This window comes from Dendrobates tinctorius, unplaced genomic scaffold, assembly GCF_039654945.1.
Source record: "Dendrobates tinctorius isolate UK_male_01 unplaced genomic scaffold, ASM3965494v1 ptg000063l, whole genome shotgun sequence".
Taxonomy (NCBI): Eukaryota; Metazoa; Chordata; class Amphibia; order Anura; family Dendrobatidae; genus Dendrobates; species Dendrobates tinctorius.
The window spans coordinates 10553932-10799899 of record NW_027361731.1 but is presented as its reverse complement, the minus strand read 5'-3'; the positions used below and the strand labels follow the sequence as shown (position 1 = coordinate 10799899).

Genomic DNA, 245968 nt, shown 5'->3' with positions numbered 1-245968 from the left:
TCGGATTCGCTAACTATTACCGACAATTTGTGCCTCATTTTTCTACAATTACCAAACCCATCACGGCCCTGACCCGTAAAGGGACAAAGTCAAACAGCTGGCCCCCCCGAAGCTGAAGACACCTTCCTTGCTCTGAAATGTTCTTTTGCATCAGCACCAATCTTACATCGTCCGGTAGCCAGCAGGCCCTTCGTCTTAGAGGTGGATGCCTCTTCCACCGGAGCTGGAGTGGTTCTGTCCCAGCAGGCCTCTTCTGGACGTCTGGTGCCTTGTGGGTTTTTTTAAAAACCTTTTCGCCTGCGGAGTGCAATTACTCCATTGGAGACCGGGAATTGCTAGCCATTAAGATGGCCTTGGCGGAGTGGCGATATTTACTCGAAGGGGCAGTACATCCTTTCACCATCTTCACGGACCACAAGAATTTGACCAACCTGCAGTCCGCCCAAAGACTCAATTCCCGGCAAGCCAGATGGGCTCTGTATTTTTCCCGTTTTGATTTTAAGCTTCACTTCCGACCTGGCAATAAGAACATCAAAGCGGATGCACTTTTCAGGTCTTTGCAGTCGCCAGAGAGGGATGAAGATCCATCGTACATTATCGAGCCTGCTAAAGTTATCACCGTGGCTCCTGTGAATTTCTCTACTCCTCCACCAGGCAAAACCTTCATTCCTCAAGACAAGCGTTCGGAGGTGCTGCGCTGGGGGCATTCTTCCAAAGTTGCTGGGCACGTTGGGACTAAGAAGACCTTCTTGCTGCTTTCCCGTTATTACTGGTGGCCCGCCCTTTGCCAGGATGTTATGGACTATGTAGCCTCGTGCACGACCTGTGCCCAGAACAAGGTTGCAAGGACTCTGCCCTCCGGACTTCTTCACCCCTTACCAGTTCCAGAAACTCCTTGGCAGCAAATTGCTATGGATTTTGTGACTGATCTCCCCCGCTCAGCTGGATGTACAACCATCTTAGTCGTAGCAGATCGCTTCTCCAAGATGGCCCATTTCATTCCCTTACCCGGACTGCCGTCAGCCCCGACGTTGGCCGAGATCTTCATCCACCAGGTCTTCAGGCTGCATGGTCATCCTCAGGGGATCGTGTCGGATCGAGGGGTCCAGTTTACCTCTCGATTCTGGAGGGCTCTCTGTCGACTTATGGGTACATCTCTCGATTTTTCCTCTGCATATCATCCTCACACCAACGGGCAAGTGGAGCAAATTAATCAAGTATTGACTACCTTCTTACGTCACTTTTCCAACGCCCATCAAGACAATTGGGTCTCTCTCCTACCCTGGGCTGAATTTTTGCATAATAACCATCCCAGCGAATCAACCGCCAAATCACCATTTTTTGTGGTAACAGGTCAGAATCCTGGTGTTCCGCTGCCCTTTTCCATGTCATCAGGAGTTCCCGCAGCAGATACTTTTGCCAAGGGATTTTCGCAAATTTGGAAGGAAACCAGGGAGGCGCTCGAGAATGCCAGTGCCCGAATTAAGAAACATGCGGACAAGAGACGGAAGGATATTCCTCCGTACCATCCTGGTGACAAAGTCTGGCTTTCAACCAAACATATCCGCCTGAAAGTCCCTTCTTACAAGTTAAGTCCCCGATACATCGGGCCTTTTGAAGTGATTGGACGCATTAATGAAGTGGCTTATAAACTGAGGTTGCTTGCTTCGCTCCGGGTTCCTAACGCCTTCCATGTCTCGCTCCTGAAACCTGTGATTCTGAGTCGGTTCCAACCAGCTTCCACTGCCTCTCCTTCATCAATTGGCTCAGATGACGTCTTTGAATTAAAAGACATTTTGGCCATGAAAAAAGTCAGGGGAAAAACTTTTTTTCTTATCGATTGGAGGGGTTTTGGTCCCGAAGAGAGGTCCTGGGAGCCTCGAGAGAATGTCAATGCCCCTCTTATCATGAAAAGATTTCTGGCCAACCTCAGAAGGGGAGGACGTAAGGAGGGGGGTACTGTGACATCGGCGGCCGTGACTACCGATGCCCCTTCAGCGGCGGCGCCTGCCGCAGCATCTCCTCACCTGCACGCCTGTACCTTTCCCTGCTGTTTCTATTGCTCCTCCTTCCCGCCCAGGAACTCCTGCTCTAGTTCCTTTAGTTCCGTCTGTCTCCCATAGCCTTGCTGTCCTTCGAGCCATCCCTCTTGGTTCCGGCTGTCGCGCTTCTGTCCCCTGTGGTCCTGCCCCAAACGATCACTGTATAGGGGTCGATCTTCACCTGGCGTGCTCGCCCCAAGGGCTCCAGATCCGCGATCCAGAGGGTCCACTCTCGGACGTAACCTGCTCCTAATCGTCACAGATAGCTTCTATTTGTCTGTGATACAAGGTGCAAGGTACATGGGAGTGTGTGAGGAGCGTACACCGCTATAAGGTGTCTGTATGGAAAATTGTCAATCTCAATCTATTTGTATATGGACTGACACACGCTGTCTCTGTCTAGTTTTGACCATAATCAAACAGCAGATACATGAAACTGTTTGAAAAGCGGACAGCTGTCTAAGGTGTAGGTCAAGAAAAATGGAAAATCTCCTCGTCTTGTTTTTCCAGAGTCACACACAGATAGCTTCTATTTGTCCGTGATACCAGCCGGTACACGGTAGTGTGTGAGGAGCGTACACCGCTATACGGTGTGTGTATGGCAAATTGTCAATCTCCGTCTATTTTTATACGGACTGACACACGCTGTCTCTGTCTAGTTTTGACCATAATCAAACAGCAGATATACGAAACTGTTTGAAAAGCGGACTGCTCTCTAAGGTGTAGGTCTGGAAAAATGGAAAATCACATCGGCTTGTTTTTCCAGAGTCACACACAAATAGCTTCTATTTGTCCATGATACAAGGCGGTACACGGTAGTGTGTGAGGAGCGTACACCGCTATACGGTGTCTGTATGGAAAATTGTCAATCTCTGTCTATTTTTATACGGACTGACACACGCTGTCTCTGTCTAGTTTTGACCATTATCAAACAGCAGATATACAAAACTGTTTGAAAAGCGGACACCTCTATAACGTGTAGGTCTGGAAAAATGGATAAACTCCTCGGCTTGTTTTTCAAGAGTCACACCCACATAGATGGCTCCAGATTTGCAGATGATGAAGGAATATTCCACACGGGATGTGCAGTGACCAGCAATCAAGAAATCCTATGGTCCAGAAGATTGCCGCCTAGCTTATCAGACGAAGAAGCAGAACTGATAGCACTGATGAAGGCCTGCCAGATTGCGAAGGACGAAACTGCGAACATCTGTACCGACTCCAGGTACTTGCATGGCATAGCACACGACTTTGGACCCATCTGGGCTGCGAGGGACTTCATCACAGCAAGCGGGACAACCGTGAAGCATCATGGAGCCATCAGGGACCTGCTGGATGCTCTCCAACTTCCAAAAGTGGTGGCAGTGTTAAAAGTCAAGGCACATGGAAAATTGATCACAGTAGAGGCACTGGGCAACAACATGGCAGACATGGCAGCCAAAGAAGCAGCCAAAGGAAGACAATATGGAGAAGTGGGACAGGTCGCAGAGCCAGACGGCTACTACGTGATGACTGAAGACAAGAAACCTGACAAGATGATGTCCTGGGATCTGTTCAAGAAGTTGCAGGACCAGGCTCCAAAGGAGGTGAAGGAAAGCTGGATGCAGAAGGGGCAACATATGAAGGAAGAAGGGCAGAAGCATTGCACTCCAAGCCCTGTCTACCTCAAAGCACTGGACTCCAAACCCTGTCTTTCTCAAAGTATGTACCCTATGGTGGACCCCCGCACAGATTGAAGACACATTATGAATTATCTGATTGGACTCCCACCTTAACAGTCAAATTTCCTAGCAGCTGTTTGACCTCCGACAAATGCAACACTGGACGAGTGGGAAAAAGTTCCCCCACTTCATCTGGCCAGAAGTTTTTCCAGTAAGGAATCAACGGCGAAGACTACTGCAAAGAAGCTACTCTCAGAAATAGTGTGCAGATATGGGGTTCCAGAAGTGATAGAGAGTGATTAGGGACCCGCATTCACCGCAAACCTGACACAAGAGATCTGGTCAGCAGTAGGGTCAAATTTAGGCCTGCACACTCCCTTCCACCCCCAGAGCAGTGGAAAAATAGAAAGACTAAATGGGACACTTAAGAACAGGATGTTGAAAATTGCCCAAGAGACAAACAAACCACGGCATTAGACGCTCCCAATCGCCCTGTTTATTGAAAGGCACACTTACTCTCAGACACCCAGAAAAGCTGTCGCCATATGAAATTTTGTTTGGGTCTTGTCCCAGGTTAGGGGTATTCTTCCCTTAGCAGTTGACTATGCCTGCTTATGTAATTGCACTCACCAAGAAACTTGCTAATGTCCATTCTCAAGTTTTTTTTCCTTCTTCATTGCCAGATCCAGATTCCGTACCTGGTATGCACTCCCTGAAGCCAGGAGACTGGGTGTTGGTGAAAAAGTTTGTAAGGAGAACACTCGATCCCAGATTTGATGTTCCTTTCCAAATGCTGCTGGCAACACCATCCTCTATGAAATTGGTGGAAAGACCCACTTGGATCCACGCATCGCATTACCAGAAGATACACCCAAGCCAGAATGATGCTGTGGATGCCCTACAATATACGAATACATAACCTACCTGATGAAGAATACACACTGCTGACTACACATACTATTGACTAAGAGACTATGATTACAATGCCATGAACCCCTGTTAGGGACAGATTACCTGACCGTCCATTTACTAAAAGTCTGTACAGAGGGGGGTGTATGCACTAGGCATGCGTCAGTCCACTGGCAGCATAAAAGGGTTGCAACTTTGGGACAGGAGGAGGATTAGGGCAAGTGATATCTAAGGGGGATTGTGATGGAAATATATACATTTCATATTGATCTCACTTGCCTGTATACTACTATACATATAAGCTCATATATATATTAACATCTAATATGTGACTGTTCAGAATAACCTAATAACCTCATGAAACCAGACCAGAGTAAGACAGACAGTTTCTTGGGGTTTTTCCGGACAGCCGAAAACAGGAAGGCTGTCCAAACTGATGTCTCCATCCTTGCTGAATAGGAGGAAAAGGCGACAGTAAATGATATATTGCTAGATCAGCTCTTTTGTTATATCTTAACTAGAATCCTCCATATACTCAAACAGCCAATAACATTGAAGCTTAACAATATGGTAATTAACTAACCACTCCTTTGTATACGTAATTATAAAACCTTGTATGTGCAATAAACCATCAGAGTTCTGATGGAATGTTATGCTGCTACTATCAGTGTGGTGTCATCATCCTTTGAGTGCTCAAAAAAACTGTTTAATTGGGAATGGCCGCAGCACACGCAGGGATAGATTTATCCAAACCAAATTTCCACAACACTATGAGCAACAGTTTTTCTTGCAACCAATCACTAAGTATCTTTCATTTCACCAGAGCTGTTTAAAAGAAGCTGAGCTGTGATTGGTTGCTATGAGCAACAGTTTTCCCACTCCACGACAACACCTCAGCAGACACTGACCTGGTGGGAGGAATCTAGCATCCCCGGGAACATAAGCTCCCAGCCATTTTCTGCCCCCCAGAAAGGAACAGCGAGCACATGACAGAAATGAATCCCCCCTCCTTGCTCATATACCCATCACACATCCCCCATCCCATAGGCACATCTTCCCTCTTAAAGGGATCATTGGTATGGAAGTCAGGGCAAATCCATCCAGCGCTTTGTTTCTGACCCCAGGCTTCTATTAAAGGGATCTCCAGTATGGAAGTCAGGGCAAATCCCTCAGCGCTCTGATTCTGACCCCAGGCCTCTTTTAAAGGGATTATTGGTATGGAAGTAAGGGGAAATCCATCCAGCGCTTTGGTTCTGATGCCAGGCCTCTCTTAAAGGGATCCTGTTATGATTAGGTCACTGAGGAGGATAGCCAGGGAATAAGCTAGGCAACCAGATAACCAGAAAGTTTGGTAACTAAGCGGATTGCAGACCCCTAAAACTAACAACACAACTAGAATTAGCCGTGGGACATTCCTACGATGCCCTAGACGCCTCGGCACAGCCAAACAATTAACTAAGCCTAAAGCAAGAAAGGAGAAAGCTAAACTGCCCCGGAGTAGAACCCCAAAGGAATAGATAGCCCCCGAACATATAATGCCGGTGAGACAAGATGAGGCACAAACACAGGCAGAAAATAGAGTAAGTAATTGATGGCGCCCAAACTGTCTAGATAGGACAGGACAGGAAAGATACTGTCTGCAATCACGCAAAAAAACCTAAGAAAAATCCAACACGTCTGATATGCAAAAATACTGAGGCCACACGACCTCTCCCCCACTAGATCAGAATTCTGGTGTGAACTAGAAGGAAAACCAAATACACTGACATAACAGGGGATTAGCAATACTGAACAGACAGACATGAGCTGTGGCACATGGAACGGGGTCCAGCACAGATCCCAGCAGGGAACAATGCTGAACCCACGCCAGCAAAGCAGAAATCAGAGAAAGGCAAAAACTGAATGAAATGCAAAAAAGCTTCCAGCAAACAAATAACTTATCTGAACGATGCAGGACCAAGCAGGGGGCAAGCAGACTTCAAAAATGCACAGGAAGAAAACCAAATCACCAGCAACAAATGATGGAAGGCTGCTCACTTAAATCTTCCCAGACTGTAACACCTGACCTCCAATCATCCTCTTCAGGTGATTGACTTCTCTCAACCCGACCAGCTCCATTACCTGCAGGAACCAGAGGGAGCCCAAACTCAGAAGTCAGGTCACAAGTGTTCACAACAGGATCCCCGGTATGGAAGTCAGGGCAATTGCCTTCAAATGCTCTGGTACTGACCCCAGGCCTCTATTGAAGGGATCATTGGTATGTGAGTCAGGGCAAATCCATCCGGCGCTTTGGTTTTGACCCCAAGCCTCTCTTAAAGGGATCCCCAGTATGGAAGTTAGGACCGTTCCATTCAACTCTGTGGTTCTGACCCCAGGATTTCGTAAAGGGAGCATTTGTATGGAAGTTAGGGCAATTCCACTAAGCACTCTGGTTCTGACCCCAGGCCCCTCTTACAGGGATCCCCGGTACGGAAGTGAGGGCAAATCCACTCTGCGCTTTGATACTGACCCCAGGCCTCTCTTAAAGGGATCCCCGGTATGGAAGTTAGGGTAGATCCCTCAGCGCTCTGATTCTCACCCCAGGCTTCTATTAAAGGGATCATTGGTATGGAAATCAGGGCAAATCCACTCTGCGCTCTGGTTCTGATGCCAGGCCTCTTTTAAAGGGATCCCTGGTATGGAAGTTAGGACCGTTCCACTCAGCACTCTGGTTCTGACCCCAGGCTGACGGGACGATGTGGGATATTAGGGGTAGTAGTCCAGTGGCTCTGGCTGACGGGATGATGTGGGATATTAGGGGCAGTGGTCTGGTGGCTCTGGCTGACGGGACGATGTGGGATATTAGGGGTAGTAGTCTGGTGGCTCTGGCTGATGGGATGATGTGGGATATTAGGGGTAGTAGTCCGGTGGCTCTGGCTGACGGGATGATGTGGGATATTAGGGGTAGCAGTCCGGCGGCTGTGATGGGATGATGTGGGATATTAGTGGTAGTAGTCCGGTGGCTCTGACGGAATGATGCGGGATATTAGGGGTAGTAATCCAGTGGCTCTGGCTGACGGGACGATGTGGGATATTAGGGGTAGTAGTCCAGTAGCTTTGGCTGACGGGATAATGTGGGATATTATAGTGAATGTGGCTATGCGGAGTGGGCGGGGCTCTACACTCAGCTTTATTTATAGATATAATCATTATAATTTGTTATAACTAACCGTAGTTAGTTATGCCCGGACAGCGCTGGGCTCTTCAGCTAGTGCTCAATAAATCAATAAATACGGTGCACTTAATCTCATTTCAACCTTGATAGTGACACTCTCTTAGGATACATTTGATGGCAATTTTGCACCACTAGATGGAGCTACATTTGACATTTGCCTGAACTTTTATATGTACACATAGTTTACACAGATTATATTTTCTTCTCTTAACTATATACTATTTCAGATTCTAAGCTGTGCGTTTTTGTAATTATTTGTATGTATACATGATTGATTACCACTTCTGTCTCTATAACAACAATCCCCTTTAACCCCTTTCCGACATTGGGTATCAATATACGCTGATCTCAGACTCCCTCCTTTTGATGTGGGCTCCGGTGCTGAGCCCACATTTTTTCCGGTGCATGATGGGCCGGAAATCACTCCCATCGGTGACCCTGTCACGTGATTGCATGTCACTGATGGGTTGGCATGACAACCAGAGGTCTCCAGAAGACCTCTATGGTTGTCACTGCCGGATCCTATGAGCACTGCCCGGTGGTCGGCGCTCATGAGAAGTGATCAACTCTGCTACATACAGGCAATTTGATCATCACCTGTATGTAGCAGAGCCAATCGGGTTATGGCAGCTACTAGTCTCCCATGGAGACTATTGAAGCATGTCTGTGGAGACATGGGGGGGTCAGAGGGCGCCCCGGTCCGCTAGCCGAAACTCCATGGACCAGGGATTGATCGTCCCGCCGAACTCCCGCTCTCCTTTTAACGTGGGCAAAACGCTACTCAGAAAACACAGGGTGAGGGTAAAACAGTGTGGCAATGCTTTATTGAACCACAAAACAGGCAGATAACACATAGAACAGTCTCAGCAAAATACCCAAGATGGGGCACATTACAGAGTCTTACCATTCCGCGGATTCACCGGGATAAGAGGAGCTATGGCTTCAGAGCTCCCAGGGTCACTGCCCCACCTGTGGCACAACAGAGAGGAGGTAGCGACAAGTGTAGGAAGATGACAGTCCATTGAGTCCATACATGCTACAAAGCCAATTAATCCGAGGATCACAACCTGGCTTCTCCAAACGTATCCATGGCAATTGATGGCCATTTGGAGAAGCCAGGTTCAACGATGGTGAATGGAGCAGATCTGTATTCTTCCAACCGAGGCTGAAAACCCCTAGGTTGTTTCCTATAGAATGATAGATCTGTGTCCCTCGTGATAGAGCCATGATGTAAAATTGCTGCTGTCCTGTCTCTGGTCCTTTTGGGATGTACGTGTAACAACCCTGCTGGCTTCACTGCATGGCCTCCCATCCCCCACACACAAACTTACTCACTGCTCCAGGTCATGCTGTGAATTGTTTGTTGCCAGTCCTTTGCCCTGTGCTCTGTGCCTCTGCTCTCCTGCATGCCTCCTGTCTATGTGTGTATAGGGGGCGGCGCCAGAACTCTCTGGTTCTTATGCAGTCAGGGAGCACCTGTCTAATCTGTCCCTGGCCAATGACCTAGAGCCCTGGACTATTTAGGTCTGCCACACCCACTGGAACATGGCCTGTGCAATGTCTCAACTCAGCTCCTTGCTGATGAGGAAGCCAGGCCCTGTCCTGTGTATCTCCTCCTTCTCTGGAGGAATACTGCTTGTCTTGCCTAGTATCTTTGTCTGCCTGCCAGGAGGCAGAATATCCTGGTCCTTGAGTCTTTGTCTCTGTACCTTGTCTTGTACTGTCTCCTTGTCTGTGTCTTCCTTCCCTGCTGTGTCTTTCCCTGTGTCCTCCCTGTCTGTGCCTTTGCACCCTGCGCTGCAGAACCTCTTGCTGCAGTATCACTCTGCACTCCTGCGGCTCTGCCTACTCCGCATTCCTGCCTATATCCATACCTGCTCCTCCCGTGTGAACAGGCCCAAACCTGACCCGTCATATTCCATTCCTTCCTGCCAGTACCAGTTCCTGCTGTATGAACAAGTCCCTACCTGTTCCTTCATACACCACACCTGCCTGCCCTGTGCATCCAAGCCGTGGCTTCCTGCCCTGTGTCTCCAAGCCATGGCTTCCTGCCCTGTGTCTCCAAGCCGTGCCTGCTTGCCCTGTGTCTGCAAGCCGTGCCTGCTTGCCCTGAGTCTGCAAACCGTGCCTGCTTGCCCTGTGTCTCCAAGCCGTGCCTGCTTGCCCTGTGTCTCCAAGCCGTGCCTGCTTGCCCTGTGTCTCCAAGCTATGCCTGCTTGCCCGGTGTCTCCAAGCCATGCCTGCTTGCCCTGTGTCTCCAAGCCGTGCCTGCTTGCCCTGTGTCTCCAAGCCGTCCCTGCTTGCCCTGTGTCTCGGCCGTGCCTACCTGCCTGTCTATAGCACCTGTCCGAGTGACTTGTCCCCGAGTGGGATCAGCAGCCACAGCCAGACACTACCCTGGAGTGGTACCCAACAGCTATCTGCCGCACAAGCCTGACCTCACCATCAGAGGCTCCAGCGAAGACCGAGGTAGCTGTCGTAGTCATGCCCCTTCGAGGGTAGTCTGGTTTGTGGCACAGTGGGGCCACAACCCCCCCGGCTCGCACCAATCAGACAAGGCACGAGCATGACAGTTTGCACAGGCCATGGTCTCCACTGTATGCCATGTCCCGCCGCTCGCAGAGCATGATGAACTTTCTTCCTGCCAGCGCGAGCAATCTATTGAATTTTTTACCTGGTCTGAAGCCCGATCCTTCACGGCTCCACCCACCATTGTGGTCTCCAATAGACTGTTTGCTCAACTAGATGCTGACATACCTAAAGTTGAACCCCCCTCGGACCCACCAAGATGACGGGGATCCTAAGCAGTGTCGTGCCTTTATGGAGCAGTGCTTACGCTATTTTCAATGACATGCTCCCTACTTCGCCAGCGATCGGGTAAAGGTAGGATTACTAATGTCCTACCTAACAGGAGATACGTTGCAGTGGCTTAACCCCCTCTGGGAAGCGGTGGATCCCATCACCTTGAGCTTACCGCCCTTCCTGGTGGCCTTCTGCAAAGCCTTTGACAAGCCAAGTACAGTGTCTTCTGAAGAGTCTCCCCCCTCTAGCTTCCAGGAACGGACCAGACGAAAGAAACCTGTGGCCGGATGACTCTGAAGAGGGGGAGGCGGTCTCAGTCACCTCACACAACCCCAGTGACTATACCGGTCATCTGCTCCCTGGAGCATCCCTGCCTCTTGATTGTCTTCCCCAGGATAAAGGGCTGAAGATGGATCGGGAGTGTATGTCTTCAGCTTCCCTGTGGCCTAGGGGTGAAGGTCCCAAGACAGAGCTTCACTCAACCTCTAACCAGTAGGAGGTAGTCCAGTTTTATCAGGGTAACAGGCTGAAGTGGCTCCCTGTATGTATGCCTCCAGCTTCCATGTGGATGTAGAGGTGGAAACAATGGCCTATGTATCTGTTTCCCTCCCACCTGGAGGAGGTGGTCAAATTTTCTTGGGATAATGGGCTAAAAATGGACTCTGTGAAGGTGTCCAGTTTCTAGCTGGCCGGCTGATGTAGGGGTGAAGTCTGAAGCTTCCAGGTCCCTGCTTTCTGCCAATCAGGAGGAAGAAGTCTTTGTACCCTCTGTGTTGGAAGCTGACTCCATCGGGCACCAAGAAGCTTGGCACTCTGGGATTTCTGATGGCACACATACTCCACCCTACCTGAAGAATGTTGTGTCAGCCTGGACTGTGTGTAGTCCCATACTCCTTCTTCAGGTCATTCTGGCAGGCTTGAGGAAGAGGGGCCGTAAAGGGGGGCTTACTGTAACAACCCTGCTGGCTTCAGTGCATGGCCTGCCATCCCCCACACACCAACTTACTCACTGCTCCGGGTCATGCTGTGAATTCTGTTTGCTGCCAGTACTATGCTCTGTGCCTCTGCTCTCCTGCATGCTTCCTGGCTATGTGTGTATAGGGGGGCCGCGCCAGAACTCTGATTCTTATGCAGTCAGGGAGCACCTGTCTAATCTGTCCCTGGCTAATGACCATTTAGGTCTGCCACACCCACTGGAACATGGACTGTGCAATGTCTCAACTCAGTTAGCTCCTTGCTGCTGAGGAAGCCAGGCCCTGTCCTGTGTATCTTCTCCTTCTCTGGAGGAATACTCCTTGTCTTGCCTAGAATCTTTGTCCGCCTGCCAGGAGGCAGAATATCCTGGCCCTTGAGTCTTTGTCCCTGTACCTTGTCTTGTACTGTCTGCTTGTCTGTGGCTTCCTTCCCTGCTGTGTCTTTCCCTGTGTCCTCCCTGTCTGTGCCTCTGCACCCTGGCAGCTGTCTGTCCCTCTGCACCCTGGCAGCTGTGTCTGTGCCTCGGCACCTTTGCAAGCTCTGTCTGTGCCTCGGCACCCTTGCAGCTCTGCTGCTGCAGAACCTCTTGCTGCAGCTTCTCTCCACATTGTGGTTAAGCTTTGCTCTGCTCCTGCTGTCGCTGCAGAACCTCTTGCTGCAGTATCACTCCGCACTCCCGCGACTCCGCCTCCTCCGCAGTCCTGCCTGTATCCATACCTGCTCCTCCCATGTGAACAGGCCCAAACCTGACCCGTCATATTCCATTCCTTCCTGCCAGTACCAGATCCTGCTGTGTGAACAGGTCCCTACCTGTTCCTTCATACACACCTGCCTGCCCTGTGTCTCCAAGCCGTGCCTGCCCTGTGTCCCCAAGCCGTGCCTGCCTGTCTATGGCACCTGTCCGAGTGACTTGTCCCCGATTGGGATCAGCAGCCACAGCCAGACACCACCCTGGAGTGGTACCAGACAGCTATCTGCCACACAAGCCTGATCTCACCATCAGAGGCTCCAGTGAAGACCGAGGTAGCTGCCTTAGTCAGGGTAGTCTGGTTTGTGGCACAGTGAGGCCACAGCCCCCCGGCTCGCGCCAATCAGACAAGGCGCGAGCGTGACAGTACGGATGTCTTGGCAGATTCTCTCTGGCTGTTTCTCTCTCTGTCTCTTTATAGAGACGCATGTAACCTATTTTAAAGGGCCTGTCACACTAAGCGATATTGCTAGCAATATCGCTGTAACGTCACTGGTTTTTGTGACGTAGCAGCGATATTGCTAGCGGTATCGCTATGTCTGATACTTACCTCCGACCGGCTCCCCGCTGGTTATCGCTGATCGCGTGGACGCGGGCGGGAGGATGGCAGGATCGCCTCGTCTGACAGGTAAGTAGCGACCCCCGCCCCCTGCTATGTCACTGGTGAGATTTGCCTGTGTGGCAGCTCACTAGCGACCACTTAGCGATGCACCAGCGATCCTGACCGCGTCATATCGCTGGTGCATCGCTAAGTGTGACAGTACCTTTAGACTAAACAAGTGTCCCCCATTCAGTATTTACATAAAGGGTAAGAATGGTGATGAGTTCAAGCAGCATTACTTGATTTTAAATATTTGAATAGTTTTTCCCTCTCTGCTTAAGAAGTCAACAAACTGGCTCCATAATACAATGCATAATTATGATTATAATCAGTATATCTGCAAACATCAGTAGTAATCAAGGATAAGTGCACAATAAAAGTCAATATTACAGCGGCTTACACAAACAAAAGTCTGTTTTCTTGACCAACCAGAAATCAACACTTAAAATTTGAAAGCCAACATACAGATAACATTCTATTATTCTTTGTTTACTAAAAATAGTCGTCTGGTTAATTATTTAAGATATAATGCTGTATGTCATCACAATGCCGAGAGTATTAAAAAGACATTAAAAAAAATTATTGAAAAAATTAAATATAAAAGTTCAAATTACCCCCCTATCACCCCATTCAAAATAAAACAATAAAAAAAAACATACACATATTTGTTATCACCGCATTCAGAATCACCCCATCTATTTAAAAAAAAGAATTAACCCGATCGCTAAAAAGTCAAAACATCAGAATTATGCTTTTTTTGGTCGCCGCAACATTGCAATAAAATTCAATAAAGGGCGATCAAAAGATCGTATCTCCATCAAAATGGTATCATTAAAAACGCCAACTCTGCGTGCAAAAAAGAAGCCCTCACCCAACCCGAGATCATCAAAAATGGAGACACAACGGGTATCGGAAAATGGTGCAATTCTTTTATACTTTACCTAATAAAGAGTTCTTTTTACTGAAAATTTTTTGTTTTGTGTTATTTTCTCCCACATACACGGTGTTCCAAATTATTATGCAAATTGGATTTAAGTGTTATAAAGATGTAATTTTTTGTTTTTCAAATAAACTCATAGATGGTATTGTGTATCAGGGCTCTTTGGATCACTGAAATCAATCTCAAACACCTGTGATAATTAGTTTACCAGGTGAGCCCAATTAAATGAAAACTACTTAAGAATGATGTTCCACATTATTAAGCAGGGCACATGTTTCAAGGAATTTTGGAAAGAAAAAGGACCTCTCTGCTGCTGAAAAGCATCAAATAGTGCAATGCCTTGGTCAAGAGAAGAAAACATTAGATATTTCCCAAAAATTTAAATGTGATCATCGTACTGTTAAGAGATTTGTGCTTGATTCTGAGCACAGACATGTTTGTGCTGATAAAGGCAGAATGAGGAAGGTTTCTGCCAGGCAAGTTCATCGGATTAAGAGAGCAGCTGCTAAAAAGCCGTTACAAACCAGCAAACAGATATTTAAAGCTGCTAGTGCCTCTGGAGTCCCTCGAACCTCAAGGTGTAGGATCCTTCAAAGGCTTGCTGTGGTGCATAAACCTACTATTCAGCCACCCCTAAACAGTGTTCACAAGCAGAAATGGTTGCAGTGGGCCCAAACATACATGAAGACTAATTTTCATACAGTCTTGTTTACTGATGAGTGTCGAGCAACCCTGGATGGTCCAGATGGATGGAGTAGTGGATGGTTGGTGAATGGCCACCATGTCCCATCAAGGCTGCGACATCAGCAAGGAGGTGGAAGAGTCATGTTTTGGGCTGGAATCATGGGGAAACAGCTGGTAGGGCTCTTTAAGGTTCCTGAAGGTGTGAAAATGACCTCTGCAAAGTATATCGAGTTTCTGACTGACAGCTGTCTTCCATGGTATAAGAAGCAGAAATGTGCCTTCAGGAGCAGAATCATTTTCATGCATGACAATGCACCATCTCATGCTGCAAAGAATACCTCTGAGTAGAGTTGAGTGACTTTTGTTTTTTTAGGGTCGCGTTTCGTTTCGTGAAACCCGACTTTTCTAAAAGTCGGGTCGAGCAAGATCGTCCGATTATAGGGAAAAGTCGGGGTCGTCCCGAAACACGAAACCCAATGTAAGTCAATGGGGAATAAAAGTCGGCAGTGAGAGGAGGACAGGAAACACACCTACAGTGCCCATTTGAATGCCAAAAGCATCAATTCTTCTTACTTAAGCTTGTCAACCTTAATTAACTTCATAATACAAGTTACGCACTGAACAATGGGGGTTATTTGGCTACAGACTGTGGGGGGGGAGGGCTGGCTCCAGGTTTTCATGTGCCCTGGGCGAAAGAGCGCCCCTTTAACACATACCACAACTCATCATGCTCCGATACGGCAGAGAAATAGCGGTATAGTCCAATGAAAAATACCTCACTTTTTACATCTCATGACGAGGCCCATCTATTTCTCCATACAGAATCATTGGTCCCATATAATGATTGAAACAGTATATGATGAGCTCCACATAATGCTACAGTATATGTTGGTCCCCATGGATGAAGCTCTACTGTCTTATGGGCCCAAATAATGCTCCAAACATAATGGGCCCCATTTCTAATGCTCTAGTGTATAATGGGCCCTGTAAATGCTGCTCCAGTGTCTGATGTCCACCTTTGGAATGTTCCAGTGTATGGTGGGCCCCATCTATCATTCTCAGACGGTGTTAGGCCCAGTATGGATTGCACGTGATTGCACAAAGGTGAGAAAGGGTACCGTATCCCCAGATAACATGTATGGATAGTGTACACATTCAAAATATATGTCTATACATCAGGAGGCAGGCTCAGACGGTGTTAGGCCCAGTATGGATTGCACGTGATTGCACAAAGGTTAGAAAGGGTACCGTATCCCCAGATAACATGTATGGATAGCGTACACATTCAAAATATATGTCTCAGGAGGCAGGCTCAGACGGTGTTAGGCCCAGTATGGATTGCACGTGATTGCACAAAGGTTAGAAAGGGTACCGTATCCCCGGATAACATGTATGGATAGCGTACACATTCAAAATATATGTCTCAGGAGGCAGGCTCAGACGGTGTTAGGCCCAGTATGGATTGCACGTGATTGCACAAAGGTTAGAAAGGGTACCGTATCCCCAGATAACATGTATGGATAGCGTACACATTCAAAATATATGTCTCAGGAGGCAGGCTAAGACGGTGTTAGGCCCAGTATGGATTGCACGTGATTGCACAAAGGTTAGAAAGGGTACCGTATCCCCAGATAACATGTATGGATAGCGTACACATTCAAAATATATGTCTCAGGAGGCAGGCTCAGACGGTGTTAGGCCCAGTATGGATTGCACGTGATTGCACAAAGGTTAGAAAGGGTACCGTATCCCCAGATAACATGTATGGATAGCGTACACATTCAAAATATATGTCTCAGGAGGCAGGCTCAGACGGTGTTAGGCCCAGTATGGATTGCACGTGATTGCACAAAGGTTAGAAAGGGTACCGTATCCCCAGATAACATGTATGGATAGCGTACACATTCAAAATATATGTCTCAGGAGGCAGGCTCAGACGGTGTTAGGCCCAGTATGGATTACACGTGATTGCACAAAGGTTAGAAAGGGTACCGTATCCCCAGATAACATGTATGGATAGCGTACACATTCAAAATATATGTCTCAGGAGGCAGGCTCAGACGGTGTTAGGCCCAGTATGGATTGCACGTGATTGCACAAAGGTTAGAAAGGGTACCGTATCCCCGGATAACATGTATGGATAGCGTACACATTCAAAATATATGTCTCAGGAGGCAGGCTCAGACGGTGTCAGGCCCAGTATGGATTGCACGTGATTGCACAAAGGTTTGAAAGGGTACCGTTTCCCCGGATAACATGTATGGATAGCGTACACATTCAAAATATATGTCTCAGGAGGCAGGCTCAGACGGTGTCAGGCACAGTATGGATTTGACGGCCCAGATTACTCAGCGGAGGAGCAGGGAGAGGTAAAGATTGCAAATGCTGGGGCCCTGCCCAAGCAAAGGGGGCCCACTCGTGGGCATCGGTACTGGCACTGGGCCCCTCATAGTACAGCGGTGTGTCTGACGGCGGGTGTGCACCACCACCGTCAGAGACACTTGATTGCACTATGAGGGACCCTGTGCAAGTGCCCGCGCCCAAGAGTCGGCCTACCCACCTGTCCAGGGCAACGGCACTCGCACGGTGTCGTGCGCTAGGTGGTGACCCCGGCCATGGGGGGGAGGCAGCACAGTTAGGGAGTTTTAGAAAGTGGCATATGTTGATGTTGGACATTCAGCTGATGCAAAAGGCGAAATAGGTGAAGTCCCAGGAAGAGGTGGACCAAAGCAAGCCATTTTTCTGTCACCCTATGTGTCATCAGGGGAAGGTGGGACAAAATCCTTGGAAACCCATGCATGGTTCATTTTAATGAAGGTTAGATCATCCACATTTTGGGTTGACAGACGGGTCCTTTTTTCTGTCAGGATTGATCCAGCTGCACTGAAGAATCTTTCCGATAGCACACTTGCAGCTGGGCAAGCGAGCTCCTGTAAGGCATATTGGGCCAATTCAGGCCAGGTGTCCAGTTTAGCGGCCCAATAGTCAAAGGGGAATGACCTGTGTGGGAGAACATCGATATGGGAGGAAAAGTAGTTTGTTACCATAGTTGACAACTGCTGTCTCCTGTCACTTTCCATCGATGCAGTATTACCAGTTGTGTGAGCGGTATTTGAAAAATCAGTCCACAACATTGTCATGAAACCCCTGTCTCCAACGCCACTTCTGCTGTGTGCATCACGAACACCTCTGCCAAGCTGCCCCCTGCCCGTACGGCTCGTGTGAGCACCATCACCGCTGCTGTGTGCTGGGAATGCCTCAAGCAACCGATTTACCAGAGTTGCTTGTTTATTAGCCAATATTAGGTCAAGGTTCTCCTGTGGCATGATGTTTTGTAATTTGCCTTTATAGCGTGGATCCAGGATGCTGGCCAACCAGTAGTCGTCATCGTTCATCATTTTGGCAATGCGGGGGTCCCTTTTTAGGATCTCCAAGGCATAATCTGACATGTGGGCCAATGTTCCCGGTGTCAATGATGCACTGCGAGTGCTGGGTGGAGGAGCACTTTCTGGCAAATCCACATCCCTCCAGTCACGCACAAACCCTGTACCAGACCTTGCCACGCCAACATTTTCACTTGCCCCACGAGATGCATCCTCCTCCCCTAAGTAATCATCCCCATCATCCTCCTCCTCCTCTTCTTCCTCCACCTCGTCCAGGAGAGGTCCCTGAGCAGACAATGGCTGAATGTCATCAAGGATTCCCTCCTCCTCTTCCTCCTTATCAACATTGGCTGCAGAAGCCTGCTCCTTAAGGTGCGTCAAAGTTTGCATGAGCAGACGCATAAGTGGGATGCTCATGCTTAGGATGGCGTCGTCTGCGCTTACCAGCCGTGTGCATTCCTCAAAACACTGAAGGACTTTACAGAGGTCTTTCAGCTTCGACCACTGCACACCTGTCAACTCCATGTCTGCTCTCAAAGTGCCTGGCCGTGTATCCTCCCACAAATGCATTATGGCCTGCCTCTGCTCGCACAGCCGCTCCACCATGTGTAGGGTGGAGTTCCATCTTGTTGCAATGTCGATAATGAGGCGGTGGTTGGGAAGGTGGAGCAATCGCTGCAGCTTCTGCATACGAACGGAGTGTACAGGCGACCGGCGGATGTGCGCGCACAGTCTTCGCACCTTCTGGAGCAGGGCTGTTAACTCCGGATAATTTTTGAGGAAGCACTGCACCACCAGGTTCAAGGTGTGAGCCAAGCAAGGTATGTGGCTGAGTTTTGAAAGGGCTATGGCTGCCACAAAATTATGGCCGTTATCACTAACTACCTTGCCTGCCTCAAGATGTACACTGCCCAGCCATGACTCAGCTTGTCGCTTCAAGTACTCGGCCAGCACCTTGGCAGTGTGTCTGTCGCCCAAACACATCATCTGCAACACAGCCTGCTGACGCTTTCCACTAGCTGCTCGATAGGGGGACACATCGTGTGCAACAGTGGCAGCTGCAGATGGAGTGCTCGTACGACTGCGCTCTGTGGACGAGCTTTCGCTTCTGGAGGTGGAGGAGGAGGAGGAGGGTCGAACGCCTACAGCCAACTGTTTCCTATACCGTGGGCTAGGCAGCACTGTCCCACCACCGCTGTCCCCTGTGGACCCTGCATCCACCACATTAACCCAGTGCGCAGTGATGGACACGTAACGGCCCTGGCCATGCCGACTGGACCATGCATCAGTTGTGAGGTGCACCTTTCCGCTCACTGACTGCTTGAGTGCATGAACAATGCAGTCTTTCACATGATGGTGGAGGGCTGGGATGGCTTTGCGAGAGAAGAAGTGGCGACTGGGTAGGTCATAGCGTGGTACTGCATAAGCCATGAGTTCGCGGAAAGCTGTTCTTTCCACCAACCGAAAGGGCATCATCTCAAACGAGATTAGTTTGGCAATGTGGGCGTTCAAACCCAGTGTACGCGGATGAGAGACTGAGTACTTTCTTGACCTACTCATAGTGTCTGGGAGGGTGAGCTGGACTTGAGAGCTGCATATGGTGGAAGTAGCAGTGGACAGGGCGGACTGAGAGAGGGTTGATGATGGTGATGGAGTTGGTGTTCTTTCTGATGGCCTAGAATCAGTCTTTCGTTGATATAACAGTGGGATTCCCTGACTACTGTGGCCTTGCAACGACACCTTAACATTTTCTGCTGTGCTAATCGGTGGGCTTACAGTGGGGGAAACAATGTAGCGTTGCTGACTACCTTCGTTGTGATCAGTTGCACATGTGGCACTTGAGGTTTGGTGTTGTGTCCACGCTTGCAAGTGCATGCTGGTTAAATGTCTAAGCATGCAACTGGTATTCAAATTTTTCAGATTTTTCCCTCGGCTAAAGGTCTTTGCGCACTTCTTACAGATAACCTTGGCCTGATCATGAAGATTTTGTTCAAAAAAGTGCCACACTGCACTCTTCCTACTTTGGCAGACATTTTGCGGCCTAGCACGCTGTGATCTTTTGACCCTCTGGACAAGCTGTCCAGCAACTCTTTTGATGTTTGGAACCTGTCTTTGGAGTGCTACGGGCCTGCCAGATAACAGCTGTTGCGATGTCGATGTCTGCTGTGGATGCTCCTCATCTGAGCTAATGGAAGCAGCACCCTCTTCCCCCAATGGATGCCAATCTGGGTCAACAACTGGGTCATCCATCACCTCCTCTTCTATGTCATGTGCACCTTCCTCTGTGTCACCGTGTATGGTGGTATAGTGTGCGGGAAGGGGCACCTGAGTCTCATCAGGGTCAGAATCTGGCTCTGTACACTGCGAGGACAATGTAGTGCTCTGGGTGAATGTACCAGCAGAATCATCCATCAGCGGCTGTGCATCAGTGCACTCCATGTCAGATTCATCTTGGCCTGGGTAATTCACCATTTGACTTGATAATCCAGGCATGGTATGTGAAAACCGCTCCATGGAGTAATCAGTAGTATGGCCTGCGTCATCCTTCAATCTTGGTTGGGGTGAAGGACACAAGGAAAGGTGTGGTTCATGAACATGAGCCTCCAATGACGACTCAGTGCTTTTACTTTTTACAATTGAAGAAGAGGAGGCGATAGAGCTGGAGGCTGAGTCAGCAATGTAAGACAAAACTTTTTCCTGATGCTCTGGCTTTAAAAGCGGTTTGCCAACTCCTAGAAAACTAAGCGTTCGAGGCCTTATGTAGCCAGACGATGACGCAGGCTCAACACCTCCTGCATTCGGTCCTATTTTGCTCTTGCCACTACCATCAGATCCACCACCAACACCATCATTACCAGCTGCCAACCCCCGCCCAATTCCACGGCCTCTTCCACCAGCCTTCCTCATTTTTGGTAGAAATGTAGACAAAATCCAACAAACTATATAGTAATGTAAAACAAGGTACAAGGTGTCTATAGGACAGGGGAGATTTTGAATTTCTGCAGACACTTGTGGACACTGGACACTTTTGGATTGTGTGAGGCCCAATGAATATCTGAGCGCTATGTGACAGGCTCGATGGCACAGCTGTGACCAAAGTGACGAGAGGATAAGGGAGATTTTGAATCTCTGCACACACTTTTGGACACTGGACACTTGTGGATTGTGTGAGGCCCAATGAATATCTGAGCGCTATGTGACAGGCTCGATGGCACAGCTGTGACCAAAGTGACGAGAGGATAAGGGAGATTTTGAATCTCTGCACACACTTTTGGACACTGGACACTTGTGGATTGTGTGAGGCCCAATGAATATCTGAGCGCTATGTGACAGGCTCGATGGCACAGCTGTGACCAAAGTGACGAGAGGATAAGGGAGATTTTGAATCTCTGCGCACACTTTTGGACACTGGACACTTGTGGATTGTGTGAGGCCCAATGAATATCTGAGCGCTATGTGACAGGCTCGATGGCACAGCTGTGACCAAAGTGACGAGAGGATAAGGGAGATTTTGAATCTCTGCGCACACTTTTGGACCCTGGACACTTGTGGATTGTGTGAGGCCCAATGAATATCTGAGCGTTATGTGACAGGCTCGATGGCACAGCTGTGACCAAAGTGACGAGAGGATAAGGGAGATTTTGAATGTCTGCGCACACTTTTGGACACTGGACACTTGTGGATTGTGTGAGGCCCAATGAATATCTGAGCGCTATGTGACAGGCTCGATGGCACAGCTGTGACCAAAGTGACGAGAGGATAAGGGAGATTTTGAATCTCTGCACACACTTTTGGACACTGGACACTTGTGGATTGTGTGAGGCCCAATGAATATCTGAGCGCTATGTGACAGGCTCGATGGCACAGCTGTGACCAAAGTGACTACAGGATAAGGGAGATTGGATTGCTTTTAAAAAAACAGTTTGCGGAGCAGTGGGTAAACAGCAATGCCAGCCTGTCAGGAAGCCTTAAAAGGCAGCCCAACAACCAACACCACTGATACACCACAATATAGCCTCCCCTTGCACTGCACACACAGTGACTTGTGTGTTGTACAGGCCAAATCGCTAGCAGCAGAAGCAGTTTTTTTGTCTTCTTCCCTGCCTAACGCTCTCCCTACAGAATCAGCAGCAACCTCTCCCTATACTGAGATCGGCAGAAGTAAGATGGCGGTCGGCGTGCACGCCCTTTTATACCCCCTGTGACGCCCACCAAAGCAAGCCAATCACTTGCATGCCCTTCTGAAAGATGGTGGTGACCCCTGCCTATGTCATCACGTTGCCCACAGTGTCCGTGGATCCTGATTGGCTGTAAAAGAGCGCAAAACAAACTTTTGAAACGCGACTTTGGCGCGTAAGTCGCCGACCTCGTGGCCGACCTCATCCTAGGGTCGGGTTTCGTTTCTTGAAACCCGACTTTGACAAAAGTCGGTGACTTTTGAAATTTTTCGACCTGTTTCGCTCAACTCTACCTCTCAGTCATTGACTGCTATAGGCATAAAAGGAGATAAACTCATGGTGTGGCCACCATCTTCCCCTGACCTCAACCCTATAGAGAACCTTTGGAGTATCATCAAGCAAAAGATCTATGAGGGTGGGAGGCAGTTCACATCAAAACAGCAGCTCTGGGAGGCTATTCTGACTTCATGCAAAGAAATACAAGCAGAAGCTCTCCAAAAACTTCCAAGTTCAATGGATGCAAGAATTGTGAAGGTGATATCAAAGCAGGGTTCCTATGTTAACATATAACTTGGCCTGTTAGGATGTTTTGGAGTTAAATAGCTTTTTTGTTCAGTGAATGTGACCTCCTAATGCTGCAAATTCCACAAATGAGCATTTTCAGTTCCTTAAAACATATTGAATGTTTAGAAATTCTACTGTGCCTAATAATTTGGAACAGTGCAATTTGAGTTTTTATTCATTTTGGAGATTATACTGTTATCATTGGGAGGTTTCTTCAATAAAATTTGATGTATAATCTAACAGGTGATGACTTTTATTAGACTGACTGTCATTTGTACCGACTATTTAGGAAAATCATAGAAAAATATAATTTGCATAATAATTTGGAACACAGTGTAATATTCTCACCTTGAATATTTTCTACAGGGTGGGCCATGTATATGGATACACCTAAATAAAATGGGAATGGTTGGTGATACCAAATTCCTGTTTGTGGCACATTAGTACATGGGAGGGGGAAAAATTTTCAAGTAGGGTGGTGACCATGGTGGCCATATTGAAGTTGGCCATTTTGGATCCAACTTTATTTTTCATAGATTGTAAGCTTGCGAGCAGGGCCCTCATTCCTCTTGGTATCTGGTATGATCTATGTGGTTATTGTTATGCTGTAATGTCTATCGTCTGTACAAGTCCCCTCTGAAATGTAAAGAGAAACAAACTTATTGAGAATTTTACAAGAAAAACAATTGTGTGCTTGGTTTTAACATAACTTTATTCTTTCATGAGTTATTTACAAGTTTCTCTTTTCAAGGCTTCTCCCCTATGTGACATTTCTGATGTTTATTAACAGCTGATTTCGATGTATAACATTTCCCACATTCTGAACAGGAAAAAGGCTTCTCCCCTGTGTGAGTTATTTGGTGTGCAACAAGATTCTTTTTCTGGATAAAACATTTCCCACATTCTGAACAGGAAAAAGGCTTCTCTCCTGTGTGAGTCAATTGGTGTGTAACAAGACTCCCTTTCTGGATATAACATTTCCCACATTCTGAACAGGAAAAAGGCTTCTCCCCTGTGTGAGTCATTTGGTGTAGAAGAAGATTCTTTTTCTGGATATAACATTTCCCACATTCTGAACAGGAAAAAGGCTTCTCTCCTGTGTGAATTCTCTGGTGGGTAACAAAAACTGATCTATGTGCAAAATATTTCCCACATTCTGAACAGGAAAATGACTTCTTCCCTGTGTGATTTTTCTGGTGATTAGCAAGATATGATTTCTGGTTAAAACATTTCCCACATTCTGAACAAGAAAAAGGCTTCTCCCCTGTGTGAATTCCCTGGTGCATAACAAGATTGAATTTCTTGTTAAAACATTTCCCACATTCTGAACAGGAAAAAGGCTTCTCCCCTGTGTGAGTTTTTTGGTGTGCAAGAAGATTCCCTTTCCAGTTAAAACATTTCCCACATTCTGAACATGAATAGGACTTCTTTGCTTTAGGAGCAGTTTCTTTTTTAATGCCTCTTTTGTGACTTTGATTTTCCTTAGTAGTCGGTAATGAATCAGAAGATGGGACCTGTTCCATAGGATCAGATGATAGATCTTTGCTGTGAATGGATGATGATATATCTGGAGTAACAGCAATCACTCCAGTTGTATCTTGTAGGATCTCAAGATAGTCTGATTTAAAAATTGAAGATATCAGCTGTCCCTCTGATCTCCTGGTACAGTCATCTGCCAAGACAAAAACAATTATTTTCTTTTTAATAAAATATCCATGAATTTTATATTTTTGAACATCTCTACTTAAACTATCCATAAAAATGGCAAGCTATGTAAAAAACTTTATTTACTAAGACAATGACAGTTCACAGTCTAAGGCTGGAGTCACACTAACCTGCGCAAAATACGCTCCGTATTTTACATGCGTAATACGGATCAATGACCCCTAAACAGTGCTCCGTAGGTCATCCGTAAGCAAGGTGTGGTCGCGTATTTTGCGCATGTGTGCATCCGTATGTAATCCGTGTGGCATCCGTATGGCGAGATTTTCTCGCAGCCTTGCAAAATGGACATTTAACGGTTTTGAGGCCTGCAAACAATTTAAATCATTAGCCTGCACCCTATTTAGACACTCAGAAACAGGTGGCTGCCTACATTCTGTACATTTCTCACCTTGCTTTCACGAGGTGTGTTGGTGTTCTTTGTGCAGCATGGCCGAGGGTCTGACATTCAATACAACCGAGCAGGTTCTCTTTACCTGGCTTTTGTCACGGTGCTTTGGCCAACCATATCCTGTGATAGTGGATCCGCAGAGGAGGAGACGCATGTGTGTACATCCACTTTTGAGGCAACGACTCACAAGAGGTCATTTTCACCGCCTCTATTCGTCTCTGCGGGAGCATCCGGAAAAATTTTACCAGTACTGTCGAATGAGCATTTCCACATTTGATCGCCTCGTGGAGACAGTGCACACTGGGATCACCTTTCAGGACACTAGGATGCGCCAAGCCATATCTGCAGAGGAGCGACTTCTACTCACAATACGGTATGTACTCCACGACCACATTCTCTATGTTCATAATGTGTGTGTTAATTTATGTTCTTTGGCCTTCTTGGACAAAGTTTAATGCCCTCATCTTCCTCAAAATATGTTTCACCTGACACAGCAGAATGTTACATCTAATATGTACTGCATATCACTTAGTCATTGTGCCACCAAATATGTGTGTGTTCTTCTCTATCGTTCCCTACCAAGTTTGGTCGGCATGTAACTGATTTTTTTTTACTTTACCCATTCTAACCTGTACTATTTCTGTTGTTCTACAGCTTCCTGTCCACTGGCCTGTCTTATGCCGCCCTCCACCATGAGTTTCTCATTGGAAAGTCAACCATTTCAGGCATAGTGAGGTCTACATGTGCAGAAATCTGGACAAAACTCCATCAGGTGGTCCTACCCGAGCCCAGGATGGAAGACTGGTTAAGGATTTCAAGGGACTTTGAGGAGGACTGCCAGTTTCCAAATTGTATTGGGGCCCTGGATGGCAAACATATCAGGGTGCGTAAGCCGCCGAACTCAGGCTCCCAATTCTTCAATTATAAGCAATACTTTTCTGTTGTATTGTTGGCTCTGGTAGACCCTCAATACAAGTTTATAATTGTTGACATTGGGGCCTATGGAAGGATGGGAGACTCTAGAGTCTTCAATACTTCCATAATGGGTCGGCGGCTACGCACCAACCAGTTGGATCTCCCACCACCACGCCAGCTACCAGGCTCCCCCGAACAATCAGTCCCTTATGTCCTTGTGGCAGATGAGGCCTTTCAGTTATCACGTAATGTCATGAGGCCATATCCCCGGCGCAACCTTGACCACAGGCGCAGAATTTTTAACTTGCGCCTATCACGTGCTAGGCGACTGGTGGAGTGTTCCTTTGGGATTCTTTGTGCAAAATGGCGGGTACTCCAGTCTGCCATTCAGTTGAGTGAGCAAAATGTGAATGAAGTTGTGAAAGCCTGTGTTGTTCTGCATAACTTCACCAGGATACATGATTGTTCCTCCTCTGATGGTGTTGTGCGTAGGCCGGACAATGTGCGCAGGGTGAGACCACCTATCATCCCTCAACATAGACCGCTCTCTGGCCTCAAAGTGCGTGATATTTTCACTAATTACTTTATCTCACCTGTGGGGGCAACTTCTTGGCAAGAGCATGCTGTGTCTATGTTCTAATTTGTTGCTTTAAGTGTGTCAAAATATATATTACTCAAGCCCTTATGATTCTATGACTGTTTCTTTGCATTGGTTGGTGTCTGTTAGTATGTTGTGAGGGATAGTGAGAAATCACACAGAGACGTTAACTAGAGTAGACAAATTTTTAGTTTTGCCTTTTTTTTTTGTTTTGCTTAAAGGCAAACATAATTTTGCCATAACACAAATTTGGCAATGGCCAAAATGACCCTTTGGGCCTTCTTTAACTCGGTGTAACATTAACATTACAGAAAAAAACTGCAACAACCATTATGCAATAACAACATTGCTGCATGCCTACATTAACCTTGATTAGGCAACAAAGGGTGAGCTCCATCACCAAAATAAAGTCAATAAGATAACACTCACATTTCCTCATAATGTTATCCAATCATAGAAAGATTCCACCATGACAGGCAAGGCTACCTCACATCTTTCACACAGATATTACCTGTCTGTAGAACAGACAATATTTAAGCATGCTATACTGGAAAGGATGAAAATACAAAACTCACTTGTTAAGACATAGAGAGAGCGTGATATTGTGAATGCTGGTCGCCTCAAATTGCTTTACTAGACAATGCTAATAACAAAGTTGACTACTTAACTAAAGGCAAGCACGCCTTTCCTATGCATTAGCAAGTGATTAGTGTATTTTCATCCTTTCAGGTAACAGTATAGCGCATTTAAATCTTCTCTTTTATACACACATGTAATATCTGTGTGAAAGGCGTGAGGTAGCGTTGCCTGTCATGATGGATTGTTTCATATGTTTGGAAAACATTGTTTAAAAATGTGAGTGTTAAATTATGTTCTAAATGTTGGTGAAGGAGAACACCTGTTTTCTTGTCTAGATTAGAAGCACCAGTTATCTGTTACTGGACATCTCCAAAGTTTTGATTCATAAATCCTCATATGTAGGGGAAGGGGAACGGGGAGGAACAGCCTGTGGGTGCTGCTGGACATTGTGGCCAAGATCGCCCTGTGTGGGGCCATACTGTTGCCCATGATGCTGTTGTTGTCCAGCCTCCTGGGCCTGTTGGTGATACTGGCCAGAGTAATAATGATGATGGTGAGGGGCTTCTTGTTGGCTCTGGTAGGCCCGTGGCTCATACCCACCAAGATAGCCAGATCGTCCCCAACCAGGTTGGGACCAGCCTTCAACACTGGGTGGGTACAAGTGGCCATATTGGTGGGGTTGGCTTGATGAAGACATTTGGGGCTGCGGAATAGAAGGATGGGTAGGGGGAGGAAGGGGTTGAGGTGTTGGCCCACGTATTAGGGGCTGCTCAGACCCTGCTTGAGAAAGCATCTGTGTGGATGGTCTCATGCGCATTAAATTTCTTGGTGAGAGCTGCCACCTCTCCAGAAATTCAAACACCTCATATGGGGTATTGGGGGGGGTGCTTGCATCAAGCAGGATCTGAATACACCCCCTAATACGGAGCCTGACCTCACGGGTAAGGGCACGGAGATAAAGGGTGAGGCTACGTGCATAGGCCTCCTCACCATCATCTGTAGTGACTCTGGACAAGTAATTCAGCACCCCAGTGTCCACATTGGTCCTGCTCTCTTGAATGGTGACCTGGCGCCTTCTTCTTATTCGCCTTGTTGCTAGAGCAGCCTGTGGGGAGGGCCTGATCTGGGCAGTTGGGCTGCAGCACAAGTTGACCATCTCTTCCAGGATGGGTGAGGTTGCAGCTGCAGACCGTCCTGGTGGTGTGTTGTGTAGGCCAGCCATTGTGTGTTCTGGTGAAGCCTCCTCTTCAGCCATCCTTCTTGTAGGGGGAGAAGATGGGCCAGCCACCTCATCCCCTACAGGATCTATAATGGGCTCTGCCTCTGAGGCCGTTCCTCGATCCGTAAGGTTGGATTGAGTTCTGTTATGAAATAGAACAGAGGCAAAAATACATCAATATTTTTGTCCCTGTAAAGTATTTGTGTAATGTTTTTGTGTCATGTGGTGTGAGGTATGTACTTACGGTCTCAGAGCCAGAATTGGGGCGAGGAAGTTCAGCCGGTCAAAGTATATATATTTGCGCTTGACATGGCCAGCATCCCCACTCCTGGACCTCTGCTGGCGTTCCCGGCGGTACTGGTCCCGGATGCTTCTCCACCGTTTCATCACATCTTCCACTGCAATGTGACAGGAAAGATTGTCAAAATCACATATTTGAGAGGTCACATTTTCAAACAGTAGTCTAGGCATGGGGCCTTATAGGGTGTGCGTTCTACCCATGGTGGCATATGTAATTGTGCCGATACCCAGGGTCTCATTAGCTCCCCTGAAACTAATTTTAGTGGCTAGGAGGATGAGGAGCTTGTGGCCTAACCCCTAATTATGGCTGTGTGAAGCCACGTGTCACATCCTAATGTAACGGCCTCATGAGGCTAATAAAAGTACATGCACAGGAAGGGGGGGGGGCTGATTGTAGAGTCATTTTATAGCGCGCGCTAACGTTAATTATATTTTTATGGTTGCACTTACGAATTTTATGCTGCTCATCACGTGGTCTGTCACCAAAGTCATGGTACATCTGGCGACAGATGCGCCTCCATGACGCCTCCTTTCTTGTGCGGTTCGCATAGTTTGCGTCGCGTGGGTCCCATATTTCTGGACGCTCCTGCACCAGCACAATTAGCATCTCTACATTAATATATGTGGACGCCATGATGCTGCTGTACTCCGTGGAGGCTGACTTCCTGGATGTCTGGAGCGCTTTTTGACCTCATTTGCATGTCTAGGCTTCCTGATGATGGATTGGCCCATTTCCTGTTCACCAGCCAAAAGACCTGCGTATTGCTCGCAGGTCACACGTGTGGTCCGTGTGTAATGCGTATTTTTTGCGCACCCATAGACTTGCATTGGCGTACTACGGGCGTAGTACGCTGACAATCGCAGCATGCTGCGAGTGGCACGGAGCGGAGGATACGGAGGAGAAATATACGGCTGGTGCGAGTGACCCCATAGAGAATCATTTGTCCGTGTCTAATGCGTGCTTTTAGCGCCTCTCACTCTCCCGTATTCCTCGCCAGTGTGACTCCGGCCTAATAGAAAACCTTGTCGGATGAACCAGTAGTGTGTGGTGTTCAACTGTTTGTTCATTCTGCCTCCCAAACATCGAATAAAAAGAAACCAATCAATGTTATGTAGGCGAAAATAACACCAATTATCATCTCACAAAAACAAGTCCCCACTCAGGTCCATCATCTGTCAATGGAAAAACAGAGGTTCCCACACTATTAGCGGCTGAAAGGCTGTTAAAAAGCAACAAGGTTTCTATAAACCAATCCAGCAAAATCTGCTCTCAAGTCTGAGTCTTGCAGTGTGCTCAAACAACATTTAGGATCCCTGTATTTAGCAATATTATAGTGAGAAGAATCCACTTACCGTATATACTTGTGTATAAGCCGACCCGTGTATAAGCCGACACCCCCCAATTTTGTCACAAAAAACTGGGAAAACTTATTGACTCGCATATAAGCCTAGGGTGGAAAATGCTGAAGCTACTGGTAAATTTCAAAAATAAAAATAGATACGAATAATATAATGCTGCACAGTGAGTGGCCCCTTATAATGCTGCACAGTAAGTGGCTCCTTATAATGCTGCACAGTGAGTGGCCCCTTATAATGCTGCACAGTAAGTGGCTCCTTATAATGCTGCACAGTGAGTGGCCCGTAAAATACTGCACAGTGAGCGGCCCCGTATAATGCTGCACAGTGTGTGGCTTGTATAATAATGCAGTGTGTGGCCCCTTATAATGCTGCACAGTGAGTGGCCCCTTATAATGCTGCACAGTGAGTGGCCCCTTATAATGCTGCACAGTGAGTGGCCCCTTATAATGCTGCACAGTGAGTGGCCCCTTATAATGCTGCACAGTGAGTGGCCCCTTATAATGCTGCACAGTGAGTGGCCCGTAAAATACTGCACAGTGAGCGGCCCCGTATAATGCTGCACAGTGTGTGGCTTGTATAATACTGCAGTGTGTGGCCACTTATAATGCTGCACAGTGAGTGGCCCCGTATAATGCTGCACAGTGAGTGGCCCCGTATAATGCTGCACAGTGAGTGGCCCCGTATAATGCTGCACAGTGAGTGGCCCCGTATAATGCTGCACAGTGTGTGGCTTGTATAATACTGCAGTGTGTGGCCACTTATAATGCTGCACAGTGAGTGGCCCCGTATAATGCTGCACAGTGAGTGGCCCCGTATAATGCTGCACAGTGAGTGGCCCCGTATAATGCTGCACAGTGAGTGGCCCCGTATAATGCTGCACAGTGAGTGGCCCCGTATAATGCTGCACAGTGTGTGGCTTGTATAATACTGCAGTGTGTGGCCACTTATAATGCTGCACAGTGAGTGGCCCCTTATAATGCTGCACAGTGAGTGGCCCCAATGCACTCTCATATTGCACAGGTAGCGTAAGGTAATCCAGTCATTATGCTGCTGCTGCCTCAATTAAAAAAAAAAAAAAAAAAAAAACCTCTATACTCACCTCCGTCGCTGCCACTGCTCATTAGCATTGCCGGCTCTGCAGTGACTGTTCAGGCAGAGGGCGCGTACTAACTACGTGATTGCGCCCTCTGACCTGAATATCACTGCCAGAGGATGCAAGGCAGCAGAGCGACGCGCAGCGGTGCAACTGAGGACAGGTGATTATGGCTCCGCCGTCATACTCACCCCCTCCTGGCACAGGTCTCTGCAGCCCCCATGCTGCTGCACTTCCTGCTTTCAGCGGTCACGTGGTTCCGCTCATTAAACTGATGTATATGTGCATATTCATGAGTTTAATGAGCCATACCACGTGACCGCTGAAAATCTCGGCTTATACACGAGTATATACGGTAATTTATGGTGTGTGTCTCCTGGAGCACAATCTGGGCACTATGTGTTGTGTAATAAAATGGCAAATGTGCAATTTTCACTCTCCAAGATCCACTGCGTGTTAATTTCCAGAAAGTGGCTGTGGAGTTAAAATATTCACTCCTCCTATAGATTATTACCCTCAGTGAATTAATTTATAAAATGGAATCACTTTATTTTGACTGTTCTGGTTTTCTGTAATTTGGTTATATTAGGGCTTCTGCATATGGTGTGTCCAATCTCATCTGGGATCTGTTCCTGGTGTCCAGCTGGAGTAATCTGCTCCCTACTTCAGCCGATTGGAAAGGACCACACCCTACTAAAGCTCAAAGCATATGGCCGGAATCTGCCAGATACAGCACTGTTCTCCTCTGGTTCAGTCCTCTGTGCTCAGCTCGCGGCTTTTGTTTTCTGCTGTGACTGTGGCCCGTTTACTGACTACTCTTGTGTCTTCTGATTCTGTCCTTCTGGTTCTGGCTCAGCTACCTGACTATTCTTCTTGCCATCTAATACCACAGAATAGCAGGTAACACCATGGTACAAGCCTAGGGGTCCCTGTGTAGGTCTAGATCCATGTAAGGGTGTTAAAGGGCGATGAGCAAGGCAATCCTTGGGATATGGAAAGCAGAGAAGATCGTGCCAAGCATGTTCATGGTGGACATCTATTGAGCTGCCAGGTGACCACGAACAGTGCTCCCAATACATTGTGTCTGCAAACTATTCCAGCAAGATCTGCAATCAAGTAGCTAAATGGCGCTCCTTCCCTTCTGAACACTGCCATGTGCTTAGACCAGGGGTCCCCAACCTGTAGCTCGGGAGCCACATGTGGCTCGCGGTCCCATGAATTGTGGCTCGCGACTGTCTGCCAGCTTGGTGCATTAGGTCCAGGTCTAGTAAACAGGTATGAAGAGTACATCTCAAAATGGTGAATTTTGTGTAGCCCAGCACAGAAGAGCAGATCTGGGTGCACATTTATTGGTCTTAGGAGTTTAGAGATGTTTTAGGTATGGCACGCTGGAGGATGGTACTACCTGTTAGAGGAGGTGCTCAAAGCTGGATGTGACAGTGTGCTGGGAGTCCTTGATGGGAGAATACTGAATGGAGGTATTGTGGGAACCCCTGGATCTCAGTATAGTGCTTTGGAGTGATTTCAGTGGAAAAGCTTTGATTATACCTGTAATGGGGGCTTTGGTTGACACTACTTTGAAGGGGTGGGAGCTGGATGTGGCTCGCGACCCTCTCTGTGCTGAATGTGGCTCGTGACCCTCTGTCTAAGCTGAATGTGGCTCTCAAGGTCAGAAAGGTTGGGGACCACTGACTTAGACAGTAGTTTACAACCATATACAGAGTATTGTGCAAAGCTGGAAAATAATCTGTAAGATCCATTTGTTTTCTATTATCCTTTGTGAAGAATTCCAAAGTTATCACCACATAAAGTGACACATGTCAGATCTTAAAAATGGGGCCTGATTAGGAACACAAAACTGGCTGCAGGAAGAGGATAAATCAGAGTATTTTGGACACTAACTACTGTAGTCGAAAACTGTGACTATAGACAATAACACATTTACTGAAATGATATCCAAGAAGTATCATTTCTCCTTGCGAGATTGACATGCTAAGCATGCCGTGATGAGGAGACTTAAAGCCGCAATGCTCCTCTGGGAAATATGCAAATTGTCTCTTCAGAGAGGAAGAGGACTAGATTCTGGTTTGGCTTTTATTCTAAGTCATGTAACAAGGCTCGTTAAAGGGTCGACATTGACTTTTGGGATTGCTACTTCCAATAGGTGGCACTAGAGTTCTAGTCCTCTTCCTCTCTGAAGAGACAATTTACCTACGGAAATGATCAAAACTCCACAGTCGTCATCAGTAATAAATGAGTAACTAGTGATGAGACCTCTCTGGGGTAATTAGAGTATGGGTCTCGGTGACTTCACAACCTATACTATCGTAAGCTCCAATATTTTCAGTCAGATGAGTTTCAAGACGAAATATTGGGCATTTAAAGAGAACTGTGTATAATAGTGCAGAGATGAGATGTCTTAGGGTACCGTCACACTTGGCAACCCACCAGCAATCCCGACAACGATGCGACCTGGTAGGGATTGCTGGTGCGTCACTACGAGGTCGCTGGTGAGATGTCAAACAGTTAGATCTCAACAGCAACGATGCTGAACGATACGACGGTCGTTGGGACCCTGTCTCTCAGACCTGTAGTATTGAGGTCATTGTCCCTGCCAAACACAGCGATGCATGCTGGCCAGCAGGACTCCAGCGATCAAAAAATGGCCCAGGACATTTGAGCATGATCAGCGACGTCGCAGCAGGGTCCCGATCGCTGCTATGTGTCACACGTAACAAGATCGCAGGCGAGATCGCTGTTGCGTCACAAAATCGGTGATGCGCTAGCGATCTCGCTATGTGAGACGGGGGCTTTAAAGGGAACCTGTCAGCAGGATTGTGCACAGTAACCTACAGACACTGTCAGGTCGGCGCCGTTATACTGATTACAATGATACCTGGTGATGAAATCAGTCTTGTGGTTGTTGTTTAATCTGTATTTGTAGTTTTCAGTTAATGACATTCTTGTGCTTTGCGGTGGGTCTGTGGGCGGGGCTTTATGTGGTGCTCTGATTACATATGCATCTGTATTGGCTTATGACAGGTCAGTGATCCCTCAATGACCTGCCCCCATTTTTATATAATACATATAATAGTGTTGATATAATTGTTGATAATGCCTATAATATTGTGGCTATTGTGAGGCCTAGAAAAACAATTACATCCAGCAAAATGTCACCGGCGATGGCGGCGCCTGCGCAGTAGCATCTATAAGTATGAGGTAGATGATCAACAATAATATCAACACTATTATATGCATTATGTAAAAATCGGGAGCAGGTCACTGAGGGATCAGTGATCTGTCATAAGCCAATACAGATGAATATGTAATCAGAGCACCACAAAGCCCCGCCCACAGCCCCGCCCCAAAGCACAAGAATTTCATTAACTGAAAACTACAAATACAGATTAAACAACAACCACAAGACGGATTTCATCACCAGGTATCATTGTAATCAGTATAACGGCACCGACCTGACAGTGTCTGTAGGTTACTGTGTACAATCCTGCTGACAGGTTCACTTAAAATTTAGATCTTAGGCATTTGGAAGAGGCGATGGAGAGATTTTTTTTTTTTTTTTAAACTATCAGGGAGTTACAGACTCACATAAGTGAGGCAGGAAAATCCCACCAAAATCAAACTATCATACAGAATGAACAGGCAAAAAATACACAGAATAAAGAAAAAGTCACATCCCCAACAACAACGTATCTATGAGGGGAGAACTCCAACAGTAAACCGGAGTTGTATTCATTAATGGTGGACCATTGGAGCTACTATGAGTCCTGACGAGAAGATTAGAGAAAATAACATTGCTCCCCATTTCAGGAGAGATTGTGCAGTAATCTGAATTCCTTAGGATTGAAAACAGAATGTCATTTATGATGTGGAGTGATGTGAAACCAGGGCAGGAGCCATGCCTACACATCTCCTGCAGGCGTGAATAAATGTATATTACAGCCATCAGCCTCGCACAGTTTAGAGATATATCATGGCACAGGTGTAATGTTTGTCCTGTAGTTTATCACAATCCCCCTTAAAATTAGTTAGTTTTAATACAAATTGAAAAGTCAGGATAAAGGGAAACTCTGTTGTTATTGTACAGAAATTCACACTTGGCCTCACTGCACATTTAATGTTGCCGATCATAAAAGTGAAGTTTGGCCAGAAAGACTGGACCTGGTCTTGTAGGGACCATATGAGCACATTCAGCAGCACAGAAGGGAGAGAAGGGAGATTCATCCAATAAGAGATCAGGGATCTAGGAAGCCAACAGCATCATTACCCTCCGCTTTCTCTTACAGGCTCATTATAATATTTTTCTTCAAGGGATTTTCTAAGTTATTAGCACATTCTATGTACGCTGTCATTTGGCTTTGTAGTTTACAGACCTGGGCAGGTAACGGTCACCGTCTTCTAATCCCAGGAGATAGATGGCTCCTCCAGGTATTATGTTCTCTAGAAAAGGGCTTTCAATGACCACAGTCATTTGAACAGTTTTGGGTGGAGGAGAACGTTGTGTTCTGGAGGCAAAATGGTGATCACACGATTGTGATACGGCCGGACTACACCACCGACAAAGCAGCCACAGCCGGTGACTGAGAAGAATCTGTGACGTCTCAGCATTTAGTGGTTACCACTCACCTGGGTAGTCATATGTAGGAATCTCCTCTTTACACCGCTCATCACCTCTCACATATGTCTCTGTAGTATTAATATGGATCAGATCTTCACCCTGAAACAAATATTATAAAAGTCACAGACAGATAGAGAAGTCCCATCTATGATCAGCTCTAATCCTGCCATCTCCACCGTTCTCATAACACAAGTATGAAACATATAACACTGGTGGATAAAACAAGACTGAGCACAAGACCTTCACAGCCGTCTACACATCATAGGGGAGATCTCATGACACCTTCTCTCCATCTACCTGATGATCCTGAGGAACATTGGGATCTTGTTTACAGTCCTGTAGAAGAAGAGGACGGGGACATCTCTCTGGTGTTGTCCTCTTACTGGATAGATCTGGAGGAAACACATACAAGCACTGAATTCATTCTTTACACACAGATAATTATAGGCCGTGTGTATTTAGTCCTATTACCTGGTGATGTGAGGGGCTGGGGAAACTTCATCATAACGTCTTTGTACAGATCTTTGTGTCCTTCTAAATACTCCCACTCCTCCATGGAGAAATAGACGGCGACATCCTGACACCTTATAGGAACCTGACACATACAATGATACCGTCATCCCCCCGATCCCCTCATAGCGTTACTGTGTAATGTCCCAGCATTCCCAGCAGTGTCACCTCTCCAGTCAGCAGCTCAATCATCTTGTAGACAAGTTCTAGGATCTTCTGGTCATTGATGTCCTCATGTATCAGGGGGTGAGGTGGAGGCCCCGTGATTGGGCTCAGGGGTCTAACACATCCCTCAGACATAGGGTCCTGACAGCGCTCACTAGAGGTCTTCTTCACAATTGTGTAATCCTAGTTATGGAGAGACACATTAATAAATCTCACTACAGACATTTCCGGAGTCCTCACCTCTCCAGTTCTGTCCATCTGTTATTCCCATAGATAAGAATGATGTAATGTGACCTCATCAGGATCTCTCACCTCTCCAGTAAGCCGGAAGAGGATCTTTAGGGTGAGGTGCAATATCCTCTCTGCCATCCTTGATGGGTAAATCAGGAAAATGTTCTTATGTAGAAGATCTTCACTGAGAGGATCCAATATTGTAGAGACCTGAATGAGAAGATGAGCCGATGTAACATCATAAAATCCTGTGTAATACAATTACTGGAGATAATAAGGGAAACATATGAGGAGATTTATTATTTTACAGTATTTAGTTTCCTTCTTTACATCTACTAATAAAACCTATATATTTAGGCCACAGACAACAAGCAGTTTCTTCCTCGGAGTCGGCAGCTGAATACGTTCCTCATAGACTCATCTTCCATAACGCTAATTCTCGTCTCATTTCCCGACACTGGAATCGGCATTAGCAATACTGCAGGAGATATTCATTACACGTGACAGGAGAAATAACTACTTCATGATGAGGACGACATCTTCATCTTCTACTACGGCTCTAGAAACATATTTGTCCAGAGTCCATCACTGACTCCATCCCCACCGGCCGTCTATATGAAGGTTTCCCGTCTTCCCCGCACTGTAATCTTCTATCACGTTAGATCTCAGCTCTGATTCACACACAGAAGTTTGAGGCTTTTAGAAAAGATTTTTCGTTCCCACAAACACAACGGACAGAAATGATCTGATCCCAAAGTCTCCATGTACAGTGATTTATGTTTTCACTATACATACTCTTTTATTCCTATGTCATGATGTTATAGGTATGGATGTATTGATTTATACCTCTTTTTGATGAACCTGGCTCACTGCATTTACTAATTCTGCATGTCCTCCGTCTTACAGAGTCGCTTATATTGAACAAAATCTCCTGTTCCATGGCCTTTTCCCTCTGGATTTCCCCATCTCCATATTTTCCCACCTCTTGTGCTTGACTGCCAAACCTCCACTGAATAGACCATGCCTGTAACCCATTTTTTCACCCTTCTGTAAGGAAAAAAACTCCGGTCTCACTTTCCAAATTGAGCTCTGGAACGCATATACAGCCAAATCCATACCCATGCAACGCACTAACTGAGCACTTCCGCCCATTGGAACACACTGACGCTTCTGGATTACCTCACTTCCGTTTTAGCCTCCCTAAGCGATAGATACTACATGGGGGTTATCCCCGCCCCTCGCTGATATAACTGTCACATCCTGACATACATGGGTCCACAACAAGCGGCGGATACCGCTTTAGACCACGCATCAGGCCCCACTCTACTAAAACCGGTATGTTCTGAACCTCTGACACCAGCGCTACATCTTTAATGCAGACACGTCAGTATTTTTCGCTTTATAAGACGCACCCCCAAATTTGGTGAAGAAAAAGAGAAAAAAATGTTTTTTTATGTTAAATGGAGGTGTGTCTTATAATGCCAGTGTCCGTCTTTCAAATCATATATCGTATATGTCCCTCATCCTGGCACATTGCCCCATTGTGCTGGCACATAGCCCCCCCATCCCATCCTGGATATGGGCCCCCCCGGGCACTATATGCCCCCTGCTGGCACTCACATGGCCCCCCTCTCTCTATATGCTCCCCTGCTGGCACGCACATGGCCTCCCTCTCTCTATATCCCTCCCTGCTGGTACGCACAAGGCCCCCCCGTGTCCCTATATTCCCCCCTGCTGGCACACATTGTCCCCCCGTCCCTATATTCCCCCCTGCTGGCACACATAGCTCCTCGTTTATATATTCCCCCCTGCTGGCACACATGGCCCCCCCATCCATATATTCCCCCCTGCTGTCACACATGGCCCACATCCCCCTATTTCCCCCCTGCCGGCAAGCACATTGGAGAACAGGAGAAGTGCCAGAAGACTGGAGAAGAGCAAATGTTGTTCCTATCTTCAAAAAGGGGAAGAAGGTGGACCCAGGCAACTATAGGCCGGTGAGTCTGACTTCTATACCAGGAAAGATCTTTGAACAAATTATTAAACAACATGTATGTCAATACCTGGATAAGAATGAAGTGATTAAACAGAGTCAGCATGGGTTTGTAACTAATAAGTCATGTCAGACTAATTTAATTTCCTTCTATGATGGTATTACTGATTGGGTGGATCAAGGAAATGCTGTAGATATAGTATATCTTGACTTCAGCAAAGCATTTGACAAAGTCTCTCATACAATCCTTATTGAAAAAATGACTAAGTATGGAATGGACAAGGCAACTGTTAGGTGGATTCATAACTGGCTTAGTGATCGGACCCAAAGAGTGGTCGTAAATGGCTGCACATCCAGTTGGAAGAATGTCTCAAGTGGGGTACCACAGGGCTCTGTCCTGGGCCCTGTATTGTTCAACAACTTTATCAACGATTTAGATGAAGGAATTGAGGGTAAACTGATTAAATTTGCTGATGACACAAAGCTAGGAGGGATAGCTAATACTAGAGAAGAGAGAGAGAGGATTCAAAAAGATTTAAATAAACTGGAGAAGTGGGCAGCAACTAACAGAATGGTTTTTAACAGGGAGAAATGCAAAGTACTACATCTGGGCAATAAAAATGAAAAAAGTATATATAGAATGGGAGGAATAGGGCTAAGTGACAGCACATGTGAAAAAGACTTGGGTATACTAATAGATCACAGACTGAATATGAGTCAACAGTGTGATGCAGCAGCAAAAAAGGCAAATGCAATTCTAGGATGTATTAACAGAAGCATACAGTCTAGATCACGTGAAGTAATTATTTCCCTCTACTCCTCTTTGGTCAGACCTCATCTGGAATATTGTGTCCAATTTTGGGCACCACATTTTAAAAAAGACATCAACAAACTGGAGCAAGTTCAGAAAAGAGCGACCAGAATGGTGACCGGTCTGCAAACCCTGTCTTATGAGGAAAGGTTGCAGGATTTGGGAATGTTTAGTTTGCAAAAGAGAAGACTGAGAGGAGACTTAATAGCTGTCTACTAATATCTAAAGGGCTGTCACATTGTAGAAGGATCAACTTTATTCTCATTTGCACAAGGAAAGACTAGAAGCAATGGGATGAAGCTGAATGGGAGGAGACACAGATTAGATATTAGAAAAAACTTTTTGACAGTTAGAGTGATCAATGAGTGGAACAGGCTGCCACGAGAAGTGGTGAGTTCTCCTTCAATGGAAGTCTTCAAACAGAGGCTGGACAGACATCTAACTGGGATGATTTAGCGAATCCTGCTTTGAGCAGGGGGTTGGACCAGATGGCCCAGGAGGTCCCTTCCAACTCTACGATTCTAGGATTCTATGATTATAAAATAATAAAGAGTTAACTCACCTTCTGATGATAGCTCCTGCTCCAAGCTCCCCCAAGGCTTTCCTGTGTCTGATGAGATCCTCCTCCTGCGAGGGTGTGCGCAGCTGCTGCTCATTCAGGCAGCTCATTGTAGCTACAGGACCAATGATGTGACCAAAAGGACCTGCGGTCACGTGACTCCCAGTGTGCACTGCGAGTCACGTGACCGCAGGTCCTATTAGTCACACCATGGAAGGTCCTGAAGAGATGAACTGCCTGAATGAGCAGCTGCTGCCACGCGCCCTGCAGGAGGATCTCAGCAGACACAGGAAAGCCACGGGGAGAGTTGGGAGCAGGAGCCATCATCGGTAGGTGACTATAGTGACGGGGGGAAGAAGAGTGCAGGTACATGTACCCCACTGCACACAGTGCCTCTCTGACGTAAAGGTATGGTCATATCCCTTACCAAACATATAATGAGATCATATCATTAATTCTCTCTATTATATCGTAGACCACATCCTTTTTACAAAAACCCAAGCGGTCACCTAATTCTGTGAAGCCAGTAATAACCTCATAGGTGGGTGTCCCAGAATAATCACTCCTAATAAAACCAATCTGCCACTTACACCACCTTATTTGTTTAGCAGGATGCAGAGAGACGCGGGGTCTCATTCCCCTTAATACACCGCACCAGACAGCAGAATAACATGTGTCCTCCAGATATAAATATGGAGTATTATTCTATGCTTATCTCTCTATTATTGGGTTGTTAAAAGTTTTGAGGGATTACCACTCTCCGTCTGACTTAAAAGATGACACATTTTTTCTTATGCTCTTTATTGGTATGTTTTATTTTATTATGTTTGATTTGATTATTTCGTTTGTTTCTTTCTTTCCATTGTTAGTACACTGATGAAGGTCACTGTTTGACCGAAACGTCTGGATACTGTACTACAGTTCTGACTGCATTACAATTACCTCATATCTTCAAAAGTTGAGCGCCAAGTATCTTTACCACAATATTTGGTTTTGGACCCTACTTGAGCACCATCCCAGTAGTGCCACGTTACAACACTGCTTAATAATGGTGCCTGGGCCGCAATGTATGACGATCTATTAGGCCGGGCCAGAGGCAGCGTCCAATAAGCTACATTTTATTGTCCCCATATACATTAGAGAGAGTTACATGAAAGCACTGATTTCGGGGGGTTTGGGCGACTATATAATGTATTTGGGGGTCTCCTGACAGATGATGTCAGGGCAGAGAAGGATCTGGCATCCTGAATTTCAGAGGATAATCCGTTTGTTCTTCCTGTAGATAATCCTCCGCTAGAGGAGTCTGGAGGCGACTCTCTCATACAGACCACAGGAAAGCTGGAATATTTGTGTGTATGGGGGAGTCGGGAGAGATAGCCGTCTGCCAAATGACCGTTCAGCCAACATTATCTCATGTGTATGGGGCCGTTAGTATTACACTGACAGGCAGTGATGATACACGGCACTACAGTAGTACAGGGCATCACCGGAGCCATCAGAGGCTTGTATGTTGTATGATCGCACTGATCAGAGGGGTTTAAAAGATGGTTTAAAATGAAAAAAAAAAAAAAATCAGCTTTATCAACCAGAAATATCCATCACTATAGAGAAAGCAGAGTCACTGAACAATGTTAGTCACGTCACGTACATAACTACTTCATTATAGTCTATTATCCTATACACAGTGGTGTAGATAGAAAAGCACAGATCCCACAGCAATAGCTGGAATTGGGCCTCAACCTCAAGAGAAAAAAATAAAATAAAAAGTATATTAGTAATGTCACCTATGTGTCCCCATATATTAGTAATGTCACCTATGTGTCCCCATATATTAGTAATGTCACCTATGTGTCCCCATATATTAGTAATGTCACCTACAGGTGCTTCTCACAAAATTAGATCTTCAAAAAATAGAATTAGACTTAATGGTAATTTGGTTTCTCGTAACCCACCACGACAGCACACCTGGAGGATGTTACCCCTTTCCTAATAGGGACAGGAAATGACAGAGAGGTTACATAACCCCTCCCTCATCCTCCCCCTCAGTGTTATTAGGAAAGGACCACATGAGAAGGAATGCTTTAAATTATATTTATTCTCTAAAGAACGTGAACAAAGCAAAGGGAGGGATTACTCATGCTGTCTTGGTGGGTTACTAGAAACCGAATTACCGGTAAGTCTTATTCTATTTTCTCTAGTAACCCCCCACGACAGCACACCTGGAGCAGTACCCAAGAGTAAATCCTCTTCTGACATCAGGTCTAGCCTGTAAAGCTTGGAGAATGTATGGATCGAGGACCAGGTAGCAGCTCTGCATATTTACTCTATGGAGGCACTGGCTTTCTTGGCTCAGGAGACAGATGTTGCTCTGGTAGAATGGGCAGTAAGCTCTTTTGGTGGCGGAAGGTTCTGGACTGGATATGCCTCCAAGATTCCTCTCTTGATCCAGCAGGCGATTGTAGATTTGGAAGTCTTCTTCCCCATACTCTGGCCTCGAAAGGTGAACCAACAAGTTCTGGTCTTTCCCAATTTATTCCGCTACTTGAAGATAATGGAGTACAATCCTTCGAACGTCCAGATTATTAACTGTTCTTCCCTATTTGTCGGCTCTTGATAGAAGGAGGGAAGAATTACCTCCTGAGATCTGTGAAACTCCGAGACGACCTTTGGAAGAAATGACGGATCTAAACGTAGAATGAGTCGGTCCTGTAAGACCTTGATGTCGGACTCTTTGATTGAGAGAGCCTGTATCTCGCCCACTCTCCTGGCTGTATTTATTGCTACCAGGAAGGTGGTTTTCCAGGCGAGTCTGTCTACATCTGTTGATGACAATGGCTCAGATGGTGGTAGTGTGAGCTCCTTCAGGACCACATTGAGATCCCATGATGGAACTGGGTTCATAGTTCTTGGACATATGCATGATGCTGCTGTCATTAATCTTCTGATCCACCGGTGGTCGGCTAATGTTTGGTAAAAATATGAACTTAGGGCCGCCACCTGGGCCTTGAGGGTGCTAGGTTTGAGACCCTTCTCCAATCCTTCCTGCAGAAAGTCCAAAATCTGAGCTAAGTTTGGTCGGTGTGGGAGGTTAGGTCATTTGGGAGCACTCCAGGTGATAAAGGTCTTCCATATCTTTTGGTAAATGGAGCCACACTCCACATAGAGAATAATGGAGCCTCCGGCACCGACCTCCACCCGCACTCCACATAGAGAATAATAGTCTCCAGCACCGACCTCCACCCGCAGAGCCACACTCCACACAGAGAATAATGGAGTCTCCAGCACCGACCTCCACCCGCAGAGCCACACTCCACATAGAGAATAATGGAGCCTCCGGCACCGACCTCCACCCGCACTCCACAAAGAGAATAATGGAGTCTCCAGCACTGACCTCCACCCGCAGAGCCGCATTCCTCATAGAGAATAATGGAGTCTCCAGCACCGACCTCCACCCGCAGAGCTGCATTCCTCATAGAGAATAATGGAGCCTCCAGCACCGACCTCCACCCGCAGAGCCACACTCCACATAGAGAATAATGGAGCCTCCAGCACCGACCTCCACCCGCAGAGCCGCACTCCTCATAGAGAATAATGGAGCCTCCAGCACCGACCTCCACCCGCAGAGCCGCACTCCACATAGAGAATAATGGAGCCTCCAGCACCGACCTTCACACGCAGAGTCACACTCCACATAGAGAATAATGGAGCCTCCGGCACCGACCTCCACCCGCAGAGCCGCACTCCACATAGAGAATAATGGAGCCTCTGGCACCTACCTCCACCCGCAGAGTTGCACTCCACATAGAGAATAATGGAGCCTCCAGCACCGACCTCCACCCGCAGAGCCGCACTCAACATAGAGAATAATGGAGCCTCCAGCACCGACCTCCACCCGCAGAGCCGCACTCCACATACAGAATAATGGAGCCTCCAGCACCGACCTCCACCCGCAGAGCCGCACTCCACATAGAGAATAATGGAGCCTCCGGCACCGACCTCCACCCGTAGAGCCGCACTCCACATAGAGAATAATGGAGCCTCTGGCACCTACCTCCACCCGCAGAGCCGCACTCCACATAGAGAATAATGGAGCCTCCAGCACCGACCTCCACCTGCAGAGCCACACTCCACATAGAGAATAATGGAGCCTCCGGCACCGACCTCCACCCGCACTCCACATAGAGAATAATGGAGCCCCCAGCACTGACCTCCACCCGCAGAGCCGCACTCCACATAGAGAATAATGGAGCCTCCGGCACCGACCTCCACCCGCAGAGCCGCACTCCACATAGAGAATAATGGAGCCTCCGGCACCGACCTCCACCCGCAGAGCCGCACTCCACATAGAGAATAATGGAGCCTCCAGCACTGACCTCCACCCGCAGAGCCACACTCCACATAGAGAATAATGGAGCCTCCGGCACCGACCTCCACCCGCAGAGCCGCACTCCACATAGAGAATAATGGAGCCTCCAGCACTGACCTCCACCCGCAGAGCCGCACTACACATAGAGAATAATGGAGCCTCCGGCACCGACCTCCACCCGCAGAGCCACACTCCACATAGAGAATAATGGAGCCTCCAGCACCGACCTCCACCCGCAGAGCCGCACTACACATAGAGAATAATGGAGCCTCCAGCACCGACCTCCACCCGCAGAGCCGCACTCCACATAGAGAATAATGGAGCCTCCAGCACTGACCTCCACCCGCAGAGCCACACTCCACATAGAGAATAATGGAGCCTCCAGCACCGACCTCCACCCGCAGAGCCGCACTCCACATAGAGAATAATGGAGCCTCCGGCACCAACCTCCACCCGCAGAGCCGCACTCCACATAGAGAATAATGGAGCCTCCAGCACCGACCTCCACCCGCAGAGCCGCACTCCACATAGAGAATAATGGAGCCTCCAGCACTGACCTACACCCGCAGAGCCACACTCCACATAGAGAATAATGGAGCCTCCAGCACCGACCTCCACCCGCAGAGCCGCACTCCACATAGAGAATAATGGAGCCTCCAGCACTGACCTACACCCGCAGAGCATCACTCCACATAGAGAATAATGGAGCCTCCAGCACCGACCTCCACCCGCAGAGCATCACTCCACATAGAGAATAATGGAGCCTCCGGCACCGACCTCCACCCGCAGAGCCGCACTCCACATAGAGAATAATGGAGCCTCCAGCACCGACCTCCACCCGCAGAGCCGCACTCCACATAGAGAATAATGGAGCCTCCAGCACCGACCTCCACCTGCAGATCCGCACTCCACATAGAGAATAATGGAGTCTCCGGCACCGACCTCCACCCGCAGAGCCGCACTCCACATAGAGAATAATGGAGTCTCCGGCACCGACCTCCACCCGCAGAGCCGCACTCCACATAGAGAATAATGGAGCCTCCAGCACCGACCTCCACCCGCAGAGCCGCACTCCACATAGAGAATAATGGAGCCTCCAGCACCGACCTCCACCCGCAGAGCCGCACTCCACATAGAGAATAATGGAGCCTCCAGCACCGACCTCCACCCGCAGAGCCGCACTCCACATAGAGAATAATGGAGCCTCCAGCACCGACCTCCACCCGCAGAGCCGCACTCCACATAGAGAATAATGGAGCCTCCAGCACCGACCTCCACCCGCAGAGCCACACTCCACATAGAGAATAATGGAGCCTCCAGCACCGACCTCCACCCGCAGAGCCGCACTCCACATAGAGAATAATGGAGCCTCCAGCACCGACCTCCACCCGCAGAGCCGCACTCCACATAGAGAATAATGGAGCCTCCAGCACCGACCTCCACCCACAGAGCCGCACTCCACATAGAGAATAATGGAGCCTCCAGCACCGACCTCCACCCGCAGAGCCGCACTCCACATAGAGAATAATGGAGCCCCCAGCACTGACCTCCACCCGCAGAGCCGCACTCCACATACAAGGTTGCTCTGTGCGCACAGGACCTGTGATGAGGTCACAGGAGGGGAGGAGTCAGGGGTCACATGATCAGGGGCCTCAGCGTGTGCAGGACTCTGCTGTGCTGGTTGTTATGGTGCTGGAGTGGAGCCGCGTGTGTACGAGGTGTGCGGAGCCGTGTGAGTGGAGCAGGACGTTTACAGCATGTACGGATATTGGCTTCGCTGTTGTTCATGCAATTGTGCAAGAATTGCAGGGATAAGAGCCCATTTGTAATTTATTAGGCCAATTCCCCGATGCTTGTGGTGTCCTTATTCATGTAAGATGGCTCGGCGCCAGTTGCTCATGTAAGTTGGGACCTCTCTGATAGGACAATGATGGATATGAGACAATTATATCTTACAAATCATGATCTGTCTGCAAGATAGGCCGAAACCTGTGCGGTATATTTATACAGTTGTGGCCAAAAGTATTGACACCCCTGCAATTCTGTCAGATAATACTCAGTTTCTTCCTGAAAATGATTGCAAACACAAATTCTTTGGTATTATTATCTTCATTTAATTTGTCTTAAATGAAAAAACACAAAAGAGAATGAAGCAAAAAGCAAAACATTGATCATTTCACACACAACTCCAAAAATGGGCCAGACAAAAGTATTGGCACCCTCAGCCTAATACTTGGTTTCACAACCTTTAGCCAAAGTAACTGCGACCAACCGCTTCCGGTAACCATCAATGAGTTTCTTACAATGCTCTGCTGGAATTTTAGACCATTCTTCTTTGGCAAACTGCTCCAGGTCCCTGATATTAGAAGGGTGCCTTCTCCAAACTGCCATTTTTAGATCTCTCCACAGGTGTTCTATGGGATTCAGGTCTGGACTCATTGCTGGCCACCTTAGAAGTCTCCAGTGCTTTCTCTCAAACCATTTTCTAGTACTTTTTGAAGTGTGTTTTGGGTTATTGTCCTGCTGGAAGACCCATGACCTCTGAGGGAGACCCAGCTTTCTCACACTGGGCCCTACATTATGCTGCAAAATTTATTGGTAGTCTTCAGACTTCATAACGCCATGCACACGGTCAAGCAGTCCAGTGCCAGAGGCAGCAAAGCAACCTCAAAACATCAGGGAACCTCCGTCATGTTTGACTGTAGGAACCGTGTTCTTTTCTTTGAATTCCTCTTTTTTTCTCCTGTAAACTCTATGTTGATGCCTTTGCCCAAAGAGCTCTACTTTTGTCTCATCTGACCAGAGAACATTCTTCCAAAATGTTTTAGGCTTTTTCAGGTAAGTTTTGGCAAACTCCAGCCTGGCTTTTTTATGTCATGGGGTAAGAAGTGGGGACATAGGGGACATAATTAATTCATTGTAAAACATTGCGGGGACTCCCTGCAGCCTCAGTGATGTCAGCGGAATTTCCCGCAATTTTTTACGAATTAACCCCTTAAATTAACGCCTACAACTCCAAAATTTTACACAAAAACCCTCATCTCATTACTAGTGATAGACATAAAAAAAAACCCCCATGAAATGAAATGGTTAACTGTATGTAAACCATGTGTCATTTCATGTCGGGCAGGGGAATGAATTTACAGAAGCCGGCAAATGTTACAGTGGCTATTCTGCTATGAAGAACTGCATGAATTATATATATATATATGTATTCTATGTGTCTATATCTATTCTTTCCTTTGTGTTTGAAAACCTGTCATTGGGCTCCATTACATGGCCATTTTGCAAGTCTGCGAGAAAATCTGGCGAGACGGATGTCAAACAGATGCTTACATGCGAATAAAATCGGATGAATGAAGAAAAATCGCATCAAAAACGCATCACTGGTCAAGATACCTTTGTGCGATTTCGGACCGATTTTTTATTTGTTGTGTGTGACTCCAGCCATAGGTGTAAAAGTGCTGCTCCTCTGGTTGGATTCTGCACCAATTGTGATAGTTTTTCTTGGCTATTAGCAGAAACCTGTTGTCTTTATGGGTTTTACAGGTTTCTGTTTCCCAGTTAATAGCCGGGTAAAGTCCCCCATAACAAGGACCTCATTATGGGTTGCAGCGTCATCTATCTGCCTTACTAGTAAACTTTCCATGATTTCTGTTATATTTGGGGGTTTGTAACAGACCCCAAAGAGAATTTTGTTACTATTTTTCCCTCCATGTATTTCGACCCATATGGACCCGACATCCTCATTCCCTTCGCTAATATCCTTAAAGTGGACTTTAGACAAGACTTTAAATAAAGACAAACCCCTCCCCCTCTTCTAGTTCTTCCATCTTGTTTGTCAGGCTTCTGACATTTGTGAGCATGCATTTTAGATTTTTGTTTTGCTCCAATCTCCTCCCTGTGGATTGCTTTAGACATTTTCTTACCTCCCTTCTGAGTATGTTGTCTTAAAGAGACACCTACAGTGTTGTAAATGTAGCTGGCGAACAGAAATGGGCACTGTAGCTTTAAGCTGCGGCCCAGTGCATCATGGTCCGTCCTGACGTGACATCACTGCTGCTCCACTTCCTCATTCCAGAGCAGAGCAGGGTGTGCCACGTAGGCAGCGCAGAAGGCCACGCAGACCAGACAAGGCGGCGGGCGGACTGGGCGAGCAGGGTGACTACCGGGAGTCTCTCTCCGGTGAGAAGTGGCTTGGCTCATTGGTGACTGGGGGCAGGGGCCAGCGTCAAACAGGGCTCAGGCAGAAGGGGCCCGCATTCCAACAAGGCCTCGGGCTCCTGGACCCTGTTTGACGCAAGTCTCCAGTCACCACTAACCTCCCCTGGGCCCTGTTGGGTGCGGGACCTCAGTCACCAGTAGCTTCCCCCTGGCCCAGTAACAGCCTCATTGTTGCTACATGTGACAAGTGTCACCCTCAGCTGTGCTACATGTGACAAGTAACACCCTCAGCTCTGCTACATGTGACTTCTCACATGTAGCAGAGCTGAGGCTGTCACTCCTCACATGTAGCAGAGCTGAGGCTGTCACTCCTCACATGTAGCAGAGCTGAGGGTGTCGCTCCTCACATGTAGCAGCTGAGGGTGTCGCTCCTCCCATGTAGCAGAGCTGAGGCTGTCACTCCTCACATGTAGCAGAGCTGAGGGTGTCGCTCCTCACATGTAGCAGAGCTGAGGGTGTCGCTCCTCCCATGTAGCAGAGCTGAGGGTGTCGCTCCTCCCATGTAGCAGAGCTGAGGGTGTCGCTCCTCCCATGTAGCAGAGCTGAGGCTGTCGCTCCTCCCATGTAGCAGAGCTGAGGCTGTCGCTCCTCCCATGTAGCAGAGCTGAGGCTGTCGCTCCTCCCATGTAGCAGAGCTGAGGCTGTCTCTCCTCCCATGTAGCAGAGCTGAGGCTGTCGCTCCTCCCATGTAGCAGAGCTGAGGCTGTCGCTCCTCCCATGTAGCAGGGATGAGGCTGTCGCTCCTCCCATGTAGCAGAGCTGAGGCTGTCGCTCTTCACATGTAGAAGGGCTGAGGCTGTCGCTCCTCCCATGTAGCTGGGCTGAGGCTGTCGCTCCTCCCATGTAGCAGGGATGAGGCTGTCGCTCCTCCAATGTAGCAGGGATGAGGCTGTCGCTCCTCCAATGTAGCAGGGATGAGGCTGTCGCTCCTCCCATGTAGCAGGGATGAGGCTGTCGCTCCTCCCATGTGGCAGGGATGAGGCTGTCGCTCCTCCCATGTGGCAGGGCTGAGGCTGTCGCTCCTCCCATGTGGCAGGGCTGAGGCTGTCGCTCCTCCCATGTGGCAGGGCTGAGGCTGTCGCTCCTCCCATGTGGCAGGGCTGAGGCTGTCGCTCCTCCCATGTGGCAGGGCTGAGGCTGTCGCTCCTCCCATGTGGCAGGGCTGAGGCTGTCGCTCCTCCCATGTGGCAGGGATGAGGCTGTCGCTCCTCCCATGTAGCAGAGCTGAGGCTGTCGCTCCTCCCATGTAGCAGGGATGAGGCTGTCGCTCCTCCCATGTAGCAGAGCTGAGGCTGTCGCTCTTCACATGTAGAAGGGCTGAGGCTGTCGCTCCTCCAATGTAGCAGGGATGAGGCTGTCGCTCCTCCAATGTAGCAGGGATGAGGCTGTCGCTCCTCCCATGTAGCAGGGATGAGGCTGTCGCTCCTCCCATGTGGCAGGGATGAGGCTGTCGCTCCTCCCATGTGGCAGGGCTGAGGCTGTCGCTCCTCCCATGTGGCAGGGCTGAGGCTGTCGCTCCTCCCATGTGGCAGGGCTGAGGCTCTCGCTCCTCCCATGTGGCAGGGCTGAGGCTGTCGCTCCTCCCATGTGGCAGGGCTGAGGCTGTCGCTCCTCCCATGTGGCAGGGCTGAGGCTGTCGCTCCTCCCATGTGGCAGGGATGAGGCTGTCGCTCCTCCCATGTAGCAGAGCTGAGGCTGTCGCTCCTCCCATGTAGCAGGGATGAGGCTGTCGCTCCTCCCATGTAGCAGAGCTGAGGCTGTCGCTCCTCCCATGTAGCTGGGCTGAGGCTGTCGCTCCTCCAATGTAGCAGGGATGAGGCTGTCGCTCCTCCAATGTAGCAGGGATGAGGCTGTCGCTCCTCCCATGTAGCAGGGATGAGGCTGTCGCTCCTCCCATGTGGCAGGGATGAGGCTGTCGCTCCTCCCATGTGGCAGGGATGAGGCTGTCGCTCCTCCCATGTGGCAGGGATGAGGCTGTCGCTCCTCCCATGTGGCAGGGCTGAGGCTCTCGCTCCTCCCATGTGGCAGGGCTGAGGCTGTCGCTCCTCCCATGTGGCAGGGCTGAGGCTGTCGCTCCTCCCATGTGGCAGGGCTGAGGCTGTCGCTCCTCCCATGTGGCAGGGCTGAGGCTGTCGCTCCTCCCATGTGGCAGGGATGAGGCTGTCGCTCCTCCCATGTGGCAGGGATGAGGCTGTCGCTCCTCCCATGTGGCAAGGATGAGGCTGTCGCTCCTCCCATGTGGCAGGGATGAGGCTGTCGCTCCTCCCATGTGGCAGGGATGAGGCTGTCGCTCCTCCCATGTGGCAGGGATGAGGCTGTCGCTCCTCCCATGTGGCAGGGCTGTGGCTGTCGCTCCTCCCATGTGGCAGGGATGAGGCTGTCGCTCCTCCCATGTGGCAGGGATGAGGCTGTCGCTCCTCCCATGTGGCAGGGCTGAGGCTGTCGCTCCTCCCATGTGGCAGGGCTGAGGCTGTCGCTCCTCCCATGTGGCAGGGATGAGGCTGTCGCTCCTCCCATGTGGCAGGGCTGAGGCTGTCGCTCCTCCCATGTGGCAGGGATGAGGCTGTCGCTCCTCCCATGTGGCAGGGATGAGGCTGTCGCTCCTCCCATGTGACAGATGAGGCTGTCGCTCCTCCCATGTGGCAGAGATGAGGCTGTCGCTCCTCCCATGTGTAATTGGTGAGGGTGTGGTGCAGAAGTGGAGTTTTTCCAAGAAAGGGCAGAGGGACTGGGACTGTGGAAGGTTTGTGTGGTGGAGGCAGAGCTAGGGGTGGAGCCTGGGCTGAGTCTCAAGGGGGGCCGTAAATTTTGCCAGTATGGGGCCCCAGAATTCCTAGTGGCAGCCCTACTTCTAGTTGAAGCTATTCTCCCAGGGGAACTGCTGTGGCCTGTATGGAATCCTGACATCATCTTCTCTTCTAGGTCTGTGATTGGGTGGGCTGCTGCGCGGGACTTGTGCGGACTTACAGCCCAAAAGATACACATAGTGACCTTCTCTTGTTAATGCCACTCCTGTATAAAGCTGGACTTCCATGTTTCAAGTGCAGAGTACATTCCCACCTATATGATTGCTGGACTTCTACATTTTAGTGCTGTGTGCGTGCTCATTCTTAATATCGCTGGACTGCCTCATTAAATGCGGTGTGCTTACTCATATACTTTCTGCTGGACTCCTATGTTTAGTGCCTTGTACACACCTGCGTTATATTACTGTTGGACTGGTTATATTAGTGGTTGTGCCCCGCTCTCTTCAGTTACTCTGGACATTCCAATATTGAGCTGTGTTTTCATTACAATTGCAGGAAGTGCTCTGTTAGTTTTGCTTTACTTGCATCTTTCCCAGTAGCGTAGCTACCGGGGGGCTGATGGGGCCCTGCGCTCTGATGGGGCCCACCCGAGCTATGCTATGTAACTATATCGGCGTGCAGATCGCGCTGATACAATTACATGCTGCAGCAGGGAGTGAGTCATGTGACCGCACTTCTGCAGAGGAGAGGGGGATGGGAGGTCACTCACCCAATCCTGGCTGAGCGCGCTCTCCTTGAAAGCTCCCTGCTGCAGAGAAGTCATCAGCTCCAGCAGCAGCCGGGACGCAGGGGGCTCTGCCTCTGCCTGTGAGCTGAGCTCACTGTCTGCTCTGCACTTGATTGCTTCTGACTGAGAGGAGCCTGAAAGCTGAGGAGCATGCTGCTCCAGGACAGCGGACACTGCACACAGCATGGGAATTGATGAGTATATATGTTAATTACTATTTGAAATGTCTAATCTGTTGCTTTGGATATATACATACAACTTACTGCTATTGGGGTGTAATGTTCATTGCATGATGCTCTCCTTACGTGTTACATAGTTTCCAGGCACTTTGCAGCGGTCGCTGATGCACTATATGGCGAGGCTTTGTCTTGGCCTGGGAATTTACTGCACTTTGGGACTGAGAGAAATTCAGGAAAAGTGCAAACTAGAGATCGCACTGCTGGCTGCAGTCATTGAGCTGTGCAGAGAAAGCGGCGCATCTTCCCGGGCAGGCAGAGGAAGGGTTAAACCAGTGTATCACCTTATCTCGCTGTTTGTGCTGGCGTGTAATTATTAACCTACCCGTTACCAGGCTGACAGCGAGTCCTAGAGGATTAGGGGATGTGCACACGTTGTGGATTACCAAACGGATTTTTCCGCGCAGATTTGGCCAAATCCACAGGTAAATCCGCAGGTTAAATGACCGGCGTTTTACCTGCGGATTTTGTGCGGATTTCACCTGCGTTTTTACACCTGCGGATTCCTATAATGGAGCAGGTGTCAAAACACTGCAGATTCCGCACAAAGAATTGACAGCATGTGCACTGTGTTTTTCATTTCTCATAGACTGTACTGTACAACGCAGCAGAAACTGCTGCGGATCCACAGGACCAAATCCACTGTGGATCCGCAGCAGAATCCGCAACGTGTGCACACAGCCTAACTAGTGTTTGCTGCTCCCAGAGTAGAGCTCCTACTGGGAAGTGAAGTCTGGCACTTGTAGTGCCACAGCAGCAGTTAGTGCTTGATGACAAATAGCTGTGGAATAGTGTTTTTCTATACAGTGATTGTTAGTGGCATGGACATGTTACTAGTGTGATATACTATATTAGTATCAGTAATGCAGGTGACTTATTGTTGGAGTGAATCCTACAATGTGGTGAGATACAGGGGGGGGGGAGGGAGGTCACACCGGGACCAGCGCTCTGAGGGGACCCACCCGCAGCACGCCGATGGGGTTACAGTCTGCAGCAGATCAGGCAGAATCGATCACCGTGCTCTGCCACCCGGCTGCTATGGGGCCCCTGAGCAGGCGCTGGGGGCCCCCCAACCGTCATTGCAAGATCAAATGTATCGGCTGGATGTCAATTCAGCTGACCGCATTTATGAGAGAAGGAGCATTACGCTCCCTCTCCCATCATCCCCCTCTCATCAGCTTCTGATGTCACTAGCGCCAACACTGTCAGGGGGTCGCGATGACCGCATTTATGAGAGAAGGAGCATTACGCTCCCTCTCCCATCATCCCCCTCTCATCAGCTTCTGATGTCACTAGCGCCAACACTGTCAGGAGGTCACTACTCGGAGCCTACAGTCCGGAGATGTGCAGGAGCTCGCAGCAGTGAAGAAACCAGGAGAAAAGGTGAGTATTGGATTTATTTTTTATGAGGCTGCCTATGGGGTGCATTATATAAAGGGCTGCATTATTCTATAGGGTCTGCCTATGGGGAGTGCATTATACTATATTGAGGACTATAGTGAGACTTGTCTGACACATTATACTATATGGAGGCCATCTAGTGGGCCATCATACAGTGTGGAGATTACAGTGTTGGCGCTATCAAACAGTTTGGGGAATAATAAGTGGTCAGTATATATACAGTGAGGGGGGATTAGACTGTGTATAAGAGAGCATCATACTGTGTATAGGGGAGCTGTACAGGGGGGAGACTCAGGACTTATTAAATGTAAAGTGGGCACTTATTGTTGTAGGGAACTCAGGTAACTGTGACTGTCAAAGGGGCACAAATGGCGTTATTACTTTCTAGGGGCCAAAATATGGGCACTGTTTTCGAGAGTTGCTTTAGAATTTAGAGGGCACAGAGAACCACACAGCAGGTACAGTTAAAGGGACTCATACAGCAGCAGCGGCTCAGCATTGGGGTATCAGCAGGGTAAGGAGTTTGTGCAGGTAGGGAGTAGTCCCATTGGTGACAGTGCTGAAAATATGAGACATGAAATGAATCTTTGTTGTAATCTCTGCAGACGAGTCCTGGCTGGAAGGAGTTGTCATGTTGGTCTGGGCCAGATGGAAAAGTGAACGATTCCATCAGAAAGAACGTCAGCTGTAAGTCACCATCTGTAACTGTGCTGTGATCTCTTATACGGTATGTTGTGTAGGACAGGTATCTACCACTCACTATATGGCGGTAATATCAATATTGGTCTTTATTTAGAAATTATATTCAGCAACAGCGCGGCCCTCTGCTGAGGTTCTCCTCCACTATTATTGTGCGTCACCGAGTTGTAATCAAGGTTACCTGGTTGGGGGCCCACTCAGAAGTTTCGCCCCCCCCCCCAAACCAAAACCCTAGCTACACCTCTGATCATTCTATATTGTGCTGTTTTCAATACTATTCACCCTGAATCCAATGGCACCATGCAAGTCTCTAGCTGTTTTCCTCCGAGACAGCAGAGAAAGAGAGACAGCGGAAAAACAGCAGCGAGAGACAGCAGAGAGAGAGAGAGTCAGCGGAAACAGACAGCAGAGAGTCAGCGGAAACAGACAGCAGAGAGACAGCAAAGAAAGAGACAGCGGAAAAACAGCAGAGAGACAAATAGCAGAGAGAGAGTGGAGAAACATAGCGGAGGGAGACAGCAGACAGCAGAGAGACAGTGGAGAGACAGCAAAGAGACAGAGAGAGACACATAGCAGAGAGAAACACAGCAGGAAAGAGAGACAGCAGAGAGAGACAACCCCAGAGAGATGAGAGCTGCAGATAGGGGGGGTATTCTGGGGGCTCTGTTTGGAGGAGAATGGGGGTATCATATGGGAGGTATATATGCCTATACAAGAGGAAAGCGTGTGTATGTATATATACAGTATATAATTATATATACAAACAAACAGCATGTTATGGGGAAGGGAGGGGGTTACATGAATTGACCACCCCCGGGTTAGCCCCCCCTTAGTGAGAATTTGGGTAAAAAATGATTACATTCGTTAGATCTTTGTTAGATCCGGTTTGATCAACCAAAACTAACGTTAGATCACCCCTACAAAATGAGATATTTACGATCTTTTCCAGGGGGGGCTAACCCGTAGCTAGCCCCCCCAACTATGAAATTTGCCGTTTTTTGGATGGATTCTGATAGATATTCGTTAGATCCGGTTTGATCAGCAAAAATTAACGTTAGATCTCCTTTCATTCCCGAGATATTGGGGGGGGGCGGTGGGGGGTTAGCCCCCCCTAATTTGAAATTTGCAGTTTTTTGGATGGATTCTGATAGATATTCGTTAGATCCGGTTTGATCAGCAAAAATTAACGTTAGATCTCCTTTCGTTCCTGAGATATTTGGGGTGTCAGGTGGGGGGTTAGGTACGGGTTAGCCCCCCTAATTTGAAATTTGCCATTTTTTGGATGGATTCTGATAGATATTCGTTAGATCCGGTTTGATCAGCAAAAATTAACGTTAGATCTCCTTTTGTTCCCGAGATATTGGGGGTGTCAGGTGGGGGGTTAGGTACGGGTTAGCCCCCCCAACTTTGAAATTTGCTGTTTTTTGGATGGATTCTGATAGATATTCATTAGATCCGGTTTGATCAGCAAAAATTAACGTTAGATCTCCTTTCGTTCCCGAGATATTGGGGGGGGGCGGTGGGGGGTTAGCCCCCCCTAATTTGAAATTTGCAGTTTTTTGGATGGATTCTGATAGATATTCGTTAGATCCGGTTTGATCAGCAAAAATTAACGTTAGATCTCCTTTCGTTCCCGAGATATTGGGGGTGTCAGGTGGGGGGTTAGGTACGGGTTAGCCCCCCCAACTTTGAAATTTGCTGTTTTTTGGATGGATTCTGATAGATATTCGTTAGATCCGGTTTGATCAGCAAAAATTAACGTTAGATCTCCTTTCGTTCCCGAGATATTGGGGGTGTCAGGTGGGGGGTTAGGTACGGGTTAGCCCCCCCTAATTTGAAATTTGCCGTTTTTTGGATGGATTCTGATAGATATTCGTTAGATCCGGTTTGATCAGCAAAAATTAACGTTAGATCTCCTTTCGTTCCCGAGATATTGGGGGTGTCAGGTGGGGGGTTAGGTACGGGTTAGCCCCCCCTAATTTGAAATTTGCCATTTTTTGGATGGATTTTGATAGGTATTCGTTAGATCCGGTTTGATCAGCAAAAATTAACGTTAGATCTCCTTTTGTTCCCGAGATATTGAGGGTGTCAGGTGGGGGGTTAGGTACGGGTTAGCCCCCCCAACTTTGAAATTTGCCGTTTTTTGGATGGATTCTGATAGATATTCGTTAGATCCGGTTTGATCAGCAAAAATTAACGTTAGATCTCCTTTTGTTCCCGAGATATTGGGGGTGTCAGGTGGGGGGTTAGGTACGGGTTAGCCCCCCCAACTTTGAAATTTGCTGTTTTTTGGATGGATTCTGATAGATATTCATTAGATCCGGTTTGATCAGCAAAAATTAACGTTAGATCTCCTTTCGTTCCCGAGATATTGGGGGGGGGCGGTGGGGGGTTAGCCCCCCCTAATTTGAAATTTGCAGTTTTTTGGATGGATTCTGATAGATATTCGTTAGATCCGGTTTGATCAGCAAAAATTAACGTTAGATCTCCTTTCGTTCCCGAGATATTGGGGGTGTCAGGTGGGGGGTTAGGTACGGGTTAGCCCCCCCAACTTTGAAATTTGCTGTTTTTTGGATGGATTCTGATAGATATTCGTTAGATCCGGTTTGATCAGCAAAAATTAACGTTAGATCTCCTTTCGTTCCCGAGATATTGGGGGTGTCAGGTGGGGGGTTAGGTACGGGTTAGCCCCCCCTAATTTGAAATTTGCCGTTTTTTGGATGGATTCTGATAGATATTCGTTAGATCCGGTTTGATCAGCAAAAATTAACGTTAGATCTCCTTTCGTTCCCGAGATATTGGGGGTGTCAGGTGGGGGGTTAGGTACGGGTTAGCCCCCCCTAATTTGAAATTTGCCATTTTTTGGATGGATTTTGATAGATATTCGTTAGATCCGGTTTGATCAGCAAAAATTAACGTTAGATCTCCTTTTGTTCCCGAGATATTGAGGGTGTCAGGTGGGGGGTTAGGTACGGGTTAGCCCCCCCAACTTTGAAATTTGCCGTTTTTTGGATGGATTCTGATAGATATTCGTTAGATCCGGTTTGATCAGCAAAAATTAACGTTAGATCTCCTTTCGTTCCCGAGATATTGGGGGTGTCAGGTGGGGGGTTAGGTACGGGTTAGCCCCCCAACTTTGAAATTTGCCATTTTTTGGATGGATTCTGATAGATATTCGTTAGATCCGGTTTGATCAGCAAAAATTAACGTTAGATCTCCTGTTGTTCCCGAGATAGTTCCGATCTTTTTCTGGGGGGGGGCTAACCCGTAGCTGTCTGAATGCAAAATCCTACAGAGACAAGTAGCGGCTTGGAAAATTCATTGTGGCGGTCTGGACTAGAAATAGGCAAAGCAAATGACCCCAGTAACAGCAAACGTCGCATGTGACCACTGGATATAAGGCCTCTTTCACATGATCTTAGTTTTGTCGTGTAATACGCTGTTTTTCACGCATGTGTATTTCACGATGAAATGTACCCATTGAAACCGATGCGTTTATTCTCATATGCGTTATTTTCACGCATACGCAAATGTGTGTAAAAAAAAAAATAACAATTACAGGATGTTCTATTCTGTAGCATATTACACGATTAGCCCATTAATACAAATCACTGGGCTGCGTGAAATATGACGGGAAATGTGCAGTGACAACGCTGCATTTTTAACGCGCGCAATACGCATATGATCATGTGAAAGAAGCCTAAAAGTAACATAACCACTAGTGCGGTCTGCAGAGCGCCCGTGTAGCTAGTTTCTGCCTATCTATGGTCACTGTATAGGAGTAATATTGGTCTTTGCATGGTGTTTTATTCAGTCACAGTATGGCAGTATTATTTCATTACTACGTTGGTGTAACTCTCATCAGAGTGGGGGCAAGTAGGAAATCTTGCAGTTTTTTCCCAGAACTTGACCCCTGGTAGTAGCTGATCTGTAATCCAATGTGAGCATGTGATGTATGGTGCTGAAGGGGTTCCCCGGGATTTTCCCAGGCTGCAGAACGCTGGTGGGGTGACGTCACCCCCCCAGCGGGAAAGCTCAGGGAATCCTTACAGTGCCACAACAGAGGGATGCCTGTGAGCAGTGCTCCGCTGCAGCGGCATGGGTACTCATGGCCTCCCTTGCTGTCGGCTACCTGTGGGTCTTGTACTGCAGGGCTTGCCTGTGGTTCCCTGGCATTTCCCCGGCATAGGACACTGGAGGGGCGATGTCACCCCGCCAGCAGGAGACACCAAGGAACCCCTGCAGTACCACATTCAGAGTTTAATTTCGGCTCAGACAAAACAGGTGTCATATTTAAGCAGTGTGAACTTAGCCTACGTCAGCAGATAAACGTTGATATGCCTCTATGACTTATCAAAAGTTACCTGAAAGCTAAATACAGGGCAGGAAATGCAACAGGTGGCATAGCGGCGGAACAGAGGAGCGGAGCATGATGGAGCCGATCACACGCTCATCCGCTCCCTAAGCACTGCATGATGCCATTGAAAACCACATGTGGAAAAACCAGGTGGGGCAATGGCTTGAAAACCCACTTAGCTCCTTTTACATTTGCATGTAGTTTTATCAACACCATGTCTCCACTTTTGAGTGATTTTGATCCCACCCTCTGTTTGACCCTGTGTTACCCATTTCTTTGGATGTTCAGCTTCACTTCAGTCATAAGAGCAGGCAGGGGAACACATCCTCGTACAAGTGTGATCACTAAATGTGAAGGTTGGTATTGATTTCCTATGCATGGCATATTTCTATGCTGGAAGGTCTGATCTGCTGTGTGTAATCTGCATGAGTGTGTGTATGGATCTGCTGGTCAGTGTGTGCAGATATGGATGGCGGCAGGAGAATGGATGTACAGAGCTGTGTGTTAGGAAATTAAATCCCACTTTAAGCACATAAGTGCACAATAGGAAAATGTGCCAAGTAGCTGCAAACCCGTCTTTTACTTCAAGCCTCCCCATTACGTTATTTGTGTTGGCCAATTTATTCATATATAGGATATTAGTCATTCACACGAGTGTAGAATGCTTCACTGAAATGCTGAGAACTGGCAGCAGAGCTGGGCTAGTGACCCCATGACCGGCCTAGTCGTGCTATTAGATAGCTGGCATGCGCCTAGTTCCGGGTGCTGCAGCACCCAGACGGCACCTCGGAGTGGAGCGCCACTGGTGTCATTATTCTGTGTGTCTGCAGGACAATACATGTCTGCTGACAGCTGCATAGGGCAGCATTAGGTGGAAGATTCCCTTTAAGCACACCAACATATATAAATCCAAAAGAGAAAGAAGCATGATGCCCACTAAAGAGGCATTCCCAGCCTGATGGGTGTGCAGAGGCATGCCGTCTGAGGCAGCTAACTATCTCATTTGTCTCCTCCTCCAGCTTCTGTGTTCAGATGGCGGACATCATCCAGTATACTTGATGATCTCCCCTGCTGGCACTGTTCACTTCCATGCAGGCTGATGTGCAGATTGCAAGTACACAAGAGTGTGCCAGACGTCAGCGATCCAACCACGTCCAGCTCATGAACCAGAGGAGGTGCCAGAGAAATGATAGTCGGCGGCCTGAAACTGCATTGAAAATTATTAATTCTCTGAGGGGCAGACGACAGGCAGTGCTCTGACCATCAGTGAATGACGGCAAGAATAAGGCTGCTAGCAGCATAATCTCCCCACTACTTTCCCACCCAGTCTTACAATGACATGACGGGACGGTGAAGTAGTGGGGAGACAAAAAATTGTAATGATGGTCCCATTCACTTTGAATCGGACTATCACCTCACCTTTTTTTCTTTCCTGCCATGATGGCAGTCATTGATGGGGAAAAATTGTGAGCATGGACACAGCGTTAAAGAGCACCTGAACCTTTACTCTATATTCTGTCATGCTGTGGCTGATGCCCACAGCATGACAGAAAACTGAGTGCAGCTGCAGCTGTGCTCCAGGCCTCCTGCAGCCCTCCTCCCACCGCCAGAGCCAGAAATCGCTTGACTGATCTGGCAAAATGCTAAATGAGTCAAGGTCCTCGCGCCGGGGGCAGGCAAGGAGTGGCTGCGATGCGGCCACTTCCTGGAATGAAGGCCACACCCCCTGCAACATCACATGATGCAGCAGACTGCTGCGTCACGTGACGTCGACTCTTGGCCCATTCAATGGCTGTGGGTGGGCGGGCTTCAGCGGCGGTGGGCGTTATGCCTAATGACCTGGTTCATCACCAGGTCATTGAAGGTTTCCACTCACCAGATTCGGCGGGGGTAGGGGGTCCCCCGACCAATGCAGCGGCATTGGTGGACAGATGTCCCGCCGCACTGCTGCACATAACTTACTGTCATGCTGTGGCCAGCAGCCAATAATAATTTACAATAAATATTCACGAAAGATGTAGGCTGTATCTGAAGAATAGAAGGACTGAAAATTCCCATGAGTGCAAAGTAACTCAAAGGAAAGAAGAAGAAGAACAGGAACGCCCCGGTGTTGGGGTGTTGGTGTTCTTCTTTGTTTTGTTTGAGTTACTTTGCACTCATGGGAATTTCCAGTCCTTCTCTTCTTCAGATACAGCCTACATCTTTCATGAATATTTATTGTAAATTATTATTGATATTCTATGAGATTAAACATTTGAATAAATTTATATCGAGTCACATTAGTAATTTTCTTTGTTTTTTGTGTAAGTCAAACACCGATAACTCAGGAACTCCGTCTAGATGTTAAAATGTAGGTGTTCTATTTATATTACAGGGATTTGCAGTCCTAAACTTTCAGGTTTTCACTGTTAAATATCTATTTCTGTAAGGTATTACTTTTACTTGTGTTTTTCACTGTACTAATAAGATTTACAGTGGGTAAAAAAAGTATTTAGTCAGTCAGCAATAGTGCAAGTTCCACCACTTAAAAAGATGAGAGGCGTCTGTAATTTACATCATAGGTAGACCTTAACTATGGGAGACAAACTGAGAAAAAAAAATCCAGAAAATCACATTGTCTGTTTTTTTTTCATTTTATTTGCATATTATGGTGGAAAATAAGTGCTTGTTTCTGACCAAATAATCAAGATTTCTGGCTCTCACAGACCTGTAACTTCTTCTTTAAGAGTCTCCTCTTTTCTCCACTCATTACCTGTAGTAATGGCACCTGTTTAAACTTGTTATCAGTATAAAAAGACACCTGTGCACACCCTCAAACAGTCTGACTCCAAACTCCACTATGGTGAAGACCAAAGAGCTGTCAAAGGACACCAGAAACAAAATTGTAGCCCTGCACCAGGCTGGGAAGACTGAATCTGCAATAGCCAACCAGCTTGGAGTGAAGAAATCAACTGTGGGAGCAATAATTAGAAAATGGAAGACATACAAGACCACTGATAATCTCCCTCGATCTGGTGCTCCACGCAAAATCCCACCCCGTGGGGTCAGAATGATCACAAGAACGGTGAGCAAAAATCCCAGAACCACGCGGGGGGACCTAGTGAATGAACTGCAGAGAGCTGGGACCAATGTAACAAGGCCTACCATAAGTAACAGACTACGCCACCATGGACTCAGATCCTGCAGTGCCAGATGTGTCCCACTGCTTAACCCTGTACATGTCCGGGCCCGTCTGAAGTTTGCTAGTGAGCATTTGGATGATCCAGAGGAGTTTTGGGAGAATGTCCTATGGTCTGATGAAACCAAACTGGAACTGTTTGGTAGAAACACAACTTGTCGTGTTTGGAGGAAAAAGAATACTGAGTTGCATCCATCAAACACCATACCTACTGTAAAGCATGGTGGTGGAAACATGCTTTGGGGCTGTTTCTCTGCAAAGGGGCCAGGACGACTGATCCGGGTACATGAAAGAATGAATGGGGCCATGTATCGTGAGATTTTGAGTGCAAACCTCCTTCCATCAGCAAGGGCATTGAAGATGAAACGAGGCTGGGTCTTTCAACATTACAATGATCCAAAGCACACCGCCAGGGCAACGAAGGAGTGGCTTCGTAAGAAGCATTTCAAGGTCCTGGAGTGGCCTAGCCAGTCTCCAGATCTCAACCCTATAGAAAACCTTTGGAGGGAGTTGAAAGTCCGTGTTGCCAAGCGAAAAGCCAAAAACATCACTGCTCTAGAGGAGATCTGCATGGAGGAATGGGCCAACATACCAACAACAGTGTGTGGCAACCTTGTGAAGACTTACAGAAAACGTTTGACCTCTGTCATTGCCAACAAAGGATATATCACAAAGTATTGAGATGAAATTTTGTTTCTGACCAAATACTTATTTTCCACCATAATATGCAAATAAAATGAAAAAAAAAACAGACAATGTGATTTTCTGGATTTTTTTTTCTCAGTTTGTCTCCCATAGTTGAGGTCTACCAATGATGTAAATTACAGACGCCTCTCATCTTTTTAAGTGATGGAACTTGCACTATTGCTGACTGACTGAATACTTTTTTTCCCCACTGTATTTGTTTGATAATTAAATTGATTAAAAATGAGACCACATGAGGAGTTTTTGTTTAGTCTATGTACAGGCTTTTTTAACTCTTGACGACCGCCCATTGACTTTTGCCGACGGGGCCAGCCGGGCCTTATTCCTCCGCCATAGAGTTTTCACGTCGGGCGGGGAATGGCAGCCCCAGCTTGCCCCGTCAACAATCGCAGGAACCCAGCTGTCCTACCGTCAGCTGGGATCCCAACCCCCAAAAATTAAATATTTTAATATTTATTCCACACGGTAAACGCCATAAAAAATAAAAAAAAGCCATAATTTCTATTTTTTTCACTGTTTGAGTCACAAAAAAAGGCATAAAACGTGATTAAAAAAATCGGATATACCCCAAAATGGTCCGAATAAAAGCTACAACTCTTCCCGCAAAAAATGAGGCATCCCACAGCTCCGTAGTCAGACAAATAAAAGCTCTACGGGGCTGCGCATGCGGCGAGACCAAATCCTCTCTCATTATTTAAAAAAAAATCGTTTTACTTTTTAAAAGTAGTAAAAAATAAAAAAAATTACATAAATTTGGTTTCGGTGTATCTGACCTGACACGGAGAATAAAGTTATTCTGCTATTTTTACCGCACAGGAAACTAACTAAAAATAAAACTCAAAAAACATTAGCGTAATTAATTTTTTTAAAATTTTCTCTATCCTAAAAAATAAATAAAAGTTATACAAAACATTATATGCACTCCAAAGTGGTGCCAAGGAAAAATACAACTTGCTAGCTATGCAAAAAACAGGCCCACTGTACTTTGAAATTTGCCGTTTTTTAAATGGATTCTGATAGATATTCGTTAGATCCGTTTGAGCAGCGGCGACTTCGGCGGGGGCCAGTTGTGGGCAGCATCAGGACTTCACTGGCGATGTGTCGCGGCGAGGAAGTGGGGGGGAGTGTGCTGCGATGATTGCGAAGAGGCGGCCTGTAGGCATCATGGGGGACGAAAATGACTCACTGACCGAACTTTCAGATTGTCCCACTCACTCACCACCTCCTCACTTCACTTTCTCTCTGTTGGTCTCCCCCAATTGGACCCCTCCTCTTCTCCATCTACACCTCAGGACCGCTGCTGAACCGGATCTAACGAATATCTATCAGAATCCATCCAAAAAACGGCAAATTTCAAATTAGGGGGGCTAACCCGTACCTAACCCCCCACCTGACACCCCCAATATCTCGGGAACGAAAGGAGATCTAACGTTAATTTTTGCTGATCAAACCGGATCTAACGAATATCTATCAGAATCCATCCAAAAAATGGCAAATTTCAAATTAGGGGGGCTAACCCCCCACTTGACACCCCCAATATCTCGGAAACGAAAGGAGATCTAACGCTAATTTTTGCTGATCAAACCGGATCTAACGAATATCTATCAGAATCCATCCAAAAAACGGCAAATTTCAAATTGGGGGGGCTAACCCGTACCTAACCCCCCACCTGACACCCCAATATCCCGGGAACGAAAGGAGATCTAACGTTAATTTTTGCTGATCAAACCGGATCTAATGAATATCTATCATAATCCATTCAAAAACGGCAAATTTCAAATTAGGGGGGGCTAACCCGTACCTAACCCCCCACCTGACACCCCAATATCTCGGGAACGAATGGAGATCTAACGTTAATTTTTGCTGATCAAACCGGATCTAACGAATATCTATCAGAATCCATCCAAAAAACGGCAAATTTCAAATTAGGGGGGGCTAACCCGTACCTAACCCCCCACCTGACACCCCCAATATCTCGGGAACGAAAGGAGATCTAACGTTAATTTTTGCTGATCAAACCGGATCTAACGAATATCTATCAGAATCCATCCAAAAAACGGCAAATTTCAAATTAGGGGGGGCTAACCCGTACCTAACCCCCCACCTGACACCCCCAATATCTCGGGAACGAAAGGAGATCTAACGTTAATTTTTGCTGATCAAACCGGATCTAACGAATATCTATCAGAATCCATCCAAAAAACGGCAAATTTCAAATTAGGGGGGGCTAACCCGTACCTAACCCCCCACCTGACACCCCCAATATCTCAGGAACAAAAGGAGATCTAACGTTAATTTTTGCTGATCAAACCGGATCTAACGAATATCTATCAGAATCCATCCAAAAAACGGCAAATATCGTAAATATCTCATTTTGTAGGGGTGATCTAACGTTAGTTTTGGTTGATCAAACCGGATCTAACAAAGATCTAACGAATGTAGTCATTTTTTACCCAAATTCTCACTAAGGGGGGGCTAACCCGGGGGTGGTCATGAATTGCGTGTCTGGGCAGGGCTTATCAGTATGGGTGTTGCTCCAGTGGCTATAGGGCCCCTGAGTCAAGGGGGCCCGCCCTGTGCCAGTAGCAGCAGCTGGAGACAGGATCCTGTCCCTGCTGCTAAAGCAAAATAAATATTCACGCTTCCCCATGCCCCTATGGGCGTGGAGAGGCGTGAATACCATTTCTCTTTAATAGCGGGCAGCGTTAGCCGCAGGGTGCAGCTAACACTGCCCACATGTAAAGCCGCACCACACACACACACTCACACACACACACAGCACTGCACACACACGCAGGCACACAGACTCACAGAGCAGCTCACCTCCCGGCGTCCTGCTTCCTGTCTGAGACAGCCCAGCTGGATGACGTCATTATCCAGCGTGCTGCTGTCTCAGTCAGAAAGCTTCCAGGAATCCAGCGAGGAAGAGGCTGCTGGGATGAGCTGCTGCTGCGGGGAGGTGAGCTGTGCTGTGTGAGAGTGTGTGTGTGATGAGCTGCTGCTGCAGTGAGCCATGTCTGTGGTGAAGGACAATGATATTGGTGGGGGGAGCAATGATGGAGGTGATGGAGAATGATGGTGGTGAGGGAGACAATGATGGAGGTGATGGGCAATGATGGTGGTGAGGGGGAAAACAATGATGGAGGTGATGGGCAATGGTGGTGGGGGAGGCAATGATAGAGGTGATGGGCAATGGTGGTGGTGGAGGCAGTGATGGAGGTGATGAAATGGGCAATGATGGTGGTGGGGGGAGGCAATGATGGAGGTGATGGGCAATGATGGTGATGGGGGAGGCAATGATGGAGGTGATGAAATGGACAATGGCGGTGGGGGGAGGCAATGATGGAGGTGATGGACAATGGTGGTGGTGGGAGGCTGTGTTGGAGGTGATGAAATGGGCAATGATGGTGGTGGGGGAGGCAATGATGGAGGTGATGAAAAGGACAATGATGGTGGGGGAGGAGGCAATGATGCAGGTGGTGGAATGGGCAGTGATGGAGGTGGTGGGGGAGAATGATAGGGGAGGTGGGGAGAAGGTAATGATGGAGGTGGTGATGAGGACAATGATGGGGGTGGAGAGGGGCTGCATTATACTTTATGAGGGGTCTACATTATATTTTGTGGGGGGACTGCATTATTCTCTGGGGACTACATTATATTATGGGGGGCTAAATCATACTATGTGAGGGGGCTCCAGTATACTCTATAGGGGGACTGCATTATAATCTGTGGTGGGGCTGCATTCTCTCAGTTGACTACATTATATTCTGTGGTGGCTGCATTATACTATATGAGGGGGGCTGCATTATACCCTATGAGGGTGCTACATTATATTCTATGGTGGGGACTGCGTTATACCTGAGGGGTTTGCATTATATTTTGTGGGGTGCTGCATTATGTTCTATGAGAGGGGAATGCGTTATATTCTGTGAGGGGTGAGGGGGCTAAATTATATTCTGTGAGGGGGCTACCCCAACCCTTGCTACATAATTAAGACGTGAACTACCTTATATTATACCCTGATATTGGCGCTTTTTACCGCACAATTGGTGGTCTTGTATCCATTTCTAGGTAGCTACATAGTGTGCCCCAAGAATGATTTTCTCTGGTGGGCCCAAGGTGCTCCAGTCCGATGCTGAGTATATAGCTCAGATCACAGTATATAGTTATGGTGTGGGGTGTCACACATCACAGTATATAGCTCTGGTGGGGGATGCTAACGTATACAGTATATAGCTCAGGTCACAGATCACAGTATATAGCTCCTGTGGGGGATGCTCACGTATTCAGTATATAGCTCAGATCACAGTACATAGCTCCGGTGTGGGGTGTCACAGATCACAGTATATAGCTCTGGTGCGGGGTGTCACAGATCACAGTATATAGCTCCGGTGGGGGGTGTCACAGTATATAGCTCCGGTGGGGGGTGTCACAGTATATAGCTCCGGTGTGGGGTGTCACAGATCACAGTATATAGCTCCGGTGGGGGGTGTCACAGATCACAGTATATAGCTCTGGTGGGGGGTGTCACAGATCACAGTATATAGCTCCGGTGTGGGGTGTCACAGATCACAGTATATAGCTCCGGTGGGGGGTGTCACAGATCACAGTATATAGCTCCGGTGTGGGGTGTCACAGATCACAGTATATAGCTCCGGTGGGGGGTGTCACAGATCACAGTATATAGCTCCAGTGGGGGGTGTCACAGATCACAGTATATAGCTCCCGTGGGGGATGCTCACGTATTCAGTATATAGCTCAGATCACAGTATATAGCTCCGGTGTGAGGTGTCACAGATCACAGAATATATATCTGATGGGGGGGTGTCACAGATCACAGTATATAGCTCCGGTGGGGGGTGTCACAGAGCACAGTATATAGCTCCGGTGGGGGATGCTCACGTATACAGTATATAGCTCCGGTGGGGGGTGTCACAGATCACAGTATATAGCTCCGGTGGGGGGTGTCACAGATCACAGTATAAAGCTCCGGTGGGGGGTGTCACAGATTACAGTATATAGCTCCGGTGGGGGATGCTCATGTATTCAGTATATAGCTCCGGTGGGGGGTGTCACAGATCACAGTATATAGCTCTGGTGTGGGGTGTCACAGATCACAGTATATAGCTTCGGTGTGGGGTGTGTAGGGATTCGACTCGCTCAGGTGCAGCGGGAGACAATCATGAGGCAGGTTCTTCCCAAAGTTCATGAGGTTTATTTGCTCCATAAACCATAAATCAGCCTATCACCAAAATAGCCTCTAGCTTAGGCACAAAAGAACATAAACGTCCGTGGCTTCAGACTCGGACCGAGAGTCTCAGCATATGCTGGGAGGTGTAGTCCTCCCCATATACAACTAATATACATAGGCCAGGGCGATGTCCAGAGCAGCGCTCTATCTGCAGCCGCAGACCCAGGAAGGCTTCTCCTTCCTTAGCACACAGGCCACTCTCTGTAGTGTCCCACCTGGACACAGGGAAGTCTGTCCACACTCTGACAGACTCCCTCCACTCTCTCACATGTGCCAAACACCTCAATTACATAGCCCTGTAACCACACCCAAAGGGGATCACATGGCTATGACATCACCAAAGGTTGTATAGACACACAGGCTTCCCTGATACAGTGTAACAGAAAGATCAGCAGTACCTCTGCTGATCAATACACCCTGGAGCCTGCATCCCAAGGCCACCCACCTTGAGACCCACAATGGTCATTTAGGACCCTGCTCCTGTTACCACACTGAATGTGCCTGTACATCCGTCCTGGGACACCCACACAGCGCCCCCTAGCCGACACAGTGGTAACTACACCACAGGTGTCACAGATCACAGTATATAGCTCCGGTGGGGGGTGTCACAGATCACAGTATATAGCTCCGGTGGAGGGTGTCACAGATCACAGTATATAGCTCCGGTGGGGGATGTCACAGATCACAGTATATAGCTCCGGTGGGGGGTGTCACAGATTATTATTATTATTATTTATTTATATAGCACCATTGATTTCATGGTGCTGTACATGAGAAGGGGTTACATACAAATTACAGATATCACTTACAGTAAACAAACTAACAATGACAGACTGATACAGAGTGGAGAGAGGACCCTGCCCTTTCGGGCTTACATGCTACAGGATGGTGGGGAAGGAGACAGTAGGTTGGTGGGTTGCAGCAGTTCCGGTGTTGGTTGAGGTGATATCACCGATAGTGGTGAGAGAGAAGGAGGTAGCGGGGGTCATTGCAGGCTGTAGGCTTTCTTGAAGAGGTGGGTTTTCAGGTTCCGTCTGAAGGATCCAAATGTGGTTGATAGTCGGACTTGTTGGGGCAAAGAATTCCATAGAATGGGGGCTATTCGGGCGAAGTCTTGGAGGCGGTTGGGTGAGGAGCGAATAAGTGTGGAGGAGAGAAGGAGGTCTTGGGAGGATCGGAGATTACGTGAGGGAAGGTATCGGGAGATTAGTTCAGAGACATATGGGGGAGACAGGTTATAGATGGCCTTGTAGGTCAGAATTAATCATTTGAACTGGATACGCTGAGGGAATGGCAGCCAGTGAAGAGATTTGCAGAGGGGAGAAGCGGAGGAGTAGCGAGGAGAGAGATGAATTAGTCGGGCGGCAGAGTTAAGGATGGACTGGAGAGGTGCGAGGGTGTTAGCAGGGAGACCACAGAAAAGGATGTTGCAGTAGTCGAGGCGGGAGATGATGAGGGCATGCACAAGCATTTTAGTAGGTTGAGGAAAGGACGGATTCTGGAAATATTTTTGAGCTGGAGGCGACAGGAGGTTGAAAGAGTTTGGATGTGCAGTTTGAAGGACAGGGCAGAGTCAAAAGTTACTCCGAGGCAGCGGACTTCTGATACTGGGGAAAGTGTGATGTAATTAATTGTTATAGCTAGGTCGGGCAAAGATCTGTGAGATGGCGGAAAGATGATGAGTTCAGATTTGTCTACATTGAGTTTGAGGAAGCGAGAGGAGAAGGAGGATATGGCTGATAGACACTCTGGGATTCTGGACAGCAGAGAGGTGACGTCTGGGCCAGAGAGGTAGATCTGAGTGTCATCAGCATAAAGGTGGTAGTGGAATTCGTGGGACTTTATGAGTTGCCCCAGACCAAGTGTATAGATTGAGAAGAGTAGGGGTCCTAAAACAGAGCCTTGGGGGACTCCAACAGAGAGAGGGTGGGATGAGGAGGTGGTGTGGGAGTGAGAGATGCTGAATGTGCGGTTGGAAAGGTTTGAGGAGATCCTGGATAGGGCAAGGCCTTTGATGCCGAAGGAGGAGAGGATCTGTAGTAGGAGGCAGTGGTCAACTCTGTCAAATGCAGCGGACAGGTCTAGAAGCAGGAGTGTTGTGAGTTCATTTTCCCCTTCACCATTGACGTCTGATGAACTCCCTCTTCTGGTGAAGGAAGGTAGTGAGGCTGATTACCAAGCACCTGAGCTGGATGATGACTGGGTGTCGGGAATTGCTGACTGGATATAAGGCAGCCGATGCCCTTCTGCCTTGCTGGTGATCTCTCTGAGGGATTCTAGGAGACCAGTCTGATTCCTGCTCCTCAAAAGCTAAGTTTTCTGCTCTGCTTTTTGCATTTGTGTTTTGGTTTTGTTTTGCCATGTTTTTCTGGATTGCTGCCATTCCCTACTGGGGTGAGCTGAATTCCTTTTGGCTCTGTCTTCAGAAAATACCTGAGTACTGATATAGTCTTTTTGAAGCATAGCGTCTTCAGGGCTTTTTTTTCCCTATCAGCCCGTTGGCTCTTGTTTTGATAGGGTTTTTTACGGATTGGAGACAGCAGCTTTTCTATCCTGTCCTATTTAGTTAGCTTGGGCCCCATCATTTGCTCAGCCTATCTTTCTATCTGTGTGAGTGTTTTTTCATCTTGCTTCACCGTCATTATATGTTGGGGGCTGCCTATTGCTTTGGGGTCTGCTCTGGGGCAGTTTAGATTTCCCTTTCTGTCTTTAGGCTATTTAGTTCTCCGGCTGTGATCGAGGGGTCTAGGGCACCGTAGGAACCCCCCACGGCTACTGCTAGTTGTTGTTGATAGGTTCAGGGGTCTGCAATCCGATAGCTGCCAACGTCTCTGGTTTTCTGGACTTAGCTAGTATTTCTGTTTTTTGCCTCCTACGGTGACTCATTCATAACACAGGAGTATAGAGTATTGCCCATTTGATTTGGCTGTAAGTAGGTCGTTAGTAATTTTGGTCAGGACTGTCTCAGTGGAGTGATGGGGCGGAAACCAGATTGTAGATTGTCAAATAGCAAGTTAGATGATAGGTGGGAGGAAAGTTCAGCGTGGATGTGCTGTTCCAGGAGTTTGGAAGCGAATGGAAGCAATGATATTGGGCGATAGCTGGACATAGCGGTTGGGTCGAGGGTTGGCTTTTTAAGGATAGGCGTGATTGTGGCATGCTTGAAAGCAGAAGGGAAGGTACTGGACGTTAGTGATAGGTTGAAGAGGTGGGTTAGGGATGGGATAAGTGAGGTGGTGAGGTTGGGGAGGAGGTGGGATGGGATGGGGTCAAGTGCACAGGTTGTGAGGTGCGATTTGGAGAAGAGGCGATTAAGCTCCCCTTCAGTGATGTTGGAGAGTGAGGTTATGGGGTTTGGGCATTGGTCTGGTATACAAAGGGGTTGCGGTGGTTGAGTGATGAAGACTTGCCTTGTTTGGTCAATCTTGTTTTTGAAGTGTGTGGCAAAGTCCCCGGCAGAGATGAGGGAGGTTGGAGGAGGCAGTGGTGGGCGGAGGAGGAAGTTAAAAGTTTTGAATAACTGTTTGGGGTTGTAAGATAGGGAAGATACGAGGGTTGTGAAGTAGGCCTGTTTAGCAGAGGTGAGGGCAGATTTGAAATCGAGTGTTGCCTGTATGAATGTGGTGAAGTCATCTTGCGAATTTGTTTTCTTCCAGCGCCGCTCTGCAATCCTGGACACTTGCCGGAGCTTTTTAGTGGTGTTATTGTGCCTGGGTTGTCTGTTGATATGTCGCATTCTGCCATAAACGAGAGGGGCAACCATGTCAATAGCTGATGCGAGAGTGGCATTGTAGAAGGCAGTGGCACTGTCTGTGTCATGGAGTGAGGATATGGATGCCAGTGGTAGAATAGACTCAGAGAGCGTGTGGGTGTCTAGGTGTGCAAGGTTTCTGCGGGGGTGTGCGTGTTGCTGGACATGGGTGCCAGGTGAGGAGGACAGGGATGAGAAAGTGAGTAGATGATGGTCAGATAGAGGGAGAGGGGAGTTGGTGAAGTTAGAAAGAGAGAAGAGACGGGTGAAGACCAGGTCTAATTTGTGTCCATCTGTGTGGGTGGCTAAGGAGGACCACTGAGTAAGTCCAAAGGATGAAGTAAGGGACAGGAGTTTGGAGGCTGCTGACTGAAGGGTATCAGTGGGGATGTTGAAGTCACCCATGATGATAGTGGGGGTGTCAGTTGAAAGAAAATGAAGAAGCCAAGTAGAGAATTGGTCAATGAAGGCTGTGGTCGGGCCTGGAGGTCGGTATATGACGGCCACTTGGAGGTTGGAGGGAGAGTAGATGCGGACAGAGTGGACTTCGAAAGAGGGGAGGATTAGGGAGGGAAGAGGTGGGATTGGGTTGAAGGTGCAGTTGGAAGAAAGGAGAAGACCCACTCCTCCACCGTGTCTGTTGCCAGGGCGAGGAGTGTGGGTAAAGTGGAGGCCGCCGTAACACAGCGCAGCAGGGGAGGCGGTGTCAGAGGGTGTCAGCCATGTTTCGATGAGGCCGAGGAAGGCAAGATTGTGAGAGAGAAAGAGGTCATGAATCACATGGAGCTTATTGCATATGGAGCGGGCAGTGGGGGCGCCGCAGCCTCCTGCGGGAACAAGGGAGGAAGTGTTCCTCCTCCCGCTGGCGCCCGCTCCGCTCCCACTGTGTCCCTTCCCGCAGTTCACCCTGCTCTTCTTCGTGCGCTGCGGTCCTCCCCGGCTCTCAGCATCTGGGCACTAGTGTCAGTTGACCACCCTATCATCTGACCGGATAGTCATCTGATGCTGGAAGCATGATGAAGACAGCCGGAAAAGAGAGGTGCATGAAGAGCAGGGTGAACCGCGGAAAGGGACACAGTGATAGCATGGAGGGGGGCGTAGTGGCAGCGGGGGAAGTGGGGGGGACACAGTGATAGCGGGGGGGGCGCCAAAAGGAGTCCTTGCCCCGGGTGTTCAACAGCCCAGCTACGCTGCTGTTTGTTTCTAATATATATAATAAACACATACACTGGGGTAGGTCTATATATGGAAAGAATATATATGTACATGAATGATGGTGCAGGCAGTGGCATAGGAAGGGGGGGCGGTCCGCCCCAGCCGGCAGAGTGTGTAGGGCGCCAGTCTGCGGTCAGGGTTGCCAGATGCCCCTATACTCACCAGCTCCTGGGTCCAGCGCTGGCTCCACTCTCTGGGGCTTCTGCATCTTTCTCTACCATGCTCCGGTGTGTGACAAGTCCGAACTCCGCCAAGGACGGTCCTAAGCTCGGCTGCAAAAGGAGGAAGGTGGTCACCCTGCCGAGGTGGCCAGAACTGGGAGACCAGGGAAACCAGGCACGAAACCGATTGGACAATCATGAATCAAATAAACTATTTTGCAGCATTGGCTCCGTCCGAAGACGTCAACGTCGAAGAACAACAGCTTTCAGACGCCATCATAGAATGCGCAAAGGAATTGTGCCCTCCCATCCGTCATCGAACACAGCCATGGATATCGGATGAGTGTATCGATATGGTAGACGAACGGAAGCGAGCGAAGCTGGTGGACTTCGAGCAATACCGCCAGCTCAACAAGGACATCCGACGCCAAATGAAAGAAGAACGAGAGGCTTACTGGAACCAAGTAGCAGCTGACTTGGAGGCGGCGTCGAAGTACGAGAACCACACACCTTATCGAATGCTCCAACAACTGAGCGGAAAGGCCAAATCAACAGACGATAACATCCGAAAAGCCGATGGCACCTACGTGTGATCATCGACAGAGCGCCTACAACGTTTGAGGGAGTTTTTTGAAATGCTGTAAAATCACGACCTGCCACAAGGACCTCCGGCGAAGCCGCCACAAATCGAGCAACCAGAGGCCGCGATGTCCGATGCTGAACCGACACCCATAGAGGTAAAGGCGGCCATCCAGGCTTTGAAAAATGGCAAAGTGTCTGGTGTGGATACGATTACCACAGAAGCAATCAAGGTTGGTGGCGATGTTCTTCTACAGTGAGTATATCTTCTGCAAAACATCTGGCGTACGGAGAAAATACCAACGAGATGGAAGAAGGCCATCATCATCCCAATCTTCAAGAAAGGCGACAATCGAGAATGCCAAAACTACCGCGGCATCAGTCTGCACTCGTTTAACGGCAAGGTCTTCATGAAAGTTATTCAAGCACGCCTGCAGAAACATCGTGAGCAAACGAGTTGAGAGGAGTAAGCCAGCTTCAGACCGCAACGAGAGTGCTGCGACCAGATATTCAGTCTCCGCAAGGTGATGGAGGAGCAAATTCGATGTGGAAAGCGGATGGTCATCGTCTTTATCGACTTTCGATCCGCCTTCGACTGCATCGACTGGCAGCACTTTGGACGACGCTGGAGACTGAGCACATCCCATCGAAAGTCATCAAGCTCCTGCAGGAAAACTACAATGGATCATCAAGACAAATGCGAATCCGAAATGAGCTATCTGCAGAATTCGCCATCCGCACAAGAGTCCGTCAGGGGGACGTCGTCTCACCACTGCTCTTCAACATCGTTGTCGACGTAATCATGAGGAAATTCTTTGAGGGTAGGCGAGGAGTCCAGTTCGACGAAAATGGCTCATCAGTAACGGATCTCACGGTCGCCGATGACAGTGGTGTGCTGGCCGAGGACGATGCCAAAGCCACGGTCATTCTCTACTAGATCACCCGCAATGCCAAATCATATGGTCTGAAAATTAACGCTGACAAAACTAAGGTATTGACAACAGAGGATCGCCCGCCAACGTCATCTTGACGGCATCCAGATTGAGCAAGTTCAGAAGTTTAAATATCTGGGCTCACTGATCAAAGAGAAGAAAGTCGCGTCCACGGCGGAGATCCACAGTCGAATTGGTCAAGCAACCGCAGCATTCGCCTCCCTAAAGTGGTGCTTGTGGAAGCGGACAAGTATTTCCATCCCAACCAAAGTACGCCTGTTCCGGACGCTAATCCTGCCGATTCTACTCTATGGATCCGAGACGTGGACGGTGCTGAAGGCGGACCTTAACAAACTCAAAGTTTTCCAAATGTGACGCCTGCGTCAGATTTTGCGAGTATCACTTCTAGATCGCCTTCTAAATGAGGACATCGGGAGCAGATGCCAACAACAACCGCCGATCGAGGAACAACTCCAAAGACGGCGACTGCGATGGTTTGGCCATGTTTGCAGAATGAGTGAGAGCCGACTTCCAAACCAACTCCTCTGGCATGACCGACCCTCCAAGTGGAGAATCCAATGAATGGCACCAAAGAAAATGTGGCTCAAACAGGTTGAGGAGGACATCAGAAATCGCAGACTAAATATCGACGAGGCCAAAAAAACCGCCTTGGATCGTCCCGTATGGAAACGCGTCGTGAATGAGATTCGACAACCATTGGCACCCACAGCAGCGTACCGTCTTAGGAGCCGATCCAGACCAAGCGCCAGCTAGGGACCAGAAGAAGAATACCGGAGCATGGAAAGAGTTAACTTTCCCAGCGCATAGTGTGGCTGAAGTACCTGTGATGATGTCACGATCACATGACCGCTTGGATGGTTACGTGACCTTGGATCATCACAGGACTTTCAGCTGTAGAAGAAGACTTGGGAAGCTGCTGTTGTGTCCTGCAAGCTCCGGGACAGAAGGTGAGTGCAGCACAGCTGGTTGTTGTTTTTTTAAGGGCAATGAAGGGGCTTGAAGTGGGAGAGGAGCATTGAGGAGACATCAGGGGTTGTGCTGCTCTTCTATGTTATCAGCCAGTATCAGAGGATATATATATACAGCAGTAAGGTGATATTACATCAGGGGCTGTGCTGTTCTCTCTGCTGTCAGCTCGTATCAGAGGATACATATATACAGCAGTAAGGGGAAGTTACATCAGGGTCTCTCTGCTCTTCTCTGTTGTGAGCCAGTATGGCTGTACGTGCGACAGTGCAGATTTCTATTCCAGACACACACACACACACACACACACACATACGTTCAGCTTTATATAATATATGTATATATATGTGTGTATATATATATATATATATATATATATATATATATATATATATATATACAGTGGGGCAAAAAAGTATTTAGTCAGTCAGCAATAGTGCAAGTTCCACCACTTAAAAAGATGAGAGGCGTCTGTAATTTACATCATAGGTAGACCTCAACTATGGGAGACAAACTGAGAAAAAAAAATCCAGAAAATCACATTGTCTGTTTTTTTTTTCATTTTATTTGCATATTATGGTGGAAAATACGTATTTGGTCAGAAACAAGCAAACAAGATTTCTGGCTCTCACAGACCTGTAACTTCTTCTTTAAGAGTCTCCTCTTTCCTCCACTCATTACCTGTAGTAATGGCACCTGTTTAAACTTGTTATCAGTATAAAAAGACACCTGTGCACACCCTCAAACAGTCTGACTCCAAACTCCACTATGGTGAAGACCAAAGAGCTGTCAAAGGACACCAGAAACAAAATTGTAGCCCTGCACCAGGCTGGGAAGACTGAATCTGCAATAGCCAACCAGCTTGGAGTGAAGAAATCAACTGTGGGAGCAATAATTAGAAAATGGAAGACATACAAGACCACTGATAATCTCCCTCGATCTGGTGCTCCACGCAAAATCCCACCCCGTGGGGTCAGAATGATCACAAGAACGGTGAGCAAAAATCCCAGAACCACGCGGGGGGACCTAGTGAATGAACTGCAGAGAGCTGGGACCAATGTAACAAGGCCTACCATAAGTACCACACTACGCCACCATGGACTCAGATCCTGCAGTGCCAGACGTGTCCCACTGCTTAAGCCTGTACATGTCCGGGCCCGTCTGAAGTTTGCTAGAGAGCATTTGGATGATCCAGAGGAGTTTTGGGAGAATGTCCTATGGTCTGATGAAACCAAACTGGAACTGTTTGGTAGAAACACAACTTGTCGTGTTTGGAGGAAAAAGAATACTGAGTTGCATCCATCAAACACCATACCTACTGTAAAGCATGGTGGTGGAAACATCATGCTTTGGGGCTGTTTCTCTGCAAAGGGGCCAGGACAACTGATCCGGGTACATGAAAGAATGAATGGGGCCATGTATCGTGAGATTTTGAGTGCAAACCTTCCATCAGCAAGGGCATTGAAGATGAAACGTGGCTGGGTCTTTCAACATGACAATGATCCAAAGCACACCGCCAGGGCAACGAAGGAGTGGCTTCGTAAGAAGCATTTCAAGGTCCTGGAGTGGCCTAGCCAGTCTCCAGATCTCAACCCTATAGAAAACCTTTGGAGGGAGTTGAAAGTCCGTGTTGCCAAGCGAAAAGCCAAAAACATCACTGCTCTAGAGGAGATCTGCATGGAGGAATGGGCCAACATACCAACAACAGTGTGTGGCAACCTTGTGAAGACTTACAGAAAATGTTTGACCTCTGTCATTGCCAACAAAGGATATATCACAAAGTATTGAGATGAAATTTTGTTTCTGACCAAATACTTATTTTCCACCATAATATGCAAATAAAATGAAAAAAAACCAGACAATGTGATTTTCTGGATTTTTTTTTCTCAGTTTGTCTCCCATAGTTGAGGTCTACCTATGATGTAAATTACAGACGCCTCTCATCTTTTTAAGTGGTGGAACTTGCACTATTGCTGACTGACTAAATACTTTTTTGCCCCACTGTGTGTGTGTATATATATATATATATATATATATATATATATATATACACACACAGCAGTAAGGCAATAGACTGCAAAAATAAAAATGCAACATCATTGACAATTCAAAACAAATTCAGCATCACATTCGTGGGTGGGTGGGTGATGAGGTTGATGGTGCATGGAGTAGAGAATTCCCCCCAAAATTTCATTTTTGCCAAAATCGATAAGCCCCCCCTTGTCATTTTAGGCACTTTTTTAAAGAATTCGAACTGACACCCCAGCATTGTTGTTGGGGTCATAACTAAGAGGCACAGCAAGTTTTAGGGTGATCTGACCAAAGGGAGCGGAGCTATGACCCCCCCAAAGTGGGCACCCCTCGCCATTGACTTGACTGGGGTGGACTGGCCCGCTTTGGCATTTATTTGCTCTGCTCCCTGTGGGTCGATTTGCCCCAAATTTGATAGCCTTGTGGCACACCTACCCGTTTTTATTTTTTGGTGATTTTTCGACCAGTAGAACCGGTACCGCTATAAACGGCGCGGGACGAAGCTAGCGGTACCGGTTCTGCTGGTCCAAAAATCAACAAAAAAATAGGGGTATCTACCCCAACATGTCTTCTACAAGGGTACCAAATTGGGGGCAAATCGTCCCACAGGGGCGGAGCAAATAAATGCCAAAGCGGGCCAGTCCGCCCCTTTCAAGTCAATGGCGAGGGGTGCCCATTTTGGCATTTTTTTATCTCTGCCGTTTCTGAGTCGATTGGCGAGCTTTTTGCTGTGGGGCTAGGGTACTATGGGTGGGGTCTATGCTAATTTTTGTGACATCACAGCTGTTATCTGCTGGCCGGGAGAGCAACGGGTCGTGCCAGAACCAGCTGCTCCGATTCCACTGGTCCGATCTGTCCACAAAAACTGGGGTAGGTGGACACAGTGGTGTGCCACAAGTTTGGGGTTGAGCTATTAAATGCCAGAGTGGGCCAGTCCACCCCATTGACATGAATGGGTACCACGGGTAGGGTCTATGCTAATTTTTGTGACGTCACAGCTGTTATCTGCTGGCCGGGAGAGCAACGGGTCGGGCCGGAACCAGCTGCTCCAGTTATATTGGTCCGATCTGTCCACAAAAATAGGGGTAGGTAGCCACAGAGGTCCACTACAAGTGTACCAAATTTGGGGTGAATTGGCCCACAGGGGGCGGAGCTATTAAATGCCACATTGGGCCAGTTCGCCCATTTCAAGTTAATGGGGAGGGGTGCCCACTTTGGGGGGTCATAGCTCCGCCCCTCTTGGTCAGATCACCATAAAACTTGCTGTGCCCCTTAGTTATGACCCCCAACAGCAATGCTGGGGTGTCAGTTCGAATTCATTAAAAAAGTGCCAAAAATGACATATGGCCAAAATGACATATTTTGGGAAATTCAAACTGACACCCCAGCATTGTTGTGGGGGTCATAACTAAGGGGCACAGCAAGTTTTAGGGTGATCTGACCAAAGGGGGTGGAGCTATGACTCCCCAAAGGTGGCACCCCTGCCCCATTCAAGTCAATGGGGCGAACTGGTCCACTTTGGCATTTGTTTGCTCCGCCCCCTGTGGGCTGATTCACCCCAAATTTGGTACACTTGTAGAAGAGATGTTGGGGTAGGTACTTCTATTTTTGGTGATTTTTGGACCAGTAGAACCGGTACAGCTAGCTTTGTCCCGCGCCGTTTATAGCGGTACCGGTTCTACTGGTCCAAAAATCACGAAAAAATAGGGGTAGGTGGCCACAGTGGTATGCCACAAGGATACCAAATTTGGGGCAAATCGGCCCACAGGGGGCGGAACTATTAAATACCAAAGTGGGCCAGTCCTCCCCATTCAAGTCAATGGGGAGGGGTGCCCACTTTGGGGGGTCATAGCTCCGTCCCCTTTGGTCAGATCGCCCTAAAACTTGCTGTGCCTCTTAGTTATAACCCCCACAACAATGCTGGGGTGTCAGTTCGAATTCTTTATAAAAGTGCCAACAATGACATAAGGGGGGGCTTATCGATTTTGCATCAACATCAGGTATTTGCATCAACTTTGATCTCAGTGTCATATTTTCCCACACAATCAGATAGTAGTACCCATATAATAGTTACACTCTTCTTCGCTTCTTGACTGTACTTTTTGTTGTCACTTCTTGGTGTTGCCGTGTGCCCTTTTCTTCTTTGCTTGCTGGTAGTGCCTCATCCTTAAGTGTACCATCTTCATCCTCCAAAAGGCCTTGGTATTGGTTTCTCAGTTGTGTGGTAGGTGATGTCTCACTGGTCTTCTTGCTTCTTTTGGTCACATGCTTCCACTTGTCTAGTTTTGGAGGTTCTCTGACACTTTCTTCACCTTCTGCTGGACCTGATATGGTTTCCGTCTCCCTGGCTGATGAATCCTATAGTTTACATCACCAAGCTTCTCCACCACCTTTTACGGCCCTTGCCATTTGGCCAAGAACTTACTTCCCGCAGTAGGAGTTAGTACAAGGACTCAGTCTCCCAGATTGAAGTGTCTTACTCTGTTTGACTGGTTGTATATCCTGGCCTGAGCTTCTTGTGCCTGGAGTAGGTGTCTATTTACGATGAACATCACCTTCGCAAACCTCTGCTGCATCAGTGACACGTGTTCGATGACGCTTCTGTGGGGCGTGAGTTTGTCTTCCCAGGTTTCCTCGGCTATATCCAGGAGACCTCGCAGATGTCGACCATACAGAAGTTCGAATGGCAAGAACTCCATAGAGGCCTGTGGAATCTCACAGATGGAGAACAACAGATATGGTAAAAGACTGCTGACTTGACAGATGTATAGAAGGCAATCATTGACACACTCCACAAGGACGGTAAGCCACAAAAGGTCATTGCTAAAGAAGCTGGCTGTGAGTGCTATATGCAAGCATATTAATGGAAAGTTGAGTGGAAGGAAAAGTGTGGTGGAAAAAGTGTGGTAGAAAAAGGTGCACAAGCAACAGGGATAACCGCAGCCTTGAAAGGATTGTTAAGAAAAGGCCTGTAAGGACTTGGCCTGCATATCCATTTCTCTGAAATCCTTGCCTTATGTCTGTCGCTCAGTTTCTGCTTTGCTCTTAGTTTAGTTCATTTTTGCCCTCATCCAAGATGGAGTCACGAGCCTCAACGGGGGCCATCTTATTTCCTGTGTTGATCTCTCTTGTTCCTGTCTGCTCTGTATATAAGGATGCTCTGTATGATTACTCATTGTTTGAGTATACTTGTTCTTGGACTTGTTATCAAGCTGGAAGGACTGCTACCTAGCTCGTCTCTTCGTTACCTTGGGATACCCCACCTGCCTGTGAATCTTGGTCTCATCGTAAAGACTTGTTTCTTCGGATCAGCTCTGCACCCACCTCCACTTCAAGGACTGTTTCCTGCTAGCAGGCCTGGCCTGCTCTCCAGGTCTCCGGATCTGGCAACTTGGACTTCATACGTCTCCACGGTCTGTACGTTTGCTCACTGCGTTATTATCTTCATCTGCTTTTACCCTGCTGTATCTTATCTGTAAACCTGCTTGATTCTGATAAATACTACAGAACTGAAAACCTATGAGCTCAGGCCTCTTTTCTGACCTACGTCACTGACCTCCATTACACAGAGTATATAAAGTTATAACAGAATACTCAAGCCATCAAATATGGAGATCTCTGGGTCAGATTCTATGGAGGTACGAATGAAGAAACTCTGCTCATTTGTTTCTGGACTTCATGGGGAGCTGCAGGCTATTAAAACAAAGCTGGGGACCTTAGAATCGCAAACCAATCATAACGCGAATGTGGCCGATACGTCTATTCAGGCCTTAGCGTCTCGACTTTCAAATGTAGAGACTGCAGCTGTGGTTGCTGCCCCGGCTCCAATTCCAGCTCCGGGTCCGGGTTTTCCTAAACTCCCACCATTCAGGTTCGGTGGTGAAAGAGAGAAATTTCGGGGATTTTTGAATCAATGTCAGCTGTATTTCTCTGCACGTGCGGCCCAGTTTTTAACTGATCGAGATAAAGTATTGACTATGATTATGTTGCTAACAAACAAAGCGTTAGCCTGGGCTAATCCATTAATTGAGACTAATAATGTATGCCTGAATTCTTTGAATGACTTTACTGCCGCAATGTCTCAAATGTTTGATGACCCCAACCGAAGTTTAACAGCAGAAACCGCATTACTGACACTTCGTCAAGGGAAGCGTCTGGTGGTGGAATATGCAATGGAGTTCCGGAGGTGGGTGCTGGATACGACATGGTGAGATTCTTCAAAGTATGCAGTGTTCAGGAGAGGTTTGTCTGCTTCAATTAAGGACGAACTGGCTTGAGGAGAATCACCTACTAATCTAGCTGACTTTATACATCATTGTATTCGGATTGACATTCGTCTCACTGAACGTCGACAGGAAAAATGGGCTGAGGCTAATCGTAATAACCTCATGTCTTTCCCTTCCTCCACCAGGGAGGCGTCGAGCAAGACTTTATCCCAGACAGAGTCTGAACCTATGCAGGTCGACGCAGTACGGAGAAAAGTCATTGATACACGTAAGGAACATCGTTTCAAGGAGAACTTGTGTTTCTATTGCGGAAAGTCGGGTCATTATATATCAGAGTGCCCTGGGAAAAATCGCAAGTCCGCAGCTGCAGTGACCGAACTTGACTTTTCAGATATTTCTTCGGTAGGTTCTCATTCACACAGTCAGGAAATAACGGCTGCAAATTTTGATTTCCCTGATGATTCATCGGAGGCCTCATCACCTGTGGATATCGCCTTACTTTCTGCGAGTTCTACCACAGCCAGGAGAGATTCGCTCTGTTGCATTTCTATCAAGATCTGGGTACATTCCCACTGGATCACGTGCTCCGCCATGATAGACTCTGGAGCTTGCAGCAATCTCATGGACACTTCCTTTGCTGAGAAACATGGCATTCTTTCACGAAAGAGGGACTCTCCGGTGTTTATGGAGACCGTGGATGGGTCTCCATTGATATCTGGGCCTGTGAAACTCGAAACAGTCCCACTAAAGATCCATATGGGGGCAGATCATTCGGAAAAAATGTCTTTTTTTACTGATTTCCTCTCCTAATTTCCCTATTATTTTAGGTCTGCCTTGGTTACGGCTGCGTAATCCTATGATCAATTGGACAACAAAGGAGTTAAAATTTCCAAATGGATCAGCAGCATCCAGAGAGCTGGCTCCAGTGAAAACAGCAGCCGTGGTCAACTTGACACTACCGGTAGAGTATCGGAATTTTAGTGATGTGTGTGACAAGAAAAATGCAGATAAGTTACCGCCACATTGGCCATATGATTGCCCCGTGGAATTATTGCCTGGTGCCGCAATTCCATTCGGGAGTATTTATCCACTGTCTGGTCCGGAATTAAAAGCTCTTAAAGAGTATATTGACGAAAATTTAGCTAAAGGGTTTATACAACCATCTTCCTCCCCAGCGGGTGCCCCAATCTTCTTTGTCAAAAAGAAAGATGGTTCACTTCGTCCATGCATTGACAACCGGGAGCTCAACAAAATCACAATCAGGAACTCTTACCCACTTCCACTAATTCCCGAGTTACTTGAGAGAGTTCGACACGCCAAAATCTTCACTAAATTAGATCTTCGTGGAGCATACAATTTAGTACGGATTCGTCCTGGCGACGAGTGGAAAACAGCATTTCGATCACGTTATGGACATTTTGAGTACCTAGTTATGTCTTTTGGCCTCCGTAATGCACCAGCTACGTTCCAGCACTTGGCAAATGATGTTTTCAGAGACATACTTGATATATTTGTTGTGATTTACTTGAATGACATTTTAATTTTTTCCAGCAATATCGAGGATCATCAGCGACACGTGAAAATGGTTTTGGATCGTCTACGGCAAAATCATTTATACATTAAACTGGAGAAATGTGAGTTTCACAAAACAGAAATTCAATTTTTGGGATATGCTATTTCTCCCCAGGGTCTCAGCATGGATGTAAGCAAGACGCAAGCCATTCAGGAGTGGCCAACTCCCAAATCAGTGAAGGAGGTACAGCGATTCATCGGATTCGCTAATTTCTACAGACGATTCATTAAAAATTTTTCAGCAATCGTTGCACCCATCACTCATATAACCCGGAAGAAGACACCATTTGTCTGGTCACCTCAAGCTCAAACAGCATTTTCCACATTAAAGTCTAAATTTACGACAGCTCCCGTTCTCGTACATCCTGACCCAGACAAGGCCTTCATAGTGGAAGTGGATGCCTCAGACTGTGCGGTAGGGGCCATACTCTCGCAAAGGACAGGTGAGAAAGATTTCTTGCATCCGTGTGCCTTTCTCTCTCAAAAGTTATCACCTGCCAAAAGGAATTACGACGTTGGCAACAAAGAACTGTTAGCCATTATAACTGCATTTAAAGAATGGAGACATCTGTTACAAGGAGCATCCCAACAGATTGTTATACTCACGGATCACCGGAATCTCGAATTTATGAGGTCGGCAAGATGTCTAAAACCCAGACAGGCTCGGTGGAATCTTTACCTTAACCAGTTTGATTTTGTCATCTCCTATAGGCCGGGCTCTCGCAATGGAAAGGCTGATGCACTGTCCAGGATTCATTCAGATGAAGCAACTCCGGCTTCGCCTCCAAGGACCATTCTATCTGAGAAGAACTTTGTAAGTGTCCTACATAATCAAGATCTTTTAATGGAGATTAAGGAGGCTTATGCTGCAGATTCGCTTTTGGGGCTACCCCCCACCCAGGTAAATCTAACTTTCAAGAGTGGACTTTGGTTTCAAGGACAGCGTTTGTATGTTCCAGAAACAGTAAAACTGAGTGTCTTAAAACTAATGCATGACTCAAAGTTTGCCGGCCATAGGGGAGTTCAGAAGACTCAGGAATTTCTGTCTCTTTTTTTTTGGTGGCCAACCTTTCGGAAAGATGTGCTTCAGTATGTGTCGTCATGTGAGGTATGTGCCAGGTCAAAAGTTCCTCGCTCCTCACCGACAGGACTCTTGCAACCTCTGCCTGTTCCATCTCGTCCTTGGGGGTCTATTTCAATGGACTTTATTGTTGAGTTGCCTCTGTCACAGGGGAAAAACACAATTCTAGTAGTAGTTGACCGGCTGACTAAAGCTGCTCATTTCATTCCCTGTGCTGGTGTACCAACGGCTAAACAAACAGCGGATCTTGTTGTACAAAATGTTTTTCGTTTGCACGGAGCTCCGGATGAAGTAATATCGGATTGTGGGGTACAATTTACCTCACGGTTTTGGCAAAGCTTCTGTGCTGCTCTGGACATCAAAGTAAAATTGTCATCTGCTTTTCATCCACAGTCCAACGGCCAAATTGAACGGACCAATCAGACCTTGTAACAATATCTGCGTTGCTATGTGTGCCACCTACAGGACGATTGGGCGAGTTTGCTTCCGTTGGCTGAATTCACATATAATAATTCTCAGAATGCTTCCACCAAATTGTCTCCGTTCTTTGCCAACAAGGGATACCACCCCAGTATTCTTCCTCGACTTCCAATAGACATGTCTGTGCCTGCGGTAGCTGACCGCATTTCATCCTTACAACGCAATTTGGAAGTTCTTAAAGACACTTTAGGTTCAGCACAGGAAAGATGCAAGAAGGCAGCAGACAAATTCCGTAAGCCAGCTCCAATGTACAAGGTAGTTATAGAAGGATAGGGAAAATGAAGGGATGTCAGCTCACCAGTCTCGGTTGCGATCCATAATCCTCCTGCGCACGGAGTCACCTTGATCAGGGGCGTTGACTGAAGCAAAATAAAGGATAGAATCTCCAGCGCTGGACTTCAGTTAAAAATTCATCATTTATTATAAATTCTTAAAATCGGACAGAAAAAAGTATGAATAAGGACATACAGGCAGATGGGGTCTCTGGTGGTCTCCAACCAATGCGTTTCGACCTAGAGGGTCTTACTCATGGTTCACACTAGACCAATACTGACGACTACAAATAGTACAAAGACTGGTAAATCACAGGTGTTGGACAAAAGAATTAATGAAAATAGGGAGTATCCCTACCAGTTAACTCTTGCAAAACACTCAGCCTAATGTGGAGCTGAAATATACATTAACCCTTTTACCATTAGTAAATGAAATAAAGTAAACAAAAACTTATCGGAAAAACAGGAAAAAATAAAAACTAATGAAAAGATATCATAAGAATATAATGAATAGCAAAAAAAAAACAAAAAAAAACAAACCTTCATCAATTAATATAATGTTAATAAACAAAGTAACAATCACAAAAATTATCAGAATAGCCAGAATTAAATAGGACTAAGTAAAATGTACAGAAGAAAATATCAATCTAATTGCAATATTAAATCAAGTAGTTTGTTCAGACCTAATGGTACTCTTGTATTTAATTTAAAAATCCAGAAGGATTCACGATTTAATAATTTTCTCCTGAAATCACCTCCCCTAGTAGATCTATAGACTTTCTCTATTGCTATAATTTTGAGACTATCAGTTTTACCTCCATGAACAGTTTTACAATGATAAGATACTGCTGAGATATTATAATTGCTACTAGTAGCTTCTGACAAATGTTTCCTAATTCTCTTTTTAAGAGGTCCTATTGTGCAGCCTACATATTGTAGGTTACAAAAAAACGCATTCAATAACATATATGACTCCTTCTGAATTACAATTTATGTGAGACTGAATAGGGTATGATATGCCAGTAACACTGGAAGTAAATCTGCTGGTTTTAACCACATAGTTGCAGACTTTACAGGGATGATGTCCACATTTGGAAAAGCCTTTATATGACAACCAAGTATTTTTAGTTCTCCTATTGCTGATAAAAAGACTGGGGGATAAGATATCGCTCAAAGCAGGAGCTTTCCTGGCTATGTATCGTATCTGGGTATTGTCCAGAATTTGACCAAGTTTATTATCATTGTGTAAAATAGGTAAATATTTTTTGACAATGTCCGTTATCTTGTTGAATTGTGGACTGTACATGGTAGAGAAACTAACTATAGGACGGTCATGATTATTGCAGGAGGCCCGTGTGCGATTCTTTTTCTTGTTAGCAGTAACTCCAGTGTGTACAAGGCTCAAAGGAGATTCATTCAGCAGGGTGTGTCTATCGATCCTGCTGACAATATTATCGGCTTTCCTTAGCATCCAATTGGCATATCCTCTGTCCTTAAGTCTAGAAAGGGTTTTGTTTGATTCTTTGGCAAATGTTATAGGTGAACTACAATTTCTTTTTAACCTAATTAATTCTCCCACTGGAATGTTTTTAACCACGTGCTTAGGGTGACAAGAATAAGCTTGTAAAATTGAGTTTGTATCTGTGGGTTTTCTGAAAGGAAAAACACAGACCTTTTGGCTGTCAGGGTTCACAGACAAAGTCACATCCAGATAATTGATAGAAAAATCTGACACTGTAAATGTAAATGAAAGATTAAACTCATTCATATTGATATAGCTAATGAAATCACTAATCCCTAAGATGTCTCCCTTCCAGATCAAAATCAGGTCATCTATAAAGTGACCATATAGTTGTATATTTTGTGAAAAGGGATTATTGTTACATAAGATATATTTCTCTTCCCAAACAGCTACTGTAATATTAGCTAAAGCTGGGGAACATTTACCCCCCATACTTACTCCTTGTTTTTGTAAGAAAAAAATTCCATCAAATGAAAAATAATTATGTGAGAGAAGAAAGGAAACTGCATCCACAATGAAAGATTGAATTTCTATCACATATGTGCTGTATTTGTCCAAAAAGAATGTGAGACTAGAAATAATCACATTGTGTGGTATGGACGGGTATAAGCCCACCACATCACAAGTAATCCATGAATATTCTGGTGACCAGTGATAATCATCCAGGGCAGAGATTAACATTTTGGTATCTCTGATATATCCTGGAAGATCAATAACCAAAGGTTGTAGATAGTGGTCAACCCACTCTGCCAATTTCTCTGAAAAAGACCCTATCCCCGAAATTATAGTTCTAAAAGGGGGGGAACAAATCCTTGTGGATTTTAGGAAACGCATGATAAATGGGAATCACAGGGTTCTTGATATTAACATAATCATAAATTTTCTGTGTTATGGCCCCTGTGACTAAACCATCACTTAATAATTTTAACAAATCACACAAATTTAGACGTGGGATCACTAGAAATCTTGGAATAGGTAGCAGAATCATTCAAAATGCGAAGATTTTCTGAATAATACAGACCAGCATTAAGCACGACTACTCCACCCCCTTTATCTGCCTGTCTCACCAGAATGTCAGCATTATCTTTTAACTCTTTCATTGCTACTCTCTCTTGTGCTGTTAAATTGTCATATGTCATTTCTGTTATTTTATCAAGCTCCACTAAATCTTTCTCTATTAGTTCTTGAAATATATCTAAAATGGCAGGTCTAGACTGGACTGGATAAAACCCTGGATTGGGCATTTTGAAAAGATCATTTAGAGTCCTATTTTTTGATAAGGAATGTGATTGTAAGTCTCTAAGAGTGGAATAACCTATAAGATCTTTGAAAGAAAAATTTCCATAGGGAAAAATTAACTCAGGAATATTTGTAGATCCAGACAGTGACAAAGTCTCTGAAGAGGTGGACTGGTGGTCAAAATGACATTTCAAAGTTAAGTTTCTGGCAAACTTATTCACATCTAGAAGAGTCTGATAAATATCAAATTTGTTGACTGGACTAAATCCCAAGCCTTTGCTCAAGAGAGTCATATGAGCTTCTGATAGGATATAGCTTGAAAGATTTATTACAGGGCATGTTGATATCTCCTCCTGTTTCTGAAGTAGTAGTTTCTTTTTATGTTTCCTCCCCGCTCTTCTCCGTCGTTTTTTGATCTCCTTACAATAATTCCATCACTACGGATATCCTCAGAATGATTCGTGTTGAAGGAAGCATCCAAGAACTCTTCTGACGTGTTCATATTATAACTGGAAGACGCTGTTGAGTCATGAGACCTGGTGAAGCTGACCCCGCAATCTCTATGGTGAAAGCCTGAAAAACCATGCTGATATCGTTTTTTACCTTCTTGAAAAGGACGGCTTTTCTTCCAGGAATAAACCTGGTTCAATTCAAAGTCGCGTTTGTCTCTTGTGAATTTACTGCGTTTTATATCTGCAATATATTCTTCCAGTTTGGAAAGATTTTTTTCCATTCTTAAATTAAATTTGTCAAAGTCTTTCACATTATTGTGTTTGTTCAAAGAAGTCTGCATCTTAGTGATCTCTTCTTTAACACAAGTCATCTCCAGTTCCTCATATTTAATAATCAGCTCCATTAGTTTGAAAGAACTTTGTGTAAGAATCTGCTCCCACTCTACTCTGAAGGTGTCTGAGTAGATGAAGGTAGGTCTTTTATTCAGTCTCAATCCCCTAGGGATAAGTTTTTTCGTCAGATAGGAATTTAGAGAGGTCATGTCCCACCATAATTTGGTTTCCTTATTTTTCCGATTTTCCAGTTTATTAAAAAGGTTTTCTAAAGACTCTACCTGAGAGACCCCACTGCTCACATTAGTAACATCATCTGTAGAGTCAAAAATGGCTGCAAAGATATGCTGCCTATTTCTGTCCAAATCCATGTCCATAGAATTAATGTTTTACAGACGTCCACAACAATTATAGAGTAAAAAGAGAATTAGGAAACATTTGTCAGAAGCTACTAGCAACAATTATAATATCTCAGCAGTTTCTTATCATTGTAAAACTGTTCATGGAGGTAAAACTGATAGTCTCAAAATTATAGCAATAGAGAAAGTCTATAGATCTACTAGGGGAGGTGATTTCAGGAGAAAATTATTAAATCGTGAATCCTTCTGGATTTTTAAATTACCGTATATACTCGAGTATAAGCCGACCCGAGTATAAGCCGACCCCCCTAATTTTGCCACAAAAAACTGGGAAAACTTATTGACTCGAGTATAAGCCTAGGGTGGGAAATGCTCCATAGATTATTCCCCATATGCTGCCCCCATAAGAAGCTCCATAGATTATTCCCCCATATACTGCCCCATAAGAATCTCCATAGATTATTCCCCCATATACTACCCCCATTAGAAGCTCCATATTGTTCCCCCATATACTGCCCCCATTAGAAGCTCCATATTGTTCCCCCATATGCTGCCCCCATTAGAAGCTCCATATTGTTCCCCCATATACTGCCCCCATTAGAAGCTCCATATTCCCCCATATACTGCCCCCATTAGAAGCTCCATATTGTTCCCCCATGTGCTGCCCCCATTAGAAGCTCCATATTGTTCCCCCATACACTGCCCCCATTAGAAGCTCCATATTGTTCCCCCATATACTGCCCCCATTAGAAGCTCCATATTGTTCCCCCATATACTGCCCCCATTAGAAGCTCCATATTGTTCCCCCATGTGCTGCCCCCATTAGAAGCTCCATATTGTTCCCCCATATACTACCCCCATTAGAAGCTCCATATTGTTCCCCCATATACTGCCCCCATTAGAAGCTCCATATTGTTCCCCCATGTGCTGCCCCCATTAGAAGCTCCATATTGTTCGCCCATGTGCTGCCCCCATTAGAAGCTCCATATTGTTCCCCCATGTGCTGCCCCCATTAGAAGCTCCATATTGTTCCCCCATGTGCTGCCCCCATTAGAAGCTCCTTAAGATTATTCCCCCATGTGCTGCCGCTGCTGCTGCATGTAAAAATAAAAAAATGACATACTCACCTCTCCGTCGCTGGGTGTCAGATTCTCACCTGTCCTGCGTCCATGGCTGCTCCCCGCTATCTGCCACGTCATCAGTCAGTGACGTTCAGACTGCAGGGGGCGCGGCGCGCACTAACCACGTCACTGCGCCCTCTGCTGTCTGAAGTCACTGACCGATGACAGACAGCAGCAAGCAGCCATGGATGCAGGACAGGTGAGTATCGCTATACTTACCCGTCCTGACGCTGTGTCTTGAGCCCCCAGCTTCTCCGCGCTCTCTCTTCCTGCCTTCAGCGGTCACATGGTGCCGCTCATTAATATGCGCATATTCATGAGTTTTAATGAGCGGCACCACGTGACCGCTGAAGGCAGGAAGAGAGAGCACGGGGAGAAGCTGGGGGCTCAAGAGACAGCGTCAGGACGGGTAAGTATGACCTGACACCCCCGCCCCCCCTTCCCTTCTGACCCCCCGGTGTATATGACTCGAATATAAGCCGAGAGGGGGACTTTCAGCCCCAAAAAACGGGCTGAAAATCTCGGCTTATATTCGAGTATATACGGTAAATACAAGAGTACCATTAGGTCTGAACAAACGACTTGATTTAATATTGCAATTAGATTGATATTTTCTTCTGTACATTTTACTTAGTCCTATTTAATTCTGGCTATTCTGATAATTTTTGTGATTGTTACTTTGTTTATTAACATTATATTAATTGATGAAGGTTTTTTTTTTTTTGCTATTCATTATATTCTTATGATATCTTTTCATTAGTTTTTATTTTTTCCTGTTTTTCCGATTAGTTTTTGTTTACATTATTTCATTTACTAATGGTAAAAGGGTTAATGTATATTTCAGCTCCACATTAGGCTGAGTGTTTTGCAAGAGTTAACTGGTAGGGATACTCCCTATTTTCATTAATTCTTTTGTCCAGCACCTGTGATTTACCAGTCTTTGTATTATTTGTAGTTGTCAGTACTGGTCTAGTGTGAACCATGAGTAAGACCCTCTAGGTCGAAACGCGTTGGTTGGAGACCACCAGAGACCCCATCTGCCTGTATGTCCTTATTCATACTTTTTTCTGTCCGATTTTAAGAATTTATAATAAATGATGAATTTTTAACTGAAGTCCAGCGCTGGAGATTCTATCCTTTAATGTACAAGGTAGGAGACATGGTTTGGCTCTCAACTAAGAACTTGAAGCTCAGGATCCCAACGTCTAAACTGGGGCAAAAATATGTTGGCCCATATAAGATCAGCAGTATAGTGAATTCTGTAGCCTGTCGACTCAAGTTGCCTAACTCATTGAAAATTCATCCTGTCTTTCATGTCTCTTTGTTAAAGCCAGTAGTGCCTAACCCTTTTCCCGGACGCACCTCTGCTCCTCCTGCCCCGGTTCTCATTGACGGGCAAGAGGAATTCATCGTGGAACGGATCTTGGATTCACGGGTTCATAGGAGACGTCTCCAATACTTGGTAAAATGGCAAGGATATTCGGCTGAAGAGAATTCCTGGGAACCAGTGAAGAACGTCCATGCTCCTCACTTAATCAGACTGTTCCAGAGCAGATATCCCAATAAGCCGGACTTAAGATCGTCCAGAGGACGTCTTTTAAGGGGAGAGTAATGTAAGGACTTGGCCTGCATATCCGTTTCTCTGAAATCCTTGCCTTATGTCTGTCGCTCAGTTTCTGCTTTGCCCTTACTTTAGTTCATTTTTGCCCTCATCCAAGATGGAGTCACGAGCCTCAACGGGGCCATCTTATTTCCTGTGTTGATCTCTCTTGTTCCTGTCTGCTCTGTATATAAGGATGCTCTGTATGATTACTCATTGCTTGAGTATACTTGTTCTTGGACTTGTTATCAAGCTGGAAGGACTGCTACCTAGCTCGTCTCTTCGTTACCTTGGGATACCCCACCTGCCTGTGAATCTTGGTCTCATTGTAAAGACTTGTTTCTTCGGATCAGCTCTGCACCCACCTCCACTTCAAGGACTGTTTCCTGCTAGCAGGCCTGGCCTGCTCTCCAGGTCTCCGGATCTGGCAACTTGGACTTCATACGTCTCCACGGTCTGTACGTTTGCTCACTGCGTTATTATCTTCATCTGCTTTTACCCTGCTGTGTCTTATCTGTAAACCTGCTTGATTCTGATAAATACTACAGAACTGAAAACCTATGAGCTCAGGCCTCTTTTCTGACCTACGTCACTGACCTCCATTACACAGAGTATATAAAGTTATAACAAGGCCATTCAAAAATTTGGGGGCGATTCACATGGAGTGGACTGCTGCTGGAGGCTCTACACACAGACATATCCAGAACATGGGCTACAAGTGTCACATTCCTTGTGTCAGGCCACTCATGACTAATAGACAATGCCAGAAGCATCTTACCTGGGCCAAGTAAATAAAAGAACTGGACTGTTGCTCAGTGGTCCAAGGTGTTATTTTCAGATGAAAGTAAATTTTGCATTTCATTTGGAAATCAAGGTCTCAGAGTTTGGAGGAAGAGTGGAGAGGCCACAATCCAAGCTGCTTAAGGTCTAATGTCAAGTTTCCACAATCAGTCATGGTTTGGGGAGCCATGTCATCTGCTGGTGTAGGTCCACTGTGTTTTATCAAGACCAAAGTCAGTGCAGCCGTCTACCAGGAAAATTTAGAGCACTTCATGCTTCCTTCTACCAACAAACTTTTTGGAGATGGAAATTTAATTCTCCAGCAGGACTTGGCACCTGTCCACACTGCCAAAAGTACCAATACCTGGTTTACAAGCAAGACTATCACTGTGCTTGATTGGCAGCAAACTTGCCTGACCTTAACCCCATAGAGAATCTATGGGGTATTGTCAAGAGGAAGATGAGAGACACTAGACCCAACAATGCAGACGATCTGAAGGCTGCTATCAAAGCAACCTGGACTTCCATAACACCTCAGCAGTGCCACAGGCTGATCGCCTCCATGCCACGCCGCATAAGGCCTGTTTCACACTTCCGTTTTTGTGTCCGCCAAACGGATCCGTTTCCGTTTTTTTGACGGAAACTGATGCAAACGGATCCGTTTTTAAAAAAACGGATCCGTTTTTTTGACAGATCCGCGGTAACCACTAATGGAAGTCTATGGGACAAAAAAAACGGATCCTGCAAAAAAATGGCGGATCCGTTTTTTTACGGAAACCAACGGATTTTGACGGATTTGAAAAAACGGAAGTGTGAAACAGGCCTAAGTGATGCAAAAGGAGCTCTCACCAAGTATTGAGTGCATTTACTGAACATATAGATCAGTAGGCCAACTTTTCGGATTTTAAAATCATTTTTCAAGCTGGTGTTATAAAGTATTCTAATTTACTGAGATAATGACTTTTGGGTTTTCATTGGCTGTAAGCCATAATCATCAACATTAACAGAAATAAACACATGAAATAGATCACTCTGCCTGTAATGACTCTATATAATAGAAGAGTTTCACTTTTTGTATTGAAGAACTGAAATAAATTAACTTTTTGATGATATTCTAATTTTGTGAATAGCACCTGTATGTAGCGACTCATACAACTTTATGTTTTTAATCTGATTGCACATGATAATATTAGGCTTATAAATAAATGTCACATTTTAATACCCATTACAGAATCTTTTAGGGATTATTTGCCTTAGGCAATTGGTAATAAATATTAATCACCCTACGCTGATTGATTTTGAACAGTTGAGGTATAACTGAATGTGGTTTAGACACACTAGAGCTCCGAAGGGAGGGGGCATTTGTATTTGAGAGCGCATAATTCATTGGGTTTCTTTTGGGGCCAAGGAGCCATTTTGCTTTTCCTTAGCCTTTGTACTACCAGTATCGTGGAAGCCCACTATATTTCCATTGACAAATGACGGACCTGAGTAAGGGATTTGCTTTTTTTATGGATTGTTTAAGCTTTAGTTAGGAATATTTTACATAACATTTTGGATCACATTTATCCTGCACTCTATGCTGAGCACTTACTTTGGTGTTTATATCTAAATCTCCGATGTGATTCAGATACAACCCAGAAGGATCCATTCACTATAATGAGGCAGCAGAATTACTCTGGGCTCTGTCTGGCCTCTGTTCAGCTGTGTCCTTTCCAGAAGTGCAGAAAACTGTGGTCGACCGAGCTTTTATACTCACCTAAAAAGAGGGACAGAGCAGAGTCCTGCAGTGTGCAGGAGCCGGGAGAGCTCCGGCGCCTGCGCTCTGCAGTATACTGCTCTGCCCTCAACAGGGCAGAGCAGTGCACCTGCGCAGGAGCCACGACAGGAAGGAAAGAAGAGGATGTCACCGATAGAAGATGGGAGGCGCCGGACCGGACCACGACACCCATCGGACCAGACCGCCCCCCCCGGGGAGTGTAATCTCTTTTTTGTTATCTTTCAGGTTACATCGGTGGCTTATCTACAGCATTACAGAATGCTGTATATAATCCCCTGATGTCAGTGCCGGCAGCTCATATTCGAAAAAAGGGGTGACAGATTCCCTTTAATTTTGGTTGCCTGCTGCAGCTGCAATTGCAATTCGAGTGGTTTTTGCAGATTATTTTGTGTCTTCCCATGGAGCCGTCTCCTGGCAGCAGGCGGCCATTTCATCAAATGAATATTAAGACCCAAAGAGTGGATTGTAGCGGCTGATTTCCCTGGACTTACATATCGCAATCAAAAATAATTCTCACAAAGTTTTACTTTGCTAAAGTTTTATTTAAGAAAATTTTTGTTCTTGGTAAAAATATTTTGTACAGAAATATTTCTTACATACGAAAAAAAACCTTTACCCCAATTGTCATTACAAAAAAAGGGCTTTTGGAATTACAACATGTCAGGTTGCAATTCCATTCACATATTTAGGAAATTGGGGATGTCATGGTCAGGCATCCCCGTCTGGGAATGCTCTGAAGATTGAGGAGTGCTAAAAAGACTAGATGAGCCCTGAAATTGCAACGTGGCACCGGAAGACTGTGGCAGAGTTGCAGTAGCCTGACGCTGCATGAAAGTATCGCGTACTCTACGCCTCGTTGACTGTTTGAACCCATCAATAGCCTCCTCCAAATCAATTGGATGTGGTTCATGGGAACATATGTAGATTACACTGTTGATCATGCTAATGCAGCTCTTATTGTTTTCCAGGAGCACATTACGAAAATATGGTCTGAAGCTTCTCAATAGCTCCTCCTCTGGACCTTTGTTTCTTTTTCTTAAAAATTCAAGTATCTCTTGTGAAATCTCTGATGGAGGCATCATTTCTAGGGCTGCAGCAGCAGAAGCAGTAGCAGCAGAAGCTACTGTCTTCTGCAATCATGGTTGTTTTGCTTGACTCAAAAGCAGTTGTTGCACCACTGCTGCTAGACTGCTGCTGCTGGGATTGTGTAGACCCTGCCAGTAGACTTTCTTCAGTTCTGAAAATGAGAACAGACAATTTATGTAGCTAGACAACAAACATCAACATGGAGGATACATATACTGTATATGTATGTATACTTACTCGCACATGCCAAGGATAGGAAGCAGAAACTGAAGCTGTTTAGCAAATCTAAACAGCTTTTTTTCTTTACCACCAGCCTCTCCAGACCTCTCCCTCTCTGCTTTGGCCTTTAACTCTCTTTTGAATTGGTCCCTGTTGTGAGTTCATTTTTCCCTTCACCATTGAGGTCTGATGAACTCCCTCCTCTAGTGAAGGAAGGTAGTGAGACTGATTACCAAACACCTGGGCAGCTAGATGATGACTGGGTGGCTGGAATTGAGGACTGGATATAAGGCTGCCGACGCCCTTCTTCCTGGCTGGTGATTTTCCTGCTGGATTCTTGGAGACCAGTCTGATTCCTGCATCTCAAAGCTAAGTTTTTCTGCTCTGCTTTGTACTCTTCAGTTTTGTTTTGCCTTGTTTTTTGGGAGTTCTGCCATCCCCGGCCGGGGGTGAGCTGAATTCCATTTTTGTCTCTGATCTGTTGATATTTTGCTCTGTCTTCAGAATATACCTGAGTGCTGATATAGTCTTTTGAAGCCTAGCGACTTCAGGGCCTGTTTTTCCTATCAGTCGGTTGGCTCATTTTGATAGGGTTTTTGCGGATGGCAGACAGCAGCTTTCCTATCCTGTCCTATGTAGTTAGCTTGGGCCCCATCATTTGCTCAACCTATCTTTCTATCTGTGTTAGTGTTTTCATCTTGCTTCACCATCATTATATGTTGGGGGCTGCCTATTGCTTTGGGGTCTGCTCTGGGGCAGTTTAGTTTTTCCCCTTTCTGTCTTTAGGCTATATAGTTCTCTGGCTGTGATTGAGGGGTCTAGGGCACCGTAGGAACCCCCACGGCTACTGCTAGTTGTTGTGGATAGGTTCAGGTGTCTGCAATCCGATTGCTGCCAACCTCTCTGGTTTTTCTGGACATAGCTGGTATTTTGTTTTTTCCTCCTTCGGTGACTCATCATAACAGAATCACCAGCCAGGAAGAAGGGCGTCGGCAGCCTTATATCCAGTCCTCAATTCCAGCCACCCAGTCATCATCTAGCTGCCCAGGTGTTTGGTAATCAGTCTCACTACCTTCCTTCACTAGAGGAGGGAGTTCATCAGACCTCAATGGTGAAGGAAAAAATGAACTCACAACAGGTCCCCGTGTGGTGTAATGACCACTGTGTCCACTAGGGGGCGCTGTGTGGACATCCCAAGAGAACAGATGAGTGGCAGAATCCTGAAGGATAGTTATGTATCTCAAAGTGGGTGGCTTTGAGATGGAGACTTGGGGATGTGGGATCAGCAATATCACTGCTGAAGTGTTGTTTCTAAGTATAAGGGAGAAGTCTTCAGGTAACTAGAGAGATGGGCGGGTTCTGGTTACCTACAAACCCACCCAGGGGTGTGTCTGAAAACGCCTGTATTAAAAGGCTATGAGTGTGTGAAGGACCTGTGATGAGGTCATAATCACGTGACCCGGTGGGCGTGGCTATAGACCATATAATGTGGCTAGGATAGGTCACATGTGGTGAATGCTGGGACCTGATTGGTCCAGTTTGGAAGGTCCCGTGAGGAGAAGGATCTCCTCACTAACAGCCTGTGGAGCGGCTGTGTGTGTAATGGCGGTCAGCGTCTGAGAGTCCCTGAGGAGTGGATTTCTGCAGCCTTGAGGAACAGCCATGTGGGAACCCTGACTTGGGTGAGATAAGGATGAGGCTGAATAGCCTGTATAATGGACGCTATCCTGTAATGCTGTTTATATGGCTGTGGTTTATGATGACAAATAAACCTCATGGACTATGTTTGGCTTATGAAAACCCGAGCTGGATCTGATTGTGTGGCTGCCAAGCGAGTGTCCCCCAACCTTGAATGACAGCGCTACCTGACACCTGGCAGATCCCCACTTGGTCTTAATGGATTTCACTGTAGTGGAAGAAAAAAACATAACTCAATAAAGTACTGTTTTAATTGTTAAAAACAAGTGTTTCATGTCATGTGCTGAGTACTTACATATAAAGTCTTGCTCCTTGTCATCTGCGAGCTGCCAGCGGTTAGGGATGAGGTATTAGGCAACATCCTCCCAAGCCCGTTATATAATGTCCCGGTCGTGATAGCTCTCACTCCTGGAATCCCAAATGCAGGGATAATCCTGAAGCGGAAAAAGAGGGGTGATTAGCAATAGCATATTTTGGGATAGAAAACACTGTTTGCAACCCCTCTCTTGCACTCTGAAAACCCCTCTTTTGCACCCTCAGCCAACCCTTCATTTGCACAGTATGTAACCCCTCTTTTGCACTCTGCAGCACCGCTTTTGAACACTCAGCCAACCCTTCATTTGCACTCTATGCAACCCCTCTATCTTTTAACACCCCCCTCCAATCTCTGTATGGCCCCCATCACAACATAAAACAGTACCAACGGTCCCCCATAACTGCAGCCTCGCCTACACTCCTCTACAATGAAGGGGGCAGGGGGCTTTTCAGCACCCCTACATACCTGAACAAGAACGATGATTCTCTCCAGATCCATGTTGTATCTTGTCTCTCTGCAAGCATGTAGTGATAATAAACTTCATAGTGATAAACAGGAAGTACATGAGAGTGTTTTATTAAAATACGGCGTTCCGCAAAAACGGTCTTCACGGTCTTCCGCAAAATCAACACAGTGAGCAAGCCTCCGTTGTTTTTGCGGCCCCATTCATTTTCAATGGGGGTCGTGTCCGTAAGCCGTGAAAAATATTGACCAAGCTAGATATTTTTTCACAGCCGTAAATACTGCCCTCACGGCCATACGGTGTATGGCGTTCTGACGAATTTTAGCGGCCCATTTTTGAGGCCCCATAGAAATCATTATTAAATGGATTACATCAGAACAGGGAGTATACTGTTGGTTTATTATTTTATTTTTTTGCAGGCAATCAAGGGCGTCAGGGATTAGCTGTTTGGCGAGTATGTGTACTATATGTGTGTGTTTTTTTTTTTTTTACTATTCAACACAGTAGCCTGATGATGGGACTACTATCCCATCATCGGCTAATGCTGTCACTGTTCTATGTGACAGCAGACATAGCCGGATGGGACTAGTAGTCCCATCAGACGATACCTGCCTAAACACACTCACAGCTGCGCAGACACACCTGCCGCAGATAAACAGGCACGCACATCTTCTCCGCACACATAGTATCCGCCCACACACACAGTCTCCACCCACACACTCTTCCTCCCTATCTGCAGTGCTTTTCGCACGCAGCTTTGCAGCAAATCCGCAAATATTTCTACACCTGCGGTTTTGCTGCAGAGCTGACTAAATGGAAGTCAATGGGTGCAGAATTGCTGCAGATCCGCAAAAAGAATTGACATGCTGTGGAAAATTAAACGCTGCGAATCCGAGCGGATTTTTCCACAGCATGTGCACCCCAATACTGGATTTCCCATTGAATAAAATTGGTTGTGCTCTACACTGCGGATTTGATGCAATTCCGTGCGTCCAAAAATGCTGCGGATCCGCATCAAAATCTGCAACGTGTGCACTTAGCCTTACACAACCCAGTTCAAGAAGAGCAAACAGGATAGAATCCTGATATAATATGGGACGTAACTTATAGATGGTTTGTTTTATGTGATTAAATTGAGGGCTGTATTGGATAGATTATCACTTACTTTATAGTTCTTTAGAGATTTTATTATTTTTATCTTGTCCTTTATTCACCATATCAGATCTATCTTTAGAGGAAATAATATTAGTGGCCCAATTAAGGGTGCAAGTAGAGTAACCTCTTTTTTTTAAGTCTGGAACAGGTTTCACTAACTTCCCTATTGCGGATAATAAAATCACTGCAGTTTCTTTTAATTCTGTTAAGATCCCCAACCAGAATGGCACACAATGTGTGCTTAGGGTGGCAACTACGGGTGTTATGATTGGGTCACCGAGAAGGAGAGAAAGCCCAAGCTAAGCCACCAGAAAACCAGAGGTTGGTAACTAAGCGGATTGCAGACCCCTGATCCTAGCCACACAAGTAGCAGTAGCCGTGGAGCGTACCTACGATGATCCTAGACGCCTCGGCTCAGCCGGAGAGCTAACTAAGCCTAAAGCAAGAAAGGGGAAATCTAAACTGCCCCAGAGCAGACCCCAAAGGAATAGATAGCCCCCAAGCATATATTGTCGGTGAGACAAGATGAAAACAAACGCAGGCAGGAAAATAGACTGAGCAAATGATGGGGCCCACACTGACTAGACAGGACAGGAAAGACGCTGTGCAATCACGCAAAAAACCCTGCAAAAAGTCCAACACGTCTGATGCATAAAACACTGGTCACACGACTTCACCCCCCACTATATCAGCACTCTGGCCTCTTTTTCTCTGCTTTCAGAATATACCAATCTAATAAGGGGCATAAACAAATTGGCTGTCAGGATCCTGACAGCGCCAGCGTACAGCCTCCGCTAAGCAGGGACTCACCCGCAAAGTAGGGACTCCTGGGGACAAGAACAGCCGGAAAATAAAGATGCACGGGACCTGAATGTAGAAGTTTAGTGTGACGAGCGTCAGCTTACGCTGAGTCGTTCTTCTTAGAAAGAGTGGACCCTCTGGGCCGTGGCACCCACCCACCTAGGGCGAGCTGACCTAATGAGAACCACCCCCTATACAGGGAGTGCCAGGGGCAAGACCAAGGGGGTGAGCCACCACAGCAGCTGGACCAGACGGCCGGCTCAGGGAAACAAGACAAGGCAAGATGAGCCGTTACTTCAAAGAAACTTCATTAAGGAAGACTTCAGGTACAACAGGTGCAAAACGTGAACACACAGAACATAAGACAAGGTGCGTGCAAGGGCACGCCGCGGTCCAAGACTTGAGGAACTCTTCAGGGTGCAACAGGAGCAAACGTAAACACACAGAGTTCATGAAACAGGGTGCGTGCAATGGCACGCCGAGGTCCAGGCATGGAACGTGTAGATGGTACACGGACATCGGACAACAGTCCACGATCAACCAGGGCTTCAGGGTCTGTAGCTCAGAGGGTGATCGGCAGGATCCGGACATCCAGAAGTTAGCCAGGGTTCCATGCAAGGAAACAAGAGAGTTAGTGACATGGTGCGTGTCAACGGACACGCCAGGATCAGGTTCACAGAGACCTGCGCATGCCAAGGGGCATGCCAGGGACGGGTCAGGTTCACAGGACGGTGGCCTGCGCATGCCAAGGGGCATGCCAGGGACGGGTCAGGTTCACAGGACGGTGGCCTGCGCATACCAAGGGGCATGCCAGGGAGAGGCACAGAGTACAGTGGCATCGGAATCCAAATGCTGGCATCGACCGACAGGGTCCAGGTATCTGGCTACGGACACCAGCTCCGGACATCAGGCCGCAGTCATCTAGGTCCGGACCTCTGGCAGCGGTCGGCAGGTTATGGAATCCGGCAGGCAAACTAGGGAACAGAGAAGAGCAAAAGAGACAAAGGCTTTGTGCAAAAGTAGCACGAAAAGGCACAGTGCGAGAACCAGCGTGAGTGCAAGGGAGCACAGAGACCACGGCTGGGAGCACCGGCAGGTGGTACTGACGATGGCTGTTGCAAGCGGGCACGGCTAGAGGCGGCACGGCTGAGGCACACCAGGTAGGCACAGGCGACCAGGCACGTGCACAGAGGCACGGAGCCAGAAGGCAGGGCTAGGCAAAGGGTACAGGACAGAGCCACATGCGAGACAGCATGGCAAAGCCTAGTACGAAATGTGCAAGAGCGCACGAAACAACAGGGACAAGACAAAGAACGAGGCAGAGACCTGCGCATGCGGAGAGCATGACAGGGACAGTCTAGCAGCGGAGCGTAGGCCGAAGCCCAGAGCCGGGCCAAGGAAGGACCTTGGGACTAGACAGGGTACAGAGCGGAGGCCTGCACATGTAGACACGCCAGGGAGAGGTTCAGAGCGGAGGCCTGCACGTGTAGAGACACGCCAGGGACAGAGACGAAGGCCTGCACGTGTAGGGAGACACGTCAGGGCAGAGTACAGAGACGGAGGCCTGCACGTGTAAGGACACGCCAGGAACAGAGACAGAGGCAGGGTACCTGAAGCCACAAAGCACCACACTGTAAACCCCTCCTGACCCCACAGAGAAACGTCCCCTCATCCAGCACCATGACAACCAGCACAGCAGAGGCCTGCACACACTGAGGGCCCTGATCATGTGACCCCTGACTCCTCCCCTCCTGTGACCTCATCACAGGTCCTGTGCGCACAGAGCAGCCGTATATGTGGAGTGCGGCTCTGCGGGTGGAGGTCGGCGCTGGAGGCTCCATTATTCTCTATGTGGAGTGCGGCTCTGCGGGTGGAGGTAGGTGCTGGAGGCTCCATTATTCTCTATGTGGAGTGCGGCTCTGCGGGTGGAGGTCGGTGCTGGAGGCTCCATTATTCTCTATGTGGAGTGCGGCTCTGCGGGTGGAGGTCGGTGCTGGAGGCTCCATTATTCTCTATGTGGAGTGTGGCTCTGCGGGTGGAGGTCGGTGCCGGAGGCTCCATTATTCTCTATGTGGAGTGTGGCTCTGCGGGTGGAGGTCGGTGCCGGAGGCTCCATTATTCTCTATGTGGAGTGCGGCTCTGCGGGTGGAGGTCGGTGCTGGAGGCCCCATTATTCTCTATGTGGAGTGCGGCTCTGCGGGTGGAGGTCGATGCTGGAAGCTCCATTATTCTCTATGTGGAGTGCGGCTCTGCGGGTGGAGGTCGGTGCCGGAGGCTCCATTATTCTCTATGTGGAGTGCGGCTCTGCGGGTGGAGGTAGGTGCCAGAGGCTCCCTTATTCTCTATGTGGAGTGTGGCTCTGCGGGTGGAGGTCGGTGTTGGAGGCTCCATTATTCTCTATGTGGAGTGCGGCTCTGCGGGTGGAGGTCGGTGCTGGAGGCTCCATTATTCTCTATGTGGAGTGTGGCTCTGCGGGTGGAGGTCGGTGCTGGAGGCTCCATTATTCTCTATGTGGAGTGCGGCTCTGCGGGTGGAGGTCGGTGCCGGAGGCTCCATTATTCTCTATGTGGAGTGCGGCTCTGTAGGTGGAGGTCGGTGCCGGAGGCTCCATTATTCTCTATGTGGAGTGCGGCTCTGCGGGTGGAGGTCGGTGCCAGAGGCTCCATTATTCTCTATGTGGAGTGTGGCTCTGCGGGTGGAGGTCGGTGCTGGAGGCTCCATTATTCTCTATGTGGAGTGCGGCTCTGCGGGTGGAGGTCGGTGCCGGAGGCTCCATTATTCTCTATGTGGAGTGCGGCTCTGCGGGTGGAGGTCGGTGCTGGAGGCTCCATTATTCTCTATGTGGAGTGCGGCTCTGCGGGTGGAGGTCGGTGCCGGAGGCTCCATTATTCTCTATGTGGAGTGTGGCTCTGCGGGTGGAGGTCGGTGCCGGAGGCTCCATTATTCTCTATGTGGAGTGCGGCTCTGCGGGTGGAGGTCGGTGCTGGAGCCTCCATTATTTATGTGGAGGTCGGTGCTGGAGGCTCCATTATTTATGTGGAGTACGGCTCTGCGGGTGGAGGTCGGTGCCGGAGGCTCCATTATTCTCTATGTGGAGTGTGGCTCTGCGGGTGGAGGTCGGTGCTGGAGGCTCCATTATTTATGTGGAGTACGGCTCTGCGGGTGGAGGTCGGTGCGGGAGGCTCCATTATTCTCTATGTGGAGTGTGGCTCTGCGGGTGGAGATCGGTGCTGGAGCCTCCATTATTTATGTGGAGTACGGCTCTGCGGGTGGAGGTCGGTGCCGGAGGCTGCATTATTCTCTATGTGGAGTGCGGCTCTGCGGGTGGAGGTCGGTGCTGGAGGCTCCATTATTCTCTATGTGGAGTGCGGCTCTGCGGGTGGAGGTCGGTGCTGGAGCCTCCATTATTTATGTGGAGTGCGGCTCTGCGGGTGGAGGTCGGTGCTGGAGGCTCCATTCTCTATGTGGAGTGTGGCTCTGCGGGTGGAGGTCGGTGCTGGAGCCTCCATTATTTATGTGGAGTACGGCTCTGCGGGTGGAGGTCGGTGCTGGAGGCTCCATTATTCTCTATGTGGAGTGTGGCTCTGCGGGTGGAGGTCGGTGCTGGAGCCTCCATTATTTATGTGGAGTGCGGCTCTGTGGGTGGAGGTCGGTGCTGGAGGCCCCATTATTCTCTATGTGGAGTGTGGCTCTGCGGGTGGAGGTCGGTGCCGGAGGCTCCATTATTCTCTATGTGGAGTGCGGCTCTGCGGGTGGAGGTCGGTGCTGGAGGCTCCATTATTCTCTATGTGGAGTGCGGCTCTGCGGGTGGAGGTAGGTGCCGGAGGCTCCATTATTCTCTATGTGGAGTGTGGCTCTGCGGGTGGAGGTCGGTGCCGGAGGCTCCATTATTCTCTATATGGAGTGTGGCTCTGCGGGTGGAGGTAGGTGGCGGAGGCTCCATTATTCTCTATGTGGAGTGGGGCTCTGCGGGTGGAGGTAGGTGCCGGAGGCTCCATTATTCTCTATGTGGAGTGCGGCTCTGCGGGTGGAGGTAGGTGCTGGAGGCTCCATTATTCTCTATGTGGAGTGCGGCTCTGCGGGTGGAGGTCGGTGCTGGAGGCTCCATTATTCTCTATGTGGAGTGCGGCACTGCGGGTGGAGGTCTGTGCCGGAGGCTCCATTATTCTCTGTGGAGTGCGGGTCTGCGGGTGGAGGTCGGTGCCGGAGGCTCCATTATTCTCTATATGGAGTGTGGCTCTGCGGGTGGAGGTAGGTGCCAGAGGCTCCATTATTCTCTATGTGGAGTGTGGCTCTGCGGGTGGAGGTCGGTGCCGGAGGCTCCATTATTCTCTATGTGGAGTGCGGCTCTGCGGGTGGAGGTAGGTGCTGGAGGCTCCATTATTCTCTATGTGGAGTGTGGCTCTGCGGGTGGAGGTCGGTGCCGGAGGCTCCATTATTCTCTATGTGGAGTGCGGCTCTGCGGGTGGAGGTCGGTGCCGGAGGCTCCATTATTCTCTATGTGGAGTGCGGGTCTGCGGGTGGAGGTCGGTGCCGGAGGCTCCATTATGCTCTATGTGGAGTGTGGCTCTGCGGGTGGAGGTAGGTGCCGGAGGCTCCATTATTCTCTATGTGGAGTGTGGCTCTGCGGGTGGAGGTCGGTGCCGGAGGCTCCATTATTACCTATGTGGAGTGTGGCTCTGCGGGTGGAGGTCGGTGCCGGAGGCTCCATTATTCTCTATGTGGAGTGCGGCTCTGCGGGTGGAGGTCGGTACCAGAGGCTCCATTATTCTCTATGTGGAGTGCGGCTCTGTGGGTGGAGGTCGGTGCCAGAGGCTCCATTATTCTCTATGTGGAGTGTGGCTCTGCGGGTGGAAGTCGGTGCCGAAAGCTCCATTATTCTCTATGTGGAGTGCGGCTCTGCGGGTGGAGGTCGGTGCCGGAGGCTCCATTATTCTCTATGTGGAGTGCGGCTCTGCGGGTGGAGGTCGGTGCCGGATGCTCCATTATTCTCTATGTGGAGTGCGGGTGGAGGTCGGTGCTGGAGGCTAAATTATTCTCTATGTGGAGTGTGGCTCTGCGGGTGGAGGTCGGTGCTGGAGGCTCCATTATTCTCTATGTGGAGTGCGGCTCTGCGGGTGGAGGTCGGTGCTGGAGGCTCCATTATTCTCTATGTGGAGTGCGGCTCTGCGGGTGGAGGTCGGTGCCGGAGGCTCCATTATTCTCTATGTGGAGTGAGGCTCTGCAGGTGGAGGTCGGTGCCGGAGGTTCCATTATTCTCTATGGGGAGTGTGGCTCTGCGGGCGGAGGTCGGTGCTGGACATTCTCCATTATTGGGCGTGGGGGACATTAACCCCTTCAGCACTGAGGAGACTCTTTTGGGGTCCCTGTGTGGTGTGAACAGTGATGTAACAGCTGCGGACAGAGGGGTCAGACTGATTACAGATACACCGTCATCTATTGGAGCTTTCTGGTAAACAGTGTTTTCTATTTCCCCTCCTATATGGAGATTTTGGGGTCACCGCCCTAGAACAAGCAGCGTAGAGTTCCCCATGTGACCACTGCCCCCAGATTCCTGCGGCTCCTGTCAGTGATTGACCTTGTGCTTTGGTTCTGCTCATAGTAAATACAAGTCGGATTGGGACCTGCAGACGCCTATAATGGGGGACGTGCCGCTTGGTAACGTGGGGGGAGACGTAGAATGGAAACATTTCCACCTTAGTTTCCTATAAGAATTGTGGCCCCAATAACGTTGGGCTGAGACTCGGACACACGACCTTGTGCTGTTACACAATTTGTGGTGAAAGTTCCTCAGTAACCTTATCGGAGCTCCTATCCTTATAGTGAGCCCCTGCGGTGAAATCCAGGAGGCCCCAAAGAATTAAAGAACTCCAATGGGGACATGCTGGCTTGTCACTCTCCATGACTGAAGCAATGGACCTGTCTGTGGTCGCTGGGCTGGGCCGTCTCCCCTGTATCTGTAGATTATGGACCTGACACTGCTGTTTTTAGGCGCTAGGATTGTGCGATCTCAAATCCGCTGATGGGTGTTAGAGTGCCTTGCGAAAGTATTCGGCCCCCTGGAACTATTCAACCTTTTCCACATATCATGCTTCAAACATAAAGATACCAAATGTAAATTTTTGGTGAAGAATCAACAACAAGTGGGACACAATTGTGAAGTTGAACGAAATTTATTGGTTATTTTAAATTTTCGACGAAATGCAAAAACTGAAAAGTGGGCATGCAATATTATTCGGCCTCTTGCAGCAAACTCACTCCAGAAGTTCATTGTGGATCTCTGAATGATTAATGTTGTCCTAAATGACTAATGTTGATCAATATAATCCACCTGTGTGTAATCAAGTCTCCGTATACATGCCCCTGCTCTGTGATAGTCTCAGGGTTCTGTTTGAAGCACAGAGAGCATCATGAAGACCAAGGAACACAACAGGCAGATCCGTGATGTTGTGGAGAAGTTTAAGGCTGGATTTGGATACAAAATGATTTCCAACACTCTAATCATCCCAAGGAGCACTGTGCAAGTGATATATTGAAATGGAAGGAGTATCATTCCACTGCAAATCTACCAAGACCCGGCCGTCCCTCTAAACTTTCATTTCAAACAAGGAGAAGACTGATCAGAGGTGCGGCCAAGAGGCCCATGACCACTCTGGATGAACTGCAGAGATCTACAGCTGAGGTGGGACAGTCTGTCCATAGGACAACAATCAGTCATACACTGCACAAATCTGGCCTTTATGGAAGAGTGGCAAGTAGAAAGCCATTTCTCAAAGATATCCATAAAAAGTGTCGTTTAAAGTTTGCAGCAAGCCACCTGGGAGACACACCAAACGTGTGGAAGAAGGTGCTCTGGTCAGATGAAACCAAAATCGTACTTTTTGGCAACAATGCCAAACGATATGTTTGTCTTAAAGGCAAAACAGCTCATCACCCTGAACACACCATCCCCACTGTCAAACATGGTGGTGGCAGCATCATGGTTTGGGCCTGCTTTTCTTCAGCAGGGACAGGGAAGATGGTTAAAATTGATGGTAAGATGGATGGAGCCAAATACAGGACCATTCTTGAAGAAAAGAGTCTGCAAAATGCAAAAAACTTGAGACTGGGATGGAGATTTGTCTTACATCAAGACAATGATCCCAAACATAAAGCAAAATCTACAATGGAATGGTTCACAAATAAACGTATCCAGGTGTTAGAATGGCCAAGTCAAAGTCCAGACCTGAATCTAATCGAGAATCTGTGGAAAGAGCTGAAAACTGCTGTTCACAAACCATCTCCATCCAACCTCACTGAGCTCGGGCTGTTTGCCAAGGAAGAATGGGCAAGAATTTCAGTCTCTCGGTGTACAAAACTGTTAGAGACATACCCCAAGCGACTTGCAGCTGTAATCGCAGCAAAAGGTGGCGCAACAAGGTATTAAGTTAAAGGGGCCGAATAATATTGCACGCCCCACTTTTCAGTTTTTGAATTTCCACAAAAATTTTAAATAACCAATAAATTTCGTTCCACTTCACAATTGTGCCCCACTTGTTGTTGATTCTTCACCAAAAATTTACATTTGGTATCTTTATGTTTGAAGCATGATATGTGGGAAAAGGTTGAAAAGTTCCAGGGGGCCGAATACTTTCGCAAGGCACTGTACAATTGTTACAAATATCGGGGAAAACTTGGTCAGTGACCTCCAGTACCGAGCACGTCATTCTGTAAAAGTCTTCCTGGAAGGAAAGTAAGCCAGTAATGGAATCTGTAGGGAACCTGCAGTTTCCAAGGCAAAGCAGATGGCGGGAAATGTGTCCGCAGTAGTATTTCCCATCACGTGAACCCGAATATTAGTAGTCAGAGTTACTTCTGAATCTTGGTCCATAGATAAGAGGTTAGATCTCAGCTCTGAAATCTCATCTCCCAAGACCTTGGTGCCGAGATCTCCATCTGCGCATGCGCCGCCCCTGGCAGCCACTCTCCTGGAGTCCACCGCGTAGGAAACCATGGAACTGCCGTGGCTCTAGCCTTTCACAATGTTGGCAGAGCCCCCGCAGCACCAGAGACCCCAGCAGCTGCGCGCCACACATCGGAACACCTTCCTCATCCCAGCCTGCGCCACTCTTGCCTCCTTCAGCTGCGACCCTGGTACCCCGCTTCACCGCAGCCGCCATCCCCAGTAAGCAATAAGTCGCACCACCATTTTATTATAAAAAAGTTTGTTTTTTTTTTCCCTAGTTTTCTCAATGTGGGGTGTGTCTTATAATCGGTAGCGTCTTATATAATCCACAAAATACGGTACAGCTCGGCTTAGAAGGTCCCGTCCAACCATTACAATAGCTACTTCGTTAACACTGGGAGACGTAAATCTCCTTTTATGCTCACCAACCGGTGTCTTTAGCCTGATGTTCCGCACTTGGCATTCTTTCTAAGGTTGTTCTACAATGGTTTACTAACTGATTGTGTTGATGAAAAAATCTTTACAAATTCAGAACAATGTTTTTTTTTTTTTTTTGTTTTGTTTTTTTGTGTCTCAGGTATAGATTTATGACATTGATCAGCTCGCATTTGTTCATCTCCCAAACAGTAAATTTGTAAAAATGTTGGGTCTTGATTTGCTGCAGGAAGCATCAAACCTATTCTGTGATATATTTGGCCCTAGACTTTGAAAGTCACCATAAATCCTGCTTAAAGTCCAGATGTCGTACCAAAGGGTGTCACCTGTAAAGATGGATTGTATCTCCTAATAACTTGCAGTAAATGCTTAGACTCATGAGTTGTTCCCGACATGTATGTTGTTTGTGGTTTGGGAGGTAGGGAAGATGACAAACTGACTTTACCATTGACCACCACATACCAGGCGATTTAAAGTTAAACTTCTTTGTTTGACAGTGTTCTCATATTACCTCCATTTTGCCTATTATGGCTTTCAGATCTGACCTATAGTCCTAAATTGAGTCGCAGTGAAACACATCCAAACTCGGGTCAGCCTGCCTATGTCATTTTGATGACGTTCATCTCCTTTTGTTCAGAGGTTTCTGCATCCCTTGATTCAGACTGTCTTTATTTTACACTAAATACTGTAAAATAATAAATCTCATGTGTTTCCCTTATTATCTCCAGTAATTGTATTATTACACAGGATTTTTATGATGTTAAATTGGCTCATCTTCTCATTCAGGTCTCTACAATATCGGATCCTCTCAGTGAAGATCTTCTATAGAATAGAATAGGATAGAATTTTCCTGATTTACCCATCAAGGATGGATATGGACAGAGACAAGATGGCGGAGAGGATATTACACCTCACCCTAGAGATCCTCTTCCGGCTTACTGGAGAGGTGAGAGATTCTGATGACGTCACATTACATCATTCTTATCTATGGGAATAACAGATGGACAGAACTGGAGAGGTGAGGACTCTGGAAATGTCTGTAGTGAGATTTATTAATGTGTCTCTCCATAACCAGGATTACACAGTAGTGAAGAAGACCTCTAGTGAGCGCTGTCAGGACCCTGTGTCTGAGGGATGCGGAAGAACCCTGAACCCAATCACTGGGCCTCCACCTCACCCCCTGATACATGAGGACATCAATGACCAGAAGATCCTAGAACTCACCTACAAGATGATTGAGCTGCTGACTGGAGAGGTGACACTGCTGGGAATGCTGGGACATTATACAGTAACGCTATGAAGGGACCGGGGGATGATGGTATCATTGTATGTGTCAGGTTCCTATAAGGTGTCAGGATGTCTCCGTCTATTTCTCCATGGAGGAGTGGGAGTATTTAGAAGGACATAATGATCTGTACAAGGATGTCATGATGGAGGTTCCCCAGCCCCTCACATCACCAGGTAATAGACAGGACTAAATACACACGGCCTATAATTATCTGTATGTAAAGAATGAATTCAGTCCCTGTATGTGTTTCCTCCAGATCTATCCAGTAAGAGGACAACACCAGAGAGATGTCCCCGTCCTCTTCTTCCACAGGACTGTAAACAAGAAGATCCCAATGTTCCTCAGGATCATCAGGTAGATGGAGAGAAGGTGTCATGAGATCTCCCCTATGATGTGTAGACGGCTGTGAAGGTCTTGTGCTCAGTCTTGTTTTATCCACCAGTATTATATGTTTTATACTTGTGTAATGAGAGCGGTGGAGATGGCAGGATTAGAGCTGATCATAGATGGGACTTCTCCATCTGTCTGTGACTTTTACAATACTTGTTTCAGGGTGAAGATCTGACCCATATTAATGCTACAGAGACATATGTGAGGGGTGATGAACGGAGTAAAGAGGAGACTCCTATATATGACTACCCAGGTGAGTAGTAATGATGAGCAAATTTTTTCAGAAAACGATCACCAAGCAAAAATTTGGCACGAATATGGCACATTCGGATTCGTGATGGGAAACGCGAGCAAAATTTTATAAAATAGGGAAAAATCTGAAATATTCAGTTAAGTGTGGGAATATATATGCGTTGCCACAAAAGTGTTTTCAGCTCTTTTTCAACCATAATAGTGGTGTATCATGAGTGTGGGGTACTGTTTCTTGAGGGGAGGAGGTTTGCAGATGTAATAGCCTGCAGTTGCTGGTTATGTCACCACGGAACAGAGACAGACCAAAATTTAAAGGGTTTTATTTACAGGGATCTAAACCTCCTCGCAGGGAGGAAACAGTGGGGGTTAAACTGGCAAAAGAATGATGAAATAATGGTTTATGAAACTTTAGGCAAAGTTATCAAGAAGTCAAAGCAGATAATGATGATTAACGGGTATTCATGAAACTTATCAGTCTGAAGGAATCTTGCTTGAAGGGTCGTCTTTTCCAACGTCGGCGCCGTCAGCAGCGGCACTTGTAGTCTCTTTAGTTACTGTCTACATTGTAGTCACTGTATACGCTGTAGTCTCTGTAGATGGTAGCCGGGATCTCCAGGGTTAAGGTGGAAAGCAGGGGGACACTGGGACTGACTGGGGCTCCCCTGCTCTGAGTCTTTGCCTCCAAACTAACAGTCTCTTGTTAAGCCTCTCTGCTGGAACAATTCTCAGTCTCTTGTGAAGTCTCTGTGCTGAAATCAGGGGCTCTGACCTGTCACCGCGGGCACCAGGGTTGCGCACGCGGGTCTCCGTCTTTGTACGGTCAGGAGGACGTGTTCCCCTAATCAGTGGGGCCTTTGTTTCAACGTACTCGCTGGCAGCAGTCTGTATGTCATGTCATCCTGTCTTATCTTTCTGGCTTGGAGAGATGTCTCCTCCCCTGCATGCAGCTGCTGTCCTGTTCTGTCTCCTGCATAAGCTGCTCTGCCCTGAGCGTGCTCTGTCTTCCCGCCCTCTGCCTGCACCCCTTCCTGTCCAGCACAACTTTCTCTTCCCCACTGTTACTCACAGGCCCATGAAGCAATCGGTCCAGGTCCAAAAGTCTTCCCCATGGCGACCCTACTGCGCAGCTTTTTTTTTCCAGACACGGAGCAGAGGAGGTAAACCCTTTCTTGTTCTTGTGCTTCACCCCCTTAAATTCCCCCTCTTTGTGATCGCCATTCCACAGGCAAGAGTTTCTGAAGTTCTTGTTGACAATTTTCCAATCCCTGCACAATCTGCTGCCAGACGAACTGATCTTGATTATAGTGAACAGGGGGTACACCAGCCGTTGAATGCTCAGAGCGTCGCAAAGCAGAAGGAGCAGCGGTGTCAGTTGTAGCGGGAAGGACAGGAGCTGGGGTTACTTCCAGCATGTTGGTAATTTCAGGCACCAGTCCTGTCTCCGTATCCCCTGGGGCAAATTGAGAGTTTTCCTCGTCTTCAACATGTACCAATGGTACGGCCTGTGGGGGCGCTGGAGCCACTTGCACTGGTTCAGGATCCCGAGACAAACATGGTCGCAAGATATTTCAATGCAGAGTGCGAGTGGGAGTCCCTTCCTCCATTTCTGGCTGTACCTCATAGACGGGACCTTTGTTGCCAAGTTAGCGTTTCACCCTGTATGGGCTCTTCTCCCACCGGTACTCCAATTTATTGTGTGGACGCTTTTCTCTCACCAAGACTCGGTCTCCAGGCCGTAGAGCTGTCACCTTCTGAGGGGTTACCTGAGGATGTTCCAACTCCTGCAGCCAGTTCTGTACTAGCCAATGGACAGTCAGCAGCCGAAGCCGATGTTCTTAAACCCAGGAGTACACCCCTGTCTGGGTAATCCTCTTCGTGCTCTAACTCCTCCACCAACTCTTTCCCGGGTCGTCCAAAGAGCAGAGAGTAGGATGTAAAGCCGGTGATGCTGTGTTTCCGATTGTTATATGCCCACACCTATTCAGTCCAATGTGCCTTCTGGTCCTCTTCCAGAGTTTGCAGCATTTGAATCAGGGTGCGATTAATCCTCTCACAAGCTCTGTTCCCCTGTGGGTGATAAGGAGTTGTCCGGGACTAGTTTATCTTGTGCAGCTCTTCTATCACTTTCCCAAGGAAACGGGCCCCCTGATCGGAGTGAATACGTTTGGGGCATCCCTCCACCTGTATGAAATGCTTGCAGATTGCGTAGGCAGCAGACTTGGCTGTTTGGTCTCGTGTAGGCGTCACTACGGCAAACTTAGTAAAGTGTTCTATCATCATTTAAACAGTGCTCATAGCCTTGATGCACTGGCCCGATCGTCAGGTAATCTATGGCCAGCAGGTCCAAGGGTCCAGAGGATTTCACTGTCTCCGTGTGAGCCCGCTGTTCAGGTGGTTTGACCAATTCACCACTCCGCCACTGCTGGCAGGCTCTTTCCACGATGTTCCTCATATTGGGATGGTAAAACAGGCACTGCAACCATTGGAAGGTCTTTTCCGGACCGAAATGTGCTCTTTTTTCATGCACGTCTGTAGGCACCTGCTCTATCAAACACGAGGGGATCACCGTCTGCCAGACAAGACTGAGTTCTGATTGGAGGAATATCTTCTGATACAGGATGCCATCTCGCAACTGCAGCCTTTCCCACTGACGCAGGATCCGCAACATCTCAGGAGATGCAGATTTCCTCTCGCGCTGGCTGGGCACCTGTTTGGATATGAGCCACCATCCCCAACTGGGCTATCTCCTGGTCCTCCTGCTGTATTCGGACCCACTCATCGCGGGGTTGCTCCAACAAACTCTTACGGGTCTTTTTCTGAACTGTTTCCCGCGTTGCTGCCACCGTCCTGGCAGTCTCTCCAAACTCTGGGACTTCCACAGCCTCCAACTCTTCATCCTGACTGGGCGCAGGTTTGCGATAATTTCCTCGAGAAAGGGCATCAACATATCAGCATGAGTATTCTCCACTCCCCTCTTATAGGAGATCCTGTACCAGAACTTTGCCATTTGGGCTACACAACGCTGTTCTAGGGCCCCTAGCTTTGCTGTCTCGAGATGAGCCAATTTATTGTTATCCGTACACACGTGAACTTCTGAGCTGGCCAGATACTCTGCAAACTTCTCAGTCATTGCCCACACCAGCGCCAACAACTCCAGCTTGAATGAACTGTAATTATTCGGATTATTTTCTGAGTCATGTAAGGAATGACTGGCGTACGCTATGACGCACTCTTTCCTGTCCTGCATCTGCGAAAGCACTGCCCCAAGTCCCTGTAGGCTCCCATCGGTATGCAAGATGAACGGCTGCGTGAAGTCAGCATAGGCCAGCACGGGGGCCTCCGTCAAAGCCTTCTTCAGGGCTTGGAATGCTTCTTCCTGGCGCTCTCCCCATTGTATGATCCTGTTTTTTGCACAAGAGGATACTCCCCTCAACAACTCCAGAAGGTGATTTGCGTTGCGGGTAAAGTCTTTTACGAAGGGCCGGAAGTATCCTGTGAGTCCCAGGAATGCACGCACATCCTTCACTGTCTTCGGGGTCGGCCACTGATGTACCGCGGCAATTTTCTCCTGAGAAGGCCTCACTCCCTCAGCAGAGACAACGTGCCCCAAGTATTCAATCTGGGTACAGAAAAGGTGACACTTTTGGGGCTTCACTTTCAACCCATACTTTTGCAGCCGACTTAGAACCTGCTCCAGTCTTTTCAGATATTCATCAAAGGTGGGGGCAAAAACGATGATATCGTCCAGGTAGATCAAAGTGGCTTCAAAGCTTCAAAGTTCAGGTCTCCCAGACATCTTTCCATGAAGCGTTGAAACGTCCCCGGGGCATTGGCCAGCCTGAAGGGCATGCGGTTGAACTCTTATAACCCCATTGGAAGGATGAAAGATGTCTTGGCTCGATCTTGTTCAGACATGGGTACCTGCCAATAACCACTGGCCAAGTCTAGCATGGAGTAGTACCGGGCATTCCCTAGTGCCGTCAGGGACTCCTCTATCCTTGGCAATGTATACAAGTCTCGCACCGTACAAGCGTTGAGCCGGCGATAGTCCACACCGAAACGTAAGGATCCGTCCTTCTGCACCAAGACTATGGGGGCAGCCCACGGGCTCTGACTCTCACAAATCACTCCTTTCTTCAACATCTGTGATAGCATCCCTTTCACCTTCTGATACCCCCACAGATGTATCTGGCGATACCTTTCCCAGATTGGTGCCGCATCCCCGGTGGGTATCTCGTGTGTGATGGCAGTGGTACACCCAAAGTCATCTTCGTCTTTGGCGAACACTTCTTGGTATTTTCCTAACAAGGTTTCCACCTGGGGAACCTGCTGAGGAGTCAGCTGAGAGCTCTGCCCACATGTGTTCCAGTATCCATCTCCCTTCTTGCAGCAATCTGGGGTCTGGGGCTGCCCCTGCTGAGATGATCACCAGCCACAGGTCTTCTGGCTTTGCAGTCAGCTGTACTGTCTCATATGGGACTAGCTTGTCCGGCATACCCAGGATAAGAGCAACTTCACTCCTGGGGAGCAAAGTTACATCGGTCTCCCCCAAATTCACACAGCGTACGAGGACAGTGCCATCCCACACAGTAGTCAAGGTTCATATGACCAATATCCCCGATGGCAGCAGGTCAGCTTTGCAGGGTTCAACTTGTACCTCCACCCTCTCCAGTGGAATACCAGTTCGGACAGGCAGGGGGAGCACGGTCCGTCCAGGGGGCAACACTCGATTGATGGAGGCGGGTACGATGACCTTGCCAAGTTCTTTCCAGTCACTGTATGCTTCTCAGACCTGTGCAGTCCGTATCAGCTGTTGGAATACCCGTCTCTGAGGGGTCTGGTCACTCCATTGTCGAAGGACCTCCTCTGGGGACTCATTGAAGAGAAGACTCCCAAGATCTTTAAGCACATTCATTCCCAGGGTTACGGTATGGTCTTTAGCTGTTTCACCATCTACCAGCACTACTCCTCTTCTCACATCTCTTCCGCAGACCTCTTGTCATGATCCAGGTTGAATTATGACTGATTTTGCACAAGTAACCTTTTTTTTCCTTTAAGCTGTTTGCTTAAAGTTAGTTTTGCCCCCCGGTGGCCATTAGGGTCATTATACTGTGGTTGTTTTAGTTCTAGTTTTGCCACCGGTGGCTGTTATGGTCATTGCACTCTGGTTACTTTAGTTTAGTTGCCCCCGGTGGCCGCTAGTGTTATTGCACGTGATTATGAAGCAGGTGTAATACCCTGGCTACTGTCTATAAAGGAGTAGCAGGTGGTCTCACTCACTGTTGGTGATATTGCACCTTTCCAACCAAGTCTGGTGAAGGAAGGAACTACAGAGAGGAGTTCCTGGCAGCTCAGGGGAGCTCTGGTGTAATAGCTTCAGGCGGAAGCTGAATTCAGGTGTCGAGCTTCAGGGGTGAAGCTGAACTTTGGTGTCATACTCTGTTGCTGGGAGCAATAGCAACAGAGCAAAGCTAAGTGGTGTTTTTCCCTGTTTGTGACTTTCCTTGTGTGTGTATTAGTGCAGTGGTGGGATTAGTTTCTGCACCGTCCAATTCACTAGAAAGGAATAGGTGCAGGGCGAGCTATGGATTTGAGGTATCCAGCTCGTCGCCAGGTGCGGAACCTGCCTAGGAATCGTCAGGAGTGTAGGGACACTGACTCAGGGGAGTGCAGGAGGTCTCCACGTCCCCGTTCCCTATTGCAGGGCCCTCCATTGTAACGGTTTTCCCGGTGTTTCCCTTAACTCTGTTTAAATTCGCCCTGCTGGAGGCGGTGTATCGAGCCACATGTGACATTACACCTCTATGTTCATCCATACCACTCCTGCGACCGGGATGAGTAAGTGGTTGGCCACCGTGAGCTTGATCTCTTGGCCCCATTCCAGCCGCAGTGCTTCCTCGAAGTGTCGGTGGAAATATCTTACGGGCATGGTGGTCACTTGACAGCCGGTGTCTATCAGGCACCGCACTGCTCTTCCATTGATTTCGGCCCAGACCAGGGGGCACGTGGAAACGAGGCTGGTGGGACTTTTGCTACTCCAATTTTCACACTCAGGGCGGCGTCCCTCGGGCTCGGAGCCACCTAGTTTAACGGATGGCATGGGGATGGTGGGCTCCCCCGGCGACACCACCAGGCAATGTGGCCAGGCTCTCCGCAGGTATAGCATGTAACCGAACTTCACCTCTGGTAGCACCAGTCTCGCGTCGGGGGGCAACTTCTCTGTCTTGTACTAGATTGCCGGGCTCTACCGCCTGACTTCTTTTTGACGCTGCCATCTCTTCACGGAACTGTCTCATTTCCTGCTTCAGGTCTTCCACCCATTGAGGGATAGTGTCCGTGGTGGCAGTTGCTTCCGCGCTCCGTACCTTCCCAACTGGCACCGTCAATCCCTGCTCCTGCTCACATGCGCGCGTCTCACTGCCAGCTTCAGAGAAAGTCCTATCTGTCTTTACCCGCATGCGCTCTCGAAGGGCCTGCTTCATCAACATGTCCCGCAAACCCGTCTCCAGCTGATCTCGTAGAACGTCAACTGACTCTATACCTACGCCGTCCTTCCGTATGATGGTGGTATGGAGCTCTTGCAAGGCATTCATATATTGCGTCACGATCTCCCCCTCTCTTTACACCCGGTGAAACAGTCGCATGCGCAGTTCCCCTACGTCAGTGGGATCCCCATGCGTCTCTTCAAGTATACGTATAACTTTGTCCAGGGTGTCTCTTGCCTGGGGGAGCCTAAGCATAACAGAGTCCCGTGCCACTCCCTCCAAGGGCTATCACCGCAATCTCTGCCTCCAGGGCTGGTGTCATGGGATGCATCTGCATCATTCCTCTGATGTGCTCAGTCCAGCTCCACAACATCACATTGCTCCCAGAAAACTTTGGCAAATTATTTAACATGGCTCCCAGGGAAATGCTAGACCTGGGGCCTCCCCCAATTGCTTGGTCTACCCCTTCCGCACTTCCATGTGACATCCTGCTGACTACGCCAAATGTAATAACTTGCAGGTGCTGGGTATGTCTGTCACGATGTGACTGGCCTTAGGTGACGCGATCGGTCAGTCACCAAACAACAAGACAAAACAAGGGGACACCATTACAACGGTGGGCCCTGCAATAGGGGAACGGTGAAAGGGACACCTCCTGCACTCTCCTGAGGTTGTGTCCCTGAACTAGCCTGACGTCCCTATATGGCTTCTTTCACACCGTCGCCGACCAGGATACCTCAGCCCTCACTCACCCTGCACCTATCCCTCAGTAGGGAATTGGTAAGTGCAGACACTGGTCCCCCCCCCCCCCCCCGCTGCACTAATGCAACACAAGGGAAAATAACAGACAGGGAAAAACAAACAACTTAGCTTTCTCTGCTGCCAATGCTCCAAGGCAGCAGAGTAAGGCACCCGAACTCAGCGTTCAACAGAAACACCACTGCTCCAGATAAGCTGTAAGAAGCACTGCTCCAGATAGCTCCTCTCGTCTCAAAGGTTGGTTTGCAAAGGACCTGCTATTACCAACAGTGAATTGCAGCACCAGGTGGCCTTATAAGGCGAAGTGGGAGTAGTCAGCAACTGCTGTCTAACTACAGTTGTAGTAACACCAACGGCCACCGGGGGAAGGAAAAACCCAGCAGCCGACTAGCTACAGTTGTAGTAACACCAGCGGCCACCGGTGACAAAAACTGACATTAACCCCCGATGGCCTGAAAGGGAAAAAGTTTATAAAAGAGAATCCAGAATCTGACAGATCCAAAAATGGATCATGACAGTAGCCCTCCTTCAATGAGGGGCCTCTGGACCCTCAACACTGCACCTCACCAAAAAACCACCTACGATGAGGATGCCTAGATCCACCAGAGTTCACCTCAGCAACCACCTGACTCGCAGGTTTATGGCAAACGTGGGCAGATGGGAGTAGCAATGTATGCTCCTTAGGCAACACAAATCTCCAGAGCGCTGACCTGGGGAACGAGTTGAGTATGGGCATTATTGGGGGTAACTCCAGCTGATAAGTCCCCGGGCCGAGGATAGTGGACACCCGATACGGACCGATCACCCGTGAACTCCAAACCCCAGCAGCACACTTCCACTGGATGTTTTTAGTGGACACCCACACATACGCGTTCACACGGGTCCAGACCTGAACGTTTATTGCCACACACTCGTTTGCCACAAGACGGTGAACTCTTCAAGGAGCTGACAACAGAGGTGTCCCCCTGTGTCCACACACTCACACCCCCACCATTCACAGAGGGAACCACCACCCACCTCCGACCCCTCCTCCTACGAGTACTCTGCTTCTCAAGGTTGGCTAATGGCGAGGGTTGAGACTTGCCCTTAGAATGACGGCAGAGACAGTAGCCCCCAGGCAGCAGCCCTCCCACGACTGACCCCAGCCGACTACTTCCCTAGACCGCCAATCTATTACCGGGTTGTGTCTTTTCAATCAAGGGAGGCCTAAAACGATAGGTGATGGCATACCCCCCAAGACGTAGCATGACAGGGACTCTTCATGATGAGTCCCTATACGCAGATGTATGTTATCCATGACTTGGGTCAGCCTCCCCTTGCTCATTGGGACAGAGTCAATGGCCTGGACGCTTAGGGGATTGACAAGCGTCCTACACCTCAGGCCATGAGTCTGGACGAAGTGGGCGTCCACCAAATTGACTCCTCCACTGTCTACAATCACCGATATGCCCTCAGTTACCCCGCCAACCACCACCTTTGCTGACAAGGTACACTGAGGGGACAAAATGGAGGTAATATACACTCTCTGGTCGCCTCCCTCCACACGACCAGGGGGACGCGGCTTCTTAGCTGGTACAGATGATTTGGCGCGCGCTGGGCAGACCCCAATGAAATGACCAGCCTGTCCACAGTGAAAACATGCCCCCACACAACGACGAACCGCAGGGAACTAACTCCTCCCACTTGTATGGGTTCGTCCATCAACTCTGGTGTGTCCTCCCTAACAAGGACTACAGGGGGCACATTTGGTGTATGTCTCTGAGCGGTGTAAAGAGGAGACTCCTACATATGACTACCTAGGTGAGTAGTAATGATAAGCAAATTTTTTCGGAAAATGATCACCAAGCAAAAATTTGGCACGAATATGGCACATTCGGATTTGTTATCGGAAACGCGAGCAAAATGTTAAAAAATAGGGAAAAAAATCAGAAATGTTCGGATAAAAAGTGTGGGAAAATGTGTGTTGCCATAAAAGTGTTTTCAGCTCTTTTGCCACCATAATAGTGGTGTATCATGAGCGTGGGGCACGTGTCTGTTGAGGGGATGATTTTTGCAGAGCTCGGAAAAAGTAATTTTTTTCCCCTAACTTTATGTGGGCACGTTGCGGCCAATCAGGGCGCAGGAAACATTCACAATGTCCTGATACAACGGCTTGTGTCATTAGCTGCTGAAATCACATGTCGCTCTCCATTTAAAGAGCAGATATCCTGTTTTATCGCCATTTTGACATTATAACAGCGCAGAGATGCTGCTCCTGATGCTGGCAGTGTTAGCAGCTAGTTTTTAGCTAGTTAGCTAGGTGGTTGTTTCTTGCTCAGTTTAGCTAGGTAGTGTCCTGTATGGCTGTGAAATCAACAATTGACCTCCCAGCAAACTAAATAAAAAATATACAGTATATTCTATTGTAAGCTTCCTTCTCACCCCCATTGGGTGTGGTCTTTTTTGTGCTCCCTCATTCTCGGGTCCTCTACCAGAGGCATGGGAGTTTGAGGGTTCTGCGCAGGATCTTAGTTGTTCCCAGCATTGCGCTTTTCTAGATAGAGAGTTCAGATGTTGCTCCTGGGATCTGTTGCGGCCATACCCATATATAATTTTTTTTTGCCATTACTGAGGTCAGAGGCGTATCTAGGCTTTCTGGCACCCGGGGCAAGAATTCGGTTCAGCGCCCCCCCCCCCCCCCCAGCCCAAGTACATATGCGACTTGCACACTTAGCCATGTACCCACGAGCTGCTCTCCCTAATGCTCTCAATGTTCAGTAAAAAACTGAGAGAAGCAGGAAGAGAGGCTCGCTGTCACATGACCAAGTATGAAAATCGCATATGAGTGAAGTGTCCATGTGATGACACTGGAACCTGCAGAGCTGAATCCTGACATTGCAGCTTCTGAATTCTCACAGCGAATGCACTGCACACTTTTAGGATTCTCCCTTGCCGATGTACAGTCATGTCAGCACAAGTATGTGATTTGTATACTTCTGGCCACACTCCGACTAAATGTGCCCGGCCTCGCTCTGTTCATTTTCATTGAGTGAGGCCACACACGTCTAGTCAGCATGTGACCGTATGTATGTAAATTACCGGCACGAGAGAATCCTGACAGCGTTCAGTGAGCACTGTGAGAATTCAGAAGTCTGCAGTCACATAGAATGTCTGCAGTCTGATCACCGACCTGGACAACCCCTGTAATGTTCCTAATATAAATAAAACCATGAGAATAAGTCAGTGTCACAAATAACATTTACACCCAGGTACCTTATAGATGACGTCGTCTCTGCAGTCGTTCTCCTTTTCTTCTTCTTGTCCAGACCCCATGATGAGTTTTCTCATCCACAGCCGTCTCTGTAGACTTCCATCTTCTCCGGTCTTCTGCAGCAACTCTCCACACGACATCCTTAAAGATAGAAGTGTCATTATAATGCTCCTGAATAAAAATGTCTGCAATATACTGTCACCTCACACTATTCCCCTCCTTCCTCATACTGTCTCCTAACATCCCACCTGTTCACCATACTGTCTCCTCATATATTTACCCCCTCACTGTCTATACTGTCTGCTCACACATATCCCCGACTCCCCATACTGTGTCCACATACATCCCATCACCCTCACTCCCCATACTGTGTCCACTTACATTAACCCGTTCGCTCCCCATACTGTCTGCACCCATCATACTGTGTCAGCACCAATCCCCCATACTGTTTCCTCATACATACTCTTCATTTTGTGTCCTCAAATCTCCCCACACATTAAATCCCCCCCATCCCCACTCCAAATCCCCCCACACATTAACCCAATCCCCACTCATTAACCCCCATCACCACTCCAAATCCCCCCACACATTAAATCCCCCCCCATCCCCACTCCAAATCCCCCCACACATTAACCCCATCCCCACTCATTAACCCCCATCACCACTCATTAACCCCCACACACATTAACCCCATCCCCACTCATTAACCCCCACACACATTAACCCCCATCCCCACTCATTGATGCCCCCACACATTAACCCATATTCCCACTCATTAACGCCCCCACACATTAACACCCATCCCCTCTACAAATGCCCCCCCATCTCCACTCATGAACACCCCCCCCCATCTCCCATCTTCGGTGGTTCTTCAGCTCCACAGTGGAGCACACTTACCACCAGGATTCTCTCTGGGCGCCGGGGAGTGACGTCAGCAGCGTGATCACATGACCTGATCACTCTGCTGACGTCGCTCTGACCCGGCGGTCAGAGCTGTACTGGCGTCTGTATAGACGGCGACGCCAGTACAATTGCTGCCTGGGAGTCGGCGCGGTGTCCTTCTCTGCGTCGGCTGTCAGCTTGACAGCCGACACAGAGAACCGCCGACTCTCAGGCCGGGGGGGCGGCAGAACGCAGCCGCTGGGGGAGAGACATTGCCGACCGCTGCATTAGGCGGCCCGACTGCGCCCCCCTGCTGCCTGCGCCCGGGGCAACTGCCCCGGCTGCCCCCCCCGGATACGCCACTGACTGAGGTCCACAGACAGACAGCAGGGCACATGTGATAAGTGTGTTGTGCACTGCTTCTATAGTGCTCGCTGCACAAGTATAGCATTCTAAATCTAAATGTGAAACAGCCTGCTATATCTCGCCTTGTCATTTAGTGCTATGGTGACATTGTTGTGTGATTTCAGCTGTTGTGCATGAAGAAATAGTTGCGGTGAAATTCCACAGTGTGCATATTATTAATTTATAATACTAGCTATGAATCCCTTCTACGCCCGGGTGGCAGGCATTTTTATTGGTATATGGTCTGCCATCCTGGTATGTGCTGCCCCCTCCTATCCTGGTGTGCATGGCACCCCTCATCCCTATCCTAGTATGCATGGCCCCCCTCACCCGCCCCTATCCTGGTATGCATGGTCCTCTTACCCCCCTATCCTGGTATGCATGGCCCTCTCGCCCCCCCTATCCTGGTATGCATGGCCCTCTCGCCCCCCTATCCTGGTGTGCATGGTCCCCTCGCCCCCACATTCCTGGTATGCGTGGCACCCCTCATTCCTATCCTGGTATGCATGGCCCCCTCACCCGCCCCTATCCTGGTATGCATGGTCCTCTCGCCCCCCCCCCCCCCCCTATCCTGGTGTGCATGGTCCTCTCGCCCCCCCCCCCCCCTATCCTGGTGTACATGGCCCTCTCGCCCCCCTATCCTGGTATGCATGGTCCTCTCACCCCCAATCCTGGTATGCATGGTCCTCTCGCCCCCCTATCCTGGTATGTATGGTCCTCACTCCCCCCTATCCTGGTATGCATGGCCCTCTCGCCCCCCCCTATCCTGGTATGCATGGTCCTCTTCCCCCCCCCCCCCCCCTATCCTGGTATGCATGGTCCCCTCGCCCCCACATTCCTGGTATGCGTGGTCCCCTCACCCCCCTTTCGTGGTATGTGTGGTCCCCTCACCCCCCCCCCCCCACCCCCCTTTTCTCTAGTCACTTTACACGACAGCCACCTTGGAGGTTGTCTCCCCGCCCTAATGGGGGACAGGAAACACAAAGAGGATAAATAACCCTCCCCTTCCTGCTACCTCCGTTTTTTTCCTGTCCCCTATCTGGGCATGAAGAGGTTACAAGGGGCTGCCGTGGCCAGCGAGCGGAGCCCCTATGTACTTAAAGCTGGGCAGCCGAGGTCGGGGGGTTCACCTCTCCTCCTCCCAAGCGCTGCTCCCGCTGGTGTGACTCGGGACGTCTGCCGCCCCTCCCGCGCCCACCGGGGTAAAGCGGGGCGGTATGGTGCCTGCCGGGGTCCTGTAGCAGCTCCCCGGCTTCCTCCTTCCTCCTACGCTGCGTTGGAGAGCTGCGCGCGCGTCTGAGGGGGCGGGCTGTCGACCGGAAGTGACGGTGACACGCACTTCCGGTTTGCGTCCCCCGGCGTTCCTGTGATAGGAAACGCGCACCGGCACCCGGGGATCCGGGAAATTGATCCTAGGGCAGCAGGGGACGAGCGATGGTTCCTCCCCAGGGACAGGGGGAAGGAGGAGCACCAAGCAACGAACGCGGCAACACCCACATAAGGGTGCCACGGCCCCAGGTAAGCGCAGTGTGTCTGGTGTGTGCAGACATGGATGGTGAGAAGCCCTCGACTGCAGCATCTGCGGAGCCCAACGTTCCCCCTCCTACAGTGAGTAGCAGGGCAGGTCCCTTGTCTGTCAAAAAAAAAAAAATTTGGTGGCACAGGTCTGAGTAAGCCTTCTCTTTCTTCTTACAGGAAGACAAGGCCTCTGCCCCTAGAAACCCCCGCAAATGTGGTATATGTGGTGCCAGATTTCCTTCTGACTTTTAAAAGCTATGCCAACCTTGTACGCAGAATATCCTGCGCACCGAGCAACCCTCCCTGTTTAACAGCATGAAGACTCTCATTAGACAGGAGGTTCAGACCTCCATGGCAGCCCAGACCCCGGTGGCCCAGGGCCCTTCCCCAAAAAAGAGGAAAAGGACGCCTATGGAAGCCGACTCAGATACGGGGGAAATCCGTTCCTCAGGATCGGAGGATATTTGGGAAAATGAGGGCTCCACCTCCAAACATGATGCAAAAAATACTATTTTCCCGTCTCCCATGACGGCACACATGAGAGAGGGGATCCGCCCAGTCAGGACAGGAACCCTACTGAAGATAAAAGGGCGGTACCTCTCCCTCGCTTCAGTTGGTTTTCCTGTCCTGACAGGGACCCCTGTGCTGAAGACGGCGTGTCAAGATGTCTGTACCTGCCCACCCCCCGTGCCAGCGTGGAATATCAGGCAGAGCCTGTGCGCTGGGCGTCGGGGGTGGAAGCGCCGTCCGCGGGTCCCCCGGGGGCTCAGCGTCCGAGCGGGCATCAGCGCAGCACGGTCAGGGGTCCAGGGGCTCTTCCGTGGCTGCCGCGCCACCCTCCCCCCTCTGCCGATGTCCAGGAACTCCAGGAGGGGCGGCCGCTCCTGGGTCGTGCCCCTCTGACGTCACGAAAAGCGTCACGAGTGCATCCGAGATCGGTACCCTTGATTGACAGCGGTGGTGAGTGATCTACGTGAATGTCACCCTTATGGTAACGGGGTTCCAATTTTTCTGTTTGATCACTAGGGGTTGCTAGCGGCGAAAATAGAGCATGCACCCTATGCAGACACCCGCTGGCAGGTCAGTGGCAGAAAGATCTCTGCGCTGACTGTATAAACAAAGCCATATGGGATGAAATCCCTGATTTGCTGACTAGCCTTAGGGCTATAATATAAGAGGAGGTGAAAGGCTCCCTAAAGGCAGCCCTTAAAAGGGCAAATAAAAGAAGCCGTACAAGGGACTCAGAGGCCTCGCTAGTGCAAAAAGGCCGTGAAAAATCCCTGTGCCCCTCCACCTCCTCTTCCTGTACTCAGTCCTCAGAAGCCTCCTCAGACAGAGATATAGGGGGCCGTCCGTGTTTCCAAAACAGAGGACGTGGAAAAGCTGGTCAAAACGGTCAGGTCTACAATGGGCCTTAAGGGGGAAAAGACTCCTAAATCATGGGAGGAGGTTATGTTTGGAGGACTGGAGGGAAAGAAAAAAAAAACGCACCTTCCCTGTAAATGATAAGATAAAGGCCTTAATTGACAGGGAATGGGCAAAACCCTGTGAGGTCGGGTGCCTTACCTTCTACATCAAAAAGGTGGTACCCATTTAAAAAGACTCAGAAACCTGGGAAAAATCCCAAAGATTGATGGTGCCGTAGCTAAATCCTCAAAAAAGGTATTTCTACCATTAGAGGACTCTGGCGTGCTGAAAGACCCGCTTGATAAAAAAGCAGATGGTTTCCTGAAGCATATCTGGGAAGCATCGGCAGGTGGATAAAAACCAGCAATAGCTGGTACTTGTACCGCTCATGCCCTCATGGTCTGGCTTCAACAAATAGAGGACAAGATCAGGGATAAAATTCCTAGGGCCGAAATACTGTCTAATCTGACACTGGTACACGGAGCAGTGGCTTTCCTAGCAGATACCTCAGCAGATGCCGCGAGGTTAACAGCTAGAGCGGCAAGCTTATCAAATGCAACAGGGCAAACCCTGTGGCTTAAAGGGTGACCGGGGGATTTGCCATCAAAACATAGACTGTGTTCCATTCCATGTGACGGCCAGTTCCTCTTCGGGAAAAAACTAGAGGAAATTTTGGAGCATGTGGCAGGGGTCATCCCACGGGAGATAGGAAAAATTAGGACTTTAAAAGAAGGAGAGGATCGGGCTATATGTTTAAAGGGCCCTCCTACTTCCTCCAAAAAATCTCCCCAATGACATCAGGTCGGAGGTAGGGGGAGGACTTTTTCTCTTCCTTCCTGCCTGGGCAAAAGATCTCCCCCCAGTACATGGGTCCTGAGCATAATCAAGGACGGTTTAAAAAAAGTAAATAAAATTCAATTCACCCGTCCGCCGAGGCGAACCTTTATAATGACACCCCAAAGGAAAGCCCAAGAGCAACAACTGACCCTGGAGATGGAAGTCTTGGGACTAGTGCAAAAACAAGTCCTACAGGGGGTCCCAGTTCAAGAAGAAGGAAAGGGGCTTCTACTCCGCCCTCTTATTAATCTGGAGGACCATAGTTAATCTGAGGAGGCTCAATTAGTGGGTAGACAATTGCTCCTTCAAAATGGAGTCAATCAATATGGCCACAAAAAATTCTGTTCCAGCACTGCCTCATGGCAGTGATAGACTTAAAGATGCCTACTATCATATCCCAATCCACCGGGGGTATCAAAAGTACTTGAGAGTAGTGCTCTATGTCCAAGGTCAGGTCAAACACTACCAATACGCAGCTCTTCCGTTCGGCCTGTCTGCAGCCCCCCAGAGTCTTCACCAAGGTGATGGCTGAGGTAATGTCATTTCTTCGTTCCCGGGACATGGTGATCGTCCCATACCTGGACGACTTTCTTGTCATAGGGAGGTCGGAGACCCATTGCACACACCAAGTGAAGGAAGTGATATTAACGTTACTAAAGCTAGGATGGATAGTAAACATCCCCAAGTCAAGACTAACACCAGTAAAGGTGCAATCCTTCCTAGGGCTAATACTGTACTCCGAGCAATAGCGCTGCCTCCTACCAGGAAACAATGTGACCAGAATAAGGGGCCTAGCTCACACAGTAATACAAAGGCCAGCTATAACACGGAGGAATGCAATGTCCCTTTTAGGCTCGTTGACATCATGCATACCCGCGGTAGCGTGGGCACAGTACCACTTAAGACAACTGCAGTGGGAAGTTCTGTCAGCGCAGAAACAATTGAAAGGGCGTTTAGAGGGCAAACTATGTCCCTCCATGGAGGTAAGAAACTTCCTACTCTGGTGGACTATAGAAGAGCATCTAACAGCCGGTGTCCCGTGGCAGAAACCAATCGAGGGCCTCATTACAACCGACGCAAGTGCCACAGGGTAGGGAGCACACCTGAGAACCCACTCGATACAGGGAACCTGGTCCTCGCTAGAAAAGGATCACGGTTCAAATGTAAAAGAACTATGGGCAGTAGAGAAAGCCGTGAAACTTTTTCTCCCCTTGCTTCGGGGCCGCCACACCCAAGTCATGACGGGAAATCGTGCAGTGGTAGCTTACATCAACCACCGGGGGAGGGGAAAGATCTCGGGGCCTCATGAAAATACCAAATCTACTTTTCCAGTTAGCTGGACAACATCTGTTGTCCATCACGGCACTGCATATAAGGGGTGTCAAAAATACAAGCAGAATTCCTGAGTCGCAGACACCTAAGACAGGGGGAATGGTCCCTAAACCCCCAAGTTTTCCAACAAATAGTTCAGGCTTGGGGCAAACCAGAAATAGACCTGTTCGCCACCTCACGCAATAGCGGGGTCAGGAAGTTCTACTCACTGAATTCAAAAGAAAATCCCTTCGCAGTAGATGCCCTACAAATACCCTAGAAGTTCTCCCTGGCCTATAAGTTCCCCCCTGATAACAAAGATCCCCGTAGTAGTCCGGAAAATCAGGGAAGATCGAGCAAGAATAATTCTTATAGCTCTGTTTTGGCCAAGGAGACCTTGGTTCCCCCTTCTGGGACTCATGTCAGTGACGGATCCATGGTTCTTACCAGAGGTTCCAGACCTACTCTCCCAAGGACCGGTGGTCCACTCTCAGGTGTGGGGCTTCCATCTGGCAGCCTGGATTTTGAGAGGGCGCTACTGAGTCGCCAGGGATTCTCTCCAGGGTTAGTCTCCACCCTGTTGAAAAGTAGGAAACCTATAACATCCCAAATCTACGGTAGAATGTGGAAAAAGTTCCTAGACTTCCTGGGGGAACCCTTGGAGGATGTAGCGCCAGTGGGACCTATCCTAGAGTTCTTTCAGTCGGGGCTACAACTGGGGTTAGCCACTAACACACTCAAAGTTCAAGTCTCAGCTTTGGGGACCCTATATAACTGCAACTTGGCAGCCAATAGGTGGGTGTCCCGATTCATAAAGTCCTGTGGCAGGTCAAGGCCGGTCATTATCCCAAAGATACCACCCTGGGACCTCAACCTAGTCTTAGAGGCCTTAACCAAAGACCCCTTTGAACCACTACTAGAACTGTCACCAAAGCTACTTACACTTAAAACTGTCTTACTGGTAGCCTTAACATCAGCCCGAAGAGTCAGCGACCTTCAAGCTCTGTCTATGTGTCCTCCATATACACAGATCTTGGAGGACCGAGTGGTTCTAAGACCAGACCCGGCCTATCTCCCCAAGGTAGTCCAAAAGTTTCATAGGACTCAGGAGATCTCCTTGCCATCTTTCTGTAACAGTCCTAGAAACCCTGGGGAGCAAAAGTTCCATACATTAGATGTAAGAAGGGCCATATTACAATATATGTCAGTATCTAGTCAGTGGAGGAAAGATCAGTCCCTTTTTGTAGCCTTTCAGCATAGTAGAAAAGGGCACGGGGTAGCTAAGAATACCATTGCCAGATGGATCAGGGAGGCCATTATGTTATCCTACTCCGCAAGTGGCGCTCCGGTTCCAGAAGGCATCAAGGCTCACTCCACCAGAGCCGTGGCTACCTCCTGGGCAGAGAAGGCTGAGGTATCAATTGAACAAATTTGTAAAGCCGCTACTTGGTCCTCACCTTCCACCTTTTTTAAGCACTACCGACTTGATCTATCTTCCTCTACTGACCTAACCTTTGGTAGAAGGGTGCTGCAAGCGGTGGTCCCTCCCTAAGGTGTCTTATTCTACAAATGTCTCTCATGTGCCGTCATGGGAGACGGGAAAACACCAAGGTTACTTACCGGTAGCCGGTTTTTCCGGAGCCCATGACGGCACCTGTATATTCCCCCCCCCCCCCCTTTTCACTCCTTTGGTGTGCACTATAGTTTGGGTGTTTTTTTAGTTAGATATAATGTGGTGATAGTTTTACCATGTGTACTAACCCGGGGGGCCTCTCATGCTCTGTAAACCAACTGAAGCGAGGGAGAGGTACCGCCCTTTTATCTTCAGTAGGGTTCCTGTCCTGACTGGGCGGATCCCCTCTCTCATGTGTGCCATCATGGGCTCCGGAAAAAACGGCTACCGGTAAGTAACCTTGGTGTTTCTCCTCTGAGGATATGAAGGAGTTGGTCTCCATGGTAAGAAATTCCATGGGAGTGGAGGAGGAGGTCAAGCTCTCAGTCCAGGATGAGATGTTTGGGGGGGTTGAAACCCAGAGGTAGGAAGGGTTTCCCGGTTCATGAAGTTGTACAGGATCTAATAGATCAGGAGTGGTCCTCCCCCGAAAAGGCACTGAGTATCAGCAGTGCTGAGGACTATATAGCAAAATCGGACAAGGCTACTAAATGCGCGAGTGCTGCAAATTCTGCCATACAGGCAAAAACGGATGACCTTGAGAACAGGTCCAGGCGCAATAATGTATGGTTGAATGGGGAGCCTAAGAAGACGGAAGGCTGCTAAATAATATATTCTCTGATAAGCTGTTCGGTATGTATGCAATCGAAAGAGCACGTCGTGTCCCTACACATCCCCTCCCCCCTGGACGCCGTCCCAGACAAGTGCTAGTCAAGATCCTGCACTACCGAGACAGAGATGCAATTCTTCGATATGCCAGAGATCATCCGGATCTTAAGATAAATGGCTCCAGGATCTCTATATTTCCCCGACTTCTCCATGGAGGTGCAGAAACAGAGAGCCAAATTTGCCAATATTAAGAGGAGGCTGAGGGAGCTTGGTGTCTCCTACTCAGTGTTGTACCCTGCCAAATTGAGAATGGTCGCTGAGGGGGCAGTACAATTTTTTTCAGAAGATAGGTGAGGCGCTCAGATGGCTGGCCAGCAATAAGCAACACCTGCGCATGGCAAAACCGAAGGCCTTAGCTGGTTGACGAGGTCGCTCTCTCCTTTTTTCCCCACTTTATGGAGTGATCCATTAGTTCTTTTTCCCCTTCTGTATTTCTATGCCTGATTTTTTTTTTTTTTTTTGATCATGTTTCCGGATCATTGTTGGACGCGAGTATTTTTTGGGAAGAAATGGAAACTGTTGTAATCTATTTGGCTGCAATCTCCAAGTCATGTTGAATTCCCAACGGATTGGGATTTGATGTGGGACTGTTAGACAGGACTGACAGACTGCTTCGGATAAAGTGCGCCCTCTGCTCCGTATCAGGAGCAGATGGAAAGTTGGGATGGATTTTGGAGATTTTTTGTTTGGGGGATGAGGGGAGGCTTCTATACGTTGATAATCACACTGGACACTGCAGTTATAGTTCCAGCTGTAATTGGATAACAGAATGTGGGGCAATATATCTTGTGGAGGAAAAATGCATGGAAGAATGAGGACTGTGAGTTGGAATGTCAGGGGCTTGGCGTCTGGTGGGAAACGGCAAGCTGTGTTTAAATATTTGAATGATGCCAAGCCATCAGTGATTTGTTTGCAAGAAACTCGCATGGTAAAAGAGAGAACATATTATATAGCCAAAAGATGGGTACAGGTGGGGTATCATGTGACATATTCAACATATTCCAGAGGGGTTAGCATCCTTGTCTGTTCGTTGCGGTGTACCTTTTGAGTATCAAAGTGATTATAGATCTGACGGGTAGATTTATATGTCTACTTTGTAAATTGTATGGCTCCTTGATGTGGTTGGCTTCCATATATATTCCACCGCCATATTGTGGGAAACTGCTTCACAGGGTCCTAGAGATAGTGGAAGAATCCTCGGGAGTACTGTTTCTGATAATGGGCGATTTTTAACAATATCCCCAATGCGCGCTGGGACAGGGGTAGATGAGAGGCACTAAGACCGGGAGGTAATTGTACTCCTTTGGAGCGGTCCTGAAGGAAACTGCTCTGCATGATTTATGGAGGATTTCTTATCCTGGTGTGTATAAGTATTTTTGTTTCTTGTCTTCCTTTGCATCATTGTCAAGAATTGACCTGGCACTGGGTGATAACCAGATGTTGGATCTAGTTGGGGAGGTAACGTATCTGGTTAGAACAATTTCGGATCATTCCCCCATGAGCGTAATACCTGAGTGAGTGGGTTCTGTGCCTATTAGAGGGCTCGTTTGGAGGTTGGATCCGCTTTGGTTACAATTAATTGATTTGGACGGACATGTGGGGGTGAGATCAGAGAATATTTCAAAATTAATAATGGGTCTTCCTCAGTATTGATGGTGTGGGAAGCCATAAAGGCCTACTTTAGAGGGCTCTGTATAAAAGAAATAGCCCAGGTAAGGGCAGAAACCGGCAAGAGAGATCAGATGTTGATTAGAGAATTGGAAGAGGTGGAGGAGGCATTAATCATTGATCAGTCCCCGGAGGCACAGACCAGAGTATGTCAGATGGCAATGAAAAGGGTGGAACATAAGAGAATGTTTCATGGTATGAAATATTTTGAGGAGGGTGATAGGGCGAGTCACCTTCTTTCTACGATAGTGGCTGCACAAAGAGATTCCACATATATAGTCGCTCTGAGGGGAAATGATGGGTGTGAACATACTGGTAGTAAGGAAATTATAGAGGTGATGACAGAGCATTATTCGGATCTTTACAAATCACCCGTGTGACCAGCAGTGGAGGAGATTGATAGCTATCTGGTGGAGATGCAGCTCCCCAGACTCAATGGATCAGAGGCTTCTTAAGGAGCCATTTGATCTGTAGGACCTTGACGCCGCTCTGTCCTCTATGCCCAATGGTAGAGCCCCTTGGGTGGAAGGGATTCCGGGTGAAGTGTATAAAAAATATATAGACACTCTGCTTCCTGCTCTGCTGGAGGTGTATAGCGCTGGTCTGGTGGAGGGGGAGTTGCCGCAATCCATGCGAGAGACAATAATTGTAGTGTTGCCAAAGCAGAGAAAGGATCCAGTAGATCCGGCTTCATATCGTCCAATTTCGCTATTGTCAACAGATATTAAAATTTTGGCTAAGATGATGGCTACTCGCCTGAATAAGGTGATAACGACCGTAATACATCGGAATCAATCCAGGTTTATGCCCAATAGCTCTGCAGCACATAACCGTAGACGTTTATTTCTTAATATGCAGGCAAGAGTGGACAAGTTGGGTCGGACAGTTGTGGTGTCCTTAGACGCCGCTAAGGCGTTCCAACAGCGTGGAGTTGAGATATTTGTAGGCGGTACTGAGGACTATGGGTTTTGGTGAGACATTTATCACTTGGGTGCAGCTGTTATACCTGTCTCCGAGGGTGAATGGTCTTTTGTCTGGGGACTTTCCATTGTTTAGGGGGACGTGGCAGGGGTGCCCTTTGTCTCCTCTATTGTTTTCGATCGCAATAGAGCCTTTGGCTGCTGTAATACGAAGGGATAGGAGTATAAGGGATTATAAATATGAAAGTCATGAGGAAAAAATATCCCTCTATGCGGTTGATGTGTTGTTATTCCTGCGGGACTCGCAGTCATCATTGAGTTTTGCTCTGCACAGTATCATTTGGGAGTTTTTCAGGACTATCCATTAATTGGGATAAGTCTGTGTTGCTCCCTCTGGACGTGGAGGCTCCCCTGGTGCTCGACCCTGCAATCCCTCTACGGGTGGTTGCCGAGTTTAAATATCTGGGCATTGTGTTTTCGTCTGAGAGGATTATGAGCGGCTCAATTTGATTCCTTTGCTTGGTGAGATTTCAGCAGAAAATTGGGGCCTGGAAGAGGTTGTTCCTGTCGGTCACTGGTAGAGTTAGTCCGATTTAAAATGATACTTATGCCTCAACTCCCCTACATGCTCCATAATGCTCCAGTGTGGTTGGCGCAAAATAAATTTTATAGGATCAACTCTTTATTTAGGGATCTGATCTGGAAGGGTGGACGGGCACGCATCAAGTTAGAACATCTGCAAAGATAGAAAGATGAAGGTGGTTTAGCGGTCCCTAACCTTTTGGATTTATTACATAGCGTCCCTATGTCAGAATATGGTGGGTTGGAGAGAAACTATCCAAAGTAAATAAGCTGGGATAATCACTGAATATATAGTGGGGAAGGGCCCATTGTTGGCTAGTTTGGAAGCTTGCAGATTTAGACTAAATCCAAAAAGATTCCCAACTTTATCCATGATGGGGAAGGTCTGGCAGAAAATTAAGCATTGAAGGGGTGTAACGGAATTCACGCTCTACACATCGATCTGGTTCGACCCTAGAATAACGGAGCTCATGCGGCTGAGGAGGGTTTGGCCAGTGGAGGCGTATTGGCATTTGGTTCATGTCACAGTTGTATGATGGTGGCGTTCTTAAAACGTTTGAAATGCTCAGGAATGATTTCCCTTTGAGCCAAAATTTATTTTTTCAGTATCTACACACCCAAAATAAACAAAATGAAGTGTCACTTGTGATTATGCAGTCAGATAGCTTGATGAATCTAATAGGATCTCGGAGTGACACGAGGGTTTCATCACGCTAATGTATAGGGGCATGTTGGACACTTTTCTATTACGACATCCGTTAATGTTAAGAGAGAAATGGATGGCAGGCGTGGGTTCCTTTTCGGAGTCTCAGTGGGAGTCCATACTACAATATATCCCTAAGGTGTCTATGAGTGAGGCCAGAAGGGTGTCGCAGTTGTACCCAGTTTATAGAGTGTACAGGACTCCAGTGTGGAAGATGAAGGCTGGATTGAGAGGAGATTCAAAATGCCCATGATGCTTTGAAGAGTGAGTCGACCTTCTACATATGATGTAGTCTTGTTCTCGCCTACAGCCCTTTTGGGTGAAGGTGCTCAATTTGATTCAGGAGGTGATGGGGGTTAAATATTTTGCGTGATCCGCTGACTTGCCTCCTGGGCTGTGTGGATGATATCGCTACTGATGAATGTGGGAGATTGGCCATTGCCAGGTTGCTGTATGCTGCTAGGAAACATATTGCGGTGCATTGGTTAGACGAAAGTCCAACATTTAAATGAGAATTTGTGACTAGAATAAATGTTATTGTTCTCATGGAAAGGAATATATATTAAGAGAGGCCAACATACACAATTTGAGAAGGTGTGGGGTGGATGGTTGGATTATCCTGGAGTGGCATCTGCAGAGCTACTGCAGAATAGGTTGGGTGTCGCCTAATTTTTTCAGATGGAACTTTAGCTTGCACAGTGGAACAACTGTAAGGCTCTATGTAACTATGACAAATTAGGTTGATTATAAGGGACATTGGGATTGGGTTTGGGGTGTGGGATAGGGGGGTGGGACATTGGGTAAGGGGGTTACTTAAAGATAAAGAAAAAGTAAAATTGCTCTGAATATTTTGTACCGGTTTAGAGCTGGTACCAGAATGTTAGTTTGGATATACTGTATGCTTAATAAAAAAATGCTTGATTAAAAGGAAATGTTCTGTGTGCAGCGCTGTTGCACATTTTTTTACAAATGTGATTCAGTAGCCGTTTGATATTGTTTTGAGTCTATATTATTTGCATCTTTGGCAACCAAATTCTCACAGGCATCTTTTATTCCTAGCTTGAGACACGCATCTGTTCCACCTATCTTCTGGTGAAAGATCAAACGCTCTCTGGTAATTGGTGTTTGGTAAGCGAGTAATCGTTGTAGGCTGGATTCTGGCTCTCATGCCTGTTATTGATCCTGTTGTACATTCCCATTCCTGCCACCATCATGCCCCTTTTCCTGATCAGTTCATCTAACGACACGTCGGCCATAATTTCTCCAGCAAACTTTCCAGCAGGAACTGTAAGAAAGAGGGTGTTTCAAGGCCACTGACAATCTGCTATTTTACAGGCCTCATCCACACTAAAAATATATATATTTTTTGTTACTAACATGATACAGAAAGGGTGATCTCAGTTTTAAATTGTTTTGAGCATCTAGTCAATGTTATACAGGCCTCATCGACAAGCCCCGAAAAATTTACTCAGTTACTAACATCATACACTAGGGGACATCTCACTTTGAAATTTTTTGGAGCATATGAAGCGATGGCCGGGGGGACCACCTAAATGCAGGGAGACTACAGTACACAAGATGAGGTGCAAATAACAAAGGGTTAATTTATTTACAGGCAAGGAATGCACGGCTACCGTGCTCTGTCTATTGCAGCCTATCCTAAGCCCTAAACATGTGCGCACACGGGGTTAACACTCACAGTAACGTTGGAGTCTCAGTTCCTTCCTGGGGGGCCCCCTGCAGTTCTCTGCAAGATGATGTGAAGTCCTCCCTGGAAGCTCTGTGCAACGTGGTCTTGTCCTTGTGTGAAGGTTCTGAGCCTGTTCCTAGAAACGGTGAATTCCCTCCTCCGAATTCCTTCCTTGTATATCTTCGTGGCTCCTCGCAGCAACACAGGAAAATCACCCTTGTTATCCCCAGAAAGAGTCTACACAATCCCGCAAGTTCAGTCAGTTACAAGCTGCATGCTTTTCTCCTCACGTCAGTCTCCTGCAGACTCCCAGTTCAGATCACTCACTGGGAAAACAGCCCCTCCCCTCTCCATAGCTGGAAGAGCAAACCAAAGCAGTCTTTTTTGAAAGGTAGAATAGAATGTACCATTGCATCAGCCAAGTGGGTGCTGTCTCTTAGAGTGGCAGCGTGTCTCTGCTGTCCATAGCAATGTCACCCCCTTACACATATCTTCTTTGTCATGCAGACCTCAGCCACACTGAAACAATTCTTTCTTCTGTGAGTAAATTGATTCATCACACAATATTTCACCTTCTCGTATTCAGCTGTGTGCAGAGGTTGTGCAAAGTAAAAAATCTATTATTTATTTTTAGTTGCTAATAGTGTGCTTCTAGCACACTATTGGATCAACATGACTGGGAAAAAGCGAGGTTGTGGTGGAAGGGGGATTAGGCTTGGTGTTCAAGGTGTATGTGGGGTAGGTGTTAATGTTTCTGAAAGCACTATTGACCCAACATGATGTCCTATCCAAAGACAACTGACAACTTCTATTATTGAATGTTGAGATGGGAATGAATGAGGTGTCATACAAAGTGCTGCTGATAAAGGATCCAAACAGAATGTACTTGGAAAGATTTAATGTGAAGGTTTTTAAAAAGTCAACGTGTTTGGAGGTCACACAGGACCTCGTTATCAGGACAAAAACCTAGGTTTCCAAGACTTGGTTTCTAGTGCCACCTTGGTGTCTACTGCTTTAGTTCTCCATCCCCTGATGTACAGTGCCTTGCAAAAGTATTCAGCCCCTGGAACTTTTAAACCTTTTCCCAAATATCTTGCTTCAAACATAAAGATACCAAGTGTAAATTTTTGGGGAAGAATCAACAACAAGTGGGACACAATTGTGAAGTTGAACGAAATTTATTGGTTATTTTAAATGTTTGTGGAAATGCAAAAACTGAAAAGTGGGGCGTGCAATATTATTCAGCCTCTTTACTTTCAGTGCAGCAAACTCACTCCAGAAGTTCATTGTGGATCTCTGAATGATCCAATGTTGTCCTAAATGTCTAATGATGATAAATATAATCCACCTGTATGTAATCAAGTCTCCGTATAAATGCACCTGCTCTGTGATAGTCTCAGGGTTCTGTTTGAAGCACAGAGACCATCATGAAGACCAAGGAACACAACAGGCAGGTCCCTGATACTGTTCTGGAGAAGTTTAAAGACGGATATGGATACAAAATGATTTCCAAAACTTTAAACATCCCAAGGAGCACTGTGCAAGCGATCATATTGAAATGGAAGGAGTATCCTACCACTGCAAATCTACCAAGACCCGGCCGTCCCTCTAAACTTTCATCTCAAACAAGGAGAAGACTGATCAGAGATGCAGCCAAGAGGCCCATGATCACTCTGGATGAACTTCAGAGATCTACCGCTGAGGTGGGACAGTCTGTCCATAGGACAACAATCAGTCATACACTGCACAAATCTGGCCTTTATGGAAGATTGGCAAGAAGAAAGCCAAAGATATCCATAAAAAGTGTCATTTAAAGTTTGCAACAAGCCACCTGAAGACACACCAAACATGTGGAAGAAGGTGCTCTGGTCAGATGAAACCAAAATCGAACTTTTTGGCAACAATGCCAAACGATATGTTTGGCGTAAAGGCAACACAGCTCATCACCCTGAACACACCATCCCCACTGTCAAACATGGTGGTGGCAGCATCATGGTTTGGGCCTGCATTTCTTCAGCAGGGACAGGGAAGATGGTTAAAATTGATAGGAAGATCTAGGGAGCCAAATACAGGACCATTCTTGAAGAAAACCTGTTGAAGTCTGCAAAAGACCTGAGACTGGGATGGAGATTTGTCTTCCATCAAGACAATGATCCCAAACATAAAGCAAAATCTACAATGGAATGGTTCACAAATAAACATATCCAGGTGTTAGAATGGCCAAGTCAAAGTCCAGACCTGAATCCAATCGAGAATCTGTGGGAAGAGCTGAAAACTGCTGTTCACAAACGATCTCCATCATACCTCACTGAGCTCGAGCTGTTTGCCAAGGAAGAATGGGCAAGAATTTCAGTCTCTCGATGTACAAAACTGATAGAGACATACCCCAAGTGACTTGCAGCTGTAATCGCAGCAAAAGGTGGCGCAACAAGGTATTAAGTTAAAGGGGCCGAATAATATTGCATGCCCCACTTTTCAGTTTTTGAATTTCCACAAAAATTTTAAATCAATACATTTCGTTCCACTTCACAATTTGTGTCCCACTTGTTGTTGATTCTTCACCAAAAATGTACATTTGGTATCTTTATGTTTGAAGCATGATATGTGGGAAAGGGTTTAAAAGTTCCAGAGGGCCGAATACTTTCGCAAGGCACCGTATACTAGTTTAGTTCTCCAAACCAAGCTGTGTAGTACTTTAGTTCCCCAACCCCTGTTTAGTAGTTTAGTCCATCTTATGGTGTGTAATGGTTTATTTCTCCATCCCCATGCTCCCTGCAAGCCTTGGGGATTGCAAGACTTGTGTAGCAGCCCCTTAACCGACTGCCCTGACAACAGGGTTGGACTGGCCCACCAGAAAACCGGAGAATCCTCCGGTGGGCCCTGGATTCTCCTTCAGAAAAATTCATAGTGCAAACCTTGCAGTTGCTATGGGGCTCTTCAGTGGGGGAGAAAGGTGGTCCCTCAGAATCAAATCCTCCGGTGGGCCCAATGTTCTTCACTCTGACATTGCCTGACAGCCACCAGAGTCGCCCAATCATCGAGATAACATAGATAAGGAGGGTTTGTGGATAATCTGTGCTGCTTGTATCACATGTAATAAATCCAAATCCAGACAAAGTACATGCAGTTATTCTTTATTTAGTCTATGCCTTTTGAAGTACTTCAGACGTCTTCATCAGGACAAGAATAAAGCTTTTCTTGTCCTGATGAAGACGTCTGTAGTACTTTGAAACACGTAGACTAAATGAACAATAACTGCATGTACTTTGTCTGGATTTGGATTTATTATATGTGATACAAGCAGCACAGATTATGCACAAACCCTCCTTAACTGAGTTTTCCCAGTCTGAAGACCCCTTGGACCTGCAGCAACTGGATGTATAAGTGATTGAAATGTTGTGTATACATAACTAAATCAGGTTAGTATAACCTTATTTAAACACCTTTTTATCTCCCTTGAATAAAACCTTGTCTTTTTCTTCTTAGTTTTTTTCAGTCATCTAGCTGTAATTCCCATGTCCATGCTTGGTCATCCAGGTGTCGGTGTCGAAATGCACCATGGAAGACATAGAATTTTTCAGGAATCAGGTGATGTTGTCTGCAACTTGCTGCTGTTGCGCAGGCACATCTTTCCTAAAAAAAGTAATGGTGACTGGGCAACTGGTACTGGGGGCCAGCGACAACCACCATCTTTTGGAAACAATCTGTATCCACAAGGTGGAACCACTGCATTTCCATGGCCAACAGATTGGAATGGCCATGCGATAATCACAGAGATCACAGGCCGTGAGTCATACAGAAACAAGTGCTGTGATTTTTGTAGCTCTCAGCTGGCCACTATCGTCCAGACAATGATGCGATTGGGCAACGATCATCTGAGGAGGTCGCAGGCTGTTCACAGTAATTAGTTCTCTGAAAAGTAATAATGAGCATGCGGCTTATCCACCTCCAGATTAGAACACATGAAATGTTTATGTCCCGCCTTACGATCACTGCTAACTCCACAATAACCGCTCAATCTTGTTTTTAACTACAGTAAATATAGTCCAATTGGACGCCATTCTTCTTTTGAGGTTCACACAATCAGGGTCTTCCATCCCCTCTCCCTCAGAGTAGCAGCCATATATCGGCCCCCAGGCTCACCCACCCACTTCCTTGACAACTTTTATACGTTGCTGCCACACTTCATGTCCTCAAAATTGCCAACCCTTATCCTGCTCAGATCAATCTCCTGCCTAGATAACTCACGTCTTACCCTTTGTCTCCTATGAAAGTAGAAGTTTAACCACAACTTCGACAATTGTAGGCGCTCCCTAAAAACACATCTGTTTTGGGGGGCCTATCGCATTCCCTAATCAAAGTCCTTTATATATACTGTATATATTTAGCTTAATCTCTTCTTCAAACCTAATTCGCCATCAAACTCATCCGTACCCAAAAGCCTCATGCAGCATTTATCTACCCCCCATTTCCTCAAGATGGCTGTACCATCATTGCAAAAAAGCACCTGTACTTTTTGTTACCACCACCTCATTGTAGATTGTAAGCTCTGAAGAGCAGAGTCATCATTTTTGCTTAAATTGTTTATCTTAAACTTGGTAACTTTTAACTTCTGACTTGTAAAGCTATGAAAAATGTTACTTTAAAGTTATGTTATGTTAAAGGTTATTTTTAGTAGCTTGAAGATGGTGAAGTTCAAGCTCTTAGCTTTGCCATGTGTAGGAGGAAAGAATCTTTTATGTGAGCACAACTGCACAAATGAGGGCTCGCTGCTGTGCTGACACAGGGTGGAGTAGGGTGAACACAACAAGCTGCTGGACTGTGAAGAAGGTGCAGGCAGAGATGTTATGGTGGATTGAGAAAGACGGAGTGTGTTTGGTATCAGTCAAAAATAAATAGGAGATAAACAAGTGGAGAAAGGGAATGACAGCAAAACATACCCAACTTCTCATCCCTCATTTCATACATGTCTCACAACCCTAAACAGCTATTCAGCACTTTCAGTTCTCTCCACCAGCTCCCCCTCCCTCTCATCTCAGCTGAAAACTCTGTCTCACCACCTGTGAATTTGACCCAATAACGTCCCACCTCATTCCAAACCTTACCACAGTCTTCATCCCAAGCCTAAACCACCTCTTCAACTGGTGTCTTCCCTTCTTATTGAAACCTATGTTGCTCACACCCATCCTCAAAAAGCCCACCCTTTAACCCATCCTCTGTCTAGCTATCGCCACATATCATTTCTCTGATATGCCACCAAACTACTGGAACAGCATATCCATTTTGAACTGTCCTTCCACCTCTTGCTCCTTCTTTGACCGCTTACAATCTGGCTTCAGACCCCACCATTCCACTGAAACTGCCTTGACTAAAGTCACCAATGACCTACTAACGCCGAATGAAAGCGAAATGAGTTTGTCGTCCTCCTTCTCCTGGACCTGGCATCTGCTTTTGACACAGTGGACCATTCCCTCTTACTACAGTCTTTGTGATCTGTTGAGATTGCAGACATGGCCCTTTGTTGGTTCTTGTCATACCTAACAGACAGGACATTCAGTGTCTCCCACTCACACACCATCTCATCACGCCCCCTATGTGTCGGTGTCCACCAAGGTTCAGTTGTATGACCTGGCACTATGCTTAGGGCGCGCACTCCCTCCCTCTGAAAGGAACCGACCGCCCGCGTCAACCTAAGGTGTTGCCCTATAGCTGGGCGACACCTGTTTAAGGCTTCTCCAATATGGAGGTGCCTGAGCTACATTGTTAGTTTGCCTTGCATTCTTGCTAGTTGTCAAGTATCCCAGGTCCGTACATATGCTTGTCTAACCTATACCCATCTTCTCATACCTGTCTGTGCTCTTATGTCCGTCAGCTGGTTCAGCCCGCATCTGCCAGTGCTTTTTTGTTCCTCAGTTGGTCCCATCTGCACCCGTGGTTCCAGTGTCCCTACAGTGCCTGCCTGCATTCTTCATCCCTCCTTTAGGCAGTAGCAGACTACCTGCTGTAGTGGGTCAACTGCCACCTTTTGTAGGTCAGCCATGAAATAGCACCTGGTGCCACCTCCTTGTCTATCCTTGGGTCTCAGTTTTCGCCTGCTGCCACTTATCCGAGTTGGGATTTGGTAGGCCACCTAGTTAGGCCCCTCCAGGCTTCCAGAGGGATATGGCACAGTGCTTCTACCACCTTGCCTGTTACAGTGTACATCTGCTGGTTGGCTGTAGTGGAAGAGGTGTCGGTCCCCGCTATACTAGTTCTACTCTATTGCATTTGATGCCACTTTGTTGGTGCCTGCCACTAACTTTTGTAAATGTGTAGACTCCTGGTTGGGTCATGCGTGTTGCCTGTAGCAGTAGGCCTTTGAGACCGTCAGGCCTCCCCTTCATTGAAGTCACCTACCTGTGTTACTACTATCCTTAGATTTTTCTGACAATGGTAGTCTACAAAACTGATATATTTGTGCAACCTGAGTGTTGCTCAGCATGAAAGCAGGTTGAGCTGTTGTATGTGGTGTCAGGGCTCCTAGCACAGCAGGCCTACACTGATCCCTCACCCACCTCATTTACTATGACGTTCAATTGAAAGCTGTAAATGCTGGCCCAGACCATGATACCTCATGCCTGGCTGATTGCTGCAGTGCCATGCTACAATTTGTACTGTGGGTGAATTGAGGCCACTTTCCTGGTGTCTGTCCCTCATTTGATGAGTTTTGGCAGCTTTTGGGGCCTTTAAAAGGTGTTGTGCATGCGTTTGTTTTTGCCTCCCATTGACTTGAATGACATTCGGTTTTGTTCGGTGAATATAGGACGAATAAAAATGTGAATGTTACAAATTCGGCGATTGTAGTCCGATCCAAACATTGAAATATTCTCTCATCTCTAGTGAGCAGTACATGCAGAGAAGTCACAGATTCTTCTCAGTCATCAGTGCGGCTGCTTTATTGGTCTTGTAGTCTGGCCGCATCACAATAGTGTGATCACCATTTTGCTTTTCGACCACAACATATTCAACCACCCAAAAGTGTTCAAATGACTTTTTCTATAGAAAACCTTTTTCTATAGAACTTACAACGTGGCAGATCCAACTACCTACTGAAATAAAAAGATAAAACACTATAGTGTCCTAAAGATAATACAATTGGCTAGAGTTGAGCGACTTTGGTCGGATCGGGTTTCGTGAAACCCGAATGAAACAAAATAAGTTTCAGATGAAACTCGTCCGACTAGAGCAAAACAAAGTCGGAGTTTCGTCCGACTTTTATTTCCCATTGACTTGCATTGGGATCGGGTTTCGGACGAAACTCCGACTTTGTTTTGCTCTAGTCGGACGAGTTTCATCTGAAACTTATTTTGTTTCATTCGGGTTTCACGAAACCCGATCCGACCAAAGTCGCTCAACTCTACAATTGGCACTTCAACCTCAACAACATACACTTATGGGCAAAAGATGTAACTAATTTAACCAAAATGAAGTGAACCAAAAAATGTATGTAATAAAATCACACAATTTTTATTGGGTACAAAAAAATAAAAGGCTACGTATCCATATTAATCATAACATACCCCAAGGAGGCAAATGCACAGACCAAGAAAAACAAGGGAAATGACAATTTTCCTATCATGATACACCAGTTGATCATTCACATAGTACATAAAAGGTAACATAATATATTCTGGTATATCAATACCACTAATGAATTTCCCCACACCACCACTGGAATAAATCTCTCAAATCAATATCCCTTTAAGGTAAAAATACAATGGGTTACCAGATCAAAAGTTATATATAAAGTGCCAGTGCTTGATTCACCTAGAATGGTCTGTTTATATAAGTAAACTACCCAAAGAACCAGTTACTACTGGGGTTAGAGATACATATAGCGGCATAGATAATATAAGTATAGTATAATAGCATCCCCGGAAGAAGCAAGAGGGTGAAACACGCGTCGGGGCACGGGGGTCTGTGCACTGGACCACGATCACCACTGCAGTTTGGCTAAGGTATTTATATGCTATACCGCTATTATATACATCTCTAACCCCGGTAGTAACTGGTTCTTTCTTTTTTTACAGTTTCATTCTGTATGATAGTTTGTGGTGGGATCGACCTGCCTCACTTATGTGAGTTTACAACTCCCTGGTATCATTTCCTCTGCCAAATATCTGAGATCTGATACCTCAGCTCTGCACTATTGTACACAGTTCTCTTTAAATGACTAATATTTCTTCATGAAATTGGCCCTTATGATAGTTTAGATTGCCAAGAGCCACCGAGCCCCAAACTGTAATTATCCCAGAGAGGTTTCACCAATTGTTACTCTTTTTTTTTAACTAATAAAGAGTGTTGTGTTTGATCATTTCAGTAATGTGTTGTTGTGTATATACTCAGTTTTTGACTACAGTAGTTAGTGCCCAAAATACTGTGATTTAGGCTAGTTTCACACTAGCATATTTTCCATGCAGCGCACGGCGCCGCTAAGCCCCGCCCCCTGCTTGCTCCCTGCCCGCCCCATCCTGTCATCGCCGCCTACTATCGCACATGGCCGCATGCGATCTGCGCACCCTATCTTTAGCATAGGGTGCGCAGACCGTGCGCTGGCTGTGCGCTAGTAGGATTTTAGTGTGCGCTGAGCATTTTTTAAGGTGCGGCGAGCACGCCAAAATGCAACATGGTGCGTTCGGCGCACATGGGCGCACCTTCAAAAGTGCGCAGCGCATGCTAAAATCCTACTAGCACACGGTCTGCGCACCCTATGATAGGGTGCGCAGATCGCATGCGGCCGTGTGCGATAGAAGGCGGCGATGACCGGATGGGTCGGGCAGGGGGCGGGGCTTAGCATCGATGTGCGCTGCATGGAAAATACGCTAGTGTGAAACTAGCCTTAGCCACTTCACCGAGCCAGTTTTGTGTTCCTAATCAGGCCCCATTTTTCAAATCTGACGTGTCACTTTATGAGGTGATAATTTTGGAATTTTTCACAAAAAATAATAGGAAATAAGTGGACCTTACAAATTATTTTCAAAATTCTCTTGAATCTCCTGTTTCCCATGTCTCCTCCATTACCAGCGCTGCCTGCAGAATGAATAAGGCGGCTCCTCATGACAGAAGCAGACGTTGCAGGAGAAGACCACAGAAAACTAGAGCAGTAGAAATTCCCATAAAGTGACGCCATTTTGGGAATTAAAACCTTGGATGAATTAATCTTTAGAAATAGGGAATGGTTTGACTCCAAAGACACTTTGCTAATATCTGTAATCAGTGGATGTTGGAGAGTGAAATTTGCACATTTGCCATTTTATTACCCAACACATAGTGCCCAGATTGTGCTTCGGGAGAAACACCATAAATTAAGTGGGTTCTTCTCATTATACTAATGCCAAATACATGGATGCTAAATGTGGTTTAGGCGCAATTCAAGGCTCAGAAGCGAGGGGGAGATTTGACTTTGGTAGAGCGGATATTGCTGGATTGGTTAATGGAAGCCATGTTGCTTTTCAAGAGCCTTTCAGCCAATAATATTGTGGAAACTTCTGATTTTCCACTGACAGATGATGGACCTGAGTGGGGACTTGTTTCTTGTGAAATGAGTAGGAGTTTTTATTGGTATTATTTTAGCCTACATAACATTGTTTGGTGTCTTTTTTTTTTATTTCATATTTGGGAGGCAGAATGAACAAAGAAATGAACACCACACTCTACTGGTTCATCTTATGAGGTTTTATATTAAACTGTAAACTGTCATTGTCTTGGTGAATAATTCAAAATTTTTAACTTGCTATTTTAACTGACAGTTTAATTAGGAATGTTAAAAAAATATAAAAATTTAAGGATATTTTATTTAAAAATAAATATTGGGTTTATTCTTGGCAGATGACTATACCAGGAGATCAGAGGGACAGCTGACATCAGGTGGTCTTGAGATCCCACAGGATACAATTGAAGTGAAAGCCATTACTCCAGATATACCATCATCACTTCACTGCAAAGATCTGTCATATGATCCTTTGAAACAGGTCCTGTCTTCTGATTCATTACCAACTACTAAGGAAAATCAAAGTTACAAAATAAGAATTGAAAAACAAACTGCTTCTAAAGCAAAAAAGCGATTTTCAGTTTCAGAATGGGGAAATAGTTTTCCCGTCGAAAAGTGTTTTCTTAAACATCAAAAAATTCACACAGCGAAGAATAACTTTTCTTGTTCCAAGTGTGGGAAATGGTTTAACCAGAAAGTGCAACTTGATAGCCACTGGCGAACTCACACTGGGGAGAAGCCTTTTTCATGTTCAGAATGTGAGAAATGTTTTAACAGCAAAGCACATCTTGATAGGCACGTGAGAACTCACACAGGGGAGAAGCCTTTTTCATGTTCAGAATGTGGGAAATGTTTTAACAGCAAAGCACAACTTGATATCCACTGGAGAATTCACACAGGGGAGAAGCCTTTTTCATGTTCAGAATGTGGGAAATATTTTAACAGGAAAGCACAACTTGATTGCCACCAGAGAACTCACACAGGGGAGAAGCCTTTTTCATGTTCAGAATGTGGGAAATGTTTTAACAGGAAAGCACAACTTGATTGCCACCAGAGAACTCACACAGGGGAGAAGCCTTTTTCATGTTCAGAATGTGGGAAATGTTTTCGAGATAAATCTGCTCTTTTTAGACATAAAAGAACTCACACAGGGGAGAAGCCTTTTTCATGTTCAGAATGTATGAAATGTTTTCGAGAAAAATCAGCTCTTTTTAGACATCAAAGAACTCACACAGGGGAGAAGCCTTTTTCATGTTCAGAATGTGGGAAATATTTTAATAAAAAAGACCTTGATAGGCATGTGAGAACCCACACAGGGGAGAAGCCTTTTTCATGTTCAGAATGTGGGAATTGTTTTCGAGATAAATCAGCTCTTTTTAGACATCAAAGAACTCACACAGGGGAGAAGCCTTTTTCATGTTCAGAATGTGGGAAATGTTTTCGAGATAAATCAGCTCTTTTTAAACATCAAAGAACTCACTCAGGGGAGAAGCCTTTTTCATGTTCAGAATGTGGGAAATGTTTTCGAGATAAATCAGCTCTTTTTAGACATCAAAGAACTCACACAGGGGAGAAGCCTTTTTCATGTTCAGAATGTGGGAAATGTTTTCGAGATACATCAGCTCTTTTTAATCATCAAAGAGCTCACACAGGGGAGAAGCCTTTTTCATGTTCAGAATGTGGGAAATGTTTTAACAGGAAAGCGCATCTTGATAGGCACGTGAGAACTCACACAAGGGAGAATTCTTTTTCATGTTCAGAATATGGGAAATGCTTTAATTAGAAATCAGATCATGTTAGTCATGAGAGAATTCATACAGGGGATAAGCCTTTTTTTCTGTTCATAAATGTGTGAAATGTTAAAACCAGATAATCAAATTTTGTTAAGCCCCATAGAACACACAGGGGAAAAGCCTTTTTATTGTTTAGAATGTGAAAAATGTTTTGTTAAGAAATCATCTCTTCTTAGTCACCAAATAATTCACACAGGGGAGAAAGCTTATTCTTAATGTGGGAAATTAAACTTCCAAAAATTCCTGTAAACTATGGAGTAAACTATTAAATCCCATAGCTCTATGATACAATTGAAGCCACAAAACCTTTAAACGCTATTTCAAGCAGAAAGGATTCAAGACTATTAAGGATAAAAACAAATAAATTTTATTATAACAATAATTAAAATACAACAATAGGACAGAGCAACTCACTATGCAGACAGAATGACATGGGGTTAAATTCAATATTAAACATGAAAGGCACCACATCTACCCGACTAATCAACACGCAAAAGACCGAAAAATTATACTGTGCTGCACAATTAATCCTCTAGTCGATCACACCAGATAACAATAAATATTTTGAACCCATAACAAGGAGTTCAGTTCACCCACACTGGCTGAGCCGACCTTATGTATAAATAAAGTGCTTTCAAGTGCGTTATTAGTACATAAAGGCCCGTGCATAGACTGTGACCAAAAACTTTCATCTAAATTGAAAGGATCCCCTTGGCCTGCCACCTCAATGAGCGTTTCACCGCTTCTTCGTCAGGAGGTGTGACAAGTAAGTAGATTTGGTGCCTTTCATGTTTAATATTGAAAAATTTAACCCCCTTGTCATTCTGCCTGCATAGTGAATTGCTCTGTCCTATTGTTGTATTTTAATTATTGTTGTAATAAATTGTATTTGTTTTTATCCTTAATACTCTTGGATCCTTTGTGCTTAAAATAGCATTTAAAGGTTTTGTGGCTTTAATGTGGGAAATGTTTTACACAAATCAACTCTTAATAAACTTCCGAAAGGTCACACAGGGGGCAAAGCCTTTTTCATGTTCAGAATGTTGGAAATGTTTTAACCGAAAATTGTATTTTCTTAAAGGGATTATCCACTACTAAGACAACTCTGTCATTCTTTATGTTTGACCTCGTTAAAATAAAAACACTCATACTCGCGTTCCCGTTATGGCTGTGTTCCAGCGGTGTCGGGACTCGCATTCCATGTCACAGCTTACTGACCAGGTACAGAGATTAGAGGATGATGTCATATAAGGTGTGAGCCATCATAATTTTCAGAAACAAACACTGGATCTTCACAGCCAGCAAATAAACAGTCTGTTTAATATGGTTGATGACCAAGAAAATCACAATAATATCTAAATAAGGTGTATACCTGAAAGCATCAAAGCACAAGTACTTATGCCAATACTGCAGACATTATTCAATGATATCCTTGGTGATCCTATTGATAAGGAGCTGGAGATCGACAGGGTGCACCGTACACTAGGCAATCATGGTCCATGTTCATTTCAATGGAAAACGCATACAATTACTCTCAGAGGTATCCTGAATGACACTTGCTAAAGGAAGGGTGTTCAAACCACTACTTGATGCCCTTTAGGAAAATGGCATTGTTTACTTTGGTCTCATGTCGCTTGGCTCTTTCAATCTGAGATGTTCTGGATATTCCCAGAATCAAAATATCTGACTGGCCACCTGTTCCAACATTGCCACAGAGAGTTCAAGAACATCTCAGAAGGTGTTCAATCGATCAAGAACGATGCACCTAGACTGCAAAGGAGCCTGCCAAGCATGTGAGCTCTTGAAATGAATCTGGTCTTCCCTGAAGAGATAGACAGTTTGCAGATGCTACTTATTTCTTTAAGCATATAATTAGATATAGCTAGCGTCTCCAGGTCATCCCTACTCACAGCACTATGGAGGTCGTCCTTATCCTTGCTGGGACAGGAAGCAATGAGAGGTTAATAGGACCTTCCCATCTCCACTCCTCAATGGTTTTCCTCTCCCAGTGAGGATAGAATGACAACAGAAGAGCTCCAGCATATCCCTCCTGGCTGTACCTGGCAGACCCAGAGCGGATTTTGGGGCCCAGCCTTTCCCTTCCCTTTGTCAAGCGGTCTGTGGTCGACACCCTCCTGGTGAGTGCTGTTCACAGGCTCTGAGCTAATTCCTCCTGCCAGGAGGCTCTCGGTACCAGTATCTGACTCGGGCACACTGAATCTCCTGTGGGCTCACTTCCGGTGATGTCATCTCTGCGGTCCAGGCTGAGCACTTACGGTTCGCAGCCAGCATGCATTCCACGGTGGAACTCGGGAAGTATCCAGATGAAGTAAGGATCCTAGCGACACCTCGTCTGATGGGTATTAAATAAATATGGTCCTAACTATCTGTAGGCTGCCCTATTGTATGCTTGGACATGGAGGAATCTATCAAAGCTGAGTTTACTTCTGAACAAGGCCAGGGCACATGAGTAGAAGGGTTAATGAGATACCCACTGTCAGCCCCTTACCCCACACATAGAAACACCTGGAATATACTCTGTGTATTCTAAGGGGGAGCATCCGCCTCTGCAACACCTGAAAGGGATGGCAAGAAAGCAGGGAAGTCTAGAAGATGTGCTATCTGAAATACTAAGCTGCCAGACACCTGGCCAAAACGTCTATGCAAACCTTGCACCTCAAAGGTCATCAGGGAGGAGCACTATGCAGGTGGAGGAAATCCAGTAGTCTCACTATTCAGGAAGACAGGTTCGGTGGTTTAAGATCCTAGAGGAACAGTCTTCCCAGTTAACAGCCACATCTGCTCGATGATCATGGAGGAGTGGGAAGACACCGAGAAAAGGTTGATTATTTCCAGAGACTTTAAGCTTTGCCTGCCCTTCGAGCCAGATTACATCTCCAATATCGATGTGCCCATAGCCAAGGTGGTGAAGAGGATTTCAATCCCATTTGAGGACTCATCTAACCTTAAAGAGCTGATGGATCGGAAGGCGGATTGTTGTCAATTCACTTTCTGGTCTTCCTCTGGTTGCTGGTGAGGGTGGTGAAGCTGGTTGTATTGACAGAGGAGTCATGATTTCTTTTTCCGGACTCCCTCTGGTGGTTGCAGGAGGTAATGAAGCTGATCTAATTAACAGAGAACTGCCACCTGATAATGAGGACGACTATTGGACATCTGGAGTCTCTGACTGGATTTAAGACAGCCGACTCCCTCTATCCCTGCTGGTGATTTTTCCTGCCTCCTGAGGTCTTAGTTTCTAGTTCAGTCCCTGCATTCTCAAGCTAAGTGTTCTTGCTATTGTTCACATTTGATTTGGTTATGTCTATTCTGTTTTGTGTGGTCAGCCAGCCCCGGCTGGGGCTGTTCTGAATTTCCATCCTTATGTTACTGTTTGTGCCAGTTTGCTTCTTGTCCCTTATTAGATTGGCCTCTATTTGCTCTGTCTTCAGAATATGCCAGAGTGCTGGTATAGTGGGTGAAGTCTAGTGACTTCAGGGGTTTTTTTTGCTATCAGAAGTGTTGGACATTTTTGCAGGGTTTTTTGGCGTGATTGCAGACAGTATCTTTCCTTTCCTGTCCTTTCTAGTTAGTGTGGGCCCCATCGTTTGCTCAGCCTATTTTACTACCTGTGTTTGTGTTTTCATCTAGTCTCACCGACAATATATGTTTGGGGGCTATCTATTCCTTTGGGGTCTGCTCTGGGGCAGTTTAGATTTCCCCTTTTCATGCTTTAGGCTTATTTAGTCCTCCGGCTGTGTCGAGGCGTCTAGAATCATTGTAGGTGCGCTCCACGGCTACTGCTAGTTGTGTGGATAGGATCAGGGGTCTGAAATCCGCTTAGTTACCAACCTCTCTGGTTTTCTGTGGCTTAGCTTGGTCTTGTTTTCCTCCTCAGTGACCCAATCATAACAGCGGATGGTCTCCTTAAGAGAACATGGGAGTCGTCGGTGGCCATAATTCGAGCCAACTTTGCAGCAAGCTCGGTCCATGCACCTCTGGGTCGATGACCTGGAGGTATACCTAAAGTCTAAAACCCCCTGGGACGCTATCCTGAAATCCCTTCCCCTCCTAAAGCTGGCTACCGGTGTTACAGAACCACTCAGCACCCAGGATATGTTGTGCAGTTATATGTATATATAATAGGTTCCATGTGAGATGCATGTCCCTAATGTATCAGCAGTGTCCGCCCTCCCCCCACCTTTGTAATTCCCACAGTAAACATCCGCAGGCTCCGGCCACCTGCGGCTTTTGTAATGCATGTCTGGCCTGACGCTTGTCTATTGGCCGGCCCTCTGTATCTGTGTGATATATTCTGTGTCCTGTGAGTAAAGTGTTGTCTGACTGGAAATACATGGAGAAGCAGTGATCTTTTATATGCGCCCATGCACTCAGAGGAATTCCAGCCAGCGTCATTCATTCAGACTCCAGCCAATGCAGAGCGGACCTCCGAAAACACGGGGTGGTACTGAAAGAGGTACCCCAGCTTGGAAGTCCCCGTTACACTGGTGGCAGACAGCGGGATTTGATACCCCTTCTACAGCAGGAAAGGAATGAACGGAAAATAACTACCAGAAGTTAAAGAGGACTACATTAAAAGATCTGGTGGAAGCCCGAGGGTTGATCGCCAGCAACAAAACAAAAGCGGATTTGATAGCAGCCATCATGGAACACGACAGTGCAGCGCCCCCCAATGTGAACGTGGAGGAGACCGAATTCCAGAGGGAGGTAAAGAACAGACTGGTGTTCTATGGCCCAAACCCTGCAGTAGAGATCATACGAGAGGTGATGGCTGATGTGCGTACTGATCTGAAGGAAAAGATGGCCGAGCGGACCAGGATAGAGCTAGCCAAGATGGAGATGGCAGAGCGGACCAAAGTGGAGCTGGCCAAGATGGAGATGGCAGAGTGGAGAGAGGAGGGTCCGCAAACAGGGGGAGCTCTGGCCTTCGACCAGGTACCTTCAACAGTAAGCCACAAAAAGATCCAGTACAATGCCTTCCGACAGTTGGGGGAGGAAGAGGAAGACATTGATGGCTTTCTGCAGGACTTTGAGCGGCAGTGTGCCCTTCATCAAGTAAAGCCGGAGGAACGGGTTCAGATTCTGGCCAGCAAGCTGACAGGCCGGGCAGCGGACGCCTATCGCACGGTACCTGATGAGGACTGTATGGACTATGAGTGGATCAATTCGGAACAAAGAAGTGATCTTGGCCCGGTATGCGCTGACACCAGAGGCCTATCGCCAAAAGTTCCGTAAACGCGTAACCGATACCCACGCTGAATGGGCCTGTAAATTACGGTGGTCACTGCTACAGTGGGTAAAAGGGAGCCAAGCAACCACTAAGGAGGACGTCCTCCAGCTCTTCCTGTTAGAACGATTCTTTAATGGACTAAACCCCGAGACACAGGAATGGCTTCGGGACAGGCGGCCAACGACTCTTGAGGAAGCCACTCGTCTGGCCGATGAACATCTTGATGCCAAGAGGCCGCAGTTCTCCGGATCAAAGGTGGTCACTAGGGGCCCGCCCATGGACCTGGAGGGCCCCAAACCACCAAAGATTGTAGGGGGACCAGCTAGAAACCCGGCATACCACAGTCCCCCTGGGGCACGATGCCACACCTGTCGTCAGCTGGGCCACCTGCAAAGACAATGCCCCAACCGGACTCAGCATACCCAGTGGCCAAAGGCGGGAACAGCTACCTTCATCCGGGCTGCTGTACACTGCTACCAAGGCGAAGCTGACCCGGCATTGGGGGCTACGACTAACCAAGGGGTGGAAGAGATGGAGGAAGTGCTGCATGAAGTAGACCCCGTGCAGGCAGCCCGGGCAGATAATCGACAACAGCATCGACAGGTCGTGTGGGTTAATGGGAAATGTATGCAGGTACTAAGAGGTGCCGGAGCAACTTTGACCCTTGTGAAGCCTCAGCTCGTCCGGGACCAAGAGAAGACGGACCGGACAGTGGCAGTCCGTGTAGCAGGGGGAGCCATACATCGACTACCCACTGCCAGAATTCACCTGAACTGGGGAGTCGGGAATGGCCTTGTTGAAGTCGGCTTGATGGAGGATTTGCCTGCAGACGTCTTGCTGGGAAATGACTTGGGGCCCATGTTGTCTGCATTCTCGGTGGCCCCTCTGGCTGAGACCTATCCTGTGACCACCCGGAGACAAGCTTGAGCTGCGGAGGCGGAATCACACTCAGAGGAGGCCCAGGTAAGACATCCCAGCCCTGCACGTATTCCCATAGCCAGACACATTTCTTGGGCCACCCCAGATGAATTTAAGAGGGAGTTACTTGGGGATCCTTCAATGGAGGGATATCGTGGGAAGGCACAGGAGGGGAGAGGGGTACTGGAAGGGGAACAGTTTGTATGGAAGCAGGGACTCCTCTACCGGATCACAGAGCAGCACCACACAGGGACGAGCCCCACTATAAAACAGCTGGTAGTTCCCAAGAAGTATAGGCAGGAGCTACTGCGAATCTCTCATGATATACCCTTGGCCGGACACTTCGGCGTCAGTCGCACCAGGCATCGTCTGACACAAAACTTCTTTTGGCTGGGGGTAACCTATGATGTTCGTCAGTACTGCCAGACCTGTGACAGTTGTCAGCGCTTTAGCAAGAGGGGGGATCGACGCAAGGCCAAATTACGCCCCCTCCCCATTGTGGAGGAACCATTTAGCCGAGTAGCGGTCGATTTGATAGGGCCGTTAGCCAAACCCAGTCTGTCCCGGAAAAAGTATATATTGACAGTGGTAGATTATGCCACACGGTATCCAGAGGCGGTTGCGTTACCTAACATACTGGCAGAGACGGTGGCGGGCGCCCTGCTCCAGGTTTTCTCACGGGTTGGATTTCCCCGGGAGATTATCTCGGACCAGGGTACCCAGTTTACAGCAGAGGTGACCAACCAACTGTGGAAGCTGTGCGGTGTAAAGTCCACTAGAAGCACCCCGTACCACCCGCAAACCAATGGGTTGTGTGAACGCTTTAACGGGACATTAAAACAGCTCATTGGGACTTTTACCAGGACCTACAGGGACTGGGAGAAATTCTTGCCACACCTCCTGTTTGCCTATCGGGAGGTGCCCCAAGAATCCACGGGGTTCTCCCCGTTCGAGCTGGTATACGGGAGACGGGTAAGGGGACCCCTAGACTTAGTGCTGGAACACTGGGAAGGGGAGGGCCTCATAGAAGGGGTACCTATTGTACCCTATGTGCTGGAATTCCGGGACCTCCTACAGGAGCTGACTCAGGCTGTACGTGAGAACATGCAGGCGACCCAACGGCGCCAGCGCATATGGTACGATCGGAGGGCCAGAGAGCGCATCTTGGAAATAGGACAGAAGGTCCTGGTGTTAGAGCCCACTAAGCAGAATAAGTTTCAAGCTGCATGGCAGGGGCCCTACCAGGTAGTGGGGAAAATAGCTGACACAACCTATAATGTCGCCGATTGTGACGACCCCAGGGTTATTCGCATGTTCCACGTGAATATGCTGAAGCCCTACCGGGAGCGCCCTGAAGAGGTAGTGGCCATCTGTGCACCTGAAGCAGAGGATTTAGCCGGACTTCCCTTGCCGGATGTCTTAGGGGAAAGGACTCAGTCTAAAACATGGGACCAGGTACACTTGGGTGAAGACCTAGGCCCCCGGGAGAGACAGCAGGTGGAGGCGTTGTTGAGGCTGCGACAGAGGATGTTTTCAGAGAGACCTGGGTACACTCACCTGGCACAACACAAGGTTGAGACCCAGGATCAGACCCCCCTGCGACAAAACCCCTTCCGCGTCCCTGAGTCTGTACGAGAGGGGATGCGACAAGAGATACAAGAGATGTTGCGTTTAGGGGTCATTGAAGAGTCAGTCCCTGGGCATCCCCCGTAGTGTTAGTGCCCAAGAAGGATGGGACTACACGGTTTTGTGTAGACTATTGTAAGCTCAATGAGAAAACAGTGACGGATGCATATCCCATGCCGCGTGTTGATGAGTTGTTAGACCGGCTGGCGGGGGCAAAGTATTTGACCACCATCGATCTATGCAAAGGCTACTGGCAGATTCCCCTTAGTCCTGATGCTATTCCCAAGTCGGCATTTGTCACCCCGTTCGGCTTATTCCAGTTTCGAGTTATGCCATTCGGGATGAAGAATGCCCCGGCGACCTTCCAAAGGCTGGCTGACCGGCTTCTGGATGGTCTCCAGGACTATGCTTGTGCCTACCTGGACGACATCGCCATCTACAGTGCGACATGGGAAGAGCATCTAAATCACCTAGAGACAGTATTGGACAGGATCCACCAGGCCGGAATCACCCTGAACCCAAACAAGTGTCACGTGGGCAAAGCAGAGGTTTAGTATTTAGGGCATTGGGTGGGAAGTGGGAAACAGACCAGAACCAGCCAAGATTGAGGCCATAGACAAATGGCCCATCCCACGCACTAAAACCCAGGTCATGGCATTTCTAGGGACAGCGGGGTATTTACAGGAAATTCGTTCCCAATTACAGCAGCGTAGCCAAGCCCCTCACTGATTTGACCCATAAGAACCAACCCCGCCAGGTAACCTGGACCTCAGAGTGTGAGGAAGCCTTCCGCCAACTAAGGGACGCCTTCACCAATACCCCTGTATTGGCTGCACCCGATCCAACTAAACGTTTCCTGGTTCACACAGACGCTTCTATGTTTGGATTGGGGGCAGTACTGAGCCAAGTCGGGCCGGACGGCCAAGAACACCCGGTAGCTTACCTGAGTCGGAAACTACTGCCCCGTGAAGTAAGCTATGCGGCCATCGAGAAGGAGTGCCTGGCGGTAGTATGGGCACTCAAGAAATTGCAACCATATTTGTATGGACGACAGTTTTCCCTCCTAACGGACCATAATCCCCTAGTCTGGCTTAATCGGGTCTCCGGAGACAACGCCAGATTGCTGCAGTGGAGTTTAGCCCTACAACCTCTGGACTTCACCATCCACCACAGACCCGGCAAACAAAACAGTAACGCTGATGGACTAAGTCGACAAACGGAACTTGTACCAACCCCATAAACTTCGGTCATCCCCAAACTGATCCGTTGAGGATCAGACTGTGTATGCCGATCGCGTCTCTGAAAAGGGGAGCCGTGTTACAGAACCACTCAGCACCCAGGATATGTTGTACAGTTATATGTATATATAATAGGTTCCATGTGAGATGCATGTCCCTAATGTATCAGCAGTGTCCGCCCTCCCCACCTTTGTAATTCCCACAGTAAACATCCGCAGACTCCGGCCACCTGCGGCTTTTGTACTGCATGTCTGGCCTGACGCTTGTCTATTGGCCGGCCCTCTGTATCTGTGTGATATATTCTGTGTCCTGTGAGTAAAGTGTTGTCAGACTGGAAATACATGGAGAAGCAGTGATCTTTTATATGCGCCCATGCACTCAGAGGAATTCCAGCCAGCGTCATTCATTCAGACTCCAGCCAACGCAGAGCGGACCTCCGAAAACACGGGGTGGTACTGAAAGAGGTAACCCAGCTTGGAAGACCCCGTTACAACCGGGTTCATGGCTGACTCATCTACAGAATCTGTTAGATTTGTAGCCAGGAATGAAGCCTTAGCTAATGCTGCCCGGTGAGCTATTTGACTTAAAACATGGTCTGGGGACACCCAGTCCAAAAGCAACCTCTGTTCCATTCCCTTCTCGGGTGATAAAGTGTTTGGCCCGGTTCTAGATGATATTCTGGAAAAGGCATCAGCTAAAAAGAAGAGATTCCCTGAGAATAAACAAAAAAGTATCAGGCCTTTTGTAGACCCCAACCCAACCGGAGGTCAGGCTATAGGGGTAGTCGGGCAGAGGGACCTACCCCAAAGGAGGTAGGGGTAAGGACTATATCTTCGGTTCAGGTTCAGGAAAAAAATGAGAGTGGGGGACAGCTAGGACAGTATCTTGAAAGTTGGTGAGAGATCTCAAAAAATCAGTGGATGTTGGGGATAATCTCTTCAGGTTACAGAATAGAGTTTACCCAGACCCCGCCAGGGAGGTTCATAATAACAAGCTCCCACCTACAGTCTGCTGCTTACCCCATGTGTTCAGATGTTCAGGATCTCCTAAAGATCGGCTCAATAATCCTGGTGCCCAAGGAAGAAAGGTGCAAAGGCCACTATTCCAGTCTCTTCTCGGTCAAAAAAAACCCTTGGGAAAGAGCCGCCCAATGATAAACCTGAAACCTCTAAGGCTGTGTGCACATGCTGCGGAATCTGCTGCGGATTAATCCACCGGATTTTGCAAAATCCGCAGATAAATCCGCAGGTCAAAAGACCTGCGGTTTATCTGCGGATTAGCCTGCGGTTTTGCCCTGCTGTTTATCATCTCCACAATGAAGGAGATGGTAAACCGCTGTGGAATCCACAGAAAGAATTGACATGCAATTCTTTCTGCGGATTTGAAGCTGCAGCAAAATTCGCGCAGAAAATTCCGCAGCGTCTGCACAGCGGTTTTTAATTCCCATAGTGAATAATGGTACTGTACACCACAGCAGAAACTGCTGCCGATCCGCAGGTTCAAATCCGCTGCGGATCCGCAGCAGAATCCGCAGCGTGTGCACACAGCCTAAACCTCTGGGTAAAGTCCCAAAAATTCAAAATAGAGTACATCAGGGCCACAGTCATCCTGATAGACAAAAATGCGGTGATATATATCCTAGACCTAAAAAAATACATACTATCACTTTCCCATCCATGCTTCCTTCCAGGAGTTCTTAAGGTTCGCTCTAAAGGTCAAGGGGAGGGACTTTCACTACCAGTTCCATTGCCTTCCCTTCGCCACCAAGCTAGTGGCGGTAGTGGTCGCCTATCTAAGAAAGTTAGATATTATCATAGTCCCCTACCCGGACGACTTCCTTATATCCAGCTCCAGGGAAGAACTCAAGCACTGTCAGACCTCAATCTGCATGCTACAAAGGCTGAGATGGATGGTAAACTGGAGGAAGTCAGATCTCTCTCCAGAGTCTAGAAAGAGGTTCCTGGGGGTTCTCCTAGACTCTCACCTAATAATATCTTTCTTGCCAGTAGAGAAGCAGACCTCAATAGGGGACAGGATCCGTCAATTCTCAGGAAGCTGTTGTTCCATCAGAGAGGCAATAAGGACTGACTTCCTGCATCCCTTGTGTCCAGTGAAGTTACCGTATATACTCGTGTATAAGCCGACAAGGGTTAATGGTGGTCCAAAAAGATGCTCCATAGATAAATATCCCCATAAAATGCTGCAAAAGGGTTAATGGTGGCCCAACAAGATGCTCCAAGGATAAATACCCCCCATATATTGCTGCACAAGGGTTAATGGTGGCCCAAGTAGAAGCTCAATACATAAAATACCCCCCATATGCTGCACAGGGGTTAATGGTGGCCAAGTAGATGCTCCATACATAAATACCCCCATATGCTGCACAAGGGTTAATAGTGGCCCAAGTAGATGCTCCATACATAAATACCCCCCATATGCTGCACAGGGGTTAATAGTGGCCAAGTAGATGCTCCATACATAAATACCCCCATATGCTGCACAGGGGTTAATGGTGGCCCAAGTAGAAGCTCCATACATAAATACCCTCATATGCTGCACAGGGGTTAATAGTGGCCCAAGTAGATGCTCCTTACATAAATACCCCCCATATGCTGCACAAGGGTTAATGGTGGCCCAAGTAGATGCTCCATACATAAATACCCCCATATGCTGCACAGGGGTTAATAGTGGCCAAGTAGATGCTCCATACATACAGTTAGGTCCATATATATTTGGACAGAGACAACATTTTTCTAATTTTGGTTCTAGACATTACCACAATGAATTTTAAACAAAATATTTCAGATGCAGTTGAAGTTCAGACTTTCAGCTTTAATTTGAGGGTATCCACATTAAAATTGGATGAAGGGTTTAGGAGTTTCAGCTCCTTAACATGTGCCACCCTGTTTTTAAAGGGACCAAAAGTAATTGGACAGATTAAATAATTGTAAATAAAATGTTCATTTCTAGTACTTGATTGAAAACCCTTTGTTGGCAATGACTGCCTGAAGTCTTGAACTCATGGACATCACCAGACGCTGTGTTTCCTCCTTTTTGATGCTCTGCCAGGCCTTCACTGCGGTGGTTTTCAGTTGCTGTTTGTTTGTGAGCCTTTCTGTCTGAAGTTTAGTCTTTAACAAGTGATATGCATGCTCAATTGGGTTGGGATCAGGTGACTGACTTGGCCATTCAAGAATATTCCACTTCTTTGCTTTAATAAACTCCTGGGTTGCTTTGGCTTTATGTTTTGGGTCATTGTTCATCTGTAGTATGAAATGATGACCAATCAGTTTGGCTGCATTTGGCTGGATCTGAGCACACAGTGTGGCTGTGAATACCTCAGAATTCATTCAGCTGCTTCTGTCCTGTGTCACATCATCAATAAAAACTAGTGACCCAGTGCCACTGGCAGCCGTGCATGCCCAAGCCATCACACTGCCTCCGCCGTGTTTTACAGATGATGTGGTATGCTTTGGATCATGAGCTGTACCACGCCTTCACCATACCTTTCTCTTTCCATCATTCTGGTAGAGGTTGATCTTGGTTTCATCTGTCTAAAGAATGTTCTTCCAGAACTGTGCTGGCTTTTTTAGATGTTTTTTAGCAAAGTCCAGTCTAGCCTTTTTATTCTTGATGCTTATGAGTGGCTTGCACCGTTCAGTGAACCCTCTGTATTTACTTTCATGCAGTCTTCTCTTTATGGTAGATTTGGATATTGATACGCCTACCTCCTGGAGAGTGTTGGTCACTTGGTTGGCTGTTGTGAAGGGGTTTCTCTTCACCATGGAGACTATTCTGCGATCATCCACCACTGTTGTCTTCCGTGGGCGCCCAGGTCTTTTTGCATTGATGAGTTCACCAGTGCTTTCTTTCTCAGGAAGTACCAAACTGTAGATTTTGCCACTCCTAATGTTGTAGCAATTTCTCAGATGGGTTTTTTCTGTTTTTGCAGCTTAAGGATGGCTTGTTTGCATGGAGAGCTCCTTAGACCCCATGTTTCCTTCACAGCAAAACCTTCCAAATGCAAGCACCACACCTCAAATCAGCTCCAGGCCTTTTATCTGCTTAATTGAGAATGACATAAGGAAGGGATTGCCCACACCTGTCCATGAAATAGCCGTGGAGTCAATTGTCCAACTACTTTTGGTCCCTTTAAAAACAGGGTGGCACATGTTAAGGAGCTGAAACTCCTAAACCCTTCAGCTGAAAGTCTGGACTTCAACTGCATCTGAATTGTTTTGGTTAAAATTGTGGTAATGTCTAGAACCAAAATTAGAAAAATGTTGTTTCTGTCCAAATATATATGGACCTAACTGTTAATACCCCCATATGCTGCACCGGGGTTAATAGTGGCCAAGTAGATGCTCCATACATAAATACCCCCATATGCTGCACAGGGGTTAATGGTGGCCCAAGTAGAAGCGCCATACATAAATACCCCATATGCTGCACAGGGGTTAATGGTGGTCAAGTAGATGCTCCATACATAAATACCCCCATATGCTGCACAGGGTTAATGGTGGCCAAGTAGATGCTCCATACATCAATACCCCCATATGTTGCACAGGGGTTAATGGTGGCCCAGGTAGATGCTCCATACAAAAAATACCCCCCATATGCTGCTGTCGCTGCTGCTATTAAAAAAAAAAAAAAAGACATACTCACCTCTCCGTCGCTGGGGGCCAGGTGCCGGTTCAGGCTCCCGGCACTGGCTATATTTACCGTTCCCGGTTCCATCGCTTTTTCCCAGGTCCTGTGCAGTGACTTTAGCACAGGGCGCGCACTGACTACGTCATCACACCCTCCGCTAAGTCACAGCCAGAGGACCGGAGACAGTGATGGAACGGGGAGCGGTAAGTATTGCTCTGCTCCCCATCATACTCACCAGCCCCTTCCTGGCGCCCGGTCTCTTCAGCCCAGAGCCCCTGCTTCCATCATGATGTCGGTGTCCCAGGCTGTTCCTGCATTCAGCGGTCATGTGGTACTGCTCATTAAATATGCGCATATTCATGAGTTTAATGAGCGGTACCACGTGACCCCTGAATGCAGGAACAGCTCGGACGCTGGGGGAAGAAAGGGGGCTGCAGAGACCATGCCAGGAGGGGGGGGGGGAGTATGGTCTCTGAGACCCCCCACTCCCCCTCCCCTGCCGACCCCCCTATATGACTCATGTATAAGCCGAGAGGGGGACTTTCAGCCCAAAAAAATGGGCTGAAAATCTCAGCTTACACACGAGTATATACGGTAGTTCCATTTGCGGGGTCAAGGGGGCCATTCTGGCTGATTGGAACAAACGCCAACTGTCACTGGATGCCGTGATGCCCCTCTCTGCCTCAGTAAGGAGATCTCTACACTGGTGGACCATTCCAGAAGCCCTCCAGATGTGATTCCCCTGGGTTCTCTCTCCCTACACAGTGATCTCCACCGATACAAGTCAAATAGGCTGGGGTGATCGTATGGAAGGGAGATACTTCCAAGGAATTTGGACTCCAGGAATCCAAGCCAGGTCCTCAAATTACAGTGAACTGTGCACAGTGTGGAAGATCCTGCTCCAAGTCCAGTCAGTAGTCAGGGGCAGGCATGTGAGAATCCTGTCTGACAACACAATCGTGGCGTTTTTACGCTATCTGGAGTATCCAAGACACCCCTCTCTGCAACATTTAGCATGGAAGGTCTTTCCGTGGGTGGAGGGGACGGTGCTATCCATTTTAGCAGCTCAACTAGAGGGGTCCAAAAATCAGGTGGCAGACTTCCTAAGCAGGTAGACGATGTCTCCGACAGAGTGGGAGCTGAAGGAGGATGTGTTCTGCACGCTGTGTCAGCATTGGGGAGTTCCACAAGTAGATCTCTTCACATCCAGAGAAAACACGAAGGTCAGGGAATTTTTCTCTCTAAACCCACTAGACAATCCAGCAGGCATCGATGCACTATCCCAGTCCTGGGGGGGTGGGGGGAGGGTAAGTGACCTACGCATTCCCTCCTTTCCCTCTGATTCAAAGAATGCTAAGGAAAGTACAGGAAGAGAGGGCAAAGATAATTTTGGTAGTGCCCTTCTGACCAGGAAGGAGCTGCTTTGCTCTGCTGAATAAGATGTCAATGGAAGAGCACATCCTCCTTCCACGGAGAAAAAAACCTCTGCTAGAGCTCAGTGTTTCACCAAAATCCAGACAATCTGCACCTTTCAGCATGGATCCTTAGAGGCAGGTCCTGAGGTTAAGGGGGTTGTCCAATGAGGTGATATTTACTCTTCAGGCAAGTAGAAAGCCTGTAACTTTATCCATATATAACAAGATCTGGAAGCGTTTCTGTATGGAATGCGGGGGATCCTCAGCGGATACATCTTGCCATGATATTCCCAGGATTCTAGATTTCCTGCAGGCAGAATTCAACAGAGGCCCAAGAACGAGTACCATAAGAGTACAAATTTCAGCGTTAAGTGTGTTCTTTGATTCTCCCCTAGCAGCTCTAGCAGATAGTAAGTTTCTACTGAGCTGTACAAAGGCTGAAAACTTTGGTGAGGAGATCTGTCCCACCCTGGGATCTTAACCTGGTGCTAAATGCACTATGTAAGCACCTATATGAGCCTGTAAGTAGCATAGAAATTAGCAGACTTGTTTAAAACAGCCTTCCTAGTGGCTATTACATCAGCCAAGAGGGTAGGAGAGCTACAGGCCCTATCAGGGACCCTTATCTGCAGATATTCAAGGATCAAATAGTTTTGAGGCTCAACCTGCCTTTCTCCCCCAGGTTGTGTCGACCTCCGAATATGAACCAGGAAGTTGTACCTCCCTCCTTCTGCCAGCATCCTACAAATCTCAAAGTGCAGACCTTTCATTCTCTAGACAGACGGTTCTCTACTACCTGGAAGCTACCAGGGACTGGAGAAAGGACCCAAACTTGTTCGTACAGTATGGGGGGAACAAATAGGGGGAAAAAGGCAGCAAAAGCCACAACAGCAAGGTGAATCAGAGCCACGATCAGGCTGGCGTACAAGGCAGAAGAGAAACCTCCTCCTAAGATGTTAAAAGCACCTTCAATATCCACTTCATGGGCAGAAAGAAGGGGGCATCAGTAGATTAGATTTGTAGGGCCGCAACATGGTCCAGTCTGAGTACATTTTCGCGACATTACAAACTTGACATAGTCTCAGGACAAGTTGCCTTTGGTAGGAAGGTTCTTCACGCAGTGGTCCCACCCTAGATCCCCATACTTTGGTATTCTCCATAGTGCTGTGGAAAATGGTAATTATCAACCTCCCTTCTGAGAAATTCTATACTTATGTGATGTAACGTTTGTATAAAGAATGGTCAAATTCTGTTGCATCTATACTTGTGTGATACTTGGAAAAGACACTGAGGGGTGGAGATGGGAGGGTCCTTTTTTAACCTCGTCGTTTCCTGTCCCAGCAAGGATAAGAAGGACGACCTCCATAGTGCTGTCAGGATGGATTCCTGGAAACACAATCAACGATAGGTCTAATTACCATTTTTAGATGCCACTCTCCCACTATATAGAATGTCTCAGTTCATATCTTAGAATGGCATATAAGTTGAGGTCACATTATATTACTGTAATATCAGGCTGTATTACTTTACTCGCTATATATTTCATGGTTTCCCTTCATAGGAACCTACGGACTGAAAGTTTAACTTAAGCCTGAAAAGAAACCCCCCAGTTAGGGACTTGCATTGGGGTCTGCTTGTTTTGTAATTTCCTTTGTTTGATTTATTCATAATCTATATGTCTTAGACGCTGAGAGGTAGACGTTACTATCTACCATCTGCACTCCCTCCTGGCTCTTCATCTTTCTCTCCTTTTTCCTTTCCCCCTCTCCCTTTTTTCCATATAATATGGCACAACTGAAAACGTTCTCATTGACTGTCAGAGGACTGAATGTTCTAGAGAAAATAGCTCCAGTGTTTTATCAGATGCAGAAACTACACGGACATTGTCTCTCTCTTCAGGAGACCCTCTTTAGGGGCGATCATACACCTCAGTTACTAGCAGATATTATTCATCTTGGAGCCACAGTACAAATGCTGTCTCGAGGTCTAAGGTGCTGAGTATGGGCCGACACAAATCACTGCCGCAGACTATGTTAGAGCCACTGTCTGACACGGAAGGGAGGTGTGTGTCTGATAAGATCTCTAGTCGGGAGGCCCCCAAAGCTAATATATAAAGCTCAATGTGTGTGTATGTCCGGGATTGGAATCTGCACCGTCGCAGCTACAGCCATAAAATTTTGCACAGTCACACGTCTTGACCCCGAGAGCGTCATAGGCTTTGTTGTGAGGGGAAATTTTAACCCCGCGCGTTCCAATTCACCAAACACTTTTGCCCCTAGGTACATAATGGGGAAAAAGTGTATGTACAGTTAGGTCCATATATATTTGGACAGAGACAACATTTTTCTAATTTTGCTTCTAGACATTACCACAATGAATTTTAAACAAAACAATTCAGATGCAGTTGAAGTTCAGACTTTCAGCTTTCATTTGAGGGTATCCACAATAAAATTGGATGAAGGGTTAGGAGTTTCAGCTCCTTGACATGTGTCACCCTGTTTTTAAAGGGACCAAAAGTAATTGGACAATTGACTCCAAGGCTATTTCATGGACAGGTGTGGGCAATCCCTTCGTTATGTCATTCTCAATTAAGCAGATAAAAGGCCTGGAGTTGATTTGAGGTGTGGTGCTTGCATTTGGAAGGTTTTGCTGTGAAGGAAACATGCGGTCAAAGGAGCTCTCCACGCAGGTGAAACAAGACATCCTTAAGCTGCAAAAACAGAAAAAACCCATCCGAGAAATTGCTACAACATTTGCAGTGGCAAAATCCGCTGTTTGGTACATCCTGAGAAAGCAAGCACTGGTGAACTCATCAATGCAAAAAGACCTGGGCGCCCACGGAAGACAACAGTGGTGGATGATCGCAGAATAATCTCCATGGTGAAGAGAAACCCCATCACAACAGCCAACCAAGTGAACAACACTCTCCAGGAGGTAGACGTATCAATATCCAAATCTACCATAAAGAGAAGACTGCATGAAAGTAAATACAGAGGGATCACTGCACGGTGCAAGCCACTCATAAGCATCAAGAATCAAAAGGCTAGACTGGACTTTGCTAAAAAAAAACATCTAAAAATGCCAGCACAGCTCTGGAAGAACATTCTTTGGACAGATGAAACCAAGATCAACCTCTACCAGAATGATGGAAAGAGAAAAGTATGGTGAAGGCGTGGTACAGCTCATGATCCAAAGCATACCACATCATCTGTAAAACACGGCGGAGGCAGTGTGACGGCTTGGGCATGCATGGCTGCCAGTGGCACTGGGTCACTAGTGTTTATTGATGATGTGACACAGGACAGAAGCAGCTGAATGAATTCTGAGGTATTCACAGCCACACTGTGTGCTCAGATCCAGCCAAATGCAGCCAAACTGATTGGTCGTCGTTTCATACTACAGATGGACAATGACCCAAAACATAAAGCCAAAGCAACCCAGGAGTTTATTAAAGCAAAGAAGTGGAATATTCTTGAATGGCCAAGTCAGTCACCTGATCTCAAGCCAATTGAGCACGCATTTCACTTGTTAAAGACTAAACTTCAGACAGAAAGGCCCACAAACAGCAACTGAAAACCACCGCAGTGAAGGCCTGGCAGAGCATCAAAAAGGAGGAAACACAGCGTCTGGTGATGTCCATGAGTTCAAGACTTCAGGCAGTCATTGCCACAAAGGGTTTTCAACCAAGTACTAGAAATGGACATTTTATTTACAATTATTTAATCTGTCCAATTACTTTTGGTCCCTTTAAAAACAGGGTGGCACATGTTAAGGAGCTGAAACTCCTAAACCCTTCATCCAATTTTAATGTGGATACCCTCAAATGAAAGCTTAAAGTCTGAACTTCAACTGCATCTGAATTGTTTTACTTAAAATTCATTGTAGTAATGTCTAGAACCAAAATTAGAAAAATGTTGTCTCTGTCCAAATATATATGGACCTAACTGTATGTATGTATGTGTGTATGTCCGGGATTGGCATCCGCACCGTCGCAGCTACAGCCACAAAATTTTGCACAGTCACATGTCTGGACCCCGAGAGCGTCATAGGCTATGTTGTGAGGCGAAATTTTAACCCCACGCGTTCCAATTCACCAAACAATTTGGCCTATTATTCTTATCATTTCTATGGTGTTATCGTCCTTCTGTAAAGCTGGAAATAACACAATTTATTACCGTGCCAACACAGACCACCCTCTGACACAGCAGGGGGAGCCCAGTATCACACAGGATAGGATTAGATACATGGCTCAGCAGTCAGTATCACACAGGATAGGATTAGATACACAGCTCAGCAGTCAGTATCACACAGGATAGGATTAGACACATGGCTCAGCAGTCAGTATCACAGGATAGGATTGGATACACAGCTCAGCAGTCAGTATCACACAGGATAGGAATAGATTCACGGCTCAGCAGACAGTATCACACAGGATAGGATTAGATACATGGCTCAGCAGTCAGTATCACACAAGATAGGATTAGATACACAGCTCAGCAGTCAGTATCACACAGGAGAGAATTAGACACATGGCTCAGCAGTCAGTATCACAGGATAGGATTGGATACACAGCTCAGCAGTCAGTATCACACAGGATAGGAATAGATTCACGGCTCAGCAGACAGTATCACACAGGATAGGATTAGATACATGGCTCAGCAGTCAGTATCACACAAGATAGGATTAGATACACAGCTCAGCAGTCAGTATCACACAGGAGAGAATTAGACACATGGCTCAGCAGTCAGTATCACAGGATAGGATAGGATACACAGCTCAGCAGTCAGTATCACACAGGATAGGAATAGATTCACGGCTCAGCAGACAGTATCACACAGGATAGGATTAGATACATGGCTCAGCAGTCAGTATCACACAGGATAGGATTAGATATACAGTTCAGCAGTCAGTATCACACAGGAGAGGATTAGACACATGGCTCAGCAGTCAGTATCACAAGATAGGATTAGATACACAGCTCAGCAGTCAGTATCACACAGGATAGGATTAGATACTGCGATCAGCGTATCCTATATTTAGCGTTGGATACGCTGATTGTGCGCTGACCGTGCACTGGTCTGATTTTGCTGGCGCTGTGCCCAGAGCACAAAAATGCGCTGTTTTGCATTTTTGTGCTCTGGGCACAGCGTCAAAAGGGTGCAGTGCCAGCAAAATCAGACCAGCACACGGTCAGCGCACAATCAGCGCATCCAACGCTAAATATAGGATATGCTGATCACATGCAGCCTCATGCGATCAGAGGAGGAACTGACCGGAGGGGGTGTGGCTGGGGGCGGGTCCTGCGCTGCGCCCAAGAACGCTAGTGTGAAACTAGCCTTAAAAACGCGATCTGCAGCTTCATTCAATATTGCTGAGGGATATCCTCTATTAATAAAACGGGATTTAAAATCTTTGATTTGTTCCTCAAACGAATCATCATTATTATTTATTTTCCTCAATCGCAGCATTTGACTATAAGGCAAACTTTTTCTAGTATAGTAAGGGTGGGCCGACTCAAAATGTAGCAAGGAGTTTGTAGCCGTTATTTTTCTACGCACCTTCATGATGATATAATTATTATTTATGGTAATATCACTGTCCAAAAAATTCAAACTATTCCCTACAAAACTAGATGTAAACCGCATGTTTTCATTGCTAGTATCATTCAAAAATGCCACAAAATCATTAAATTCTGTTTCCACTCCATCCCAAATAATGAAAATGTCATCCACAAAGCATAAAAAAACAATTTATATGTTTAAGAAAGGGTTTTCTAGGACTGGTGATATACTTTTCTTCAAATGCCGCTAGAAATTGATTTGCGAATACACAAGCCACAGGCGTCCCCATAGCGGTACCAACCTTCTGCAAATACCACTGGTCAAGAAATTTAAATGCATTATGAGTCAAAATAAACTCTAAACCTACTACACTGAAGGAAATAAACTCTCCAGTTTTATTAGAATTTTGTAAAAACATTTTGACAATGTCAATTCCCAGCATTTGTGGTATTCTAGTGTTAGGGATGGCGGAACGCACTAAATAATAAATAATAGAAAGTGTGTTCGCCATCCGGGGTCCACCGGGCAGAAGGTGTTACAATGTCAATTCCCAGCATTTGTGGTATTCTAGTGTTAGGGATGGCGGAACGCACTAAATAATAAATAATAGAAAGTGTGTTCGCCATCCGGGGTCCACCGGGCAGAAGGTGTTACACTGCTGCTAGGCAATGGCAGACACACTATATGGCGGTATAACGCACGCGGGTTGAACGTCACCCGGAGTGCGCTGGGGCGATCTCTGTTCCTTCACAGAGACGCCGAAGTGTTAAACACAAAGGCTGAGCCTGTTGATGTCACAGGGCTCAGAGGAATGTCATCGCAACCGCGGACGCCAAGGAGAGCTGCTGACTGCAGCGCGGCGACAGACACTGCCCGGTAGCAGGCGCACTGTCGGACGCTAACACTGTGGAGGATGCGTATTGTGGCCAGTAGCTTGACACTGACTATCACTAGTTCCCTATACACACTCGTAATATCAGAGGGAGGGGAATCTTAATGAGTCATTTGCAAGTCCATACATCCATAATCATTCACACAGTTAGCAACTAGAGTCTATACTAGCGCATGGCCGAGCGGCCATGCAAACCTTTTATAGCCTGGACCTTCCGGAAACTTCCAGATCCCAGAGATGTACCAATCAGATCTGGAGAAGGACCTGTGCATGTGACTCCCGATCTCCAATGGAAGATCGTCTCGTGAGCATGCTCAGTGGAGTGACGGAAGGGCTTAGACTCTGGAGCGGTTTGCTGCTGAGCAGCCTGCATTACTATTGCAGACCCAAAGGTGACAGCAACAGCCAGACCCACATAGCAGGTCTGGGCAGAGCGTTGGGAACTACGGGGCTGCTGAGCAAGCTCCTCTGCGGTCGATAGAGAATGGGAGACTGCAGAATGCGAGGCTCTGGATTCCTGCTGTGCCGCTGCAGGAACCCGACCCCTAACATTGTAGTATATAGGTTTTCCACATCTATAGATGTTAGGGCAAAATTAGGCTGCCAAACAAACAACTCTAACATTAATAAAAAATCTCCAGAGACTTTCACATATGAAGGAATTTGGCTCAGGAGTGGCTTTAAACACCAGTCCAGATACTAGGATAACGGTTCTGTGAGTTTTTCCCAGAATCGATGGGACGTACTGGGGGTTTGGACAACGATTTGTGGATTTTTGGTTTGGTAAACCAGTGGGGAATCCCTGGAAAATTTTGAACTAATCTCTCGCCTTCCTTTTTCGTTACTATCCCATTTTCAACATTTTTACAAATAAAGGACCTCAACTTTTCTTTGAATTTTGGGATTGGAGGATAATCCTTAACCACTAAGTCATGGAACAAGTCAATAACATTACCTGCTGCAATCAGGGGTAAATAACTAGATTTAATTCCCCCTATAAATGGAGATGCAGAGTCAAAATTGTCATTGGAATTAGTGAGATCTAAACTAGGATGCATTATTTCAAAAAGTGGATACACCATAAAACCCAAGGTTCCAATAGAAACCAAGTTTTTCTTTTCCAGTATAGGATTTATTGCATTTTTTATTGGCAAATGCTTTATGGAGATGATGTTTTCTTATGCATTTAAACATATCCACTTTAAATTCACCTTGACTACTGCAACACCCTCCTCTGTGGCCTCCCCGCTAACTCTCTTGCACCACTCCAGTCTGTCCTCAATTCTGCTGCCCGACTAATCCACCTCTCTCCTTGCTCTTCCTCCTCTGCAAATCCCTCCACTGGCTCCCAATTCCCCAACGAATCCAGTTCAAACTACTAATACTGACCTACAAAGCCATCCACAACCTGTCCCCTCCCTATATCTCTGAACTAATCTCCCAATATCTTCCCTCACGTAATCTTCAATCCTCCCAAGATCTCCTACTCTCCTCCACACTTATTCCTTCCTCACACAACCGCCTCCAAGATTTCTCCCGAATATCCCCTATCCTCTGGAATTCCATGCCTCAACACATCCGATTATCCACCACCCTCGGATCCTTCAGACGGAACCTGAAAACCCATCTCTTCAGGAAAGCTTACAGCCTGCAGTAACCATTCTGCTGCCTCACCACCACCCGAGCTGCCGCCTCACCACCACCTGAGCTGCCGCCTCAAAACCACCAGGGCTGCTGCACCCCCGGCCTTCTGTCTCTTCCCCATATAATGTAAGTCCACAAGGACAGGGCCCTCTCGCCTCTGTACCAGTCTGTCATTGTAAATTTGTTTACTGTTAACGCAGGGGTGTACATAGAAATCATGGGGCCCCAGAGCAAAAGTCTGAATGGGCCCCCCCCAAAAAAAAAGAAAAAAACATCAACAGGTGTTCTTAACTCCAGGCATGCATGTTATAGGTCAAACATCCAGCCACAGCAGCACAGAGGATGTCAGGAGAGCCAGCCACAGCAGAACAGAGGATATCAGGAAAGCCAGCCACAAAAGCACAGAGAATGTCAGGAGAGCAAGCCACAGCAGCACAGAGGATGTCAGGAGAGCCAGCCACAGCAGCTTACAGGATATCAGGAGAGCTAGTTACAGCAGAACAAAAGATGTCAGGAGAGTCAGCCACAAAAGCACAGAGGATGTCAGGAGAGACAGCCACAGCAGCACAGAGGATCTCAGGAGAGACAACCACATTAGCACAGGGGATGTCAGAAGAGCCAGCCACAGCAGCACAGGGGATGTCAGAAGAGCCAGCCACAGCAGCACAGAGGATGTCAGGAAAGCCAGCCACAGCAGCACAGAGGATGTCAGGAGAGCCAGCCACAGCAGCACAGAGGATGTCAGGAGAGCCAGCCACAGCAGCACAGAGGATGTCAGAAGAGCCAGCCACAGCAGCACAGAGGATGTCAGGAGAGCCAGCCACAGCAGCACAGAGCACAGGAGAGCCAGCCACAGCAGCACAGAGGATGTCAGGAGATACAGCCACAGCAGCACAGAGGATGTCAGGAGAGCCAGCCACAGCAGAACAGAGGATGTCAGGAAAGCCAGCCACAAAAGCACAGAGAATGTCAGGAGAGCAAGCCACAGCAGCATACAGGATATCAGGAGAGCTATCCACAGGAGCACAGAGGATGTCAGGAGAGTCAGCCACAGCAGCTTACAGGATATCAGGAGAGCTAGTTACAGCAGAACAAAAGATGTCAGGAGAGTCAGCCACAAAAGCACAGAGGATGTCAGGAGAGACAGCCACAGCAGCACAGAGGATCTCAGGAGAGACAACCACATTAGCACAGAGGATGTCAGGAGAGCCAGCCACAGCAGCACAGAGGATGTCAGGAGAACCAGCCACAGCAGCACAGAGGATGTCAGGAGAGCCAGCTCCAGCCACAGCAGCACAGAGGATGTCAGGAGAGCCAGCCACAGCAGCACAGAGGATGTCAGGAGAGACAGCCACAGCAGCACAGAGGATGTCAGGAGAGACAGCCACAGCAGCACAGAGGATCTCAGGAGAGACAACCACATTAGCACAGAGGATGTCAGAAGAGCCAGCCACAGCAGCACAGAGGATGTCAGGAGAGCCAGCCACAGCAGCACAGAGGATGTCAGGAGAGCCAGCCACAGCAGCACAGAGCACAGGAGAGCCAGCCACAGCAGCACAGAGGATGTCAGGAGAGACAGCCACAGCAGCACAGAGGATGTCAGGAGAGCCAGCCACAGCAGAACAGAGGATGTCAGGAAAGCCAGCCACAAAAGCACAGAGAATGTCAGGAGAGCAAGCCACAGCAGCATACAGGATATCAGGAGAGCTATCCACAGGAGCACAGAGGATATCAGGAGAGTCAGCCACAGCAGCTTACAGGATATCAGGAGAGCTAGTTACAGCAGAACAAAAGATGTCAGGAGAGTCAGCCACAAAAGCACAGAGGATGTCAGGAGAGACAGCCACAGCAGCACAGAGGATCTCAGGAGAGACAACCACATTAGCACAGAGGATGTCAGGAGAGCCAGCCACAGCAGCACAGAGGATGTCAGGAGAACCAGCCACAGCAGCACAGAGGATGTCAGGAGAGCCAGCTCCAGCCACAGCAGCACAGAGGATGTCAGGAGAGCCAGCCACAGCAGCACAGAGGATGTCAGGAGAGACAGCCACAGCAGCACAGAGGATGTCAGGAGAGACAGCCACAGCAGCACAGAGGATCTCAGGAGAGACAACCACATTAGCACAGAGGATGTCAGAAGAGCCAGCCACAGCAGCACAGAGGATGTCAGGAGAGCCAGCCACAGCAGCACAGAGGATGTCAGGAGAGCCAGCCACAGCAGCACAGAGCACAGGAGAGCCAGCCACAGCAGCACAGAGGATGTCAGGAGAGACAGCCACAGCAGCACAGAGGATGTCAGGAGAGCCAGCCACAGCAGAACAGAGGATGTCAGGAAAGCCAGCCACAAAAGCACAGAGAATGTCAGGAGAGCAAGCCACAGCAGCACAGAGGATGTCAGGAGAGCCAGCCACAGCAGCTTACAGGATATCAGGAGAGCTAGTTACAGCAGAACAAAAGATGTCAGGAGAGTCAGCCACAAAAGCACAGAGGATGTCAGGAGAGACAGCCACAGCAGCACAGAGGATCTCAGGAGAGACAACCACATTAGCACAGAGGATGTCAGGAGAGCCAGCCAGAGCAGCATACAGGATATCAGGAGAGCCAGCCCCAGCCACAGCAGCACAGAGGATGTCAGGAGAGCCAGCCCCAGCCACAGCAGCACAGAGGATGTCAGGAGAGCTATCCACAGCAGCACAGCACGTATTATAACAATACAACAGTGAAAATGTGCATACATTAATCACTGTATAGACTATATACATAAGTATAATTATAAATGACATAAAATATGGATGTCAGAAGAGCCAGCCACAGCAGCACAAAGGATGTAAGGAGAACCAGCCACAGCAGCACAGAGGATGTCAGGAGAGCCAGCTCCAGCCACAGCAGCACAGAGGATGTCAGGAGAGACAGCCACAGCAGCACAGAGGATGTCAGGAGAGACAGCCACAGCAGCACAGAGGATGTCAGGAGAGCCAGCCACAGCAACACAGAGGATGTCAGGAGAGCCAGCCACAGCAGCATACAGGATATCAGGAGAGCCAGCCCCAGCCACAGCAGCACAGAGGATGTCAGGAGAGCCAGCCACAGCAGCACAGAGGATGTCAGGAGAGACAGCCACAGCAGCACAGAGGATGTCAGGAGAGCCAGCCACAGCAGCACAGAGGATGTCAGGAGAGCCAGCCACAGCAGCATACAGGATATCAGGAGAGCCAGCCCCAGCCACAGCAGCACAGAGGATGTCAGGAGAGCCAGCCACAGCAGCACAGAGGATGTCAGGAGAGACAGCCACAGCAGCACAGAGGATGTCAGGAGAGCCAGCCACAGCAGCACAGAGGATGTCAGGAGAGCCAGCCACAGCAGCACAGAGGATGTCAGGAGAGCCAGCCACAGCAGCTTACAGGATATCAGGAGAGCTAGTTACAGCAGAACAAAAGATGTCAGGAGAGTCAGCCACAAAAGCACAGAGGATGTCAGGAGAGACAGCCACAGCAGCACAGAGGATCTCAGGAGAGACAACCACATTAGCACAGAGGATGTCAGGAGAGCCAGCCAGAGCAGCATACAGGATATCAGGAGAGCCAGCCCCAGCCACAGCAGCACAGAGGATGTCAGGAGAGCTATCCACAGCAGCACAGCACGTATTATAACAATACAACAGTGAAAATGTGCATACATTAATCACTGTATAGACTATATACATAAGTATAATTATAAATGACATAATATATACAAATAAAGTGCAGAATCAGTGCAGAAAATCATATACGTAATATATAACAGGAAAGTTCCTATTATTAAGTTATTTTAATGAACTGTGATCTTTTTGATCACTATATAAACTCTATCTGTGAAAATAATTTTAAATCACATAAAGTGCAACAAATAAAGTGCATAAGTGCAAAAACAATGCCAAGGATAGCATAATTAATATGTAGCAGAAAATTCCGTTGCTCAGTTATTTTAATGGACAAGACACATATATTAAAATAAATCCAAGAAAAATTAAATTATAAGAATGAGGAGAAACTAAGTTGTTCATTTAGACCTGCCGGTGCTAATGTATCCAACATCATGATCCATCGACATTCTCTTTGTGTCAAAAGTCGTATCGCATCACCACCTCTGATTCCTAAACTAATGCGATCAATACCCCAGATCGAAAGATCCGAGGGATTGCAATTATGTTTCCCCAGGTTTGATGTCTGTGCTCCTCTGAGCCAAGCGCGCGCTGTTTTCCCGCTCTCAGCTCTCCTCTCTTCCTGTTCCTGGCTGCTGAACAGGCTGCTAAAATGTCCCCCGGGGAACCTGCTGCCCTGCTCAATGGTTCCGGGCACGGAGCAGAGGAGACTGCTACCAATAGTGATGTCAAAAAACCCATCAGGAGCAGAATTCCGAAATAGAGCAAAGGAGAAAGAAAAACGAGAGCGACAACGCTCATTTTCAATGTCGTCATGGCTGAATAATAACATGAAGCTATAACAGGTAGGTGTATGCACTTTTTTTTTTTCAGACATTGTGTTTTTTTTTGTAGTTGTAATAATGTGACTCACGACTTGCAACATTTTTTATGTTTGCTTTATTTTAGATGTCAGCAGAGGAAACGTGAGTGTCAATAGAAACTCTGAGCATGAGAGTCACGAAGGTAATACGGTGGTGGAGCGTGAAACAAGACAGACTGCAGATGCCACCACAGATGAAACCACCGAAGATCACATGTTTGATTTAGACGTCGTGCAACGTCGTAGCAGCACGGCACATTCTCTAGTAGAACTGAATGCTATTTCATCGCCATCTTCTCATGGCGAGCCTAATTTTGACATCGACTGTTATGACCCAGGAACACGGCCAAGCAAACTTTCAGGTGTTTTGTAACCAGCATGAGGACAAAAGCAATTCATGAACCTGATATCAGTAATAGTTTAAGAGAAGGAAGAAAACTCATAATAGATTGTTGTTGTTTTTTTTAAACAGCTGCCAAGTGGACAGAAAGTGCGCCGCTCTTGTCTAGAATATAGCTGCTTAAAAAACGCTGTATACTGCATACCATTCCCTTGTGGGCCATGCACGTAAAGGCCGTCCTCTACATTGTGTCCACATCGGACATTACCTGTCTGAGTCCTGCTCATATACTGTAGGTACTATACACATGATCAGGTTTTTAAATACATCAGTTAGGGACTGCTCTGATGGGTATACCTTGACGTTTGGTAGAGCGGCTTAGTATACATTTTTTGCAAAAAATGTATCAACCAAATACCCCATTTTGTTATCATCTTTTTACTAGCACTTGCTGTTTACTGTTATTTCTTTACAACAGAGTATTTTTAAACGTTTGTTTTGCTGTGTTTTTCTGTGTTTTAGTCTTTTGGTGGTGTGAACACTGTCCTACAGACTTGTTCATGGTGTGCATGGCCCATGTGTTTGTATTTAATTGGTTTCTTGTTTTTGCAAGATTAGGGAGGTCTTCTCCCCTCCATTGTGGGCCATGTACATAAAGGCCGTCCTCTGCAGCGTGTCCACATCAGACATTACCTGCCTGAATCCTATTCATATAGGTACTATACACATGATCAGGTTTTTAAATACATCGGTTAGGGACTGCTCTGATGTGGGTTACCTTGACGTTTGGTAAAGCGGCTTAGTATACATTTTTTGCAAAAAATGTATCAACCAAATACCTGGTTTTGTTATCATTAGGGATGGGCGAATCATGAAATACTCGGAATCGCTAGACTCTAACGAGTCCGACTCGGAAACTCGCTACTCGTTGCAAGTCTAGCGAGTCCAATGTTAATGAATGGGGATGCGAGTATTGCAGCGATTCCTGTGCTGCCATTTTTTTTGTTCCGCTTACTTCCCGCATGTGGCTGTGCACACCATGCGGAAAGTAAGCAGAACAATTGCGGATGGTACCCACGGTCCGGAGGAGAGGAGACTGTCCTCCGGGCTTTGGGCACCATATCCCTGTAAAAAATAGAATTTAAAAATAAAAAATATTGTTATTCTTACCCTCCGACGTCCCGCGCAGCTTTCCCGCCTCTCCACGCATCCGTTCCCAGTAGTCCTTTGCGAAAATGCCCGCGATGGCGTCCGTTCTCGCGGGATCGCGAAGTCTCACGGTCATTCGCGCGACGTCATCGCGAATTACCGTGAGACATCGCGATCCCGCGAGAACGGACGTCATCGCGGGCATTTTCGCAAAGGACTACTGGGAACGGATGCGTGGAGAGGCGGGAAGGCTGCGCTGGACGTCGGAGGGTAAGAATAACAATATTTTTTTTTTTTTTTTTTACATTTTATCTTTTACTACTGACGCTGCATAGGCGGCCTCAGTAGTAAAAAGTTGGTCACACTTGTCAAACACTATGTTTGACGAGTGTGACCAACCTGTCAATCAGTTGTCCAAGCGATGCTACAGATCGCTTGGAAAACGCTAGCATTTGCATTGGACTCGTTACTGTCCGAGTAATCGCTTGGAAACTCGCAGAGTACCGACTCCTGCGAGTCCCCTACTACTCGCAGAGTAACGAGTCCTAACGAGTAGATTCGCCCATCCCTAGTTATCATCTTTTTACTAGCACTTGCTGTTTACTGCTATTTCTTTACAACAGAGTATTTTTAAACGTTTGCTTTACTGTGTTTCTCTGTGTTTCAGTCTTTTGGTGGTGTGAACAATGTCCTACAGACTTGTTCATGGTGTGCATGGCCCATGTGTTTGTATTTAATTGGTTTCTTGTTTTTGCAAGATTAGGGAGGTTTTCTCCCCTCCATTGTGGGCCATGTACATAAAGGCCGTCCTCTGCAGTGTGTCCACATCGGACATTACCTGTTTGAATACTGCTCATATAGGTACTATACACATGATCAGGTTTTTAAATACATCAGTTAGGGACTCCTCTGATGGGTATACCTTGACGTTTGGTAGAGCGGCTTAGTATACATTTTTTGCAAAAAATGTATCAACCAAATACCCCATTTTGTTTTCATCTTTTTAGTAGCATTTGCTGTTTATTGTTATTTCTTTACAACAGAGTATTTTTATACGTTTGTTTTACTGTGCTTTTCTATGTTTCATACTGCAAACCATGTAGAATGTTTTACAATTCAGAACCAAATCAGTAATTTTTGTCAAAGGAGGAAAGTTGGACACAATGGGAAAAAATTAAGCTAGAAAATTGTTGAACATGGAAATTCTTTACACCATAAAATGTGTTTCTGTTCATGGAAAACACTTGAGGCCACATTAGGTAAGGGTGGCATTGACAAAGAACTTCAAGACCAGCTAGTGAGCCCAGGAAATCAGGATACCCATCCTGCTAGATTTTGAATCAGGAGAGCAGCTCTGATACTCCTCTGGGAACCAATGAGAAGATAGTCTGACTGGCTTGGCTGGGCTGGCATGTGTTTCTTGCAAGAAAGCAATTTGGAAATGGGGTTTTCTCAAAAAATTTGTCAGAATGGCAATTCTATCAGTCAGAACAGGGGGAGGAGGGGGGGGAACCAAGATAAGTTTACACATGGATATATTAAACTCAGGCATTTTAGATGAACAAAAGCATATAAGCCGCAGCCCCATGGGACAGGATCCCAATAATTCCCTCCAAGTCTACCTCATCAGACAGGAGGGAGGAAACCTCATAATAGCCATACAACATTTGCAGCAGAGTGTCAGATGGGAGCCTCAGAGGGAGTGGAGCTCATCGTGAAATCAGCCTTCTTTTTCTGCACATGGAAAGATTGTCGGCCCCAATTCCTCCTCTCCCTCTGAGGTAGCGGCTGAGGACGCTCAACTTGTAGCCAATTTGATACAGGGAATGGTGATAGGTCCAAAAATTTGAACAATTCCTTGAGCTCATCCGGGTGTTTAAGGGTGAGGACAGAGCCCTCTCTCCATATGATTAGATGGAATGGGTGGCCCCACCGGTAAGTGGTTCCAGACTCCTTGACCTTTTGCAATAGTGGTTGAAGCAGACGTCTCATAAACAAGGTGCGAGCTGAAATATCCGGAAACAAACGGATCTCCACTCCCTCCAGGGAGACCGGCCCAGATGTCCAAGCTTTATGATACTCTCCTTCTCTGAGAAGTAGTGCATTTTGCACAGAACATCTCTGGGGTTCGTGCTGGAAGGTGGCCCTTGACGTGTGACTCTATGGATTCTGTCAAACACAAAAGGAGTCTCTGGCGCTCTTTGCGTAATTTGGTTAAAGATGGCTGTGACTTTTTGAGATAAGGTATCCATGGTGACGCTCTCAGGTATACCTTTGAGGCGCATGTTATTGCGTCGACCACAATTCTCCTGGTCATCCAGCAACAGCATCATGTCCTGCATATGAGCCTGTGATGATGAGAGCTCCTGCTCCAGAGAAGGCAGCCTCTCAGATAATGACGCCATAGTCTCCTCAACTGAGGCCGTGCGAGCGGATAGTGTTCCATATCATTTCTAAGGGCTGAAACTGCCCTTTCCTGTGATGCTTCTATCCTAGCTATCAAGAAGTCTATGTCTGCTTTAGTAGGAAGGGTTTTGATCAGCTCCTGCAGGCTGTGGAAGTCAGACTAGGAGACTGTGTAGGAGGGAGAGTCCCCAGTGTGTAACTGGACCGGAACCAAGGGGACTATCACCATGGTTCCCAGGGAGACTGTTTCTGGGGGACAAATTGAGAGGACGGACTAGAGACAGTTCCAGAAGGAGTGGGGGCGGAGCCAATATAAAAGGAGCTGAGGACGCCAACAGGGGGCATCTTAATCAAAGCAGATATTGGCTCTCCAGGTCCTCTAAAACAACAACGTTTTCTATCAAATCCTAAATTTAGCACCCTCCCCTGCCTGCAATGTATGCAGTGTAATAACGTACAGAAAGGTAATGTCTTTTACCATCCCTATACTGGAAAAAAATTCAATATTCGAGAATACTACACTTGCGACAGCTCATTTGTAGTATACATCATTAAGTGCCCATGTGGTCTACTATATGTAGGAGAGACCACACAACATGTAAGGGATCGGATATCTAAGCACAAGTCTACCATCAGGTGCAAGAATATGCTTCTTCCCATCCTGTACCATTTTATCACTGCTGGTCATACCATTGCTCAACTAAAATTTCAAGTAATAGAGCAGATCCATCCATCACGCAGGGGAGGCAACCGTATCAATTTTTTAAAAAGAAGAGAGGCCTACTGGATCCATGAGCTCAACACTTTGGCACCTAAGGGGTTAAACAAAGATTATGATATCCAGGCTTTCCTCCAGTCATAACTTTTGACATAATCTGACACCGTTATTCTGCTTAGACATGTTGTGTAATTTTTGTTTCAATGCTGCATCATGATGTTTTCTTTCATTTTATTGTATCTTATTGTAATACTCCATGTCCTCGATACTAACTGCATTTTATCTCAATTACAGAATCAACAATTGTGAATTTTTTGAATCTTCACCACCAGAGCACTGAATAGCCACTACTTTCACTCTCGGCACTTCTGATATCAGCGCCGCAGTAGTTTCCATGGTAACAGATCCCTCCTCACTGCCCGGATCTGCGATCCAGCCTGTCAGGCTGCAGCACACTCCTGTGGCTTCTCTGCTGACACGCCCCCCCTTTCGTCCTCTCTCAGCGTCTGGAACACATGATGCCGTATGTACAGGACTTGCCCTTCCACTTCCGGGTGCACGCTCCCGCCCCTGCTACATCTCACCCAGGACTATAAAATCCTGTCACTCTCCCTTATCACAGCACCCTTGGATTCGCGGTGGATACTGCGTCCACTTGTTATATAGAACCTCGGTAAGATCCCATGATCTCTCTATGCACAACCTGACAGTCTTTATGCCTCTTGTCATGAAGTTATTTAGCACTAGATTAAGGCCCGATGCTATCGCATCGAGAGGATAGTGACACACCTCTTGCCATGTTAACCCTCAATACACACACCTCCTCAACACACACTCCTCTCACCTTTCACCATCTCCACTCACATCCACTCACTCTTTCACTCCACATACGACCCTTTCTCTCACTCCGTCTCTCATACTCACACTGTCATCGTCGCTGCTCCATGATCCCCGACATCTTCTTCCGCCGGCGCCATCCTGGATCCCGACGTTGTCCACGACGGCGACATGTTCTTGCGGCCATGCCATCTTGAGTATTCTGAAATCCTGCGAGTGGACATTAGTGGAGATAGTGAAAGGTGAGAGGAGTGTGTGTTGAGGAGTGGTGTGTTGAGGGTTAACATGGCAAGAGGTGTGCTGTGACGTCACCAGTTACAACTGGACGGAAGTTGTTACAACCTGGAAGCTGATTAGCGCATTTATTATAGTAGGTTAAGGCCCGATGCTATTGCATCGGGAGGATAGTGACACACCTCTTGCCATGTGAACCCTCAACACACACTCCTCCTGAACACACCACACCGCCTCAACACACACTCCTCTCACCTTTCACCATCTCCACTCACGTCCACTCACTCTTTCACTCCACATACGACCCTTTCTCTCACTCTGTCTCTCATACTCACACCATCATCATCGCTGCTCCACGTTCCCTGACATCTTCTTCCACCGGCGCCATCCTTGATCCCGACGTTGTCCACGCCGGCGACATGTTCTTGCGGCCACGCCATCTTGAATATTCTCAAATCCTGCGAGTGGACATTAGTGGAGATAGTGAAAGGTGAGAGGAGTGTGTGTTGAGGAGTGGTGTGTTGAGGGTTAACATGGCAAGAGGTGTGCTGTGACGTCACCAGTTACAACTGGACGGAAGTTGTTACAACCTGGAAGCTGATTAGCGCATTTATTATAGTAGGTTAAGGCCCGATGCTATTGCATCGGGAGGATAGTGACACACCTCTTGCCATGTGAACCCTCAACACACACTCCTCCTGAACACACCACACCGCCTCAACACACACTCCTCTCACCTTTCACCATCTCCACTCACGTCCACTCACTCTTTCACTCCACATACGACCCTTTCTCTCACTCTGTCTCTCATACTCACACCATCATCATCGCTGCTCCACGTTCCCTGACATCTTCTTCCACCGGCGCCATCCTTGATCCCGACGTTGTCCACGCCGGCGACATGTTCTTGCGGCCACGCCATCTTGAATATTCTCAAATCCTGCGAGTGGACATTAGTGGAGATAGTGAAAGGTGAGAGGAGTGTGTGTTGAGGAGTGGTGTGTTGAGGGTTAACATGGCAAGAGGTGTGCTGTGACGTCACCAGTTACAACTGGACGGAAGTTGTTACAACCTGGAAGCTGCTTAGCGCATTTATTATAGTAGATTTCCTCTCCTCCCACAGTGGGATGGCCGCAGGTGCCTCCTTGCAGTATTGGTATGTAATGGATGTGGTGCAGCTTGTATATCCCTTACTCTTTATTTCTGGCCACCATAGCAGCCATTATATCAGCTTCATCTTCCCATAGGTGTCTCCCTTAAAGCCCAGTCACTAAGAGCTCACAGTACAACTTATTGGTATGTGCCTCCTTCTCTTGATCTTGTTCTTCACGATTGCTTGCTATTCCCTGTGCCATCATTTATTCTGTGCTATAATGTGAACGATGTCTCAGCATGTTATCCATTTTCCATTTTGAAAACCCATGTAATTTGTTGCATATACTTTCTTTGTCAATTTTTATTTTTGTTATCTTTATCTATATTTCACAGTACATTGATGAAGGTCCTAGACCGAAACGTCTGTATGTATGTACTGCAATTCATTAAAACCACCTTTCTGCATCAGAATCTTTTTGGTGTGTGCCAAGTCTATATAAACAGGGGGCATTCGACAGAACAGGAGAGAAGGAGCAGGAGGTCTAGGCAGCGCCAGAGAGCCAGAGCCTGCAGGAGTGAATGACAGCCAGAGAGGATGGAGGGAGATCCACGACTGCCAGAAGGGAGACAGCCCCGGGCGGTCCAGGAGGGAGGCGCCGACCAAATGACCGTGCACCCACTCCCGTCACTTCAGCCCGCGGCCGACCTGCTGCCGACCGTGGCCGCCACTGCCCAACTCCAGCCCGCGGTGGTGGCCTATCCACTGCCGTCCAAGGCCACCGCCAGCCAACTCCAGTCTGCGGCTGCGGCCTACCCGCGGTCGCCCGTGGCTGCCACTGCCTGACTCCAGCCCGTGCCTGTGGTCCGTCCACTGCAGCCCGTGGCCACTGCCGGCCAACTTCAGCCGTGACCACGCAGAGGAACTCTACAGGGGCCTGTTGTGCCCTCGCTCCACCTGGGCGTAGGAACGCCAGAAGCCTGCGACAGCTCCTCGTTGACTGGGCCCAGCAGCTGAGACATCGACTGGACATCTATCACCACTCTGGCGGACATCAGAGGAAGATAAGTGACACGCTGTAGTTGTATAATCATAGTTTCTGGACCCATAGTCGGCTGCACCGCGGCCTTATAGGTACCGGTTTTAGACCGGGCAGTTATTAGCGTCTCATCACTGCATCACGCGTGCCTGCGATTACTACACTTGGCATAGTTGGCAGGATGCAGCCTCCGAGCACGAGCGATGCCAAGGACCAGGGGGGCAACGGCAGCCCCCAATCCAGCTTAACCTTGGGGGCTATGCTGAGTAACCTGCCCCGGTTCTCTGGCAGCAACACCATGCTGTGGAGCTGGATGGAACGGATGCGAGGGCTATTTAGGATGCATCCGATGACCCCTGACCTAGAGGCAGTAGTGGCCCTAATGGCATTGGACGGGGAGGCCCGGAATTCTGTGATGTTGAGGCCCCCGGGACAGTGAAACACCTTTGTAAGGGTCTTGCAGATCTTGGAGGAGACCCATGGGGACCCGATGGACGTGGGAGAGCTGAGGACCCGGTTATTCAGTCGCATGCAAGGGGAAGGGGAGACGGTCACCCAATACATGAATATCCTTCAGGAGTTGTATACGGCCATTGAACAAAAAGGCGGTGTAGGTGTAGGGCCCATTGACATAACCCACAAAAAACACACTCATAGAGACAATATATTAAAAACAGTTAAAAAGGCCAAAAGTAGGCCATGTAGAAAAAATATACACATCCCCGGTCCATATAAGGACCACACGTCCTCCAAAGTGCTATGCAAAAAACATGTAATGCACCTTGACCCTGTCTGGTGTGTGAATAATAACAGTCAACCTAGTCCAATATTGTGCTGACCAATAGCAAGCAAAATAACATGCATGAAGCCTAATGATGCACTAAATAACCATGATGGAAAATAAATCCATATGAAAAACCCTGTCCGAGATATATGCACAAGGATGAAGTGCTAGGCAAAAACATGTACTACACCCTGACCCTGTCTGGTTTGTGTATAATAATAATAGTCAACCTATGCACCTGCCTAGTCCAATCTTGTGCTGACCAATGGCAAGCAAAATAATATGGATAAAGCCTAATTGTCATGACTGCGGCCGCAGACGCGGCCCAGCAGGCGCCTCCACGCCGATGGCGAGGGGCGGGCATCCCCCGGGGACACAATATGGACCCTCAATACCAAAGAGGGGAACCCGGGCCTACCCGAACTAGGGAAGGGCAGCGACCGGGATACTGTGGCAGCTGAACAAGAACACGTAGGACTTGATGACACCGCACAACTTCAGGTATAAATAAAGTAAAGTTTACTTAAAGTAAAGTCACAGTACATACACACATGAGATCATCAGGACATCAGGACACACGAGGTCATCAGGACACACGAGGTCATCAGGACATCAGAACACACGAGGTCATCAGGACATCAGGACACACGAGGTCATCCAGATGCAGGCAGGACATCAGGGTCACCCACAGGACATCAGAGTCGCTGGCAGACATCAGACAGGAGTCGTTTGGTTCTGGACATCCAACACGACCTACAGGCACCACTGCAGTCATCCAGCTCCAGGATCCAGGCAGCAGTCATCAGGTTCCAGACTGCGGTCGTCAGGCTCCAGGCATCGGACCTAGGAAGGAACTCAAGCGTGATGGTACTAAGACCGCAGGATTTCTGGGCCTGCATGGAGCTAGCACTGCATTGTAGTCAGAGCACAGCATAATAGATACTCAGCAGGAACACCGGTTGCAAGAGTCTCAGTGTCACTGGGTGCGGGGCTCCAAACACAGAGGGATTCCAGGAACATAACACAGCAGACAGTTCAGACATAGTCAGGTAAGGGATAGGTACAGGGGCAAGGATTCAAGCCTGGATACACCGCCCCCAGGCCAGGGCGAATTTAGGTACATGACAGGTACAGGATCAGGGATTCAGGCCCGGATATAACGCCTGCAGGGCAGGGCGAGGAAACAGGACAAAGCAGGAATCAAGGCAGGGAGTTTGGTACCAAAACAGAGACAGATGAGGTCCAGGGAGACAGACACGAGACACACGGCAAGGTTCAGGAGCTTTGTGAGTAGCTCTGGCCCCGCCCATAAGGCAGGTAAGTTTATAAAGGAGCTGCCCTTCAGCAATTGGCTGGGGACAGCATTTCAAGTACACACACTAACCCTGATAAAAGCAGGGAAGGTGTGGCTGTGCACGCCCTAGGCACACACAGAAACCATTGCAGCACAATCAGTGCAGGAACTGCAGCCTAGAGCACCTGGCATTGTCTGCAAGCCTAGACACATGTGGAAAGTCATGCACCAGCTGCAAATGACCTCACAACCCGCGGACAGCTTCCACAGCGGCGACCAGGGACCGCACATGTGAATGGTCAAGCAGCAGAGCAAAGACCTAACACCACATGTGCAGCTATGCAGCAGAGCAAGGAACTGAGCAGGCTCCATACAGGTAAAAGCCAGCAGTATCCCAGCTCAATTAGGGGGAAAGGAGTAAGGGGTTAAAGCAAAAAACATGCATTGTCATGCCGACAATCAAATAAAAACAGAACGGCGTGACACTAATGATGCGCTAAATAGCCATGATGGAAAATAAATCCATATAGAAAAACCCTGACCGGGATATAAGGACAATGATAAATGATAGAAATAGGCATTCAAAAAATCACATATGATCTTAAGACAGACAGGATATATACAGTACATGGAATAGACAAAATGCATATATTAAAAGACAAAGTTTCAAGATACCATAGACCAGTATGACCAGTATGGTTTCCCTCCTCCTCCCATCACCTCTTGCTGGCAACATGCACCTTATTACAGTACATGCTGCTGAGTGACTCATTTGTGGGTCATACTGCCTTGCACTTTGGAGGAGGTGTGGTCCTTATATGGACGGGGGGGGGGGTGTTTTTTCTACATGGCCTATTTTTGACCTTTTTAACTGTTTTTAATATATTGTCTCGAACAGTGTGTTTTTTGTGTGTTTACATTAATAAGATTTGTCATGATTTTTTTTCTATATTTTGTTGTCATTGTGTGGTTGATCATGACCTTTTTTTACACACTTCTTTTCTTTGTCTCATGGTACATATTATATTGTGTGTGGTCTTTGATCCCCTTTAATATTAAGTAGTGCCCTCAAGTCAACATTTTCCTCATTGACATAACCCTACGCGACCTCTTAGCGACCGGGCTCCGAGACCCCCTGACTAAGCAAGCATTACGGGTCCGGGTAAACCCACGTATGGCTTTCTCTGAGGTGGGGGGCCAGGCACGCGCCCGAAAGCAAGAACAGGCGCTGACAGTCCCCGTGGGAAAGGTCCGGAGCACTGAAGTCTCCTTGAACACCATCGGAGAGCCTCAATGGGTTGAAGAAATGAAGCAGGAGCTGAAGAGCATCAGAGGCGAATTGGCCGAAGTGAAAAGAAGGGCCGAGACCACAAGTGGACAGCCTGGACCGGGCCCAATGCTCTGGGGCCCTCGTAATCCCAGGGGCGGTCGGAACCTGCGGCCTCGGGATTGTTTTGGATGTGGCGAGCTGGGCGACTTTGCCCGAGAGAGTCCGCAGTGTGGGAGATACCCACCCCGGCGGCCATTAAACTAAAGGGCTCTGAGCTGGGGGGATGTCGCTCGGAGCCAGAACCCACAATGCGGGGTGGTGGAAGTCCTGAAGACCTGATTGCAAAGTGTCCGATGATATGGGCTGAGTTCGAAGGACATGCAGTGCGCTGCCTGGTAGATACGGGGTCGCAAGTCACAACAATGCCAGCAACGTATTTCCGACAGCACTTTCCCGAAGCTGTGAGGCCCCAATGGGGGTCTGTGATAAAGTTACTAGCCACCAACTAGCTACCAGTCCCGGTAGTCAGAGTAGCCTGGATGCAAATCTCATTGTGCGGCAAACAACTCGGCCGCCGAAGGGTGTTCCTGACCCAGGGAGATGCAAACAAAAAACTCCCTGTTACCCTGGGGATGAACGTATTGAGAGAGTTCAGCAGCCTACTCCTTAGTGAACCTACGCAAGAGACTCTGAGACAATGGGGCTCCCGCACTCCCCAAGGACAGTTCTTCCAACAGCTACAGGATTGTCAGGAGGGAGAGGTGCTGGGGAGAGTGATCGCACCGGCGACCCCTCAGCTCACATTACCACCAGGGCAGATGGTGGTAGCCCTGCCCATCCGGGCCCATATGCCTTCTGGAGGGAGTAGAGGTGCAGGTGGAACCGTGCTTCTCGAAGCGCCTACTCTCTGGAGTCCTAGTGGCCCGCGCCTTGGTCACTGTGAGAAAGGGGGTCGTTCTTGTGTGCTGTGTCAACCTGGAAGGTCAAGATGTCATCCTAAAACCACGTGCCGAAATGGCAAAACTGGTGAAACCTTTGGAGGAGGTGCTTCCGACCCCGGCATTACAGCTAAAAGCACAGGTGGGGGACCCATGAGCGGTGACTATTAGTTCCATCCAAACCACCGGGGCCTCGCCCGGAGAGAAGGGCCAAGCTATCCTACAGAAAATGCGGGCAGAACTCTCTGGCCTAACCCTGGCAAAAATACAGCAAGTAGAAGCACTCCTGGGCCAGTACCATGAGGTATTTGCTAACCATGAAGACGACTTCGGATGCACCACAGCCATCACGCACGGCATTCCCACCGAAGGGACAGCCCCTATCAGAGAGCGATATCATCAGATTCCACCGCAGCTGTACCAAGAAGTAAATACACTGCTGGGCCAAATGCTGCGAAAAGGGGTTATCCGGGAAAGCCAGAGTCCTTGGGCGGCCCCCATTGTGTTGGTCCGTAAGAAAGACGGTACCTTACGGTTCTGTGTGGATTATCGAAAGTTGAACGCCTGTACCATCAAAGACTCGTACCCGCTGCCCCATATAGAGGAATCCCTATCCACCTTGGGAAAGGCTACATACTTTTTTATGTTAGATTTGGCCAGCGGGTACTGGCAGGTGCCAATGTCGGAGGAGGACCGTGCCAAGACTGCGTTCATTCTACCCATGGGACTGTTCCAGCTTAATCGTATGCTGTTCGGACTAGCCAATGCCCCCGGGACCTTCCAACGGCTAATGGAGCAATGTCTAGGAGATCTTAATTTTGAGGCCACCTTGATATACCTAGACAATATCATCATCTACGCTGCCACATTTAATGACCACTTGCAGCGGTTGGGGCAGGTGTTTGGCAGGCTGCAAAAGTACGGGTTGAAGGTAAAACCCCAGAAATGCCACCTGTTCCATACGCAGATCGAATACCTAGGGTATACCGTCTCAGCCGAGGGCGTCAGACCCTCCGTGGAGAAGATCGCCGTGATACAGGGGTGGCCACTCCCGAGACGGTAAAAGATGTACGAGCTTTTCTGGGGTTAGCCTGATATTACCGTTGTTTCGTAAAAAACTTCACCAGCCAGGCCCGAGCCCTACAGGACTTGTTGAAGGGGGCCCCTGCCGGGGCCAATGGAAGAAAAATCCAGTGGCGAGAACCGCAGGAAGAGGCCTTTCAAGATCTTAAGACCGCACTTTCGGAAGCCCCAGTGTTAGCCTACGCGGATTTCTCGCCGCCGTTCATACTGCACACCGACGGGAGTTTACACGGGCTGGGAGCTGTTTTGTCACAAGTCCAAGACAGCCGGGAAAGGGTGATCGCTTATGGTAGCCGATCACTCCATGACTCTGAACGCATTCCCGACAATTACAGCTCCTTTAAACTTGAGCTCCTTGCGGTAGTGTGGGCCATGACAGAGTGGTTCGCGGAGTACCTGGCAGGCTCTGAGGTGGTGATACGGACTGACAACAACCCGCTGGCCTACCTCGACAATGTGAGCCCTCAAACAGCGGTGGGTGGCCCGGATGGCCAAATTCAAATATAAAATCATCTACAAAAGGGGAGCGGAAAATGTACATGGCGACACCCTCTCCAGAATACGACGTGCAACCCCTGAGCAAAGCCAAGATGACGAGCGGGTAGGAGAAGAGACGCCGTTCGCTCTGGCACCCACCGGGATCATGGCTATAACCCGGGAGCAATCTCACACAGGACACATTGGGGGCATGCTAGAACAATCCCGAGACGAATGGATACAACAGCAACAAGAAGATGGGGAGATAGGCCCCCTGCGTCAATGAGTGTTCACGAAGCAGCTACCCAGCAACACCCAAAGAAGGACATTGACTCGAGACACTCTGCTAATGCTACACCAGTGGGAAAAACTGGTTATCAAAGGAGGACTATTGTACCGTAAGGCAGTGCTGCGCACAACATCGACGACCAACTGACAGATCGTGATTCTGGGAGCTTGGCTCACTGAACTTGTTCGCGAAGCCCATGAAAAGGGGGCTCACTTCGGGGCACAAAAGATTTTCCAGTGGCTACAACAAATGGCCTATCACCACGTCTGCAAGCCGCAGTGGAAGAAGTTTGCCACATATGCCGTCTGCGCGAATTAACTAAACCACCTGAGCAACAGGCCTCAGTGTAAACAATACTAACATCAGCACCACTCGAACTCCTAATGATAGACTATTTAACCATTGGCCCCACTCACCAACGGTACAAGCATTGCCTAGTCATGGTGGACCATTTTACCAAATTCACCTTGGTAACCCCTACTCGAGATCAGACAGTGGTCGGCCACCTATGCGATCTGTAAGAACTTTATTCAAGTGTACGGCTGCCCCCAGCGGATTCATTCAGACCAGGGTGCGTGCTTTCTGGGAAAGGTAATGGAAGAATTACATCCTTATACGGGATCGATAAATCCCGAACGACACCATACCATCCCCAAGGAAATGGGACCTGCGAGCGATTTAATCAGACACTAATTCAGATGCTGCGCACCCTGGAGAGTGACCGGAAAGCCCACTGGCCCGAATACATCTCTGAACTGGTCTGGGTCTATAACAACGGGGTACACCGAGTAACCGGCTATACCCCGTACTCGCTACTATTCGGCTGGGAGGGCAAAGGAATCACGGAAGTGGAGTTAAACCCGGAAGAAGAACTACCATGGACCGGGAGTCTCCTCGTGGGTCCGGAACCACTGGTATCGGCTGCAAACCCTGCACCGAATCGTCCACACAAAACTTCAGGACCTGGAACACCCGGAGAAGACTCCGTCCCAACTCACTGAATTTCATGCTGGAGATCATGTACTCGTACGAGACCAATGCCCCCAGAATAAATTAGGGCCCCGCTGGGAAGAAAATCCCTACTGAGTACTGCGCCGAATAAGGCCAGATGGACCGGTGTATGAAATACAAACTGAGCAAAAAGGGGACCACCCTACCCAAACTGTGCACCACAATATGTTGTGGCCCTGCACTTCCACGGACCCTGAACGACCCAAGGCCCCTCCTCAGGTCCCAGAACCTCCGCCGCCAGTGTGAAATGAGGATGATGAGGAAGATTCCCCGGCGGTACAAATGCACTCTTCAAGAACTGATACCCCAGCAATCCCAGTCGATCCAGCAACCTCATTCGATCCACCACCTTCCACCACCCCAGAAGACTCCACCATAGGCGAACCACACCGCTCTGAGTGGCCCACAGCTGACAAACTCCCCGAATGCTATGAACAAGACCAGTTTGTGTGGCAAAAAAGACTTTCACATAAAGAAGCAGGCCCAAGTCCTTCTAAGCCCTCGCCCAAGGACTGGCGAGCATACAGGATGGGGGAGTGTAGGAGGGAGAGTCCCCACTGTGTAACCAGTCCAGAGCCAAGGGGACTGTCACCAAGGTTCCCAGGGAGACTGTTTCCGGGGGACATATTGAGAGGACGGACCAGAGAGTTCCAGAAGGAGTGGGGGTGGAGCCAATATAAAAGGAGCTGAGCAGGGGGCACTCGACAGAACAGGAGAGAAGGAGCAGGAAGTCTAGGCGGCGCCAGAGAGCCAGAGCCTGCAGGAGTGAACGACAGCCAGAGAGGATGGAGGGAAATCCATGACTACCAAGAGGGAGACTGCCTCAGGTGGTCCAGGAGGGAGACGCCGACCAAACGACCGCCCACCCGCTCCCGTCACTCCAGCCCACGGCCACCACTGCCCAACTCCAGCCCGCGGTTGTGGCCTACCTGCTGCCGGCCAACTCCAGTCCATGGTCGCAGCCTACCCGCGATCACCCGCGGGTGCCACTGCCCGGCTCTAGCCCACGGCTGCAGCCCATCCACTGCAGCCCTCGGCCACTGCCGGCCAACCTTCACGCTGCAGGCCCTGACCACCTTCACATCCCCATCGCCGGGAGGCACCACGCAGAGGAACTCTACAGGGGCCTGTTGTGCCCTCACTCCACCTGGGCGTAGGAACACCAGAAACCTGCGACAGCTCCTCGTCGGCTGGGCCCAGAAGCTTAGACGTCGACTGGACATCAATCTCAACTCTAACGGACGTCAGAGGAGGATAAGTGACACGCCGTAGTTGTATAATCATAGTTTCTGGACCCATAGTCGGCCGCACTGTGGCCTTATAGGTACCGGTTCTAGACAGGGCAGTTATTAGTGTGTTACCTGTGTATTGTTGTTCTGATCCCTGCGAGGATAATGTTTGCTAGTTTGCTCATTACTCGAGATAGCCCTAAAGGGAAATACATACAGTGGGGGAAAAAAGCCAAGCGAAAAGCCAAAAACATCACTGCTCTAGAGGAGATCTGCATGGAGGAATGGGCCAACATACCAACAACAGTGTGTGGCAACCTTGTGAAGACTTACAGAAAACGTTTGACCTCTGTCATTGCCAACAAAGGATATATCACAAAGTATTGAGATGAAATTTTGTTTCTGACCAAATACTTATTTTCCACCATAATATGCAAATAAAATGAAAAAAAAACAGACAATGTGATTTTCTGGATTTTTTTTTCTCAGTTTGTCTCCCATAGTTGAGGTCTACCTATGATGTAAATTACAGACGCCTCTCATCTTTTTAAGTGGTGGAACTTGCACTATTGCTGACTGACTAAATACTTTTTTCCCCACTGTATATATCTCTATAAAAGTTACAGTTAAAGGTTACTCCGCCTCCCGTCTCGTCACTGCATCCCGTGTGCCTGCGATTACTACACCTGCATGGATGGGGCTGCAGTGTACTGTGGCATTGCCTTCTGCCTGTGTCTCTCCCTGCCAATCTCCACCAGCTTTATCTTCCTGGTCTGCTGCATTCTTGGTGTGCACTGAATCTGGGCTTCAGTGGGGGGTTGAGTCACCCTCCCCAAGTGAGACCCGAGCACTCCTGCCCTGACTCCCCACAGACTTCTCCTCTGACATACCTCATGGTCTCACAGTACTGGACACCATTGCTGATGCTGTTGCTGGCTTTCCCTTCGGCATACTGCTCTGTAACATGCGGGTCAGGGCTGTTTCTTTGTGGTGGGAAGGGACCGGAGTGTTGCTGGAACCAGTTCCCCTTCTTCTGGAAGCACCCTTGGATCCAGTGGGTGAGTTAAAGTGAAGTACATTCTCCCTGCCCCAGGAGCACTAGGAAACAGCTTCTTCACTCCATCACAGCTAAGCCACGCCCCCCAACTTCCAGGATTTTAAGAGACACTTTAAGGCAGTCTTTATAGCGCTTCTTCTGCCCCCCAACTGCTCGCTTTCCTTGGCACAGTTCTCCGTACGGCAGTTGTTTCGGTAGTTGGCTGTCAGGCATTCTGACCACAGGTCCAGCCCACCTGGCTTGGACTTTCAGCAGTAGAGTGTAAACGCTGCAGAGCCCAGTTTGTTCCAGAATTGCCGCGTCCAGGACATTGTCTTGCCACCTGATGTGGAAAAGTCTGCGGAGGCAATTCATGTGAAAATGATTAAGCTGTTTAGCATGCCGGCTGTAGACTGTCCAGGTCTCGCTAGCATAGAGAAGTGTGGTGAGTACCACCGCACAGTAGACCTTCAGCTTGGTGGCAAGGCTGAGTCCTCTTCGTTTCCAGACATTTATACGCATTCTCCAGAAGGCAGCACTGGCTTTGGCAATTCTGTTATTAACCTCAGCGTCTATGGTTATTTCACAGGAAAGTGAGCTGCCTAAGTAGGTGAAGTTATCGACTGTGACACGTGGCTCCTTGTAGTTTTCCTGGAACAGATTGATACATGACTTCGGTTTTTCTAGTGTTGATCTCAAGACCAAAATTGTCACAAGCTTGAGAAAAACAGTCCATTTTATGTTGCATCTGCTGTTCCGTGCTAGTGTTAAGTGCACAGTCATGAGCAAATAATAATTTACAGATAACAGTCTCGTGCACCTTCGTAACCGCCTTCAGGCGTTTTGGGTTGAATAGCTTGCCATCAGTCCTGTACCTAACCTGTATTCCATCTTCACAGTTGTTAAAGGCATCACTTAACATTGCAGAGAATAGCATACTGAACAGGGTTGGAGCAAGCACACAGCCTTGTTTTATGCCATTTGTTACTGGGAAAGCCTCAGATTTGTCTCCATCGTTCAGAACCTTCACCATCATGCCGTCATGGAACTGCCGGATGATTGAGATGAACTTGCTCAGGCAGCTGAATTTTGCCATGATCTTCCACAGACTGTGTCGAAAGCCTTAAGCCCCCGTTACACACTGCTATATTGCTAGCAATATCGCTGTAAAGTCACCGATTTTGTGACGTTGCAGCGATATTGCTAGTGATATCGCTGCATGTGATACTTAGCTCCGACCGGCTCCCCCGCTGGTTATCGCTGATCACGCGAGAAGCTCCTGGACCATTCCTCGTCGGTCACTTCCTGCTGGGCTTCCTGTGGAGAGATGAGCAACGCGTGGACGCGGGCGGGAGGACGCAGGATCGCCGCGTCTGACATGTAAGTAGCGACCCCCGTCCCCAGCGATGTCGCTGGTGAGATCTGCCTGTGTGGCAGCTCACTAGCGACCTCCTAGCGATGCACCAGCGATCCTGACCGCGTCATATCGCTGGTCGGGATCGCTGGTGCATCGCTAGGTGTAACGGTACCCTTAGTCAAATCAACAAAAGTCACATAAAGGTCACTGTATTGCTCCTGTCACTTTTCCTGGAGTTGACGTGCTGCAAAGACCATATCTACTGTTCCACGTTTAGCATGGAATCCACACTGGCTTTTGGGTAATAGGCCTTGCTAAACATGATGTAAAAGGCAGTTGAGCAAGAGATGAGCCAATATCTTTCCTGCAGTGGACAGAATAGAGATGCCTCTATGGTTGTCACAAGATTGGCGATTACCTTTTCTCTTGTATATGTGAATTATGCTGACAACTTTCAGCTGTTGCGGAACCTGTTCATTTTTTCACATAGACTGGAATAGTTTGGTCACCGTTTGCATCAGAACAAGGCCACCAGCTTTCCATACCTCAGCAGGTATAGCATCAGTTCCGGGTGCTTTTCCATAAGAAAGTTGTTTTACTGCTTTCCTGACTTCATCTCCACTTGGAAGAACATCAAGGTCATGTTGATTTTTACCTGGGGCAGGCGAGTAATAGCCTCGTCATTGATATTGGCAGGGCAATTGAGAATATTTAAGTGCTCAGCCCACCGTTCCAGAATTTGTTTGCTACAGTACCACGAGTGTGAAAGCAGAACCAACATTCAAAAGTGACCAAAACATCAGCCAGAAAGCATTGGTACTGAGATGTGGTCTGTGGTTCCCACCTGCAGATCCACTCCTTTATTGAGGGTATCTAGATAATTGCCAGTAATTTTCCATCTGTTTATTCCATTTGCACAACAGCATGTGAAATTGATTGTCAATCAGTGTTGCTTCCTAAGTGGACAGTTTGATTTCACAGAAGTTTGATATACTTGGAGTTAGATTCTGTTGTTTAAGTGTTCCCTTTATTTTTTTGAGCAGTGTATATATATAGGGATAGGAAAAGAATAATTACCTGATTTGATATAAACAAACTATGTGTTATTATAGTAGAAATGTATTAAAACTGTATTATAAGTAAAGATGCTAAAAAATATGTCAATGAAATTTATAAATGTACTAGCTAAAGAGCCCGGCGCTGCCCGGGCATAGTAACTAACTGTGGTTAATTATAGCAAATTATAATTATCCTCCATCTCATCGTCCCGTGCCCATATACCCATCATACATATCCACGATCCCATAGGCCCATTCCCATATACCCATCACACATATCCTCCATCCCATAGTCGAGTGCCCATATACCCATCACCTATATACCCATGTATAAGAAGTATGTTAAAAATATTGAAATAATTAAGATCCTCAATGAATAGACCAATAAAATTTATGAGTAAGACAATAAAATGTTATAATAAATAATACCATTTATGAAGTCAAAAAGGTCATCACAAAAATACATCTGTAAATCTGTGATTTCGCTGAGTCCATGTGCAGTAAGGGAGTTTAGTTTATAAATCCAAAAGATTTCTTTCGGATTTAGTTGTGAAGTGATGGCTGGGGAAACCACCACGGTGCAGGGAGACTACATTACACAAGATGAGGTGCAAACATCAAAGGGTAAATGTATTGAAAGGCAAGGAATGTAGTGATAGGAAGGTGTAAACAGGGGTATGCAATGACAAAAGATAATTTAAAAGAGTGATATCCTTTAGCTGGGCTGTCAAATAGCACTGTGCTCCAACTATCACAGATCAATATATTTTCCAACAGGCAAATATGAGGGTCCTGGAGATGCTCCTGAAAACTGTAGATTCCTTTCTTGGTCTCTTTGTGGCTTCTCACGGTAGCACAGGACAGCCACCTTTGTTATCCCCTGAAGAGTCTATACAATCTCACAAGTTCAGTCAGTCTCAGGCTGTGCATCCTCTTCTCACAGCTCCATGCACACCAGCACCCTGCAGAATCTTCAGCTCTGAACGCACACACAGGAACAAACCATTCCCCTCTCCAGTCTTGGCAGAACACACACAGTCTTTTGCAGGGGAGAGCAGAACGTACCATCACACCAGCCAAGGGGGGTGCTGCCTCTTAAAGTGGCAACATGTCTCTTACTGTCCATAGCAACACCAACCTTTACAGTTGTTCAATGCGATTCTGAACCTGTGGGGAATCTTCTCTATGGGGAATATTTTCAGTTGTTTGTAATCTTTATTGTGTTTGGTGGTGCTGTGGCGTTAAAGCCCATGTTTGAGAAAACCCTTTTGATTATTGGAATGATGTGAGCTCAGCCTTTTGTGGAGGGGTTGGGTAGTCCTTCCCACATTTCATTGCTGGCATAAGCATATAATCACATAAATAACAAAACTGGTGGAAAATGACATGGGACTTCTGATTGGGAAAATTTCACCTGTAGAATTAAGGGTGAATTCAGAGAGACCATGGCAGATCGCATGACAACATAGGTAATTTTTCAGATTACATGTAATGATTTTATTAGGAAGACATGCCACTTTTAGCAAATCTTCCTTCTCTTCTTTCTTGGTGCTAGGACATTTTTTAATGATGGAGCTCCATTTGAAATGTCAAAAAGGGATTTCTAGGTAAAGTTTTTCCCACTCCAGCTGTCTGACATGCTCACAATGATTACTGCAGAGTATGTGAGTAACTCAATATATCATCCAAGTAAACTACCACAAGTCTACCCACCAGTGAGAAAAAAATTTAATTTATGAAATTTTCAAAGACTAACGGAGCATTGGTTAATCCGAATGGCATCACCAAATTTTCAATATGACCCTCAGGTGTATTGAATGCGGTCTTCCATTCGTCACCCTGCCATACACGTATAAGGTTATATGCCCCTCTCACGTTAAGTTTGTAAAATGATTTATGTCCAGATAATTTGTTAAACAGGTCAGGTGTAAGGGTAAAGGATAGAGATTGTGTGCCGAGATTTTATTAATTTCTCTAAAATCCAAGCACAGACACAGCCCTCCATCCTTTTCACAAAAAACGCCCCATGGTGACTGCAGAGGTGGATGGCCACATATGAGCCTCAGCTGGACTCTGGAAGGGGTTAAACATGAGATGTCGGCATTTTAGCTGCTGGTATGGAGTCAATAGCACAATCATCTGCCGCCATATAGTAGACGTCCGGTAACTGGATTCCACACATAACACTGTGTAGAAAAGGCGGCGCAGGGTAATTGTGCCAGTAGTGAGGGGAAATAATGGCGGGAATGTCACCGACTGAGAAGTCTCCATGTAGCGTCAGCACTCCGGATATCATGTGACCCCTGACTCCTCCCCTCCTGTGACATCATCACAGGTCCTGTGCGCACAGAGCAGCCATATATGTGGAGTGCGGCTCTGCGGGTGGAGGTAAGTGGAGCTTCTCCAAAACCCCTTCAGCACTGAGACTCTTTTGGTGTTTTTGTTGCCACGTTATAAGAATCATTGTGTTTTTGTTCTGTTTCCTGTAACAGACACATACGACCCAACTATGGAAGACAGGAAGTGAGGAAACGGATTGTTCTCATAGTACAGGGCCCCTTTCTTGGCCCCCACACAGTGTAATGCCCCCATTATGCCCTTTATGCAGTACATATGATGCCCCCCACACAGTGTAATGCCCCCATTATGCCTCTTATGCAGTATATATGATGCCCCCCACACAGTGTAATGCCACCATTATGCCCCTTATGCAGTATATATGATGCCCCCCACACAGTGTAATGCCACCATTATGCCTCTTATGCAGTATATATGATGCCCCCCACACAGTGTAATGCCCCCATTATGCCCCTTATGCAGTATATATGATGACCCCACACAGTGTAATGCCCCCATTATGCCCCTTATGCAGTATATATGATGCCCCCACACAGTGTAATGCCCCCATTATGTCCCTTATACAGTACATATGATGCCCCCCACACAGTGTAATGCCACCATTATGCCTCTTATGCAGTATATATGATGCCCCCCACACAGTGTAATGCCCCCATTATGCCCCTTATGCAGTATATATGATGACCCAACACAGTGTAATGCCCCCATTATGCCCCTTATGCAGTATATATGATTCCCCTACAGAGTGTAATGCCCCCATTATGCCCCTTATGCAGTATATATGATGCCCCCCACACAGTATAATGCCCCCATTATGCCCCTTATGCAGTATATATGATGCCCCCACACAGTGTAATGCCCCCATTATGCCCCTTATTCAATATATATGATGCCCCCACACAGTGTAATTCCCCCATTATGCCCCTTATGCAGTATATATGATGCCCCCACACAGTGTAATGCCCCCATTATGCCCCTTATGCAGTATATATGATGCCCCCCACACAGTGTAATGCCCCCATTATGCCCCTTATGCAGTATATATGATGCCCCCACACAGTGTAATGCCCCCATTATGCCCCTTATGCAGTATATATGATGCCCCCCACACAGTGTAATGCCCCCATTATGCCCCTTATGCAGTATATATGATGCCCCCACACAGTGTAATGCCCCCATTATGCCCCTTATTCAATATATATGATGCCCCCACACAGTGTAATGCCCCCATTATGCCCCTTATGCAGTATATATGATGCCCCCCACACAGTGTAATGCCCCCATTATGCCCCTTATGCAGTATATATGATGTCCCCACACAGTATAATGCCCCCATTATGCCCCTTATGCAGTATATATGATGCCCCCCACACAGTGTAATGCCCCCATTATGCCCCTTATGCAGTATATATGATGCCCCCACACAGTGTAATGCCCCCATTATGCCCCTTATTCAATATATATGATGCCCCCACACAGTGTAATGCCCCCATTATGCCCCTTATGCAGTATATATGATGCCCCCCACACAGTGTAATGCCCCCATTATGCCCCTTATGCAGTATATATGATGTCCCCACACAGTATAATGCCCCCATTATGCCCCTTATGCAGTATATATGATGTCCCCACACAGTGTAATGCCCCCATTATGCCCCTTATGTAGTATATATGATGTCCCCACACAGTATAATAACATAGTAACATAGTAACATAGTAATTAAGGTTGAAGGGAGACTTTAAGTCCATCTAGTTCAACCCATATCCTATCCTAACTTGCCCTAACATGTTGATCCAGAGGAAGGCAAAAAAACCCCATGTGGCAACAGTAAGCTTCACATTGGGGAAAAAAATTCCTTCCCGACTCCACATACGGCAATCAGACTAGCTCCCTGGATCAATGCAATATTAAGGAGACTAGTGTATATACCCTGTAATATTATACTTTTCAAGAAAGGCATCCAGTCCCTTCTTAAATTTTAGTAGTGAATCACTCATTACAACATCATATGGCAGAGAGTTCCATAGTCTCACTGCTCTTACAGTAAAGAATCCGCGTCTGTGAGTATGCTTAAACCTTCTTTCCTCCAGACGTAGAGGATGCCCCCTTGTCCCCGTCACAGTTCTAAGAGTAAAAAGATCATTAGAAAGGTCTTTGTACTGTCCCCACATATATTTATACATTGTAATAAGATCACCCCTAAGCCTTCGATTCTCCAAACTAAATAACCCCAAGTGTAATAACCTGTCTTGGTATTGCAGACCCCCTAGTTCCCTAATAACCTTGGTCGCTCTTCTCTGCACCCGCTCCAGTTCAGCTATGTCTTTCTTATACACCGGAGACCAGAACTGTACACAGTATTCTAAGTGTGGTCGCACTAGTGACTTATATAGAGGTAAAATTATGTTCTCCTCATGAGCATCTATGCCTATTTTAATGCATCCCATTATTTTATTTGCCTTTGCAGCAGCTGCTTGACTCTGGCCACTAAATGTGAGTTTGTCGTCCACCCATACACCCAGGTCTTTTTCAGTGACTGTTTTGCCCAGTGTTTTACAATTAAGCACATAATTATACAATTTGTTCGTTCTACCCAAGTGCATGACCTTACATTTATCCCCATTAAAGCTCATTTGCCATTTATCAGCCCAAGCTTCTAGTTTACATAAATCCTCCTGTAATATAAAATTGTCCTCCTCTGTATTAATTACCCTGCAGAGTTTAGTGTCATCTGCAAATACTGAAATTCTACTCTCTATGCCCCCTACAAGGTCATTAATAAATATGTTAAATGCCCCCATTATGCCCCTTATGCAGTATATATGATGCCACTCACACAGTGTAATGCCCCCATTATGTCCCTTATGCAGTATATATGATGCCCCCACACAGTGTAATGCCCCCATTATGCCCCTTATGCAGTATATATGATGTCCCCACACAGTATAATGCCCCCATTATGCCCCTTATGCAGTATATATGATGCCCCTCACACAGTTTAATGCCCACATTATGCCCCTTATGCAGTATATATGATGCCCCCACAAAGTATAATGCCCCCATTATGCCCCTTATGCAGTATATATGATGCCCCCCACACAGTATAATGCCCCCATTATGCCCCTTATGCATTATATATGATGCCTCACACAGCATAATGCCCCCATTATGCCCCTTATACAGTATATATGATGCCCCCACACAGTATAATGCCACCATTATGCCCCTTATACAGTATATATGATGCCCCCACACAGTGTAATGCCACCATTATGCCCCTTATGCAGTATATATGATGCCTCCACACAGTGTAATGCCCCCATTATGCCCCTTATGCAGTGTAATGCCCCCATTATGTCCCTTATGCAGTATATATGATGCCCCCCACACAGTGTAATGCCCCCATTATGCCCCTTATGCAGTATATATGATTCCCCTACAGAGTGTAATGCCCCCATTATGCCCCTTATGCAGTATATATGATGCCCCCACACAGTGTAATGCCCCCATTATGCCCCTTATGCAGTATATATGATGCCCCCACACAGTGTAATGCCCCCAGTATGCCCCTTATGCAGTATATATGATGCCCCCACACAGTGTAATGCCCCCATTATGCCCCTTATGCAGTATATATGATGCCCCCACACAGTGTAATGCCCCCATTATGCCCCTTATTCAATATATATGATGCCCCCACACAGTGTAATGCCCCCAATATGCCCCTTATGCAGTATATATGATGCCCCCACACAGTGTAATGCCCCCATTATGTCCCTTATGCAGTATATATGATGCCCCAACACAGTATAATGCCCCCATTATGCCCCTTATGCAGTATATATGATGCCCCTCACACAGTGTAATGCCCCCATCATGTCCCTTATGCAGTATATATGATGCCCCCCACACAGTGTAATGCCCCCATTATGCCCATTATGCAGTATATATGATGCCCCCACACAGTGTAATGCCCCCATTATGCCCCTTATTCAATATATATGATGCCCCCACACAGTGTAATGCCCCCATTATGCCCCTTATGCAGTATATATGATGCCCCCACACAGTGTAATGCCCCCATTATGCCCCTTATGCAGTATATATGATGCCCCCACACAGTGTAATGCCCCCATTATGCCCCTTATGCAGTATATATAATGCCCCCACACAGTGTAATGCCCCCATTATGCCCCTTATGCAGTATATGTGATGCCCCCACACACAGTATAATGCCCCCATTATGCCCCTTATTCAATATATATGATGCCCCACACAGTGTAATGCCCCCATTATGCCCCTTATGCAGTATATATGATGTCCCCCACACAGTGTAATGCCCCCATTATGCCCCTTATGCAGTATATATGATGCCCTCACACAGTATAATGCCCCCATTATGCCCCTTATGCAGTATATATGATGCCCTCACACAGTATAATGCCCCCATTATGCCCCTTATGCAGTACATATGATGCCCCCCACACAGTGTAATGCCCCCATTATGCCCCTTATGCAGTATATATATGATGCCCCCATACAGTGTAATGCCCCCATTATGCCCCTTATGCAGTATATATGATGCCCCCACACAGTATAATGCCCCCATTATGCCCCTTATGCAGTATATATGATGCCCCTCACACAGTGTAATGCCCCCATTATGTCCCTTATGCAGTATATATGAAGCCCCCCACACAGTGTAATGCCCCCATTATGCCCCTTATGCAGTATATATGATGCCCCCACACAGTGTAATGCCCCCATTATGCCCCTTATTCAATATATATGATTCCCCCACACAGTGTAATGCCCCCATTATGCCCCTTATGCAGTATATATGATGCCCTCCACAGTGTAATGCCCCCATTATGCCCCTTATGCAGTATATATGATGCCCCCATACAGTGTAATGCCCCCATTATGCCCCTTATGCAGTATATATGATGTCCCCACAGTGTAATGCCCCCATTATGCCCCTTATGCAGTATATGTGATGCCCCCACACACAGTATAATGCCCCCATTATGCCCCTTATTCAATATATATGATGCCCCCACACAGTGTAATGCCCCCATTATGCCCCTTATGCAGTATATATGATGCCCCCCACACAGTGTAATGCCCCCATTATGCCCCTTATGCAGTATATACGATGCCCTCACACAGTATAATGCCCCCATTATGCACCTTATACAGTATATATGATGCCCCCACACAGTGTAATGCCCCCATTATGCCCCTTATGCAGTATATATGATGCCCCCACACAGTGTAATGCCCCCATTATGCCCCTTATGCAGTGTATATGTGATGCCCTCACACAGTATAATGCCCACATTATGCCACTTATGCAGTATATATGATGCCCCCACACAGTACAATGCCCCCATTATGCCCCTTATGCAGTATATATGATGCCCCCACACAGTATAATGCCCCCATTATGCCCCTTATGCAGTATATATGATGCCCCCCACACAGTATAATGCCCCCATTATGCCCCTTATGCAGTATATATGATGCCTCACACAGCATAATGCCCCCATTATGCCCCTTATACAGTATATATGATGCCCCCACACAGTATAATGCCACCATTATGCCCCTTATACAGTATATATGATGCCCCCACACAGTGTAATGCCCCCATTATGCCCCTTATACAGAATATATGACGCCCCCACACAGTGTAATGCCCCCATTATGCCCCTTATGCAGTATATATGATGCCCCCACACAGTATAATGCTCCCATTATGCCCCTTATGCAGTATATATGATGCCCCCACACAGTATAATGCCCCCATTATGCCACTTATGCAGTATATATGATGCCCCCACACAGTACAATGCCCCCATTATGCCCCTTATGCAGTATATATGATGCCCCCACACAGTATAATGCCCCCATTATGCCCCTTATGCAGTATATATGATGCCCCCCACACAGTATAATGCCCCCATTATGCCCCTTATGCAGTATATATGATGCCTCACACAGCATAATGCCCCCATTATGCCCCTTATACAGTATATATGATGCCCCCACACAGTTTGATGCCACCATTATGCCCCTTATACAGTATATATGATGCCCCCACACAGTGTAATGCCCCCATTATGTCCCTTATGCAGTATATATGATGCCCCCCACAGAGTGTAATGCCCCCATTATGCCCCTTATGCAGTATATATGATGCCCCCACACAGTGTAATGCCCCCATTATGCCCCTTATGCAGTATATATGATGCCCCCACACAGTGTAATGCCCCCATTATGCCCCTTATGCAGTGTATATATGATGCCCTCACACAGTATAATGCCCCCATTATGCCCCTTATGCAGTATATATGATGCCCCCACACAGTACAATGCCCCCATTATGCCCCTTATGCAGTATATATGATGCCCCCACACAGTGTAATGCCCCCATTATGCCCCTTATGCAGTATATATGAGGCCCCCCACACAGTATAATGCCCCCATTATGCCCATTATGCAGTATATATGATGCCTCACACAGCATAATGCCCCCATTATGCCCCTTATACAGTATATATGATGCCCCCACACAGTATAATGCCACCATTATGCCCCTTATACAGTATATATGATGCCCCCACACAGTGTTATGCCCCCATTATGCCCCTTATGCAGTATATATGATGCCCCCACACAGTGTAATGCCCCCATTATGCCCCTTATGCAGTATATATGATGCCCCCACACAGTGTAATGCCCCCATTATGCCCCTTATGCAGTATATATGATTCCCCACACAGTGTAATGCCCCCATTATGCCCCTTATGCAGTATATATGATGCCCCCACATAGTATAATGCCCCCATTATGCCCCTTATTCAATATATATGGTGCCCCCACACAGTGTAATGCCCCCATTATGCCCCTTTTGCAGTATATATGATGCCCCCACACAGTATAATGCCCCCATTATGCCCCTTATGCAGTATATATGATGCCCCCACACAGTATAATGCCCCCATTATGCCCCTTATGCAGTATATATGATGCCCCCACACAGTGCAATGCCCCCATTATGCCCCTTATGCAGTATATATGATGCCCCCACACAGTATAATGTCCCCATTATGCCCCTTATGCAGTATATATGATGCCCCCCACACAGTATAATGCCCCCATTATGCCCCTTATGCAGTATATATGATGCCTCACACAGCATAATGCCCCCATTATACCCCTTATACAGTATATATGATGCCCCCACACAGTATAATGCCACCATTATGCCCCTTATACAATATATATGATGCCCCCACACAGTGTAATGCCCCCATTATGCCCCTTATGCAGTATATATGATGCCCCCACACAGTGTAATGCCCCCATTATGCCCCTTATGCAGTATATATGATGCCCCCGCACAGTGTAATGCCCCCATTATGCCCCTTATGCAGTATATATGATGCCCCCCACACAGTGTAATGCCCCCATTATGCCCCTTATACAGTATATATGATGCCCCCACACAGTATAATGCCACCATTATGCCCCTTATACAATATATATGATGCCCCCACACAGTGTAATGCCCCCATTATGCCCCTTATGCAGTATATATGATGCCCCCACACAGTGTAATGCCCCCATTATGCCCCTTATGCAGTATATATGATGCCCCCGCACAGTGTAATGCCCCCATTATGCCCCTTATGCAGTATATATGATGCCCCCCACACAGTGTAATGCCCCCATTATGCCCCTTATGCAGTATATATGATTCCCCCACAGAGTGTAATGCCCCCATTATGCCCCTTATGCAGTATATATCATGCCCCCACATAGTATAATGCCCCCATTATGCCCCTTATTCAATATATATGATGCCCCCACACAGTGTAATGCCCCCATTATGCCCCTTAGGCAGTATATATGATTCCCCCACACAGTATAATGCCCCCATTATGCCCCTTATGCAGTATATATGATGCCCCCACACAGTATAATGCCCCCGTTATGCCCCTTATGCAGTATATATGATGCCCCCACACAGTATAATGCCTCCATAATGCCCCTTATGCAGTATATATGATGCCCCCACACAGTATAATGCCCCCATTATGTCCCTTATGCAGTATATATGATGCCCCCCACACAGTGTAATGCCCCCATTATGCCCCTTATGCAGTATATATGATTCCCCCACAGAGTGTAATGCCCCCATTATGCCCCTTATGCAGTATATATGATGCCCCCACATAGTATAATGCCCCCATTATGCCCCTTATTCAATATCTATGATGCCCCCACACAGTGTAATGCCCCCATTATGCCCCTTATGCAGTATATATGATTCCCCCACAGAGTGTAATGCCCCCATTATGCCCCTTATGCAGTATATATGATGCCCCCACATAGTATAATGCCCCCATAATGCCCCTTATGCAGTATATATGATGCCCCCACACAGTATAATGCCCCCATTATGCCCCTTATGCAGTATATATGATGCCCCCACACAGTATAATGCCCCCATTATGCCCCTTATGCAGTATATATGATGCCCCCACACAGTATAATGCCCCCATTATGCCCCTTATGCAGTATATATGATGCCCCCACACAGTATAATGCCCCCATTATGCCCCTTATGCAGTATATATGATGCCCCACACAGTGTAATGCCCCCATTATGCCCCTTATGCAGTATATATGATGCCCCCACACAGTATAATGCCCCCATTATGCCCCTTATGCAGTATATATGATGCCCCCACACAGTATAATGCTCCCATTATGCCCCTTATGCAGTATATATGATGCCCCCACACAGTGTAATGCCCCCATTATGCCCCCTATTGCAGTATATATGATTCCCCCACAGAGTGTAATGCCCCCATTATGCCCCTTATGCAGTATATATGATGCCCCCACACAGTGTAATGCCCCCATTATGTCCCTTATGCAGTATATATGATGCCCCCCACACAGTGTAATGCCCCCATTATGCCCCTTATGCAGTATATATGATGCCCCCACACAGTGTAATGCCCCCATTATGCCCCTTATGCAGTATATATGATGCCCCCCACATAGTATAATGCCCCCATTATGCCCCTTATTCAATATATATGATGCCCCCACACAGTGTAATGCCCCCATTATGCCCCTTATGCAGTATATATGATGCCCCCACACAGTATAATGCCCCCATTATTCCCCTTATGCAGTATATATGATGCCCCCACACAGTATAATGCCCCCATTATGCCCCTTATGCAGTATATATGATGCCCCCACACAGTATAATGCGTCCATAATGCCCCTTATGCAGTATATATGATGCCCCCACACAGTATAATGCCCCCATTATGCCCCTTATGCAGTATATATGATGCTCCCACACAGTATAATGCCCCCATTATGCCCCTTATGCAGTATATATGATGCCCCCACACAGTATAATGCCCCCATTATGCCCCTTATGCAGTATATATGATGCCCCACACAGTGTAATGCCCCCATTATGCCCCTTATGCAGTATATATGATGCCCCCACACAGTATAATGCCCCCATTATGCCCCTTATGCAGTATATATGATGCCACCACACAGTATAATGCCCCCATTATGCCCCTTATGCAGTATATATGATGCCCCCACACAGTATAATGCCCCCATTATGCCCCTTATGCAGTATATATGATGCCCCTCACACAGTGTAATGCCCCCATTATGTCCCTTATGCAGTATATATGATGCCCCCACACAGTATAATGCCTCCATAATGCCCCTTATGCAGTATATATGATGCCCCACACAGTGTAATGCCCCCATTATGCCCCTTATGCAGTATATATGATGCCCCCACACAGTATAATGCCCCCATTATGCCCCTTATGCAGTATATATGATGCCCCCACACAGTATAATGCCCCCATTATGCCCCTTATGCAGTATATATGATGCCCCCACACAGTATAATGCCTCCATAATGCCCCTTTGCAGTATATATGATGCCCCCACACAGTATAATGCCCCCATTATGCCCCTTATGCAGTATATATGATGCCCCCACACAGTATAATGCCCCCATTATGCCCCTTATGCAGTATATATGATGCCCCCACACAGTATAATGCCCCCATTATGCCCCTTATGCAGTATATATGATGCCCCACACAGTGTAATGCCCCCATTATGCCCCTTGTGCAGTATATATGATGCCCCCACACAGTATAATGCCCCCATTATGCCCCTTATGCAGTATATATGATGCCCCCACACAGTATAATGCTCCCATTATGCCCCTTATGCAGTATATATGATGCCCCCCACACAGTGTAATGCCCCCATTATGCCCCTTATGCAGTATATATGATTCCTCCACAGAGTGTAATGCCCCCATTATGCCCCTTATGCAGTATATATGATGCCCCCACATAGTATAATGCCCCCATTATGCCCCTTATTCAATATATATGATGCCCCCACACAGTGTAATGCCCCCATTATGCCCCTTATGCAGTATATATGATGCCCCCACACAGTATAATGCCCCCATTATGCCCCTTATGCAGTATATATGATGCCCCCACACAGTATAATGCCCCCATTATGCCCCTTATGCAGTATATATGATGCCCCCACACAGTATAATGCGTCCATAATGCCCCTTATGCAGTATATATGATGCCCCCACACAGTATAATGCCCCCATTATGCCCCTTATGCAGTATATATGATGCCCCCACACAGTATAATGCCCCCATTATGCCCCTTATGCAGTATATATGATGCCCCCACACAGTATAATGCCCCCATTATGCCCCTTATGCAGTATATATGATGCCCCACACAGTGTAATGCCCCCATTATGCCCCTTGTGCAGTATATATGATGCCCCCACACAGTGTAATGCCCCCATTATGCCCCTTATGCAGTATATATGATGCCCCACACAGTGTAATGCCCCCATTATGCCCCTTATGCAGTATATATGATGCCCCCACACAGTATAATGCCCCCATTATGCCCCTTATGCAGTATATATGTTGCCCCCACACAGTATAATGCCCCCATTATGCCCCTTATGCAGTATATATGATGCCCCCACACAGTATAATGCCCCCATTATGCCCCTTATGCAGTATATATGATGCCCCACACAGTGTAATGCCCCCATTATGCCCCTTATGCAGTATATATGATGCCCCACACAGTATAATGCCCCCATTATGCCCCTTATGCAGTATATATGTTGCCCCCACACAGTATAATGCCCCCATTATGCCCCTTATGCAGTATATATGATGCCCCCACACAGTATAATGCCCCCATTATGCCCCTTATGCAGTATATATGATGCCCCTCACACAGTGTAATGCCCCCATTATGTCCCTTATGCAGTATATATGATGCCCCCACACAGTATAATGCCCCCATTATGCCCCTTTTAAGCAGGTGACCGGATACAACAGACAGACAAACCGGAAGTAACCAATATAATTATTTATTTCCCTGATAATGGGAATTGTGATCACTATGGCAACAGTGAATAATACAAGACAGGGTGATTATGAGGTGAAATATACAATATCAGATATGCAATGAATTCTCTGGTCACTCTCACTGTAATAGCAGCCTCTAACTAAATGTTACTTTAGCTACTGGCAAGGGTGATTTTCCTGATACATATAGTCGACAACACCATCTCTTCTGTGAACACAGGCCATAGCGGGGTCTCTGCTTCGTCCCGTTAGGCCATAAATCTTCATAACAAAGTCTATCAAGGCTCGCTGGGCCGCCTTCTCTTCATTTAGCTTTCACCTTGTCTTTTGTACTACCCTGGACCAACACCTATACTGACGTCAGTGCTGGAAACAATGGCCCGGCTCACTCGCACCTCCTGCTTTTCACTGCAGGCGTATACTACTGAACAGAATCTCACAAATCTTCGGTATTTCACCAAAGGAGGATGTTTCTTGTACCAGAAGTAGAGAAAGCTGGGACTCTGCTCTTGCCTGGTGTAGTCTGGAATCTGGGTCTTGACCGGCGCAGGTCAGGCTCTCAGGCATAGTCTGGATCTCCTCATCTTGACCAGTGCAGGTCTGGTTCTCGGGCCTTGGCTGGCGTAGTCTGGACTCTGGGACTCGTCTGGTGCCGCCTGGGTTCTGCCAACAAAACCAGCTGCCTCGGGCACTTTACCATGACCTGGTACCTTAGATTCTTCACTGGCACCCCGTTTTTTAGCTTGGTGCCAAATCTGTTCTGGCTTTGGGGCTATTGCTTTTATAATAACAGAAAACTGCATCATCAAGGTCATCTGACCTGGTGTACCATCTAGACTCTACCTTCCTGAAACTCACCCTCTTCCCAGTGATTTCGTAGGGTCCCATCTGGATGGCAGATGGCAGTGTTTTTGTACAAATGCCGCAAAACCCGGAGGATTTGTTCTTCTTAGGACACACCTTTTTACACCCCGTATGCATGATGCCCCTCACACAGTATAAAGTTTCCACAGTACTGGCATCTCTCACACAAAAGATATTTCCACAGTATCGCCGTACCCCCACACATAGTATAATCTCACAGTACCGAAGTTCCCTCCACACACAGTATAATCTTCCCACAGTACCACCATCCCACCACACACAGTATAATGTTCCCACAGTACCACCATCCCACCACACACAGTATAATGTTCCCACAGTACCACCATCCCCCCACACACAGTATAATGTTCCCACAGTATCACCATCCCCCCACACACAGTATAATGTTCCCACAGTACCACCATCCCACCACACACAGTATAATGTTCCCACAGTACCACCATCCCACCACACACAGTATAATCTTCCCACAGTATCACCTTCCCACCACACACAGTATAATCTTCCCACAGTATCACCATCCCACCATATAATATTCTCACAGTACCGCCATTCTCTCCACACAGTATAATGTTTCCATAGTATCATCATCCCACCACATACAGTATAATGTTCTCACAGTACCACCATCCCCCTACATAGTATAATGTTCCCACAATAGCAGCTTTCCATACACAAAGGATAATGTTTCCAAAGTACTGCCTTCCCCCACTTTCTAATGTTCCCACAGTACTACCGCTTACATTATTATTATTATTATTATTATTATTATTTATTGTTATAGCGCCATTTATTCCATGGTGCTTTACAGGTAAGGAGGGGTATACATAATAAAAACAAGTACAATAATGTTAAACAATACAAGTCATAACTGGTACAGGAGGAGAGAGGACCCTGCCCGCGAGGGCTCACAATTTACAAGGGATGGGTGATAATACAATAGGTGAGGGTAGAGCTGGTCGTGCAGCGGTTTGGTCGATCGGTGGTTACTGCAGGTTGTAGGCTTGTCGGAAGAGGTGGGTCTTCAGGCTCTTTTTGAAGGTTTCGATGGTAGGTGAGAGTCTGATATGTTGTGGTAGAGAGTTCCAGAGTAGGGGTGATGCGCGAGAGAAATCTTGTATGCGATTGTGGGAAGAGGAGATAAGAGGGGAGTAGAGAAGGAGATCTTGTGAAGATCGGAGGTTGCGTGCAGGAAAGTACCGGGAGACGAGGTCACAGATGTATGGAGGAGACAGGTTGTGGATGGCTTTGTATGTCATGGTTAGGGTTTTGTAATGGAGTCTCTGGGCAATTGGGAGCCAGTGAAGGGATTGACAGAGGGGAGATGCTGGGGAATAGCGGGGGGACAGGTGGATTAGTCGGGCAGCAGAGTTTAGAATAGATTGGAGGGGTGCGAGAGTGTTTGAGGGGAGGCCACAGAGCAGGAGGTTGCAGTAGTCAAGGCGAGAGATGATGAGGGCATGGACTAGGGTTTTTGCAGATTCTTGGGTGAGGAATGAACGGATTCGTGAAATATACATGCACAATAAGGTACCATCCACCCCACCGACAACCTCACAGGTAATTAACAAATACTCACTTAGCCTCATTCTTGGTGCAGATACTAATAAACCCAGGATCCATGAGATATTTACCACACGATAGTTGGATAGGCAGAGTGTATCATCCATAACGGTAGCCCGCTCAGTTGCTATGATGCCCATGAATTGAGAGGGCTCATGGGGTTTCGTATTTGTCACCCTTTCTTTCTCATCATAACAATTTCAGATATAGCCACACTCCCATGACAGAGATACCATTGAATAGAATAGTGAATCAGGGAGTCGAAAGCTCCTGATCCACCAGTGTAAGTCTGAGACTCCGTTCTCTACTAGCACAATGATGTCACTACATCACACCTGTAGCATGGAGCCTCAGTATTCACATTACACAGACTGGAGCATTGCACCTTGGGAACAGGGTTGGGTGAGTAGTGTGTGTTTTTTTTAAATATCAGGAATTGTGGGGGCTTAATATTAAGAGAAGAGCTGTTGGGACTCTCATACTGAATGTGTGGCTGGTAGGGGTCATTATACTGAGTAAGGGGCTGTGGTGGACTGTAAATGCCTCCATACTGACTTTAGATCCTTATTTTCTGTAGATGGTTGTGGTGGCCATAATGCTGTGAGGTGCAGTAGGGGCCGTCCTACTGGATGGGGGCTCATTCTGAGCACAGGAAAACAAATTCCTTGTGATGAGTCAGATAGGGATAAATAAGTGAGAAATACAGACCTTTGGTCTAGCTGGTTACAGTCCTGAATTGATATGGTGTTGTGTGCCAGGAGGGAGACATCAGATAGTACGTTCTGAAGGAAAGCAAAGATAAAATGGCAGTGAGAATCTGGATTGCCGGCAGAGAGAATAGTGGAAACAAAGAGCAGGGTGAGGTTCTTAGCTCAGGTTTGCTGAACTATTTGGCTTATAACAAAAGTTATGTACCGCCACATGTAACTGGAATGTTCCTGACTCTGCATAATGCATAAGAAGCATTCATAAAGTGTAGTGCCTCCTATTTGATGTATATACTTCTCATCAAGTTCTTGTTAAGCAAATGAAAGTTTATTTTTGAACTTTTGGTATCCCTCCTTCATCTCCATACCATCTGGTCCGGGCCTGCCAAGTACAACAGAGGCATGTGGTCTGCAGAGTTGGGAGATATGACTTCACCAAATATAAGTGTATGTATGTACAGTACAGACCAAAAGTTTGGACACACCTTCTCATTCAAAGAGTTTTCTTTATTTTCATGACTATGAAAATTGTAGATTCACTCTGAAGGCATCAAAACAATGAATTAACACATGTGGAATTATATAATTAACAAAAAAGTGTAAAACAACTGAAAATATGTCTTATATTCTAGGTTCTTCAAAGTAGCCACCTTTTGCTTTGATTATTGCTTTGCACACTCTTGGCATTCTCTTGATGAGCTTCAAGAGGTAGTCACTGGAAATGGTCTTCCAACAGTCTTGAAGGAGTTCCCAGAGATGCTTAGCACTTGTGGGCCCTTTTGCCTTCACTCTGCGGTCCAGCTCACCCCAAACCATCTCAATTGGGTTCAGGTCAGGTGACTGTGGAGGCCAGGTCATCTGGTGTAGTACCCCATCACTCTCTTTCTTGGTCAAATAGCCCTTACACAGCCTGGAGGTGTGTTTGAGGTCATTGTCCTGTTGAAAAATAAATGATGGTCCAACTAAACGCAAACCGGATGGAATAGCATGCTGCTGCAAGATTCTGTGGTAGCCATGCTGGTTCAGTATGCCTTCAATTTTGAATAAATCCCCAACAGTGTCACCAGCAAAGCACCCCCACACCATCACACCTCGTCCACCATGCTTTACGGTGGGAACCAGGCATGTAGAGTCCATCCGTTCACCTTTTCTGCGTCGCACAAAGACACGGTGTTAGGAACCAAAGATCTCAAATTTGGACTCATCAGACCAAAGCACAGATTTCCACTGGTTTAATGTCCATTCATTGTGTTCTTTAGCCCAAACAAGTCTCTTCTGCTTGTTGCCTGTCCTTAGCAGTGGTTTCCTAGCAGCTATTTTACCATGAAGGCCTGCTGCACAAAGTCTCCTCTTAACAGTTGTTGTAGAGATGTGTCTACTGCTAGGACTCTGTGTGGCATTGACCTGATCTCTAATCTGAGCTGCTGTTAACCTACGATTTCTGAGGCTAGTGACTCGGATGAACTTATCCTCCGCAGCAGAGGTGACTCTTGGTCTTCCTTTCCTGGGGCGGTCCTCATGTGAGCCAGTTTCTTTGTAGCGCTTGATGGTTTTTGCCACTGCATTTTGGGACGCTTTCAAAGTTTTCCCAATTTTTCGGACTGACTGACCTTCATTTCTTAAAGTAATGATAGCCACTCGTTTTTCTTTACTTAGCTGCTTTTTTCTTGCCATAATACAAATTCTAACAGTCTATTCAGTAGGACTATCAGCTGTGTATCCACCAGACTTCTGCATAACACAACTGATGGTCCCAACCCCATTTATAAGGCAAGAAATCCCACTTATTAAACCTGACAGGGCACACCTGTGAAGTGAAAACCATTTCCGGTGACTACCTCTTGAAGCTCATCAAGAGAATGCCAAGAGTGTGCAAAGCAGTAATCAAAGCAAAAGGTGCCTACTTTGAAGAACCTAGAATATAAGACATATTTTCAGTTGTTTCACACTTTTTTGTTAATTATATATTTCCACATGTGTTAATTCATAGTTTTGATGCCTTCAGAGCGAATCTACAATTTTCATAGTCATGAAAATAAAGAAAACTCTTTGAATGAGAAGGTGTGTCCAAACTTTTGGTCTGTACTGTATATATATATAAATATATATATAATTAGCTATGAACCCATTCTACGCCCGGGTGGCAAGCATTTTTATTGGTATATGGTCTCCCATCCTGGTATGTGCTGCCCCCCTCCTATCCTGGTGTGCATGGCACCCCTCATCCCTATCCTGGTATGCATGGTACCCTCACCCCCCTCCAATCCTGGTAAGCATGGCACCCTATTCCTCATCTTGGTATGCATGGTCCCCTCACCCCCCAATCCTGGTATGCATGGTACCCCCTTATCCCTATCCTGGTATGCATGGTCCCCTCACCTCCCTATCCTGGTATGCATGGTCTCCTCACCCCCCAATCCTGGTATGCATGGTCCTCTCACCCCCCAATCCTGGTATGCATGGTCCTCACTCCCATATCCTGGTATGCATGGTCCTCTCACCCCCCCTATCCTGGTATGCATTGTCCTCTCACCCCCCCCCATATGCATGGTCCTCTCACCCCCCTATCCTGGTATGCATGGTCCTCTCACCCCCCCTTTTCCTGGTATGCATGGTCCTCTCACCCCCCCTATCCTGGTATGCATGGTCCTCTCACCCCCCCTATCCTGGTGTGCATGGTCCTCTCACCCTCCATATCCTGGTATGCATGGTCTTCTCACCCCCCAATCCTGGTATGCATGCTACCCCTCACCCCCCAATCCTGGTATGCATGGTTCCCTCACCCCCCAATCCTGGTATACATGGTCCCCTCACCCCCCTTTCGTAGTATGCATGGTTCCCTCACCCCCCTTTCATGGTATGCATGGTCCCCTTACCCCCCTTTCATGGTATGCATGGTCCCCTCACCTCCCAATCCTGGCATACATGGTCCCCTCACCCCCCTTTTCGTGGTATGCATGGTCCCCTCACCCCTCTTTCGTGGTATGCATGGACCTCTCACCCCCCTTTCATAGTATGCATGGTTCCCTCACCCCCCCTTTCATGGTATGCATGGTCCCCTCACCTCCCAATCCTGGCATACATGGTCCCCTCACCCCCCTTTTCATGGTATGCATGGTCCCCTCACCCCCCTATTCGTGGTATGCATGGTCCCCTCACCCCCATTTTTGTGGTATGCATGGTCCCCTCACTCCCCTTTCATGGTATGCATGGTCCCCTCACTCCCCTTTCGTGGTATGCATGGTCCCTTTACCCCCCTTTCGTGGTATGCATGGTCTCCTCACCCACCTTTTGTGGTATGCATGGTCTCCTCACTCCCCTTTCATGGTATGCATGGTCCCCTTACCCCCCCAATCCTGGTATGCATGGTCCCCTTACCCCCCCAATCCTGGTATGCATGGTCCCCTCTCCCCCTTTCCTGGTATGCATGGTCCCCTCACCCCCCTATCCTGGTATGCATGGTCCCCTCACCCCCAATCCTGGTATGCATGCTACCTCTCACCCCCCTATCCTGATATGTATGGTACCTCTCACTCCTATTACTTTACACACATACAAAAAAAAAATTATACTCACCCTTCTTTCCTGTGCTCCAGAGCTGTCAAGTTCTGCTGGAGGCCGGGGAGGAGTGTGGTGCCGGAGTACGCGCATGCCCATAGCACTGTCCGGCGCCATATTGCTGAAGACACACTGCAAATGTGTCTTCAGTAAAATGGTCCGGATCGTACTATGCGCATGCGCAATTCCGGCCGCACTCCTGCCTCTGTCTCCGGCCAAAGAGAAACGCTGCGGCAACGCTCCTCCCAGTCAGGTAAGTATGGCACCTGAGATCGCGGTATGAAGTGTGTACGCGTACCGCCATCTCCGACGCCATACACACTCCTCACCGCTGGATGCCTCATTCTGTCTGGAGCCAGACTGCGCAGGCGCGTCGCGCTTGCACAGTCTATAAAGGCTTCAGACAGAGTGGTGCTTAGCCTGTTATATTATATATATATATATATATATATATATACTGTAGATATACAGTTGTGGCCAAAAGTATTGACACCCCTGCAATTCTGTCAGATAATACTCAGTTTCTTCCTGAAAATGATTGCAAACACAAATTCTTTGGTATTATTATCTTCATTTTATTTGTCTTAAATTAAAAAACACAAAAGAGAATGAAGCAAAAAGCAAAACATTGATCATTTCACACAAAACTCCAAAAATGGGCCAGACAAAAGTATTGGCACCCTCAGCCTAATAGTTGGTTGCACAACCTTTAGCCAAAATAACTGCGACCAACCGCTTCAGGAAACCATCAATGAGTTTCTTACAATGCTCTGCTGGAATTTTAGACCATTCTTCTTTGGCAAACTGCTCCAGGTCCCTGATATTTGAAAGGTGCCTTCTCCAGCTGCCATTTTTAGATCTCTCCACATGTGTTCTATGAGATTCAGGTCTGGACTCATTGCTGGCCACCTAAGGCTAGTTTCACACTAGCGCTTTTGAGCGCAGCGACGGCCTGCGCACGGCCGCCGCTAAGCCCCGCCCCCTGCCGCGCCTCCGCCGGTAGCTCCGCCTGCCGGCGCATGACGCTGCATGCGTCCTGCGTCCCCTATCTTTATCACTGGGGGCGCAGGCCTTGCGCCGTATGCGTTTGGCGGCACATGCGCCTTTTTGATGGTGCGCCGAGCGCAACCAAACTGCAGCAGGTTGCGTTTGGCGCAGGTCGGCGCACCGTCAAAAGGATGCATGCGCCGCCAAACGCATACTGCGCATGGCCTGCGCCCCCAGTGATAAAGATAGGGGACGCATGCAGCGTCATGCGCCGGTAGGGGGCGGGGCTTAGCGGCGGCCGTGCGCAGGCCGTCGCTGCGCTCAAAAGCGCTAGTGTGAAACTAGCCTTAGAAGTCTCCAGTGCTTTCTCTCAAACCATTTTCTAGTGCTTTTTGAAGTGTGTTTTGGGTCACTGTCCTGCTGGAAGACCCATGACCTCTGAGGGAGACCCAGCTTTCTCACACTGGGCCCTACATTATGCTGCAAAATTTGTTGGTAGTCTTCAGACTTCATAATGCCATGCACACGGTCAAGCAGTCCAGTGCCAGAGGCAGCAAAACAACCCCAAAACATCAGGGAACCTCCACCATGTTTGACTGTAGGGACCGTGTTCTTTTCTTTGAATGCCTCTTTTTCTCTCCTGTAAACTCTATGTTGATGCCTTTGCCCAAAAAGCTCTACTTTTGTCTCATCTGACCAGAGAACAATCTTCCAAAACGTTTTAGGCTTTTTAAGGTAAGTTTTGGCAAACTCCAGCCTGGCTTTTTTATGTCTCGGGGTAAGAAGTGTGGTCTTCCTGGGTCTCCTACCATACAGTCCCTTTTCATTCAGACGCCGACGGATAGTACAGGTTGACACTGTTGTACTTTCGGACTGCAGGGCAGCTTGAACTTGTTTGGATGTTAGTGGAGGTTCTTTATCCAACATCCGCACAATCTTGCGTTGAAATCTCTTGTCAATTTTTCTTTTCTGTCCACATCTAGGGAGGTTAGCCACAGTGCAATGGGCTTTAAACTTCTTGATGACACTGCGCACGGTAGACACAGGAACATTCAGGTCTTTGGAGATGGACTTGTAGCCTTGAGATTGCTCATGCTTCCTTACTATTTGGTTTCTCAAGTCCTCAGACTGTTCTTTGGTCTTCTTTCTTTTCTCCATGCTCAATGTGGTACACACAAGGACACAGGACAGAGGTTGAGTCAACTTTAATCCATGTCAACTGGGTGCAAGTGTGATTTAGTTATTGCCAACACCCGTTAGGTGCCACAGGTAAGTTACAGGTGCTGTTAATTACACAAATTAGAGAAGCATCACATGATTTTTTGAACAGTGCCAATACTTTTGTCCACCCTCTTTTTTATGTTTGGTATGGAATTATATCCAATTTGGCTTTAGGACAATTCTTTTTGTGTTTTTTTCATTTAAGACAAATTAAATGAAGATAATAATACCAAAGAATTTATGTTTGCAATCATTTTCAGGAAGAAACTGAGTATTATCTGACAGAATTGCAGGGGTGTCAATACTTTTGGCCACAACTGTATATTTATATATAAATATATATATATATATATATTGTGGTGTAGTTACCACTGTGTCGGCTAGGGGGCGCTGTGTGGGTGTCCCAGGACGGGTGTACAGGCACATTCAGTGTGGTAACAGGAGCAGGGCCCTAAATGACCATTGTGGGTCTCAAGGTGGGTGGCCTTGGGATGCAGGCTCCAGGGTGTATTGATCAGCAGAGGTACTGCTGCTCTTTCTGTTACACTGTATCAGGGAAGCCTGTGTGTGTCTATACAACCTTTGGTGATGTCATAGCCATGTGATCCCCTTTGGGTGTGGTTACAGGGCTATGTAATTGAGGTGTTTGGCACATGTGAGAGAGTGGAGGGAGTCTGTCTGAGTGTGGACAGACTTCCATGTGTCCAGGTGGGACACTACAGAGAGTGTATATGGGGAGGACTACAGCTCCCAGCATGTGCTGAGACTCTCAGTCCGAGTCTGAAGCCACGGACATTTCTGTTCCTTTGCCTGAAGTGAAGGTTACATTTCAGTGTTATGCTGTCTATGGTTTATGGAGCAAATAAACCTCATGGACTTTGGGAAGAACCTGCCTCATGATTGTCTCCCGCTGCACCTGAGCGAGTCACATCCCTACAATTGGTGACAGACTGCGGGTAGCGACTCCCAGAAGCGCGTGTGGCAGCGCTGGCGATTCTGAGCCAGGAGAGCAGATGATCTGACAACCGTGAGTAATACTGACCGAGGTCAGAGAAAGTGACTGTATTAAAATTTGTGGGATACCTCTGGAGGAGAAGAGGCGTCCAGGAACCTGTGTGGCCGACACAGATAACAGACAGGAGTCTGTGTTGCACTGACCAGGGTCAGTGAGAGACTGTGTTCCTGGAGGGGTCAGTGAGCAAGGTCCTGGAGGGTCAGTGTTGGGAGGTTCTGGGAGAGGAATCGGATCCCTGGAACACGTGCTATGACCTTGGACCTGGTGAGGCCGGTGTGTTGGGAGACCCTGGGAGGAGGGCTGCTCCCTGAATAGCACCCGGTGTGCCCTGTGTGGTGGACGGTCTCAGGCGGAGACGGTACGTCCTGAATAGTGCATGGACAGGACATGTGAGAGACTGTGCATGTGTTTTTTTTTTTTTTTTTTTTTTCTTTTCCTCTGCAAAACCTGAAGGTGCTTGCTGTGGCTCAGTGGGGTCACGAAGGTCTCGCAGCACAGGGACCTGGTGTTTTCTTTAAGGGATCTGCCCTGGGAGCATTGGTAGCAGACGCTGTCTGTCTACACCATCCTGCTGCAGCTTTATGGCATGTGACTAAGCGGATACAGTAGTTGTGGCTTTACACAACTATTGAGGGTGAGTACCCTGTATTATTGCTGCATAACCCATTATACCTGCACTGGTAAGGCCCTATGGGCGCACTTTTGTGGCTTTTTTATCTTTGAGGGTGACAAGCGGCTTCCAGTAACCCGGCGGGGTTACGAAGGTGACAAGCGGCTTCCGGTGGATTGGCGGGTCCACGAAGATGGCGCAGCAGGAGCTGCAGTGACACCAGCCGCTGTGTATGTGTGTGAACAGCAGCCGGAGGTGCCGGTGATCAGTGACAGCAGGAGCTGTGGTGGTGCCAGCAAGGACTTGTCTGGTATCGTGAGAGACAAACTGTGTGGTGTGAACTGTGGCCTAAGAGGTTCTGCAGGACGGACATGGGGAAATCCCAAAAGGGAGTGGTAACCCAAAAGGGGGCGGTGACCCAAAAGGGAGTGGTAACCCCAAAAGGGGTGGAGTCCAAAAAGGGGGCGGTGACCCAAATTGGAGTGGTAACCCAAAAAGGGGTGGAGTCCCAAAAGGGGGCGGTGACCCAAATTGGAGTGGTAACCCAAAAAGGGATGGAGTTCCAAAAGGGGGCGGTGACCAAAATTGGGGTGGCAACCCAAAGCAGGGTGGTGGTCCAGAAAGGGGCCAAGTGTGAAGAAGTGACAGCACTGGGTGACTCAGTAGGTATGTCTGGAGTACCGCAGTGTATGTGCAGGTCTTTTTCAGAATGTGGAATATCCTTTCCAGGTAGTAATGATGGGCCACAGATGTGTACAGTGATGCTGCACCGGGAAGGAGCCTTTGGTCGGCTGGACTCAGAGAGTCAGGTGACTCTGACAGGAACTCCTCTCGTTTTCTCTCTGACCGAGAAAAACGTCAGGGTTCACTGTAAACACGGGGTCACGGTGAACTACGCAGTAGACACAGTAGTGTTTGAGGGGACCAAAGGTGGTGAGTGCCAAGGTAGAGGGATACCACGGGACTTAGTCTATGCCTGGGAGAGGGGCCGGGACTTTCTTTTGTTTGATGACATTTGGTCGGATGATGGAGATGCTTCGACTGTGGGGCCAGCGGACACTGAGACAGTGACGGCTCCTGACATGGACAGGTCAGAGGTAGAACTGACCAGAGGAAGAAGTACATCTGCCCAACTGACGGACCTGACGTCTCGTGATAAGACAGATGGTGGGCTGGGAGACGAGACTACTGGACTAGACACATTGGTGCTGGACGGTAACTGGAGGGTTCACTCGACTGGGGTGACTGACCCAGTGGTACCCTTTAACGATATAATTAAAGAGGTAGTGGTGCGACACGTGATGGACAAAAGAGAACAAGATCGTGAGATACAGCTGATAAAGGAGACTGTAACAGAACATGTCGAACGGGAGAGAGTCCTAAGGCAAGCAGCTGAGCACAGAGTGGATGAGCTGGAGAAGGAAGTCTCTGAGCTCAGAGGTCACCTGTCAGCGTGTAAAACCATGAACAAGACCCTGTTGGAAGATATGGAGGTGCTCAGAGAGGCCCAAGAGAAGCATCAACAGGAGATTCTCAGGAGAGAGGATGAGCGTCGCTACCTGGCAGAGGAGAAAGATAAAGTTCTGCAAGAACTCAGTGGAGTAGTAAAAGGTCTTCTGCAGAAGAAGTGGATGGGCGAAGACGTACAGCGGCCGTGCCCGACTGATAGCAAGGCAGAACTGCCAAAGCCCATCTTGGAAAAGGGTCCTGAAGACTGTAAATCTCAGGAAGATGGTGAACCAAGAGCTGCACAAGACAGTCACCCGGTCTTGGCAGATACCTTGAGGGAAGTGTCCGTGGGGAACCCAGAGCCATCTGTCCAGGATGAGAGCAAGTCCATGACCTTCAAGTGCGTGATGGTGGTACCCGAAGACGTGCGAGAAGCGTGTGCCAGCGAAGGTGTGCATGAGACCTTTAAAAAGGCAGTAAAGGCCTATAGTGTGAGCTGGGCACCAGAAACAGACCAGTTGGTGATACTGGCAGAAACGGAAGACACAGAGAGAAGGGTGGCTGTCCTGAAGGAGATGCACCTACAATGTCTCCGCATGAAACAGATGCTCGTGGAGCGTAATAGGAAAGCCGCTCGACGTCTGGAGCTTGCAAGGGAAGCACAAAGTCGGCTGGGCTTTGTGGAAGACATAATTCCGGTACCCAGAAATCTGGTGGGGAAAGTCGTTGGCAGACTTGGAAAGGTGATGCAGGAGATGGTGAATCGATCCTGTGTGAAGAGAGTGAGGATCCCACCTGCTGGTGAAATCCAAGTCGTTATTGAAGATGACATGGTTCCTGTCATTGTGGTTGGTTCGGTGGAAAGCATTGGGAAGCTTCGCATGCTCCTGGAATATCGGGTAGCGTACCTGAAGGAGATTGAGCAGCTAAGACAGGATCGACTGCAGATGAATGAGCAGATAGAGAACGTCAGGTGGCGTCCACCTCCAACCCAAGGTGTAAGGACCCGAAGGGATCCTCCAAGGAATGAAAGGACAGGTAGTCGAAGGCAAGAACGTCGAGAGTCTGCAAGTGGCCGTTCTAATCGTAGTAACATAGGCACGAGACCCGGTGGTGGACATAGTGACAGAGGGTCAGACTCAGACCAGCCAGTTGGCCCAGCTGGACAAGGGACTCATGACAGTGTGAACTGGGAGAGCCGGCCGGTGAGAGAAAGGTCGGGTGACGGAGCACACTGCAAACAGGTGGAGACTAAAGAGTGTCTGATCACACTGACGGACGTTGACGGGAAGGCCAAAGCCCAAGGCCGAGATACTGACCGCTGGGGGCGGGGGAGGCCTAACGTGAATATGAGGCAGTTTGACTACCGAAACAGACGGAGATGGTCCTCTCGACTTGTAGGGCAAGGTGACATGGGTGCCAGGTCTCAAGATACCTGGGTGATGTCATGTGTTCAACCCCACAAGTTTGAACAGAGGGGGGAGGTATGTGGTGTAGTTACCACTGTGTCGGCTAGGGGGCGCTGTGTGGGTGTCCCAGGACGGGTGTACAGGCATATTCAGTGTGGTAACAGGAGCAGGGTCCTAAATGACCATTGTGGGTCTCAAGGTGGGTGGCCTTGGGATGCAGGCTCCAGGGTGTATTGATCAGCAGAGGTACTGCTGCTCTTTCTGTTACACTGTATCAGGGAAGCCTGTGTGTCTATACAACCTTTGGTGATGTCATAGCCATGTGATCCCCTTTGGGTGTGGTTACAGGGCTATGTAATTGAGGTGTTTGGCACATGTGAGAGAGTGGAGGGAGTCTGTCTGAGTGTGGACAGACTTCCATGTGTCCAGGTGGGACACTACAGAGAGTGTATATGGGGAGGACTACAGCTCCCAGCATGTGCTGAGACTCTCAGTCCGAGTCTGAAGCCACGGACATTTCTGTTCCTTTGCCTGAAGTGAAGGTTACATTTCAGTGTTATGCTGTCTATGGTTTATGGAGCAAATAAACCTCATGAACTTTGGGAAGAACCTGCCTCATGATTGTCTCCCGCTGCACCTGAGCGAGTCACATCCCTACAATATATATATATATATCTCTCTTCCTTCTCACCCCCCCACTGGGGGTGGTGTCTGTTGTCCTTTCTCATTCTCGGGTCCTCTACCAGAGGACTGGGAGTTTGAGGGTTCTGCGCAGGATCTTAGTTGTTCCCAGCATTGCGCTTTTCTGGACAGAGAGCTCAGATGTTGCTCCTGGGATCTGTTGTAGCCATTCGGCTATGTGCACACAGTGCAGATTCAGCTGCGGATCCGCAATGTTTCTGGCCCTGCGGGTCCGCAGCAGATTTAGCTGCGTTGTACAGTACCATTGTTTTCAATGGTAAACTGAAAAACGCAGTGCACATGCTGCGGATTTTTGCGCGGATTACAATCCGCAGCATGTCAATTCTTTGTGCGGAATCCGCTGCGGTTTGACACCTTCTCCATTATGAGGGGTGAAACCGCAGGGCTAAACCACAGGCTAATCCGCAGGTAAACCGTAGGTCTTTTGACCTGCGGATTTACCTGCGGATTTTTCCAAATCTGCGCGGAAAAATCTGCAGCTCTAAAAACTACATGTGCACTTAGCCTCAGGGGTCACTGCTCCAGGTGCTCCTATCACCACTGGAATCACTGTTGCCTTCACCTTCCACATCTTCTCCAGTTCTCCTGTGAGGCCCTGGTATTTCTCCAGCTTCTCATATTCCTTCTTTCTGATGTTGCTGTCACTTGTCACTGCCACATCTATTATCATTCCTGTCTTCTGATCCTTGTCTACTATCACAATGTCTGGTTGGTTAGCCAACACCTGCTTGTGTGGTAGATTTCTGCTTCTATGGATCTTTACTTAGTGCTTGCTCTTGTGCCGCTATGATTAGTGCCTCGGTGCTGTCTCGGAGTGCAGCTTTCTCCAGCCATTGGTAGGATTTCTCCATATCAGCCACCTCCATTATCTGTTGATGGTACATCCCATGCAGCGGCTTGTCCTGCCATGGTGCCTCATGTTCCTGTTCTTCCTTTCAGATGTGTTGTTGTTGCTGCCTTAGGCTTTATCTCAGCCTCTCATCTTTTGGTGCCATTTTTCTGATCGCATTGACTTGCAGCGTTTTATTTTCCGCAGCATGTCAATTCTTTTTGCGGATCTGCAGCGTTTCTGCACCCATTGACTTCTATTGAGTCAGTCAAATCCACAGCAAAACCACAGTTTTAAAAAGATCTGTGGTTTTGCTGCAGAGCTGCATGCAAGAAATGCTGCAGATCGGGAGGCGGAAGAGTGTGTGGGCGGAGACTGTGTGCGCTGTGAATATGTGCGTGTCTGTGTGCGAGTGTCTGTGTGTATCTATGTGTGTGTGCGTGTGTCTGCGGGCGTGTGCGCGACTGTGTGTGCGGGTCTGTGTGTAGGCAGGCTTCATCCGATTGAACTACTTGTCCCATCCGGCTATGTCTGCTTCCGGCTATGTTTGCTACAGTGACAGCAGTAGCCAATGATGGGACAATAGTAGTCCCATCATCCGGCTGCTGTGTTGACTGGTAAAAAAAACACATACAGACATACACTACACATACTCACCATACAGCTAATCCCCGATGCCCTCGATCCCTTGCAAAAAAATAAAATATTAAATCAACAGTATACTTCCTGTTCCAATGTAATCCATTTAAAAACGAGTGTCCTACGATGATCTCCCCTATAGAGCCGTCACATCAGGTGATGTGACTGCTCTACAGGGCCTCCAGTGATACAATGACGGAAGGTATGCTTCCGCAGTGTATCACTCTGCCATCAGTGGTAACAAATTCGTCCTGTCACTTGCGGCCCTGCTGAGTGAGAAAATTCTCATGGAGCATTGCTGTTAAGTGAGAGCATGAACTCCAGTGATCCCTCAGTGATAACATGGCAGGAGCCATTATCTCCTGTCAGTGTGTCACTGGAGACCCTGTACAGCGGTCAGATCTGCTGATGTGACTGCTCTATAGGGGAGATTGTCATGGGACACTCATTATTACATGGATTACATCGGAACAGGGAGTATACTGTTGGTTTATTTATTTTTTTGCAGGAGATCGATGGCTTCGGGTAATTAGGAGAACAATAAATATGGGAAAACTGTGTTGTGTTTCATTAAAAAACTTTATTCTGGTTGTGTCTTTATTTAATTTTATTTGTACCAAAATCAAATAAAGCAAAGGAATCTAATCGAAAAAGTGAACACATATTCCTTTAAAAATTACTCTTTAATAGAAATACTTAAAACCACCTGTCCCAGTGAACAAGAAAATTCCAAAATTACCAAGAACACATAAAGCCCTACAAAACCCTGTGATAAACCTATTATGACACCTTCCTTGCTGTGAAGGTTGGCACCCTATAAAGAGACAATTTTGGCGCCCCCACTCAACGTGGACTGTCCCTCACTCCCCTATCTCACCCTAGATAAAAAGGTGGGAAAACAATATTTGATAAGGAAGAGCTGAAGGAAGCGGAAGGAAGAACTAGCAGGCAATTTGCAGGATAAATAACATAAAAAATAAATATACCATTTCCATGCATGTAGCAAATAGTGCCATTAATACTTGCTTAAACAATCTGAAACTGAAGCACCCAAAATTGATAAATGCTACTGATAGCTGCAATAAATAGAATAACACGTTCAAAAATAACTTTAGCATGCATAGAATCTTAGCCAAATGTATTAGGCTAGTTCACACTAGCGTTTATTCCACGCAGCTTACAGCGCCGCTAAGCCCTGCCCCTGCCGGCTCCCTGCCCGCCCCATCCAGTCATCACCGCCTACTATCGCACATGGACGCTTGCGATCTGTGCACCCTATCTTTAGCATAGGGTGCACAGATTGTGCGCTGGCCGTGCACTAGTAGGATTTTGCCGTGCGCTGCGCACTTTTGAAGGTGCGCCGTGCGTGCTGAAATGCAACATGCTGCGTTCGGCGCGCACGGGCGCACTTTCAAAAGTGCGCAGCGCACGGCAAAATCCTACTAGCGCACGGCCAGTAATAGTATAGGCCAGACAGGATGGATTTTTCCACTCAGACCCAGTTTCTCATTTGTTTCATTGTGCATTCTGTGCATATAAGGGTGTGACCGCCCTGTTTCTGAGTTGGAAAATCCAACAAATATTTGTTTTGTTTTGTTTTTGGTTTTCTCTGTGTAAAGGTCATGTGTTCATGTGCAATTATATTTTGCATACACATTAATTTACTTTTTCTGCTCAGACCCAGTTTCTCATTTGTTTCATTGTGCATTCTGTGCATATAAGGGTGTGACCGCCCTTTTTCTGAGTTGGAAAATCCATCCTGTCTGGCCTATACTATTACTGGTGGTTCAGTCCCTCTGTCCTTGTTCACATTTACGTCACTTGACAAGTGGAAAGGTTTTAAATACAAGAGTTAGGACTGTCCCACAAGGGTTGCCGTGACGTGGCGGGATGGCTTCTACATTATTTTGATCAAATTTATGTTAACTAAATACCCTTATTATTACTACTACCTTCATGCAATTTTTGCAATTTATTTTTTACTTTTTTATTTCAGGATATTTGTTTTGTGTTTTGTTTTTGGTTTTCTCTGTGTAAAGGTTATGTGTTCATATGCAATTACATTTTGCATACACATTAATTTACTTTTTCTGCTCAGACCCAGTTTCTCATTTGTTTCGTTGTGCATTCTGTGCATATAAGGGTGTGACTGCCCTGTTTGAGTAGGAAAATCCATCCTGTCTGGCCTATACTATACTGGTGGTTCAGTCCCTATGTCCTTGTTCACATTTACGTCACTTGACAAGTGGAAAGGTTTTAAATACAAGAGTTAGGACTGTCCCACAAGGGTTGCCGTGACATGGCGGGATGGCTTCTACATTATTTTGATCAAAATTAACTAAATACCCTTATTATTATTACTATCTTCATGCAATTTTTGCAATTTATTGTTTACTATTTTATTTCAGGATATTTGTTTTGTTTTTGGTTTTATACGCCGGCTGGTGCCGACCGGAAGTGACATCACCGCGCACTTCCGGTTCGTGTCCTCCTGCGTTTCCAGGATGGAGAGCAAACGCCGGGCACCCGGGGGGGGCAATGACAGCCTGTGTCAGGGCGGCAGGTTCCTCCCTATGGACCAGGAGGAAAGAGGGGCATGAAACGATGAATGCTGCAATGCCCATATAATCGGGCCACAAGCTCCAGGTAAGCGCAGTGTGTCTGTACGGTGCCTGCTGCTGACATGGACGGTGACAAACCCTCGACAGCTGCATATGGGGAGCCCAGCGTTCCCCCTCCTACTGTGAGTAGCAGGACCGGTCCCCTAATTGCCAAACTTTGGTGGCACAGGTCTGAGTAAGCCTTCTCTCTCCTTGCAGGAAGAAAAGGCCTCTGCCCCAAGGAATAAACCCAGCTGCAAGTGTGGTATCTGTGGTGCCAGGCTTCCCTCTGATTATAAAAAGAAGCTATGCCAACCTTGTACGCAGGACATCCTGCGCACCGAACAGCCCTCCCTGTTTGAAAGCATAAAAACTCTCATTAAGCAGGAGGTACAAACCTCAATGGCACCACTTGCCCAGACCCCGGTGACCAAGGGTCCTCTCCCAAAAAAGAGGAAAATGGCACCTACGGAGACCGATTCAGATTCGGGAGAAGTCCATACCTCAGGGTCTGAAGACATTTGGGAAAATGAGGGCGCCACATCCACCTCCAAACCCGACAGAAAAAAATATTACTTCTCTTCTGAGGATATGGAAGAGCTGATCACCATGGTGAGAAATACCATGGGGGTTGAGGAGGAGGAGGTTACGCTTTCAGTTTAGGATGAGATGTTTGGGGGGCTGAAACCCAGAGGTAGGAAAGGTTTTCCAGTACACAAAAATGTCCAAAATCTGATAGTTCTGGAGTGGTCCTCCCCAGAGAAAGGACTTAGTGTACCCTTACTGGAACCACCTGTCGTGGAAGGTGACTGGAGAAAATAGAATTAGACTTACCGGTAATTCGGTTTCTAGGAACCTTCCACGACAGCACTAATTTCTCTCCATATCTAAATACCGTATATGATGATTCTTACACTATTGGCGGTAACTAATCATGCTAGTATGTCCAGAAAAAACACTGGAGGTGGCAGGAAGGGGAGGGTTATTTAACCTCTTTGTGTTTCCTGTCCCCCATTGGGGCGGGGAGACATCCTCCAAGGTGACTGTCGTGGAAGGTTCCTAGAAACTGAATTACCAGTAAGTCTAATTCTATTTTATTATTTAGTGTGTTCCGTCAGCCCTTAACACTTCTAGTATACTGTCTGGTCGTGTTTCTTTACTGGGTCTTGGCTGTCGATCTCTGGTATAGATCGTATTTCGTTTTTCTAAGATCTGTTTCAGATCAGCTGTAATGCTCTCTAGTTACAGGGGATGTATCAGGATTTTCAGGGGGTTGCACATGTTGTTCTTCCAGGTCTTCATGTTGGGTGGATCTGCAGTGCAGTTGATTTATCTCAAGTTGTGATAATAGCTTTCTCTTTATGATATTGAAATGTTGAGTGACTAGTTGTTTCTCAGTCAGTGGACATGCAGATCTTGTATCAATCCAGAGTTTCCTCATACGCTTCATATATCCTCTCTCATTTGTTCTGCTGTTCTAGTAGCATTTCTTCAGATTCAAGTTCTCTTGCCTTGTCCATGAATTGGTTGTTCCAGTAGCCCATTTATCATCAGATTGTCCTGGTTCCTCGACATCTGATGCGGACCTTGTTAATCTGGGCGATGCCCGAGCCAGCATGACTCTCTTTGTTCGTGACACTCTCATGTTTATTGAGGTAGGCACTATAGTGTTAGTAGTCTTGCCCAAGGACCACTACTGGTATATTATGTCCAACAGGGCAGAGCCAGGATATGAACCTCAGTCTCCCACATTGGTGGTTGTGCACTTCTAACAGCTATAACATCCACCATAGTAGGATAAAACAAAACTTCCTTCTCACCCCCACTGGGGGTGGTCTTTGTTGTCCTTTCTCATTCTCGGGTCCTCTACCAGAGGCCTGGGAGTTTGAGGGTTCTGCACAGGATCTTAGTTGTTCCCAGTATTGCACTTTTCTAGATAGAGAGTTCAGATGTTGCTCCTGGGATCTGTTGTAGCCATTCTTCCAACTTAGGGGTCACTGCTCCAAGTGCTCCTATCACCAATGGAATCACTATTGCCTTCACCTTCCACATCTTCTCCAGTTCTCTTTGAGGCCCTGGTATTTCTCCAGCTTCTCATATTCCTTCTTTCTGATGTTGCTGTTTCTTGACACTGCCACATCTATTATCATTGCTGTCTTCTGATCCTTGACTACTATGACAATGTCTGGTTGGTTAGCCAACACCTGCTTATCCGTCTGGATCTTGAAGTCCCACAGGATTTTAGCCCTTTCATTCTCCACCACTTTTGCTGAGGTCTCCCACCTGGACTTAGGTTGGACGTAGGTATGTATATATACAGTACAGATAAAAAGTTTGGACACACCTTCTCATTCAAAGAGTTTTCTTTATTTTTATGACTATGAAAATTGTAGATTATTTCTGAAGGCATCAAAACTATGAATTAATACATGTGGAATTATATAATTAACACAAAAGTGTGAAACAACTGAAAATATGTCTTATATTCTAGGTTCTTCAAAGTAGACACCTTTTGCTTTGATTACTGCTTTGCACACTCTTGGCATTCTCTTGTTGAGCTTCAAGAGGTAGTCACCGGAAATGGTTTTCACTTCACAGGTGAAATGGGGTTGGGACCATCAGTTGTGTTGAGAAGAAGTCTGGTGGATACACAGCTTAGTCCTACTGAATAGACTGTTAGAATGTGTATTATGGCAAGAAAAAAGCAGCTAAGTAAAGAAAAATGAGTGGCCATCATTACTTTAAGAAATGAAGGTCAGTCAGTCCGAAAAATTGGGAAAACTTTGAAAGTGTCCCCAAGTGCAGTGGCAAAAACCATCAAGCCCTACAAAGAAACTGGCTCACATGAGGACCGCCCTAGGAAAGGAAGACCAAGAGTCACCTCTGATGCGGAGGATAAGTTCATCCGAGTCACCAGCCTCAGAAATCACAGGTTACCAGCTGCTCAGATTAGAGACCAGGTCAATGCCACACAGAGTTCTATCAGCAGACACATCTCTACAACAACTGTTAAGAGGAGACTTTGTGCAGCAGGCCTTCATGATAAAATAGCTGCTAGGAAACCACTGCTAAGGACAGGCAACAAGCAGATGAGACTTGATTGGGCTAAAGAACACAAGGAATGGACATTAGACCAGTGGAAATCTGTGCTTTGGTCTGATGAGTCCAAATTTGAGATCTTTGGTTCCAACCACCGTGTCTTTGTGCGACGCAGAAAAAGTGAACGAATGGACTCTACATGCCTGGTTCCCACCGTGAAGCATGGAGGAGGAGGTGTGATGGTGTGGGGGTGCTTTGCTGGTGACACTGTTGGGGATTTATTCAAAATTGAAGGCATACTGAACCAGCATGGCTACCATAGCATCTTGCAGCGGCATGCTATTCCATCCGGTTTGCGTTTAGTTGGACCATCATTTATTTTTCAACAGGACAATGACCCCAAACACACTTCCAGGCTGTGTAAGGGCTATGTGACCAAAAAGAGAGTGATGGGGTGCTACGCCAGATGACCTGGCCTCCACAGTCACTAGACCTGAACCCAATCAAGATGGTTTGGGGTGAGCTGGACCGCAGAGTGAAGGCAAAAGGGCCAACAAGTGCTAAGCATCTCTGGGAACTCCTTCAAGACTGTTGGAAGACCATTTCCGGTGACTACCTCTTGAAGCTCATCAAGAGAATGCCAAGAGTGTGCAAAGCAGTAATCAAAGCAAAAGGTGGCTATTTTCAAGAACCTAGTATACAAGACATATTTTCAGTGGTGTCACACTTTTTTTGTTAATTATATAATTCCACATGTGTTAATTCATTGTTTTGATGCCTTCAGAGTGAATCTACAATTTTCATAGTCATGAAAATAAAGAAAACTCTTTGAATGAGAAGGTGTGTCCAAACTTTTGGTCTGTACTGTATAGACAGAGTTGGATAATGGATGCCTACTGAAGGCTTCAGTAGCAGGGCCTGACTTTGATAGACAATTTGACTGGCAGAGACGACCGAGAAGGATCTCTGGTCGAGTAATAGAAAGTGCCAAGCCCCACGGCTTTAGGCAGAGGGGGGGAATATGTGGTGTGACGGGTGGTTGCGTGGTTAGTGGGAGGTATATGTCACATGGATGGATGCTCCCTGCGATGCAACCCAGAGTATTTTGTCTATAGTGTACATGAGCACTAAAGATGTAATTTAGTGCACTGGGTCCGGGTTGCGAGTAGCTATGAGAGATGGGAGGGTCTGGCTACCCATATTGCCTCACCTTTGGGTGAGGGTGCGGACTGTACACCGTTTTGCCTGAAGATATGTGTATGTTCAGGACCTGTGGTGAGGTCCTGACCATGTGACCAGCTCATGTGATCCATACCTCACCAATGGGTGTGGTTAAAGGGCTATGTAATTGAGGTGTTTAGCACATGTGAGTGAGTCTGTCAGAGTGTGGACAGACTTCCATGTGTCCAGGTGGGACACTACAGAGTGTTCTGTGCTCTAAAGAAGGAGAAGCTTCATGTGTCTGCGGCTGCAGATAGAGGTCTGCTATGGACATTGCCCTGGCTTGTGTGTGCACAGGACCTGAGGGAACCAAGCCCAGCTAAGGACTGTTTTTGTGTTGCTGTAAGACTGTTTGCCTTTTGTTCATGCTTCAATGGTTTATGGAGAAAATAAACCGAATGGACTTGTTTTAACCCTGCGTGTGCCAGTGTTTCCCTCCAAGACATGCAAAGTGAGTAACCCCCGTCAACAGACATTGTGGAACGTTACAATATATATATATATATATATATATATATATATATATATATATATATATATGATATCCTACTATATATATTGTAGTGTGGCTAAGGGTCGCATAGTCGATAGGAGGTATGTGTCACAGAGATGGCTTGTCTCTGTGATGTAGCCTGGAGTGTTTCTCTAGTGCATGAAAGCACTAAGAGGTTTGTTTGTTGCACCTGGGTCTGGGCTGTGGGTAGCTATAAGAGATGGGCGGGTCTGGCTATCCACATACCTCACATCTGGGTGTGGTTACAGCCTATATAATGGAGGCTGTTGTTTGGCACATGGTCTGTGAGTTGGGGGGGGAGAAGACCTCCTGTGTGTGTTTGGCTCCAGACCGAGCCTGAAGTACTGGACCTTATCCCAACCTGCGTGCCCACAGGCTTGGCGGAGGAGAGCCTTGCTATGAAAATTTATACTTTGTTTTGCCTGATCCAAAAGCTGTTTATTTTCTGTTTGTGCTTCTGGGGTCTATGAATTAATAAACCCACATGAACATTTAAAGGAACGTGCTTCCTGTTGTCTTTCCGTCGCACCTGAGCGAGTACAACCCCTACAATATAAGTGTGTGTGTGTATATATATATATATATATATATATATATATATATATATATATATATTATATTTTTATTTATTTTTCCAATTCCAGCTATTGCAGTGGGACCTGTGATTTCTGTCTACACTGTGTAAAGGATTATAGGGTATAATAAAGTTGTTATGGACGTAACTTAACTAACATTGTGCAGTGATTCTGTTTTCCATATAGTGACAGATATTTCTTGTTACTAAAACTGTGATTTTTTTTTTTCACGTTTAACCCTTTTTTTAAACAACTCTTATCAGTGCGATCATACAACATACAAACCTCTGATGGCTCCGGTGATGCCCTGTACTACTGTAGTGCCGTGTATCATCACTGCCTGTCAGTGTAATACTAACGGCCCCATACACATGAGATAAGTGTTGGCTGAACGGTCATTTGGCAGACGGCTATCTCTCCCGACTCCCCCATACACACACAGATTCCAGCTTTCCTGTGGTCTGTATGAGAGAGTCGCCTCCAGACTCCTCTAGCGGAGGATTATCTACAGGAAGAACAAACGGATTATCCTCTGAAATTCAGGATGCCAGATGTTAGGCGCTGGGATTCTCCTATTGCACGGGGTGGATCCCGGGCCTTGTCTCCCTCTGCGCTCTCCCATTCTTCTTCGACCGCAGTGGAGCCTACTCAGCAGAGACGTCAGTCTCAGCGTCATGCTCAGACTCGTGCTGTTCATCTAGTTACTGCTGCGCCTCCAATTACAGGCATAGTAACTAGCAATAGGCGGCAGTGAACAGATGTTCCTGGGTCTAAGTCCAGAAATCACTCCAATGAGCATGCTCGTGAGGCGACCTCTCATTGATGGTCGGTCGTCAGCTGCTTGGGTGACGGGGCAGTTCCGGACTGGCCCACGAGCAAGGTCCTGCCAGACTGGACTTGAACAGGAACATATAAAAGGTCCTCTGGTGTGCGCGTCGGCACGCTAAGATAACAAGTGTTTGGTGTGTTGGTGGAAGCATTACCACCCTGTGTGCACATTTCCTGCTACTTGCTGTTGAGAGTGTGTTTAGACAGGCAGTGTAGGGTGTGAACTCCCGTTTGAGGCTAGCACCTGCACCAGGCGGTGGTGGTGCATGTGCTGACTTGCACAAACCGTGTGACAGGGCAGGCTCAACCACCAGCTTAGTCTTCCTTTGGGGGTTAAGTCATAGGGACCCCAACTAGCATCATTCCTGTTATGTTCCTGTGAAGTCTAACAGGGCATAACCTAGAGTGCTCTCTCTTTGTGTGCTGCTCTGTGGAGTAAGAGTCAGGTACTTAGTGCTCTGTTCACACCGAGTGACATTTAACTCGGTGTGATTATGGTGCTTGCTCGCAGCTACACTCCATCTTTGTTTCCTAGCTGTGGTTCCTCCATCACCGCTTGGTGGACCCCATGTTGTGATCGCATCTTCTCATAATTTATATTTGGTGGGATCCACAAACCCTAACACCAGATACTTCTCTGCCCTGACATCATCTGCCGTGAGGCCCCAAACAGATTATTTAGTTGCCCAACCCCCCAAAATCAGTGCTTTCATGTAACTTTAGTCTAATGTGTATGGGGGCGATATAAGGTAACTTATTGGTCGCTGCCTTTGGCCCGGCCTAATAGACCTTCATACATTGCAGGCCAAACACCATTTAGACATGTAAGTATCGTAGTAACTAGGCCGCCTCATACTATCGAGTACTTGGGAGTGGAGGGCATTCAGCCGGACTCTGTCCCACCTTCTTAGATGCCATGTTTGCTTTTGACAGCAGAAAGTGGTGAAACTGTCAGGGTTTTTGTTGCAGACACACATGTGCTGTCCCTGCGGTGTATATCTATGCTCTGGGGCCCAAAAGAGTTAATTTTAATAAAAAAGGTTCACTTGTTAAAAAATAATAAAATGTGTTTTCTGTTTTTTCCATTTTTTTATTTTTCCAAGAATTGTTGGAGCCAATTTTCATTTGAAACATTTTAATATCTCTTTTTGTTCTGATGTTTTTCTTGTAATATAGGAAAGTCTAAGGCCAGAAATAAACCCCATAAATCACTGTACATGGAGACTTTGGGATCAGATCATTTCTGTCCACGTTATTTGTGCAAACAAAAAAGTTTTTATAAAAGCCTCAAACTTCTGTGTGTGAATCAGACCTGAGATCTAACGTGATAGAAGATTCCAGTGCGGGGAAGACGGGAAACCTTCATATAGACGGCCGGTGGGGATGGAGTCAGTGATGGACTCTGGCCAAATATGTTTCTAGAGCCGTAGTAGGAGATGAAGATGTCGTCCTCATCATGAAGTAGTTATTTCTCCTGTCACGTGTAATGAATATCTCCTGCAGTATTGCTAATGCCGATTCCAGTGTCGGTAAATGAGACGAGAATTAGCGTTATGGAAGATGAGTCTATGAGGAACGTATTCAGCTGCCGACTCCGAGGAGGAAACTGCTTGTTGTCTGTGGCCTAAATATATAGGTTTTATTAGTAGATGTAAAGAAGAAAACTAAACCCTGTAAGATAATAAATCTCCTCATATGTTTCCCTTATTATCTCCAGTAATTGTATTATTACACAGGATTTTTATGATGTTACATCGGCTCATCTTCTCATTCAGATCTCTACAATATCGGATCCTCTCAGTGAAGATCTTCTACATAAGATAATTTTCCTAATTTACCCATCAAGGATGGATATGGACAGAGACAAGATGGCGGAGAGAATATTACACCTCACCCTAGAGATCCTCTTCCGGCTTACTGGAGAGGTGAGAGATCCTGATGACGTCACATTACATCATTCTTATCTATGGGAATAACAGATGGACAGAACTGGAGAGGTGAGGACTCTGGAAATGTCTGTAGTGAGATTTATTAATGTGTCTCTCCATAACCAGGATTACACAGTAGTGAAGAAGACATCTAGTGAGTGCTGTCAGGACCCTGTGTCTGAGGGATGGGGAAGACCCCTGAGCCCAATCACGGGGCCTCCACCTCACCCCCTGATACATGAGGACATCAATGATCAGAAGATCCTAGAACTCACCTACAAGATGATTGAGCTGCTGACTGGAGAGGTGACACTGCTGGGAATGCTGGGACATTATACAGCAACGCTATGAAGGGATCGGGGGGATGACGGTATCATTGTATGTGTCAGGTTCCTATAAGGTGTCAGGATGTCGCGGTCTATTTCTCCATGGAGGAGTGGGAGTATTTAGAAGGACACAAAGATCTGTACAAGGACGTCATGATGGAGGTTCCCCAGCCCCTCACATCTCCAGGTAATAGACAGGACTAAATACACGTGGCCTATCTTTATCTGTATGTAAAGAATGAATTCAGTCCCTGTATGTGTTTCCTCCAGATCTATCCAGTAAGAGGACAACACCAGAGAGATGTCCCCGTCCTCTTCTTCCACAGGACTGTAAACAAGAAGATCCTAGTGTTCCTCAGGATCATCAGGTAGATGGAGAGAAGGTGTCATGAGATCTCCCCTATGATGTGTAGACAGCTGTGAAGGTCTTGTGCTCATTATTGTTTTATCCACCAGTATTATATGTTTTATACTTGTGTAATGAGAGCGGTGGAGATGGCAGGATTAGAGCTGATCATAGATGTGACTTCTCATCTGTCTGTGACTTTTACATTATTTGTTTCAGGGTGAAGATCTGACCCATATTAATACTACAGAGAAATATGTGAGGGGTGATGAGCGGTGTAAAGAGGAGATTCCTACATATGACTACCCAGGTGAGAAGTAACCACTAAATGCAGAGAAGTCACAGATTCTTCTCAGTCACCACTGTGGCTACTTTTTTGGACTTGTAGTCCGGTCGTATCACAATGGTGTGATCACCATTTTGCCTCTAGACCACAACATTCTCCTCCTCCAAAAAATGTTCAAATGACTTTGGGCATTGAAAGCCCTTTTCTATAGAACTTACCACCTGGAGGATCCATCTACCCCCTGGGATTAGAAGATGCTGACCCTTACCAAATTACAGTGTACATAGAATGTGCTGACAAGTTAGAAAATTACTTGAAGAAAAATATTACGATTGGCCTATAAGAGAAAGTGGAGGGTAATGATGCTGTTGGCTTCCTAGATCCCTGAGATCTTATTGGATGAATCTCCCTTCTCTCCCTTCTGTGTTGCTGAATGTGCTCATATGGTCCCTACAAGACCAGGTCCAGTCTTTCTGGCCAAACTTCACTTTTACGATCGACAACATTAAATTTGCAGTGAGGCCAAATGTGAATTTCTGTACAATCCCTCAGTGACCTCCCCCCCATTCTTACATAATTCATATAATAGCGTTGATATTGTTGATAATGCCTATAATTTTGAGGCTTAGAAAAAAAATTACATCCAGCAAAATGACACTGGCGGCACCTGTCCAGTATCATCTATCTCATACTTATAGATGCTACTGCGCAGGCGCCACCATCACCGGTGACATTTTGCTGGATGTAATTTTTTTTCTAAGCCTCACAATAGCCACAATATTATAGGCATTATCAACAATAATATCAACACAATTATATGCATTATGTAACAGTGGGGGGCAGGTCAGTGAGGGATCAGTGACCTGTCATAAGCCAATACAAATGCATATGTAATCAAAGCACCACAAAAAGCCCCGCACACAGCCCCGCCCCTGAGCACACTGCAAGACTCAGAAGTGAGAGCGGATTTTGCTGGATCGCTTTATAGAAACCTTGTTGCTTTTCAACAGCATTTGAGCCACTAATAGTGTGGGAACCTCTGTTTTTCCATTGATAGATGATGGACCTGAGTGGGGACTTGTTTTTTGTGAGATGAGAATTGGTGTTATTTTCGCCTACATAATATTGACTGGTTTCTTGTTATTCAATATTTCGGAGGCAGAATGAACAAAGAGTTGATCACCACGCACTACTGGCTCATCTAATAAGGTGAATTATTTACCAAGACTGTGAACTGTCATTGTCTAGGTAAATGATTACATTTTTTTACATACCTTGCCATTTTTATGGACAGTTTAAGTAGAAATGTTCAAAAATATAAAACTCAAGGATATTTTATTCAAAAATAATATATTTAATAATATATTTTTTTTTTATCTTAGCAGATGACTGTACCAGGAGATCAGAGGGCCAGCTGACATCTTCAATTTTTAAATCTGATGATCTTGAGATCCTACAAGATACAACTGGAGTGATTGCTGTTACTCCAGATATACCATCATCCCTTCACAGCAAAGATCTGTCATCTGACCCTATGGAACAGGTCCCAACTTCTGATTCAGTACCGACTACTAAGGAAAATCAAAGTCACAAAGGAGATATTAAAAAACAAATTGCTCCCAAAGCAAAGAAGTCATTTTCGTGTTCAGAATGTGGGAAATGTTTTACACAGAAATCATATTTTATTACCCACCAGAGAATTCACACAGGGGAGAAGCCATTTTCCTGTTCAGAATGTGGGAAATGTTTTACACAGAAATCATATTTTATTACCCACCAGAGAATTCACACAGGGGAGAAGCCATTTTCCTGTTCAGAATGTGGGAAATGTTTTAAATGGAAAATAAATCTTGTTAGTCACGAAATAACCCACACAGGGGAGAAGCCTTTTTCCTGTTCAGAATGTGGGAAATGTTTTAACCGAAAATCGGTTCTTTATAGCCACCAGAGAACTCACACAGAGGAGAAGCCTTTTTCATGTTCAGAATGTGGGAAATGTTTTAAATGGAAATCGGTTCTTGATACACACAAGAGAACCCACACAGGAGAGAAACCTTTTTCCTGTATACAATGTGGGAAATTTTTTAGACGGAAATCTGTTCTTGATCGCCATCACAGAGCCCACACAGGAGAGAAGCCTTTTTCTTGTTCAGAATGTGGGAAAAGTTTTACACAGAAATCATATTTTGTTATACACCAGAGAACCCACACAGGGGAGAAACCTTTTCCTTGTTCAGAATGTGGGAAATGTTTTAACGGGAAAGTGCATCTTGTTAGACATCAGAGAACTCACACAGGTGAGAAGCCTTTTTCCTGTTCAGAATGTGGGAAATGTTTTAAATGGAAATCGGTTCTTGATCGCCACAAGAGAACTCACACAGGGGAGAAACCTTTCTCTTGTTCAGAATGTGGGAAATGTTTTAATCAGAAAGAGCATCTTGTTAAACATCAGAGCAGTCACACAGGGGAGAAGCCTTTTTCCTGTTTAGAATGTGCGAAATGTTTTAATCGGAAATCGGTTCTTGATCACCACCAAAGAACTCACACAGGGGAGAAGCCTTTTTCATTTTCTTAATGTGGGAAACATTTTACTTGGAAATCAACTGTTAATAAACATCAGAGATGTCACATAGGGGAGAAGCCTTTTTATGTTCAGAATGTTGGAATCATTTTAACCAAAATTGGATCTTCTTAAAGGGGTTGACTCTTGTCAGTCTTCATGTTTGCTTACAAAAGGATTAATTTCAAATGTCAAACTATACCCATAATTCACCCCCTGAAGGTTAGTGAGAAGGTGACTAATAGAAAAAACATATACCCCACAATTCAATATATAGGGTGAGGTGACGTATACACACTCACTCTCCAAGACTTTCGTTTCTACCGGTTTTGTCGTCCTCACCAAAGACGACTCATCAGGACACTTTATTTAATATTGACCTATATTCGTGCGAGACTAGACAAAGAAAAACTAAAATCATATATCATGTTATCCTAAACAGTCATAAAACTAGACATATATAGGCAGATCCCAAACTTCAAACTATATACTTCGTAGGTTTATAAGTCACTCCAGTGGCGGTACATGAGGAATAGAAAGTATATCAAACTGCAGTATAATTATTTTGATCTTTCTCCTATAGGGACTGCCCTAGTTTGGTATTGTAAGAGCTGTCAGTTAGTAGTGCAGACAAATTGTCCTAGACTAAACTCAATTTTCCGACGGCCCAATATATACCACTCAGGGAAAACTTACCTGCTCCAAAGATCATTAGCAGCTTGTAACTAATGGCCATGCTGCAGTCTGTCAGGGAATGAGTGCAATATCATTATAAAGACTAGGGATATGGGCAACCATAATGTCTGGGAGATCTGTGACATTATTTAGTATGAATATGGAAATTATATCTGGAAGTTATGTCTTCCCTGAGCGGTATATACTGTATTTTCACATACTATCTATTCCTCACACTGGAGTGGCTTATAAACTTATGAAGTATATAGTGTGAAGTCTTGGGTCTGCCAATATGTGGCTAGTTTTCTGACTGTTTCGGATAACATGATACATGATTTTAGTTTTTTTTCATCTAGTCTCGCTTGAGTATTATAGGCCAATACTAAATAGTCTCTTGATGAGTTGCCTTTGGTGAGGACGACGAAACCCGTAGAAATGAGAGGCTTGGAGAGTGAGTGTGTATACATCACCTCACCCTATATACTGAGACGTGGGGTATAGGTTTTTACTATTAGTCAGTTTCTAACTAACCTTCAGAGGGTGAATTATGGGTATAGTTTAGTTTTATCCTTTTGTCAGTGAATTTTATAATCAAGGGATCATTTTATATATAATTAGATATATATTTTTTCTCATTGAACTCATTCTTCATGTTTGGCCTCATTAAAATAAAAACACTCATATTCCACCGGCGCGCTGGTTTCACTTCAGCGGTGTCGAGACTTTCTTTCCCGTGGCTTATGTTAAGGTGTCACATCACACGAGCTCTGTGCCCAATCAGCAGCAGCTTCACTGTTCCCGCCTTCGGACGTATTGAATATCATCAGGATGCCAGGGCCGCGGCTGCTCTGACTGCCTCATGATTCTCGATTTGTCTGAAGGTGGGGACAGTGACGCCAGCGCTGATTGGGCACAGGGCTCACGACATAAAAACCTCAAAAGAGACCCAAGAACGCAAGCGCCGACACCGCTGAAACAGTGCCAGCATGGGAGGTTTGTATAAGTACTTTTATTTTAACAGGACCAAACATGAGGAATGAGAAGGGGTTGTCCAACTAGTGGACAACCTTTTTAAACATCAAAAATCACACACAGAAAAATCATTATACGTTGTGAATGAGAGAATGGCTAATGAAATCAATTATTAAATCTTATATGTCAGTTCAGATATGGTGTACCAAGATGGCTCTGTGTCTTAGGCTATGTGCACATGTTGTGGATTTTTAGCGTTTTTGCCGCAAAAACAATTGCACAACACAACCCAATGAATTCAATGGCATTCCGCAATGCTGTGCTAATGCTGCGTATTTTTCCACAGCAGATTCGCTTCGCGGAAAAATACGCAGCATACTTATTGTTTTTGTGGAATCGCGGGGATTCCACACACATAGGAATGCATTGTTCCGCTGACTTTCCTCATGTGGTTATGCCCACCATGCGCAAAGTAAGCGGAAAATGTGCAGATGGTACCCAGGGTCTGGAGGAGAGAAGACTGTCCTCCAGGTCCTGGGTACCATATCCCTGGTAAAAAAAAAGAATTAAAGTAAATAGAGATATTCTCACCTTCCGGTGTCCCCCGCAGCCTTCCCGGTTCTTACCGATGCTCCCGGCAGCTCCTGTTCCCAGTAATGCCTTGCGATGATGTAGCATCTTGCGCGATGCTACGTCATCAGAGGTCATTGTCGCAAGGGATCGCTGGGAATGGGAGCTGCCGGGAGCATCGCGAGGACCGGGATGGCTGCGGGGGACGCCGGAAGGTGAGAATATCATGATTTTTTATTTATTTTTTTAAAATTATTTTTAACATGCTAGAGATCGCTTGGAAACGCTAGCATTCTGCAAGCTAATTACACTTGCAAAACGCTAGTTTTTCATGAGAATTCCGCATGCGTATTTCACGCAGGGAGTTGCGGAATTGCCGCGGAAATCTCCACGGCAATTTTGCACGTGTGCACATAGCCTTTAACCCCTTCACCCCAAGGGTGGTTTGCACGTTCATGACCGGGCCAATTTTTACAATTCTGACCACTGTACCTTTATGAGGTCATAACTCTGGAACGCTTCCATGGATCCCGGTGATTCTGACATTGTTTTCTCGTGACATATCGTACTTCATGTTAGTGATCAAATTTAATTCAAATAGCTTGCGTTTATTTGTGAGAAAAATGGAAATTTGGCGAAAATTTTGAAAATTTCGCAATTTTCCAACTTTGGATTTTTATGCCCTTAAATCACAGAGATATGGCACCCAAAAAACTTGATAACTAACATTTCCCACATGTTTACTTTACATCAGCACAATTTTGGAACCAAAATTTTTTTTTGTTAGGAAGTTATAAGAGTTAAAAGTTGACCAGCGATTTCTCATTTTTACAACACCATTTTATTTTTACGGACCACATCACATTTGAAGCCACTTTGAGGGGTCTATATGATAGAAAATACCCAAAAGTGATACCATTCTAAAAACTGCACCCCTTAAGGTGCTCAAAACCACATTCAAGAAGTTTATTAACCCTTTAGGTGCGTCACAGGAATTTTTTTGAATATTTAAAAAAAAATGAACATCTAACTTTTTTTCACAAAAAAATACTTCAGGTTCAATTTTTTTTATTTTACCAAGGGTAACAGGAGAAATTGGATTGCAAAAGTTATTGTGCAATTTGTCCTGAGTACGCTGATACCTGATATGTGGGGGGGAACGACTGTTTCGGCGCATGGCAGAGCTCAGAATGGAAGGAACGCCGTTTGACTTTTTCAATGCAAAATTGTCTGGAATTCAGATTGGACGCCATGTCACGTTTGGAGAGTCCCTGATGTACCTAATCAGTGGAAACCCCCTACAAGTGACCCCATTTTGGAAACTAGACCCCCCAAGGAACTTATCTAGATATGTGGTGGGAACTTTGAACCCACAAGGGCTTTACAGAAGTTTATAACGTACAGCGGTACAATTAAAAAATCATATTTTTTCCACAAAAATGATCTTTTCACCTCAATTTTTATTTTCCCAAGGGTAACAGGACCCTAAAAGTTATTGTGCAATTTGTCCTGAGTACGCTGATACCCCACATGTGGGGGTAAACCACTATTTGGGTGCATGGCAGAGCTCGAAAGGGAAGCAGCGCCATTTGACGTTTTTGGCTGGAATTGAGATCGGACACCATGTCGCGATTGGAAAACCCCTGATGTACCAAAACAGTGGAAACCCCCCACAAATGACACCATTTTGTAAACTAGACCCCCCAAGGAACTTATCTAGATGTGTGGTGAGCACTTTTAACCCCCCAGTGCTTCACAGAAGTTTATAACGCCCAGGCGTGAAAATAAAAAATTTGTATTTTTTCCACAAACATGATCTTTTAGTCACCATTTTTTTATTTTCCCAAGGGTACCAGGAGAAATTGGACCCCAAAAGTTGTTGTCCAATTTGTCCTGAGTATGCTGATACCCCATATGTGGGAGAAAACTACTGTATGGACACACGTCAGGGCTCGGAAGGGAAGTAGTGACTGTCATGATCCCAGTGCAGGTTTTTGAGCTGCACAATGGGGGTTAATGTCTGGAGCTCTGTGCAGGTTTTGACCTGCACACTTGGGGTTAATGATTGTGGCCTCTTTCTGGTTCTGGGAGAGCTTCATAAACCTCTGGGTAGCTTCAATCCCTGCCAGTTATACTTTTGCCTTTGGCCTAGTGTGCTGACCCCCGTGTGCCTGTATATTGCTATAGCTTGTTTATATGGTTCTGACCCGATTCTGTTTCCCGTTGTGAGTTTGCCTGTTGATTTTGTACTGCGTTATTATCTGTGTATGACTCATTGCCTGTGACCTGACTACTCTCTGCTCGCCCCTCTTGTACCTTGCAACTATCTGTGTATGACTCATTGCCTGTGACCTGACTACTCTCTGCTCGCCCCTCTGGTACCTTGCAGCTATCTCTGTGTGTGACTCATTGGCTACGTCCTGACTATCCTCCCTGTCTATGCCCCTTGGTAACTTTGTCTCGCAGTTACTCTGCTAGGAATTGTCTTGCAGCTCCTAGCTCTGTGGAGTTTAGGCCACGCCTCTAGCAGTCACGTGCTTCAGGCCCTGCAGCTCTGAAGTACGCATCTATTCGGTTGCTGCCCGCTCCACAGGTATCTTTGAGCACGCTTTCGCTTTACCCAGGGCACGCGCACTGGCTCAGTGAGCAAGTTCAGTGCGGTGTCTCTGACAGTGACGTTTTGGAATGCAGACTTTGATGGAATGGTCTGCGGGTGTCATGTTGCCTTTGGAGAGCCCCTAATGTACCTAAACAGTGGAAACCCCCCACAAATGACCCCATTTTGAAAACTAGACCCCATAAGGAACGTATCTAGATGTGTGGTGAGCACTTTGAACCCCCAAGGGCTTCACAGAAGTTTATAATGCCCGGGCATGAAAATAAAAAAATCGTATTTTTTCCACAAACATGATCAATTAGTCCCCAATTTTTTCATTTTCCCAAGGGTACCAGGAGAAATTGGACCCCAAAAGTTGTTGTCCAATTTGTCATGAGTACGTTGACACCCCATATGTGGGAGAAAACTACTGTATGGACACACGTCGGGGCTCGGAAGGGAAGCAGTGACGTTTTGGAATGCAGACTTTGATGGAGTGGTCTGCGGGTGTCATGTGAGTTTGGAGAGCCCCTGATGTACCTAAACTATTGAAACTTCCCACAAGTGACCCCATTTTGGACACTAGACCCCCCACGGAACTTATCTAGATGTGTGGTGAGCACTTTGAACCCCCAAGGGCTTCACAGAAGTTTATAACGCTCGGACGTGAAAATAAAAAAATCATTTTTTTCCACAAAAATGATATTTTTGCCCCCAATTTTTTATTTTCCTAAGGGTAATAGGAGAAATTGGACCCCAAAAATTGTTTTGCAATTTGTCCTGAGTAGGCTGATACCCTACATGTGGGGGTAAAACACTGTTTGGGCGCATGTCAGAGCTTGGAAGGGAAGGAGCACCATTTGACTTTTTCAACTCAGAATTGGCTGGAATTGAGATCAGACGCCATGTTGCATTTGGTGAACCCCTGATGTGCCCAAACAGTGGAAACCCCCAATTCTAACTCCAACCCGAACCCCAACACACCCCTAACCCTAATCTCAGCCCTAGCCCTAACCCTAACCCTAACCCTAGCCCTAATGGAAAAATGGAAATAAATACATTTTTTTTATTTTATTATTTTTCCCTAACAAAGGGGGTGATAACGGGGGGTTTGATTTACTATTTATGGCGGTTTTTATGTTTGGCGGCTGTCACACGCTAAAAGACGCTTTTTATTGTAAAAATAGTTCTTGCATCACCACATATTGAGAGCTATAATTTTTCCGTATTTTGACTCACCGAGTCATGTGAGGTCTTATTTTTTGCGGGACGAGTTGACGTTTTTATTGGTACCATTTTCGGGCACGTGACATCTTTTGATCGCTTTTTATTCCGATTTTTGGGACGCAGAATGAACAAAAACCAGCGTTTCATGAATTTCTTTTGGGGGGGTGCGTTTACACCGTTCCACGTGCGGTAAAATTGATAAAGCGGTTTTATTCTTCGGGTCAGTACGGTTACAGCGATACCTCATTTAGGTCGTTTTTTTAGGTTTTGTCGGTTTTATGGAATGAAAACTATTTTTTATAAAAAATTATTTTTGCATCGCTTTATTCTGCGAGCTATAACTTTTTTATTTTTTCTCTGATGATGCTGTGTGGCGGCTCGTTTTTTGCGGGACAAGATGACGTTTTCAGCAGTACCATGGATATTTATATGCGTCTTTTTGATCGCGCGTTATTACACTTTTTGTTTCGCGGTATGATAATAAATCATTATTTTTTTGCTTCGTTTTTTATTTTTTAAGGAGTTCGCTAAAGGGGTTAACTAATGGGACAGTTTTATAGGGCGGGTCGTTACGGACGCGTCGATACCTAATATGTGTACTTTTATTGTTTTTGTTTTTTTATTTTCAAAAAATGGATTTATTGGGGGAATATTTTTTTTTTTGCAATTTATTTGGCGATTTTTTTTTTAAATTATTTTAACACTTTTTTTTTATTTTTTTTTTACTTTATTAAATAGTCCCAGGTGGGACATCACTGTTCTGTGACAGATCGCTGATCTGTCACATCACAGATCACTGTGACAGATCAGCGATCTGTCACAGGCAGTGCACAAGGCTTCCTCATGCCTGCGCTTTGCAGGCAGTGAGGAAGCCAGCTTCCTGCAGGCCCCCGATGGCCCCTGTCGCCATCTTGGATTCGGGGGCGTGCAGGAGAGGAGCCCCCGGCAGCAGTGCTGCACATTGCGCTGCCGTGGGGGGCTCAGGGAAGCACGGAGGGAGCCCCCTCCCTGCCGATGCTTCCCTTTAACTCCCGGTACACCGCGATCATGTTTGATCGCGGTGTGCAAGGGGTTAACGTGTCGGGGGCGGTCCGTGACCGCCCCTGACACATTGTGCCAGGTGTCAGCTGTGATAATCAGCTGACACCCGGCCGTGATCAGCGGCGCTCACCATGTGGGCGCCGCTGATCGCGCTAGACTTACTATCCCGTCCATGGGCATAGGGGCCCGGGTCCCATGGACGGGATAGTACGTCGGATGTCAGGAAGGGGTTAAGCATTACCCTGGAATTAATGTTTGGAATGTGAAGCTAGTTCTGGACACTGAATATTGGATGCCATATATGGAAGTGAAGTTGAAATGGACATATCATAAACTAACACTGGCTACTCAGAAGATTGTGTGACACCCATTTCCTGTCTCTTTGTTCTGAAATTAAAGTTCCAGTTGTGTGTAATCCTTTGCTGAGAAAGGAGTGTACATCTAATCTCTGTGTTTGATGTCTGTCTTTTAAGCTAGCACTCAGCTTATATTTGGTCAGGTACAAGCAATCACATACTGTAGATCTCGCTTAAAGGGTTCACCCTCATAACCTAAAGTGTGAGAAATGAATCACAGGAAAATCGTATTTTGTTGACCATCAAACATAACCCAGATGGGGAGAACCTATATATATTATTGACAAATTGTACAAAAACATGATACGTGTGGCATGCGTTCAAGGATGGACTAGACTGCGGAGACCTGTGTGTCTTAAACAATGTCTTCCCCCCTCCCACCAATCCAGTAATGAAACACAGCCAGGCCTAGATGGGTTGAAACAGGTCAGTCAGAGTTTATTAATTACTGTGCATAAGCAGAGAAAGGCAATTGCATTTCATAACGGGCTCATAGCCGAAGGTCCTGTCCGCGATCGCCAGTCGAGCAGGCCAATGAGCCGTTACGAACCTTTGCCCTCCTCCACATCTTCCACCATGGAGGATCATGTGTATGACATACACAGGACTTAATTTCCTTAATATCATTAACAAAGGTTATACATATATTTATATATTTTTTTATACATACTGTATATATAATTACTAGCTGAAGAGCCCGGCGCTGCCCGGGCATAGTAACTAACTGTGGTTAGTTATAGCAAATTATAATTATCCTCCATCTCATAGTCCCGTGCCCATATACCCATCAAACATATCCACCATCCCATAGTCCCGTGCCCATATACCCATCATACATATCCTCCATCCCATAGTCCCGTGCCCATATACCCATCATACATATCCTCCATCCCAGAGGCCCGTGCCCGTATACCCATCATACATATCCATGATCTCATAGTCCAGTGCCCATATACCCATCATACATATCCTCCATCCCAGAGGCCCGTGCCCGTATACCCGTCATACATATCCACGATCCCATAGTCCTGTGCCCATATACCCATCATACATATCCTCCATTCCATAGTCGAGTGCCCATATACCCATCACACATACTCCATCCCATAGTCCCATGCCCATATACCCATCACACATCCTCCATCCCATAGTCCCATGCCCATATACCCATCATATATATTCGCCCTCCCATAGTCCGGTGCCCATATATCCA

General features: G+C 47.1%; 3 protein-coding genes and 2 long non-coding RNA genes across 10 annotated transcripts; 3 read left to right on the top strand and 2 right to left on the bottom strand.

Moving 5' to 3' along the window:
• Window positions 1–23395: 23395 nt before the first annotated feature.
• On the bottom strand, window positions 23396–45829 carry LOC141094279 (oocyte zinc finger protein XlCOF8.4-like). 2 transcript variants are annotated; one of them, XM_073580115.1, is made up of 8 exons: window positions 45696–45829; window positions 36501–36629; window positions 36192–36371; window positions 35985–36108; window positions 35811–35905; window positions 35522–35612; window positions 28370–28523; window positions 27186–28267 (listed from the first exon to the last, which is right to left on the bottom strand). In XM_073580115.1, the coding sequence occupies exons 1-8, from the start codon at window positions 45720–45722 to the stop codon at window positions 27289–27291; spliced, it is 1779 nt and encodes a 592-aa protein (XP_073436216.1). In that variant the 5' UTR covers window positions 45723–45829; the 3' UTR covers window positions 27186–27288. The 2 variants fall into 2 exon arrangements, with proteins under 2 accessions (XP_073436217.1, XP_073436216.1); XM_073580116.1 differs by lacking the exons at window positions 27186–28267; window positions 28370–28523; window positions 45696–45829 and adding exons at window positions 23396–24373; window positions 45586–45627.
• A 28-nt stretch (window positions 45830–45857) lies between these two features.
• LOC141094244 (uncharacterized) lies at window positions 45858–147489 on the top strand. Of its 2 annotated transcripts, none has more exons than XM_073580063.1 (7): window positions 45858–45880; window positions 109111–109270; window positions 109400–109579; window positions 109662–109785; window positions 109869–109966; window positions 110165–110255; window positions 144880–147489. In XM_073580063.1, the coding sequence occupies exons 2-7, from the start codon at window positions 109193–109195 to the stop codon at window positions 146322–146324; spliced, it is 2016 nt and encodes a 671-aa protein (XP_073436164.1). In that variant the 5' UTR covers window positions 45858–45880; window positions 109111–109192; the 3' UTR covers window positions 146325–147489. The 2 variants fall into 2 exon arrangements, with proteins under 2 accessions (XP_073436164.1, XP_073436163.1); XM_073580062.1 differs by lacking the exon at window positions 45858–45880 and adding an exon at window positions 101685–101820.
• LOC141094392 (uncharacterized) lies at window positions 48196–51528 on the top strand. Its single transcript, XR_012233059.1, has 2 exons — window positions 48196–48333; window positions 51295–51528. It is a non-coding gene; the product is annotated as an uncharacterized lncRNA (long non-coding RNA).
• On the bottom strand, window positions 100236–101673 carry LOC141094371 (uncharacterized). Its single transcript, XR_012233041.1, has 2 exons — window positions 101555–101673; window positions 100236–100918 (listed from the first exon to the last, which is right to left on the bottom strand). It is a non-coding gene; the product is annotated as an uncharacterized lncRNA (long non-coding RNA).
• Window positions 147490–179020: 31531 nt separating the features above from the next.
• LOC141094239 (uncharacterized) lies at window positions 179021–237386 on the top strand. 4 transcript variants are annotated; one of them, XM_073580053.1, is made up of 7 exons: window positions 179021–179314; window positions 233648–233797; window positions 233927–234106; window positions 234190–234313; window positions 234397–234494; window positions 234692–234782; window positions 236144–237386. In XM_073580053.1, exons 1-7 carry the CDS (start codon window positions 179036–179038, stop codon window positions 237331–237333), a joined length of 2112 nt encoding a protein of 703 aa, XP_073436154.1. In that variant the 5' UTR covers window positions 179021–179035; the 3' UTR covers window positions 237334–237386. The 4 variants fall into 4 exon arrangements, with proteins under 4 accessions (XP_073436154.1, XP_073436153.1, XP_073436156.1 ...); XM_073580052.1 differs by having other exon boundaries at window positions 236141–237386; XM_073580055.1 differs by lacking the exon at window positions 179021–179314 and adding an exon at window positions 184068–184298 and having other exon boundaries at window positions 236141–237386.
• The last annotated feature ends 8582 nt before the right edge of the window (window positions 237387–245968 follow it).

Excerpts from the sequence above, each read along its gene's own strand:
- LOC141094279 (XM_073580115.1), bottom strand. The coding sequence starts at position 45,722 with ATGTGGAGTGCGGCTCTGCGGGTGGAG. Across the intron at positions 36,109-36,191 it reads TTGAGCTGCTGACTGGAGAG|GTTCCTATAAGGTGTCAGGA; the intron begins GTGACACTGCTG and ends TGTATGTGTCAG. Across the intron at positions 28,268-28,369 it reads CCAATTCTGGCTCTGAGACC|AACTCAATCCAACCTTACGG; the intron begins GTAAGTACATAC and ends ATTTCATAACAG.
- LOC141094244 (XM_073580063.1), top strand. The coding sequence starts at position 109,193 with ATGGATATGGACAGAGACAAGATGGCGGAGAGGATATTACACCTCACC. Across the intron at positions 109,271-109,399 it reads TCTTCCGGCTTACTGGAGAG|GATTACACAGTAGTGAAGAA; the intron begins GTGAGAGATTCT and ends CTCCATAACCAG. Across the intron at positions 109,786-109,868 it reads CCAGCCCCTCACATCACCAG|ATCTATCCAGTAAGAGGACA; the intron begins GTAATAGACAGG and ends TGTTTCCTCCAG.
- LOC141094239 (XM_073580052.1), top strand. The coding sequence starts at position 179,036 with ATGGTAACAGATCCCTCCTCACTGCCCGGATCTGCGATCCAGCCTGTC. Across the intron at positions 233,798-233,926 it reads TCTTCCGGCTTACTGGAGAG|GATTACACAGTAGTGAAGAA; the intron begins GTGAGAGATCCT and ends CTCCATAACCAG. Across the intron at positions 234,495-234,691 it reads GTGTTCCTCAGGATCATCAG|GGTGAAGATCTGACCCATAT; the intron begins GTAGATGGAGAG and ends TATTTGTTTCAG.